At 43.9% G+C, this 288,358-nt stretch overlaps 4 protein-coding genes and 1 non-coding gene across 11 annotated transcripts; 3 read left to right on the forward strand and 2 right to left on the reverse strand.

The window, feature by feature from the left end:
- The first annotated feature begins 17,819 nt into the window (after positions 1–17,819).
- Positions 17,820–92,845, forward strand: MED14 (mediator complex subunit 14). Of its 3 annotated transcripts, none has more exons than XM_060087015.1 (31): positions 17,820–18,438; positions 22,999–23,025; positions 26,797–26,902; positions 31,760–31,933; positions 32,585–32,714; positions 33,178–33,306; positions 33,618–33,725; positions 34,256–34,388; positions 35,353–35,503; positions 35,945–36,056; positions 39,965–40,090; positions 41,922–42,000; positions 47,028–47,187; positions 50,625–50,819; positions 51,209–51,343; positions 53,743–53,819; positions 59,118–59,278; positions 59,366–59,512; positions 60,491–60,582; positions 61,507–61,659; positions 62,204–62,473; positions 66,149–66,289; positions 67,849–67,960; positions 70,920–71,051; positions 73,044–73,226; positions 74,147–74,382; positions 76,477–76,656; positions 76,755–76,862; positions 87,721–87,846; positions 88,249–88,441; positions 91,039–92,845. In XM_060087015.1, the coding sequence occupies exons 1-31, from the start codon at positions 18,224–18,226 to the stop codon at positions 91,110–91,112; spliced, it is 4,365 nt and encodes a 1,454-aa protein (XP_059942998.1). In that variant the 5' UTR covers positions 17,820–18,223; the 3' UTR covers positions 91,113–92,845. The 3 variants fall into 3 exon arrangements, with proteins under 3 accessions (XP_059942998.1, XP_059942996.1, XP_059942997.1); XM_060087013.1 differs by lacking the exon at positions 70,920–71,051 and adding an exon at positions 82,084–82,218; XM_060087014.1 differs by lacking the exon at positions 70,920–71,051.
- Positions 92,846–95,659: 2,814 nt separating this feature from the next.
- Positions 95,660–115,854, forward strand: CXHXorf38 (chromosome X CXorf38 homolog). Of its 5 annotated transcripts, none has more exons than XM_060087017.1 (7): positions 95,660–95,903; positions 96,065–96,199; positions 102,736–102,924; positions 104,115–104,264; positions 104,579–104,758; positions 112,344–112,526; positions 113,122–115,854. In XM_060087017.1, the coding sequence occupies exons 1-6, from the start codon at positions 95,688–95,690 to the stop codon at positions 112,503–112,505; spliced, it is 1,032 nt and encodes a 343-aa protein (XP_059943000.1). In that variant the 5' UTR covers positions 95,660–95,687; the 3' UTR covers positions 112,506–112,526; positions 113,122–115,854. The 5 variants fall into 5 exon arrangements, with proteins under 5 accessions (XP_059943000.1, XP_059942999.1, XP_059943001.1 ...); XM_060087016.1 differs by having other exon boundaries at positions 112,344–112,506; positions 113,122–115,849; XM_060087018.1 differs by having other exon boundaries at positions 102,805–102,924; positions 112,344–112,506; positions 113,122–115,847.
- Positions 115,855–119,105: 3,251 nt separating this feature from the next.
- On the reverse strand, positions 119,106–119,408 carry MPC1L (mitochondrial pyruvate carrier 1 like). The gene has a single exon (XM_060086536.1). The coding sequence runs from the start codon at positions 119,406–119,408 to the stop codon at positions 119,106–119,108; it is 303 nt and encodes a 100-aa protein (XP_059942519.1).
- A 15,758-nt stretch (positions 119,409–135,166) lies between these two features.
- ATP6AP2 (ATPase H+ transporting accessory protein 2) lies at positions 135,167–154,699 on the reverse strand. Its single transcript, XM_060086759.1, has 9 exons — positions 154,519–154,699; positions 148,440–148,570; positions 146,682–146,813; positions 141,783–141,878; positions 141,497–141,634; positions 140,512–140,565; positions 139,293–139,442; positions 138,195–138,314; positions 135,167–136,212 (listed from the first exon to the last, which is right to left on the reverse strand). Exons 1-9 carry the CDS (start codon positions 154,556–154,558, stop codon positions 136,018–136,020), a joined length of 1,056 nt encoding a protein of 351 aa, XP_059942742.1. The 5' UTR covers positions 154,559–154,699; the 3' UTR covers positions 135,167–136,017.
- Positions 154,700–189,650: 34,951 nt separating this feature from the next.
- TRNAG-CCC (transfer RNA glycine (anticodon CCC)) lies at positions 189,651–189,723 on the forward strand. Its single transcript has one exon. It is a non-coding gene; the product is annotated as a tRNA-Gly (tRNA).
- The last annotated feature ends 98,635 nt before the right edge of the window (positions 189,724–288,358 follow it).

Consider the following 288,358-nt stretch of genomic DNA (forward strand, 5'->3'; position numbering starts at 1 on the left):
AGTCACACAAAGAAAGTGGTTATTATGACATTTTCTACCTGCAAGCATGTCCTTGAGAGAAATATTATTTTCAGTTGACAGTGCAGTTGACTTCGTGTATTATTCAAGCGTAATGAATGGCTGGGAAGATTCTGAGCTAAATTTGACTTTCACATTGTCTTCTTTTGTCCAAGGGCTATGAAGTTCAATTCATAGGACATTATTTTGTGAAATCCAGATCTGCACCACTGTCTGAGTTCCATTGATTGGAAGGCTGTTTGGACAGTTGGATTAGTAAGTCCTGCTCATTTCTTTCATTGTAAGATGAACTGGTGAGTCAATTTCTGTGACAGTATCTGAATGGTAGCATTTAAGACTCTGAAGATCACACATTTGAACACTGTAACACAGACAAATACTAAGAGAAGGTTTTATCATCAGAGTTTGAAGAATACTTGTAAGTTAGAAGGTGTCCAAATTAAATTAAGACAACAGATCTTATCCCCAATCTGAAGAGCCCACAGAGCCAGGTATGGGGGTATTAGCTAAGCTAAGTTATCTCATTTTTAAAGGAAACTTCTTTGTCACCTATAAAATCACTTAGTATTGAGTTCAATTACCTAGGAAACCAATTGATCCGTACCATAGGAAGTTGGATAGAAAGTGAGTACAAACTCAACAGCTGGTTTAATTGTATGTTTTTAGCCAAATCGTGAGCAAATTGTAGCCAGGTGTAGGATCTATACCAAGGAGTGATTAAGGCTTCAAAGAGCAATATTAAGAATAGACCCTAGGGCTTCCCTGGTGGCGCAAGTGGTTGAGAGTCCGCCTGCCGATGCAGGGGACACGGGTTCGTGCCCCGGTCCGGGAAGATCCCACATGCTGCGGAGCGGCTGGGCCCGTGAGCCATGGCCGCTGAGCCTGCGCGTCCGGAGCCTGTGCTCCACAACGGGAGAGGCCACAACAGTGAGAGGCCCGCGTACCACAAAAAAAAAAAAAAAAAGACTGAAGGTGATATGGACAATAGAGATTTTGAGTAAGATGTAATATCTCCCAAAGATGTTTGGCAACAGTTCTAGAGAAGTGACTGTCACCATCACTAGAGAGAAAATCAAGGTTTCCCAAGTAAAAAACAAGTCAAGCAACTTTTTTGTTATTGTTAAAGTAGTGGCTTTTTGATAACATTTGATGATCCTCAAAAATAGATATATAATGGCCGAACATATTTGTATCCCATGTAAATCTATTTGGAGGTTTTCAAAGGAGGCTTGAGGCTTTGGCTACAGTATCTATCCCACCTTAACAGGTTTCACAGGATTACGGCACAGGTAGGTGAAAACATCCTTGGCGGTATCTTTTAAACCAATACTGGTTTTAAAATTAGTCAGATTATCTCTGCCTTAGTAATATGACTGAACACCTCTGGCTAATGTATTATATTAATCAGCAGTAGCAGACTGGAAGAGAATGGCATCCTCTCTTGGGGTCTAACACAATTAATTTATAAGGATAGAGTCAAAATTACCCTGAGAGTAAGAAAATATTATGAACAGTGGGGACAATAACAAATTTCCAGTAGTTTCTGATTTATATTGATGAGAGTTGACCAGGATTGTCCCTGATTGACAAGGGTATTGAAATCTAGAAAGAAAATCACTTTGTAGACAATTATTGTACAAATCTGTTTGCTAGAGGATGAGGATATTTGCACTAACCTAAAAAGTACACACTGAAGTGTATCTACTCTGTTTAACTTATACATAAGTAATCTAAGAATGCTGAACCTTTTTGATGTGTTAGCTTCCTCCACCTCTCTCTCCCCCCACCCCTCCCTCTCACTCTTAACTTTGGGAAACAAAAGAGTTCTCACAGTAGTTTTGAGTTACTTAAACGTGAAGAATACTGAAACAAACCTATTTCTATTATCCTTCTTTTTTATGAGGTGAAGAAGCAAATCTTTATGAGGCCATTCCAGGAAATCCAAAGATAGTTCAGGCACAGAAGACATCTTTACAGTTTTATTATTTCATATGTAGGGTCTGATAAGGGAAAGACAAAATCAGGAACTGTCAGGAGACGGAAGACATTAACATAAGTCATAATTTTTAAACCCAAGATACAGTTATATATTTTAAAACCACAGTAATAATTGACAGTGATTTTTAGGGCTTAACTGAAAAAATAGAAACTTTTGTTGAAATTACTCAAGAGTTTGCAAGAAGTACAAAGAGTAAAAAGAATATTTTTGGTCTTAACAAAATACGTCCTATAAATTTTAAATAGATCATAACAGAAACCTCTGTTTTCCAGGCAGAGACTTAGTTGGTTGTTCTACAGAAGGAAAGCCCATGTAATCCATGTAATAATTTCCAGCAGGGTACTTAAATGCCTTTTTAAATAAATAAATCTATCAACATTGAATATACCCTTAATTTTTTGTTACCATTTATAGACCTTTTAAAAATTACTCTTGTCACTTTCATATCAGGGTAAATTAAAATTCACATAACATAAAATTAACTGTTTTAAAGAGTGCAATTCAGAGACATTTAGTACATTCACAGTGTTGTGCAACTATCCCCTCTATCTAGTTCCAAAACATTTTCACATCCCCGAAGGAAACCCGGTACCTCTTAAACAGTCGCTCTCCATTCTCCCCTCCCAGGCCTCGGCAACCACTAATCTACTTTCTGTCTCTATGGATTTGCCTGTTTGGGGTATTTAATATAAACTGAATCATACAATATGTGACCTTTTGTGTTTGGCTTCTTTCACTTAGCATATTTTTGAGGTTTGGTCAATGCTGTAACATATATCAGTATTTTATTTCTTTTTATGGCTGAATAACATTCCATTGTATGGATTTACCGCATTTTGTTTATCTATTCATCAATTGATAGACATTTGGGTTGTTTCCATCTTTCAGTTATTGGGAACAGTGCTGCTATGAACATTTGTGTACAAGTATTTGGATACCTGTTTTCAATGCTTTTGAGTATGTACATAGCAGTGGAATTGTTAATATGCTAATTAATATGCTAATTATATGTTTAACTTTGCAAGACCAACCGAACTGTTTTCCACAGCAGCTGCACCATTTTACATTCCCACAATCCATGCATAAGGACTCTAATCTCTCCATGGCCTCACCGACACTTGTTATTCTGTTTTTTAATAACAGCCATCTTGCTAGGTGTGAAATGGTATCTCATTGTGAACTGTACACTCTAAAATAGTTTGACTTGCATTTCCCTAATGATTAGTGATGTTGAGCATCTTTTCTTTTGCTTATTGGCCATCTGTATATCCTCTTTAGAGAAATGTCTATTCAAGTCCTTTGCACATTTTTAAATTGTGTTGTCTTTTGTTGAGTTGTAAGAGTTCTATATATATTCTGGATACTAGATGCTTGTAAGATTTATGATTCACAGATATTTTCACCCATCTGTAAGTTGTATTTTCAATTTCTTGATAGTTTCCTTTGATGCACAGTTTTTTATTTTTATGAAGTCCAATTTATCTACTTTTTCTCTTATTGTTTATGCTTTTCATGTCATGTCTAAGAATCCATTGCCAAATCAAAGATCATGAAGTTTTAACCCTATGTTTTGTTCTAAGAGTTTTATAGTTTTAGCTTTTATATGTAAATCTTTGATCCATTTTTGAGTTAATAATTTTGGTATATGGTATAAAGAAAGGGTCCAATTTCATTCTTTTTTTATTGAGGTATAGTTGATGTACAATACTATATAAGTTTCAGGTGTACAGCATAGTGATTCACAATTTTTAAAGGTTATATTCCATTTATAGTTATTATAAAATATTGGCTGTATTCCCTGTGTTGTACTATATATCCTTGTAGCTTATTTATTTTATACATAGAAGTTTGTACCTCTTAACAATTTCAGTCTTTTGCATGTGGATACCTAGTTGTTCCCAAACCATTTACTGGGGACACAGTTCTTTCCCCCGTTGAATGATCTCAGCACTCATAAAAAATCAACTGGCCATAGATATGCAAGTTTATTTCTGAACTCTCAACTCTATTCCATTGATCTATATTGTTGTTTGCTTGCTTAGTGACTTTTCTAAACTCTTTTTGTAAAGTCTGTATTCTTTGTTGTACGTGGCCACCTAAGTTTGTTCTGTTAGCTTAGTGGTTGGCTAGTGTTTTGACAGTTTCCTTAAAGACATGGAGAGGATAAGGAGGAGGAAGAGAGAAGGAAAAAAAAACCCTCTCTTAGTCTTTGCAGATTGGCTCAGTGTCAGGGCACTCCTTCAATGCTTAGCCAAGCCCTTTGCAACTCTGCTTACCCAAGCCCTTTGCAACTCTACTTAGCCTTCATATCCTGCTTGCACAGAGCCTGAAGGCAAGCCAGAGGTGAGAGTTTAGAATCTTTTCAGGGTTTTTGTGAGCATGGATCCAGCTCTGGGCATGCATGTGGCCTTCTTGATTCCCAAGTGTATGTGGGAGCTTTTAAATTCCTTATTCTCCCATGTATCTCCTTTCCCAATCTCTTCCTTCCCAGGCTTTATGGTCTCTGTATTTATTGTCCTGACTGTCATTCTTTGTCCCAGGCTGCTACTGCCAATACTTGGGCCCTTAAATGCTTTTGGCAAAAGCTGTTTGGGAAGCTGCTCCAGGCCTGAGAATGCTCCCAGTTGAGCAAAACAAAGGTAAGTCTTGTGCAGGTCCTTTAGGGAGCTGCCAGGCAAGTCTAAACCCACAACAACAATTATTTGAGAATAAGGTCCATATTGCTCCCTTAGGCATTAGCAACCTACACCAGGGGTGTGGGCTGCTATCCTCATGGCTGCCACCAATCTGGGGTATGGAGGATTGTAAGTGGGCAATTTAAAATGCCACTGTTCTCTCTTTCCCCAGTGCAGCAGCTTTTGTCTTCACCAAGCCTTCCTCTCGTTGTTGTAAGTATTTGACCAAATTCTAGAGTTGTGCAAAAGTTGATAATGATCGTTTTTGCCAGCTCATTAGTTGCTTGTGTGGAGGGACACCGCCCTGGAGTTCCCTACTCCACAATTTTCAGTGACATCATTCCATAATATACTTTTATATGAATATGTTTGGATGTAAATATATAGCAATGTTGATAAACAGTAAAATTAAAGACTTTAATTTTAAGATATAATTAGTGTTAGCATATTAAATAAAATATGTATGACATTAAAATTACTATTTTAACAAACTAATAATTTCCTTATGTGACGGACAAATCCATCATCAGGAAAAACATTTTCTTGTACACATATTTGTATTTTACATGATTCTTATACTGTGTATAGCTTTTTTTTTTTTTTTTGGCCTCGCTGTGCGGCTTGCGGGATCTTAGTTCCCCGACCAGGGATTGAACCCATGCCCTCAGCATTGAAACTGCAGAGTCCTAACCACTGGACCACCAAGGAATTCCCTATACTGTGTACAGCCTTAATCATTTTTATTAGCTCCTTTAGTTTACATAGCCAACTTTTGTCTTTTCTAGACTCAGAGAAAACCACTAGACAGGAAGCCAAGAACCATCTAGCTAATTTTCCCTGAATATACTTTTTAGATTATATTTATAAATCTTAAGGTGGCAAAATAAGCACATACATCATCCAAAGGCCTGGAACATTCTGTTAACTTACAAAAGTTTTATAATATATAAGAATAAGGGTAAATTGAAACTGTGTTTAGTGACCAAAGTTTTATATATTTTTGTACTTAGAAATTATTCAAGTAGCCAAAGATTATTTACCAATGAATTCAACCTAATATTTAAAACCTTAACAAATGTTAACTAAAGATCTGGAAATTATAATTTTAGCTAACACACTAAGCCCTTATGATCCGTAGAATCATAAGAAATTTATAAACTCAAACTCTTTTAAAAGATATCTGTCATTAAATTCTCATTTAGTGAAACACCATTTTCATTTAGTGAAACACAATTTGGTAATCTTTAATATTTTGTGGAAACAATGAAAAGTTATTTAATCCATAAGACCAATATGGGAAATTTAGGAAATCTAAATCATGAGAAGTTTGGCCTTAGTTTTATATAGACTAGAACACTGGCTTGCATTAATTTTAATAGATTAAAACCAGGAGAAGACATTCTTCTAGTAACAAAGGCTATTATTTAAATTTACTTGTCATATATTTTTTAAAGTGAAAGAAGCACAGTTTATTACATTTTTTCTTTCTCATACACATTTATGACTATTTATCTGTACTAGATGTTCTTAGAATATGAATATGACAGAATGATTTTTCTGATCAATTACCTTTAAAATTTCCCAAGTAATGAAAAGAGAAAAAAACGTAAAAGAAGAGAAGGAACAAGCTGTAGAATAAAGTTATCACTGTAAAAGCTAAACACCCATTTTGACATATAGTCATATATACACATCCACACTAGAGTCATTAGAGGTGTTTTAAACAGTAACTTGGGGCCTTGATAATTTTTTTAAATTTTATTGAAGTATAGTTGATTTACAATGTTGTATTAATTTCTGCTGTACAGCAAAGTGATTCAATTATACATATATATACTCTTTTTCATATTCTTTTCCATTATGGTTTATTACAGGATATTGAATACAGTTCCTTGTGCTATACAGTAGGACCTTGTTGTTTGTCCATTCTATATATAATAGTTTGCATCTGCTAACCCCGAACTCTCAATCCTTCCCTCCCCCAACCCCCTCCCCCTTGGTTACCACAAGTCTGTGCTTATATCTGAGTCTGTTTCTGTTTTCGTAGATATGTTCATTTGTCGTATTTTAGATTCCACATATAATGATATCATGTGGTATTTGTCTTTCTCTTTCTGACTTACTTCAGTTAGTATGATAATCTCTAGCTCCATTCATGTTGCTGCAAATGGGCATTATTTCATTCTTGTTTATGGCAGAGTAATATTCCATTGTAGATATATACCACATCTTCTTTATCCACTCATCTGTCGATGGGCATTTAGGTTGTTTTCATATCTTGGCTGTTGTGAATAGTGCTGCTCTGAACCTTGGGGTGCATGTATCTTTTCGAATTTTAGGCTTGTCTGGCTATATGCCCAGGAGTGAGATTGCTGGATCATATGGCAACTCTATCTTTAGTTTTTTAAGGAAAATCCATACTGTTTTCCATAGTGGCTTCACCAATTTACATTCCTACCAACAGTGTAGGAGGGTTTCCTTTTCTCCACAGCCCCTCCAGCATTTGTTATTGGCACCTTGATAATTTTATCAAGTCATACTATTAAAAAGCCAGTACTTATTGATATTAACACTTGTATGGAAAAAATAACATGGTCTCTCTCTTTTAGACAAGCCAGTCTCCTCATGAGTATTTTTGGTCTCTTTTTGTTCTAAAGCTCCTCTCAGATGAACAATCTTATTCATGTCAAAGTTGCCCAAAGTGGCCACTACAATTCCAAACTGTCCTCAGTGAAGTTGTGCCAGAAGTTAGTACAAGTTTATTAGCAAACAAAGCGAGGAGAAATCGGCTGACACTTGGTCAAGTGTAAAAATATCACTTACAAATGAGTTGGGCCCTTAACTCTAATGTTAAGTCACCTCGACCACTGACTGGAAGAATCAGCAGCCTCCCGGAAGGCAGAATATTTACAAAGATCTCTTCCAAAGTCAATTTCTCATAAGTTCTCAGACAAACAACAGACAAGATGGTGGACACGCAGATGATAGAAGATGGTGTTAAAAGCTAAATTTCACCAGAGGACACCAAAGTCTGATCAGACCTCTAAAATCCCAGGAGACAAATGACACATCTGATACCAAAGGGCCAAAGAAATCAACAGAGTCCAGATTCAGAGCAAAAATCCATGTAATCAGGGACAGAGATGCCTCAAGTGGACGAGATGCAAGGGGCTGCAGATGTGCACGTGATTACTTAGTCAAAGGTCCTGGTCCATGGCAGTGAGGATCTCAGCCGTACCTTGGTAGAAACTCCAAATTATTCTAGCCTAATATGCCTAAGACCACCAGGGACAAACCTATAGCCTGACAAAATCAGTTTTAATTGACCCATCATGATGAGGGACACCGGGGATGGCTTTGGCTGATGGCCTGGGGAGCCGTTAAAGACCTGGCTGGCGTGTCTGTGTGATGAGGGAACAAGAATGAATGGCAGCAGTGAGGCTGTCCCACATGCCTCAAGCTGCCATGCAGACTATTCAGTTGGGACAGAATTATGCCCTCAACAAGGCTTGCTACTTTGGATTTCTGTTCCAATGACTACATTATGGCCAACCCAGGAAGACTCTCCCGAGGCTGATAAAAATCCCACGGAATACCATGGAAGAAGCTATTCAAAGCCTGAGTGCTGTAGGTGCTCCAGACGGACAATGAGCATTGCACACAATGACAGCCCCCCACGATGAGCCTCTTACTGCAGAGAATGGCTGAAAAGGTACTTCGATCTGCCCCCCGCCCCAAGTGGAAGAAAGACTCCATTACCTTTGTTTTAGTACTTGGGGGCCCTCTGTGGTAGGCTGTGATGATGCTGAGCCCCAAAATGCCCAGGATAAAGATAGGCACCCCAAACCAGGCACAGACTGTGATCTAAGACAAAACTAAGGAAGGGAAAGGCACAACAGTCTTTTCTTATTTAATGAAAATAATAGAGTCAAGGGAGAAGCAAGCCTAGTCCCACAAGTGAATAGATTGTGGCCACACTTTTAGGGGCCATTGTAGCTCCCTCTCCTAGATGACTCCGAGAGCAGCCTTTGGCTCCCTAGGGAGAAAGAGTGGCTACTGACCTAGAACAAATGAACTATGTGGCCACGGAAAGAGAACAATAACCCTGGTACCTGAAGAATGAACACCTTCGTTACCTAGGAAGTTTGAGGTGGTGGGAATATTTAATGCTTTCTTTGTCCCCTAGACCCAGCACTGCAGCATCACAAAATAATCACATGGTCCGCTTGAGTCAAGCAGCAGGTGCAATTGGCAATATAACCCTGCTGCTGGGTTTGTCATCCCATCTGAGTGCTAGGAAAAGAGAAAAACTCATGTGGGTGTGGCCAGAACAAAACTATTCTGCTGTGTGGGACACCCGCACAGTAGCAGGACTATTCGGTTCCACCCGATACCCTCAGGAAAGCTGGACTGCTTGGATGTGTCTGACACCTCAGCTCCCCCCTCATATGTGCACCAGTGTAACCGTTTTTCAATCTGACTGATCGGAATTAAGGCATTGAGCCCTTGGCCCTGGGTTCCTCAGCTGTGATGCATCTCACTGCTCACAGGCTCTCTGTCTGGGCTCATTGAATCACTCCCTGGGACTTGGGGGCATGAGAACCAGAGCTACCATGCTGATGCCTCTGCTGTTGCTGTGCTGAGTCTTACTCTGATCACGTGATCTAGTTTCAGTACCTATGGATGCCAGGTTTACTCCTTGCAATCCAGAGGTTGAGGGTTCTTCCCTAACAAAGGTAGAACAAGGCAAGGTGAGATTTTTTTATTTCTTAATGAAGAATATAATAATTGTATTTTAAATGGGTTCCTTCCCCCTTCTTTCTGTTTCTAATAATACCCCTCTTTTCCTTTTTCCTTTGTTCACCCACTAGAAATCATTTATGTAAAAGATATTGAATTTTACCAAGAGGTATCTGCACCCTCCGTGTTCATTGCAGCATTATTCACAAGAGCCAAGACATGGAAACAACCTAAGTGTCTGTCGACAGGTAAAGAAAATGTGGAATACACACACACAAATGCATGCACGCATGCATATTATTTAGCTATAAAAAAGAAGGAAGCCCTGCCATTTGTGACAACATGGATAAAACTTTGAGGGCAGTATGCTAAGTCAAATAAGTCAGATGTAGAAAGACAAATACAGTGAACACTTGAACAACATAGGTTTGAACTACAGTGAATTTTTTTTTTTTGACTAAATATGTACTACACGATCCATGGTTGGTTGAATCCTCAGATGGAGAACTGCACGTACAGAGGGCCGATTGTGAAGTTAGACATGGATTTTTCAACTGGGCAGACGGTCAGTGCCCTCACCCCTCACCTTTTTAATATTTATTTATTCATTATTTATTTAGGCTGCTCCAGGTCTTAGTTGCAGCACGTGGGATCTTCGTTGCAGTATGTGGGATCTTTCGTTGAGGCATGCGGACTCTTAGTTGTGGCCTGTGGGCTTCTTAGTTGTGGTATGTATGTGGGATCTAGTTTCCTGACCAGGGATCGAACCTGGGCCCCCTGCATTGGGAGTGCGGAGTCTTACGCCCTGACCACCAGGGAAGTCCCACCCCTCACCTTTTTAAAGGGTCAACTGTACTCTATGATCTCAGATGTATTTAGAATCTAGAAAAGCCAAACTCATAGAAACAGAGAGTAACTTGGTGGTTGCCAGAAGTTGGGGGTGGGGGAAATGGGGAGATGTTGGTCAAATGGTACAAACTTCTAGTTATAAGATGAACAAGTTCTGGGGATCTAATATGCAGCATGGTGACTAAAATAGTTAACATGTATTGTACACTTGAAAGTTACTAAGAAAGTAGATCTTAAATGTTCTCACCACAAAATTTTTGAAAAGGTAAATATGTGAGGTGAAAAAAAAAGATACTGAATTTTAGCAAAGCTAGAAATTTTTAAGATTATAAATTTGTGTGTGTGTGTGTGTTTTGAGAGTCCCTTGGAAACATTTTTATATCAAGGCCTGAAACAAAAATTGTTAAAATATTTGACATTTTCATCTGTTTTACAAGCAGTTATAATTGAAGTTTCTTGTAGTTTTCTTTTTTAATGTTAGTTTTAAACACTCTATAAATTACAAAAAAAGTTTTTAAAATCTGAAAAATTGAGTAGATATATATTAAAGGCTGTTCAGAAAGGCTGTTAGGAAAGAAAAAAGATCTGGGCCTTTAGTTTACTACCCATTCTTAATTTTTTTTTTGGCTGCACTGCGCAGCATGTGGGATCTTAGTTCCCTGACCAAGGATCAAACCCATGCCCCCTGCAGTGGAAGCATGGAGTCTTAACCACCGGACCACCAGGAAAGTCCCCCCTCCCCCAGTTTTTTTGATTGTGTATATTCTTACACATACAGAAAAGAAGAGAAAGAATGGAGTATAATGAACTCCCATGTATCCATCATCAACTTTAACAACCATCAACATTCTGCCAATCTTATTTCATCTACCTCCCCCAACTTTCTTTTCTGAGCCACTTAAAAAGAACTCCTAGACACTTGATTTCACATGTAAATATATGAAAGTCAATCTTAATTCCAAATAAGTTAATGCAGTATAAATAAAATTACAGTGTATAGATGAAGGAATATGCCTGTTCTATTCACTCATTAAAGCCAGATAGCTAGGCACTATGTTAGCTGCTGGGAATATCAGAGAGAGCCACGTGAGGGTAGGAGAAGACAGAACGTTCATAGGTTATTAGGTGAAGAATCAAATAGAAACATTATTGCTCCTAGGTGATGATAATGATAATAGTTAATATTTATAGATCAGTTACTGTTTTAAGCCCTTTGCAAACATTATTAAGAATAAATGTTAGGGATTGGTTCAAGATGGTGGAGTAGAAGGACGTGCACTAACTCCCTCTTGTGAGAACACTGGAATCACAACTAACTGCTGAACAATCATCCACAGGAAGACACTAGAACGCAACAAAAAACATACCCCACATTCAAAGACAAAAGGAGAAGCTGCAATGAGATGGTAAGAGGGGCGCAATCATAATAAAATCAAATCCCATAACCACTGGGTGAGTAACTCACAAACTGGAGAACAATTATATCACAGAAGTCCACCAACTGGAGTGAAGGTTCTGAGCCCCACGTCAGGCTTCCCAACCTGGGGGTCTGGCAACAGGAGGAGGAATTCCCAGAGAATCAGACTTTGAAGCCCAGCGGGATTTGATTGCAGGATTTCAACAGGACTGGCGGAAACAGAAACTCCACTCTTGGAGGGCACACACAAAGTAGTGTGTGCATCAGGACCCAGGGGGAAGGAGCAGTGACCCCCATAGGAGACTGAACCCGACCTACCTGCTAGTGGTGGAGGGTCTCCTGCAGAGTTGGGGGGTGGCTGTGACTCACCACGGGGACAAGGACACTGGCAGCAGAAGTTCTGGGAAGTACTCTTTGGCATGAGCCCTCCCAGAGTCCGCCATTAGCCCCACCAAAGATCCTGTAGCCTCCAGTGCTGGGTCTACTCAGGCCAAACAACCAACAGGGAGGGAACTCAGCCCCACCCATTAGCAGACAAGTGGATTAAAGTTTTACTGAGCTCTGCCCAACAGAGCAACACCTAGCTCTACCCACCACCAGTCCCTCCCATCAGGAAGCTTGCACAAGCCTCTTAGATAGACTCAGCTACCAGAGGGCAGACAGCAGAAGCAAGAAGAACTACAATTGTGCAACCTGTGGAACAAAAACCACATTCACAGAAATATAGACAAAATGAAAAGGCAGAGGACTATGTACCAGATGAAGGAACAAGGTAAAACCCCAGAAAAACAATTAAATGAACTGGAGATAGGCAACCTTCCAGAAAAAGAATTCAGAATAATGATAGTGAAGATCATCCAGGACCTCGGAAAAAGAATGGAGGCAAAGATCGAGAAGATGCAAGAGATGTTTAACAAAGAACTAGAAGAATTAAGGAACACACATCTAGAAGAATTAAAGAACAAACAAACAGAGATGAACAATACAATAACAATACAATAACTGAAATGAAAAATACACTAGAAGGAATCAATAGCAAAATAACTGAGGCAGAAGAAGCGATAATGATCTGGAAGACAGAATGGTGGAATTCACTGCTGTGGAACAGAATAGAGAAAAAAGAATGAAAAGAAATGAAGACAGCCTAAGAGACCTCTGGGACAACATTAAATGCACCAACATTCACATTATAGGGGTCCCAGAAGGAGAAGAGAGAGAGAAAGGACCTGAGGGAATATTTGAAGAGATTATATTCGAAGACTTCCCTAACATGGGAAAGGAAATAGCCACCCAAGTCCAGGAAGCCCAAAGAGTCCCAGGCAGGATAAACCCAAAGAGAAATATGCTGAGACACATAGTAATCAAATTGACAAACATTAAAGACAAAGAAAAATTATTAAAAAGCAACAAGGGGAAAAACGACAAATAACATACAAGGGAACTCCCATAAGGTTAATAGCTGACTTCTCAGCAGAAACTCTACAAGCCAGAAGAGAGTGGCATGATATATTTAAAGTGATGAAAGGGAAGAACCTACAACCAAGAGTACTCTACCCAGCAAGAATCTCATTCAGATTTGATGGAGAAATCAGAAGCTTTACAGACAAGCAAGAACTAAGGGAATTCAGCACCACCAAACCAGCTCTACAACAAATGCTAAAGGAACTTCTCTAAGTGAGAAACACAAGGGAAGAAAATGACCTACAAAAACAAACCCAAAACAATTCAGAAAACGGTAATAGGAACATACATATCAATAATTACCTTAAATGTGAATGGACTAAATGCTCCAACCAAAAGACACAGGTTTGCTGAATGGATACAAAAACAAGACCCATATATATGCTGTCTACAAGAGACCCACTTCAGACCTAGAGATACATACCTGTGTGGAGCCTGTGCTCTGCAACGGGAAAGGCCACAACAGTGAGAGGCCTGCGTACCGCAAAAAAAAAAAAAAAAAAAAAATATATGTGTGTGTGTGTGTGTGTGTGTGTGTGTGTGTGTGTATAACTGAGTCACTTTGTTGTATGGCAGAAATTGAACACAACATAGTAAATCAAGTATATTTCAGTAAAATTAAAGAAAGAATAAACATCATTTAGTTTTCATAATCATCCTTTGAGGTAAATACTATTATTACAGATGAGGAAACTGAGAAACCCAGAGAAATGAAGTAACTTCCTGGAAAGCTTTAAGATCATAAGTGGTCTGATTTCAGAGGCTGTGCTCTAAGAAAAACAGACTACCTTAATATTGTGGTAAAAACAATGTTATTTGTTCACCAAACCATTTCATTTTCTTCCTAGGCATACAGGAAGACTGTACTTCCCAGCTCCCTGGCCTTTAAACAAGCCATGTGGCTAATTCTGGCTAATGGAATGTGGGTGGATATAAAACAAACAAAAAAAATCTCCGGGTTAGAACGATGGCTTCCCAAGACGAAAAGAGACTGTATCTCTAGGTTATTACTTACAGGAGAGCCTCTCCATCAGGTACATCTTTACTGAACTTTGTGAGCACAAGAAATGAACCCTTTCTGTGCTAAGTTACTGCGATTTGGTGGGGTGTTCGTTATGGCAGCTTGTGTAAGTAATACTAATAGAAAATTTAAAAATTTAAAAATTATGAAATATTTCAAAAATATTGAAAAGTGCATAATATATTAACAATCATATCTCTATCCCCAGATTTAACATATATTAATATTGTCACATTTCCTTCAGGTTGTTCTTCAAGAAACCCATTAGATATAACTAATAGCTAATAACCAATAAAGCATCACCTCATCCCTAACCCTTCCTTAGAAGTAACTACTATCCTGAAGGTGGTGTCTATTATCCTCATTTACATTTTTTACTTTGTCTACGATATATTAAATTATAGAGTATTTTGTGTGCTTTAAAAATAGGAATGGTATCAAAAAGATGGGGTTTTTTTCATTCCATATTGTTTTTGAGGTGTCTCCATGTTGGTACATGTAGGTCTAATTTATTCGATTGAAGAGGTATGTAGAAATACAGTAATTTATGTATCCATTCTCCTACTGAGAGACAGTTGAGATTCTTCTTATTTTTTTGCTTCTACAAGCAACGTTGCGATGAACTTCCTTGTACCTGCCTAATATCATGGAGTCGGGGAAGCCTCTCTGAGGATTTTCTCATTTAAGCTGATACTGGAAGGATGAGAAGCCAGCCACATGAAGAGCTGGGATACCAGTGTTTTAGGTATCTGGAACAGTAGACAAGCCCTAACACCTTAGGGAATGGCATGTACTTGATCCAGTGAAGTTACAGTGAAGTGAATGAAGGAAAGAGTGGCAGGAGATGGAGGTGGAGAAGCAGGCAAGGACCACTGTGTTAATGGCTTTAGAGACCACACTAAGAAGTTTGGGTTTTCTTCTATATGCAAAGCCATCCAAGCGTTCTCATTTTTTCTAGGTTGGTCAGACCAGTATTGTGAGTTCCTCCCCTCAACTTCACTATGAAAGGAGCATCTCTTAAATGAATGCAGTTACTGCTTTTGCTCTCCATTTTGGAGGAATTGATTGTAATATCATAAAAAAAAGAAAGAAAAAATATTTTTCAATTCCTTTCCCAGACTTTTGTGTCTGAGGGGCAGCTGTGTGTTTCAAAAGGAAACTACAATTGACCCTTGAACAACATGGGTTTGAAGTGCATGGGTCCACTTATATGCAGATTTTTTTTTTTTTTCAGTAAATGTTACTACATGATCTGAGGTTGGTTGAAAATCGCAGAACAGCAGATAAGGAGGAATTCCAGTTAGGGAGGGCCAACTATAAATTATACATGGATTTTTGACTGCAAGGAGGGTCTGTGCCCCTAACCCCCAAGTTGTTCAAGGGTCAACTGTATATGTATCAAATTTTCAGTTTTCCATCAAAAGGGCTTATAAGGAAATGTTATTTTTTCCCCATATTTTGCAATCAAATTGTTCCTCATTAAAATCAGATTGACTTCATGAAAGATCTAAAGTGTTAGGTTGATTTAAGAGCTGAGGAAATATGCTGCTAGTTCTGAAATTATCTCAGGTGTGATAGAATCTGGTGATGACCAAATAGAGCAACAATTGAAGAGTGGGAATGAAACATTAGGTATTTATACTACATACAGTGCCAAACATTGTACTGTAGGCTTTAAAATGATAAATTACACTATTTCCAAAAGTTTGGGTATGAGCCATTCCTTCAGTAACTTAGCCAAATGCTAACATTTTCTCTCCTTCCTTATTCATTTCTTCGATTAGCAGTTCCTATATTTGCTTAATTGGCTGTACTATCAGGTTGGGAGGTGGGCTATCACTTTCAGTTTTCATTTAAATTACCTCCCCGATCTCCAACAATTCAAGCACATCAAGTCTCACAGTTCTATTCTTGTATTTTCACCCTATTTTCCATTAGAATATCATTTTTAATAACCAGTACTTTTCAATTTTTAAAGATACGTATTCAGACTCACAGAAATTTCATTAAAATCTAACCCGATGGATGCCAGTGAAAATTCCTCTTTTCCAAAACAACCCCCATCCACCCATTAATTTTTTTTATTTGCAAATTGGTTGTAATTTCTCTAGGTAGAATCTTACTGCCAAATAGAATGAATACCAAGAGGCATGGTGTATAACTGTGTTTAATAAATGCAATAAGGCAGAGTTAAAATCCCATCAACATCACACAGAATCAGAATGTGAGTATTAGAAAAGACCTTAAGGACCATCTTGTACATCTTGTGTGTTTGTGACCACCACGGCGTTTTAAGTGAAGTCAATAGTTTTCAGAAGAGGAAAAAGAACCTTCAGTAAAACAAATCAAAACAACTGCAAAAAAAAAATAGTACCATTCTAACTAATTTAGAAAACATGTGTTTGTTTCCTGAGGTAGCAGCATAGGGATGAATCTTAGGGAGGTTATCTGCCCTCCAGCAACTATACCTGTGGGGGGTGGTGTAAGTAATCTAATGTCTTTTTCTGAGTACTATGATGGTATTGTTTGTGTAAATGTGCTTTAGGATCACAAAAGAGGGAGCAAGTGATTAATTACACTCCAAAAGTTACACCCTCAAAAGACAGGTGAATGGTCTTCAAGAAGGACTAAGAATTACACAAGTGGACAAGAATGAGAGTATTTTAACCTTAGGGAACAACAAGTGCCTCTCTTACACCTAAGAGTTACAGATAAGAATCTCCAAATAGATGTTTGAAAAGGGTCGCAGCAATTGACGCTTTTAAACGGTTGCACATTAAAATCACCTCGGAAGCTTTTAAAAATCCTGAAGCCCAGACCAATTAAAGCCGAGTGTATTGGGGGTGGGGGTGGCATAAGTATTTTTTAAAGCCACCCACCCCTCCACCGCCCAAGATTCCAACGTGCAGGCAAGGTTGAGAATGGCCGCTTTAACGCAGGAAGCAACATTATTAAACGTGAATTTTGAGGGGGGAAAAAGTGGCAGTAGGGCACAGAAGATGAACTGAAAGTCCTTGGAAGGCAGGGCGGCTACTTCAAGGGCAGGGACAAGAACCAAGTGGGAGAATCAGCGGTAGAGGATTTAAGGGCTGTTTCCGTGGTAGAACTGCCAGGATTTGGGGGTCGGTAAAGAGCTCAGCATATATTCAACTCCGTTAAAGTGAAGTTATTCTGCCAGTGGCCCTGCTCCTATCCCTAATCAGATTTTCTCGAATTTTTTCCCACAGTTTAAAAAAAAAAAAATGACGGAAACGTCTTCTATCCCACGAAAGGCACATGGGCAGACTGTGGGCGGGGCAAAGATCTGAGAAGTCAGAAGCACGCAGCCGCAACAATTTCTTTGCGAGTCCAGAACTACAAGTCACAAACATCTGGGATGGGGTGGCCTCCCGGTCTGTTGCACCCACCAGGGGAGCGTTGATCGACACCTCAGCGCAAATTGGAGCCTTTTAAATCCCGGAGGGCGGAGAGAGCAAGGGCGGGGCAACTGCTGACGTTCGCACCGGCCCCGCCCTCACACCCACTTCCGGCGGCGCGCGGCCCCCGCTTCCGCTTTTCCCGCCAGCGCGCCGGCCCCGCCCTACTCCCACGCGCCCCCCAGTGTCCGGGCGCCCGACAGCCGGGAGAAAAGGCACAGGTTGCTGTCGGAAGTCCCCCTTTGGCTCCCTTTCCGTACTGCCTAACAACTTCCGCTTTGGGCCGTCAACATGGACGCTGCGGCTGCCTGGTGGAACTGCCTCTGATCGGTTGCGGGGGCGCAGCTTCTCTGCGGCGCCCACCCGGCTTCCCCGCCCTCCCCCCTCCCCTCTCCCCCTTCCCCCCCGCCCCTTGCTCCAGTCCCTGCAGCCGGCGGGCTTGTCGTTACATGGGGGCGGGCCTCCGCGGCCGGCGCACGGCTTCCTGTTCAGAGGCGGCCTGGCGGTAGTAGGCGGCGGCGGCGGCGACTCCGCCCGCGCCCACTTCGGCGCGGTGATCGAGTGCCCGGGAGGGAGGCTCGAGAGCCGCATTTTGTGCCGCTGCGCCAAGCCCGACCCTGCGCCGCCATGGCCCCAGTGCAGCTGGAGAACCACCAGCTGGTCCCGCCCGGAGGCGGCGGCGGGGGCAGCGGTGGCCCCGCGTCAGCCCCGGCGCCTCCTCCTCCGGGAGCCGCCGTGGCGGCGGCCGCTGCGGCGGCGGCAAGCCCTGGCTACCGGCTAAGCACCCTCATCGAATTTCTGCTGCACCGGGCCTACTCGGAGCTCATGGTGCTGACTGACCTGTAAGTGCCGCGAAATCCACGCCTGCTCCCCAGCCCCCCCTTCCCGCCCAGCCGGCTGAGAGGTTCGCACCTCCTTCTCCCCAAAAGGCTGCTGCTTTCTCTTCTTTGCTGGGCTTCTTAGTCTAGAATTTTTGAACTCTTGGGGCCCAGCGGAGGTGGAGGAGAAGCTTTGCATTTGGGGTCTTTCTGGAGATGAAGCAGCCGAGACTTGTGAATTATGCACGTTGTTAAGACTTTCCCTGAAAAGCCAGTCTTTGGAATTTTTGCTCGATTTGCCAGCTGAACCCTATTGATTTCTTGGTTGGAAGCTTTCTAGCCCAGACCCCAAGATTACGGTTTAGGAATACATACTATTCGAGTTACCAAAAAAAAAAAAAAAAAAATCCCAAAGGTGAGAAATTGTTTTACAGCTTCTTACGGTACATTTTAAATGTAGGTTGTAATTACTCCTAACAAAGTTTGAACTCAGGAGATGTATTGTGTATAAAATAATGCAAAATTTTGGATTCCAAGTTTGTTTTTCTGGAACGTTTGAGACTGAAGTCTTCACGCATTTAATGTAAGTAAAGATTTTTTTTGTAACTAGCCTGCTGTTATTGTCTCTTGGGGTATGAACGGAGTTTATAGATCACCGAGTTACCGGGTGAAATGCCTTGGGACATGATTAGGGTGTTAATCTCTTCAGAATAGGATCAGAATACACTGTAAAGATTTTCAGGTGTGTGAAGAAAAGAAACTAAAATTTAGGGGTATATATACTTGAATTACTGTTTTACATTTTTTAATTCATGTTCAGAAAAAGTAAGAATTACTAGTTTTCGTCTAGATTCGTTTTTATCTTTTATCTATTGGTAGGCTCCAGATCAGTGTATTCAGTTGAAATACATGAGTATGTAGGTATTAGGCTGTGCAGTGTCACAGAAATTTGTTGCTAGAGACTGTTAAATTTTTTTTTTTTTGCAGATGACTTAAAGAATTAGAATAGGCTCCACTTATTCCTGTAAAACATCATTCTGAGAATTTTGATATACTGTACTTTACAGAAAGAAGCCTCCCCCCCCCACGCCCGTGTAATGAGAAACTTAAATAGCTGTCGTGATGAGGGATTATTGTGGTAATGTACTTCTCTGCACCATTAGTTGTTGGATTTCATAAGAATTTGAGTATCCATGAGAAAATATCATGTACCCGTCCTATGTAGAGCTATGGGAAACTGTTGAAAACTGCCGCTCTCAGTGGTTGTGTAATTTGTATAATTTGTTTTTCCATAGGGCATTTGTAGAACTTCTTTGAATTGTGTTGTTGTTACTGTTTTAGGACTTAATTATAAAAAGAGAAACATTTATTTTATTGCTGTAGAATAAGTATATAGTTTAATGTTTCATCCTGCACCCTTTATAGGTTGATGATTCCCATACTTATTTCTCCAGCACAGGCGTCTCCACTGAGCTGCAGACTCTGTATCCAGGTGCCTATGTTTAAGTGCCTAATGGGCATTTCAGTGGACCAAGTCCAGAACCAAACTCCTGATTCCATTCGATCCCCCCAAAACTTTCCTATCTCACTAAATAGTACCTCCATTCTTCCTCTTGATGCTTTTAGGCCAGAAATTTTGGAGTAATTCTTGGCTCCTCTTTCTTCCAATCCCACCCTCAGTACATTAGCAAGTCTTGTCATCTCTGACTTCAGAATCTGACCACTTTTCAACGTTTCCATCAAGTGTTAATCCTTTGCTCGTGTTACCGCAGTAGTCTGCTAACTGGGGCCTCTGTTGCTACCCTTGCCCCTCTACGGTTTTTCCTCCATAAAATAGCCAGGATGATCCTTTTTTTTTTTTTGCGGGACGCGGGCCTCTCACTGTTGTGGCCTCTCCCGTTGCGGAGCACAGGCTCCGGACGCGCAGGCTCAGCGGCCGTGGCTCACGGGCCCAGCTGCTCCGTGGCATGTCGGATCTTCCCGGACCGGGGCATGAACCCGTGTCCCCTGCATCGGCAGGTGGACTCTCAACCACTGTGCCACCAGGGAAGCCCCAGGATGATCCTTTTAAAACTTATTTGCTCACAACTTTCCCGTGGTTCCCCATCTCACTTAGAGTAAAAACTTTTTATAGTCACCTATATAGAGAGTGACCATAAAATTTATGGTCTAAGGACACTTTTAAGCATGAAGGGTGGTGCTATTAATAGCAATGGCAGAACGACAGGCATAAACCGGGACTATCTTGAGCAAACCAAGACTGTGGTCTACCTTTAATATCCTACATGATGTGTCTTCTCTCCCTTGCCTCTTTAACTTCAATTTCTAATACTCTCCTTGCTTCTTCTGTTTCAGCCACCGCTATTCTTATTGATCTTTCCTGATAGGGTCAGGCACACTCCACCTTAGAGCCTTTGCTCTTCTCGCAGAAATCTGTGTGGCTTGCTTTCACATTTCCTTTAGGTCTTTGTTCAGATGTAACTTATCAGAAAGACTTGGTGATCACCCATGAGAAGTACTCTGCCCGTCAACCTATCCTTCTTACTCACTGCTTTGTTTTTCTACAGCACTTATTGTTTGTTGTCTGTCTCCTCCTCACTGGAAGTTCTATGAGGACAGGGATTTTGAGTTGTTTGCTACCTTCCCCAGGGCTTAGAACAATAACTGTTCTAAGTCAGGGCACCTGTCATTGTAGACCTGGAGAATTTAAGGGGAAAATTCACTGTTGCTCTTGATACATAGATACATAAAATAACTTTTTTCTCTTTTGATTTGTGGTAACCAAAATTGGTTTAGGAATATACCTTGGAAGTTCCTAAATCATGTATTTTTCCTTGTTCCAGGTAAAAACTGCCAAGATTAATGTATTAATATAAAACCAGTGTTCAAGGTATACTCTGAGTCTTATTTCTGCCACATTTGATGCTTGTCTGTTGACTATTGAAAGTAAAAAAGGTGGTTTGTTTTTGGCCCCAGATTTCTATTTTTTTTTCCTTTTGCTTTTTCATTTCCTCCCCCGACTCATGTAATACATGCTTTCATTTTAGAGTTTACATTCTGCTGTGATTTTTTAGAGACTTAGGTTCTTCCTTTTAAAAACCTCTTTTAATTAAAATCAGAAAATGCTAGCATCTCGGTCATGTAAACTTGTCTTAAAACGCTTTGGTGTAAACAAGGTTTCTGTGACTTCTTCCAAAGATTTGCCCTTTAGGGTTGGTTTTTGCCCCAAGTGGTGGATTTGTCATCCATAAAGGAATTTTAAATAGATTAGGAGGAATTGGGGGAAGGGATGTAGGCAGCAAAGCCTATCCTTTGTCCCTGAAATGACACCACCTCTGGCAAGAGATGATCCTTTTAGGGTCTCTGGGGGGGGTGTGGCTAGAACAATGATTCCTATTCTTTCTACCCCCAAAGGCTCTACTGTTCTGTTTTTCTCCCTTTCACACATACAAGCATCCATGGTTCTCATTCTCTCCCTCTCCTGAGGACAGGGGAGTCTTCTCAAGGAGTGTTTTCCGGATCTTTCACAGGTATAGGAACTTCCCAGTAGCTGCTTTTACTTGCAGTCTTATAATAAGGCCTTAATTTTTGCTTCATCCTCTGATCTCCTGGCCCTTCTAGATCCTACCTAGTTTCTTGTATCACTTGGATCATAACTTGAGCCTCCATCCCGTTGTCTACCCGAAGAATTGTAGGTAACTCTAAGTCAGAGCTCATTTTAATAGTTTCCCTTCCTTGTACCTCGAATCTCTGGCGGTGGTTTTAGTTTTTCTGCACCTGTGGCATGTCGGTGGGGAAGAGGGTCTAAGCGGCTCAGTATGTATTCTTCAAGAGCCTGTTAGATGTAGGGGAGGCTTTAGAGTTCAGGCTGTTGAATCTTGGACCATAGGATAGAGGTTTACAGAATGTGGTGATTCAGGAAGCAAATCAGGACCTTTCTAAGCATCGGTGGATGTGAGACTGTTAAATGGTATAATTTCAGGGAAAATGGTGACATTGGTTGCTGGCTTTTGTACTGGAGAACTAGCAAAAAAGAGATCAAAATCTCACTGGAGCCGTTTAAAAGTAATCATTTGCATCTAACCAAGCAACATCATAATTACTGTACATCCCTTGGCTGACGCTGGCCCTTTTGTGTGCCTAGCTTCTAGTTTTGCCCACCGTAACAAAACATGGAGGGATTAGTGCTTGGAAGCAAGGTTCCATTGAATATGGGGAGGCTGGCATCTAAGTAGTACCTTGCATCCATGATCATTTTGGTCTTAAAAGAATATTTTCTCTGACTCTCTATGATGTAATGTGCTAAGGTAAGACTTGGTCTTTTTAAATGTTTGAGGTTCATGCAGTATCTTTTGAAGCACTTGGAATGGAGAGAAATGTTCCTTTGTTAGTTTTTCCTTTGTAACTATACTGCCGGAAACTCATAAAATAAAAAAGAGTAGGGAACCACACAAGCTTGTAGTGTCTATTTATCCAGTTTTTCTGAAATACTAAGGTATTCAATAAGTCAAAGTAAAGACCATTATCATATTTTGATGAAGGTGTGCATGTATTTAGTCAGTTTCTTTGTTTTTTTCTTCTTAGACTGCCAAGGAAATCTGATGTGGAAAGGTGAGTATGAAAAAAACCTTAAACCTGTGTCTTCGTTGATATATCTATGAGTGTGTGTGTGAGTGAGAGAGAAAGTGGCAGGGCGGGGAGGTACGTGTAGGTATGGGTGGTAGAGCTGTGGACCGGGAACCCAGGCGCGGAGAGCCTAGGGTGACTTCACACCATTTGTTTAAGGAGCCCTGGGAAATCTAATTTCCTCATCCTTGACAATTCTTGGTATGAGGCCAGCTCTGGACCTTCTCTTCTAGAAATCTTTATTGAATCACTGACCAGGTCAAGTGCCTGAGGGGGTAGCAAGATGTAGAAAATACAGAACTAAATGGAGAAAGCTGAGGAAGAGACTGACTTTAGAAAGTTTGCTGCTAATTTATCATTTGCTGCAATGATGCCATTAGATATCTATGGAGAGTGGACATTTGTCTACTGCTATTGCTGTTTTATAGTTAAGAGAATTTTGATGCAGTTGGAGTTTGGGGCTTAAGACATTACTAAACGCTAGTATGTTTCCATAGTCCAAAGGAACAAGATAAATTAAGGTTTCAAAGAAATCAGGTGATGGAGATTTAAACTGTGGCTACAGTATAGGCTACTTGACTCTATCTTTGGACCTACTTATGCTCCTTGGTTGATCTTTTTTTTAAATACCAAGTCACTAGGGTGGATTTTAGCATTTATTAGTGACTACGTTCCACTCCCTACCCGCAGTGATCTTTCTGAGAGAATTAGACATAGATCGAAAAGCTAGAAGTGGAAGAGACAATTGAAGTATTATGGTTTGGCTGGTCCGTTTTTAAGGAAGGAAATGAAAATCAGGATTTGAACAAAAATAAACAGATGGGACCTAATGAAACTTAAAAGGTTTTGCACAGCAAAGGAAACCATAAACAAGACGAAAAGACAACCCTCAGAATGGGAGAAAATATTTGCAAATGAAGCAACTGGCAAAGGATTAATCTCCAAAATTTACAGGCAGCTCATGCAGCTCAATATCAAAAAAACAAACAACCCAATCAAAAAATAGGCAGAAGAACTAAATAGACATTTCTCCAAAGAATACAGATTGCCAACAAACACATGAAAGAATGCTCAACATCATTAAATCATTAGAGAAATGCAAATCAAAACTACAATGAGGTATCACCTCACACCAGTCAGAATGGCCATCATCAAAAAATCTACAAACAATACATGCTGGAGAGGGTGTGGAGAAAAGGGAACCCTCTTGCACTGTTGTTGGGAATGTAAATTGATACAACCACTATGGAGAACAGTATGGAGGTTCCTTAAAAAACTACAAATAGAACTACCATACGACCCAGCAATCCCACTACTGGGCATATACCCTGAGAAAACCATAATTCAAAAAGAGTCATGTACCACAATGTTCATTGCAGCTCTATTTACAATAGCCAGGAGATGGAAGCAACCTAAGTGTCCATCGGCAGATGAATGGATAAAGAAGATGTGGTACATATATACAATGGCATATTACTCAGCCATAAAAAGAAACGAAATTGAGTTATTTGTCATGAGGTGGATGGACCTAGCATCTGTCATACAGAGTGAAGCAAGTCAGAAAGAGAAAAACAAATACCGTATGCTAACACATATATATGGACTCTAAAAAAAAAAATGGTTCTGAAGGACCTAGGGGCAGGATAAGAATAAAGACGCAGACCTATTAGAGAATGGACTTGAAGAGACGGGGAGGGGGAAGGTTAAGGTGGGACGAAGTGAGAGAGTGGCATGGACATATATACACTACCAAACGTAAAACAGATAGCTAGTGGGAAGCAGCCACATAGCACAGGGAGATCAGCTCGGTGCTTTGTGACCACCTAGAGGGATGGGACAGGGAGGGTGGGAGACGCAAGAGGGAAGAGATATGGGGATATATGTATATATATAGCTGGTTCACTTTGTTATAAAGCAGAAACTAACACACCATTGTAAAGCAATTATACTCCAATAAAGATGTTCAAAAAAATATTTGACAGCAGCCAAAAATAAATAAATAAATAAAATACCCACAATGCATTCATTTGGGGGGGAAAATCAGGATTTCTTCTGTCCACTCTGGGGTAGGAAGGGAAACTGGGCCTTGGAAAACCAACTCATGCTGCCTATCACTTGAGACAGTGTGGTGTCAAGAAAATACCATATTAAAATAGTTTACAAAGGGGGATGTCTCCTTTCCAGTAGAGGAGCTCCTCTGGCAACGGAATTAGTAATATACAAATATGTTTACTCTGTGAGAGAAGAGACCTCACATCCTCTGTAAGCCGTTGCTAAGTTAGAATGACAGCACTGAGGCTCCTAGCACTGAGGTGACTGCCAGATCTTAGTGTACATTTAACATTTCTGCTGTGTTCCAGTCTTGCCTGTGATGCTCTCTGCTTGTTTTATCTCTAAGGATCCTTCACAGACCCTGGCAAAGAGTCATAATTGTATCAGTGTCCTTGATTCTTCTCTTTCTACTACCAATAATCATATTGCAGGCTGAACCTTAAGGAAGTCTTTCAGGTTGTTTGTGGGCTACGTATGCTCTCAATAGGAGCTAGACTCTGTGGTCTTCAGTTAGGATTATGCTTCAGCAGAAACTTTCATTTTGGTGCATTGCATTGTGGTATTGCTGTTGGTGAGATACAGAGGTGTGGGTTGGATCTACAGGTCAGTGAACAGCTGTAACAAGATTAATATGTCAGAGTCCACTTGGAGGGAGGTTGGTGTCTTGCTGGGGCCTGTCATCAGTCCTGGCCTGTCGAATATTTTTTTGTGTGGTAAGGTAAACCATGAAAGGTATGATTATCAGTTTTGTAGCCGACATGAAGTTGAGAGGTCTAGCTAACACGTTGATTGACAACGTAAAGCTTTTAGTAAAGCTTTTAAGCCTTTATGAGGAGATGATAAAAATACTGATGAGTATGGGGAGAAAAAGCATTGTAGTGGGTATAGCATAAAAATAGATATGGACAGACCTTCTAGCTTTTATTTTTAGTACTTTGTTATTGAAATTAGTTTGGTAAAGAGTTGCATAGTTAAGCTCTTTTTTTTTTGCGGTACGCGGGCCTCTCACTGTTGTGGCCTCTCCCGTTGCGGAGCACAGGCTCCGGACGCGCAGGCTCAGTGGCCATGGCTCACGGGCCCAGCCGCTCCGTGGCATGTGGGATCTTCCCGGACCGGGGCACGAACCTGTGTCCCCTGCATCGGCAGGTGGACTCTCAACCACTGTGCCACCAGGGAAGCCCCATAGTTAAGCTCTTTATTCACTTTTATAAATCATGCTCTTGCAAGATGGGAAATGGGCCCTTGCCTTCGTAGAAATAATACAGCTTCAAGTTTTGGTAAAGAGCTATTTCACTTCCTCTCTCTTACCAGAAAGGTTACTAATTCATAATTCATAATTTCAACTTCAAACCATAATTTGGTCCCCTTTGTGACCCAGTTAACTTCTATATAATAATTTTATATTTGTGAATTTAGTATATTTTAGTAAACAACTTTTATTGCAGTATAAAATTAATTTGAAAATGTGATTCATTGCTTAAGCATTCTATTGGAGATGTTACTCTGAGGTAGAAAATGAAGTATATGCAGGTGGTATACAAAATGTGACAATAATTCATATTTAAATAAATATTTTAGGTGGTTCATTTCATTGTAATGGTTGTAAACAAAGACTGATTCATATTTTATCTCAGATAAAGTAAATTGTGAAATACTCCTTCAAATTTGTTGGTTCATTAAAAGTTGTTTTGTTTTATTTTAAAGGAAAATAGAAATAGTGCAATTTGCTAGCCGGACACGCCAACTCTTTGTTCGATTATTAGCTTTAGTAAAATGGGCTAATAATGCTGGCAAAGTGGAAAAATGTGCGGTGAGTTAAACTTTTGACTTTATTTTTTATAAAATAACTTTTTTGGAATGTTAACTTGTAATAGGCATAGTTTCTAATTTTAGCTCTAACTTATATCTGCTGATATGTTTTGGGATACATTACTTATGTGAGTAATCATTATTTCTGTATGATAATGTATAAGTATATATCTGTAGAAACTTAGTATTTGTTTATGAACACCTACTCAGAAAAAAGAGTAGGCCATATCTGGAGATGTCATTACGCTAGAAGACATTAAATATGAGACTGGACCTAAAGGGGGAAAATGGTTAGCTTACATTCGTATGCTTCCTTAGAGTTTGCAAAGTATTCCCTAAATTTGCCTACTGATTTCTTGACAACCCTTTGAGAATGGCAGAGTCGGTATTCTCTTCTTATTTTACAGATGAGGAAATAAGGTTCCTAGAAGTTAAATGGCTTTTTCAAGGCCACAGAGCTGATGATAGCACTTATCTGTCCCTTTGTTTTTTCATCTGTTCATTCTCCAACCCTTTATTGCACACAGGGCATAAGGCATGGTGAATGGAGACTTGAATAAGGCATAGTCCCTGCCCTCAGGAAGCTCATGGTCTTTTGACTGTTGAGTCATTCTTTTGAATTCAAAGGAGTGACCTGTAGTGAAGTGCACCAAAGATTCTAAAATACGCACCCCCTACCCCCCACAAAAATTTTAAGCTATGTTCAAGAAATGTTGAGGAGAAACATCAGTAGGGATCTTGTGTTAGCCTATTGAGCTCATAACTTGGGGAGGATGATATGATGAGACACAAAATGAGGAGAATGGAGTTCATATTGGAAAGGATAGAGTAATTATAATAAAGTGAATAAAATCTTAAAATAATGAGAGCATTTATTTATCCACCATAATTTATTTTTTGCACCCTGACAAGCTAAGTTGAAATATTTTTATAGTAACTTTACATTTGCAAATCTATTGGGGTTTGCATATTCCATAAAATTTCCCTTTAGAAAGAAATCTACAACACAGTGTGTTTCTGCATATGATTTTCTGACATCTCTCCTCAATTTTAGCCCAGTGCATTTGCTATCCTCAGTTTCACTAGGTTCCCTTATCATTAGAAAGAAAGCTTATGTGAAAATTGCTAAAGTGAAAGGAAAAAAGAGGTTCGAAGAAGTTGAGAATTTAAAATTCTAGAATAATATATTTTTTGAAAGTTAAAAGAAGACACATTTCTAGCCACAGATCTTTTGTCTCTAGGAGTAAGCTGGTATCATCCTTTTATATAACATTGATCAAAGGGGGAGGATATTTTGTACCGTATATTGAATTTTCTTTATGGGGGAAAAGTCATTTTATTCATGTTGTCATCATTCAAAGGATAGTTTTTATTATAAATATTAATAAACAGGCTTATTCCAAGCTTATTTACCAGAAAGTTTACAACTCATTTCATTGTTTTGCAAATTTAGGCACCAAGTCTAATGAATCTATTTTGGCCAAAATGAAGAAGCATGGTATAGTATTTCTGAGAAGCCTAAGGTTTCTTTTCAGTAATTAGTTAATTTGAGGTAATCTTTTCCTAAAGATATTCAGACTTTCAGTGAAGAGTTAAGTATTACTGAGGTATATAAAATCCGAGTATTCAATTTTTCAAATCTAGTTTTAAATCCCTAATTATACCATGGGTATTTAAATTACCTGTTTGATACTACTGAGCTGTATGTCGTTAAAATAATATCAAGCAAAATCCAAAACTCTTGGTTTTCATATTGAGCCATATTGTATTTATCTTTCATTAATTCATGGTATAATATTTTCCTATTAGTTTTTTGAATTGGCTGTTCCAGTAAGTCACATTCTGAATAAAGTCTCATATTGAACTTTATACATAAAGTTTTGGTATTTTTGTTTTGTGAATGTAGATACAGAGATGTGTTTTTGTCAGGGATAAAGTCCATCAACTGGAGAATTAGAGGATTATTCACGTTTTGACACTTGTGTTCTCAACCTAATGATTATTTAACTAGACTCATTAGAGGTTCTTAATAGATAATGATCTTTAGCCATGCCAGACATATAAAGTGTTTAGCTGAGTGTATAAATACACAGTTTATAGAACTCTAACTAATGGTAAAGCAGTCTGGATAATGTTTTAGCTAAGAAAAAGAAAAAATATCTCTCTCCTCCTTGAGCTTTTTTAAAAGCAATTTTGAGATATAATTCACATACCATACAATCTATCCACTTAAAATGTACAATTCTGGGAATTCCTCGGTGGTCCAGTGGTTAGGACTCCACGCTTCCACCGCAGGGGGCACGGGTTCAATCCCTGGTCAGGGAACTAAGATCCCACATGCCATGCGGTGTGGCCAAAAAAAATATAGTAATAATAAAGTGTACAATTCAGTGGTTTTTAGTATATTCACAGATATGTGCAACCATTAGCAGTCAATTTTAGAACGTTTTCATCACCTCAAAAAGAAAATCATTACCCTTTAACTATCACCCCAAGTACCCCCCAGCCCTAAGCAACCTCTGCTGTCTCTATAAATATGCCTATTCTGAACATTTCATATAAATGGAATCATAATATATGGTCTTTTGTGATTGGCTTCTGTCATTTAGCATGATGTTTTCAAGGGTCATCCATGTTGTACTTGTACTGTACATGTATCAGTACTTCATTTTTATAGCTGAATTGTATGGATCTACTACATTTTGTTTATCCATTCATCAGTTAATGGACTTGTAGGTTGTTTCCAGTTTTTGGCTGTTATGAATAATGTTGCTATAAACATTCATATACAAGTTTCTCTGTGGACATGTGTTTTCATTTCTCTTGGGTATATACCTAGGAGTGGAATGGCTGGGTCATACGTTAACTGTATATTTAATAATCATTTGAGGAACTGCCAGACTGTTTTCCAAAATGGCTATACTATTTTACATTCCCACCAGCAATGTAAGAGGGTTCTCATTGCTCCATGCCAACACTTGTTATTGTCTGACATTTTGATTCTGGCCATCTTGGTAGGTGTGAAGTGGCACTTCGCTGTGTTTTTTGTTTGCGTTTCTCTGATGACTAGTGATGTTGAACGTCTTTTCATGTGCTTTTGGCCATCTGTATATTTTCCTTAGAGAAGAGTCTGTTTGGTACTCAGTTAAATTTTAAAGGAGATTGGTATTAATCATATCAACAGTTGGTATGTGAGTACTTAAAAATAAAAAAAGAACATGATTATTAGGGACCTATATGGATTCACTAATAAGTAACTCAAAACTAAACTTTTATCTTTATTAATTTGATTTCTAAGTCAAAGAAATATAGCTGGAGCTAGTTTATTTTGAGTTGAGCAAGGTAGTTTAGAGAGTTTCATTAATAACCCACATTTAAGGTGGAGTGATGTAGGCTCGATGAACTGTGGCACCCCACTAGGGTTGATGCACATCTTCCTGGATGGAAATGTTTAGTATTCTTTGGCCTAAGCATTTTTACAGTGTCTTGAGTGAATGGAGACTTGGGATGACCTAAATCTGAGTAAAAACCTATACAGAAGTTGAGAGAAGCAGGATTCAAATATGTTAAAAATCAGAGTACAGTCATGCTTTAGGTTCAGGGTGGGAAAGGGGACCTTGCTTGATAGAGATTCATGCACAGAAGATCAAGGCCTTTTAGTTAACTTCAAGCTTGCTGTGTGTTAGCAGTGTCGTGGCTGCTGATAAGAAGGTAGTGTTGGTGGTGTTAATAGAACTCCATTTTACCAGTCATGGAAGGTAGCACTTCTGCGGGGCTGTGCTGGTCTAACTAAGAGTTAGAAAAAACATTTTTTGCTTCCAGCTTCTCTGATTATTCACTGTCTTTGAGCAAGTGTCTAAACCTCAGTCTCAATTTTCTCATCTCTAAGATAATAGTAATTATCTTGTTTTGTCTATTTCCTAGAGTCATGAAAATCAGATAATAAAATAAGTGTGGGAATACTGAGAAAATGTAGGGCATTATGTGTGCATGATGTGTTATTAATTCTGGATACCATATTTTAAGTTGATCACTGATAAACTGGAGCATTTCCAGGCAGTGGAATAAGGATGGTGAGTCAGGAATTTGGAATGTTCGGCTTGAAAATAGAGTGGGCTTCCCCTGTTTGAAGGACGTGAAAGACTTTAAGTATTGTTCCAAAAAGGAAGTCGTTTTCAGCTTCATGATGACCTCTACTAGTTTAGGCACACTTGTGAAATGCATTGAGTAGAGAACTCAATACAGAAAGGATTTCTGTATTGGATGTGAAGTTGGTCTAGATCTCATAATGGACAATGTTTACTGTGTGTTTTATATGTTCTAGGCACTGTTCTAAAGGTTTCATATGCATAAACTCTTAATCCTCGAACAACCTTATGAGGGGGAGGAAATCATCTCCATTTTATATTGAAAAAACTGAGGTAAAGAGGGATTTAAGCAACTTGCCCAAGGTTATAGGGCCTAGTGAGTTGCAGAATTAAAATTGAGACCAAGGCAGTCTGGGTCCAGGAGACCATGCTTTTATGTCTCCTTTATTACCAATCAACTCTAGAGGTCTGTAAGAGAAAAAGCATTGTGTTCTATTTATTTTTCCTAACTTGTCATATGTATGTGTAATGTTAAAGATGGAGAAACGAATCGGGAAACCTTTTATTTAAATTGATAGAAAATTACTGGTTTTTAAAAATTATTTCTTCTTTCCTCAAATTACTGGAAAATTTTTTGATGAAATATTTTGAAATATGGAAAAGCTATATTAATTCCTCTCAGAGTTTACTTTGGAATCAATAAATGATATTTGATGTGAAAAGTGGCTGATTTTCAAGGAAGCGTAATACATATACCCTTTGCTTTGAAGATGATCTCGAGCTTCTTAGATCAGCAAGCCATCCTGTTTGTGGATACTGCTGATCGCCTGGCCTCATTAGCTAGAGATGCTCTGGTCCATGCACGCCTGCCTAGTTTTGCCATCCCATATGCTATTGATGTACTGACTACTGGGTCTTACCCACGGCTGCCAACCTGCATTAGGGTAAGTGCATTCCTACCCCAGCCCACCCCCAAAAGTTGAAGGCTTTGGCATTGGATTCTACAATATTAATAAGTAGCCCAGCCAAAACAAAAAACCGTTCTGTATTTTTAAAATAAATATTTCATGTAGTTTGCTTTTTTCTCTATAATTAAAATTTGGAGGGGGCGGGTTTGAAATAAATTGGAGCCAGAATGTGAGTAGCTATCAAAATGAGTTTATTTATTTATTTAGGTGAGGGTGAACAGAATTATGAAGGTAACTTAACATCTATTTCAGATGTGAAAATATGGCACGCTAGTTGCTTTTTGGAAGTGTTTTTTAAAATTTGTTGTTGTGGTAGTTGTTTACTCACTTGGTGCTGTTGTATTTTATACTTCTAAGAAGTGGTGAAAGTCATCTAGTGACATTAAGTTGGTTTCATAAATAGAACATGAAGAAGATCGTGTTGCATTACCATCTTAGCTGGGTGACTGGTGGAATCATTGACACTCTAATGCATGATAGTAATGGTCACTATTATTGGATGTAGACTGCAGAAATGAGTGTTGAGGTTCTCTTGGGTAAAGTAAGAAAATACTGTGTTAGGACAGGCGCAGGTAAAAATTATGTCTCTTTGTACATTATTTTTAGATCACTTAAACTTTTTTGTAGGATAAAATTATTCCTCCAGACCCAATCACCAAAATTGAGAAACAAGCTACACTTCACCAGCTGAACCAGATTCTTAGACATCGGCTTGTAACCACAGATCTTCCTCCTCAGTTAGCAAATCTTACAGTTGGTATGTACCTGAAATACATTTTTAAAGAATTGACTCGTTTGAATATTTTTCAAACAGCTTTTGGGGTTTTATCTTTTGAAATATCCTTATGAAGTCTTGACCTACAATTTTGGTGGTGTTTGAATCCGTAACTTGTGCCATATCATTTCTCTTCAGTACCTGGAAATACAGTGCTGGTGTTTGAAGCTGGGGAGTGGGTAAGATTACCTGGGGCTGGAGGAGAGACTAGGTCCTAGAGTTGAGCCTCAAGAAAATATTGTTTCTTGATGTTAGAAGAGTTGCCTCTGGTTTCTTGATAACCTGGAAGCTGGCTGCTGTTTATGCAGGAACTAGTGACTTGTCTGAACACTTATGAAAGATTCTTCAGTCTATTTAAAATTTCTTGTGAGCGAGACTGAAAGTTCTAGGTTAGCGGGAAGCTGCTTATTTTCTAGCAAAGTAGACCTTCTTCTTCTTCTAAAAGCAAATGGCCGAGTGAAGTTTCGAGTTGAAGGAGAATTTGAAGCCACCTTGACTGTGATGGGAGATGACCCTGATGTTCCCTGGCGTCTTCTCAAGCTAGAAATTCTAGTTGAGGATAAGGAAACAGGAGGTAAATCATAAATAATGACTTAAATCATATGTATTGATTTAAATGTTTGGTGTTATATTATTGAAACGTTCTTGCAGAATAATACAGATGTTTAGCAATTTATCCTGTAATCTGATGCAGATTTTATGATAATCGTAACTGCCTACTGACCACAGAAGTTTCAGTGTTTCTCTAGTATACTCTAGTTTTCATAGATAATTTCAGTTCTTTTTTTTAAACTCATCGTTAGTGAGTATACTCTTCCTTAGTTGGTCTATGACAATCTGTACACTTTTCTGATTAACCACCTTCTTTTCTCCTGCCAATGGAAGATGGGCGAGCCTTGGTTCATAGTATGCAGATCAACTTTATCCATCAGCTGGTACAGTCTAGGCTCTTTGCTGATGAGAAACCTCTTCAGGACATGTACAACTGCCTGCGTATCCTTCTGAAATTTGAGCCCTGTATTTGTAAAGAATTTCTGTCCCCCAGCACACACACAATTTCCATCTGCCCCTAGTCCTGAACTAGAGCAGCTTAAACTCTCCCCGTCACCCTTTTTGGGTGGAAACGGGGGCTGGGGAACTGGCCAGTGTAAAGAATAGTGATATGTCTATAAAGAATGAAGTTTTTAATTTTACTATTGACTTTGCAGGTAAAAACTTTAAATGATGAGGTAGAAATAGTACTATTTGGAGAGAAAAAATAGTACCATTTGGTCTACCCATATTCTCTAAACTATGATGAATTAAGGGGTGACCTGGACCTTATGTTTTGTTTATATTGGTTCAAAATTAAATACAAAACCTTTTTCTAAAATTATGTCACAAATTCCAACACTTTTTGTATAAGTCACTGGAGAAGTATAATAGCCAACTTTTGGGGAATAGAGCATTTGTTAAATTAAGTTTGCTTATACTTCACTGGCTGTTGTAGTAATATATTAGATTTGCTTAACAAGATCCATCAGATTCTTTCTGCTTATCACTTCAGTTAGAAGTGCTACATTCCCAAACTCTAATGTTAATCCGAGAGCGGTGGGGAGACCTCGTACAGGTGGAAAGGTATCATGCAGGAAAATGCCTCTCCCTCTCAGTTTGGAAGTAAGTAAAGTTGATTCTGGTGGGGTCATGCAATGACTGTAAATATTCTTTTTGTTTCTCTCTTTCTCTCATACATCTGATTTACCATATACCTCTGTGTACCTCTAGCAACATGATTTTGTATGGTAGAGTCCTATGGTATATAAACCACATAGGACATCCATAATTGACACCTTTCTTAGAACATGGCATGTTTTAAATATGTAGACAGTTATCTATTGGTACTAAAACTTACTTTTTTTTTTTTTTTTCCGTACGCGGGCCTCTCACTGTTGTGGCCTCTCCCATTGCGGAGCACAGGCTCCGGACGCGCAGGCTCAGTGGCCATGGCTCATGGGCCCAGCCGCTCACGTGGCATGTGGGATCCTCCCAGACCGGGGCACGAACCCGTGTCCCCTGCATCGGCAGGCGGACTCTCAACCACTGCGCCACCAGGGAAGCCCAAAACTTACTATTCTTAAAGATTAGATTACTCTGGCTTCATACCAGATTGCTAAAAGACCATTAGGTTAGATTATCAGGTATCATTTTTAAAACATCCTTGCTTATCACAGTGTTATATTTTGAATTACACCTTTCAAAAACTTCTGGGGAAGTTTTTTGGGGAAAATCAGTATCAGGCTGTTTTACAATCCTCTATTCCCTATTTGAACTTTGCTTGATTCCCATTTTCTGTAAAGGAATCAGAGGTGAATAGACATCACTTAAAGGTTGTTTTGGCCTTTTTGTGTGTGTGTGCATGTGTTTTATTTTTAAATTCTGTGTGTTTTTTTTAATGTAGTAAATCATATTGTGTTGGATTACAGAATAGCTGTCTTCCCAATATTAATATTCCCTCAACGAATAGTGAGGACCTGCCATGTTCTAGGCTCTGGATAAGGTGCACAATAGACTGTCTCTCTTTTATTCCAGAAGTTAACAGACTGTGTTGAAAAAATTCTTAATATTTCTTTTTTCTCTTTAGTCAACAGGTTCTTGGGAGAAAAACAGGGACAGCATCTGTTCACAAAGTTACAATTAAAATTGATGAGAATGATGTCTCCAAGCCTTTACAGATTTTTCATGATCCTCCTTTGCCAGCTTCTGATTCCAAATTAGTAGAAAGAGCCATGAAGGTAAAAGAACTCAGTATATTTCAATATTGGTTTGATTAAATGAATATAGTAATATAACTTACCATTTATACTTAAACTTTTAGCACAAATCCTTTAAAATACCTAATTGTTCCTAAAACCCTTTATGAAACTTATTTTAAATGAATGTTATGCTTGTACATTTGTTGTGGTTGTTTTAACATCTAATATAATTTTTAAGATGTTCTTTCAAATTTTGTAATTTAGATCAGATCTATAGTTGCCAGAATGTTAACTGTAGCCTTTAAGTTATCAATACCGTTTAAATTTATTTTTTTAATTTTAAGTTTGCTTTCTTTTACTGGTTAACACTTAATCATTGTGATTCTAAAAGGAAGTATCTTGGGGCACAATAATCTACCCTCAGGCTTTTAAAGTAAAAATGTTTAAATTGCACATACAATTCTGTTCTTGTTTATGCAGATTGATCATTTATCAATAGAAAAACTCCTGATTGACAGTGTCCATGCACGAGCTCATCAGAAGCTCCAGGAACTGAAGGCCATTCTTAGAGGCTTCAATGCCAATGAAAATTGTAGGTTCTTTTAAATTGGCATTTCTGTCTTTCTTTTGTTTAAATTAGTATCCACTTTTATTTTCTGAAGAGTCTTTCTTAATGATTTTTTTCCTGATACACTGATTTTGTTGTAGAGGCTGCATTTTAATTTGTGATCTACCAAGCTTGTCTTAATTTTTCCCTTACTTTCTTCTTTTTCATTTAGTTTGACCTTATTTTTGAAATGTATGTATATCAACTCTCCTTAAAACTTTTCTTTCCTATTGAAATAGAAGCTATTTTAACATTTTAATATGAATCTTCTTTTGTTTTTTCTTCTAAAAGGTTAAGGCAGCTTTGCAAATATTTATAATGTGTTTATAAAATAATGCCTGTTTGAATGAAGCAAAATATATCCCTTGTCTTTTTAAAAATGTTTTTGAGTTGTTAATACCTTAACAGGGTTCAAAATAAGAAATACAGATATGCACACATAGTGAAAAATCTTCTAATTACCTGGTATATTCAGAGCAGATGGGGACGGTCAGTCATTTACAAAGTAAGTGCTTTCATTCTAGGAATATAGTTTCATAGTACCACAATGAGCATATTTACTATTCCTACCCCAGTTGTTTTTGGCTGTGATTACCTGGTGCCCACAGTATTTTTGCAATCTTAATTTTTCTAATTTTAATTATTGCTAATTTTTCAAAATAGTAAAATTCTAAAATATCATTGGGATTGTAGAAAATTCGGCTTTATGATCTTTTGATAGGCTCTGGTTTACTTTAGTATCATCTGTAAACAAGTCTTAGTAAGTAAAAAAAAAACTCAGTATGATTGCCTGGGGGATATTTAAATTACTTTAAAAAATGGACTGAACGTGTGTTTACCTAGGAATAGTTTTGCGTGTTGTTCACGTAAGTTGCGAAGGTTTTTCTTTTTTTTTTTTTTTTTTTTGCTGTACGCGGGCCTCTCACTGCTGTGGCCTCTCCCGTTGCGGAGCACAGGCTCCGGACGCGCAGGCTCAGCGGCCATGGCTCGCGGGCCCAGCCGCTCCGCGGCATGTGGGATCTTCCCGGACCGGGGCACGAACCCGTGTCCCCTGCATCGGCAGGCAGACTCTCAACCACTGCGCCACCAGGGAAGCCCCCAGCGAAGGTTTTTCTTTAGCAGCATTTTGTAGAGATGTCACTGCTTGAGTAGCCAGAAGATGTGGGTTCAGCTGCTCTTCTGCTCTTGAACAAGTCACTTAAATTCTTTGGGCCCCATTTTCCTCATCTGTAATTTGAGGATGTTAGTCCAGGCTCTTCCTGGATCTCTTACTGTAGTGGGAGTGTGCTACAGTAGTGGTTTTCAAGCCCTATGAGTCTGTTGAGTCCTCGGTGTTAGAGAAAGGTGCTTTGGAGACTTTTGAAGGAGAGGGAGGTTCCTGCATGTGGGGTTTGGCCCCTCAGCCCTGCTTTAATCAGAACAATTCTGGAAACAAGGACTGCTGTAGGAAAAGGTCTGCTGACCCACCATTTTAGAACATATGCTTTTAACTGGTTTTTTAAATTCACGTTCATGCATTTATACTCTATGTAGTCTTAACCTGATCTCTTTTGTGATGGGAAAGCAAACTTTAGTCAGATCCTTTGCTGGGACCAGGGACCATAGTCTGTTCTGCGAACCCCTTAGTGCAATTACCCTTAATTAGCTGGCTTTTCTTCCAACTCCTCACTAGAATAAGCCGAGGAAATGAGTAGCTCGGGAGAATGGAGCATTTCAAGGAAGGGCTAGGGGAGTGCACAGATAGCAGGTTTTAGACAGCCCAGGGGGCATTGTGTGGTTTCTTGAGGGTGGGAATGTCTCAGGGGAGGGTAGGCAGGACTCTGGGAGAGACATTTTAAAAAGGCAGTTCAAGGCACTAAAGGTGACTTGCCCTGCGGCCCCTTCTCATTATCACCTGACTCTAGGAAGCCAGGGTGCTCTCCCTCGGATTGTGCTCTGTCAGCACCAGATTTGGGGTCTCGAGGTCAGTTCAGAAGCTGTGAACCACACACAGCCATTCCTAATTGGGCTTAGTTGCTTCTCTTCAGTCTTCCCACTTTATATTATTGTCTATTGGTACATTCCTCATCTTATCCTCAATAAATAGATAGGGAGAAATGAAAGAGGAGATTTGTATATATTCCTGCTGCAGGAAGAAGTGTGCAGCCCAGTCATTTTGCACGGCCTTTAATTCTCCCTTCATAAGTTTCTCCATTCTGGATACACTCCATTAAAACCCGTCGCCTTTAAATGCTTAAGGCCTTATATATTTTATTTTCTGTAAAGAAAAATACGGACATCGGCGGCCATAAAATGTTCAGAGATGTACATCAAAGTATTTTCTATCTTTTGGACTGTGTTCTCTGTATTCTTCTCTGATGCCCTATCTTTTCAAAAATATTTAATTTTGTTAATTAGATTGAAATTATAGTTGTCATCCCAATTGTCAGAACTAGTTTTACTCCGTTGCTACACTTTAAAAATAGTTTTGTTTTAAAGAATACATTCCTATCCCATTAGGAATTAAGACAGTACAGATATATTTTAAAAATCAGCAACTCTGCTTCAAATCTCTAAGCACTTTTTAAATTTGTCACACTGGTCTGAATGATAGAATATTGTAAAAGAAATTCCCGTTTGTGCCTTTTTTGTCCTTTGTTTGTTTGTTTGTTTTAGGTGAGTTATGCTGGACCTGCATGTTAAAGATTTGTATGCAAACATGTTAGATATACTTGAAAGCAGTTTGTTTTCCTCTGATTAAATATGTTTCCTGCAATCTTTTTTTGATTTATTATTTTGTTTGTATAGACAGTACCAATGGCAACATCACCTATTTTAATTGTTGCAAATTTATAACGAGGTTTTCGTTTGTTTCTTTGGTACATAAATACAGGAAATGTACATTATTGAGCACTTTGCTTTCTAAAGCACCTTTACAAGCTTGTCATTGCTTCTTCCTGAACCCATGGCGTGGACAGGAAGATGTCATTGTCCTTGTTTAACAAAGTAGCACAGAGAAGTCACACCTGGTGAAGGGCTGGGCCTACGCTACCACTCTACTCACTCCCTGCCTTTCTCCTCCAGTGTAGCTTTAAAGGACTGTGGTAACCAGAAGAGCATATTCCTTTAGCAGGTCATCAATCTGATGAGCACATGGTGTGCTTTCAGTGAGCACATGGTGTGCTTTCAGGGCTTTGCTCCTTTGCTGGATTGTCTTATACCAACTTGTGAGATTAAGGGGAAAGTTAATCGGGCCTGGTGGAAATACTGTGAAACTCTAGAAAGAGTATATTGGCAGCTTTGGGAATTTGTGTTTGGCAGTTGCCTCTGTTCTTATTTCATCTGTGACTTGAAAATGAGGTACATAAATAACTTGAAAAAAATTTTTCCTTTATAATCAATGTTTAATAGCATTCAGAGGTTTTTTTAAATACATGGGCCCTAATTGCCAGAAAAACCTCTCTTTATGAAGAATGGCATTAAAAATATTTAGGCCATAAATGAAGTTTATTCTATTTACCAAACAATATTATTTTCCCATTATATCAGAAAGAAAATCCTTCAAATTAGCTTATTAGTAATTACTGAGTGAAAGTAAAACTAGAACCCAGCTCACTGATAAGGTTAAATTTTCACGAGCTATTTTAACCTTTTTAAAGGAATCTTGGAGGGTTTTTTTCTTTGCTGTAGTATTTGAGATGGGTGTGTTTGTTTCAGGTCACCTTGTAGATTACATTCTTCTTTTGAGCTACTAAGTGACATAATATTACTAACCCAGTTTAGCAAAATTATGTTTTTCCTGTAACATTCAGGATCATTCAGTAGTTGGTTCGTTTCTACTCACTGAGAAATATATGTATTTTTTGGGGGGGGGATATTCAGATAGAAATATAACTTAATTCTTAACTGTTCAGCTTCCATAGAGACTGCACTTCCAGCTCTTGTTGTTCCCATCTTGGAGCCCTGTGGTAATTCGGAGTGTCTACACATTTTTGTAGATTTGCATTCTGGAATGTTCCAGTTGATGCTTTATGGACTTGGTAAGTTACTAAATGATAGACTCACTCAGTGTAAAGAAAAATACTTTTAACAAAAGCAGAATAAAAAATTTTTTGCCATTAGGTATTGGGAGGGGTGGTATAAACAGTGTATAGAGAGTAGATATGGAAGGAATAACTCTGGCTGATGTCTATTCCTTGGGGCCCATTTTAACTCTCTTGTACCAGAAGTTAAACTTATCAGTATGAAGTACATTCATGTTGTTATTCCTATGTAAAAGTAATAATATTGATGGCTGATCTTTTCTTAGATTAACTATTTTACCACTAATAGTTGGGTGTCATGGAGAAGACTACAATCTAATGTCATTCACGGCTGAAGAACAAATTTATGACAGTATAAACATCTCAGATGACTCAGGGTACAGAATCCTGTAGGAAAGGATTTTTTTTCTGGCTTAAACACAGTAGAAATTGAAGTTTGATTTCTAGCATGTTCTGTTACCAAGTTGGTGTTCTGAAATGATGAAATACTAGGAACTTAGTGGTTTTGTATTGCTGATAGAATGGTGTTCTTGAATATATTAGCACATTTGCCATTTGAAATTAATATTAAGGTAGATAGATTGATGAAAATAAAAGGCTTTCTGGTTATATCGTATGGCTATGTCGTATGGCTATAAAGATAGATTTTTCTATGAACTGCTTATGGAAAACTGGCCTCATTACTTTGAATCACATCACATTTATGATGGCTAAATGATAAGTGACACATTAGGAAATTGTTGTTTGCTCTTCAAAACTTTATTTAACTGTTTTCTTGATGATTAACACAGTACATACTCATAAGTAGAAAAACTAAACATGTAAAAATGAGAGAAGCAAAAAAATAGTTGCCTGTTGGTAATCATTGTTTTTAGGGGATATATGCTTGTCTTAGCTCAGGCTGCCATAACAGAGAACCACAGAGTGGGTGGCTTAAACACAGAAACTTATTTTCTCACAGTTTTGGAGGTTTAAAGTATGAGATAAGGTTGCCACCATGGTCAGGTTATGGTGAGAGCTTTCTTCCTGGCTTATAGTCATCAGCCTTCATGCTGTATCCTCACATGGCAGGAAGAGAGAGAGAGCAAGCTCTCTGGTGTCTCTTTATAAGGGCACTAATCTTATATGAGGGCCCACCCTCATGACCTTATCTAAACCTAATTATCTCCCAAAGGCTCCACCTCTAAACACTATCACATTAGGAGTTAGGGCTTCAACATATGAATTTGGGGGGATGCAGTTCAATCCATAGCAGTGCTCTTCTAATTTTTTCTATACTTTTTTCTTTAGTTGAACTCATTTTATATTTTGCTTTTTGCTCAACATTGTATTATTAGCATTTTCTAGTGTCATTAAAAATTCTAAGTGACATTTAGCAAGCTAATCTTCAGCCAACAGCTCGTGCTTATGCCAGAGATCATTTGTGTTTAATAAATAAACATTTTAATGGAGTTATATAATTTTTAAGGTTCTAAGTCTAGTAATACTATGAGTTTTAAATACATACAAATTAATAATATTAACTAATTAGACTAAGTTTTGGTAATTAAACTATAGGCAAAGAATTAATTCGTGTTGTTTGTTACTTGTTCTTCCTGCTAATGTACATTTGCTATTAATTATCTTAACTGTAACTCTCCCTAAATGTTAAAGAGGGAAAACAAATTAGATTAATTTATGCCTCTTGATGCGTTTCGTTTGGTTTTTCTCTGACTCAAAAATAACACTACTTTCTGCCTAAAACAATAATTTTCATTTAAATTTTGGGCTACCTGGATATCTTGTGTCTCATGTAAGCAATTAATTAATGAAGTGCTTTATGCTATAGACCAGGCCACACTGGATGACATGGAGAAGTCTGTGAATGATGATATGAAACGGATCATTCCTTGGATTCAGCAACTTAAGTAAGCCTATTTATTTAGCTCAAAACTAAAAATGGAAACTTCTTTTGACAAGATAATGCTTTCTTCTCCATCATTGCTCTTGATCACCCACTATCCTTAATGTTTATGACATGAAACTTGAGTACCTTTTGGTACTTAGAATCTAAATTTTCTTGGAGTAGGTCCAAGATGTCAGTGCTTTGTATCAAATTCCCCTCTAGAGCAAATATAGGTATGAAGGGCATGACACTCAGCTTTGATTCCTTTCCACATTTTCTCCTGTGCAAGCACTCTACCAAACACTTACACAGTGAATTTTATTGTATCTAGAGTTCTTTGCAATAAAGTCTTATTTGCTCTTATCTGGGATAATCTTCACGGTATGAATCTACCAACTGACACTTTCAGAGTAGTCATTTCTGCTTCTCTAATACTGTCATTCAGTTTGTCTCAGAATCCTTTGAATGCTTCAAACTGTTAAACTAAATAAAATTGAAAATGGAGCTAGAGATAATTCTGTGAGGTTTCATTACCACGCTGGTACACAAAGGTACCATTATGGCAACTCTAACAGACTCTTTTTTAAATCAATAAAACAGAATTCCAAGGGATAAAAATAAATATCAGAGATTAAAACCAAACTGGCAAATGGCGGGGTGGGGGAGTGGGGGTGTGGGGCCAGACTGTTCAGTGGGATTTAAATACTTAAATCTCGATAATTCACATCTTGCATAACTTACGGCTTTGGGCAGTTCCAGCTAATAGAAATATAACCTAAAACCAGAAAGTCAAGTCCCAAAAGCTTTAAACTTATCAAATGTGTATCTATACTTAAACTCACATTATTTATAGGAAAGGTCCCCTGGTTGTCACTTACAGTGGTGCTTCTCAGATGATCTTTGGTGAATGACCAGTTTATCACTAATCTATCATGGGACATTAATTTTTTTGAAATAACTATTGAAATATAATTTACATATCATAAAATTCAGCTATTTTAAGTGTACAATTCAGTGACTTGTATTAAATTTACTGAGTTTTGCAACCATAACCACAATCCAGTTTTAGAACAATTAGAACATTTCCGTTGCCTCAAAAAGATGCTCATTTACAATTAATCCCCATTCCCAGCCTCAGCCCCAGACAACTATGAATCTACTTTCTGTTTTTGTAGATTTTTCTTTTCTGGACATTTCATATAAATGGAATCATAAAGTATGTGGTCTTCTGTGACTGGCTTCTTTCATTTAGCATAATGTTTCGGGATTCATCCATGTTGAAGCATGTACCAGTACTCCGTTCCTTTTTATGGCTAACTAACATTCCATTGTATGGCTAGGCCCCATTTTATTTATCCATCAGTTGATGGACATTTGGATTGTTTCCACTTTTTTGGCTCTTATGAATAACGCAGCTGTGAGTATTCATGTGCAAATATATGGCTGGACTTCTCATTCCCCTAGGAATGGAATTACTGGATCATACAGTAAATTTAAGCTTTTAAGGAGGTTGCCATACTAGTTTCCAAAGTAGTTGTGCCATTTTACAGTGACATCGGCAGTGTCTGAGGGTTTCCATTTCTCTACATCCTTGCAAGCGCTCGTTACTGTCTTTGACAGTGGCCATCCTAGTGAGTGGGACAGGTATCTGACTGGTTTTTACTTACATTTTCTAGGGACTAATGGTGTTGGGCATCTGTTCATGTGATTACTTTTTTTATAATGTGCGGTGAAAACAAATTCTAGAAAAAAGAATTGATAAAACATGTTCAAAATATAAGCCCCCATTTTTTTTATTAAAGTGAACAGACATAAAATTGCATTTCAATACATAAAATCAGAACAAAAAATATAAGAAAAAATTCAAAATCTGTGTTTTTCATTGAAAGTGAACATATACAGACAAGATACTCTTCACTCAAATTTTTTTTTCTCTTTTTTTTTCTTTTTTTATCATCTTTATGGGAGTGTAATTGCTTTACAATGGTGTGTTAGTTTCTGCTTTATAACAAAGTGAATCAGTTATACATATGTTCCCATATCTCTTCCCTCTTGCGTCTCCCTCCCTCCCACCCTTCCTATCCCACCCCTCCAGTCGGTCACAAAGCACCGAGCTGATCTCCCTGTGCTATGCGGCTGCTTCCCACTAGCTATCTACCTTACGTTTGGTAGTGTATATATGTCCATGCCTCTCTCTCGCTTTGTCACAGCTTACCCTTCCCCCTCCCCATATCCTCAAGTCCATTCTCTAGTAGGTTTGTCTTTATTCCTGTCTTACCCTTAGGTTCTTAATGACATTTTTTTTTCTTAGATTCCATATATGTGTGTTAGCATACGGTATTTGTCTTTCTCTTTCTGACTTACTTCACTCTGTATGACAGACTCTAGGTCCATCCACCTCATGACAAATAACTCAATTTCATTTCTTTTTATGGCTGAGTAATATTCCATTGTATATATGTGCCACATCTTCTTTATCCATTCATCCGATGATGGACACTTAGGTTGCTTCCATCTCCTGGCTATTGTAAGTAGAGCTGCAATGAACATTTTGGTACGTGACTCTTTTTGAATTATGGTTTGCTCAGGGTATATGCCCGGTAGTGGGATTGCTGGGTCATATGGTAGTTCTATTTGTAGTTTTTTAAGGAACCTCCATACTGTTCTCCATAGTGGCTGTACCAATTCACATTCCTACCAGCAGTGCAAGAGGGTTCCCTTTTCTCCACACCCTCTCCAGCATTTATTGTTTCTAGATTTCTTGATGATGGCCATTCTGACCGGTGTGATGATATCTCATTGTAGTTTTGATTTGTATTTCTCTAATGATTAATGATGTTGAGCATTCTTTCATATGTTTGTTGGCAATCTGTATATCTTCTTTGGAGAAATGTCTGTTTAGGTCTTCTGCCCATTTTTGGTTTGGGTTGTTTGTTTTTTTGATATTGAGCTGCATGAGCTGCTTGTAAATTTTGGAGATTAGTCCTTTGTCAGTTGCTTCATTTGCAAATATTTTCTCCCATTCTGAGGGTTGTCTTTTGGTCTTGTTTATGATTTCCTTTGCTGTGCAAAAGCTTTTAAGTTTTATTAGGTCCCATTTGTTTATTTTTGTTTTTATTTCCATTTCTCTAGGAGGTGGGTCAAAAAGGATCTTGCTGTGATTTATGTCGTAGAGTGTTCTGCCTAAGTTTTCCTCTAAGAGTTTGATAGTTTCTGGCCTTACATTTAGGTCTTTAATCCATTTTGAGCTTATTTTTGTGTATGGTGCCCTGTTGCTATGCTCTCCTCCGCGGCTCCAAAGCTCCCCGCCTCCGCCACCCGCAGTCTCCGCCCGCAAAGGGGCTTCCTAGTGTGTGGAAACCTTTCCTCCTTCACGGCTCCCTCCCACTGGTGCAGGTCCCGTCCCTATTCTTTTGTCTCTGTTTATTCTTTTTTCTTTTGCCCTACCCGGGTACGTGGGGAGTTTCTTGCCTTTTGGGAGGTCTGAGGTCTTCTGCCAGCGTTCAGTGGGTGTTCTGTAGGAGTTGTTCCACGTGTAGATGTATTTCTGATGTATCTGTGGGGAGGAAGGTGATCTCCGCGTCTTACGCTTCCACCATCTTCCGCCCCATCTCACTCAAATTTTTTTTGTTGTTGCGCAAAGTCATAACAAAAAAGTTGAGTGAAATAGCAATCCCATATATGCTTTAAAGAATATCTTGTACTTACTATTCACACATTTATAACTTATATATATTACATTTGTAATAGATTTAGAATTTTTAATGTGGCAAATGAGCTTGTTTCTGGTTTTTTGTAATTTATCTAATCCCGGTTGGATTGATGATGATGAAAATCACAGGAGATAATGTGTATCTTAAGTGTTTCCATGTTTTTTTAAAAATAACGTACATAGTAGAGATACCACTCTCACAAAGGTATGTTGATGAGAGTGGAAGTAGAGATCTGAAAGCAGTTTTTGCAAGTTCAGAATATTCGTTTTTAACTGTCATCCAAAATGAGGCAAGTATTGGTGTATTTTAAAAAGTTATTTTCATTCTTTTATTAATAGTCAGTTCTAGCAATTGATCCTGTGAAGCTGTAGTTAAATTTGTTTTTCAGGGTGAAAAAGCAGTTTCCAGATTCTGTCCATTTTGGGGGGTAATAGTTGACAAAGTGCACTTAAAATATTATATATTAAACATGGTTTTACTGCACATGACTAGTACACATTTTGTATCACATGCGGCTCACCACAAAAATGCAACAACATCCAAACTGGTCTGTGCCCTGTTATGCAAGGCAAGCCTACTGATCATGAGCTTGGATGTTGTCACACTGTTAGGTTGCTATGAAAAGCTTCTAAATTTGTATTCTTATTTTTTGAGTTGTCTCATTGTGGATCAGTGAGAGTTTGTGTACCAATCATTTTATCCCTTTTTCACATATTATATGGTATCCTAGCCTCAAGGATAGGTAGTCAGATAAAAGGAATAAGAGGAGTACTGTAGTAGAAGCATCAAAGTGAAATCTGGTGGCTTAACTGAGAGAGAGGGGAAGAAGGTAAGCAACACTTACTGGCACCTGCTATGCATACCCGTCACTTTATATGCACAGTATAAAAACTGGGACTGAATATCTCCAGTGATACCAGAAAAATGAGATACTTTTATACTTGTTGTTTGTTGTTCTGTTTTGTTTTATAAACACTTCAGGCATTTTATAAAAGATGTTGAGATTAGTTTGTGCTGTCTTATAAACCATAGGAAATCTTTCATCTCCTATAATAAACTGATACAGTGTCTCAGCCTTAATATTAGTTAATTCTACCTTATTAATTAAAAACCATTCACACTGCAATTTAAGCTCCTTAAACTAGAACTAGAACTAACAGTCCAGTACAAAACTAGAGAAATGATTCATCATTATGGTCATGTGTCCTTTTACTAGTTCAGTTAAATTTCATATTAATTCGTTTCTTAGTGGTCTTTAATAATCTATTTATAAATCAGTAGCACACAGTTAATCAGAAAAGTCTATGATTTTGTGATTTGGATTATCTCTTTTAAGGTTTTGGCTTGGACAACAGCGTTGCAAACAATCTATAAAACACTTGCCTACAATAAGCAGTGAAACATTGCAGCTGTCCAATTATTCAACCCATCCTATTGGAAACCTTTCTAAGAATAAGCTGTTCATTAAACTTACCCGCCTTCCACAATACTACATTGTAAGTATGCAAAGGGGTAATTTGGGTGATCGAGTTCAGTAATTCTATTAGTATCTTGAATAATTTATTGTTTGGTTTAATTTGCAAATGTATTTTATTGGATATTTGAATTTTGTATAGTGATTCTCAACCCAGGAGAGGGGAGAGAGATGGTAGGGATGAGGGAGAGAGGAAAATCATGTCTGTAAGAAGTTACATAATGATTAGGCAGGGTTGGTGAATATAAGGTGTGCCCCTATCCCTCACCCTAGGATCTCTCCTGTAGTGAGGCCTAGTTTCTGCTTGGAATGAGGCATCTCTGTGTAAGAAAAAATTTGAAAGCAACTACTGTGAATGTTTGGAGATGTTTTGGTGTCAGATGAACTTGTTTGGTTTTAATCAAATGTTAACTTGCATAATGCTGCCTTTTAAATATGGCTGACTAAAGTAGCTTTATTTTCTCATCCTTAACTGATTGAAGGCATATATATCCATTTTATTGATTGCATGTACCTTTCAGTACACAGTAAAATCCTCATTCCTTTTACACTCTAGATGTTTTCTAGTAGTTTCTTTGAGATCATTGAATTGGTTAAAATTTGCAAGAGTTTGAAATATGGACTTATATATTTTATAAATATATTTCCTGCTTGTAGAAATTTTTGTGTACACTGAGTAGATACTTCTAGATAAGATTCTAAGGTGTTTGAAACCACTTAATTCAGGATTGTTGGTTGAAGGTAATGGGATTGAATTTTTTTTAAGGTTTTAAGCTGTACTTTTAAAAGATACTGTCATAAAAAGGTAGCCTGATATATCTTAAGTTAGGGTTACTTATGTCTTTGAATAAGTCTGTCATTGATGTGAAGTTCACTTTTTTCTGAATTCTAAAATACCAGCTGTGAAACTAGATCTGGGACGTGACAGAGGATTGTTCTTTCAGTTCTCCGTGAGCTGCCCAGTCTACATATGAAATGATATACATAATAATCAAACCTGTGAACACACAAAGATCTTTTGTACCCAGCCACACACAAAATAAAATGGTTATAATTTATTACTTTCTGACCTTATTTAGTATCAACAAAAAGCCAGGCTTTAAGTTTCAGTGACTAGTGATTTACTATAAAGCAATAATTTGTTTCACATGGTTTAGACCAAAACTGAATGTATACTACCCTTCATCCTGCATCTTTCTCACTTAGGGACAATACATTCATATTAGTGGGAAAAACTACCATGGACATTAAGAACAGAGGAAAGTCTTACTGCCTTTAAATGTCTTTCTGCTATTTTACTTTTGCCAGCTTTATTGAGATATAATTTATATACAGTAAAAATTCAGACGTTTTAGTGTCTGAAGTTTAATAAATGCATACAGTTTTGTAACTGCCATCATCCCCCAGAACTCCCGCATGCTCTCCTCTATAATCAGACCCTCCCCCCACTCTCATCTAGTGACCATGGACCTGTTTTCTGTCTCTGTAGATTTGCCTTTCAGTTTAGTTTCTTTCACTCAGCATAATGCCTTTGATTTTCATCCGTATCGTTGTATTTATGATAGTTCATGCTTTTTATTGCTGAGTAGTGTTCCATGGTATGGATGTATCACAGTTTGTTTAACCAGCCTCTCATTGAAGGCCACCTGGGTTGTTTCCAGTTTGGGGCAATTGTGAATAAAGCTGCTATAAGCCTTTGGATATAGATTTTTTTGTGAACATAAGTTTTCTTTTGGATAAGTAACTAAACGTGGGATTGTTGGGTCATACACTAAGTGTATGTTTAGCTTTATAAGAAACTGCCAAACTGTTTTCCGAAGTGCCCAGACCATTTTGCATTCCTGCCAGCAATACATGAGAGTGCTCGTTGCTCTGCAATTCTTGCCAGCACTTGGTACTGTGATATTTTTTAAAAAGTTAGCTATTCGGGACTTCCCTGGTGGCTCAGTGGTTAAGAATCTGCCTGCCAATGCAGGGGACACGGGTTCAAGCCCTGGTTTGGGAGGATCCCACATGCTGCGGAGCAGCTAAGCCCACGCGCCACAACTGCTGAGCCTGCGCTCTAGAGCCCGTGAGCCACGGCTACTGAGCCCTTGTGCCACAACTACTGGAGCCTGTGCTCTGCAACAAGAGAAGCCCCCGCAATGAGAAGCCCGCACACCACAACGAAGAGAAGCCCCTGCTCGCCACAACTAGAGAAAGCCTGCGTGCAGCAACAAAGACCCAACGCAGCCAAAAATAAATAAATAACTTAATAATTTAAAAAACCTCATAAACCACAACAGTAATTTCTTAAAAAAAAAAAAAAAGTCCATTCTGATAGATGTGTAGTGGTATCTTATTGTAGTCTTAATTTATGCTGCCCTGATGGCTGATGATGTTGAATATCATTTCATGTGCTGATTTGCCATCCGTATATCTTTAGTGAAGTTCCATTTTACTTTTAATCCTTCCACTTCCTCAGGTGCCTCAGCGTTGATCCTTACGTGTTGACCAAACAATTTCCTGAAGAGAGTGTGTGAGGAAGAGGGGGTGGAGAGAAGGGAGGCAGGAACAGAGACATAAAAGTATGTGTTGGTCAAGAGCCTTGTCCAATGGCATTCATTTCTCTCACTTCTTAAAGTATTTAGGGGACTTTTCTTAAATTTCAGATAGACCTTGAAAATAGTAAACTGTTATAGTGAGTAAGAGCAAGGTCTCTGGATCCAGACTTCTAGGATCAAAACGTATCACTTCTCAGCTCTGAGACCTTGCGCAATTAACCTAACTTTTTTATGCCTCAGTTTCTTTATCAGAAAAATGAAGATAAGAATCCCTACTTCATAGAGTTTTTAGGAGGACATCTGTCAAGTACTTAGGACAGTACATGGCACACAGTAAGCTCTATATCAGTGTTAACTACTGTTGATGTTATTATCCTCACAGTGACTGTATATTTCAGTTGAAAAATTAGCGTTTATATGCTTCCAAGTATGAGAGGTAGTTGTCATTTTTCCTCTGCCATAAGAGTGGAATTCTTAGGCTGTTTCATTGGTTAAGAGAGACGGCAGGGCAATTTAAAATAGATACCATTCGAGAAAATCTAGAAGACCTGCTGGACTTAAGCAGAAAATGTTTTCAATTTATAAGCTAAGGTATGAATTCAAGAACACCTAATGCTGATAGTCTAAATGTTCCATTTGCTCTAGTTTATAGTTGCATTTACTTTTATCATTGTTCTTTAGCCTGATCTATTTTTTTTAGAAAACAAATTACAAATATTTAATATTTGTAATTACAAATATTTACAAATAGTTAATTGCAGTGCTTTTTTTTTTGAGATCATGACTGATGTATCCTTGTTTAAAGAAAAAAGACATCCACATTAGGTGGATGAGCCCTACTTGATATAAGGAGGAAAATATCCAACACTTACCAGTTATGTCTCTGAGTCTCATTTCTGATTTGGGGCCTTTTTAGGTTGTGGAGATGTTGGAGGTTCCCAATAAACCCACACAGCTGTCATACAAGTACTACTTCATGTCTGTGAATGCCACAGATCGTGAAGACAGCCCTGTCATGGCCCTCCTGCTGCAGCAGTTCAAGGAAAACATCCAGGAATTAGTTTATCGTACAAAAAACGGGAAACAGCCTAGAAGCAGTACCAAGCGCAAGGTATGATCACATACAGAAATGAGCACAGGGTTTGCGTGTATTAACTTTGCTGTGCTCTTTAACCATTTTTAAATGGGAAAGAATTTGGTATGGCTTTTAAGAGACTGAGCAGCAATAAGGTTTAGGTAACAAATGTCTACGTATTCTTGAAAATGTTTGTCTCTTAATTAATAATTATATACCATTTTCCAAAAGACAGCTTATTAAATACATAATATTTACTACTAAATTTCCAGCGTGCAGGTCAATATTTGCTCAGTAAATATTTGTTGAATGAATTAACATTTGTTTTGGTTAACCTTGACTTTTGTTATGGTAGTACAACTGCCTTAACTAATTGCATCACATGTACTTTTTTAACCCACTTGCGTTCTTTACTTAAATTCTAGTTGTCTGATGATCTGTGTCCAGTAGAACCCAAGAAAACCAAACGATCAGGAGAAATGTGTGCCTTCAATAAAGTTCTAGCTCACTTTGTCGCTATGTGTGATACAAATATGCCATTTGTAGGACTTCGGTTGGAGGTAATTTGGGGTACTCTGAGTAATTTTTAGATGCCTTGCTAAAGCTACATGAATTCCATTAGGAGAACCAGATGGTTGTGGTCACTTGTATATTTTGGGAGGGGTGGGGTTGAAATCACAGCATCTCGTGGTATACATGTAAAACATGACTTAAATTATTTCATCTCTCTGGTTCCAAATTGTGGGCCTTCTGTTCTTTGTGGAAATGGGAAGTAAATTCTTCCTAGTTTAAAAAAAAAAAAAAGGACAACTTTTGAGAATTAACATCTTGTATACCTCTTAGGAGCATTATTTACCCTTTTAGATATGGGTAGTTGATAAAGGGGTGGCTCATTGTTCAGTGGGTGAAGCTGTACATATTGCTTACTAATAAAATTGGGTTCCTTTCTGAGAAGCAGGTCAGAAAGAATATTAAACTAAATTTTTACTTTTTTCCTATGGAAGAAGCAATAGACTTACGCAGAGTTAGTGTCTTTCAAGAGTACACAATTGTGATATCCAGCATGATCCCCAAACATGAAAGTAATGGGAGGTAACAGAACCTGCATTTTTGTATTTCCAAAAAGGGCTTTGGCCAAGGATGGGCAGCCCTTAAAAGTAATACATCAAAACCTTACTTATTTCCCTCTAGTTTAAAGTTTTACTCTCTGTAAGACTCCTCCCCTCTGTAAATTATTGGGAATGAAGAAGAGACCTAGAAACATGGAAGTGGATTATTTCAGTTGGGCTGATGATGATAGTCTTGGGAAGACGTGTTGAAAGCATTTTGATGCTTTAGAGCAGGAATCAACAGACTTTTTCTATAAAGGGCCAGATGGTAAATATTTTAGGCCTTTGTGGGTCATAGTCTTTTATTACAGCTTTTCAAATCTGCTGTTGTAGTGTGAGCCAACCATAGCTGATATTTAAACAAATGGGTGTGGCTATGTTCCAGCAAAACTTTATTTACCAAAACAGGCAGTGGCTGGATTTGGCCCATGAGCTGTTGTATGCCAACTGCTGCTTTATAGGGCTTCGGGATCTGAAGGCCGAGAATAAGGTGTGAAGTGTGAGGAGCAGCAGTAGCCCAGAAAATCCAAGCCCAGAAATAGGCTAAAGTAGATACTTATGTCCACGATGTCCCCGCTCCTAGAACTGTGAGCTTGACGGATGTCCTCTTGTCTGGGAACTGGCCAAAGCTCCAAAACTGTGCAGTGTCCGTGCTTGTATCTACTTAACTGTGTTGTTGGGCTTTTTCATCGTGCCATGTGGATTGGTTACATGAATGTCATTCAGTTACTCCCTTGCAGTGGGAAGGGAGGCTACATGATGCCCAGGGGCAGTGTAATGCCTCATTCATTGTCTGCTGTCTTCCCCCTTACCCACAGGCTAGAAGTCGCAAAAACTTGTGTCTTCGTAGTGTCCCTATAGACACCTGTAGACATACGGCCTCTGTCCCCCTTCTCTGTGCTCCTATACCTGTTGCACACATAGGCCATGTAGCATTCTGTAGTAGTCTACTGAACTCAGTCAAGCTCTTAAAAACTTAATTTTTTCTTCTCTCAATGAAAAAGACATGTTAAAGGTAAAAGCAAGCACATTTTCTGCTTAAGGTAATTTATATTGAGATGTGAATAACTAGATCTAGTCTTACCAGGAATGTTTATATTTCTGATCCATAGAAGAGAAGCCCTCCCACACTTTGCTTCCTTTTGAATCTGGACCCCTACTGCCTATTTGGTCAGCAGCTATTTTCCTAAACCTCTGCTCTTCCCAGGCCCAAAGAGCAGGGCTCAGTGAAATGCTTAGGGCTGCCTTAAATCCTTTCTGGAACAAGGTGGGTATAAATAAATAAATACTCTGTCAGAGTATAAATACTTCTGTCAGAGAAGACCTGGGAATACGTGCTGAAGGCAAGCATTTTGCTAGATCAGATGACTTCCTGGCATACCCAGATAACCTGTAGTTCCACTGATAAGGTCTCAGGCACTATCCCTGCATTCATCCTTTTAACTCATTTACTGAATCCTCCAATTGGGAATGATATCTCACTGGGTAAATGCATAAAGTGGAAATCTTTTCTTCTTGGGTTTCACGGAGGAAATAGTTGTTAAAAATAAAAATGTATTCCAGAAAAGTTATAAACTGAAAAATATTGTTTATGATGAAAAATGAGATGTGGCTATGACTCGAACTTTGTTTTCAAACAAACATAATCGAATCACACAAGAAAACCAGTCTTATTTGGTTTCCCAGGAAATCGGATGATGGGGGCACAATGCTCATGCCTGATACGTTGTCACTTTGGGACAGAGTGACCCTAGTACAGATGCCACGAGAATAGAGACGATAGTACTTAGAAAAGGTAGTTTCCTTTGTGAAATTGGGGGTCTGACATAACTGTGCTTTTCTCTTCTCAGCTGTCCAATCTGGAGATTCCACATCAAGGAGTGCAAATGGAAGGTGATGGCTTCAGTCACGCGATTCGCTTATTGAAGTAAGTCCCTGTCACGTGTCTGACTTGGTGCCACACACTGCAGCCACACTGCCAGTGCTGCTCCTCTCCTTCCGTGAGTCAGCACAAAGCCGAGTTCAGAACCTGCGGATGTCACAGGTTTCTGCATGGAATTACTACAGTCTGGGGGAGCATTCTCTTTCCCCTGCCAAGTGGAGATCCAGCAGCACTTGGTATTTTAGGATGTCGTTCCTCTGGCTTATCTTTCATTCATTCAGCAGGTGTTTACTGAGTGTGAGTACGTGTCAGCCTTGAATTCTGATAGGGCCCTTCAGGATGCTGTGGGTTCACATAGCAGGGGGATCTGGGCCAGTTCAGAAGTCAGGAAGGGAATCCCTGAGGAAGTACCAGTTGTACCTAGACTGAAGGAGGGGTGAGAATTAGCCAGAGGAAAGGGAGCTAGAGTGGGAGTGGGCACCCCTAACCAGAAGGAATAACTGCTAAAATGAAGGCTTAGGGGGAAGAGAAAGCTCGGCATCCTGGAACTGAAGGAAGTTGGGCATGGCAGGAGTTAGGAGAGATGAGCCTAGAGACATAAGCAGGAAGGGGTCAGATCCTGTAGGGTCTTTGTAAGTGTCCTTAGGGAATTTAGACTTTACCACAATGGCAGTAAGAAGCCATCAGATGATTTTAAGCAGAAACTGACATCATTAGATAGGTGTTGTTGAAAGCTCACCCTGATAGGGGAACAAGACTGAAGTAGCAAAACTAGTTGCTGAAATGGTTCACACCAGAGTTCTTAGTAGCTTGGACCAGAGAAAGTTCCATAAGGACTTAGGGGATGAAATCTTAAGGGGTTGGTGATTAGATTGATGTCGAAGGTGAGAAACAGGAGAAGGTGGCAAAGATAACTCTTTAGTTTTATCTTGGGCAAATGATGGATGACAGTGATGTTTTCTGAGACGGGACCAAAGATGTGAGTTTGAAGGGGCTTTGCTAAGTTTGAGGTGCCTAGACATCCCTTTGGGCAGGCAGGGTTGTGTCTCAAGCCCAGGTGACTGGTCTGGGCAGGAGAAGTAAATGAGTCAGTACCAAGGTGAAAGTAATTGAGCGGGGATAGTAACTTAGATCACCAGGAAAGAGCACGCGGAGGGAGATGGGCAGAGGGCTTGGTTCTAAACGGGTAGAGGACAAGGGGGGCAATGGATGCTTAGAGGGAAAACTAAGGCAGCGTGTGTGATTTATAAGGTGACCAGGATGGACTTGCAAAGCTAGAATGCCATTTAAGAGATCACCCTTTTTTTTTTTTTTTTTTTTTTTTTTTTTGCGGTACACGGGCCTCTCACTGTTGTGGCCTCTCCCGTTGCGGAGCACAGGCTCCAGACGCGCAGGCTCAGCAGCCATGGCTCACGGGCCCAGCTGCTCCACGGCATGTGGGATCCTCCCGGACCGGGGCACGAACCCGTGTCCCCTGCATCGGCAGGTGGACTCTCAACCACCGCGCCACCAGGGAAGCCCAAGAGATCACCCTTTTTGGTGCACAAAGCAGTTTTCTTTTTTGGACATTTGTATTGTTTATTAGACATTGCTTAATAATATAAATCATAGAAGCAATTTTTATTTATTGAATTCCTTTCTGCCAAGACATGGCGGCTCTGCAGTTTGAGCCAGCAGGGCTTTAATTTTTGTTACTTGGGAATCAGTTTGCCCTGTGGAAGGTGGGAGGGACTCGCAGATAGCGCGCACTCCACCCATGTGTCGTGGTGCTCACGTTAGATGAAGAGTTGAAGAACTAGAATAGCTGCCCTGCCTGGTTACCTTAATGCCGTCTCCACAAAAAGCTTTCTGGGGAGAGAGCTGGTCTTAGAATAGACATCAAAAGGAAAATGTAAAACTTTTAATTAATTTGCCTTTGGTTTTATATTACTTCTGCCTAAAGTATAGGGTTTTTTTCTTTTTACTCTTTTTGACAACTGTAGATTAATAGATGATAACATTTGTGTTCTATTCTCTTAGTTATATTTTTCATGTTTTGCAAGAACCTTAAAATATATTGCTCTCGGCATTTTTACAAAAGAAATTTCAGTCCCCTTTATTCTTGAACTCAAGAGAATTCATTATAGTCCTTACCTGGAGAGGAAGCACTTCATATTTTTTAATCTTCATTTTACAGTAATTTTTGAGAAAGTCTTTACTATATCCTGGCTATTGTTTCCTTTATTTAAAACTTAAAAGGAAAATGTATAGAAATGGATAAGGAGATCTGTTTGGTACAAGCTGTCCATTATCGGGGGAAGGAAAAAATAATGAATGTCTAAATATGATTTTATTAAATTAAAATCTGGCATAGATCTAATTATAATTAGTAAGTAATTGCTCTAATTCATTTAATCTTCAGAAACTCTTCTTTTAGGCATTTAGTCCTAGGTATATTCATACTAAATGGGAGTATGACTTCAAAGCTTTAAAATTGAGCACATTTTTCTTCTCTTTGCTAAAAAATATGTTCTGTTCTTGTTCAGCTTATCTCCTTGAAAATCTGTTGAGCAGGCCTCCTTGCTGTATCTCTGAAAATATCATGGTAAACACCTTAGACTGCTCTGGTTCATGGGCCTGTTGCCTTGTACAAACTCAAGAGCCTTGATCCCACCGCACAGATGACACAGTCTCGAGAGCAACATGCTCGCAGTGCCTTGTTTTGAGCTCTTAAGCAAACTTTCCACCCTCTCCTGAACTAACATTACAGTAATGGGCAGTGGTGCTGGTCCTCCAGCCATGCCCACAAGGTTTTTTCATCTCGTGATTCGTTTGCCTCTGGTAGCTTATGCAAGTAATGCACAGGCCCACCTCTTTTTTGCAAGTTGTGTGACTCGGCTTGTCAGTTATGCGACTGAGTCCTTCTGCATATGCACGTGCAATCTATATAAAATCTACCCCACTTTCCTTGTAGGTGCAATTGTGCTGCTTTTACTAGCACTTTCAGTGATCTTCCTCCCCACTTTTGCACCGTGGGGACATAACGTGGTTACTGATGTTTGTAAAATCCCTCAGAACGAAACTGACACACAGCACGTGATGGCAGAGAAGGAGCAGTGCTGATACACATCTCCCCTAGAAGACCAAAGCTTACTTTCTAAGTTTGTTCAGTACTCAGAATTACAGGAGAAAAATCAGTCAGGAGTAGCTGTTTAGATCAAAAAACTTTTTTGAAATGATAGAAATTTTCAGATATGTTAAATCCATTGTCCGGGAAACATCTTCCTCGGTTCTTAATTTTTGGCGAATATATTGAATAATAGTATTTTGTGTTTGTTACGATTTTGTCAGGTTTCCTTTTGGGGGAACCTGTTTTTTTTTTTCCACCTCACATGATCATTCAGGGAGGATTAAAGTTATTGTTATTTCTCTCTGTTACATGTATAACCTTAAAAGCAAGTAGATATTTTGCAGGTTCCTTGAAATAAAGCCAATTATATCGGTATCACAGATTAAGAAAGTGACATAGAATGCATTTTCAGGGTCGTGTTGTCCCTGAGAACATAAATTGGAAGGAGTCTTACTTAATTCTTACTTCAAAACATGCTGACTTCTATGTGTTCATTTTCTAACCAGATGGATTTCATGAAATACCTATTTTATGTGAAAGAAAGATAATGTACTGCATTTGTATTTTCAAAATCAGGATTTAAAAAAATCTATCTGAATTGGCTGCTTTATAAGTACTGTGGGTTAGAGGTACATTTTGAGGGGTACGGGCAGGCAGAAGTCCTCAGTATACCCGAAGTTGAAAGCATATGTGCAGTGTATGCAATTTCTGTAATAACTACCCCAAATAATGTTGGACAGAATCTTCTTGGTAGTGAGTGATATGATAACAAGTATGTAGTATGAAATATTAACTTTTGAAAAAACTTTAAAACCTGTACATTTAAAACAAGCTGTGGTGGAATTTTTAATTAACTGAGAAAATTTCAGTACATTAATTCTATTTTTATGCAACCTGGATAGCTTTCTTTCCCCCTACAGATTTTATTTTTTTACCATATACAATCTCTGTCTCTTTTTTCTCTTAAATTGTTTATTCTAGGTCAGTGGTTCTCAACCTCAGGGCAGTGTTCCCTGCCAGGGAACATTGAGCAATGTTTGGAGATATTTTTGGTTCTCATTAACTGAGAAGAAGGGGTGGGAGGTGCTACTGGCAGCTGGTAGGTAGAGGCCAGGGCTGCACAGGATAGCCCTCCACAGCAAAGAATTCTGCAGCCCAGGATGTCAATGTTGCCGACACTGAGAAACCCTGTTCTAGGTGTTATATCTGAATGAGAGGCTGGAACCAAAATTCCATGTTTCTAGTTATATTTGTTGTTTTTTTGCTTAGATTTTGATAATTATTATACCAAGTCTGATAATTAGCTCACCTTCCCTGTGAGTTGAAGGATAATGTGTAATTAAATATTATCTCATTATTTCATCCATTACTGAAAAAGACAGCCAAAATATATTACCTCATCATGTTTTATGACAAATAAGATAGTTCATAAAGCTGCAAGAGATGGGTATTTTCAGACACCGAAGCTAATACATTCCTCTTGTACATGTGGTATATATAAGTGACAGTATGTATGTTAAATGAGTTGATACATGCGTAGCTCCATCACAATGAGTTACCTCTACAGAGGAGGAGGGGAGAAGGTGGGGGGAGATAATGAACCTGAAATTTTGTCATGGCAGTCAGTGATCAAGACTTGGTTTTACTGCAAGGAGAAACTAACATATATGAATACCTGCTGTATCAGCCACCATAAGTACTTTATATATATGTTTTGTCATGTTTTAAAATCAGTGACCCATAAGGTAATCATTTATCTCCATTTTATAGTTGCGAAACTGCAATTCAGAGAGGTTGAATGTGGCTGAGTCAGAATTAGAATGCAGGTCCCTTACTCCAAAGCCCTTGTTCTTTTCACTGTGTCATCCTGACTTCAAAGAGTGGTCTTAAAAATATTTTGTTCTCCTTAGCTTTTCCTTGAGGATGTTCTAGGTAGATTTCACAGAAAGCCAGTATCTTTGATTTTCTGAGAAATTGTGGTCTTTTCTAATAACAAGATTAAGGATGAAGGCGAGCATCACTGTTAAAATGAGAGTCCTAATCCATATTGATATGAATGGAAGTGGGTTAAATGCTATTAACTGCTGAGAATTGTTTCCTTCTCTTGCAGATGGTGCCTAGTAGTGGACTTTGAACCAAAGCTCTAATATGATACCCTGCCTGTCATTGTGTAGATTGTGCTTTTGTCTTTCTGTGATATGAAGTATACTTCATATGCTGTCTTTCATCACCAGAATTCCTCCCTGTAAGGGTGTAAATGAGGAAACCCAAAAGGCTCTGGACCGCTCTCTTCTCGATTGCACTTTCCGATTACAAGGTAGAAATAACCGCACCTGGGTGGCAGAGTTAGTGTTTGCAAATTGTCCACTTAATGGCACTTCTACCAGGGAGCAAGGTGAGATGCTTCACACACTTTGTCTTTGCATATTTCTTGATTTTTTTTTTGTATTGATTACTATTAATCTTTTCTTTTAATCTGTAGGACCATCCCGGCATGTTTATCTGACATATGAAAACCTGTTGTCTGAACCTGTTGGTGGTAGAAAAGTGGTTGAAATGTTCCTTAATGACTGGAATAGCATTGCACGATTATATGAGTGTGTGTTGGAATTTGCACGTTCTCTACCAGGTACAAGTGATAATCGTCAGTCTATCCCCGAGAGACAGCCACTGTGATGATTCATATATATTGAGAAATTTTAACACACAGGTATACCAGATTATAATAATAGTGCATATTTAGAGTTTACTGTGTGCCATACAATGTAATAAACACTTGTATTAACTCATTCACTCCTCACAGTCACCCTATGAGGTAATTTATCATCCCTCATTTCACAAATGAAGAAAACAAGTCACAGAGACTTAAGAAACTTGCTGAAGTTCACCTAGCTAGCAAAGGGCAGAGCTGGAATTGGAACCCATAAACCACTATGCTATACTGCTTCAGTACATCTCTGCCCCTGCCCCCCTTTTGTCAAAATGGAAATTGAAGCCTACTACCTATTTATTTATTTCTTATTATTACTATTATCAACCAGCTAAGTAAACTATTAGAACTACTTTCAGCTTTTTTTTTCTTTTTAAGAAATTTTTCTTTTTCTTTTTAAAATTTATTTACTTTTGGCTGCATTGGGTCTTCGTTGCTGTGCGCAGGCTTTCTCTAGTTGCGGCGAGCAGGGGCTACTCTTCGTTGCAGTGCGTGGGCTCCTCATTGCGGTGGCTTCTCTTGTTGTGGAGCACGGGCTCTAGGCGTGCAGGCTCAGTAGTTGTGGCTCGCAGGCTCTAGAGCGCAGGCTCAGTAGTTGTGGCGCATGGGCTTAGTTGCTCTGCGGCATGTGGGATCTTCCCAGACCAGGACTCGAACCCGTGTCCCCTGCGTTGGCAGGCGGATTCTTAACTGTTGAGCCACTAGGGAAGCCCTACTACCTATTCATGCTGTTGCTATCTTTTTTCCTTTCTTCTTTTTTTTTTTTTAAACTAAGTTATATATACAGAGACCTTTCTATCTAGGCATGTACTATTGCCAAGATGCCCTCTTTTTCAAATATATATTTTAAAATTTCGTATGTATAATCTTAAACTTTTTTGTTTTCTTTCTGTTTAGACATACCCACTCATCTAAACATTTTCTCAGAAGTTCGTGTTTATAATTACCGAAAACTTATCTTGTGTTATGGAACCACCAAGGGAAGTTCAGTAAGTCTGTGAATTAATTAAAACTAAAATTCCTCTCATATATCTTTAAAAATCAAGAATTCAAAAATTATGAAAACTTCCTTGAAATAATTGAGGGTTCAAGTAAAAATTAGGGATCAAATGGTAAATTTTAAATACTTTGTTGATAAAAAATATACTGTAATGCTTAACTCTTTAAAATTGAAAACAAAAACTATACCCTCTTTGGTGTGTGTATTCTTGAAGAGCTTTGGGCAAGGTAATATACTTTTGGTATTTATGGGGTTTTTTTCCTTCAAATCTGCTTAGCAGCGTGATTACTATAATGAAGATTATGTATGAATGGTCTTGAACAGTGTGGTATGTCTGTGCTTTTAGTCACATGGTTGTTAACATTATCTGATCCTGTATTAATCTTGAAGGTATTCCCCATAATCTGTAGTTTCTTATTTTTTTCCCCACCCCATATGTTAAAGTCCTAGAAATTTAGTATATAAATTCAGCCAGCTAGCTTCTTTCTGGACTCTTCCACATAAAGTAATATCAGAAATTACTTGAGTGTTTTAACTGAAGGTGGCATCTGTTGGGGCTGGCTTCCTTTCCCTTTAATACGGTACTCACCTAGGGGGTGACTCTTACTCCGTTCAAGAGAAAATGGAAAAATAAGAAACAATGACAATTTTCAAATAAAGTTTAATCAAATTTTTTTCTTTAGCACCTTCTCTTTCTGTTTTATTTAGTAGAAGTGGGCTGTCTAACACACACATACTCAGTGAATGTCCATAGGGACAGCACATCTGGAGTTTACAGGGTCTCATGAGTTGCTTCCAAAAAAGACCTCATTTCGATCTTTGGCATTTTGCCTTACTGTTTAAACATTATTTTTTCTTCTGCTTGACTCTGTTCCTTTCTTGGTTTCTGAAACATGTAATCTCTTTGATTTAGATTAGTATCCAGTGGAATTCCATACATCAGAAATTTCACATTTCTTTGGGAACTGTTGGTCCAAACTCAGGATGCAGTAACTGTCACAATACCATTCTCCATCAGCTTCAAGAAATGTTCAACAAAACACCAAATGTGGTTCAGTTATTACAGGTAATTAAGTTCATTTTCTATTTAAAAATAAGACTCAGTCAGTGTTAGTGTCTCGTGTAAAACTCCTCAAAAAATCATGTGGACTTGGGGGGCTTCCCTGGTGGCGCAGTGGTTGAGAATCTGCCTGCTAATGCAGGGGACATGGGTTCGAGCCCTGGTCTTGGAGGATCCCACATGCCGTGGAGCAACTGGGCCCGTGAGCCACAACTACTGAGCCTGCACGTCTGGAGCCTGTGCTCCGCAGCAAGAGAGGCCACGACAGTGAGAGGCCCGTGCACCGCGATGAAGAGTGGCCCCCGCTTGCCACAACTAGAGAGAGCCCTCACACAGAAACGAAGACCCAACACAGCCAAAAATAAACAAATAAATTAATTAATTAAAGTACCCTTAAAAAAAAAAATCATGTGGACTTAACTTGTCTTTAACGATGTAAGTCTTTATGGAATGTGCCAGAAGGACATTGTCTCATTTGTGACGATTTTACGTTGGAAATTCTGAGGTTTTAGCAGAAACTGGATGCTCTCACTGCATTTGTTCCTTGTAGGTACTGTTTGATACTCAGGCTCCATTGAATGCCATCAACAAACTGCCCACTGTGCCGATGTTGGGCTTGACTCAGAGAACCAACACTGCCTACCAGTGCTTCTCCATCCTGCCGCAGTCATCCACCCACATCAGACTGGCCTTCAGGAACATGTATTGCATTGATATATACTGCCGGAGTCGAGGCGTTGTGGCAATACGCGATGGGGCCTATAGTCTTTTTGATAATAGCAAGTTAGTTGAAGGTTTTTATCCTGCACCAGGACTCAAGGTAATGGACTTTAGTGTTTACAGCATTAGTAAACATAAATGTGATCTCTAAAACAATTCCTTCGAGGGGGAAATAACGGGGGGAAAAGCAACAAATTCCTGTTTAAATTTAATGAGTAGCCATGTTAATTCATCATCTCTGCAACTTCATTCTGAAGGAGCTAGAACTTCTGGTAAAGTGCTGTGCCTAGGTTTATGAAATGATAAGATGTCCCTTTATTTCCTTACCATGTAATGAGTGAAGATACTAAAGAGAGACCTATTTGCTATTTGGAGCTTTAAGGAACTTTAAAAGTAGTCTTTATCAGTGAATATTGAAAAGCTTTGTTCATCAGTTCAGCTGTGATACTTTTTTTTAAAAATGTAGGGTCCTGGGCCACAACCCCTGGAGATTTTGGTATGACAGCTCAGTTGTACGTTCTTATAGTTTAGAGTCAAATAGTTCCAAATGGCCTGTTTTGAAAATTAGTCCCAGTCTTGCCATTTTCCTACTCTGTTTTCAACTCTTACACAGTATAGCTCATTCTCTTGGTATTTACATCCTTACCTCTAAATAGCATGCTTTCATTGCTCTTTGCTGACTTCTTAGTTGAGGGCGTTATCTGACTCTCATAATGGAAGATGAGGATTTAATTCTTTTTTAGTTCTTTCTTATATGCCCCTTCCCCTTTTCAGGCTGCTCCCAGTACAGATTCATCTTCTTTCTTTCCTCCAACCTTGTGATATGGTTAGGTAGCAATTTAGGTAATTTTTCAGTGTTCACATTATTATGAGTATTTAACACTATTCTACCAAGCTTACTATGATTACTTTTCCTTTCTTGCTCAGCATTTATTTTCCTGGGAACTATTAATTAACTTTTTTGTTTCTTAGCTCTCTCTGTACTTATCACTAACTCAACCTTAAAGTCTCCCATATATGTAACTCTCCCCTCAGTACATTCACAAATCAGATACCTTACCAGTTTCATCTTGAAGACATCTCTTCCACAGTCCTCTGAACTCCAGTCTGGAATGGTAGCTCTCCAGACCTTTTGCCCAGTTTTGATTTAGGAATCTGCAGAAGGGTGGTGAAGCAGGAGATTCCTTCACTTCTCTCCTGTGTTGCATGCCCTGTGGCTTGGACCCCACGTCTTGTTCTTGGTTTACTTCATTGTTTTGGTGGAATACTTTCTATGTAGCTCCCTGGGAGAAGATACACGGGAGGTTAATTTGAGACCTTGTATGTCGGAAAGCGTCTTTAGTTTAGGGTCATCTAGTTGAGAGAGCGGCTAGCTGTAGTATTCTAGGTTGCAGTCATTTTCTGTAAGAATTTGGAGGCATTGCTCCATTGTGCCCTAGCTTCTGTTGTGACCATTGAGACATTTCATCCTGTTCCAGTTCTTGAACCTTATGTGACTAAGTGGACTCTTTCAGTCTGGAAACTTACATCCTTTTGTTGTGGGTAATTTCCTTGTGCTCTTCCTCGAGTCTTTTCCTTTGTGTTCACTGTTAGCTTTCTGGTACCCCTACTATTCTGAAGTTGGGCATCCTGGACTTATCCTCTAATTTTCTTATCTTTTCTGTATCTTATCTCTTTGTTTCTGGGAGATTTCCTTTTTTTTGTTTTTTTCCAATCCTTCTGTTTTTCATTTCCATCAAGAATTTTTTTTGCCACCTTTTAAAAAATTTCCGAGAGCTCTTTTTCGTTCTGAAAGTTCATTTTATGATGTCCTGTTCTATATGGCTGCATTATCTTCTCTTACCTCTTCCTACATAATCTCCATTTCACCCACCTTTTTTTGTTTTCATCTCTTTCATATTAGTATTTTTCAAATATTAAGTGATTCTTAACGCTGTGCTTTTATTTAAAGGTGACACTTGCTGACTGTAATCTTCACTGCAGGATGATCTGCTTGGGCCATTTCATTGGGTAACTCCCAATGTCAGTAGCTTCAGGTCTTTTTGTTGGGCCAGTGTGAGTACCAAGAGAAGAGTATCAAGACTCTGCATAGCCGTTGTGCATCTGGCTCCCAATATTTGGCAAGTCAAATAAGAGAAGGAAACTAGTATTCTCAGCATTCAGTATGTAAACTTTAATCTCTATTTTTAGTATGGTACCCCTGCTGTCAATTGATCCTAGAGTTCCCCCCCAATCAGAGACCTTCCGCCTGGGTGGTAGAGGTCAGCCTAACTCAGTGGGAGTGCCAGAGGCTCTGGAGGGTTTCACTACTGTCTTTAAGACGTTTCACCCAGTCCTCTGCTCTTAGTCTGTTTCATTTCCATTTCCAGGGGTATCTGATGCTGCCAGTTCCTGTGTATCTTGGAGATCTGGATGGAAATAGCTTTGCTTCTTGGCTTTCCCCACTGCTTGCTTAAGAAGAAACTTCCTCACATCAGATAGTTCAGTTACCACTCAACCATCTGCTTTGCAGCTTCCTAGAATTTATTGCTATTTCTCTCTTATCCCATTCTTCTTGTCTTTGTGACTTACTGCTTAAAAAAATTTTTTTAGGAGTTTCAGTGGGGTGTTGAGAGAAGATGAAATGTGTGTTGTGAATAATCTATTATCTTTAGTTAGAAATAAGACTATGTACCTTTAAAAGCTTTTCAGTAATTCTGATAAGCTTGTAATCTATATTTTTGAAGATTGGGAAGGTGGAGCATATTAAAGAGAATCTGGGACTTCCCTGGTGGTGCAGTGGTTAAGAATCTGCCTGCCAATGCAGGGGACACGGGTTCGAGCCCTGGTCCAGGAAGATCCCACATGCTGTGGAGCAGCTAAGCCCATGCACCACAACTAATGAGCCTGCACTCTAAAGCCCGCGAGCCACAACTACTGAGCCCGCGAGCCACAACTACTGAAGCCTGTGCACCTAGAGCCCATGCTCCACAACAAGAGAAGCCACCGCAATGAGAAGCCCGCACACCGCAACGAAGAGTAGTCCCCGCTCACCGCAACTAGAGACAGCCCGCACGCAGCAACGAAGACCCGACGCAGCCAAAAATAAATAAATAAAATTTATATGAAAAAGAAAAGAGAATCTGTTCTTGAGACACAAATTCTGGTAGCCTTGCTTAATTTTTGATGGCATAACCTATAAAACAGAACTGTCCCATTCTTGATGTTTAAGTCACATAAAATAAAAAGCAAGTAGCCTTGCTTAATTTTTGATGACATAACGTATAAAACAGGACTGTCCCACTCTTGATGTTTAAGTCACATAAAATAAAAAGGGAAAAGGTAGCTTAGTTTCTTTATTCAGTATTCCTCTTTCATATTTTCTGGCTTAAAAAGTGAGAACTCTCACTAAATAGGAAGTTTTCCAAGTCATTGAAGTTACTTATATGCCTACCGTACAACTTTTTATTCTCTTCCATGTTTTTGATTCAGAAATTAATAAGAAAATATTTTGGCCAGGGTGTATTTCTTTCTTCAACTTTTTGCTCACATAATAACATTTTAACTTAGATGTTATTTTTATTGTTGTGTTTAACTGTTTTCCTCAGTTTTCCCCCTTTCTTCAAATTGATCACTCTCTCTTCTAGGTTGGCCTAACAATAGTGGCCTTGTGTCATACTTACATTTCAGATAATGGACATAATATGTTTGTTTCTGTTAACACATTCTCAATGATTAAGAATATCTTACTAAAGTTAGGTAAAATAATCTAAATTTTACCTGTTTATATCCATAGACATTCCTGAATATGTTTGTTGACAGCAATCAGGATGCTCGAAGAAGGTCTGTAAATGAGGATGATAATCCCCCTTCTCCCATTGGAGGAGATATGATGGATTCTTTAATCTCACAACTCCAGCCACCACCCCAGCAACAGGTGATGTCAAGCTGACATTCCAAACAGTGTCATATTTGTGTTACTTAACAGGTTCCATAGGTGGCTCTGCTTCTTTGCTGAAAGGCAAGGAGGTCCTTGGTGGACCCGAGATGCCCAAGAAATTCATATGAAAAAATAGTGACAGAGGAAGACAGGAGGAGGCTTCTAGTGATGGGAAGTAAATAGTACCAGAAACAGCATTAACTTCAGACTCCCACACTTAAAATAATGTCAGGTGATTACCCGTGTGGTCACAAAAGATGATGTCCAAATGGCCAGTAAGCACAGAAAAGGTGAATAGTGTCATCTGTCGTCACAGAATTATACATTAAAGCCACAGTGAAATAATACCCCATAGCCACAGAAATGTCTTTAAGGAAAAAAAAATTGATAGTCCTTGCCAACATTTGGTATTAGGACCATCTGAAACTCTCATTTACTACTGGAAGGTGTATAAAATGGTACAGCTACCTTGCAATGGTGTGTAGCATTATTCCGGAGTGCTAAGGCTGAACATTATGCATGCCTATGATTTAACGGTTCTACCTTGGGTATGTATGCAACAGAAATGCAGCTAAAAAACACGGGAATGTTCATAGCAGCATTATTTATGCAAAAACTTGTAAACAACCCAAATATCCGGCAACAGTAGAATGAGTGAGTAAACTGGGGTATATTCATACGGTGGAATACTTTACAGAAATGAAAAAAGCTATTGCTACATGTAACGAAATGATGAATTTCACTGACATAGCGTTGAACAAAAGAAGCCAGACACTAATGAGTACATTCAGTATTTATATGAGATGCAAAAAACAGGCAAAACCAAGCTTGAGTGATGGAAGTCAGAGTTTGGGGAGGTGATAGAGACTTGGAAGGTGGGTGAGGGTGGCCTCTGGGGTTCTGGTAATGTCCTTCAGTATCTTGATCTATGTGGAAGTTACATTTATAAAAACTCATCAGACTGTACATTTAAGAGTCGTGTGCTTTACTGTATGTGATTCATACCTCAAGTTGAAAAAATAGACTAGGAAGAATTACATTGTCATTACTGGAGATGAAGGTGAGTAGAGATCAGGCTGAACTACCATATTTCACTGACTCTAAAACTCCACCAAATGCATTGTTTTTATGTACTGCCCGAAACAACACTGCCAGTTCACCTACGACATGCCATGCATTGGAAGACACACACTGATTTCAGAGATGTTAAAATATGGGGGAAATTTATCTTAGAATCAGTGAAATGGTAGGTAAATAATATAGATAAATCAGTTATATGGTAGATAAAATGAGCAAAAAACATCTTGGGGGCTATGAGCAGTGGTACTGCAAGGTCAGGAATGAGAATGTTGCTATTTTTAAAACATTTTGAAAGGAAGTTTTTTAAAACTTGCATTATTGATGTGAATTTTGGGCATTTTCATACCTCACCTTTCCTATTTGGTAACCAGTGATGTGTGTAAATGTTAACACTGTAGCTCTTTATTGGGGAAAGCCACACTCACATAATCTGCATGGTTGGCCATTTTACCAACATGGAATTTTCTTCTTTTCAGCCATTTCCAAAGCAGCCAGGATCATCAGGCGCTTATCCTCTAACTTCGCCCCCTACATCTTATCACAGCACAGTTAACCAGTCTCCCTCTATGATGCACACACAGTCTCCAGGTAAGATATTACTTATTCTCTTGCTGTGTTCAACTTTCAGATCCAGAAGACCCACGCATACACACACGCACACACACCGTGAGAAATACTACAGATGTAGCCTTAGATGCCAGAGGGAACTGCTTTGCTAGTCCGTGGCTGGGTATTTGCCATTCATTCATTATGGCAGGGTTGTGAAATCTGTGTTCATGATTCAGGAGCACTTTTAAAAGGTTTCAGTTAAGTGGAGTTGTTGTCACCCAGAGTCAGACTCATGGCGCAACTCCAAGAATCACAACATGATCTATGTCAGAGGTCGACACACTAAGGCCTGTGGGCCACATCCTATCCACCACCTAGTTTTGTAAATAGTTTCATCGGAACACAGCCACATCCATTTATGTAGTGTCTGTGGCTGCTTTCCCGCTACGATGACCCGTTTCACAAAAGCCCCCTTACAGAAGGAGTTGGCAGAGCCCAGGTGTATGTGAACAGTGCCCCACCTTAGAGTCGGGCAGGCCACAACCTGCTTGTCTGAACAAGATGGCTCTGTTGGCGACCCCATGAAGTGCGCTGTAAAAACTGCTGGAGAGGGACTTCTCTGGCGGTCCAGTGGCTAAGGAAGGCTTCGCCTTCCAATGCAGGAAGTACAGGTTCGATCCCTGGTCGGGGAGCTAAGATCCCACATGCCTCGCGGTCAAAAAACCAACATATAAAACAGAAGCAATATCGTAACAAGTTCAATAAAGACTTGAAAACTGGTCCACATCAAAAAAAATCTTAAAAAAAAAATCGCCGGAGAATGCCAAATTTTGACTTTTAACAGAACAATTAATTTGTTGGTATGTCTTAAGTGCTTGCTCTGTGTCTGATGCTGCACGGTGCTGGGGATTCAGCAGTGAGCCCGATAGCAGTCCTGCTTCTTGAGCTTACCTTCTAGCAAGGAGCACTGGTATCGGATTTTTAGGGTAGATGAGCCCTTCCCTGCTCATCAGAGATGGTGGGACCCCAGGTGAAGACTTGGAAGTCATTGTTGTGTCATTGAAGGTCCCTGAACCCTGAGCTGGTGGGAGACTCAGACCCTGTGAAGCTCCGACAGTAGACAGTGTGGGAGCCTGAGGAGGAGCAGCTGGGGAGCAAGGGGGAGAATGGGAAGCGGGGTCCCAGCACCCGAGGGGAGGGAGTTTCTAGGATGTGGGTTGAGACTGGTTTCGCATAGAAGGAAGGAGAGATGATTATTTTGAAATAGTTTTAGTAGCAGACAGGTATGTAGTGCTTCCTGTGTGCCAAGCCCTGTTCTAAGCACTTTACCCTTTTAAGCCCTAGGCGTTAAACGAATTCGTTTATTCCCTAGGGAATAAACGATTAAACGAATACCCGAGGCATGGAGAGGTCAAGTCACTAGTCCAGATCACACAGCTAAATATGTAAATATAATACTTAAAGGTTAATCAAGTTGATTAACATTTATTGAATATCAATATGTTAATATTGAATTCATACTATATTGAGTTAGTACTGCATTAGGTATTAATAGAACATTAAAAATATGGAATTCTCTTACATAGTAGAGAATTTGAAAGCTGCTGGTATTGAGGATAGTCATGGTAATGTAGCAAGTATTTTAATGTTGCACTGATAGTTTTGATAGCCATAGTCCCCACCCTTCATCATCCTAAATTAAAGCTAGTCCTGTGGCTAAATACCATCTTTAAGCTCATGTCTCATGTTTTTTATAGCTCCATCTAAGCCTCTCCCCCAAACTTGAGTCCTGTATTTTCCAGCTAACTATTCAGCATTTCTATGTAGATGTTTAGTCAACATCTGAAACTCAGCACGGCTGAAACTAAATTCCTAACACCCCCCAACCCTGCCCTGTGCTGCTTCTCCCATAGACACTGCATCTCAGCAAGTGGCAGCTTCTTCCTTCCTTCCTGTTACTTGGGCCAAAGCTGTAGGAGTCATGTTGGACTCCTCTTTCTCTCACACCCACAGTCAGTCAGTTACCGAATACTGTCAGCTCCATCTTCAGAATTTATCCAGAATCTAACCACTTTCACCATCTCAGCCTTCACCCTTTCCCAAGTCATTAGCCATCTCTCACCTGGGTAATTGCAGTTGCCTCTAACTGGTTTCGCTGCCTCCTGCCCTATAGTCTGTTTTTCAACAGCAGCTAGAGTGATCCTTCTGGAACAGAAGTTAGGTCATGACTCCTCTCCTCCAGACTCTGCAGTGGCCTCCCATCTCATTCAGGGTAAACCCTAAGTCCTTAGAGTGGCCTACAAGTCCCTGTGTGATCTGGGACCCTCCTCCCACCTCTCTGACCTAATCGTCTTCCGTTCCCCCCTCCCTGCCTTGCTCACGCTGTTCCAGCCACACTGGCCTCCCCCTGTTATTTATAACTGCTGCTACCATTGGGGCCTTTGCACTAGCTCTTCTGATCCTTCACTTCATGTCTCAGCCCCCATAGCCCCTTCTCAGAGAGGTCTCTGGTTGCTCTATATAAAGAACAGCACCCACCTCCACCACTACACGATATAGCCCCCTTACCTTGCCCTGTTTTTCTCCATAGCACTTAGCATAACCTGACATATGTTTGTCTTTCTCATTATACTAGAATATAAACTCCATGAGGGCAGGAATTTTTGTCTGTTGTTAACTGCTGCATCCCCAGTACCTACAACAATGCTTGGCATGAAATTGATGTTCATGCCTACTTGTTGAATGAGTGAGTGAGTGGATAAAAAAGTACACTGGATTTTTTTTTTTAAACATCAGTCAATATAAGAGCTAGAATTTGGGCCCCACGGAATTGATGTCTCTCTTTTTCCATACTGAAATTGTTCCAGTTTTTCTTCGTGCTACTCATGGGAGCTTTACTACTTGTTTCTTTAGTCTGTAGAGAGTCTTAACTCGGGGTCCTTGGACAGGACATAATATGTGTCCTGCAAGATCATCTATAATTATTTTCCTTTATTAGGAAATCTGCATGCCGCCAGCTCCCCCAGTGGGGCTTTGAGAGCCCCATCACCAGCATCATTTGTTCCAACTCCTCCCCCTTCCTCGCATGGAATCTCAATAGGACCAGGGGCCAGTTTTGCTAGTCCACATGGTGAGTCCATACCGGAAATCGCTAGAACATAAGAGTTTGATGTGAAGGTAGTTTTTGTTAAATAAATTTTCTTTTTGCAAAATTAGCACTTGTGTATTGGGGAAACAGCAAAAGAAAGTACATTTTTCCTGGGAATTCCCTGGTGGTCCAGTGGTTAGGACTTCGCACTTCCACTGCAGGGGGTCCGGGTTTGGAACTAAGATTCCACATGCCGCGTTGCGCGGCCAAAAATAAGAATACGTTTTTCCTGATCACACAACGAAGAGATCTACCAGTTAGTCTGTCTGCTTCGCACTCTCTCTCCCCCTCACTCGGCCTGTCACGCACCCCCGCTTGCCTGCCTGCCTGCCTGCCCAAATCTCTGTTGCTCTATCTTGCTCTCTACCCATCTTCTCTCCCCTTAAACACTACCCCCCCAACACAAAATTGGGACCCTACCATACGTATTGTTTTGAGACTTGAATTTTTTAACTCAAAAATTCTATTTTGAATTTGTTCAAAAAGAGAAAGAATAGAAGAGGTAGCCAGTGAGGTGTTTGCTTTCGAGTCCACCAACCACCTAGTTCTTCCTCCCAAAGGCATTTAGTGCTCCTGATTTCTCGTGCATTCTTGGAGGGATGTCTTATGCGGATTGTTCTTCCCCCTCTCTTTTACACACATGGCAGCATACTGCACACCATGTTCGGTACCTTACATTCGTCACTTAACTGTATCATGAATCCTGTGCCAAATCTGAACATAAAGAGCTTCCTCAGGTTTTACAGCTGTGTAGCATCTGTGATTTTCCTCTTTACTATTAATATTTGCAGGAACATTTCTGTCAGTAGAAACTACATCATCATACTAAATGGCTTCATAGTATCCCCTTGTCTGGGCATACCACGATTTAACCGTTCTCTTATTGCGATACGTTTATCTCTTATTACGATACGTTTAGAATGTTTCTATTTTTTCACAACTGAACATGGTGTCTTCTCTGCTCACAGGATTATTTGCATAGGTAAGTTCCTAGAAGTGGAATTGCTGTCTCAAAGGGTTTGAGAAGTTCTAAAGCTTTTGAAACATACTGCAAATTGCTCACCTAAAAGGCTGTACCAATTTCCTCTAGTATTGTACAAGAATGTCTGTTTTCCTGCATCATTGCCAACAAGGGGTATTGTGATTTTTTTTTAATCTTGGTCATTTTGATAGGTAAAAAATGGCATATTACTGTTCGATGTGTGGTTTTTTTTATTATTAGTGAAGTTGAACTTTTTTTTATGTTCATTAGTCTTTCGTGTTTCTTATTTTACACCTGCCAGTTTATATCCTTTGCCTGTATTCTTGTGTTTTTCTTACCGATTTGTAAGATTTCTAAGTAAGGAACATTTATTCTCTGATATATGGCAGAAGTATTTTCTCATTTTGTCATTTGGTTACAAAGAGGCGTAAATATGTTAAAAGTATCTGCAGGATGAAATTTAAATATCAGATTGTTTAGGAGGTCACTGCTTTCAAAATTTGATTCTTGGTGCATTTCTTAGTCACCGTACACTTTACTAAATAAAGAAAATGGAAAATTCCCTCTCTTCAGCCTTCTCTGAGTAGAATGAAAACATAATTTGTCAGGGTTAGTTTAAAAATATAAGATTTCTACCCTTAAAGGAGGTTTGAGATTTTTTTGCTTAATATTTTCAAACATAGTGTTTGTTATATAGTGTAAAGTAGATTGTTACATATTACACATCTTGAAGCTTGTGTAAAGGTAAATTTTATCCTTTCTCAGTATTTTTTTATCTTCCTAATTTTTGTATCATGTTCAAAAGTACAAAAACTACACCAAATAGAGATTCAAATGTGCCATGTGCATCAGGCTTCAGTGAAATATCTTACTGAAAGACAAAATAAAATATTACCACGTGGGGTTTAAGCATTTGGATGTTGTCAGCTATTTAATAGCTTTTCAGCTATTAAAATATAGGTTTTGAAAACCATTTGTTTACTTGTTTACAGGAACCCTGGACCCTAGTTCTCCATACACTATGGTGTCACCAAGTGGACGAGCAGGGAACTGGCCAGGGTCTCCTCAAGTGTCTGGCCCCTCACCAGCAACACGCATGCCTGGGATGTCACCAGCCAACCCATCACTACATTCTCCAGTTCCAGATGCTTCTCATTCCCCTCGAGCTGGAACAAGTGAGTGTCATCGACACTTTTATGTTAGCTTTTAGAATAACATAAATGACCTGTTTTAATCATTCTATCCTCATCCTCACATTTGAAAGTCATGACTTAATAAGGATACTCAATAGCTTAAACTTTTATCCATTTAGTAAATTGGTTGTAACAGTAGTTAAATTTGTAAAAGTCGGGCAAAATGTAAGAAAGGAGAATGTCTCCTCCAGAAGTCTTCTGAGGTGAATCCTGTACCTCTGTTACGACTACTAACTTAGCCGTACTACTAGACCTTAAAAGGTACCTGAAGGTAACTGACAAGGTTATGCAAATTAACACAGAAAAGAAGAATTGTACACATATGTTCATTAGCTTTTGCCATGTGACTTTTAGTGGCTTAAAACAACAATCATATGTTCGCTTGCTGTTCTGCAGATTGGCAGTTTGGGCTGAGCCCAGCTGGGTGATTCTTCCAGGCTCTGCTGGGCTCACTCATGCATCTGTGGTCAGCTCCTGGGTTGGCTGGGGCCTGGCTTCTCTCTGCTGCTTGTGGTCTCATACTTGATCATGGGCTTGCTCAACTGGGGCTGGACAGGATTCCAAGAGAGCCGGTAAAAGCCTAGGCCTGCAGCTGGCACTGTGTCATTTCCACTGCATTCTGTAGGCCACAGCAAGTCACAAGGCCAGCCCAGATCCCAAGTAAAGAAGTAGACCCCACTCCTTGAAGGAACTGCTGCAAAGTCACACTGCAAGGGACCTGGCTGCAGGGAGGAGAATAACTGTAAGGAAACTAATATGTGATTGTTAACACCACAGGGAGTAACGGAAACAGTATGGATTGCTATAGAAAAGTAAAGGTGTTTAATAAAAGCAAAACAGGGAACAACGAGATTGTGTGTATTTGTAAAAAAAAAAAAAAATGACGTTTTCCTTCCCAAAAGGTTCCCAAACGATGCCCACAAACATGCCTCCACCTCGTAAACTACCTCAGCGCTCCTGGGCGGCCTCCATCCCTACCATCCTCACTCACAGTGCCTTGAATATTTTACTGCTGCCCTCTCCAACGCCAGGCCTCGTGCCCGGCCTAGCAGGTAGTTACCTTTGTTCTCCGCTTGAGAGATTCCTTGGATCCGTCATCATGAGACGACACCTTCAAAGAATTATTCAACAAGAAACGGTATGTGAGTACCTGCTGAATTCCTAAGTGGTGATTGTCAAAGCAGGTGCTAAGTTGCTTCCTAGAGTAGGATCTGAACTGAAGTGCTGTTCCCTTACCTCCTTTAACCAGCCTGTTAGAATTATGTTTTGCCCTCCACCCTAGCATTAAAAATGGATCCACTATTTTCTTTTCCATTCTTACATTAACAAATTCCTTCACTTATAATTTGCCATACTGTGGCGATCATGGACCTGGAGATAGGTCCCCACGATACCATAGAACAAGTGCATCCAGGATCTGACTTGGTAGAGAATAGCATGTGAGTAACTACTTGCCCTCTGGAATGCTTCTGCAGGCAGGCTGAATCTGAATCTGTGATCATAAAATTATTCACGATCACAAGGATGAAAGCTACTTTTTAAATACATGAGCAATTGGGGATTTCCATGGCGGTCCAGTGGCTAAGACGTGCTTCCAGTGCACAGGGCCTGGGTTCGATCCCTAGTCAGGGAGCTAGATCCTACATGCCGCAACTAAGAGTTCGCATGCCGCAACTAAGACCTGGCACAGCCAGAATAAATAAATAAATAAATATTTTAAAAATACACATGAGCAACTGAATTGATTTAAAATTCTTATAGAAAAAGACTTCTATCCTGTGGTGATACCCTTAGGAGACAGTTCTGAGTTGAGAGCACGAGTTCTGTAGTCAGGCTACCCCAGTTTGTAGCCAGGTCATGCCACTGGCTCGTACGAGCTTTGGCACATTTCTTCACCTTTTTGATAATAGTAGATAGTAGTATCTACCTAACTCACAACAGTTGTGGGAATTTGAGGTAACTTCATATAAAACCTTTACATAATGTTTTGGTGTTCAGTTACATATTGTTTATAATAATTATTATTGATATTTATGTTAATGAGGTAGTCAGAATGGTGAATGTTTAAAATAGCCTCTCCACAGATGGCGCCAAGCTATTTTGCAACCTTTATATTCAAATTTGAAAGAAAGAAAAGTTTTAACATAAGTTGAAATAAATTAGCATTCAAAAGTCATCATCAGACCTGTGATCTAGCCTCACCTCTGCCACTTAAAAGCCATGTAAGCTTTCAGCCCTTTGAACCTCATTTTGCTTATCTGCATGATCAGCATATTAGGCTAGAGCAGAGGTCAGTAAACTATGGGCCTCGAGGCCAAGTCCTGCCCTCCACCTGTTTTTGTAAAGTTTCATCGGAACACAGCCACACGCATTCAATTGCATATCGTCTATGGGTGGTTGCAGCAGAGACCATAGAACCTAAAATATTTACCAACCCCTGGATTAGCATATCGTCCCAGTCCAGATCTAACATTTTGTAACTGAACTCTTTATTCTTTTTTTCTACTGGATCTTTTTTAAAAAACTTACTGTGGACAATTTTAAGCATATACAAAAGTAGAGAGAATCGTATAATAAACCTTTCTGTTCTCATCACCCACCTTCAACAGTGAACTCACACTAATGTTGTTTCATCTATAACTCCTCCTCCCAGATTGTTTGACAGCAAATTCCTTACATCATTTCATCCATAGTTTCTTTATCATCAGATTTCTAATTGGTGTCCAGATTTCCCAAGTTGTCACAGGTTTTACCATCTGAATCAAAATCCATACATGTTCTTAAGTCCTTTCTAAACAATAGGTTCCCCCTCCATTTCTCATTAGATAATGTATTTGTTGAAGAAGCCATATCATTTGTCCTGTGGAGTTTCTCACAGTCTGGATCTTGCTGATCGCATCCCTTTGGAATCATCTAACATGTTCTTTTGATCTCCATATTTCTGTAATATTGATCAACCCTGTGGATCTGACTACTGAATTCAGGCTCAAGTTGGTTGTGGTTTTGATAGGTGGTATTATGTTCTTCCATCAAGAGACACATAATGTCTGATTGCCTCTCTTTGCCATATGGTTAGCAATTGCTGGTGCCCAGTGCCTAGATACCTTTTTGTGGAACAGGTATCAACTTAGTTGTTTTCCTTTTAAACATTTCTCTAGTTACCATTTTCATTTTCCCTTTGACTTACATATTATTTCACGTGTTAATTTGATGCATGCTTCTTGTTTTTCAGCTACAGCTGATAAATTCCAATGAACCCGGAGTGATCATGTTTAAGACTGATGCGCTGAAATGCAGAGTAGCCCTTAGTCCCAAAACCAACCAAACACTTCAGCTAAAAGTGACACCCGAAAATGCAGGACAGTGGAAACCTGATGAACTTCAAGTTTTAGAGAAATTCTTTGAAACAAGAGTATGTGTTTCTTGATGCATAATTTTAATACAGTCAGTGAAACAGAGGAGTCAAGGTAGAATGAAGAGTAACTTAACTTGCTTTATTTATCCTTGTAGGTTGCAGGACCGCCATTTAAAGCCAATACATTAATAGCTTTCACCAAGCTGTTAGGAGCTCCTACACACATCCTCAGGGACTGTGTGCATATTATGAAGCTAGAGTTGGTAAGTTACAGTGACACACAGACTTTTCTAGCCAGGTCGGTCTGAGGAGGTTGGAGTTGGTGGGAACAGTATATGTTGGTTTTCACCCATTTATGTTATGTACTTCATTTTTCTCTTGCATTCTTAATTTTTAACTTAAATTTTATTTGTCTTTGGGTAGGTAACACAATCCTCTTATATCTTTTGAATTTAGAACGAGGTGATACAGTGGGAAATTTTGCATCCATCCCTATCCAGCCATCTAGTCCTCCTCCCCACAAGCAGTCTAAGTTATCAGTGGCTTCTCTCTTATAAAAAGATGCATTTAATATACTCTTCCTACTCCCAGATCATGAAAGAATCCTCCCCTGGTTTCTCCTAATACTGTTATGGAATCATTTTGTAAACTACTTATATATTTGATCCATTTAAAATATACCTTGTGGTCAAACGGTGAGGTATGGGTCCAATTTTTTCAGATGCCCCCAACTGCCCTAAACCATTTATTGAAAAATCTATCCTCTCTGGTGAGATTTTTTTTTTAACATCTTTATTGGAGTATAATTGCTTTACAGTGGTGTGTTAGTTTCTGCTTTATAACAAAGTGAATCAGTTATACATATACATATGTTCCCATATCTCTTCCCTCTTGCGTCTCCCTCCCTCCCACCCTTCCTGTCCCACCCTTCCAGTCGGTCACAAAGCACCGAGCTGATCTCCCTGTGCTGTGCGGCTGCTTCCCACTAGCTATCTACCTTAGGTTTGGTAGTATAGATGTCCATGCCACTCTCTCACTTTCTCACAGCTTACCCTTCCCCCTCCCCATATCCTCAAATCCATTCTCTAGTAGGTGTGTGTCTTTATTCCCGTCTTACTCCTAGGTTTTTCATGACTTTTTTTTTTCTTAGATTCCATATATATGTTAGCATACGGTATTTGTCTTTCTCTTTCTGACTTACTTCACTCTGTATGACAGACTCTAGATCCATCCACCTCACTACAAATAACTCAATTTCGTTTCTTTTTATGGCTCAGTAATATTCCATTGTATATATGTGCCACATCTTCTTTATCCATTCATCCGATGATGGACACTTAGGTTGCTTCCATCTCCTGGCTATTGTAAATAGAGCTGCAATGAATATTTTGGTACATGACTCTTTTTGAATTATGGTTTTCTCAGGGTATATGCCCAGTAGTGGGATTGCTGGGCCATATGGTAGTTCTATTTGTAGCTTTTTCAGGAACCTCCATACTGTTCTCCATAGTGGCTGTACCAATTCACATTCCCACCAGCAGTGCAAGAGGGTTCCCTTTTCTCCACACCCTCTCCAGCGTTTATTGTTTCTAGATTTTTGGATGATGACCATTCTGACTGGTGTGAGATGATATCTCATTGTAGTTTTGATTTGCATTTCTCTAATGATAAATGACGTTCAGGATTCTTTCATGTGTTTGTTGGCAATCTGTATATCTTCTTTGCAGAAATGTCTATTTAAGTCTTCTGCCCATTTTTCGATTGGGTTGTCTGTTTTTTTGTTATTGAGCTGCATGAGCTGCCTGTAAATTTTGGAGATTAATCCTTTGTCAGTTGCTTCATTTGCAAATATTTTCTCCCATTCTGAGGGTTGTCTTTTGGTCTTGTTTATGGTTTCCTTTGCTGTGCAAAAGCTTTGAAGTTTCATTAGGTCCCATTTGTTTAATTTTATTTTTATTTCCATTCCTCTAGGAGGTGGGTCAAAAAGGATCTTGCTGTGATTTATGTCATAGAGTGTTCTGCCTATGTTTTCCTCTAAGAGTTTGATAGTGTCTGGCCTTATATTTAGGTTTTTAATCCATTTTGAGCTTATTTTTGTGTATGGTGTTAGGGAGTGTTCTAATCTCATACTTTTACATGTACCTGTCCAGTTTTCCCAGCACCACTTATTGAAGAGGCTGTCCTTTCTCCACTGTACATTCCTGCCTCCTTTCTCAAAGATAAGGTGACCATATGTGCACGGGTTTATCTCTGGGCTTTCTATCCTGTTCCATTGATCTATCTTTCTGTTTTTGTGCCAGTACCATACTGTCTTGATTACTGTAGCTTTGTAGTATAGTCTGAAGTCAGGGAGCCTGATCCCTCCAGCTCCGTTTTTCGTTCTCAAGATTGCTTTGGCTATTCGGGGTCTTTTGTGTTTCCATACAAATTGTGAATTTTTTTGTTGTAGTTCTGTGAAAAATGCCAGTGGTAGTTTGATAGGACTGCACTGAATCTGTAGATTGCTTTGGGTAGTAGAGTCATTTTCACAATGTTGATTCTTCCAATCCAAGAACATGGTATATCTCTCCATCTGTTTGTATCATCTTTAATTTCTTTCATCAGTGTCTTATAATTTTCTGCATACAGGTCTTTTGTCTCCTTAGGTAGGTTTATTCCTAGATATTTTATTCTTTTTGTTGCAGTGGTAAATGGGAGTGTTTCCTTAATTTCACTTCCAGATTTTTCATCATTAGTGTATAGGAATGCCAGAGATTTCTGTGCATTAATTTTGTATCCTGCTACTTTACCAAATTCATTGATTAGCTCTAGTAGTTTTCTGGTAGCATCTTTAGGATTCTCTATGTATAGTAAGTATCATGTCATCTGCAAACAGTGACAGCTTTACTTCTTTTCCAATTTGGATTCCTTTTATTTCCTTTTCTTCTCTGATTGCTGTGGCTAAAACTTCCAAAACTATGTTGAATAAGAGTGGTGAGAGTGGGCAACCTTGTCTTGTTCCTGATCTTAGTGGAAATGGTTTCAGTTTTTCACCATTGAGGACGATGTTGGCTGTGGGTTTGTCATATATGGCCTTTATTATGTTGAGGAAAGTTCCCTCTATGCCTACTTTCTGCAGGGTTTTTATCATAAATGGGTGTTGAATTTTGTCGAAAGCTTTCTCTGCATCTATTGAGATGATCATGGTTTTTCTCCTTCAGTTTGTTAATATGGTGTATCACTTTGATTGATTTGCGTATATTGAAGAATCCTTGCATTCCTGGAATAAACCCCACTCGATCATGGTGTATGATCCTTTTAATGTGCTGTTGGATTCTGTTTGCTAGTATTTTGTTGAGGATTTTTGCATCTGTATTCATCAGTGATATAGGCCTGTAGTTTTCTTTGTTTGTGACATCCTTGTCTGGTTTTGGTATCAGGGTGATGGTGGCCTCATAGAATGAGTTTGGGAGTGTTCCTCCCTCTGCTATATTTTGGAAGAGTTTGAGAAGGATAGGTGTTAGCTCTTCTCTAAATGTTTGATAGAAATCGCCTGTGAAGCCATCTGGTCCTGGGCTTTTGTTTGTTGGAAGATTTTTAATCACAGTTTCAATTTCAGTGCTTGTGATTGGTCTGTTCATATTTTCTATTTATTCCTCATACAGTCTTGGCAAGTTGTGCATTTCTAAGAATTTGTCCATTTCTTCCAGGTTGTCCATTTTATTGGCATAGAGTTGCTTGTAGTCATCTCTCATGATCCTTTGTATTTCTGCAGTGTCAGTTGTTACTTCTCCTTTTTCATTTCTAATTCTATTGATTTGAGTCTTCTCCCTTTTCTTCTTGAGGAGTCTGGCTAATGATTTATCAATTTTGTTTGTCTTCTCAAAGAACCAGCTTTTAGTTTTATTGGTCTTTGCTCTCATTTCCTCCATTTCTTTTTCATTTATTTCTGGTCTGATCTTTATGATTTCTTTCCTTCTGCTAACTTTGAGGGTTTTTTGTTCTTCTTTCTCTAATTGCTTTAGGTGCAAGGCTGGGTTGTTTATTCGAGATGTTTCCTGTTGCTTAAGGTAGGATTGTATTGCTGTAAACTTCCCTCTTAGAACTGCTTTTGCTGCATCCCATAGGTTTTGGGTCGTGGTGTCTCCATTGTCATTTGTTTCTAGGTATTTTTTAATTTCCTCTTTGATTTCTTCAGGGATTACTTCGTTACTAAGTAATGTATTGTTTAGCCTCCACGTGTTTGTATTTTTTACAGCTCTTTTCCTGTAATTGATATCTAGTCTCATAGCGTTGTGGCCAGAAAGGATAGTTGATACAATTTCAATTTTCTTTTTTTTTTTTAAGAAAACAGAAATATTTATAATACATTTCAGAAAATCTTTAACAACAGTTAAAAACGATTTTAAAGAAAAGAAGTTTGACTCCTTAAAGGGCCACGCTCCAATTATGCTGACCATCACTTAACTGGAACAGTTGCTTTGCATCAATCCTGGATATATGTTGCCCTACAGAATAGCTGACTTTACTAAGTTGCCTGAAACAGATTTTAAACGGTGCTACATACAAATAATAAGCTATCATATGAGGTTCAAAGTATATAAGATGGCAACAGATTACACAGTTGAATCACTAGGGTGATGTAAAATAATTGTTCTAAAATGCACTATCACCATGAAGCAACATCTTCCTACCATGTGCCCAGCACTGTGCTAGGGGCTGGATTATTAAGCATTAATTTGAAAAATTGCTTTCTCTTTTAAGATTGTGAAGGTAACCCCAAACTCTTATTCATATTTTTAAAGGTTAAATGACATTTTACACGCACAACACAGCCATTACATAACAGGCATAGAATACTTCTTACGACTTGGATAGTTCTTTTTTCTTTTTTTAAGTGCACTAGCAACTCTATTTTCAAATGCTATCGAATTCTTAAGGGTCTGAAAACCTACATGTAAGAATGGAGTGTCTCATCCACTCACTTGTTTTGTGTAATAAGTGTTTGAACACAGGCATGCCATTTCGGAGTTCACAGTGAGGCTAAGCTGTACTTCAGCGTTTTCATAGCAAGCAAAAACAATTTCAGCAACGGTCCTCATTTCCCCTGGTAATTTTTTTTTTCTTTTCATGGCGAGTTACTAAATGCTCGATACGAGAGTCAAAAAGAAACCTGACATCTGCGGAGGTGTTGAGGGGGTGTTAATAGTTCTAGTTAGATGTTTAGGGAGCGTTGAGGACAAGATTTTAAAACAGCAAATACAGGGAGAAGGGGGAAATGGTGGTTTCGGATGACTCTCTTCTCCCTCCACTTTCTCTCTTCACCAATCCGTATGCCCCCCAGTTTAGAGGCGGGTTCAGTGAGATCAGGCTGCAGGAAACCGGGAGACTCCTCGGCACTGCCGCCCCGGCCTCGTGATGTAATTGTTACTGCTTACTCGGAGCCTGAACCGCCGAGAGCTGCCCAAGAAGTGGCAGCCCAGTGCCTTCTGCCTTGTCTTGTAGGGTCAGATTCTTCCCGGGGATGGTGTAGATTCGAGAACTGACTCCGCTGGAGACTTCGCAGTGACAAAGCAGCTGAAGATAAACCCTGCTCCCGGGTCCTCCGCCGTCCGAGGAGCTGAATGGGGCGCTCCTCAGGTCTCCTTCCCAGTTTTCCTCTCGGACTCACTCCGCATTTATCCCTGGCTGCCTCCTACGTGCTGGGCGTGGGGTCAAAGTGACCCGCAGTTAGTGCCCGTGCCCCCCAAGATCAAAGCAAGACACACAGATTACAAGGTGGTGCAAGTTGGGGGTGGGCGAGAAGGAGCCAAGGGGACACGTGTCATGGGTGAAATGGGAGGAGGGGGACACCTAGGGCGCCGGCACCCAGGAGGGGACCCGGGGAGTCCCGGCCCCCAGTCGGTGCCCCCAGCACGAGCCTTTGGCCTGTGTCTCGAGATCGGTTCCCCCCGGGCCCCGGGAGGAGCTGTACAGGCGCCTTCGGCCGTGGCGGCGGCTGGACAGAGCTGGGAGCCACGGGGGACAGCGCAGGCACGTGGAGCACCTACCTCTCCCCACTGCCGCGGTCCTCCCGCCGCCTCGGGGCCCCGCAGTCCCTGCCCGGCCGGCCGGAGGGTGGGCAAGAAGGAAAACCAGCCAACCGAGGGGGCCCCTCAGCTCCCGCGAGCCTCCGGGACCCGGGTGCCTTCCTCCCGCCCTGGTGACAATGGGAAGGAAGGGGAAGAAAGCTCAATTTTCTTAAATTTACCAAGGCTTGATTTGTGACCCAAGATATGATCTATCCTGGAGAATGTTCCATGAGCACTTGAGAAAAATGTGTATTCTGTTGTTTTTGGATGGAATGTCCTATAAATATCAATTAAGTCCATCTTGTTTAATGTATCATTTAAAGCTTGTGTTTCCTTATTTATTTTCATTTTGGATGATCTGTCCATTGGTGAAAGTGGGGTGTTAAAGTCCCCTACTATGAACGTGTTACTGTCGATTTCCCCTTTTATGGCTGTTAGTATTTGCCTTATGTATTGAGGTGCTCCTGTGTTGGGTGCATAAAAATTTACAATTGTTATATCTTCTTCTTGGATCAATCCCTTGATCGTTATGTAGTGTCCTTCTTTGTCTCTTGTAATAGTCTTTATTTTAAAGTCTATTTTGTCTGATATGAGAATTGCTACTCCAGCTTTCTTTTGGTTTCCATTTGCATGGAATATCTTTTTCCATCCCCTCACTTTCAGTCTGTATGTGCCCCTAGGTCTGAAGTGGGTCTCTTGTAGACAGCATATATATGGGTCTTGTTTTTGTATCCATTCAGCCAGTCTGTGTCTTTTGGTGGGAGCATTTAGTCCATTTACATTTAAGGTAATTATCGATACATATGTTCCTATTCTCATTTTCTTAATTGTTTGGGGTTTGTTATTGTAGGTCTTTTCCTTCTGTTGTGTTTCTTGCCTAGAGAAGTTCCTTTAGCATTTGTTGTAAAGCTGGTTTGGTGGTGCTGAACTCTCTCAGCTTTTGCTTGTCTGTAAACGTTTTAATTTCTCCATCAAATCTGAATGAGATCCTTGCTGGGTGGAGTAATCTTGGTTGTAGGTTTTTCTCCTTCATCACTTTAAATATGTCCTGCCAGTCCCTTCTGGCTTACAGAGCTTCTGCTGAAAGATCAGCTGTTAACCTTATGGGGATTCCCTTGTGTGTTATTTGTTGTTTTTCCCTTGCTGCTTTTAATATGTTTTCTTTGCATTTAATTTTTGACCGTTTGATTAATATGTGTCTTGGTGTATTTCTCCTTGGATTTATCCTGTATGGGACTCTCTGTGCTTCCTGGACTTGATTAACTATTTCCTTTCCCATAGTAGGGAAGTTTTCAACTATAATCTCTTCAAATATTTTCTCAGTCCCTTTCTTTTTCTCTTCTTCTTCTGGAACCCCTATAATTCGAATGTTGGTGCATTTAATGTTGTCCCAGAGGTGTCTTGAGACTGTCCTCTGTTCTTTTCATTCTTTTTTCTTTATTCTGCTCTGCCGTAGTTACTTCCACTATTTTATCTTCCAGGTCACTTTTCCGTTCTTCTGCCTCAGTTATTCTGCTATTGATCCCTTCTAGAGTATTTTTAATTTCATTTATTGTGTTGTTCATCATTGCTTGTTTCCTCTTCAGTTCTTCTAGGTCCTTGTTAACTGTTTCTTGCATTTTGTCTATTTTATTTCCAAGATTTTGGATCTTCTTTACTATCATTATTCTGAATTCTTTTTCAGGTAGACTGCCTATTTCCTCTTCATTTGTTAGGTCTGGTGGGTTTTTATCTTGCTCCTTCATCTGCTGTGTGTTTTTCTGTCTTCTCATTTTGCTTATCTTACTGTGTTTGGGGTCTCCTTTTTGCAGGCTGTAGGTTCGTAGTTCCCGTTGTTTTTGGTGTCTGTCCCCAGTGGCTAAAGTTGTTTCAGTGGGTTGTGTAGGCTTCTTGGTGGAGGGGTCTAGTGCATGTGTTCTGGTGGATGAGGCTGGATCTTGTCTTTCTGGTGGGCAGGTCCATGTCTGGTGGTATGTTTTGCGGTGTCTGTGGCCTTCTTATGATTTTAGGCAGCCTCTCTGCTAATGGGTGGGGTTGTGTTCCTGTCTTGCTAGTTGTGTGGCATAGAGTGTCCAGCACTGTAGCTTGCTGGTCCTTGAGTGAAGCTGGGTGTTGGTGTTGAGATGGGGAGATCTCTGGGAGATTTTTTTTTTTTGTGGTACGCGGGCCTCTCACTGTTGTGGCCTCTCCCGTTGCGGAGCACAGGCTCCGGACGCGCAGGCTCAGCGGCCATGGCTCACGGGCCCAGCCGCTCCGCGGCATGTGGGATCCTCCCAGACCGGGGCACGAACCCATGTCCCCTGCATCGGCAGGCGGACTCTCAACCACTGCGCCACCAGGGAAGCCTTCTGGGAGATTTTTGCCGTTTGATATTATGTGGAGCTGGGAGGTCTCTTGTGGACCAGTGTCCTGAATTTGGCTCTCCCACATCAGAGGCACAGTGCTGACTCCTGCCTGCAGCACCAAGAGCCTTTCATCCACACGGCTCAGAATAAAAGGGAGAAAAAATAGAAAGAAAGAGGATAAAATAAAATAAAGATAAAATAAAGTTATTAAAATAAAAAATAATTATTAAGAAAAAAAAATTTTTTAAGTAAAAAAAAAAACAAAAACGGACGGACAGAACCTTAGGACAAATGGTGAAAGCAAAGCTATACAGACAGGGCTTCCCTGGTGGCGCTGTGATTGAGAGTCCACCTGCTGATCTAGGGGACACAGGTTCGTGCCCCGGTCTGGGAAGATCCCCTCATGCCGCGGAGCGGCTGGGCCCGTGAGCCATGGCCGCTGAGTCTGCACATCCGGAGCCTGTGCTCCGCGACGGGAGAGGCCACAATAGTGAGAGGCCCGCGTACTGCAGGAAAAAAAAAAGCTATACAGACAAAATCTCACACAGAAGCATACACATACACACTGACAAAAAGAGGAAAAGGGGAAAAAATAATAAATCTTGCTCTCAAAGTCCACCTCCTCAATTTGGGATGATTCATTGTCTATTCATGTATTCCACCAATGCAGGGTACATCAAGTTGATTGTGGAGATTTATTCCGCTGCTCCTGAGGCCGCTGGGAGAGATTTCCGTTTCTCTTCTTTGTTCGCACAGCTCCCGGGGCTCAGCTTTGGATTTGGCCCCGCCTCTGCGTGTAGGTCGCCTGAGGGCGTCTGTTCTTCTCTCAGACAGGACAGGGTTAAAGGAGCAGCTGATTTGGGGGCTCTGGCTCACTCAGGCCGGGGGGAGGTGGGTACAGATGTGGGGCGAGCCTGTGGCGGCAGAGACCGGCGTGATGTTGCACCAGCCTGAGGTGCACCGTGCGTTCTCCCAGGGAAGTTGTTCCTGGATCCCAGGACCCTGGCAGTGGCGGGCTGCACAGGCTCCCCGGAACGGAGGTGTGGATAGTGCCCTGTGCTCGCACACAGGCCTCTTGGCGGCGGCAGCAGCCCCAGCGTCCCACGCCCGTCTCTGGAGCTCCTTTAAGCAGCGCTCTTAATCCCCTGTCCTCGCGCACCAGGAAACAAAGAGGGAAGAAAAAGTCTCTTGACTCTTCGGCAAGTCCAGACTTTTCCCCGGACTCCCTCGCGGCTAGCCGGCTAGCCGTGGTGTACTAACCCCTTCAGGCTGTGTTCACGCCGCCAGTCCTCTCCCTGCGCTCCGCCAGTCCTCTCCCTGCGCTCCGACCGAAGCCCGAGCCTCAGCTCCCAGCCCCGCCCCCTCCGGCGGGTGAGCAGACAAGCCCCTCGGGCTGGTGAGTGCCGGTCGGCACCGATCCTCTGTGCGGGAATCTCTCCGCTTTGCCCTCCGCACCCCTGTTGCTGTGCTCTCCTCCAGGGCTCCGAAGCTTCCCCCCTCCACCACCCGCAGTCTCCACCCGCGAAGGGGCTTCCTAGTGTGTGGAAACCTTTCCTCCTTCACGGCTCCCTCCCACTGGTGCAGGTCCCGTCCCTATTCTTTTGTCTCTGTTTATTCTTTTTTCTTTTGCCCTACCCGGGTACGTGGGGAGTTTCTTGCCTTTTGGGAGGTCTGAGGTCTTCTGCCAGCGTTCAGTGGGTGTTCTGTAGGAGTTGTTCCACGTGTAGATGTATTTCTGATGTATCTGTGGGGAGGAAGGTGATCTCCGCGTCTTACTCTTCCGCCATCTTCCCCCTCTCTCCTCTGGGGAGATTTTTAAATGCCTCTTCTTTCCTATGAAAGTATACAATTATATACCTGGAATCCAGATGGCAGCTAATTTTATTTTTCCAATCTTGCAGTAGTCCTTTCGTTTTAATGTTTCTAGCATTGCTTTGGGTAATTGCAAATACCTCGCTCCTTTTTTCAGTTGGTGTTTTATTATTAATATTGGGACGGCAGTGTTCCTTTGCTAGTAGTCTCAGTATTTGGCTTCTGCTCTGATAGGCTATAGGAAACATTATTTATGTTAAAAAAAATCCATTTGAGTTTTTAAAGGAGTAAATATTTATGTCACTAAAAAAGCTCCAGTAGATATAATTTAAAATTATTAATGCAGTTTGACTAGTTTGTTTTAGGGAAGGAGTTGGAAATGAGACTGAAAAGTCTAGATTGGCACCAGTTAAACGCCTTGAATGCCGGTGTTGGTCCTTGGCGGGTGGAGTGGGACAGCATGGATCACTGCATGTCACTGAGCATTTGTGAGCTAGATTAGAACCATGCTCTAAGACATTTGTCTGGCAGTGGTGTAAGGATGGATTGGGAGAGGCAGCCAATGGAAGGGACCATTAGGGGGGCTACGGGAGAAGTAACGGAGCCCTGAGCTCAGTGGCATCAGTGAAAATAGAGAGGAGGGAAGAGATGTCAGAGACACCGAGGAAAGAGAACCCGCAGGCCTTGGGAATTAATGAAGTGGGAGGGAAGGAAGGTGAACATATATAAATCCAGAGCTGACTTCAGTTAGGGACTTCACATGTATATTTCCTTTGAGAAAAGGGAGGTTATCAACTTTATGATCTACTGATAATTGAATATAAAATTCCATCTAACCTTTCAGGCTCCTACACTAGAATATAATTTTAAATGTTCATATGACTTTATCATAATTTTTTTTCTTTTCAAAACAGTTTCCTGACCAGGCAACACAGCTAAAATGGAACGTTCAGTTTTGCCTGACGATCCCTCCCAGTGCACCGCCAATTGCACCTCCTGGGACACCTGCTGTGGTGCTGAAATCCAAAATGCTATTTTTTGTAAGTACCACCTGGCGTGCACGTGTGTGTGTGTGTGTATATGGGTGCAGGTGCGCAGAGCTTCTGAGGGAGAAGCCATTTGAGGATAACAGAGCATCTTTTGGATAACTACAGAAATTACCTGTTGCTGCCAAATATAGGCCCAGATCCCTTAATTGTCAGTTTAGACCTCACATAATGTTGGTTCCTTTAGTAAGGAATTTATTGAACTAGGTAATTGTGTGACACAGTTGCATCTTAATCATAATATTGAGTTGTTTGTCACTTTTCTTGTTCTATTTAATTTTCTTTTACTTGTATCTTAATCTGACCGAGTAAATGATAGTACTTTTGATACATTTACATAAATATTTTGTTTTCTTACTGTGTTTTTATTCTCTTTTGTTTGTGTTGTGTCTACAGCTTCAGCTAACTCAGAAAACATCGGTCCCTCCCCAAGAACCTGTTAGTATTATAGTTCCAATCATTTATGACATGGCTTCAGGTACCACCCAGCAGGCAGACATTCCCAGACAGCAGAACTCTTCTGTTGCTGCTCCCATGATGGTCAGCAACATTCTGAAGAGGTTTGCAGAGATGAACCCACCACGACAAGGTACATAACAAGTAGATGATATTTTATTGCATATATGTTATAAACATTCTTTTGAGAGATCCCCCTTCTCCCCTCTGCTCCCTCCTTACCCACCTTGCCCCCCAGTCCTAGTAGTAGAGCTCTGGTTGCCGTGGCCCTCTTAATGTCTGCCTGTCGCTTTCTTGCTTTCTCACTGGTTCTTCAGTTTTGTCCATGTCTCTGCTGCCTGGACTTTATTTTTGTTAGTGATTTACTATTGGGACTGACCCAGTTGCTAATGCCAGAAGCTTGTATTTATAGCACACGTTGCCACAAAGCCCTAGGTTAGGATGATAGAATTTTCCATGGCTGTGAATTCCTGCCCCACCATCGATACCTGCCACTCTGTACATCACCAAGTTGAAATGCATGTTGGTTTCTCCTATTTCATGGTTCAGTCATGAATAGAATAATATCACTCAAACTTCTGTATCTTCTAAATGTTTTGTGAAGAATAAAAGCTGATACAAATGGCATCACTGCTTTTTGGGCTTCTTATATAAGTGTCAGGCGGGTGCAAGTGAACCTTTTCACCAAGTGCACAATGAAGCTCTCAAACTGAACATTTTCGAAGAGACCAGAATGATTCTGGTAGATAAACAAGGTCCCTTCAATACCGGCGTAGCCTATGCTTAACACAGAACTTCTGGCAGTGCTAAATTTTTTATTATAAAACATAAAGCTCAGCAAAGAGAACTTCTCTTCCATTCTGCTTATGTCTAACATTAAGGAAATTAAATTAAATTTTGCTTATTTCTAATATTAAGGAAGTCCTCTGTATCTTTCTGTTTAGAATAGTATGATAACAGAATTAGTTTTTTAAATGAGGGAAAGTTGTTCTCTGAAACATTTTTTAGGTACCACAGTGTCAAAATTTTACTAGACACAGGAATCATGGGAGAAATTATATTTTCAGCTGTTTGTTGCCCCATATTGTATACATAGACAAGTTCTCACCTACGTATAGTTTATAAGGAACGCACTGGGCAGTAGAGAAGGGTGTGCTTCTTTTGTTGTAATGCTTCTTCCACTTCTTACAATTTTCTGCTTTCATCCTTTGAGTTCTCTTCTTTCAGCTCAAAATAGGTCCTTCAGAATCTAAGTTTAAAGCTATCAGCATTTTCCAAGTAGCAGTTCACTGTAACTTTGATAATAAACACCATTCCTTCGCAAGCAGATGACTATCATTATTATGTCTCATGGAATTTAAAATTTAAAGGAAAGAATGTTTGATCCTGTTGGGATCGAGCAAGTTTTTCTCCCTATCAATAGCGAAAATGTGTTTTTTAAAAAAGAAAAAGTTGTGACTTCTTTTATTTAAGAAATTGTTGCGATATTTTGGAAGTATATTTCTTTTTTTCTTTTATTTGACCTTAGACTGGTTAAACCTTTGGATTTTTCTTTCTGTACCTTAATTTTCCAGTAGTTGGAGAGAAGGTTGCAGTGACTTGTGCAGGATCACTGCACATCCTGCCCTTTGCCGGAAGGCCATTATTCAATTGAGGTCTTCACTTCCCTCGCTCTCAGCCACTGTAGCGTTAGGCCATGCTCTAGGGAAAGGACCCAGTTTGGGGTTTCTAATATTTACAACTGGTTTTGGTTTATTGTATTGAAATATTTGAGATCTATATGTGTGTATGTGTGTGTATACACACACATACACACACACAATAAGTAAGAGGCAGAGTATTTCGTTCTTTGAGCAAATGGGAAATTGAGAGGATGATTCATTAACCTCCCCCCAACCACCACCCCCCCATACACACGCACACAAACAAATCTTGTTTTTGGATTGTTGGTGTGCTGTACTTTAGCCTCCCTCCCCTCCTCCCAAACTCATCACTTCCTCCCCGGTGAAGGAGGAATCATTTTATTTTTGTATTAATTGATGTTAACGTTGAACTCCAGAAGTTGATCAATTCCTGGAAATTTGAGGGAAACTCCAATAGATATCATAGACCTGCACTGTCCAGTATAACTGCCACTCTTCACATGTGGCTATTTAAATTTAAGTTATTTAAAATCAAATAAAATGTAAAATTCAGTTCCTCAGTCACACTGGCTATATTACAAGTATTCAGTAGCCACAGCACACATATAGAATATTTCTGTCATCACAGAAGGTTCTATTAGTGCTGTCGTAGACATTTTTATCTGGCCTTTAATGCAACATCAGAAGGACACCATTGATGTTGTTAACTAATATATAAATATAAAATTAGATCTTTCATTAGATTCAAGAAAAAGTCGTCAGGAACCTTGAAGTCCAACTTCAAAGGCTTATCCAATGCTCCAGTGTTTCTGTAGAGAAACTCTAGGCATATTGTCTTAAATTCAGATCTAACTGGGAGTTGCCCAAAATGTCTTCATGATGAAAAAACAAAACCCAAACCAAGTATCATCTGATACTTAACACCAAAGCTTAATCCCCTATAATCTGTACAGTTAAAATCTAGTCTTTTGTTTTGGTCTTTAAAGTTCTTGCTAATTTTAGATTTAGTTACCCCTACCCCCACCGGTGTGTTAACATCATCTTTCCTGTATTGCGAATAGCTAATGACCATTTTTCTCTGTTGCAGGTGAATGCACAATATTTGCAGCTGTTCGTGATTTAATGGCTAATCTTACACTGCCCCCTGGTGGGCGTCCATAGACACTATTGTTTTTAAACCAGGAAGGCTGACAAAAGAGACAAAACAACAACAAAAAAAATCTGAATTCAGCCTTCAGTTTAAAAAAGCAAAAGGACTTTTTTGACTTTAAGAGCTGAATATTCTAAAGTGGCAAAAATTTTCAGGGTGCACTTCTTTCATCAAAAAGACCATCAATCTTTTGTATAGTGAACTTGTATAGTGTGTTTAAATGGGACACATTTCAAACTAGGTAATACGTCAGTGTCCGTTTGCCAGTAATAGATTTAATATTCTGTTTTATACTATAAAGTATGGAAATGCCAAACTTGTTTATTTAATTGTTTTCTTATGTTTTGGGTGTAATAGTCCTTTTTTGGTTTTTGTTTTGTTTTTTAAGGCAGGTCTGTCATTTTTGAATACTGTAAAACTGTGATAAACTTTATATTGAAGCTGTATTTTAATATGACCGCTTTGAATCCTTACATGAGATGTTCTGGGAGTTGTTATAAACACATCCCAAAGAAGCAATATTTAATAAAACTAGGTTAAAAAAAGTGACCCTCACTTGTGTGTACATCAGCTCTGTAGACTTCTCAGGGCCTCCCTTCATCTTTAACCTGGTGGGGCCAGTAATTAATTTCTAATAATACATGTCTGAAATTTGACCAAAACATCTTCTTTGTTTCAAGGTTCATTTATTTTCTTTAAACATTCCTAATTTGACTGGTGGTTAACATTTAGGACCTTGGTTGTCTTTCAGTGTAGGATTTGGGTAAAACAGAAAGAACCCAATCTTTGAGAACGGATAGTGAGTAGTTCATACTGATCAAGGATCCCAAATACTGCAGTCATTCTCTGTTGAGGATGTGGGAACTTTTCTGTCAGGCAAATTTAGTTTACAGGATACTTCTGCATATAGCATTAATTAGGAAGCCAAGAACTTGAATGCTCTACCGTTGCATGAAATTTCTGTGACGTTTCTTTATCTTGATTAACTTCTCCCCCTTGCCTTCCGCACCAGAATTGGGGTGGTTCTAAACAATCCCAGTTTAATTTATTGTCAACAAAATGATAAAATGTTTTACCTGGAAGAAACCTGGTGCAGTGCACTCACTTGGAAGAATCCAAGACCCAGGGTCTGTCCAGGGTCGGATGGAGTTTCTGTTTGGAGCGCTGTGCTGTCTCTCCCAGTCAGTCGGGAACTTTTTTAAGCTTCAAAGAACATGATCCAAAGCAAAGGTCTTCTGGAGACTTGATGTTATTTGGGAAAGTTTTTTAAATGGTAATACCACGCTGAGTTATCTGATCACTGTAATACTGGTTCTCCGTGAAATTTTAGATGCTTTATCTAATTCTACTTTAAGATGATTTAATTGAGCTTCTGTGACTATCAACTGCCAAATTCTAGTTTCAAGCATCTCATTGCAGTTAATATCTGTTCTCAACTTTGCTTGATTCTCCATTCATTTCTGGTCAGAATTGAGGCCTTCTTTGCCTTTCTTCTATGTCTTATTTCTGCCTTCATCTCCTGCTTCTCACCCAACTCTGCCACTATGCAGAAGCAGGTGACTAAACTTTTATCCTTCCCTTAACTTACCTTTTATCCTTCTGTTTTTGGTTCACCTTACAATGGTAATCACATCAGTTTGGCAGTCTGAGATGTCTTTATCAAGGGTCAGCCCTTTCCTATTTGGAGCTGAATCCTTTCTTTCATGTAGAAATCTACATGTATATACAAGAAATGTATTTTTATCTGCAGGATAATATTGTCTCAAATAATTTGATTAATAGAGTTAATTTTTCAGGCATTTTCCCTTTTAAGTGTGGTTTTGAAATATTAATTGCATTTTTAAACATGATGCATTCAGTGGATACTTTGTTCCTTATTATAAGTCATCTCTGAATGCATTGTGCAAATCAAAAGATAGGATTCAGTGAACAGAATTTGCTTTTGATGCTTATGAAGAGAAAACCCATGGATGTAAATTTTGATATCACGCTTGATACTTGGAATTGGTGCATACTTTATTACAGCTTGAAAACACTTAGCATTTGAATCCTAGGTTTCATCACAAACTATGTCTTTTGCCTCTTTTGTTAACCGAGTTCAACCAAAGGGACTGGATGCCCATAGGGATTTTGCCTAATAGGTGGTTTGGGTCTTTAGTGTGTTTCAATGTGACTTTAGAAATTTCAGTAATAAATAAAATTTATACAAGTTTCAGAGAACTACCAACTCTCTAGTTAATTTTCATGAAGATGTTTTGGCTAGTAGTCTGGTTTAATATTAGCTTAACCTTGAAGAAATTGGTCCTGATTTGCCACATTCTTTTTTCCATCCGCTGAAATGAGGACTCTGCGCTTCCAATGCAGGGAGCCGAGGGTTCAGTCCCTGGTCGGGGAACTAAGATCCCATGTGCCACGGTGCGGCCAAAAGATAAAAAAACAATGTATTAGAAGTATTTTCAGAATTAGAGAGGAAGAAAGCAAAAACTTTAACAGAACATGTCAAGTTATTAATAACAGGAGCACTGAACTTTGTTTGAAAACTAACACTGAGTGAGCTAAGTGCAAGCATAAACTAAAATATACATGATTTTGAATTTAAACACCACTAATAACTTTACTATGTTGTAGTTAACACAGTAACCTGTTCAGCGACGGGATACTAAATAGTCTGTTAGTCATTTTTTGGATCATGGTTAATTTGATAACTTCAAGAAATATAATTTTGCTACTCTAAATCTGGGTCCAATTTCAACATAAAAAAAGATATTTCCTGGGGCTTCCCTGGTGGCGCAGTGGTTGAGAGTCCGCCTGCCAGTGGAGGGGATGTGGGTTCATGCCCCGGTCCGGGAGGATCCCGCATGCCGCGGAGCGGCTGGGCCCGTGGGCCATGGCCGCTGGGCGTGCGTGTCCGGAGCCTGTGCTCCACAGCCGGAGAGGCCGCGACAGTGAGAGGCCCACGTACGGCAAAAAAAGAAGAAAAAAAAAAAAAAGATATTCCTTTCTTTCATGGTTTCTTCCCCAGAAGAAATACCTATTACATTTTACTTTAATCCAGTTTACTGTCATCCAAGTGTTCTGATATAAAATCAATACACAGAAAATTATAAGAGAATTTATACTCAGGGAATTTAAGGGACAGAAAGGAAAGTTGTTAATGTATATTTCATTGTTCCTTGTGGAATTTCCTTTTTCATGTGGTTTAATGGGAATGGACAGTTTAAGGGAATGATTTGAAATTTACTTGGGGTGGATTTAGTATCGAGGTTTTTACGAAAAAATTAGCAAAGGCCAGCCAGCATTGTGCTGCAGAATTCCAGGAGACTATGATCTGCTCACGGTTTTCTATAAATTGCCTCCATTTCCAGGTGGCCAGTGATTTGTTAAAATACTTTGCCCAGGAATGACTGATTGATGAAAGGGCACGTTTAGGTCAATATAAAATAATAGCTAATATTTACTGAGAGCTTACTATTGCCAGGCACTAAGTATTTCAGACTGTATTTAATTGTCACAACAACCCAGCAGGGTAGGCCTCCTTTTACTGTGAGTAAACTGAGGCCTAGACAAATGAAGTAATTTGCTGAGATCAAATTAAGATTGCTTAAGATCAAACAGCTAAGAAGCAGCATTTTTTGAGTCCAAAGCTGACACTCCTGAACACTGCCACTTTGCTGTGAAACAAAGTCAGGGGAAGGCTTCAATGTTTAGACTCTTCCCTCAGAGCCTTTTGACTACACACAATTTTAAAATGTTTTCCAAGCTCAAGAAGCTCACTAAAAGCAACTAAAATTGAGATGACCTCTTGTCATTTGGAGTTGACAAGCCATTGCCTTCTGACCCTCATGGCACTTATTTGGAACTTAGATTACCTTATGCAAGGAGCTCTAATTATCATATAACCAAGAGTACTAAATCACCTAAGCTCGATGCTTCAAGATCATAGTGGAAGAAGACCTCATCCCACTCGGGGCGATGCAGCCCTCCAGAATCCGGGTGATGTGTCGTCCTGTTTTGCCTCTGCTAGGTAGCCCAATGGCGGATGTTTTTGAGCTTTGTGTCCCCTTGGCACACCGCAGGCGCATAACAGGTGCGCGGTGCAGACAGCCAACGGTCAAATTTCACTAAAATCCAGATAGGCTACAGCCAACCTGCGGGCTTAGGATCCAGTTCAGTAAACTTCCTAGAATTGTATAACGCAAGGAACATAAGTAATTCAATAACTGTCTTGAGCACCGTCTTACACCTCTACAACAACAAAAAACAAAAACAAAAAAACAGGAGCACAGGCTTCAGGAGAGGGAGCCCAATCGTTGACTGGCGAGGTCTCAGTTTGGGGGAACAGAGTAGAGGCTTTCTGGGCGAGCACCAGACAAAGTACATAACGCGTCGGTAGTCATCTAAGACGCGGGTGGGGCCGACGTGCCCCGGAAACTAGAACTCCCTGCCGCCTGGCGGAATCCGGGGCGCCTTCGGGCGGGGCCACGCCCACAGCGCCGCCGTCGCCTCGGGCGCGCCCAGGCTTCCGCGCCTGCGCACGACCGTCCGCCCCGCCCCTCGCCCTGTGGCCCCGCGGGCTGGATCCCGGCATGGTGCTCTCTGAGCTGGCTGCGCGCCTCAACTGCGCCGAGTACAAGAACTGGGTGAAGGCAGGCCACTGCCTGCTACTGCTACGCGGCTGCTTGCAGGGCTTCATCGGCCGCGAGGTGCTCGCCTTCCACCGCAGCCTGCTCGCCGCCGCCCCCGGCCTGGGCCCCCTCGCCGCCTGCCGCAGCGGCTCGCGGTGCAGCCCGCGCGCCCGCCAGGTGAGCACCCGGCCCGGGGTCTTGACCGTCGCCCCTCACCCCGTCCGCGGGCGCAGTGTCTCGTGCCCTCCCCGGAGCCGGGCCGACCGCCGTGCCTGGGGTTCAGATGCCCAGACGCCGCCCCTCCCTCCCGGGCCCCTCCTCACCGCCGCCCCCTGTAGTTTCAGCCTCAGTGTCAGGTGTGCGCAGAGTGGAAACGGGAGATTTTGAAACATCACACCAGCAGAAATGGAGACGTCCACTGGGGAAACTGCCGGCCGGTCCGCTGGCCGGTCGACGCCTGGGAGGTGGCCAAGGTAAGCACCTGCGGTCGGGAGGGTAGGAGGAGTTGGCCCCCCAGGTAGGAGTTACCTGGAGCCCGGGGCGTCTGCTGGGTCTGTGTGGGAGCTGGGGCCCCATAAACAGATGCAGAGAGAGATTGGGCTTTTGATCAAGTGTGTAGTGTCTAGGCGGCTCAGAGCTGTTATATCGGACCCAACGCAGCTTAGTGAAGTAGAAGATTTCAACAAGAGACGCTGGGGCAAGATGTAGAGCGAGCATCATGGGTACAGGCACAGAGGGAGAAGCAGGCAAGGCCTTTTGAGGGTAGGCTCCCTGAGTAGCTCACTTTGTCTGTAGGGTGCCATGAGGATGGCAGAATAAGCCAAGGGAAGTTGGGGCTAAGATAGAAAGGACCTTAAGTGCCTAGCTAAGGAGTAAAACTTTGGGGAGGTAGGGGTGCCAGATAAAAGGGGACTGTTTGGCCCGTTTTCAGATCTTGGCGATGTGACTTAATATGGGCTGATTGAAGTTTTTTTTTTGATTTTTTGATATTTGCCAGAAGCCCAGTAGGAGGGGGGAGGGGGAGTCGAGGTAGCCTCCTAACACAAATTCACCTCTGGAGTCAGTCTACATGCTAGTTACCAGCAGGCACGGGCTTGGTGCCTGGGAAGCAGGGATCAGAATCTCCGCTCAGCTGCTGTGGTGCACCATTGGGCCAGCCTCTGTTCCCTAACCTCAGAAATGAGGAAGTTGGACTATATCGGTGGCCTCCAGACTTTTGGCTATCGTGGTCCAGTAAATCCACCATACCCTCTCCCCCTCTTGTTTGTTGCTGCCACAGAATTGCCAACTTCTGCTTTTACTTAGAAAAGAAGAAAACTTAAAACCCTACCCTTTGCTGTGACCGTCCCTCACCTGTTTCTTTTCTGTCACTGCTTTCATACCCTCAGAATCCTCTTGAAGCCCATGCCACCTGTTTCTGCCACTCTTTCCCTTCTTCATTGCTGTCACCTGCAGACCTAGTCCAACCACATGTGTATATTCTCTCTCCAAGCTGGACTCCCCGCTCGAACATCCTGTGATCCTCTCGACCTCAGCCTCCCACTTGCATGCTCACACCCGGACTGTGTCAGCACCGGGAGCTGCGGTGTCCAACATCCTGCTTGCCCTCGGCGTACTTATTCAACCCGCCCCCACCTCTGCCCCACCCCTCGTCCCTCTCCAACGTCCACAGCTCTCAGGCCTCCACTGCCTTCCCAATCCCCAGCAGCCTCTGCCCTCCCAGCTTCCTTTGCTTCCTCAGCCAGCCCAGATTCCACAGTCCATCATTCTGTTCAGTCCCTTGCAGTTGTCTCGGTCTTCTTCCTCCTTTCTCTGCACTTGCCAGGCCCAGCTCCAGCCCTGATGACACCACACCTGCTGCTCTGGGGAAGAATCTTTCGAGGGATCTTTCGCTTTCAGTTCTTGATCACGAGCCCAGCAGCCTGGCCCTGTCTCTCCGAAGGCTCCTGTTCCCGGAGACAACTGTTGCTGCCTCTCCTTCGCCGAGCTCCCACTCCTGTTCCCCCACCTGCAATCCCAGCTGCTAACCTTGCTCTCGCTTTCTTATCTTTTTACCAGACCTACTGACCTACCTCCATGTGCACCGTCTTCTTCCTTCTGCTACAAAGGAGGAAGGGCGTTTCTCCTCTTACCGCCCTGTCCCTCCACTTGAGTGTTGGACCTTATCCCCTCCCACCTGCCCAAGGACTTTGAGTCTCCACTCTTCCGACCTCCCAGTTTATTCCCATCACCATACAAATAGCCTTAGTACTGCCTTGGTTTATTCAATTTTTTTAAAAAAAGAGATTCAGTATAGGGTTAATATATGACTTAGCAGTGCCACTCCTAGGTACATACCTGATGAAGTGGAAACATGTGTCCTCACAAAAACCTGTGCGCGAATGTTCATAGCCGTACTCTTCACAATAGCCAAGAGGTGGAAACAACACACGTGTCCATCAACTGATGAATGGATAACCAAAATGTGGTCTATCCATACAATGGGATATTATTTAGCCATAAAAAGGAATAAAGTACTGATACATGCTACAGTATTGCACGAACCTTGAAAACATTATGCTAAGTGAAAGAAGCCAGTCATATATTGTATGATTCCATTTACATGAAATGTCTAGAATAGCCAAATCTATAGAGGCAGAAAGTAGATTAGTGGTTGCCAGGGCCTGAAGGAGAGAGGGGGCAATAGCTAATGGGTAGAGGGTTTCTTTTTGGAGTGATGAAAATGTCCTAAAATTGTGGTGATAGTTGTGCAACTCTGTGAATAATCTGAAAACCACTAAACTGTAAATGCTTAATTTTTTTTTTTTTTTTTTTTGCGGTACACGGGCCTCTCACTGTTGTGGCCTCTCCCGTTGCGGAGCACAGGCTCCGGACGCGCAGGCTCAGCGGCCATGGCTCACGGGCCCAGCCGCTCCACGGCATGTGGGATCTTCCCGGACCGGGGCACGAACCCGTGTCCCCTGCATCGGCAGGCGGACTCTCAACCACTACTGCGCCACCAGGGAAGCCCAATGCTTAATTTTTTTATTGAGGTGTAATTGATTGTAACGTTATATTAATTTCAGGTATACAACATGATTTGATGTTTATATACTTTGTGAAATGATCACCACAGTAAGTCTAGTTAATGTCCACTACCATGTGTGGTTGCAAATTTTTTTTTCTTGTGATGAGAACTTTCAAGATCTACTCTCTTAGCAACTTTCAAATACTGCAGTACAGTATTATTAACTATAGTCACCAGGCTGTGGATTACATCCCCAGGACTTATTTATTTTATAACTGGAAGTTGGTACCTTTTGACCCCCTTCGCCTATTTTGCCCACTCCCCACCCCCCACCTCTGGCAACCACCAATCTGTTCTCTGCATCTGCGAGCTCGGGTTTTTGTTTTAGGTTCCACGAATAAGTGAGATCATGTGGTATTTGTCTTTCTCTGTCTGACTTACTTCACTTAGCATAATGCCCTCAAGATCCATCCATGTCGTCACAAAGAACTGTGTACTTTATTTATTTTTTTAGCCGTATTATTACATTTTATTTTATTCATTGAAAATAAATAATTATCAATGAATCCTTTCTAGATTTTCTAGTTTCCCAAAGTTCCCTGTATTCACATTCTTTTTTATTTTTCACACACACACACACTGTATTTTATTTTTACAAGAGATAAATCAACTGACACCAAGCATTGTAAATGGATGACCACAACAAAAGCAATAATGATTGTAATTACCAAACACGAAACACACTCATACTATGTCATAATATTGACATTCAGTCCAGGAATCCTCCACTGTAACAGCTCCTTTACTTTGCAGTGATAATTGATTTGTATATTTTTTTGCCTCTGAGTCCTTGTGGGATTTTTTTTTTTTTTTTTTTTTTTTTGCGGTAAGTGGGCCTCCCACCGTTGTGGCCTCTCCCGTTGCGGAGCACAGGCTCCAGACGCGCAGGCTCAGCGGCCATGGCTCACGGGCCCAGCCGCTCCACGGCATGTGGGATCTTCCTGGATCGGGGCACAAACCCGTGTCCCCTGCATCGGCAGGCGGACTCTCAACCACTGCGCCACCAGGGAAGCCCGATTTTTTTTTTTTTTTAATTCAAACAGAAAGTCACAAAAATTATAATCATCCTCATCAGTTCACTCAGTCCCATGTAATTAATTTTTTTTTCATCTTGATCTTTTGTTAGCACTTTTGTGAATTCATCAGTTTTCCATTAGAGTTCTGAAAATGCTTATTCATTCAGTTCAGCAGTATAGTCAGTTACCAGAAACCTGTACTTGTCAGAGTCTTTTTCATGAAGAACTGTGTACTTTAAATGGGTGAATTATATGGTATGTGAATTACATCTTAATAAAGCTTTTTTTAAAAAAGAATTGAGTGATACTTGGAAAATAAAATTAGAAAAGAAAGAAAAACTTCCTTCATCCATTCCGTCCAGCTGTCTCCCCATTTCTCTAACTGCCTCCCAAATACATACCCAGTAGAACTTCACAAAAAGTGCTTTATGCCTAATTCTCTTTTCAGGGTTCATGCAGGTCCCGTTGACTCTTCAACCCACTCCCCTCTGGCTTCTGCCCCGCCACTCCACTGCATGTCTTGTCAGGGGCATGCGTGACTTTCAGTTGTCTGGCCTCATCCTTCCTACCTCTCAGCTATTTCGCACTGCCGCACTGCCGGCCACTCTTCTTGAAACAGTCCTGGCTTTGTGACATCCGCCCCTCCTGGGTTTCCTCCTGTCTCCCCAGCTCCTCCTTAGCCTCCTTCAGAGTGTCAGTTGGCCTTCCTCGGGCCTTTTCTGTCCCTCCCCACCCCACCTTCTCCCCTGGTGATACTGCCCAGGCCCGTGGAGTGAAATATTAAATACTACATTTCTGCTGACGGCTCCCAGATTTGTACCCCTAGCTCTGCGCTGTTCTGCGCTCCGGAGGCCCATACCCAGCTGCTACTTGATGCCTCCACTTCATCACCTCCTGGGTACTTCGTCTTTACTTCTCAAGCAGGACTCTTCATCTCTACCCGCCAGCCTGCGCCCATGCCCCACCACCAACTACCTACAATCATTCTTGCTTCATCTCTTTCCCCCCCCCACCCCTCCTATTTGTACGTGCAAATTATTTTTGGAATCCTCCTCGCCATCCCTACATCACAGCTCTCGCCCCCTCTCCTGCCAGCCTCCCACCTGGCCGCCTCTGCTGCTCTGCTCGCCCCTGGTTGGTCCTTCACACAGCAGGATGTACGGTCTTCATGTGGGAATCAGATCGCTGTCTTCCTTTGCCCAAAACCCTTGGATGGCTTCCCGATGTCCTTAGAGTAAACTCCAAACTCCTTGTCAAGGCCAGTAAGGCCCAGCACGTTCTGGCCCGTTTATTTCTCCAACCTTGTCTCCTACTAAGTGAAGAGACAGGAGGGGGTAGTGAGAGGCAATAACGTGCGTTTCTCACCCTGTGCTTGTCACATACGGAACCTGGCGGTAGGCGATACCATTTTAAGAAACAGCTTTCAGAGGCGAGGCGGCAGAGCCTCTGTTGGCTTCTGGTTCTGAGGGAAGGAAAGAAGTACTAGAATAAAACCTTGACGTGGGAGGGACAGGTTTATATCGGTGAGGAAATGCCAGACTGGACATACCTTGTAATGGGAAAGAAAAACTCTGCTTGGTTTGGAGGCAACTAAGGCCCCTCCCACTTTGGATGTTCCTCTCAGCCATAGTTGGAATAAGCAGTGTTTCTTTTCTTCCTCTTTTTTTCCTCTATTTCATCAAATTAGTTTGCCTGTGATACATTAGTTAAGTTCTTTGTTAACACTTGTAACATCCATAATCTACTTTCAGCGGGTTGGCCAAAGACAGTGATGGTCTTGGCTACTGTACCTTTTGATAGGGGCCATTCAGCGTGTGTAGAATTCTTCTCAATTACGTGAGGCTGAGGTGTGTGATTCTACCACCATCAGGAACAGAGCCCTGACTCTCCTTGGGGGGTGTCGGCTCATACCACGTGCCTTTTTCAGAATAGCACCATGAGCAGCACTGTAGGAAGCAGCATGGTTGCTTGCCTACAGAAATGTGTTTGTTTTCAAGGGAGCAGGTCTCTTTATTTAGAGTTCTTTTTTTTGCGAGTCATTTTTTATATGTCATCTCTTCTAGTCCCTTGGCAGGAATGTAGTCTTGAGCTTCGTAGCTTGGTAAAGTTGTTGCCTTCAGATGTAAATTTGGAAATACTTCAGGAAAGAAATATGCCCAAGCCTTGCTATAACACCATTTTGGGGGTGCATACCATAAAATGCTACAAAAGGCAAGATCATGCTAGAATGAGGCCATTCTGTTCTATCTAGTATCTCAAACCCTGGGACCCTGTCTGTAACACCTGTGTAGGTCCTGCTCACTTTGCACCATCAGCATAATAATTGCCAACATTTGTGGCCTGTGTGTTATTAGCATGTGCCAGGCACCGTGCAAGTGCTTTACCCGTATTAACTCATTTAATTCTTGAAACATCCTTCAAGGTAGGTGAGGGCAGTTAGCCCCCATTTACTGATGAGGAATCCGAGGATAGGTAACTTGCCCAAGGTCACACAGTTGACAAGTGGCAGGGCTGGGATTTGCACCCCAGCTCTGTCGCATTCCAAAGCCCAGACTCTTAACTTTCTACTACCATACTGAACTTTCTCGAGTAATTTTAAAGTGTCCACTTGGGAATAACTATTATTTTTAAATCTTCTTTAACACCTCAGCCACTGAAACTTCAGTAAGGAAAAGAAAAGGGTGCTTTCTACCCCTGCCTCCTGCTTATATGCCATTAAGAAAGGACAATTAGGTCCAGTGTATAAGTGTCTGTAATAGCAAGCGGACAGATAGAGCAACTCTTCATTTATTGCCCTGGGCTGAGGCTTGGCTGCCGCACTGTTTCCCGACTTGTGTTTTGGACTCATGAGGCGCTAACTTGAAACCTCAGTAAGAGAGTTTCAGTCATCATTTGGGGAACAGGCACATAACATTTGTCCCACTAGCCCCATATAGATAGATGTCTCCTAGGGTTGGAGGAGACTCGGGTGCCCTTTGGGCCTCCCCTGCTGCAGGCCTTCATGCCCCGAGGACTGGCAGACAAAACAGGACCCGAGGAATGTGACGCGGTTGCTCTTCTAAGTCTCATCAACTCCTGTGATCACTTCGAGGTTGATCGAAAGAAAGTCACAGAGGTAAGAACTGTCAGATTGAAAAGCAGACAGAGTCGGTTGGGTGGGTACTGTGAAGACCAGCCAGGAGCCACACCCCGTGCTGCTAAAGCAGCCGTGTGGGCAGAGCTCACCGCTCTCCCCAGACAGTGGTGTGCGAAGGAGTTAGACTTTGGTCCACAGTTGTCATCGCTGAGCAGGCAAGCAGGGCTCACATCACATGCACCTTCTGTGATGTCCCAGAACCCCTGTGCGAATGCAGGCGGGAGACTGACCCTTCAACCCTCCCCTCTTGAACTTTTCCAACAACCTGCTGTTGCACTGTTTGCCACTAAATCGACAAGCCTCAAATTTCTCTTCCCTGTTCTGCCATAAACAGAAGCAAAGTAATCTTCCATATTAAAAAAAAAAACAAATACAGAGTAATGCTCCATTCTGTCCATTGGATGCCAGCATTTGAATCCTGCCCTTCTCAATCTCATTGGCTAGACAGTTGCAAGGCCAATTTACCTAGAACTGAAGAAAATATAAACACTAATGGATACACAGTGTCAGAACAGATTGCTACGCTTGTCAGACTTCCTCTGGGAGATTTAGACTATCTCTGTTTCACCAGAGAACAGCTCTGGCACATTTGTTACTCTAAGGATCCTTGAAAAGGGTATATAGCATACCTGGCTTATTTGTAATACATAGAGAAAATGCATGTATATTTTGCTAGCATGCCAGCAGCTGAAAGGACTGAGAATCCTTTATCAGCAGACTCAAAAACTATCACAGTATAAAATCAACCCCTTTGGTAGCTTTTAACCAAGAATGTGGAAGACTTGGCATTAATTATATATTAAAAGATTTTTGCATTGTCTGCTTCGGCCTTTGGGTATTCTCAGAGCCAGTAGCCAATAGTCTTGCTCTTTGGCAGGTTGTTTTAAGTTAGGGCATTTGGGGGATTGTGCGAGAGATACCCACCCAGCCACAAGATTTCAAGGACTAGCGACAGTTATAGGCTTGTTTGTATTCCTTACCTCAATTAATTTATTCAAGTGGCGGGGGGTTGAACGTCCCCCCCAAGCCTTGACAGCACCTGCAGGCCACACACTTGTGGATTTTAGAATTAATAAGGCCTTTCAACAGTCTCTCTCTGGAACTACAAAATCTCAGTTTACCCCACTATTGGCCTTTGAAGACTTTTCTCTTTTTTTGTCTTTCTATAGGTGATTAAGTGTCGTAACGAGATCATGCACTCTTCAGAGATGAAAGTGTCTTCTGTGTGGCTTCGAGATTTTCAGATAAAGATCCAAAATTTTCTGAATGAATTTAAGGATATCCCAGAGATTGTGGCGGTATACTCCCGAATAGAACAGGTAAAAAATCACATTTAACAGTTCTGGCATAAAGAACTAAGGGGGAAAAAAAGGAATCACAGTCACTCATTTAGAATTTGAAGCTTATTAGATTTAAACAAAATTCTAGAATGTAAGCAGGGGAACAATATTGATATGAAGTCAGAATTGTGATTGGGCTGAGCAGCTTTTCTGTGGTCACGGGATGTTATTAGAATGGATCCAGTCAACGATGTTTAATTACAAATTCTTTGAGTAACCGAGTAGAATTTTTTTTTTTTTTGGAATATCTTTTCCATTCAATCAGTTCATATATTTGTTTGGTAACCCAACAGCTGTTGACATCTGACTGGGCTGTTTACATCCCTGAGGAAGATCAGGCAGATGGGTGTGACTATGAAACAGGAGTTTACCTGAGTGAGCACCAAGTAACCGAGATAGAAATGGAATTACTAAAGGAAAAACTTCAAGAGCTATATCTTCAAGCAAAAGGACAAGAGGTGTTGCCTGAAGAGGTAAAAAAAAAAAAAAAAAAAAAAAAAAAGCATTATATCCTCTGTGTGAGTAAACAAAACAAAGAAAGGCACCAGGGAGGAAGAGTAGCACATTTTAACTTATTAACGGTTATGTTTCTGCTTTAAAAGTCAAATAATTTCCAGAAATGGATATTCTTTTGGCACAGATTACTGTTACCCTTAAACAGATGTTTTCACCCCATCAGCAAACATTTGGGTGCCTAATATGTGCCACAGAGTGGAAGACCACAGGAAGGGCGGCCACAGAATCCTGAACCGCAGGCTCCCACGACTCTCTGCAGCTCAGAGGGGGGATTGCAGAAAAAGGCTTTGCTGAGAAGGCGCTGTTGAGCTGGGACTAAGAATCAAATCAGAGTTCGGCAAATTGGCAAGAGCAGAAGGGCATTCTTGGCAGGAGGCATTTGCCAAGACATGAAAGACTAGCCTGGGCCAGACAGTGACGAGGCGAGCGTAGGAGGGAGGTATGGTCGGTTGTGAGGGTGGTCAGGTAGGTCGAAGCTGTATTTTGAAAGGTCTTCTATGCCTCACTAAGGGGTTTGGACCTTATTCCCAAAAAGCAGTTGGGAGCCAACAGAGGTTTTAAATCAAGAGAGAGTAAATGAATAGATCAGATAGGGCTTTTAGAAAGTGACGTCTTAATGGCACTTGGAGGTTGGAGACGAGCCAGGAGGCTCTTGCAGTTGTGTGAGGGTGAGAGAAAGAGGACAGAAGCTAGAGGTGTGGGGGAGGAGCCGGGTGCTGGAGGCACGACTGGGGCCGAGCTGAGGGCTCGCAGTGGCTGGTTAGATTACTTGGGGCGCGGCTCGGGGCTGGCGGGAGGTGGTGAAGGAGGGGTTAAAGGATCGTCAAGGCTTCTAGCTCAGGACGCTGCAAGCTAATGATCGTCTCAAGTACAGGAGATATGAGTCCCCTTTGTTACATGCAAGATATTAAAAAAACTAACAGTAGTAGAATTATAGTTTGGTAAGGTTCAGAAATAGCCCAGCACTTGCAGGATTAGAATTCCAGATTCCCAGGATGTCTTGGACAGATCATTTTACCTCTCCATTCCACCTTGTCCGAGGAAAGTAGTTTTACTGGCTACCTCGTGAAACACAGCGTGTTTTAATACAAAGTGTGTATTTCATTTTTTAGGCCATTCTCCGTACTGGTCCATATGCCTACGTTAAATCTTCTGACCTTGACCCAGGTGCTTCACTCAGCTTGATGAGCTCCTTTAGCACAGGGACTGGGTACCAGTGGTTTTGGGGTGCACCCACCCTGGCACACCATAGGTATTTAAAGTGACGAATAAGGCTGTTAAAGCTGTTTTCTAAATCCATCTGTTTCATCTGGCTTTTTTTTTTTAATTTTCAAAAAGTATTTATTTGTTTGGCTGCATTGGATCTTAGTTGCGGCGTGCGGGCTTTTTTAGTTGCGGCATGTGGGATCTAGTCCCCTGACCAGGGAGTGAACCCAGGCCCCCTGCATTGGGAGTGCGGAGTCTTAGCCACTGGACCGCCAGGGAAGTCCCTCATCTGGCTTTACTTTAAAATGCCATTAAAACCATCCCCAGTTTTCTTTCCACTGCTCCTTTTAAAAGCAGAGTCAGACAACAGAAGAAAACCGGGGGATCAGGCTCACGGTCCCTGAGTCGTCAGAAATTCTCTCCTCTTTCTTGAGGGAGCCGCAGTTCTTTTCCTGTTTGTGTAACAAAGAGCAAAATGCATCAGTAGCAACACACTGAAACCAGAAGTCTCTGCAAGTTGGGAGCGGGAAGGGAACCAGGTAATACCCTGCTTTATAGCAACCCTGAGGGGCAGGTGCTGATGGGCTCAAGGCCTCACGGCTGGGGTATGAGGGCTGGCCCGGGGGTCTTCCCACTCTGGCCCTGGGCCTGCCTTCCCACGTGCCGGGCAGCGGCTCGAATGTCACCGAGCAGCTAGCAATTGTAAATTTCGACCCTTCATTATCGCTGTTTTACAGAGAGGAAATTGGGGTTAATTGGCTTGTCCTCTGGGTCCCCAAGTCTCTAGATAAAGGTGATAAATTCTCATTTTTCATGCTTTCTGTTCAGTGGACCGTGGCATTTCTCTTGATATTTCAATTGATCAGGATGTAAGTTTGGATTGATTGGCACGTTATCTCTGAGAAGCTGAAGGATGGCTTTCCACGATGTGTGGAACAGACCTCTTTTGAAAGTTCAGCACCAAATACGATTATTCATGTTCTTTTGGATTAGTCTCCAAAGTCAGAGGATTTGGTAAACCAAATTTCAGTGACTCTAAAACACTATGAATTGCAAGACACACCATTAATTCAGTCACTTGTCAGAAAAGAAAAATGCTGCCAATTTACTGTAAGACACTATCAATGGTAAGGTGCATTCTCATTCGAGATGTTAAAATATGAAAAAAGTGTGCAATTAGGAATCAAGAAATGCAGTGGTTGTATTATGACCATGGCACTTTTTTGGTGAATGTTTAGCAAGACCTGTTTCTGGTGTTCATTAAAACAGCAGGGCTCGGGTTGGAAAGCCAAGTTGAGAAGAAAGGGTTAATGGTGGTGATTTAGTGCGACAGTTCCCCCAAAGGCATCAAGGAGCACGGGAGTGAGTGCCAGGGACCACGAAGCAGAGAGCTCATCATCTCCATTCTTTTCTGTCCAATTGGCGAGCCTTAATGATAAATAACATTATGAAAGGGGGCTCCCATTAAAATACACTGTGCGTGCATAACTGTGATTGTAAAATGCGGTCCGCCTCAGAGCCAAATGGAAGCAGCAGCTGCCACCCAAGAGCCCTTCACACACACCTGCCGGCCCTCGGTGCTCTGTTAGGATCTGGGGGGGGTTCAAAATTCAGCCAAAGAACGTTGAGCGCAGTAAGTGGCTAAAAAACATGTAAAGAACTTGCACATTCTTTAAAATCATTACGGACTTCTTAAACCCTGGTTGGGGGGGCCGCTTTCAGGGGGAAACTCAGGGAGAAAGTGACAGAATGCAGTCGAGGCAGGCAGGGAAAGGATGGAAGTGACACTCCATTGGTTATAGTCCAGATTTATTTCATGAGTGAGTGCCTTCTATTTGCCAGGCACAGTTCTAGAAGCTTCGCGTGCATCAGTGAACAAAACAGATGGTAAACGGTCAGCATAATAAGCAATGATGGGGCGAGTTAGAAGGAGGAGGGCTGTGTGGAGCACAGTGTGGGGATCAGGAGTGGCCGAACGGGGCTGGGGCTTGGGTTGCGCAGGGTGGCCAGGGAGGCCCCATTGGGAAGCTGAGACTTAGCGATACCTTGGAGGAGGTGCGGAGCAGCCGTGTGCGCTTCTGGAGGAGGAGCGTTCAAGCGGAGGGCAGGGCAAGCTAAGCAGGCTGGCTGGAGTGCGGTGAGGAGCTGAGCGAAGGGAAGCCTTATGGGCCGTTGGGAGGATCCAGGCTCTTCCTCCTGAGACGGCAGCCACACTTGAGTTCTGAGCAGCAGAACGATGAAGGGAGCACGCTGGCCGCCGTGTGGAGGATGGAGGGCCGGGGGCCAAAGATGGAATCAGGGAGACATTAGGAGGCTGCCGCAGATACCAGGTCAGAGAGGTGGTGGTTCAGACCAGGGTGGAAGCGTGAAGAGTAGAGGTGGTGAGAAGGGGGGCACGTGTGGTGTGGGAGAGAAGGAAAGGCGTCAAAGACAAGTCCAAGGGTTTTGGCTTAAGTGCCTGGGAGTATGGAGGCGCTAAGCATCTTTTGCCTAGAACAGCGCCTGCCTGGCACATAGTGGACTCTCGGTACACTTTTGTTAAATGATTGTCGGAAGGGAGGAATGTACCAGACACAGTGCTAGGTGCTTTTACTAGATTATTTCTAATCCTCACAGGAATGCTTGGTGGCGTTGGTATCATCACCCTATATTTGCATATATGGAAGTAAGCTCAGAGAGGTCAAGTGTCTTGCCCAAAGTCACACAGCTAGTTAAGTGGCAAAGCTGGGCTTCAATATCCAAGTCTGTCTGACTACTTTTCTAGCACTTTGTTTTTCCATCTTTACTTCCTTTCCCCATTTAACATATAAACGTGCACAAGCCTTCCCCATTCTTAATATATTTTTTTTGAAACTCCTTTTGACTCTTTCTCCTCCCCCCAAACTAAAATAATCACCCCTGTTGAGCACATTTCAAGAGCAGAGAGGGTCGGGAGGTGACAGCACAAAGGATCATAGCTCCCAAGTCATCAAATGAGAAGGTCTATGGGAAGGGAGGACCCCACTCCATCTTGGAGGGTATGTGTGGTGCACAGACCAGGCTGGCATGGTCTTGGGCATCTGATGGGAACCAAGGAATGGGAAGAACCCTGGGGTGCATCTAGAGCACCCGGCACAGGCAATGAGCGCTAACAGTACAGTACCCGCAATTACTAATGTACACTGTGAATTATGTCATTGATGTAATCTTCATTTCACGTGTTTATGGTTTCCAGATTTATTATTTAAAGCCCAGGTATCTTTTAGGAGCTGTAGGCTTGTTTCTAGCCATGTAATAAACAGCTCCAGCTGAAGGGCACATCCCCATCTACTTAGTAACCTATCAGAAGACCTCTGGTCATCCTCAGCTCCACCCTGGCCCTCCCTGTTCCCTGTTCATCCTGGTCACGAGCCCTAGCCCTACTGCACCAGAATCAATTGTGTACATATCTAAAGTTTAAGAACCAGCACTCTGCTAAGAGTAGGGTACTCCATCACTTTCCTTCGTTAGATGTCGATCATCTTGACTTAGCTTGGAATTGGGGGTCCCTCATTTTAAACAATTCACCACACCCCAAAATATTAATAACTCTCTTCTTTGTAATAAGCACAGGGACCAGTGAGGGTACCCTCGGATAAGCCGAGTGAAAACACTTCCATGGTACTAGTCTAAGAATACATGCTTTTATTAGTTTAAATGTCAGGAAGTATGCTACTGGTGGGAGTTTAAATTGGTATAACCTCTAGAGATGACAGTTTTGGCAAAATCTATTAACATTAAAACAGAAAACTCTATCAATTAAAACTGCATTCCACTTCTAAAAACAGATCCTACAAATAGCCTGTCACTTTATGCAAAATGACACATGTCCCAGGTTAGTTACTGCAGCAGTATTTCTCTTAGCAGAAGGTTTGAAATAATATGTTAATATATGAGACACCCATAACTGAAAAACTATTCAGCCATTAGAAAAAATAATGAGGCCACTCTTTACAATCTGATATAGAAAAAAATCAGTTGAAGAACAATGTCTAATATGCTGCCATTTGTGTTTTTAAAAATGTGTATGTGCCAATTATGTCTCAATAAAGCTGAAATTTTAAAAAGGTGTGCACATATATACATATATGCTCACGTGTAAATGCAGGGACTATCTCTGGAAGAGACACAAGAAACTTCACTGTGGTCACCTTTAAGAGGAGCTGGGTGACTGGGGACAGGATGTGGAAGAGGACCAACTTTTTACGTTGTACCCTGTGTTCATCTTGAATTTTGTACCAGTATATTTATTACTGGTAAATATGTATGTATATTTTATAAATATTGAATAGTAAATGTACATATGTATACATATTTACCAGTAATAAATGTGTACAAAATTCAAAATGAAAGAGCATTGTATGTGTGAGTGTGTACATTTGTATATATGTGTGTGTATAACATGTGTATGTGTAAATGTATTTAATCATAAATGGGTACAAAATTCAAAATGAAAGGGCTTTATTTTATTTTTATATATACATATATATGTATGTGTATGCGTATGTATACGTATGTGTGTATATATGTGTATACACACACACACATATGGGTATAGACATATAGCCCTTTCGTACAAATGCGGAAGTTTTACAGCAAAAATCATCTTTTAAAATTTTTTTCCAGTTTTATTGAGATATAATTGATCTACAGCACTGTATAAGTTTAAGGTATACAGCATAATGATTTGACGTACATATATCGTGAAATGACTACCACAATAAGTTTAGTTAACGTCTGTCATCTCGTATAGATACCAAAAAAAGGAAAAAAATGTTTTTTACCTTGTGATAAGAATGCTTAAGATTTACTCACTTAACAACTTTGAAATATACCATACAGCAGTGTTAACTATTGTCATTGTGTTGTACATTACACCCCTAGTACTTATTTATCTTGTAAACTGGAAGTTTGTACCTTTTGACCACCTTCATCCAATTCCCTATTCCCACCTCTGGTAACTGCAAATTTGATCTCTTTTTATGTGAGTTTATTTTTTTGTTTTTGTTTGACTTAACTTAGCATAACGCCCTCTGGGTCCATCCATGTTGTCTCAAATGGTAGGATTTTCATCTTTTTTATGGCCAAGTAATATTCCATCGTGTATATATACCACATCTTCTTTACCCATTCATCTGTTGATGGACCCTCACGTTGTTTCCTTGTCTTAGCTATTGTGAATAATGCTGCTAATTAACATGGAGATGCAGATATCTCTTCAGCATGGTGTTTTTGTTTTCTTCAGATATATTCCCAGAAGTAGAATTTCTAGATCACCTGGTAGTTCCTTTTTTAAGTTTTTGAGGGTCCTCCATACTGTTTTCCAGAGTGGCTACACCAATTTACATTTCCACCAGCAGTGTACGAGGGTTCCCTTTTCTTCACATCCTTGCCAACATTTGTTACTTCTTTTTGATGATGGCTGTTATTTTTTTTTGGCCGTGCCACATGGCTTGTGGGATCTTAGTTCCCCGACCAGGGATTGAACCCGGGCCCTTGGCAGTGAGAGCACGGAGTCCTAACCACTGGACCTCCAGGGGATTCTCGATGATGACCATTCTAACAGGTGTGAGGTGATGCCTCATTGTGGTTTTAATTTTCATTTCTCTGATGATTAATGATGCTGAGCACCTTTTCCTGTACCTTTTGGCCATTTGTATGTCTTCTTTGGGAAAATGTCTATTCAGTTCTTTGGGAAAATGTCTATTCAGGTCCTTTGCCCATTTTTTTAATTGGGTTGTCTGTGTTTTTTGCTACTGAAATGTGTGAGTTCTTTATATATATGTGTGTGTGTGTGTGTGTAATTTTTTTTTTTTTGTCTGCGTTGGGTCTTTGTTGCTGCACACAGGCTTTCTCTAGTCGTGGCGAGCGGGGGCTACTCTTCCTCGCGGTGTGTGGGCTTCTCACTGCAGTGGTTTCTCTTGTTGCGGAGCACGGGCCCTAGAGCGCACGGGCTTTAGCAGTTGTGGCTCGAGGGCTGTAGAGCACAGTCTCAGTAGTTGTGGAGCACGGGCCCAGTTGCCCCGCGGCATGTGGGATCTTCCCGGACCAGGGATCAAACCCGTGTCCCTTGCACTGGCAGGCGGATTCTTAACCACTGCGCCACCAGGGAAGTCCCTCTTTATATATTTTGGATATTAACCCCTAAAAGCAAAAAATTTTAAGGAGACAAGCAAACACGCCCTTGTGTGGCCCCAGAACCAGCTATTGGTAGACACATGAACAGGAGCCCGTCTTGGAGCTAGTAAGTTTTTCATCTGAATTTCAAGTCTGCTATAAAATTATCTAAGCTGTGCATTGTATGGTTTCTTCTTACAGGTCTTAAATCAACTGGAAGTGGTGAAAGAATTTCTGAGAAACAACAAGGATCTTAGAAATGGTCTTACAGAAGATATGCAGAAGCTAGACAGCCTCCACCAACAGCCTCAAAAACTGGATTCGAAGGAACCTAGGGCACAGACACCTGAAGGGAAGGCCTGAAGTGAGTTTAAGCATATGATGGTAAATAAGGACAGAATAGCCTCATCTCTTTAATGTCTGTTATTTTAGGTAAGGCCGTAACACACGTAGTCTCATCTGAAGTTTCCCTATGTCCTTATTATTTGAAAGAAAGGACACTGAGCTTTGTGCTCTTTCTAATTGATGGTTCTCACATCTGTGAACTAGTTCAAGATAAACTCCCTGTCAGCTTTGTTTAGTCAAGTATACCTGAAGTCATTGGTCTAGTCTTAAATGAATCAACTTTATGACATAATCAAGAAGCATTTCAGCCCTAAAGTGATGCCAGAGAGGCTAGTGATGCCTCACTCTTAGCCGTGGCATGAATAATAGCAATTTGTTAATTTTCGTAAGAAAAACTCGTTGGAACTTCCCTGGTGGTCCAGCGGTTAAGACTCTGCGCTCCCAGTGCAGGGGGGCCCGGGTTCTATCCCTGGTCAGGGAACTAGGTCCCGCATGCCACAACTAAGACCCAGTGCAGCCAAATAAATTAATTAATTAATTAATTAATTTTAAAAAATACTTGTTAAAATAAATAACTATCTTCAGTATTTTACTTTTTTTCCCCAAATGAAGAAAATTAAATATTTTCTTTTAGGTTGACCTTCAAGAAAAATCAGGCATGTTCTGTGAAAGTCAGCCGGGCTTCCATCTCAGCCGTCCTTTTCTGTGCAAAAGGGAAAACTTACTCAAGTACTCCACTCAAACAAAAAGGAATTTGTGTCATCTTTTCCTGGACTTTCCTTTAACTCTTTGGGAGTATTTTTTTTTTTTTTTTAACATTCCTCAGCTTGGTGTTATGTGATCTGTACCAGCCAAAAAATATTAGATACTCTTGTGCCAAACTTGCTGTCATCCGGGCTTTTTTGTTTGTGTTTTGTTTTTGGTTTTGTTTTGCTGTTTAAAAGGTGAGATTCTTTTCTGGTCCTAAAACTCTTAACTGCTTAAGCACTAAAGGCTGTGTTCGGCCAGGCCTGTGTGAAGGGCCACGCAGAATTCTCTGCCCACTGGCACGCAAGTCCTGTGCCCACACCCTTGCCTGAAAGTCTCATTCATGAGGATGCACAAGGGTGGGCTGTGATGTACATGATGAGATATAAATCCTTTTTGCCAGCAGGCAAGGAAAAAATGTGCCCGAAAGGCCATTTTCTAGCCATTTCCAGTTAGTACAGAACTGTTGCTAGTCACTTGACTGACAAAAGCGGGGCGAGGGCCCAGGCCAGCATCACAAGCAGGGATGTCCGGGAAAGTTCTGAGGTTGCTGGCTTGTTTATGGCACCCTTAAGAAAAGTCAGCCTTGGTGGCAGCCACACCTCTTCCGGTTCAGTTATAACCTGAGTGCCGAGCACAAGGCCTGGCCCTTGCGCGCTCAGTGAATATTCATTAACTGAAGGGTCAACTGATAGCTTAGAGGTATTCATAGACGCAAATGTTAGTTACACTGTTAACTAAGCCTTGTCCTTTGTTATGAGATTGAGGAATGAAATTTTAATATTCTTATGGAAGTTCAAAGACATCATTTTCTTTCAGCAAATTCACAAATTCATTCATACTTCCTTATTCCTTTTACCCAAAAAGTCATACACTTTTGACTTTGTCCTGTTTGTTTCCTAAACTGCAAAACCCCTGTCCCATTGTATGCAGTGGTCTGTGGGATCAGCTCTGCCCTCACCTTCCCCTACCTCTGCTCATTTCCAAAGCCAGCAGTGCTGAACTGGGCCTTGTCGTCCCTGGACCTTGAGGGACAGAATTGCCACATTCCCCACTGCCTGGAGGAAGTGCTTCCATTTCGAGCCCAGGTGAAGCCCTGCTCCTTTGCTTACTCAGCTGCCCAACAAGGATGTGATTTTTAGAGAATGGGGTGGGGGGGGATGTATTTTTACCCTGAAATGCATTTAATGTAGTTCTGTAAAACCTGGATGAATGCAAATATGTCTGTGACTTCCTGCTTTCATCTTTCCTGCTACTATTTGGTCTTTAATCTTACATTTTCTTTCTCCCTTCATTTCATGGAGTTCCTTTAGAAGACTTCAATAGTAAAGTAACAATTTTTTTTCATCTTGCAACTTCCCGCAAACTAAGAAACTCCATGAAATATTTCCTAGTTTCTAGATGTAAGATAACAAAACTTGGGATCAAATTAAATCTTGATTCACTAACCAATTTAAGATCTGATTTCTCACCTTAGGAACTTTGGATTATGAACACTTTCATTTCATGCCTCTTGTATCTATTTAGCTTTTCCTTATCTACCCAAGAAACGTTTTATCAAGTATCAACCACATGCCAGGCACTGAAGTTGATGCAAATGGAGGATATGTAAGGTATGGACAATGGTATGTGAGCTGTCATCTTACTGGATTTATTGTCTGCTCTGATGAATTAAAGATACTGTTCAGGGAATTCCCTGGCGGTCCAGTGATTAGGACTCAGCACTGTCACTCAACTGCCGGGACCCGGGTTCGATCCCTGGTCGGGGAACTAAGCTCCCACAAGGCAGGAGGTGTGGCCAAAAAAAAAAAAAGAAGATATTGTTCAGAAAACATTATTCTGGCAACATTTAATTACATTAAAATTGAAACGAAGATAGGAAGACATGCCTGGAGGGGGCTTTAAAGCAGACATAGCTTTAAAGCAAACACAGCTTTAAGACTTCCATGGTGGCGCAGTGGTTAAGAATCCGCCTGCCAATGCAGGGAACACGGGTTCGAGCCCTGGTCGGCGAAGATCCCACATGCCGCAGAGCAACTAAGCACATGTGCCACAATTACTGAGCCTGTGCTCTAGAGCCCGCAAGCCACAACTAGTGAGCCCGCGTGCCACAACTACTGAAGCCTGAGCACCTAGAGCCCGTGCTCCACAAAAGGAGAAGCCACTGCAATGAGAAGCCTGCACACCACAACAAAGAGTAGCCCCTGCTCGCCGCAACTAGAGAAAAGCCCACACACAGCAACGAAGACCCAATGCAGCCAAAAATATAATAAATAAATAAATTTATTTTAAAAACAACAACTATAATTTAAAAAAAATAGCAAACATAGCTTTAAAGGTTGATCCAGGGACATCAACCCTGTGGGACTCTCTTCTACAGATCTGTGCATGCGGGCACAGGGCATGGACAAAAGGGTGTTCACAGCAGCCTTGGCAGGCAGCCATCGAGAGAGGACTGGTTAAATAATCACAGCACATCCATGCTACCGAGTATTATGCAACTGTTAAAAAGAAGGCGGCAATGCCATGGTAGGGGATGATGTGTAAGACATTAGATAGAAAAGCAGAATGTGTAACAATGCATAGCATGCTATAAAACTATGGTATTTTCAAATAACAGAGGTCTGAAAAGTTGTGTACTTTTCCCAAGCTTTTTTGCCATGTTACCGTTGCCAAAGGAATTGGGGTCGAATTTGGCTTTTCTATTTTTTGCACACTCGCGTATGAAATTTTTACAACAAAGCTGCACTCCTGTAGTTTGAAAACTTTTCATTCAAATTTTGAATTTCAAAATAATAGACATAAGTTCAAACTGCAAGACTTATATGTCACGTTTCCTGGAATATATTGTAGCCTGCATTTTTGCGGGGGTCAGCTCCACCTCCAGGGACACTCGTGAGTTATCAGGGTCAGGAGAGGCCCAGGAAGTGGTTTCCTTCCCGCACAGGGCTTCATCGTCTCTAAGTGCCTTGTTTTTGTCCAGCAATGTGATTTGTTTCCAGCCTCTCCCTGAGACACAGTATGAGGTTCATAGTTTTGAAAGAATTAGAGGAGAAAAATGGTTGTAGCATTAGAGTTGCAAAGATAAGGCAGTTCGTTGGATTTTAGCCTGGGCTTTGCCAGGAAGGTCAGAGGACCTAAAGGGAAAGACGTTACTTATTAAACTCAGTATAAAACCCAAATTCTGGGAAGTAACAAAAGTGTGTCAATAACAAAAGCTTCTGAAAAAATAGCTCTGCCTATTTGGAAAATGTTTTTGGCTTCATAAAGTAGTGGTAGAGACCTGTAGACAGTTTAAGTTAAATTGCCAAGACCAGAAAGAATTATGTTTGAGAGTTTGGGGAGATTATGAAATGATTATTACCCTAATGATTTGAAGGGTGTGTTTTTATTAAAGTATTAATCACTTACATGGCTTTAAACACTAATATCCTAGGCAACAAAGGGTTAGAGCTCTTAGCTGGGTGGGCATACTACAAATTAGATCCTGTAAGTGGAGCATTGCATTAGAATGGAGGTGTTGCAATCTTTTGGATATTTGCTCTAATCGTTTTGCCCTCTAAATTATAAATGTAGAGTGACAGGAAATTATCAGCAGGGATTACCTATTTTCCCCTTACCAGGTTAATTAGAAACGTACCTGCTCTGATATGTCTTCAACAGACAGTGGCCTTTTACTGAAATACAATAGTCAAATTACAAAATACATTTTGTAAAACAAATCTAAAAACGCATTAATTTCCACTCATGTAAGAGCAGAGGGGGAAAATCCTTTAAAATTTTAATAAAAATCTCGATACAAGGTTATGATTCATTTCAGAACTTTCAGAACTGCTTTTTATCATATGATAGTCTGAACTATCTAAAATATTACGAGCTACCACCTATCTTCCAGAGACTTCTTTCCTGCTTCTCAAACCCATCCTCTGTAATATATGCATGTTTGTAATGACCACAAAACTGTAAACTGAGCATTTTGTGACATCTCTTGGGGAAGGTGGGCGATGACCTTACATGATTTATTACTTTCTACTGAGTTTCAGGAAGGCAGGAGAGTTTTTATTTCAGAGCCACGTGTGGTAGCCAGTCTCCAAGATGGCCCCCAATGATCCCTGCCTCCTGCTATTCCCACCCTTGTGTTGTCCTCCCACAGCGTACCAAGGTTGGTCCATGTGACCAAGAGAACACAGCTGAAGAGATGGTATGTCACTTCCCAGATTAAGCTATAAAAGACTATGGCTTCCATCTTGGGCTTTCTCTCTCTTGGAACACCTTCTCTGGGGGAAGCCATGTTGTGAGCAGCCCTATGGCCCACATGACAAGGAACTGAAGCCTCCTGCAAACAACAGTGTGAGTGAGCTTGGAAGTGGATCCTCCAGCAAGTCTTCAGAGACTGTAGCCCCAGCAGAGAGCTGAGAGACCCTAAGGCAGAAGCACCCAACTAGGCCCCTCCCAGATTCCTGGCCCTACAAAATTGTGAGATATTTGTTGTTTTAAGCTAAGTTTGGGGGTGATTTGTTACACAGCAATAGATAATTCATACACTGTCACTTTCCAGAGTTTGTTTTTCCCCCTGTATGCAGAATGTGAAATGCAGAAACTGCCTACAAAGAGGACTACTGCTTAGATGCCACAGAAGGTAAAGTTGTGCCTGTCTTGTCCAAAACCTGATGTCTTCAGAAAATTTCAGTTGTTTTCAATATCTTTGCACTTGAAATCTTTAACAAAAGTAGGAGTTTTGATCACATACATTGGGGTTCCCCAATAGACCACCCTGGAACTTCCCGCATTATCCAGAGGGAGGGGGGATTGGGGGTCAAATCCTAGAGGGCAGCCTCTGCTGCAGAGGTAATGGCCTTACACCCAAAGCCCCAGCCTTCTCTTTTCCCTCCTCATGCTCCCAGGTTTAAGCAGAGTCCTTTAGCACCCATAGGATTCCTAGGGGGGATACCCTGGGCTAATACTGTTGACCACTCACCCTCACCCTCACCCCTAGCTAGAGTGCAACACAGGGTGATAGGTTCACCACCTTTACAAACTGCCAGTTCCCCCATTTTTAGGCATGAGGAGAAGAGGAAAGGATTATGATCTTGTCGTTTTTATTTTGTTTACCTAGAATTCAGGGTTGACAGCCACTGACCTCTGAGTTGTTTATTTATCCTGATTCCATTGAAGGTTCTGTCATTGCTCCCGGTCACCAACAGATTCTAGGTTCTCTTGCTAAGTACTCCTTAAAAGTCTGAGCTGGATTTCACTGAATTCATTTAAACCCCCTTGGAAGTATTTCCCTCAGTAGAAGTAGCCCTTGGTATTTTTTGGCGTACAGACATTGTGGCTTATCTGGCCCGGACACCCTAAACAAGTAACAAAAGCATGTTCTCAAGAGAGCTTTAAAAAAAAGCAATAAATTAGCTAAGGTGAAGTGTCTTTCATTCAGCCTTCCTCCCCTACATAAACTAACCCTCGAGTTGCAGGTCCCGTGGAGAGGAAGACTAGGCAATCCACCCTCACCTTCTAAAAACCATTTTATTTCCCTGTCACGAAATAAACAACACTCAACAGCTTCAGTTCTGCGCTATTTGCCATTTTTTATTAACAGAACTGCAGGTTTCAATCAGATTCGCACTGTTTCAGAGTCAAAACCAAACTTTTTATTGATCTTTAGGAAGAACAGTTCAGTGCTTGCAAGCTGCAAAGATTTGATAGGGCCCTCTCAATTATGTTCTGGGGTCAGCGGATCGTAGTCGGTGACCTCCAGGCAGTCGCCGTCAGTCACAGGGTCTTCAGCTGCAGGGGTGGTAGCGGGGTAGCGGCGGTAGAGCCGGGAGAAGCAACAGAGGCAGCAGCGGCTGTGGCCGCCGTGGCGGTAGATCAGATAGGGCTCCCCTTTATACTCTGCGCCACCACGTTGGTGCCGTGACACGCCATCAGCAGCAAGTTGCGAGGCTTTACTAGGTAGGTGAAGCGCATGAAGACCATCGAGCAGAAGATGAGCGCCGTCGTCATGCGGCCGCTGATGATGTCCGGCGGCTCCCTCATGTCTTTGAAGGCGGCCAGCGGGAGGCCCCAGTTGGCCACTGGACCCCAGAAGTGCGTGCTGGTCACGTAATCCCAGAACTCCTTGGTCTTCACGATCTCCACTGCCCTCCGCCACACTGCCGCCACCGCCGCCATGATCGCCGAGCCGTGGGAGCGCCAACGGATGAACAGCCAACCAACAACGAGGTGGAGCGCAGAGCCCGGAACCATTGATTACCCTGCGTCGGCCCGGAACCTCCCCCTTCGTGCGGCGGCCGTAAAGCGCGCTAGACAGCACGTGCCGCTGTCCTGCGTAGCTTTGGGGGCGGAGGCGCGGCCTCGCCCTCGTGCCTTCACGTTTCTGCCGTAAAGTGCACTAGATGGCACGTGCGGCTGTCGTGCCCGTCTTTGGGAACGTGAGGCGCAGCCTCGCCCTCGTGCCTTCGCGTGACTGCCGTAAAGTGTGCATGCGTGTGCTTTTAAGTGAAGGTGGATCACAGCATTCTCCTTCGCTCCCCGTCATGCTGCGGCCGCCTGAGAGCTCCCCGCCCAGGGAGGTGAGGGTCCTGCTGACTGCTTCTCAGCTACACAGGGGGGAAACTGTTCTCTCCAGTCTGTGGACAGCGTTGACTAGATGTTGATACAAAATTCTTCAGCCAGGTACAGAATTTTCTTTGCACAACTTGCCCGAGTATTACTTGCGAAGTGAGATTTCACCTCTAAATATTTCAGCATCTGGCTCTTCACAAGGACATTCTACAAACCACGGTACAATAATCCACTTAGATACCTAACATTTAGTACAGTACTATCATCTAATATGCAGTGCATATTTAAGTGTTACAGTTTTACGGCTTCTTTTTCAGCCATGGCCGCTGAGCCTGCGCGTCCGGAGCCTGTGCTCCACAACGGGAGAGGCCACAACAGTGAGAGGCCCGCGTACCGCAAAAAAAAAAAAAAAAAAAAGATTCACATTTAGTTATCATTTCTTTTACATTAATCTAGAAGAGTTCCCCAGCGTTTTTTTGTCTTTTGTAACATTGATATTTTTGAAAAGTACAAGTCAGTGTTTTTTTCAGAATGTCCTTAATTTGGATTAGTCTGTTTTCTCAATTAAATTTAAGTTAAATGTTTTTTAGCCAGAATACTACACACGTGTGGTTGTGTCCTCAGTGCATCACAATGGGAGGCACGTGATATCACTTTGTTCTATCATTGGTAATAGTTTGATCATTCGGTTAAGGAGTTGTCTGCCAGATTTCTCCATTGTAAATGATCTTTTCCTCTACATTATCAACAGATAATCCAAGGGGAGCCTCTTATGAGAGTGTATGGATAAGTCTTTCACCTAATAGTTAATATCCATTGATGAAAATTCTTAATGACAAAACTGATGACTCTTTTCCCAGTGTTTTCTACCTTTTCCAGTAAAAGTAATGTGTTGAAAAGTAATTAAGTATACATTGAAATATTAATACTTTAAGTAGTGATTTATAAACAAGCCCATTATACCTTTAAAAATTAATACATTCATTATCTATGTTCATTTACATCCCAGATGTTTTACAAATATAGCTTTAAAATACACGGTATAGCCATTGTTCAAAAGGAAAGCAGCATTATTTTCATATAACCCTTTTAAAGCACTGGGCTTCCAAATATCGATGACTGGTATACTGGTGTGAGTCAGTTAAGTATACATTTGAATTAATAAATCAGCAAGCATGAATTGAATGACATTTTAGGCCTACCCTGCCAGATGCTCCAGTGTCCTAAAAGAAATGTAAGTTGCCACTCCTTGTCCACAAGAAGCTATCAGTACTTGTAGATCGTCTCACATAGGTTGTTCCTTGATTTTGATTACCTATTGCTGTGTAACAAATCACCCCACAACATAGTGGCTTAGAACAACAACAATCCTTTATTTTACTCAGGGATTTGCAATTTGGGTGGGACTCAATGGAGACAACTTATCTGCTCCATGCATGGCCAGCTGGGGCAGCTCAGCTTGACACTGGAATATCCACTTTCAAAATGATTCACTAACAAGGTTGGCAAATTGATACTGGTTGTTGACTGGGAACTCAGCTGGGACTATTAAAGCTGCTTGTGCTTCCTCACAGCATGGTGCCTAAGAACAAGTGTAACAAGAGAAACAGAAGCTATGTGGTAGGCAGAATTCTAAAATGACGCCCAATGACCCCTGCCCTTGCATAATCTCCCCCAAGTGTGGGCAGAACCTATGAATGTGATTAGATATCACTCCCATGATTATATGACAAAAGGGAATTTGCAGATAAAATTAAGTTCCCAAAACAGCTGACCTTAACCTAGGGAGATTCTCTTAAGTGGACGTGACCTAATCACAGGTGTTTTGTTTTTTGTTTTTGGCTTAAGACAACAGAAGTTTATTTTCTCACAGTTGTGGAGACTAAAAGTCCAAAATTCAGCAGGGTCACGCTCCCTTTTGGGGCGGCCTCTTCCATCTTCTGGTGACTACAAGCATTCCTTGGCTTGTGGCCACAGTACTCCAGTCTTGGCCTCCATGGTAACATTGCCTCCTCCTCTTCTGTGTGTCTTCTCTCTGTCACGTGAGCCATTTGAGAGTGGGTCTGGAGGTCAGAGACGGAGAAAGTCAGAGATTGAAAGTGTGAGAGGGATTTGACCTGAGGGAGATTCTCTATAGCTGGCTTTGAGCGTGAAGGGGGCCACGTGGGAATTTCGGCAGCCTCTAGGAGCTGAGGGCAGCCCTAGCTGAGTGCCAGCAAGGAGAGGCAGACCTCAGTCCTACAGCCACAAAGAACTGAATTCTTCCAACAGCATGCACGCCTTTTGAGACCCTGAGCAGAGAACCTAGCCATGCTGTGCCCGGAATTCTGACCTACAGAGTGTGAGCTAATACGTGGGTGTTCTTTCAAGCCACTAAGTTTGTGATAATCTGTTGTGCAGCAATAGAAAACTAATATAAGCTGTATTTATTGGCTTTTATGATCTAGCCTCGGAAGTCCCATAACGTAACTTTCTCCAGACAAAAGCCCACCCAAACTCAATGAGAGCGGACATAGACCCACCTCTGTAAGGCAGGAATGTTCAAAGTCATACTTTTTAAGAAGAGCATGTGGGATGGGAAATATTGTTTGGACCACCTTTGGAAGCTACAGTCTACCATATTCTTTAACTTGAAATCACATGACTGTAGAACATTGGATCTCACGGATTGTCTGTACAATAGGGATGATAGTGGTACCTACCTCACAGCAGTATTGTGAGGTTTCAGTGTGTTCGTCCATGTTCAGTGCTTAATATAGGGCCTGGTGTATAAGAAGTGCTCAGTGAATTTTACCTGTTATCATTATTATCGTCCAGTCCAACCCTCTCAGTTTACAAATAAGGCAGGAAGCTTTAAGGAATTGTGTCATTTGCCATGGTGACTCGGTGAATTCATGGTAGACCAGGATTAAGATTTCCTTCTCTCACCGTAATCCTCTGCACAAATCACTTTAACGTCTGATGTGTTTCTGTCTTTCCAACTATGTTGTAAGTTCCCTTAGGCCAGCGAAAGTATCACCGACTGAAATATTCCTTCTCCCCACAAGCCTTTCTAATGTGTTGACTGGATTTGGCCCAAATTGAACAAGACAAGCTCTGCCTGTTCAGAGGGGCTTTTTTATGGGGGGGGGGGGGGGGGCGGCACGCGGGCCTCTCACCGCCGCGGCCTCTCCCCGTTGCGGAGCACAGGCTCCGGACGCGCAGGCCCAGCGGCCATGGCCCACGGGCCCAGCCGCTCTGCGGCATGCGGGATCCTCCCGGACCGGGGCACGAACCCGCGTACCCTGCATCGGCAGGCAGACTCCCAACCACCGCGCCACCAGGGAAGCCCTCAGAGGGGCATTTTAAAGCTAGAGAAATGGAGGTACAGTCAACAGTACAGGCAACATTTAAGTGACTTTCCTGGTAGATTCCCGGCTGGTAGATGCCTGGCTAAATATAGTCTTTGTATAAGGTTTGTGCCTGGTAGATATTTGTTGGTTGTTACAGTTGCAATGAATGGCCCAAGTGGAGGGTAAAGACACTATATGGAACTTGGGGAGACTTGAGAAGGATACAAGGCTAGGAATGGGCAAAGCTGTAGAGAATCCTACCTGGCAAAGATAGTGACAAAACAGTTTTAGGATTAGAGAACATCAGTAATGCTGTCCTGGGATTACCCTTCCCCACAGGGAAATTAGGCTGCTGTATATTTCACTGTATTTTAATAGATGAGACTAAGCAGCTAAAGGTTTATTATTATTATTGATAGTATTTCTTTACCATTACCATCATTTCTACTCTCTGTGCCAACATAAAGCTCTCAGGGCCTACTGTGTGGCTCCACCTTGAGACATGAACATGGAGGGCAAGTTCACTGTCATCTTTCAAAGGAAAACGCTGGGAGAAGACTGGCAAATACTAAGATCCCCACCTTTCCCCAGTCTACTGAAAACTTGCCATCGCATACTTTCTTCTAACGAAGATTCCAGGTTTACAGGTCTCATGACATTTTGTTGGACGTTAAGGGTCCGGACCCACGTGACCGCTCAGTGAGTTCCAGGGCAGTGGACCATGGAGAGCACACCTTTTGATTTTAATTTATTTTCGTTTAAATTTCTTATTCTGAAATAATTTCACATTCACAGAAAAGTTAAAATAGTTTAAAACAAGAATGACAAGCAAGAAGTGTGAAAAGAACTCATGTATATCCTTCACCGAGATTTACCAACTGTTAACATTCTGACACATTCGCTGTATGGTTTTCTTTGCCCCTAAGAACTTCAGAACTTCAGTGTCTTTTTTCTAAGCATGCGGACGCTCGTGGACTTTCTCTTACGTTACCGCAATATACCCATCAACAGCAAGGCGTTTACCATTGATACAGTACTGTAATCTACAATCCTTATTCACATTTTGCCAATTGTCCCAATAAATGTCCTGTGTAACAATTTTCTGTTTCTAGTCCAGGATGCAGACTGGGGTCACGCATTGCATTTAATTGTGATGTCCCTGTAGTCTCCTCTAATCTACAACGGTTCCTCCGCCTTTCCTCAGCATTCATGACCTTGACACTTTAGAAGAGTACAGGCCAGTGGTTTGATAGAATGTCCCTCAGTTTGGGTTCCCTTGATGTTTCCTCACGACCACGTGCAGGGAGTTCATGTTTGGCAGGAGCCCCGCAGAAGTGACATCCTGTGCCCTGCGCGGCACCTTACCAGTCACCTGATGGCCATTAGTGAGACGAAGGTGGCCTTCTGGTGACTAGTGAGACCAAGGTAATGCTCACTAGGTCTCTCCACTGTAAAGTCAGTATTTTCCCCTTTGTAATTCGTAAGTAATTTGTGGGGAGATACTTTGAGACTATGTAAATATCCATTTCCTCATCAAATATTTTAGCATCCATTGATGATTCTTGCCTGAATCAAGAATTACCGTAATGGGAGTTCCCTGGTGGGCCAGTGGTTAGGACTCGGCGCTTTCACTGCCGTGGCCCGGGTTCAGTCCCTGGTTGGGGAACTAAGATCCCACAAGCCTTGCAGTGCGGCCCAAGGGGTGGGGGGAAAGAATTACTGTAATGATGACAGCATTTAATTAATTTATTTATTTTCGGCTGCATTGGGTCTTCATTGCTGTGCGCGGGCTTTCTCTAGTCGCGGCGAGCAGGGGCTACTCTTCGTTGTGGTGCGCGGGCTTCTCATTGAGGTGGCTTCTCGTTGCGGAGCACGGGCTCTAGGCGCACAGGCTTCAGTAGTTGTGGCTTGCGGGCTCTAGAGCGCAGGCTCAGTAGTTGTGGCGCACAGGCTTTGCTCCGCGGCATGTGGGATCTTCTCGGACCAGGGCTGGAACCTGTGTCCCCTGCATTAGCAGGAGGATTCTTAACCACTGCGCCACCAGGGAAGTCCCAGCAGTTTATTTTTTTAATGATTTTCTGTCTTGTGGTTTAAAACAAAAATCAGAGATTGTATTTCATTAGAGCTTCCCTGGAATGCTGGCTAACATTTATAAAACATAAGACTATTCCTGAATTATGGCTATGAAAACTGAACATTTAGGATTTAGGTATTTTATGACATTTTTTTTGGTCACATCTTATGCTGATTTCCTTGGAATATTTGCTCTCACATTGTACCAAAGGGAATCAATAGCACAGTGCCTCAACAGAAGCTGGATGAATAAAACAGTAGGCGGGGGCTTCCCTGGTGGTGCAGTGGTTGAGAATCTGCCTGCCAATGCAGGGGACACGGGTTCGAGCCCTGGTCTGAGAGGATCCTACATGCTGCGGAGCAACTAGGCCCGTGAGCCACAACTACTGAGCCTGTGCGTCTGGAGCCTGTGCTCCGCAGCAAGAGAGGCCGCGATAGTGAGAGGGCCCGCGTACCGCGATGAAGAGTGGCCCCCGCTTGCCGCAACTAGAGAAAGCCCTCGCACAGAAACGAAGACCCAACACAGCCATAAATAAATAAATATTTTTTTAAAAAAGTAGGCGGATATATTGGCTCTGCTATTTTCAGTAACTGCAAAAAGTAATTTTAGAGCCATCTGTGGCCCTGATTCTAATCTTTTGCCTTCTTATGCCGTTTTTCCCCCCAACGTGTGAATACAGTGGCTGAAGCCTGCGTGGTTATGCAGCGTCTTCCAGTAGCTAAGAGAACGTCAATTAAGTGTGTCATACCTCAGCTTCTCTAGCTATAAAACGCCCCCTGTGTCCTGGCCTGGTCTGGGTCCCTCCGTGCAATTGAGTGGCAGGAGGGGATCATTGGGTCCGGCCCCCAGTGGACCGTGGCTTCCTCCGCATCTTCTGTTTCATGTCTACCTTATTCTCGTGTCCTCAGATCAGGGCAGTGGTGAAAGAAGCAGAAGGCTGCAGGCCTTCCTCCCCCGCCCCTGCCAGGGCCTCATTCGCAGCGTCCTGTCACCGGAAATAGGTCAGTGCCTACTCCTCACACATAGTCTTGGCACCGGAAAGGAAAAAACCTTTTGTTAACCTTTTACTGAAAGAATCATCAAGTATTTTAAATCTTAGAAAATTTTGATGTTTTAAAACTTTGTTTTGAAAGTGTTTCACGCTTACAAAAAAGTTGCAAGAAGGCAGAGAATTCTCATATACCCTTTCCTGAGATCCACCAAGGTCAGAGTTCTATCCGGGAAGCAGGGCCGCTGCGTGAGAAGGGATTTGTTGCGACGAATAGACGGGACGGAGCTGGGGAAGTTATGGGGGAGGTGGAGGGAGGAAGAGTCGACAGCCGGTCAGTGCGAGGAGCCAAAGCGGGGCCTGGGCCCTGAAGGGGGGCTGACCAGGAGTCTAGTGCTGGGCCTGGGGAGAGGCGCTGGGGTCAGCCCCGCAGTCAGGGGGACGCGCTGGCCACGGAAAAGAGGAGAAGAGAACAAGCCTGGAGTCCACCACCACCTCTGTGCCTGCCTGCCTTCCACTGCGTTTAACCCCGCCGCCTTCTGAGAGTCAGTTTCCTTCTGCTGCAAACCTCTTGCAGTGATGTCTGAGCCAGCTCTTCCCTGGAATCGCGCGGGGAAGGCGATTCCAGGAACCACGGTCCGGCTCAACCGGGTTGACACAGTACCAGCCACTGCAGCCAAGTTGAAACTTTGCCATGTTCGTTTTATTGTTCTCTTTATAGATATGCATGTGTATATGTGTATGTGTGTGTGTATCCATCTATGTAATATATGTATATAATCCAAACACACATTACTTTTTATCTGAACCATTTGAGAGTAGGTTGCAAACATCATTTTGCTTTACTCCTTAATACTTCACTGTGTATTTCCTAAGAACAAAGATATTCTCTGATGTAACCACAGTATAGTTATCATTGATGAAATGTTGTATACAATATTTTATGTAATTGTAGTGCACATTTCAGTTTTGTCAGTGGTCCCCAAAATGTCCATTATTGCATTTTTTCTCTTCAGTACAGGACCCACGCAGGGCATTTAGTAGTCCCCTTTCATCTGGAACAGGTCCTCAGCCTTTCTCTGTTTTTCATACCATGGACATTTTTGAAGAGCACAGACCAGTTATTTTATAGACTGTTTCTCAGTTGGGGCCTGCCTGATGTTTCCGCACAGAGTCACATCTCAGCCAAAATACTGTCAAAGTGATCTGTGTCCTCCTCAGAGTATCACATCCAGAAGCACGTGTCTGTCTGCCCCTCACTGGTAATGTCCATTTTCATTATCTAGTCAGGCATCGTCCAGTTTCTCCACTGCAGAGATACGGCTGCCCCTTGCAGCTAATAAACGCTCAGTAGGTAATTACTTGAAGACTATGTAAATATCCTGCTCCTTGTCAGACTTTCTCTCCCATAATAGATTCAGCATCCATCTAATCCAAATCAATATTTACTATGATGGATGCAGAGTGGTGATTTTCCAGTTCCACCAGTCCTTCCATATATATCCGTCAGCATTACTATAAGGAAGACCCTCCCTTCCCCCTCCATTTTTTGTCTGTTTGTTTGTTTGTGCTGTGCCGCTTGCGGTATCTTAGTTCCCCGACCAGGGACCAAACCCGGGCCCTTGACAGTGAAAGTGCCGAGTCCTAACCACTGGACCGCCAGGGAATTCCCCCTTCTCCCCCTTTTTATATACTAACCTATTTATTATTAAGGTGGTCTCATGGATTCCTACTTTATTCAGTGGGTTATAATCCTTTACTGTCCCCTTAATTTGATGCCCTAATCAGCCCATGTTTGGACAGTGGGAGCCCCTTGAAGCTGTCTCCTCTGACCTTTCAGCATTAAACTCCACAAAAAGATACACCCTGCAAGGGCTGTCTTCTCTCCAATTTATTCTATGCTGTCCACCGCCATCTCCAAACTTATAGGTAACTAACTACATTGTTTTCTGGTTCATCCTTCCTGTGTTTCCTTTTGCAAAAGTGAGGAGATACGTGCATATTTACTTATTTCCCTTTCTTACACAAATGGGAACAGACTGTTTAAATCCTTTTTCACTTCACAGTATATCCTGGAAACCACCCCACATCACCTCACACAGATCTTCCACATTCTTTTTTCTACAGCTATGTAGTACTCCACTGTGTGGGTGTATCATCATTTATTTAGCCAGTAGCCTTGATTTGGACACTTGGGTAGTTTCTACTATTTTGTGAGTACGGATAATGCAGAATATCCTTGTGTCTGTATTTTCTTGTTGTTACTGGTGTATTTTAAGAGGAAGGCCCTAGAAATGGTACTGCTGGGTCAAAGGGTAAATACAAATCTAGTTTTGCCAGGTATTGACAAATTCACCTTCCATTTTGCATTCTCACAATGTTTAAGAGTGTCTGTTACCGCACAGCCTTGTCAACAGTATATTGTCAAGCTTTAGAATGTTTGCTAACCTCATAGATGAGAAATGGTATCTCACTAGTTTTTCTTAATAACAGCTGTATTGAGGTACAATTCACATACCGTACAATTCACCCATTTGAAATGTACAGTGGTTTTTAGTGTTTTCACAGATCTGTGCCATCATCACGGTAATCAATTTTAGAACATTTTCATCGCCCCAAAAACAAACCCGTACCCATTAGTGGTCCCTCCTCATTGTCCCCTCCCCAAAGTCCCTGGCAACCTCTCAACTCCTTCCTGACTCTAAGGAGTTGCCTATTCTGGACATTTCATATATGTTTTCAAGGTTCGTCCACGTGGTAGTGCGTGTGTCAGTACCTCATTCCTTTTTATGGCAGAACACTCTTCTACAATGTGGAGAGACCACGTTGTGTTCATCCATTCATCAGTTGATGGATATTTGGGTTGTTTCCGCTTTTTGGCTATTGTGAATAGTGCTGCTGTGAACATCTGTGTACAAGGTTTTTGTTTTTTTTGTTTGTTTTTTTAATTGAAGTATAGTTGATTTACAATGTTGTGCCCATCGCTGCTGTACATCCAAGTGTCTCAGTTATACACATGTAGACATTCTTTGTTTATATCCTTTTCCATTATGGTTTATCACAGGGTATTGAATATAGTTCCCTGTGCTGTACAGTAGGCCCTTGTTTAGCCATCCCATATATAATAGTCTGCATCTGCTAACCCCAAACTCCCGGTCCTTCCCTCCCCTCCCCACCCCTTGGCAACCACAAGTCTGTTCTCTATGTCTGTGAGTCTGTTTCTGTTTTGTAGATAAGTTCATTTGTGCCATATTTTAGATTTCACATATAAGTGATATCATATATTATTTGTCTTTCTCTTTTTGACTTCATTTAATATGGTAATCTCTAGTTGCATCCATGTTGCTGCAAATGGCATTGTTTCATTCCTTTTTTGAGTAGTAGTCCACTGTATATATGTACCACATCTTCTTTATCCATTCGTCTGTCATTGGACATTTAGGTTGTTTCCGTGTCTTGACTGTTGTGAATAGCGCTGCTGTGAACATAGGGGTGCATGTATCTTTTTGAATTATAGTTTTGTCCAGGTATATGCCCAGGAGTGGGATTGCTGGATCATATGGTGATTCTGTGTTTACTCTTCTGAGGAACCTCCATACTGTTCTCCATAGTGGCTGCACCAACTTACATTCCCACCAACGGTGTAGAAGGGGGTTCCCTTTTCTCCACACCCTCTCCAGCATTTGTTATTTGTAGACTTTTTAATGATGGCCATTCTGACTGGTGTGAGGTAGTGCCTTATTGTAGTTTTGATTTGCATTTCTATAATAATTAGTGATGTCGAGCATCTTTTCATGTGCCTACTGGCCATCTGTATGTCTTCTTTGGAGAAATGTCTATTAAGCTCTTCTGCCCATTTTTTGATTGGGTTGTTTTATGTGGTTGTATGTTTTCACTTCTCTTGGGTAGATCCCTAGGAGTGGAATGACTGGGTTATATGGTAACTCCATGTTTAGTCTTTTGAAAAACCGTCAGACTGTTTTTCCAGAGTGGCTTCAACGTCTTACATTCCCACCAGCAGTGAACAAGGGTTCCAGTGTCTCCGCAGCCTCGGTTAACGCTTGTTCTCCTTTTGGTCGCAGCCATCCTAGTTGATGTTCTCAGTGTAGTTTTAATTTGCACTCTTACTGTGAGTGAATTTGAGTATCTTTTCACATGCTTAAGGGCCATTTTACTATCCTTTTAGGTGAATTGTCAATTCATGTCTTTGGCTTGTTTCTATCTGGGAATTTTGGACTTTTCTCCCCTCTCATTTTGAAAGTTCTCTCTATATTAGAAATATTAGTACTTTATCTGTGAGGTATGTTGCAAATATTTTCTTCTTTTGTGGTGTTTTTAGCAGCATTACTCATAATAGCCTCACACTGTGAACGGACATTTAAGATGTGGTCTGTCCATTACTGGGATACTGTTCAGCAGTAAAAAGGAAGGAACTATGGATACATGCTGTGACATAAATGAACTTCAAAACCTGATGCCCAGTGAAAGAAGCCAGACACAGGATACCACATGCTATATGATGTCGTTTATATAAAATATCCAGAAAAGGCAGATATATAGAGACAGAAAGTAGATTAGTGGTTGCCTGGCTCGGGATCAGAGTGCAAAATGGGATCAACAGTAAATGTGCATGAGGGATCTTGGGTGATGAGAAGGTTCTAAACTGATTTGTGGCAGTGTCGCACAGCTTGGTAAATTTACTGAAACATCATTGAATTGTACACTTGAAATAGGTATGTTATATGATATCTAAAATATACCTCAGTAAAATTAGAAAAAAAATTATATTTTTAGATAGTCAAATTTATCAACCTTTTCTTTCATTGCATCTGGGTTTTGAGTCAAGTTGGGAAAGCTGTTCCCTACACTTGGGCCATTGAAGTAATTCACCCTGTTTTCTTCCAATACTTGTATGGTTTCTTTCTCTCTCTTTAAAATCTAGATCTTTCACCCGTTTGGAGTTTGTTCTTGCGTGTGCTGGGAGATAGGGATCTAGTTTTATCTTTTCCCAAATGGGTATCCTGTCGCCCCAACATTTATTCAAAAGTTCACCTTTGCCCAGTGATTTGAGATGCCACTTCTACCATATACTAAATTTCTGTATGTACTTCAGTCTATTTCTAGACTTTCTGTTCTATTCCATTGGTTTGTCTATCAGTGCATCAATACCATACTGGTTTTTTTTTTAGTGGAACATTTTATTTTATTCATTCATTCATTCATTCATTCATTCATTCATTTTGCGGTACGTGGGCCTCTCACTGTTGCGGCCTCTCCCGTTGCGGAGCACAGGCTCCGGACGCGCAGGCTCAGCGGCCATGGCTCACGGGCCCAGCCGCTCCACGGCATGTGGGATCTTCCCGGACCAGGGTGCGAACCCGTGTCCCCTGCATCGGCAGGCGGACTCTCAACCACTGCGCCACCAGGGAAGCCCTATTTTTTATTTTTTTTAATAGATCTTTATTGGAGTATAATTGCTTCACAATACTGTGTTTCTGTTGCACAACAAAGCGAATCAGCCATATGCTTACACATGTCCCCATATCCCCTTCCTCTTGAGCCTCCCTCCCATCCTCCCTATCCCACCCCTCTAGGTCATCACAAAGCACTGAGCCGATCTCCCTGTGCTACGCAGCTGCTTCCCACCAGCCAACTATTTTACATTCAGTAGTGTATATATGTTGATGCTCTTCTCACTTTGCCCCAGCTTCGCCCTCCCATCCCATTTCAAGTCCATTTTCTGTGTCTACCTCTTTATTCTTGCCCTGCAACTAGGTTCATCAGTACCTTTTGTTTTTTTTAGATCCAATATATATGCGTTAGCATAAACCATACTGTTTTAATCATAGAGGCTTTATGTTTTAATATCCGGTAGAGCTAGTTCACCCTTGTTAACTTTTCCTTTTCACTGTTCTCTTAGTTTTTCATATATAAACTTTAGGATCAACCTGTCTAGCTCCATAAAAACATTTTTATTTTCATTAGGATCAGATTGTTTGTTAATTAACTTAGGAAGAACTGACATTTTTATGATGTTGTGGGTTGAATTTTGTCCACCAATAAGATATGTTGAAGTTCGAACCCCTGGTACCACACAATGTGACCTCATTTGGAAGTAGGGTCGTTGCAGATGTAATTAGTTAAGATGAGGTCATACTGGAGTGGGCCCAGTACTAAGCTAAGGGTGGGTCCTTAGTCCAATATGACTGTTCTTATAAAAAGGAATTCTGCCTCAAGTCTAGCATAGAAATACAGGCTTGAGTTTTCAGCCTGCTGGCCTGTGCCCACAATCACATGAACTAGCTCCTTAAAATAAATGTGCATGTATATATGTGCATGTATGTGTATTTTTCATATATTCTCTGGAGCACACCGACTGATACACGTTTTTCTATTCAGAAAGATGTCTTTTCATTTGTCTATTTTTGTGTCTTTTAAGAGTGGTTCAAAATTGAAACTTGGTTTCTATAGCCATGGTTTGAGATATAACATTCTGGGCTTGTATGTTCTTTCCTTGGGTTTCTTGAAAATGCTGTTCCACCCTCGCAGTACTTTGCATATTACACAGGAGAAGTCTGATGCTAGGCAAATTTTCTTATTCATATAAGTAATTTGACCTTGTGCCTGGAAGCCCTGAAGATCTTTTGTCTTAAAAGTCTAAAATTTTAATAAGATAGGACTCAGAGTTGATAGATTAATGTCAATTTCCTGAAGTACATGGTGGGCCATTTCAATATGTAGATTTAAATTTTCTCTTATTTCTTGGATTAGAGTTTTAAAAAAAGTTAATGTCACCAAAGATTAGACATGGAGATCATGTGCCTCCTGACATCATGAGCAAATATCAAACCAACAATTTTATAGAGAGACATTCTGTAAAATCACTGGCCATTACTTTTTCAAAAGTGAAGCAGTGGTCCAGTGGTTAGGACTCGGCACTTTCACTTGCTGGGGCCCCGGGTTCAATCCCTGGTCCAATCCCTGGTCGGGGAACTGAGACTAAGGAGACAGGACAACTAAATGCGAAATGCGCTCCTGAACTGCATCTGGGTCCAGTAAAAGGTCACGAGAGTAGGACAACGGACATAATTTACTAACCAAAGTTTGTTCCTATTATTTGCAACCAAGAAACTAGCCAGTACATATCAGTGGTACAATGATGGGCCCAAGCAGAGTTCCTTGAATTTGGTACTATTATTATAGTTTATATTAAGCATTCACAAACCTTTGAGCATGTTATCCCACTGAATGCTGACTTTCACAAACCTGGAGTATTACCATCCCCATTATATAGATGAAACACTTTGATTCAGAGAGGATTAAGGGATTTGCCGAAGATTGTTCAGCTAATAAGTGGTGAATCGGATAACTGAATTCATCTTTATTTCAGTCAGTGCTTCTTAACTAATGCCTTTTTCTGACAACTCCTTATTTTTCCAGGAAACCACTGCATAGTCACTCTGTCATGAAAAGGCTGGAAAGAAACCTACCTGAAGCCAAGGTTGGAAGGCCTGATGCCACTGCATGTTTTGGAAATTGTTGGTTGATCACCCATTAAAAAGTAAGTTTATGGCTTCCATATTATTGGGTACTAGTGAAAATGGATTCAGGATAGCATTCCTTCACAAAAGACAGCCAAAGAAAGTAAAAAATCAATTTTCTACTATTAACAGAATTAGGCCATAAGCAGCATCTATCACATGTAGAGTCTCAGATATTTTATAAACCTGGAATAGTCCACTGATTAGATATAAAGTGACTGGGTTTTCTCTTTCAGTGTCAGTGGAATAGTCTGCCATGAGCCTGACTTTCCTGCCTCTCACACAAATCTTGACATCATGATTTATATTCCTGAATGAATTAGACTTAATTTAAGAGCGAATCATCAGCAACAGGTATAATAATCTTGGCAGAACATTTATTTTAATTAATTGCTTTCTGCCTACCATAGATGGAAGGGTGCTGATGCCATTTACCCTGTAAGGATTAGTGCCGTCATGTTATTAATTTTTTTTCTTCTCCTAGAACTTAGTCTCATCAGTTTTAAATTATAAAGGCACTGGTTTACTTCATATTTCATCATAACAATCTAACTTCTGTGGCAATATTTATGTAAGAAACTTGTGAAAGAAAAATGAATTTTAACTGCTCTGCAGTGTTATAGATCCCTGTTCCCCAGACATAAGCCCTGTTGGGTTCCGTGGGGGTCAGAGTGTTTCCGGGCTAGGTTGCTGAAAATGCCCTCACCCTCATAAACTTGGCAGGGGGTAGTGGTGGAGGAGAACACTTGAGTGATCTTAGGACCATTAGTTTTTCTTTCCTGTGGAGTTATTGGCTTCACTATTTATAGTCCAACGAGAGGCAAAAAAGACAAAAATTTCCTCCACTCCGTGGAAGACACTGTAACTGTCAACGGTATCCGGCGGTAGTGGTAGAAAACACAGCTAAATAGACTTTGTCTTCTCAAACATGTTATTTAGAAATGATTTGATGTTCTTTGCAAAGAAGAGGCAGACACAGCTAATACTAAACCTAAGTAGGGTTCCCAGGGGCAGGGCAGCACAACTCTTACTAAAGTAACTTAGCTACATAATCATGAATTTTAAAATTCTAATTGGGTAATAAGCTATACGAATTTAAAACTGTATCCCTTAAGCCTTTACCTTATTAGTTCTTCATACTCTAATCAATTAGTTGTATATTCACCTTTATGAAGGAAATTTAAGCCTTCCCTACCTGAAGTCTAAGTGTGAATTTATCACATATTCTGTATAAATTCAGTAACAAGCATAGTAATTGAAATGTCTTCCTCATATTGGTAATGAATCTCAGGAGGCAGTGAGAATAAACAAATGTAAAAAATAATAATAAAACAGTTTGTGTAACAAAACAGCCAATTTTGATTAGATTAAAACCCTTTTCATTTAGGTTTTTACAATATAAAATAGGTTTAATATTGAAATGGCACAAATTTGGAATCATTATTAACTTTATTTGCCACTCTTTATAGACAGACATTGGTCCACATGAAAAGTAGGGAGCATCTACTTCCACTTAGCATTCTATAGAACGACCAGAGTAACTTACTTACAAAAGGGGGAAAATTACTGAAATCATGCCCTAAGATGTCCCCCAGATGTTTTTGTGTGTATAATTACAAGCGTCTATAACTCCACAAAGCTAGTTCCTTCTTAGATCAATGTAGTATCTTTAATATCCACACCTGACCATTCGGATCACCAAACTTTCAGAAGAGGTTAAAAAACAGCTATAGTCTGTCAACCAGATGGAAGTCCAAATCTAAGTTACTATATAAGCACATACGTAGTTTAGAGCTGCTTGAAGTTAAAAACCTTTACTCGTTTCAGAGATATTTACATTAAGACGTTCATGTTCATAGTATATAACAGTCCTATTATTACTTTCACCTTTCCCATGTAAGTTAAGCATTTCAAATTCAGTGCATTTTCCCAACATAAGTAACACAAACTGTCCTAAATGTTTGTTTTACATTTATTTCAGTGCATGTTTCCAAATATTAAATGGAATGAAATTTATTATATTAAATGGTTATATCAATGAAATTATATTAAATGGTTATATCAATCATAGTATTTGAGCATATTATGGAACCTATATCACACAAATCAACTCACATCAATACTATAATTCACTCTAAAAGAACATCATCACAGGCACACAAAATAGAGAACACAAATCTGCTTTTTTATAAATTCACACTATCTACTTTACACTAAAAGATTTACTATAACGAAAACAGCCGATTTCCAAACCCCTTTTCTAAGTTGGCATAAGGAAAGTTCAATCCATTCGAATCTTCTGGTTTGTCATCCTATAAATGATGCTATCATATCCAGGATCCATGTTCCAAATATTGTAAGAGGTGATAATCACAGCCAAGGCCAAGGCGATCATTATCCAAAGTATCAGGTTGAAAACCACTGGATATTCAAAATTATACTTATATGCGAGGTTATAGGTACTTGATGGGTCCTTCTACAATAAAGAAAAGAAAATCAAGAGGGAAGAATGTTAAGTTAGGAAATTATCCCAATTTGCTAGCTACGATTCATTTATCTAACAAACTATATTAATAAGTGGCATAAGAGCTCCTTTTATATTAGGAGAAACCAAGAAGGGGGAGCCTTCACAGAGAAGGTTAGCACACTGTTGGTGGAAGTATATATAGTGCTCCAACTGCTTGCAGCACTGATAAATTTGACAGTGTGAGTATACTGTGATCCAGCCAGTTCATGCCCTGGGGAACACACTTCTAGATGTGTACCAAGATATGTGCAAGGACATCCATCAACGGGATGGATAGTTGTGGCACATCCCAGTGGAACACAGAGTAGTTCAGGTCATTTTACTGCTGTATTTATCAACTTGTGTGGCTCTTAAAAACAATACTGAGCCTTTGCGCAGAGAAAAATACATATAGTATGATTCTAGAAAATTCAATTACAGGCAAAACCAAACATTATTTAAGGATAAATACCTATGTATTAAAACTGTAAAGAAAAGCCAGGGAATGGTTAACATAATATTAAGGAGAGCGATTACCTCTAGATGGGGAGGGTAAAGGAATAAGACAAGAGGGAGCTTCAGAAGAACAAGAAGTATTCTCTAACGTTAAATTTTTTAAATTCTTTAACTAGTATTACGTTACATACTTTGTATGCTGTGTGCAGAAGGTGTGTCCTGCCAGGGAGGTTTTATATTTGCTTCCGCTGGAGGCCACAGGTCTTACCAGCCTGGGGCTGAGGTTTGTGTCAATTTCTTGGCCTGGGGCTTCCTAGAACTTGCGGGTAGTATAAATTTGAGCCTCAAACCCACACGAAGGTGGCCCTGTGGTTAAGGATTCCCTAGGAGACATTCCACCCCCAGCACATACCCCGACTGCACAGCCCCCAAGCTGCCTTCCTGTCTCCTTCTGCTGGCAGGCAGGCTGTTTTCTAGTCTGCCCTCTCACTGCGGGCACGGCCCTTTCAGGGTCCCAGCTTCACGGGGAGGCGTCAGTTCCAACTCCCCACAGAGAGCCAGTTGCTCGGTAACCCAACTGGAAATGTTCCCAGGGCAGCCTAACACAGTTCTCCAGTTCCCTTTCTTTAGTTGCTCCTTAAGAGTTTCCCTTACTTTTTTGAGAGTTAAACTGTGCACTCAAGAGGGTGTTTACTTTTTATCCACTATTTCTAGATGCTCTGTAGTCGGAAAAATTTTCGGTTTGTCTAGCCCGCCATGCTGTCTTAAACAGAGGTCCTTCCACTCCTGTTTAGGATGAAACAATCTCAAACCAGTCACATTTAGATTATCTTGAACACATTACTTTTGAGCATCTCACTCTAAGTCCCACACAGCGACTGATAAAACTGAGGAGAGTGCGGGCTGCAAAATGGACCCAAAGGAGAGTGTCCATAAACGACTGGGAATCCGAGAGATGAAGCCAGCTGTAAGTAATGTTCTTGGCCGTGCACGCACACGCACTTGTTTTACTAGGGCTGGCACCCTTGCCTATCATCCTCTAAATGCTTAAAAATCAAAATAAGATCCAGGTCAAAAAACTGTATTATAAAAAGAGTGTACGTAGCCGGAAAATGGGAGACTGTACCACAAAGACAATGTACCTCTGAGAAAAGCAGACTCCATAAGAGAGCGCCACACCACTCCCTCATGTTAACTTCTGAGGTCTCCTTGTAATACCCATATTTGAATTATCTTATGGGCTCTGACACATTTGCTTTTATCCCTAACAAAGTCTCGCATCCCTAACAAAGTCTTGCATTATCTGATTACAACCCCCAAAGAACTGAGCATCACTGGCAAAACACACATACCTATGTGAATAAGAAACCTACGTTTTAATTGTTTTTTCAGATTTACTGACTGCTCCTTCATACTGCCCACAAGTGATACAGGATTTCGTGGGTTTTTTAGAGTTAATTTTACAATTTTAAAGCAGGATCCGAAAACGTACTCACCGCTTGTTTTGCCTCAAGGATAGTCCTAGTCTTCCTCGCAAGGGATGTGTCGAACGATCTGACAGTCACTAACTCTACCACTGCATTCCCACCGTAGAGACTGTACATGTCATCTGCAAACTGAAGAGCTACTGACATTACTATGAATCTCAAGACACATACTTATTTAAAATGTTTGTAAAGCTTCTGTGCACCTACAAGAACAAACCCAGTTACCTACTGGCTCATGAAATACACTGTGTCTTAAAATAGGCAAGTCTTAAAGGTTTAAATATTCAGTAAAGTGTTAAGATTCAACGTATAAACGTTCAAAATAAAATTACTTCCAGAAAGAAGGAGTCACTGAATTTGTTGCTGTGTAAATTGGGGGCAGGGAAGTAGGAAAAATGAAATCTTTGTTGTCTCTGGTTGATTGCAAACATCTACAAAGGTTTAACCATGAAGCCTCACTGAAGAGCTGCAGGTGAATAACATCAAGGGCAGAAGAAAACTAGCATTTACTAGTATCTGCTGAATGTCTGGTACTGTGCTAAGTGTTCTCCTTCGATTATTTCATAGGGATTAACAGGGACAGAGTTTCAGGGAAGCTGAAAGTTCTGGCGATGGATGGTGGTACAGTTGCCCAACAATGTGAATGTACTTAGTACCACAGAGCTGTATACTTAGAAATGGTTAAATGGTAAATTTATGTTAGATATATTTTACCATGCCAAAAAGAAAAGAAAAAAGTACTGTGCTAGAGTTATTGATCATTTCCTATGCTGCCTATGCCAGCATTAGAAAGAGAGACATCCCTGGGATTTCCCTGGTGGTCCAGTGGTTAGGACTTGGCACTTTCACTGCCGGGGCCCGGGTTCAATCCCTGGTCGAGGAACTAAGATCCTGCAAGCCAAGCAGCTCGGCAAGGCCAAAAAAAAAAAAAGACAGACATCCCAACATACACCTGTGACCTACTCCATCCTCGGTCACTGAAATTACAGGGCCCTCAAAGAAGGTGAGTAAAAGACTTCAATCAATAGTATTTCACTAAGCAGATTTTTCCCATTAGGAGGCTAAAAGTCAAATGCTCTAACTGCTCACACCCCATTGATGGTTTACCTTTTGTAGAGCATCAACAAGGATCTTAGAAGCATCTCTAAATTGTTCAGAGTCTTCCCCGTAACGTTTCCCAATTTCGTCCAAACCTGCCAGCTCCAGTGAGTATAAATCAGGAGAATGATCCTTGGCTAGATGTTTATGTCGAGACAACTTAGGAGAACAAACAAAAGGAAATAGATGAAGTATTGTCAAACACAGCCAGTTGGAGTTTTACACCTAACTAAACTAGGCAGAAGCACCCCAGGGTATCACAATAGTCTAGAACGGTGGCCAACAGAACTGGTTTAAATGGGAGTTTCTGATAAATCCAACACAAATCTCATTTTTAGGAGCAGTTATAATAAAAGCTCTTTTAAAAATTTCTTAGTTTAAAAACCTCAGATGGGGCTTCCCTAGTGGCACAGTGGTTGAGAGTCCACCTGCCGATGCAGGGGACACGGGTTCGTGCCCCAATCTGGGAGGATCCCACATGCCGCGGAGCGGCTAGGCCCGTGAGCCATGGCTGCTGAGCCTGCGCGTTCGGAGCCTTTGCTCCGCAATGGGAGAGGCCACAACAGTGAGAGGCCCGTGTACCACAAAAAAAAAAAAAAAAAAAAAAAAACCCTCAGATATGGGCCAGTGTATGAGAACAGATGGTTGGACCAGATTGATCCCAGGAGAGACGAGCCATCAGTGCTCACAGAGCAGACACCTCCCACACCACCAGCACTACACTTCCACACTCCCCAAACCAACCCCACTGAGAGTTCGGGCAACAACTTTAGAAGACAGCACACGGGTAAGATTTTCTATTTCATCATAGGAGGTTTTTTTTAAAAAAGTCATTCACCAAAAAAAAAAAGAGAATACACTACAGGCATATATATTCCCTTCCTGACTTGGTCAACTGATTAGTCCAAACTGTTTAGGTTTTAATGTCTGACAAGAAATCAACAGGTCAGGTCCACAGCCAGGTTGGCCTTACTCCTAAGCCTGTGTTCTTGGAAGATATATTAATACTTACTATCCCTCCTAAAGGTAGAAATGCAAAGTAATTTGTTAACATGAGATGAGTTCAAAATTCCCAACACCACCACTGATTTCTCAACTTTCATGGAATCATAAATCTAGGGCACATACTTAAACTTTTTGACTGGTTTCACTATCATTCAAGGACTCTCTAGAAATGTCTTCTGGAACCAGAATAAACGGAACTGAAAAATTAGAGAAGCCTACTTACCAGACTTGAAATATCATGTAGCACTTGCAGTTCAGAAAGAAAAAGCAGATCAACCTGCAGAGAGCAGAAAGAAATGAGCATTATTTTATTTTATTTTATTTATTTTTGCAGTACACAGGCCTCTCACTGCTGGGGCCTCTCCCGTTGCGGAGCACAGGCTCCAGACGCGCAGACTCGGCGGCCATGGCTCACGGGCCCAGCCGCTCCGCGGCATGTGGAATCTTCCCGGACCGGGGCACGAACCCGTGTCCCCTGCATCGGCAGGCGGACTCTCAACCACTGTGCCACCAGGGAAGCCCAATAGTTTTATTTTTGATAAAGCTGTGATAAAGCATCTAAACTCTAAACTGGTTTTCCCTCAGGGCATCAGAATATTCTGGCACACTTCAATGAGGTCCTGCCAATAGCCTACTTTGCTCACATCCCTTGAAGAATAAAAGGTGGTGGTCCTGGTCATCCAGAGTAGGTGAAGGAGGGAGGCTACCACAAAGGTGGCATGCCATGTGGTTAAGAGGGTGCATGAACAGGTGGTGAAGCTGACATACAGGAGTCAAAAGTAAGGATGGTGCCCTCCACTGTACAGTCAAGAATGAATTAGAAAAATGAGGCAACACATCAAAAGTGGCAGTGAATAATGGCTCCCACATTACCAGGTCCACACAGCTCTACCAACTACCAACTAGTTACTGTCATTTCTGGCCTGTCACGGTGGCAACCCTTGCGCTAGAATGTAGTGCTATTTATTACTACAGATCAGCTCACAAAGAGTCAATTCATTCATACAGATCAGCTCACAAAGAGTCAATTCATTCATGAGATTCATTTTTTAAAAATTACACTATAGGAAGAAAGAATCTACTCCAAGCAATAAACTTGCAAAACTTTTCATTTTCTAAAATTTCAAGTTTGCTGTAAAGTCAGGAGCATAAGAAATGGGAAATTAATAATGATATTCATTTATTCATTCAATAACTGTACTACTTACTTCATTGTTCCTACTCAGAGAATTGAGGGGAAGTGAACTGAGAACAGAGTTTTCTTGAAACAGTCGATTGCGGAGCTGTCTTAGTGTTACTGAGAGATCTTCAAAAACCGAGTTTGCCTTCCCCACCATGTACACTCTCTGCAAGAATCCAAAATTTTGTTACATTCTACAGATTAATTCCAATATACAGAGGTCTGTCAGCATTTTTCATGAAATTTTAAATTTTCATTAAATAAAGAAAGCTTATTTTTTAAAGCATTTAAAATAAAAACTGTATCACACTTACTTCCTCACTGGGAGCCAACTGTAAAACTACAGGAGTTTCTTCAGAAAATAAGGAGTGAATGGAATTTGCAACGCTGTCAAGACTAAAAGGAACTGCCTGAAATTTAATAGTGAGATCTTAATTATTATCTGAACCAAAATGGGAAGAAAAATCATTCACATAGTATTAAAAAAGGAGCCTTTAAAACAAAAGTACCAGCATTTTCTATGGAAATTCAAAAGACCTAAATCATATCCAAACGTAGAGTCCTTTGAGGGCACAAAAGATTAAACAGCCCCCTAGTGGGCCAATGAGTTTGTCTCCCCAAATGTGCCTATATGAGAAAAAAACGTGCAAAATGAAGGACAAAACACTACCTTGCACAAACGACCATTTTCTGGTGGTCAGGTATTTTAAGCAGGAATACATCTGGTTTCAATACTGATAAAATGTGCTACAATGAATGTATATTCTACAATAATGTATTAACTTGCATTTAAGAGGTCAAAGGAATCTGAAGACTTGAATATAATTGAAAGACCTCATTTTTCATTTCAAAATGTTAAAAATGTTTAGTAAGATGTAGGGTTTGGTCTTCAGATAGACTGAAGACTCTTAGGCAAGGCATAAAGTATGTCACAAGAATTCTGAATGTGAAATTTATCTTGGGAACACATGATATTAATAAACTGAAATAGCTGATTGTGATAATGTACTTTCTTCCGTGAATTTATTATTAAAGTGAAACATACATATAATATGGTGCACAAATCTTGGAGTAACAGCTCAAGGAATAGATATGCTCATATAACCCAACCAGAGCAAAACAAAACATCAGCACCCTACAAGCCTCTCTACCCACTCCCTCCACCCCCAAGGGTAACCTAAATTCTGACTTCTACTCCCATAGACCTGTTTTTGCCCCACATTATTTTTTAAAACAAATTATGGTAATTTTCCCCTCAAAAACTTATTTTATTCTCAATATTATTACAACAAGCAGTACAGTAGTAATGTTTTTGTTTTAATGGAGGTTTCATACAGTGATTTTTTTCCCCAGTAATTCCCTTTACTATTAAAAGGTTCATGTGTATAAGTAGCTCGTTAATGTGGGCCAGGCAGAAATAAATGTGATTAATAAACGTGAAGTGTAATCTATTTTTACTCTTACACAAGATGCATATTAACTCTTCCCCAAATTCTCTTAAAATAAGTTAATGAGTAAGTGCAGAAGGGGGAGAGTTCCAGCATCCTGTTACCAGCTCCCCGAGCCAGCCACACGCGCTCCTCCTCCTGCAAGCACGCACTTCACTTCCTTGGGCTTTGCAAGGAACATGAGAACATGTAACACAAACTCTCCAGCCTCATTTCACCTCAGTGGCACACACAGCAGGAAAGTTGAAGATTAAAGGTAACGTGTCCCTAGCAATCAAATTGGAGAAGCTACTGAGTCAGGTGAGCGCCAAACTGTGAAGGAAAAGAAAAAATTATATAGACTGCTATACTCAAAAAGGAAAAAAGGTCATGCTTCAAATCCCATGATTGTTTTCTTCTACTACATTATAAGGATGCACGTTTGTCCTGGGAAAAATGGAAATTCTGTATCTACAGGACTTGAAAATCTAATGATAACAGCTAGCTAATCAAACAGAAGCTTTAAGTGGAATTCTAAGGCTTTTTTTGGGGGGAGGGGGCGGGTGGATTTTTCCCTCGGAGCCTTATATCTTTCCACCTACTGCCAGTAAAAGGATTAGAAGCGGTCAGTCAGGGTCAAGCAATAACATGACCTCTTTCACAGCTTCCACTCCTATAAAATGAGGCTAGTCTGTTTTAAAATGTTTAGTTTTGGATTGTAGGCTAATGAAAATCTTAATGGCATATTGGATTTTTAATATACTTTATTTTTATTTTTTGGCTGTGCTGCGTGGCATATGGGATCTTAGTTCCCTGACCAGGGATGGAACCTGTGCCCCCTGCAGTGGAAGCGCGGCGTCTTAACCACTGGACCGCCAGGGACGTCCCATATATACGTTTTTAAAAGAGATCTTCTACAGTGATTTTCACAGAAATCACACAACAAGCTACTTAATAATCTTTGCAAAGACTAAAAGTATCTTTTTCACGTCTTTCATTTTTATTGTTCCCTTCCTTCCATTTACTCTGAAATTCTTCTGGTTTCTTTAACTCATTAATTTCCAATCTTTTAAATTATCTAATGTGCATGTAGGGTTATAAATTTTCCCTCTTCTTACCACTTTAGCTGTACCCCACAATTTTTTAAATATATGGCACATTTGTGATATTCAGTTCCAAATAATTTCAACACTTCCACCATAATTTTCTCCTCAACCAATGAATTATTTAGGACTGTGTCTATTCCAGCTATCTTTTCTTGTTGGCTTTTTAAAAATTAATTTTTAAGAGTTATATATACATGCGGTTTAAAGAGACAATTCTCTAAGACTTTCTATGGAAGATAAGTTTGCCCACCCATTTCCTATTTCTATGAGGTACTTTCTTTCCTCCCCCATCTTTTTTCTTCCTGACTTCAAGTTAATTTTTCCAGTTTTATTGAGATACCATTAACATACATCACTGTGTAAGTTTTAAGGTATACAACATGATGGTTTGACTTACATATACTGTGAAATGATTACTGCAATAAGTTTAGTGAACATCCATCATCTCATATAGATACAAAAAAAGAGAAAGCAAAAAAGAAAATTTTTTTCCTTGTGATAACTTAGAATTTACCCTCTTGACAACTTTCATATGTGTCACACAGCAGTGTTAACTACAGTCATGCTGATTGAACATTACATCCTTAGTACCTATTTATAGCACTCACCTTCAAATCCTTTGTTTCCTTTTCTTTTTACCACCACCTCTAAATAATGTTTATACTACTCCATCTTGATTTTTCAATTTTAGGCATTATGTATTTATCGCCCATTGTAGAAAATGAGGATCTAGCTCTCCCACATTACCAACCACAGCCCTATCCCCTTACAAGCACTCTATCTCTCCACCCTCCCAATAGTTATAATTTTCATTCCTGTATCATTTTATTATAACTACTTAAACAATATTCTCAGCCTAGCTTCATACTATGCAATTCCTGCTTTTCCTTTCTTGCGTTTCTGGTCCCTAATGGCAATGATGAGAAATCTGCTACCATTTTACTCTCATTCCTTTGTCATGACAGTGTCTTTTCTCTCTGGGAAGATTATTAGCATCCTTGACAGTTCTTCAATTTCACTATATTTAGGTGTTGATTTGGCTTTAGCCTACCTCAGTGTGCTCTAAACCTGAGGAGTCGTATCTTGTGTTTGTTTCTACCATTTCCAAGCGTTTTTTAAGGTATCATTTTGTTATTGTATTCAGATTTAACTGCATTGTGGTCAGAGAGGGTGGTTTATATGATACTGATTATTACCCATTGAGATTTGCCTTGTGGCCTAGTACATGGTCATTTCTGTAAGCATGTCATGTGTGCTTGGAGATAATCTATACTAGACCACAGGAAAAGTGTGAACCCCCCACCACCACCAAAATCAGCATCATATAGACCAGTGTTACAATGCAGTGAAATGAGAAACTGAAAAATTAAAAAAATTAAAAATTATTTTGAAAGAACCCATATATGTTACAACACTTCTAAATAACTCATGGGTTAAAGAAATCAGTATAAATTACAAAATATTTTTAAGTGAAAATGAAAGCACCACATATCAAAAATATCTTTTAACTGCCTCTGGTTTCTATCCCTTCCTTTAACTCTTTCACAATTTTAATATATGTATTTTTAAATCTCTTTTTGAGGCTGGTCTGTTACCTGTAGTAGTTCGGGGGATGAATTCTGTTTGTTGCACCTGCTGACTTTCTCATGGAATTTTTATCCTTCAAGTGTTTGGTAAATTCAACTCCTCTTCAATTCTTTTTTACCGAAGGACCCCTGGGCTGGGGAGGTGTCTGTGTGGGGTGGATTGTGTGAATTTGGAGCATGTGACTCTGCACAGCACAAGCCCATAGTTCCGATTTCTCTTAGGGGGGCTCTTTGGGCCCCACAGCTAAGGGTGGCAACCCAGCTCCTTCACGGTAGCCCTGGGGCAGCTGGGGTTTTGATACTCCTCCTTTCAAGAACAAGACAGCATTTTATAGCCCCAGGCTTTCTGTAGGGAACAGAATTTCACCTTCAGCTCCTGCTCACCACTGTGGCTTTTGAATTCATATTCATATCTGGCACCTGTGTGTACCCCTTGCTTGCTTTCAAGTTTAGTGATACATGTAAAGATGTTTGGTGACTTCTATATGCTTACAGTAGAAGGAGGGCCTCTCACAACAGCTCAGTCAGCCATACTGCCTGAAAGGCCAGTGAAGGGATAAGTGAGCTAGCAAAATTGCTTCCAGTCTCTTTCTTACACAAAATGATAAAATTCTGAAGGGAAGGTGACAAAATAATGCCCTAGAAAATGTCAGCAGGTTACACCGTCAACTGGTTTCTCTTTTTTGAGCCTCTGACTATTCTGAGAGTGGGCCAATTTCTCTACCTGTTACCTTAGAAAGTATTCTCATCCATGGCAAACAGCCAAGTCTCAATAAATTTACAACCATCATATAATTAAAAAAAAACCTATCAGCTCAGTGCTTTGTGACCGCCTGGAGGGGTGGGATAGGGAGTGTGGGAGGGAGGGAGACGCAAGAGGGAAGGGATATGGGAACAGATGTATATGTATAACTGATTCACTTTGTTATAAAGCAGAAACTAATTAAAAATAAATAAATAAATAAAAACAAAAAACCCCAACTATCAGTGCATTAAAAAAAAAAAAGACGAGTGCTTAGAACACAATCCATAATGACAGCTGACAAGACAAAATTTTAAATGCATCCCTTTAATTCTTTATAATAAATACTCACATTTTCCAAAGGGTACGAAATGACACTGCCTGGGGGTAGAGCAAGCTTGTCCACTCCCTTCACCATCACCATAATGGTAGCCCGAGGACGGTGGAATAGGTTACCCACTGCGAGTCCCGGCCAAGAAAGGTCCTACACATTGAAAAGTGTGAAACTGTGCCAATTATCAACTCAGGAAACCATTTCCCTAATAACATCTAACAAGCAGAATTAAGGGGTGCTGGGATGACACTGGCAATGAAAACTCACAGGGACAGCAGATGTCTTATTTAAAGCAGTAGTTGCAATCTCCTAATTGAGGATGCTGATTTCTACCTTCTTCATTTTCTTAAACTTCTACAGACTTGAAACAATAAAGTCTTAATAATAAGTCATCTCAAACCTTCTGTGGAAAAAAGCAGGCAAATAAACCAAATGTAGGTACTTCTCAAATTCCAGATTACAAAACATTCTCTTTTCCATATAACCATGGACATTTTCTTCCCTCACATCATTCTTTGCCCTTACCTACAGCATCATTTTTCTCTTTCACAGTGACACAGCAAGGCTACCATTACAACATTCTCTTTAGACTAAGTGCTTTATAAATAAAATTCCTGCTGAAAGTAACTCATAGTAGTTTATTAATAATTATTTCTAAAGGTTACTTTGACAGCCATTTGTAGTCAAAATTAAGTTTGTAAAGAACTAGGTATAAATTTCATCCTTAAATGTAAACAACCCATCAGGTTCATGCAAGGAATGCAGGGGCTCCACCCAAAGGCCCAGCAGAGAGGCAGTTCCCATGCATTGCTTCTGGTTTCAAGGACACTCAGGACCTAGGAAGAATGTTCCTTTGAGTGATTGATGATATCTAGAGACCACCTCAAAAGCACCAAAGTTTAAAGTGGGAGGAGATAGGAAGGTACAGCAAACTCCATCTCCTTTCTTCCAGCCCTGAGCTTTATAAGATGTCTCATACTGACTGGACCTAGGCCCCCTACACAACAATCATGTAAGCAGCCAGTTATAACAAAAGGCTATGGCTACTGACCACACTATTTTCCTAAACTCAGGTAAGATGCATATACATTTTATCATTCATAAAAAATTGCAATGGACTGAATGTATGTGTCTCCTCAAAATTCATATTGCAAAATCCTAATCCCTCCAGTATGACAGTATTAGGAGGAGGGGCCTTAGGGAGGTAACTACACTAGGAAGATGGAATCCTCATGAATGAGATTACAGCGCCTTACAGAGGGGACCCCAGAGGGCTCTCTCCGGCTCTCTCCACCATGTGAGGATACAACAAGAAGCTGGCAGTCTGCAACCCAGAGAGGGCCTTCACCAGAACCCTACCATGCTGGCACCCTGATCGCAGACTTCCAGCCCCTAGAACTGTGAGAAATAAATGTTTATAAAGCACCCAGTCTATGGTACTTTGTAATAGCAGCCTGAACCAAGACACAAGTCTATCATGTGTACTGGAAAAACACAATAAAATTATACATCCTATTAATAGTAGGACAGATGCATTCTCTTATATAACAAAGAACGTCACTACTATGAATAAACGATTACATGGTTAATGTTTTATAATGATTTGTTTTCATAATCGAGCTTGGAACACTTATCCAGAATCTCCCTGACTACAAATAAGCTTTTTACTTTTGTAATCTGGACCTATGTTGGCCCGTTGCTTTCCTGGCCTATTAGCAGAAATCAACAAAAATGCTTTCAGAAGCAGCTCCAAATATTTTTTTTAAATACACATACTTCTTTCACAGAGAAGCCCATGGACAATGCAGCCACGTCTGGGATTCGCTCTCCTGGTATGGGCCAATTTCCATCCCGGAAAACAACAGACCCTGGTGATCTTAATATACTGAACTCGTTCCCTGAGACACCTGAAAGGAAAACAGATTAATAAGTGATCACCATCATAAATCTTTTGCACCCACATTGAAAATTATTAAATATAATACATACTTTCCCATTCTCCACTGACTTTAGCATACTAAATTTTGATTGGACAAAATGCTAAAACCTAAACATCAACAAATTCTTTTTCATAGTATCACTGTAAGAACTTAAGTCCATACATTCTGCTGTAACACAGTTACAACTATGAAACAAGATTCTCCTAATGATCTAGGTGCCTTCCTACAGATGGCCCTTAAACAGGGGCATGTGGCAATTTGGCAAGAATTAGAAATCAGCAGCATTTCTCCACATTTTTAAAGAACAAAAACCAAAACCTTGGCCCAGACCAGAAAGGAAGAAAAGAAACTTGAAATCTCTAAATTATTTCTACCATCGAGGGCTTCCCTGATGGCTCAGTGGTTAGGAATCCGCCTGCCAATGCAGGAGACACGGGTTCGAGCCCTGGTCCAGGAAGATCCCACATGCCGCGGAACGACTCAGCCTGCGCTCTAGAGCCCAAGAGCCGCAACTACTGAGCCCACGTGCCACAACTGCTGGAGCCGTCGTGCCTAGAGCCCGTGCTCCGCGACAAGAGAAGCCACTGCAATGAGAAGCCCACACACCACAACGAAGAGTAGACCCCGCTCACGTCAACTAGAGAAAGCCCGCGCATAGCCACGAAGACCCAACACAGCCATAAATAAATAAACAAATAAATATTTCTACCGTCAATCCTCTCTTGAAAATGCAAATTCATAAAATTACTAGTATATCATGCCAAAACTTCAGCAGGTTAGTATATCTTAGGATAGATCATAGCTTCCCTTATGTCCCACAGGCAAAGCTAGTGAAATGAGTACTGTCAAATGGGGGGTCCACCTTACCAGTCAGAATGTAAAATACTTCAGACTCTAGAAACAAAGTCCAGGACATAGTATTTCCAATGCACATATCAAGAGGCTGAGAAAAGGTATTCTGTAGTAATAAAGTCAGCTAGTCTAGGGGTATGGGGCCTGGGATTAAGAGGTGAGAATGAGAATAAAGGGACTATGTTATAGGCCCTCCAAGACTAAGGATGAGGTATCTTGCATCTTCACTCATCGTGAGTTAACCCAATGATGTCTAGATTACACAAGGACAAGTAACTAATGGAAACTTCTGAGTTCCTATGAAAAGATTAGTTCCAAGTCCAAAACAAATCTTGGTCATGCCTAGTACAGGAAAATTAGACTTTAATAAAGCATCACTGTTACTCTCTTGACCTAAAGAAAGTACTGCTTACAGCCTATGGGAATAACGTTGGAAGCAACAGTAAATGTTTTGGTGTTGCAGTATTGACAGTAAATGCCTCAGGATGGTGCTGATACAACATGAAGAGTTTCATTCAGCACAGCCACTAGAGCAGGAATTTCCAAACTGCTCTACCCGAAGGCAGACAAAAAAAAATTAGGATGGAATGGCAGTTTGTAAATGATAGACATCTTGGTTCGCTGAAGTAGTAGTTAACTGCAAACTCTAAGGAAAATGGGGCAGCGAGGAAGGCATACTTTCTGAATACCATACACACTTAAAGCACAATATCTGGATCTGGAGACTGCCTTGTTTGAGATGCAGCCCTACTCACTCGACCCCAGCAGAGTTCTACTAAATTACTTTGCCTCAACTTTATAGTTAGAATCCACTTCCACACCTGTACAACAGTCCTTCAGGAGCCTAGAGCTTCAGAAAACCTTACAAAGACTCCTATACTGAGAAACTGCTGCTTCACGCAGGCATCTCCGGGATACCTGAAAGAAGGTCACCCATCCACTACCTGAATATGACCAGTGAATGGAGATGCCACCTCAGCACTACGTTTGCCAGCAACCATCTCCATTGTCCCAACATTCTAATCCTTTAAAAAGTTTAAGAAGTTGGCTTCCCAACTTCTCTCAACTTCCAGTTTTATCACTCCCAACTCGGTCTCACCAGATACCCTCATCTCCAGCTTCAAGAGAAAGCACAGGAATTCCTCCAGCTTCCTGCTTCCTCTCCCCATCACAAGTTTATCTGCACAAGCCCCTATCCTTATCTCCTCTCCCTCCAGATGTGGGCAGGGATGTCCCTCCTCCGGTTGAAAATATCCCATGGTTCAGCCTTCAAGGGACCTTCATTCATTCACCTACTGAATTATTCATTCAGGGTTTATTAAGTCTCTATTCTGGAACAGACGATGTATCAGGAGTTAGGTGGCTATATGGTTTGGGGCATACGAAGCTGGCCCTGTACAAAAGAGCTCCACGAGGGCAGGGGTTTCAGTCTGTCTTGTTCACACAGTATCCCCAGGGCTGAAAACGGTGCCTGGCACACCGGTGCTCAATAGATACTTGTTGAGTGAATGAATGAAGCCACATGTCGCACTAGCCGTTTCCCCTCTCAACTGGCTCTTTCGCTTCAGCATAAAAATACGCGTAGGGTGCTCCCATTCTAAAATCCAAACCACAAAACCCTTCCTTTGGTCCTACCAGCCTCCACCTACCTCTGCTTCCCTTCAGACGAAGAATCCTGGAGGAGTTGTCAGCCATCACTGGCTCTGCTACTTCTTCATCTCCTGTTTGCTACCTAACCCACAGCTTCTGACCCCACCATGCCACTGAAATGACTCACCAAATCCCAAAGACAATTTTCAGCCCTCAATTTATGTAACTTCCCAAAGCAACTGATACTGACAACTCCTTCCTTGAAACTCTCCTGCCTTGGCCTCCATAAGCCCGGGCCCCTGGTTTTCCTTCCAATCCCCCTGGCTGCTTTTCTCCTCAGTTTCTTCCCCTTCCCATCCTTTAAAGCAGTGACGTCCAAACTTTTGCGATTTCAACCCTTTCAGTATAAAGTTTGAAAGTATTCCCAATATACATATATTTACTTATAAAGTATACATTTGTAGTATAAAATATATATTCATAATATATTACAGAACACACAAAATAGAAATTTTTTAAAAGGATGAGACAACTTAGTATTCTTCCCAATTTAATCATGAGAAAATAGCAGACAAGCCCAAATTGAGGGACATTCTACAAAAATTTCTGACCATTAAAAAAAAAAAAAAAAAAAGAAAATGAGAGACAAATAGAATTTCCAGTACATTCTTCTGGCATCCCAATATCACTGGGCACACTCCACTTTGGAGATCTGCAGCTCCATTCCTTGACCCTCACCGCTTTCTATTCTACACTGTTCTACAATGGAGTCTCCCCCTGGCTGAGCTGCAAACACCAAAAACACACTAATGGCTCCCAGATTTTTATATTCAGCCTAGATTTCCCTTGAGCCTTAGGCCTACATACCCCACAGTCAGCTGAGCAGTTCCTTCTAAGTCCCATGGGTCCTTCAAACTCAACAGGTTCAGAACTGAATTCACCATTTTTCCATACACGCCTCCTACATTCTCTGTATCAAAGGATGACACCACCTTCCATGCAGCTGCTCGAATTAGTCATCTTTAAAGACTTCCTCAGCACCACAGCTAATCAACCAGTGAATTCTGTCCATCTTTTGTTCTTCTTCTTATCTCACAACCCTTTCCCTTCCATGTCCAGGGTCCGCATCAGGCCCTCCCCACTTCAGGCCCTCCTGAGGCTTAGACAGAACTGGCCGCCTTATGACCCGTCATGCCACTCTCGGATCCAGCCTTCCCAGCATCTTTTCAAACTACAGATCTGAACATTCACCCTTCAGCTCAACCACCTTCACTCGATGCCCGGAGCCTCTGAAACAAAATCCAAAATGTAACACCCAAAGCACTTCACCACCCTTCCTTCTGGGATCTCCCCAACTTAACCCCTATACATTTCAGCTCCACCAAACTATTCGCTCTTTTGCTCTCACATCTCTGTGCTTCTACACATACTGTTCTGTCAAAAATGCCTTTTCTTCCCACCCCAACCTTTCACACATTTGCCTGTGAGGCACCCTGCCTAGGGAAATTTCCCCCAGCCTCCCCAGTCTGGGAGAGAGGTTAGGAATCCTTCCCCTCTTTGGGAACTCCCACCATACTATATTGTCATCTATGAATGGGGATGGAATCAACAAGTGAAAAAATAAGCAGGTCCTACTTTTGACCTCTGGGGCATCAGTGACCAAACTGAATCCCTCTTCAACATGACATCCCTTCAAATTCCATGTGTTCACCCTTGGCCTTTTCTCTCCAAGCTAAACATCTGAATTTTTTTCAAATACTCCTCATGACCTGGTATTCATAACCCTAGATCCCTTCCCCTGGTCTCTGGTTTGGTAACACCATTTTAAAGGACTTATATATATTTTTTCTCAAATAGAGAAGTCAGATCTCTTAAAGATGTTTTCCATTAAATCACATTTAGTCACTGTGGAAAATAGTAATTTAACCTCATCTGACAAGACCATGCAGCGCAGAAGCTGACAGGATCAGATTCTTGATCTGTATGAACTAGACTATTAGTTAGGAAAGCAGGTTCAAACCATATACAGAAGCAATTATTTTGCCTCAGACCAAAACCTAACAAAACCCCCTAAACCTCACTGAATCAAAATAATATCAATCATAACATTAAAACATGGAATTTCAGCGAGATGTTCAGTTAAATCACAGTATCAAAGGGAAGATCTTTAAATTTCAAAAACTGAATTTAAAAACTTAAAAAATTCCCCCAAAGAAATTGAGTAGATAGATCAGAACGACCTTGACAGAGCCAGAGACGAAAGGTACAATACAACCTTGAAATTTGGGCGTCATTAAAGTAAGTGTAACTATCATCAACACACAACACTGGGCACCTCCAGGGATGGAGAAAACCTGCAGATTTCAAAAACATCAAAGGTCTATACCTTCATGTAGAATTAAACCACCATTCCCAAAGTGGGGCATCTCAGCACCTCACAGAGCAGCGGCACAGGCGTCCTACAGATTTTTAACGTCTAGGTTTTGAATCGACACACTGGGGAACAGGGACCCATTCCTCCAAACTGTTCTCAACTCGGCCTCTTGTTCACCACCGTGCCCCCAGTCCCAGCCCCCATCATTCCCACATTCTCACACCTGTGCCACGACACGTATAATGGGAAAGGCCCAGGCTTTGGAACCAGCTGATCTGGGTTCAATTCCAGCTCTGCGGCTTACTTACTTGTGTGCTGTTTGGGTAATTTATCTAGGCTTGACCACTCTGTAAAACGAAGGTGATAGCCTCTTCTAAGGATTGGTGTAAAATTAACCGAATTACATGAGGCACGGTAAGAGGCCAATTATGAGCTGACTTGCATTCCCCTTGTTGAATGCTAGGGAACCTAGGTTCCACGGAGAAAACTACCACTTATTTGACATGTGACCCTAAGAACGTGACTCACATCTTAGATTCCAAATCCTTAAAATTGGAAACTACTGCAAACTACTGAGAGGAACTTTAAATTCTCCTTGAGAAATAATCATACAAAAACAATTACTCCACCTCCAACTTCCGTATCCTGAAACACTGGGGGGAGTGGGGAGATTTCACCAATTACTGACGACAACCGCTAGAAATGAAGACACCAGAAAAATGCAAAGAAAAGCAGCAGCTGATGGCAGCTGATAAGTCTGCCTTCGCTTCTTCGCAGAGGGCTGCGGTTCAACAGTTGACTGAGAAATGCATCCCCGTCCTCCGAAGCGCCTCCTGAGCCGGAAGAGGCTGGAGCAAGACAGGCGGACGCGCCTTTCTTGAAGAGGCAGAGGGTGGAGGCCGGCTCAGGTGCCCCCACGCAGCCCAGCCCCGTCCGGCCCCAGCAAGCCCGCCAGGCCGCGCCGCCACAGGCCGGCCCGGAGAGAAGGCGGAGAAGGAGGCGGCTGGGGCGAGGCCATCGCCAGCTGCCCGCACTGCGGCATCCGCCCCACTGCTGCCCACCCGCGGCCACCCCCGAGTCCCGCGGCCCGGGACCTCACCCGCCACCAAGAAGGACAAGAGCACGACGAGCACAGCCATGGTTCCGCAGCGGCCGCAGCAGTACAGGGCGACACGGAGCGGACCGGCGGGACGCGAGAGACCACCGCAGCACGAGAGGCCGACGAGCTCGGGCTCGCCCAGACTCCCTGAGCCCGCCCCGTCTTCGCCTCCTCTGGGACGGCTGCAGCCTTCTCCACCAATCGCCAGCTACGCCGCGGCCTGCGGAAGAGACGAAGCCTGGGAAACGTCAGCCTCATGGGCGGAGCCTAACTTGATGGATGGAAGGCCCTGCCAATGGCAGGCAGGGATCGAAGAGCCGGCCAGTTCCTCCCCCGGCCCGTGACGACCGGTCACGGGATGGAGGGTAGGGTGGGTGGTCGGGGGCTGGGGGGATGACGAAACCTGTCGAAGAGTCCAGAAAGCCCACAGGGTGGGGCTGCCTCCCGGGTGCGGACCCTTTCGCCAGTCTCGAGCGACGGTCTCCAACCAGGGTGTCTGTCTGTCCCGGTGGCGTGGCCTCGCCCCGCTACGGGTGCAGCTGTGGAAGCTGCAGGGCTGGTTTGGGTTTCGCTATAACAATTACACAGATGCTGAGCACCTGCTGGGAGGAAGCCAGGCGCTTCGGGAAACCCCTGCACTCCAAGTAGGGGTGCTAGATAAACTACAGGACGCCCAGTTACGTTTGAATTTCAGATAAACAACGAATACTTTTTAGCATAAACATGTCGTGAATATTCCATGGGACATACTTATACTAAAAAAAAGTATTCGTTATCTGAAATTCAAATATAACTGGGCGTCCTGCATTTTGATTTGCTAAATCTGGCAACCCTATCTAAGACTTTCTGATCTACCAGGAGTTAATTACATTAATTACTTCCTTCATCCATTCACTCAGTGTTACGCGAAGGCTAGACATAATAATTTGACCAGGATCCTCCCTTCTCACATCTTATGGGGTTTTATTATTATTATTATTATTATTATTAAACCTATGATATGAAGCAAGAAATGACAGTGTATCATCTGTGGTCAGAAAACGATGCCCCAGCCAATGACCTTGAAAGATGGATGTGGTTTCAGTACGCAAGGACAGGAGATGGGGAGGTTCTTTCAGGTAGCAAAAACTAAGCTATGACAGGGAGAAAACCCATCAGGTTAAGCATTAAATGTTTAGTTGAACCAAAGAAGAGGGGCACAAAGTGCTAAAAATTTCAATTAGGGACATGTTTATTGAGGATGTTGAATGTTATATAAAAGAACCACGCTTCAGTTGGTAGGAAATGGGGAGCCACTGAAAGGTGTCTGAGCATTGTTCGGTGCACAAATGCAAGACGAAACTGTTGCGGGGGGGGGGGGAAATGCCCTACTGTTTCCTCAGTTTCCAATCTCCATTTTCTTCTTGGGATTAATAGAGGGAGGAAAAAAGGAGAATGGGTTGAAAGCAGTGACCCCAGCAGTTTCTCAGGTATCCTAGGAAAATACTCAGGTTTGAACTGCCTAGAACCCCTATGCTTACCAAAGCCACTCTCAGTTTAGGGAATGGAATCTGGATTTCCTCACTCAATTTCAGAAAACCCTTGGACTCTCGAATTTGCATTCTTTCAGAGGAGAATTTGCACAAATGTGATTTTAAAGAAATCTGAAGGGGAAGGGATTTTTTTCATTAGGAATGTGAAATTATTAGATTACCAAAACTATCTAAAGCAGCTAAGTTCAAAACATCAACTCTAAAATGACTGGCTTGAAAAAAATAAATATCAATATAAGAATTTAATCACTTTTTAAAAATTCATTTTCAAGCACGATGGAATCATTTCTCTTCACATCAACTAAAATTTCATTCTTTGTGCATCTTGCTATGTATTGTAGAACAGGTTCTAGACAAAGGCCCTGAAAACGTTTGTCTAAATAATCAGCTAAAAGTGGAGCACAACTCCTGCAATTTCATCCAGCCTAAGAAACAGGGAAAGAGTGAATTTTTCTGTTCTTGAAAGAGTTCTAGGACATTCTTATTTCTATTAATTTGAAGTAGACTAAAAATATTATAAATAGACTGGAACATGAAATAAATCCTGCCTCTTCCCCCCCACCCAAGAAAACCTCAAAATCTCACAATCTTTCATACTCTATCTCTTGAGAAATAACATCCTTTTTTGAGCTAAGGGTGAACAGCTTATCCTTTAAACCTAAGACCCCTTTTCATCTGAGGTCTCAAAGGGGCATTGTGCTCCTTATAGCCTTGAAATGCAGCAGGATAAACGCTGTAGGAAGCTTTCTCCTTGTTTCATAGACTGAGAGATTGAAACCTGGGGGTGGGCATGTGTACTCAAGGTCACCTTCTGAATCGTCAGCAGTTCTGCTTTGTGAACACAGCCCTTCTGATTCAATCTTCAGCGCTCAGTAAACAACCGGTGACGTGCAGTTAACTTTTCCGTTGAAGCATTTCGAGGTGGATATGTGTGTGGCAGGATAATATTTGAAGTAATGACCCATGTGTTAGCCTAAAAAGAACCTCCTCCCCGACTCTTGCCACACCTCTCCACCCAGGCCAAACAGCCAAGACTCCAGCCATCCATTGCCCTGAGGGGAGGACTCGTGAAGGAGAACCAGAAAACAAAAATGTCAAATTCCTGGTTCTTGAGTTCTCAAAGGAGAGGTCCAGATAGAAGATTTGAAAGAATATGTAATATAGTTTGCTTCCCTAACTCTGGCCCCCTCCACCCCCTATTAATCCCAGAGAGACCACTGTGAGATGGTCTGGTCCCTGCAAATCAGCCATCAGGGAGCCCTGTGGAGCCCCACTCAATTAAAATTAAGGATTTCTTTTCAAAAGACACAATATACAGAATGGAAAAGTGAGAGAGAAGGAGAGAATAACTTTACAGAGGAGAACGTGACAAACACTACTGCAGCCTGGTGATCAAGGTCAACGTCCACAGTGACAAACCATGTTGAGAGTACATACTCTTGATATGATGGGATGAGAATGGCACTCAATCTCTGTGACCTTCCTCCCCAAATCCATAACCCCAGTCTAATCATGAGAAAAACATCAGACAACTCCCAATTGAGGGACATCCTACAAATATCTGACCGATGTGCCTCAAAACTATCAGGGTCATCAAAAACAAGGAAAGTCTGAGAAACTGTCACAGCCAAGAAGAGCCTAAGTAGACATGACAACTAAATGTAATGTGGGATCTTGGATGGGATCCTGCAACAGAAAAAGGATATCTGAATAAAGTATGGATTCTAGTCAAGAATAATGTATTGGGCTTCCCTGGTGGTGCAGTGGTTGAGAGTCCGCCTGCCAATGCAGGGGACACGGGTTCGTGCCCCGGTCTGGGAAGATCCCACATGCCGCGGAGCGGCTGGGCCCATGAGCCATGGCCGCTGGGCCTGCGCGTCCGGAGCCTGTGCTCCGCAACGGGAGAGGCCACAACAGTGAGAGGCCCGCATACCGCAAAAAAAAAAAAGAATAATGTATCAATATTGGTTCATTAATTGTGACAAATGTGCCATACTAATGTAAGTTGTTAATAATAGGGAAAACTGAGTGTGAGGTATATGGGAACTCTCTGTAGTATCTTCTCAATTTTTCTTTAAATCTAAAACGTTCTAAAAAATAAAGTCGATTAAAAAAAAAAACATAAGGTAAGTGAAAATACAAGTCACAAAATGGGAAAAGATCAATTATATCCAGAAAGTGGAAATCACTCTTACAAATCAATAAGACACCACCTGATAGAAAAATGGGCAACTGACTTGAAAAGATACTTTGCAGAAGAGGAAATAGGAAAGACCAGCAACTATATAAAAAGATGCTCAACTTCATTAGTAGTTAGGGAAACGCAAATTTGAAACCACGAGATACCACGACACACCACTTGATTGGCAAAAGCTTAAAAGTCTGACCATGCCAAGTGTAGGCAAGGATGCGAATCAACTGAAACTCTCATAACATGCTGGTGGGAGTATAAATTGGTACAACGATTTTTGAAAACATTGCCTTGTCTATTAAAGCTGAAGATATACATACCCTATGACCCAGCAGTTCCATTCCTTGGAAGAAATGCACTTACATGTGCCAGAATGCATGTACAAGAATGTTCATAACAACACTGTTCATAATAGCCCCAAACTGGAAGCAATTTAAATATCCATTAACAGTAGGCTAGATAATAAATTGTGGTATTGTATGTTTCATACAATGGCATACTATATCATAATGAAAATGAATAAATATAAATAACAGATTATGTATCACATTTATATTATATTGTATTATATTATATAGAAATAAGAAATGAACAGTATGGTTCCATGTATATAAAGTTCAAAACCACACAAAAAGAAAGCATGCTGTTTAGAGATGCAGCATAGGTGGTCAAAGTATAAAGAAAAGCCAGGAAATGATTACCATAAAAATGCCATAGAAGTTACCTATGGGGTGGCAGAGAGGGGGATGTCTAAAAGGGACATGCAGAAAGATCTGGGGATGCTGGTCATTTCTTAATGACTTAGGTGGCTGTTGTTACACTAGCGTTCATTTCATTATTATCCATATTTTGAACATTGATGTTGTATGTTTGTGTGTTATATTTTACAATAAAAAAGGTTTTTAAAATCTAGTTTGCTTGTTTGAATGTTGAGGAGTCGTATCTCCCTTTGACTTGGTAGGCATTATTTGTATGCGATTTCAACTTATGTTTGGAGATTCTTGTGTTTACACAACATGTGTTCAATGAGGGTGGAAGTTTCCAAAGAAAGGCCAGACTTGCAGTTGGCATGTTAAGGGCTGTCTTACAAGAGATCTTAGAGATGGTCTCTACTGTGGGAATTCACCACAGGGCAAAATCCAGGCTTCAGCCTCCCAGCCTGAGAACAACACTTCTGTCAGTGTCCCAGAGGGAATCTGACACTGTGACATTGACCCAAAACAATAAAGTCGTAAGTTCTTAATGTTGCAAATAGCATTTTGACACATATAAGTATGTGGTCGTCTGCATGTTCATGACAACCTGGTCAGTGTTTTCTCTCCAAAAATGCAAGTGACACAGGAATCCTAGTTACTCAAAATCAACTTGGTGAGCATGAAGCCACAGCAAATATTTAACGAATCAGGCTCCGTTGTACCCATCTCCGCAGCTGGAACACACCCACTGGGCAGACTAGATAATACTGTCACACTGACAGGGCACTGTAATAAGCCCCCTTTGGGTTTGACTGCACATACCATACCTCTCCATTCGTGAGAGCTTCCAACCCCCTTCCATGGTCTTCGCCATATTTGTTTTCCTGATTAAACTCTGAGACAGAGTGCAATCTTATTTCCAAGTTTTTGTGGGTATTTCATCTCATCGAGCTGCTGGATACTGGCTTCAGTGACTTTGAGTTAGTTTCTCTCCAAACCCCCCTGAAAAACCTAACCAAAAGCACCATGTCCTCTGAACTTATGATGACAGAAGTCAGAATGTTTGTAATCTGAGGGTGAGGGAGATAGACTGAGAAGGGGCACAAGGGAACTTTCTGGGGTGATAGAAATGTTCTGTATCTTGATCTCGACTGTGGTTACATGGGGGATATACATAGATGAAAACACAACAAGCTGTTCACTCAAGATCCGTGCATTTTACAGTAGGCAAATTATACCTAAAATATTTTAAGAGTATTCTCACATTGCACCTAGTAGATGAGCATATTTAAACTAACATGAATAGAAGTTCTTTAGTTTTTTCATTCACTCATTCATTCATATATCCAGTGTTGGGTGTTTGCAGTGTGCTCTGTGAACACTGGGTCCTGCTAACTTGGAGATGAACCCTGCATAAATAACCTGAGAATTTACATCCCATATGAAGGGGGAAAGGGGAAAAGGCTTCTTTTCATATGGTTCAGCTCCAAGTTAGCAGGGCCCAGTGTTGACAGAGCGCATTGTAAACATTCAACATTGGATATATGAATGGATGAATGAATGAATGAACAAATTAACAAATGATGGTTTCTAGTCATACACAAAGTGTATAAGGGAATCTTCTGCTAGTGAAGTGATCACAGTAAGTTCATTTTCCAGATAATTACAAAAGGCAAGAACAAGGTAAAACCATACTTTGGCTACAACTGTTTTCAAGACAGCTTCTGAAGCTGACAGGAGCTGGCTGAGATGCCTGGTCACCTGATCAGGTCCTTGGTCCTCTATTTCCCCCATTGACTCCCCTTCTGTCTTTTTTTTTTTTTTTTTTTTTTTTTGGCCACACTGCACAGCATGCAGTATCTTAGTTCCCTGACCAGGGATCGAACCCATGCCCCCTGCAGTGGAAGCGCGGAAGTCCCTTCCCTTCTATCTTTTCTGCCATGCTCATTCCACTTTGGACCCATGGACTACCCCTCACTCCTTCTCTTCACTATGCCCTGATTTCCTTGCCTCTCAGGACTTCTCTTGGAACTACTGGACAAAACCCAGACCCCAGAATCATGTGGCTGCTCGCCTTCTCTTCCTATAATGGGCTGCTGATTGTTGCTGTGGAAATTTCCCTACCTCTGGGGATTGGCTCTCAGCTGGGCCCCCAAAACCTGCCCAATCATCCTTTCTCCTGACCCAGTCACTGCCTCCTCTCTCCCTCCCCCACCCCCATAACTATTTAAAGCTTGCAGCAAAAGTCTTCAAGCCCCTATCTCCCCGCCTCCCCGCCCTCCCCTAGCTCCAGTCCACGGTTGGGCATCCATCCTGCTGCCCATAATGGGAAAGAGTCTAGACTCAGGAGTGTGCATTGGTCATTACCGATCCATTACCAGCATCAGGAAACCAACTGTGCTCCCTCTTCTCCCATCACCTCTGGCAGCTACTTCCCCTTCCTTATGAATGTGGTGAGTCATGAATGAAAAATCTCCAGTCTCCAGATACCCTCCCTCAACCTCAGAGGGCAACACCAGGAACCCTGCACACAGCAGCCTGCGTGGGTGTCCTGCACTGACCCACTCCCGGTTGTTAGATTAGTGAGAGCCGAGAGGGGAGCGTGGGAGCCTGGCTTTGCACCGTCACTGCCCTCAGGCATGCACCCCCCATCCCCACCCCCACATTTTGAGCATCCTGAGTTCCAGTGTGCGCTGGATGGGGTGCCCAGGGCTGGGGAGAGAAGGACAGGTCAGAGACTCAGCCTCATGTTCCTAACCCACCCGGTGTTCAGACTCCTGCTCTGGCCTTTGCTTCCTCTTTTCTTCACTGTCAGACTGTCTCTTGGTGCCCGGTTCGGCCTTCTAGTTACAGATGGTTTGCTTGTTTGAGTACATTTTAAATTTGAGAATAGTTTGAGGTGTAAAGGAAAGTTGCAAAGATAGCACAGAGTTCCCACATACCCCGCACCCAGTTTCCCCTATTGTTAACATCTTATGTTAGTTTGGTGTATATTTGTCACAACTAATGAACCAATATTAACACTTTATTCAGATTCCCTCAGTTTTAACCTAATCCAACTGGAGTTTTGATTCATTTCCTTCCATCGTCTTCTAAATTTGCCTTGGCCTGAGCATGGACGGTCTCGGTCTGCAGCCCCACCCCGACTCCACTCCTGCGCAGCCGCAGTGCTCTCCATCTCAGCCAGCAGCTGAGCCTCAAGCCTGGAAGCCCCAGTGACTTGCAGTTCTGACCTGCACCTGTATCTGGAGCTATCGCATTGTCTCCTGCAACCACTGCATCCTTCCCTCTGGACTCCTGTTAAGTCTATTTGTATCAAGTTTTACCAAACTGGAACACTTCCATACATATTCGGCTTGATCAGAAGTGATTTGTTTGCAAGTGACCTTAACAAAAACAGGGAGTCTTTATTGGCAGGATGTAAGGGTATATAACAACAGTGTTGGATAAAGAGTTCCTGTTATCCAACTGACTGTGATCTTGGACAAGTGACTTGAACTTTCAGGGCTCAGTTTCCTCACCTGTAAATGTGGATAATTGTGGTGTCAACCCCATAGGTCATGCAACGACTGAAGTTAATATGCATAGGGCTTCCCTGGTGGTGCAGTGATTAAGAATCCGCCTGCCAATGCAGGTAACATGGGTTCAATCCCTGGTCCGGGAAGATCCCACGTGCCACGGAGCAACTAAGCCCATGCGCCACAACTACTGAAGCCCACGCACCTAGAGCCTGTGCTCTGTAACAAGAGAAGCCACCACAATGAGAAGCCCGCGCACCGCAATGAAGAGTAGCCCCGGCTCATTGCAACCAGAGAAAGCCCGCGCGCAGCAACGAAGACCCAATGCAGCCAAAAATAAATAAATAATAAATATATAATTTTTAAAAATTAAAAAAAAAGTTAATATGCATATAGCACTTAGAACTTAGCATGTGAGCATTCAGTCATCCTTAGCCATAATAATAAAGGTGACGATGATGATGGTTATAAAGGTGTCTCAAGGAAGAACCAAGGAAGAACATCAGAAGTAAGACAGAAAAACAGGAAAGGAGGTTCCTTTTTTAAGGCTACGAGGTCTCTCTCTTTCCTGCTTTTCTCTGTGTTTGATTCCTTCTTCTGTCCTCTGCAGATTGGGACACAGGCTACAAACTGAAGCTGAAGTTCCTAGTGCCTTCAAGCTAGGAGGCTCAATGTTGGTGTTCACGTTGCAAATTTCCGGAAGAGAAAAACAGAGAAGCCCCTCCGGGGTAAGGCAGCCTCCAGGGGTCCTGTCACTGGTGGTATGTGTAGGGGCGTATGGAGCCAATGGATTCCTAGGGCTTCCCCTCCCAGACTGAGGAAGTGGCAGGTTCTCTCAGGGGGTGTCATAGTTATCTACTGCTGCACCACAAATAGCCCCCAAATTTAGTGGCTTCAAATCATTAGCTTTTATCATCTCTTAGGGTTTCTCTGCGTCAGGAATTTGGGAGCAGCTCAACTAGGTGGTGCCCTGGCTTGGGGATCTCTCATGCCACTGCCGTCAGATGGTGGCTGGAGGTGTGGTCATCTTGAAGGCTTCTGCACTCACATGTCTGACACCTGAACTGGGAAGACTCAAACAGCTGGGAGTTGGCACAGCTGGGCATACTGGGTATCTTCCTCTCTCTCTCTATTTCTATTGATACGTGATCTTTCCACATGAAAAGATGTCTACATGATCATTCCAGCATGGTGGCTTCAGGGTAACCAGACGTCTTACATGATGGCTCAGGACACCAAAGGCTCAAGTGTGTGTCCCAAGAGGGAGAGAAAGCCAGGTGGCAGCCATCTTGCATTTTATGACCGGGCCTTGGAAGGTCACTGAGCATTAATCACTTCCTTGCTCACTTGCTCATCACATCACTTGCTTGGTCAAGGCAGACAGAAAGACCTGCCCAGATGGCCAAAAAGCACATGAAAAGATACTCGACATCACTAATTATTAGAGAAATGCAAATCAAAACTACAATGAGATATCACCTCACACTGGTCAGAATGGCCATCATCAAAATGTCTACAAACAATAAATGCTGGAGAGGGTGTGGAGAAAAGGGGACCCTCCTACACTGTTGGTGGGAATGTAAACTGGTAGAGCCACTATGGAGAACAGTATGGAGGTTCCTTAAAAAACTAAAAATAGAACTACCATATGATCCAGCAATCCCTGTCCTGGGCATATATATATTTAGAAAAGATACATGCACCGCAGTGTTCACTGCAGCACTATTTACAATAGCCAGGACATGGAAGCAACCTAAATGTCCATTAACAGGGGAACGGATAAAGAAGATGTGGTACATATATACAATGGAATATTACTCAGCCATGAAAAAGAATGAAATAATGCCACTTGCAGCAACATGGGTGGACCTAGAGATTATCATACTAAGTGAAGTAAGTCAGACAGAGAAAGACAAATATCATACGGTATGACTTATATGTGGAATCTAAAAAAATGGTACAAATGAACTTATTTACAAAACAGAAAGATTCACAGACTCTGAAAACAAATTTATGGTTACCAAAGGGGAAAGGTGGGGGGAGGGATAAACTAGGAATTTGGGATTAACATATACACACTACTATATGTAAAATAGTTAATCAACAAGGACCTACTGTATAGCACAGGAAACTCTACTGAATATTCTGTAGTAACCTATATGGGAAAAGAATCTGAAAAAGAACAGACACATGTATATGTGTAACTGAATCACTTTGCTGTACACCTAAAACTAACACAACATTGTAAATCAACTATAATATAAAATAAAAATTAAATTAAAAAAAAAGAGGGACTTCCCTGGTGGTGCAGCGGTTACGAGTTCGCCTGCCAATGCAGGGGACGTGGGTTCGAGCCCTAGTCTGGGAGGATCCCACACAGGCGCCCAAATAAGCCTGTGCACCACAACTACTGAGCCAGCGCTCTAGAGCCCACGAGCCACAACTACTGAAGCCCACGCGCCTAGAGCCTGTGCTCCGCAACGAGAGAAGCCACCGCAATGAGAAGCCCGTGCACCACAATGAAGAGTAGCCCCTGCTCCTCACAAGTAGAGAAAGCCCGCGCACAGCAATGAAGACCCAACGCAGCCATAAATAAATAAATAAATAAATAAGTACATAAATAAATAAAACAGTAAGAAAAGCTAAAAAATTGTTAACACTTTAATAAAAAAAAAAAAAAGCAAGAACGGTCTGCCCAGGTTCAAGGGAAGGGAACATAGCACCCCCACCGCCACCTGTCAACAGAGGCCTGTCAAAGTCACACTGGAAGAAGAGCTTGTGCGTTGGCATATTTATTGGCGTGACCATCTTTGGAAAATACAATCCCCAACACGGGGGTTGCACACAGATAAGGAGACAATGGCTGCCATATCTAATATAATACTATCTAATATATTTTAGCCAAGAATATATTACAAACATTTCTCCACATAATTATTCTTCCCCAACATCCTTTTCTAACAAGCTTTAATTTTTAAAATTCATGTTATCAAAGTAATACATACTCATAAAAAATTCAGAATGCAGAAATGCATAAAGAAACAATGGAAGGTCCCCCCTTCTCTTCCTGCTAATTATTCTCTAGGGGTAACAATAAATTTTATATCTGTTTAGACTTGCCTTTATACCTATTTAATCATATATATGATTTTATTTTTTTATAAAAGTAAACATCAGGGCTTCGCTGGTGGTGCAGTGGTTGAGAGTCCACCTGCTGATGCAGGGAATGCGGGCTCATGTCCGGTCCGGGAAGATCCCACATGCCGCGGAGCGGCTGGGCCCGTGAGCCATGGCCACTGAGCCTGCACGTCCGGAGCCTGTGCTCCGCAACGGGAGAGGCCACAACAGTGAGAGGCCCGTGTACCGCAAAAATCAATCAATCAATCAATCAAATCAAATCAAATCAAAATCATGTTATATATTCTTGCTTATTTTACTTTAAAATGGTTTAGCTATCTTGCTGTAGCAGGAAGTGATGTGTCATACTCTTTTTCATTGGTGCATAGTATTCTGTTGTCTGTGTTATGATGTCTCTAATTTACTTTAAGGACGGGCAGTGTGTTATAAAGTGTGTGTTATTTAGTTTAAGCTATGCTTTCAGGGCCAGTGAGCTGCTCTTTATAGGAATTCCCACTCCAGGAGCGGCGGCCAACTTTAATCAGAAAAGTCACCCTCCACGAGCTTCATCTATTTTTACCTCCCATCAACACTAGATTTTGCTAATTAGCAGAGTGATTGTTCAAGTGAATCTGCACAACGGATATTCCCAATGGGCTCTTATTGTTGAATTGAGAAGTTTTCAAGGTATATGGCTTGGCTGAACTATTTTAGAGACACTCTCCAAACTTGCACAGACAGGGCAGTTGAATCTAGGCAGGCATGTAGCCTGTGCTCAGGGGCACGTCCGGCTAGATCTCTAAGGGGGCCTTTGTCCAACCATGAATTTGGATATTCTGGTTGCCTGATGCTGCCTTCAAGGCTAATAGAATCCTGCTTCTAGAGTACTGTAGCCTCCGCCTTAAATGAATTTTGCATGCAAGGACCGAGCTGGGACTCCTTTGGGTACACAGAAGAGGTTGTACCACTGTTGCTTAGGCCTGCTTGTTAATTTCTACCTGGCTGATCTGGGCCTGGGACCCGCTCTTGTTACAACCTGGTGGCTAGGTGGGGAATAGGTAGGCCTCACCTACCTTGGACTAATGGCAGTTACAAGAGAGCCTCGTAAGAAGTTTTCCTCTTGGTCAGTTCACATTATGGATCATAATTTATTTTTCCAAACCCATTTCAACAGACATTTAAAATGCTTCTAATGTTTTGCCTTTACATTAAACATTGCAGTGCCATCCATTTCACAAAATGTTTGCATAAATTTTTTAACATAATAATTGCATACTATTTCATTGAGGGGATGCACCCAAATTTATTGATCTAGCCCCCTATTTTTGTATCTTCGGTTTTGGCAGAATCCAAATCAGAACCTGGGTCTGGTTGATGGAAGCCCAGGTCTTTTCTAATGCTTTTAAACAGAATTTTCTGGAAGATGGAACCTGGGAGTAAAGTGCCAAGGAGCTAATAATGGATGTTGTTCCTTTCCCAGTTCCTGTTTGGGGATTCCATCCAGGACCTCAATTGACTTTTCACCTCTCTGGGTCTGCTTAAAGTGATTCCCCACCCTTGTTACAGGTATGATTTTCTGAACAAATGTAAGAAATCCTGTTGTTACAGAATCTAATTTTCAAACCCAGGAAGATGCAAAGCTCAGATCGTCAGTATATGGAGTTAAATATAACCTCATGCACTGAGCTATATATTTAACGTCCTAATTAATAATTCAGAGCATCAAGTGCAGTGTGGAAAGATATGTCTGCACTGCCTGTTTGTGGGAAAATCTGCTACCTTAACTGCATTCCACTCACCTTTCACCCACCAACCAAAAAGCAAACCAGAGACATTTGCCAAGAAGTGGCAAAGCATATATTAATGACAAAGGGCAGGAAGATAATTATTCTCATTTACCGGTGGTAACACTACTGAATAGGGAAGGACTTCTTTAAATTCTATTTTCTGAGACAATGGAGATTTGATGTCGATTTTTGCCTTTGTTATAGTGTTTTATAGTCTGTGTTCCTACGAACTGGGTCAGATTTTGCATTATGTCTGTAATTTATTTTGGAGTGCCTGATATTTACATTCCTATAATGCCATGCTAATACAGGAGTTTTTAAGTTAGAGGAGTTTTTTAATTTTAATTGAAATAACAACTCTCCCCGTTCCATACCATACATTCTATACACAGTTCAATGTAACTTAGTTTTTTCAAAATGAATTCATCTGTAATCTCCCCTCCTGCAGAGTTCTTCCTCCCACGCCACATACCTTTTCTCCCCTGGCCCAAGGCAGCCAAAAGTCCGTTCTATCTTTTCTGATCCTCCAGAGTAGTTTATCATTCTTTACCTTATACAGCAAAGCACTTCCTTAGTTGGGATTTTAATTTGTTTCTAGGTAAGAGAAGTTGCTTGTTAAAAGCTGTCTGGGTCCTGTTTATAAGTTTATCCCGTACAGCTTTATTTGTAATTTTAAAAGATTGCAAATAGCCTGAAAGTCTACCAATTAGAAGACTTTCGGTTAAATAACTTACAGTACATTCATGCTTTGGAATACTCTGCAGCTGTAATAAGAGCAGAAAGCCCTATGGATTGACTGTAAAGATATCCTGTTAGGTGAAAAGAAAAAAAAAAAGGAAAAGATATCCTGTTAAGTGAAAAAAGAAATCAAGGAGCAGGACACTGTGTATTGTATGCTACCATTTATGTAAAAAGGAGGGGAATATATATATATATATACACACACACACACACACACACACACAGATTGGCTTATATGGACATACAAATATTTCCGAAGGAAACACAAGAAACTGATAAAATTGGTTGCTTTGGGGGAGAGGATCTGGGTGGCTGAGAACAGGGTGGAATGAAGACTTTCTCTTATATATCCTTTGATAGCTTTTGAATTTTGAACGGTGCAAATGTATGAGCTGTTTGAAAAATACATGAACAAGACGAAAAGTAAAAAGCAAACAAAAGGAAGGTGAAACAACACGGGCTGTGTAGGGGGAGGCGGCAGGTCACTTTGGTGTTGACTTTGGTTCCAAGGGGTCCTCAAGCCACCTCTCCTAGCTATGTAGATGCGTGGTGACAGATAGCTCAGGGGAGGGGTATAACAAGACCTTTCTTTGTGGCTGGATATGGCCTCTCCCAGGAGGCCTTGGTATGCAGAGACTATCCCAGGGCAAATGTGTGTGGCACTCAAGAGATTCCTGAGATTCTAGGGAGCTGGCTTGAGTCCTTCACTTTTGAGCAATCTCCCTTCTCTGATGGGTTCAGAGGGTCCGGGCAGGGGGCTGCTGGCTGGGGAGGGGACATGGGAACTCTTGGGGAAGCGCACCAAGAAGGAAGAAGCTTGACTAGGTTCAACACCTTGGCATTGACCATTGCTGGGGAAGGTACATTCTGGTCAGGGATGGGGCTGGGCCTGCAGGCCCCCAGGTCTGTTGTGGAAACAAGGGCTGAGTGTGTCAGGGGCAAGTGAAGAGCCATATACTGGGATCCAGCTCTTGGCATCTTATCCCAGGGTCCCCCCAAGGGAGGGGGTTTGCCTTCCTTGGAGAGCCACTGGGGCCTGGACAAGAGCTGGACTCGCAGTGAATTAGGGTGGTTGGACTGAACCAGACCACTGGTTTTCATCAGCAAAACTCAGGGGCAGCCATGGTGCCCGCTGGGGGACTGCTCAGATTTCTCTAGTTCTTTCTCCTCCAGGTGTTGAAGCATGGCTAGGATGGCACCGGACTGGCATCTTGGATAATTTATCAGGAGAGGGGCCCCAAGAGAGAAACTGGGCTTTTTATTAATCTGGGTATGTGACACTCAAGCAGTTAATTTGAATATATCACTGACTTGAAGGGGAGCAGAATTTGTCACCCCAAAATTTGTCTCTTTGGCATAAAAATTATTTTAGACTGATTATTTTTAAGAAAGAGCAGTCATAGGAAAAACTCTGAAAACAGAGTAGAAGTTACCTTTTTGTAAGAGATATTTATAAGGGAAATGCCCATGTATAAGGGTGTCTCCCTCTCTGTACCAGCAAGAGAAGGATGGCCTAAATCTTTACAAACTCTTATCAAAGGAGAAGGTAAGGACCTAAATCTGGGTAACAACCTTCCCCTTGTTTTCTTTTCTTTTCTTTTCTTTTTTTGGCTGCGCTAGGTCTCCGGTGCGGTGCACGGGGCTCTTCTTTGCGGACTTCTCTCTAGTTTTAGAAAGAAGTTTTCTCACGTGGGTTTAGTTGCCCCACTGCCTGTGGGATCTTAGTTCCGCAACCAGGGATGGAACCTGCTTCCCTGCATTGGAAGGCGGATTCTTTTTTTTTTTTTGCGGTATGCGGGCCTCTCACTGTTGTGGCCTCCCCCGTTGCGGAGCACAGGCTCCGGACGCGCAGGCTCCGGACGCGCAGGCTCAGCGGCCATGGCTCACGGGCCCAGCCGCTCCGCGGCATATGGGATCCTCCCAGACCGGGGCACGAACCCGTATCCCCTGCATCGGCAGGCGGACTCTCAACCACTTGCGCCACCAGGGAGGCCCGGAAGGCGGATTCTTAACCACTGGACCACCAGGGAAGTCCCCTTCCCCTTGTTTACTGTGCTTTTCCGGATAATCTCCCATAACTGACTCCCCCCAGCATCTGCCTTTGTCTTTAGCTGGAGATGGGATTTAAGGAGGTGTCTTGGGCCATTTCGGGGAGTTACTCAGTTTTCCTGGGGCTCTCCTATGTACACAGGAGGTATGCATATTACTAAACTTCTCTTTGTTTTTCTCCTGTTAATCTGCCTTTTATTACAGGGGGGGTTCTCAGCCAAGAACCCAGAAGGGTAGAGGGAAAATGATTTTTCCTCCCCTACAGACTGAATGATCTTAAGGTATCACTGTTAGTTATTTTGGGAGTGATATTGGTTTTGCGGTTATGTTCACAAGGATTCTTTCTCTTTAAAAGATAGGTATTGTTGGATTTGAAGTATTTGTGGATAAAAGAATATGATGGCTGGGATTTGCTTCAAAAAATTCAGTAGGATTCTATAAGGGAAAAGAATCTGAAAAAGTATATATATATATATATACACACACACATTGTAAATCAACTATACTTCAATTTTTTAAAAAGTAAAATGGGTTAGGGAACTCCCTGGCAGTCCAGTGGTTCGGATTCCGCACTTTCACTGCCGAGGACCCGGGTTCAATGCCTGGTCGGGGAACCAAGATTCCACAAGCCACACAGCATGACCAAAAATAATAACAATAAACTTTAAAAAATAAATACCATTGCTTATATATAAAGCCAAAAAAAAATTCAGTAGGGAGGAGGTGGGGGAAGGAAAAAGTGGGTGGGGTATAGATGAAGCAAGATTGGCTGTAAATGGATACTAATCACGCTGGGTGATGGGTACTTGGGGGTTCATTATGCTTGCTAATCTCTCTCCTTTTGTGTAAATTTGAAAATGTTAAATGTTAAAAAAAAAAAGTTAAAAAAACAAAGGCCATGTGAACTTATTTAACCCCAAACTGGTAAAACCTGTCCTACCAAGTTTGCATCTATACTGTTTGTTCCTGGGCTAGGTTGATCTTTTTGATCTCCTCAGCTCCCTGAAGTGAAGAGCTTGTTTAAACAGCTCTCCAGCTCAGCGCCTGAGTTTCTCGCTGGGCACATGGAGGCAGCAGAGGAGAGAGGTTTAAAGGAAGAGTCCTGGGCACACGGCCAGAGCTCCCATCTGGGCCCAGCCATTTAGTAACTGGGCAAGTTACCTAGCTTCTCTCTGCCTCAGTTTCCTCATCCGTGCAACCCCACAGGCTGTTAAAAGGATTAGAACAAGATGCTATACAGAGTTTTAGTATAATGCCTGATATATAAAAAGGCTCAAAAATGTTGATTATTGGGCTTCCCTGGTGGAGCAGTGGTTGAGAGTCCGCCTGCCAGATGCAGGGGACACGGGTTCGTGCCCCGGTCTGGGAAGATCCCACATGCCGCGGAGCGGCTGGGCCCGTGAGCCATGGCTGCTGAGCCTGCGCGTCCGGAGCCTGTGCTCCACAACGGGAGAGGCCACAACAGTGAGAGGCCCGCGTACCGCAAAAAAAAAAAAAAAAAAAAAGTTGATTATTATTAATATTAGGCACTCAAAGAGTATTTATTAAATATGAATGCCTGGGTGAATAAAGGCAAGTGAGAGACAGGATTATTACCAAATCTATCATCTTGTAATTTGTCTTCTTTTAAAAAATGTATTCGAATAGCACAGGGAATTATCTTCAATACTTGCAATAACTTATAATGGATAAAAATCTGAAAAAGAATACATATGTATATATATGTACAATTGAATCGCTTTGCAGTACACCTGAAACTAACACAACATTGTAAATCAACTATACTTCAATTAAAAAATTTTTTTAAAACATATTCGATATTTTCTAATGTCTTTAGTTTTCAAAGAACGCTTTGAAATTAGTTAAAATTTGCCATCCTTTTTTGTGGTTTAACTTACATTTATTTTGGGGTCTTATTGGCAATAATAGCGGGCATCCGGAAGAATTCATTGTGAAAATGTATTATTCAGCATATACTTTTTGGTCTTCTATAGTCTCAAACTTCAAGAGTTTCTTAATGAGAAATGTGAACTTTATACATTTGGCTACTTTACTGTTGAGATTAGATACTTCTTAAGCATAAAATGGGGATATATTTTTCCTATGCTTTATTAATTTAAAAAATTAATTCAATTAAGACTCAATTCTGGGAGGAGGGGGATATGGAGAGTTCTCCATCAATGGATATAAAGTTTCAGTCACACAAGATGAAGAAGTTCTAGGGAATTCACTGGCAGTCCAGTGGTTAGGACTCGGTGCTTTTACTGCCGAGGGCCTGGGTTCGATCCCTGGTTGGGGAACTAAGATCCCGCAAGCCATGCAGCACAGCTTAAAAAAAAAAAAAAAAAAGGTGAAGTTCTAGAACTCTGCTGTACAGCATTGTGCCTGTAGCTAACAATACTGTATTGTGCACTTAAAAATTTAAGAGGGTATATCTCATGTTAAGTGTCCCTACCACAATTTTAAAAAAGAGACTCAACTTCAAAGCTTCAAGGCAGAAGTCTGTTCATTCTTAAGTTTTGCAGTAAGCAGTAAGCATCAAGAAAGGTGTTGGGCTCATGAAAATTCTTTCACAAACATAAGCTTTCTTAGTCTTGGCCAAAATGTTGCAGCTGAAGAAATGTACAGCCTCACAGTGGGTGGAGTCACATGGGACCTCATCCCTTCCGAATGTCCAGGATAGCGGCCCTCCTCTAACCTTTGTGCTAGGAAACCAGCCTTCAAAATAAGACAGTGGTTTTCTGTGACCTACTGCTGCCTATCAAATCATCTCAAAACTTAGTGACTTAAAATAACAATTGGGACTTCCCTGTGGCGCAGTGGTTAAGGCTCCGTGCTCCCAATGCAGGGGGTCTGGTTTCGAACCCTGGTCAGGGAACTAGGTCCCACATGCGTGCCGCAACTAAGGAGCCCGCCTGCTGCAACTAAGACTTGGCGTAACCAAATAAGTGAATTTTTAAAAAAAGAAAAGAATGCTCAGCTCTCTGAGCCTCAGTTTTAAAAAAAATAACAACAATCATTTTAATATTAATCCTCATGGTTCTGGGGGTTAAGAGGGCTCAGCAAAAGGGGGGTAAGTAGGAAGGTTACACAGTACAAGCATGACAATAGAGAGGCAACATTTTGGAATGAGGGCAGAGTTGGCTACAGAAGTGACATGGGGACTTCCCTGGTGGCGCAGTGGTTAAGAATCCACCTGCCAATGCAGGGGACATGGGTTCGAGCCCTGGTCCAGGAAGATGGCACATGTCACAGAGCAACTAAGCCCATGCGCCGCAACTACTGAGCCTGTGCTCTAGAGCCCACAAGCCACAACTACTGAGCCCTCGTGCCACAACTACTGAAGCTCGCACTCCTAGAGCCCATGCTCTGCAACAAGAGAAGCCACTGCAGTGAGAAGCCCGCGCACTGCGATGAAGAGTAGCCCCCGCTCACCGCAACTAGAGAAAGCCCAGGCGCAACAACGAAGACCCAAAACAGCCAAAATAAATTAAAAAAGAAAAGAAACTTATAAAAAAAAAAGAATATGACTGGTGTCCTTGAAGAAAGGGGAAATTTGGACATGGAAACATGCATATAGGCAGCTGGCCGTGTGAAAATGAAGGCAGAGATGGAAGTGATGCTTCTACAAACCAAGGAACGTCAAAGACCGTCAGCAAACCACCAGAAGCTAGGGGAGAGGCCTGGAACAGATTCTCCTTCTCACCCTCAGAAGGAACCAGCCCTGCCAACACCTTGATCTTGGACTTCTGGCCTCCAGAATGGTGAGACAATACATTTCTGTTGTTCGAGTCACTCAGCGTGTAGTCCTTTGTTACAGCAGCCCTAGCAAACGAAAACACCAGGCTGGACAGAGTGGGATTCTGACAATGGCTGTTATCATCACTCTCCACCTCTGATCCATTTCTGCCTCTTCTCCTGTGCCCTTTGCCCATCAGCTCCTACATCAGTGTTCTCCCCCAGCCACTCCTCTCTGTCCAGCCTCTGGCCAGCAAGACCACTGTTCCCAAAACACTGCTGTGTGTGTGTTTGGATCCCAGAATCCTGCTCTCTCCAAAGCAAAGAGCAGCCCTTCCCTAAGGAGGGGTGGGAGAGAGTGTGGTTGTCTGGGCCTTACCCATGTGGGTTGTCCTCTGTATCACTCACCTCCAGATGGGCTACAGGACTGAGTGGCTTAGTAGCCCCTGCCCTAGTGTGGCTGGGGGTTGAGGGGGAAGGGTGGAAAGAGGGGGGGTGAGTAAAAATCTGAGATGGCAAAAGGGGAGACCGTGAAGCAGGATTTCGGTTCGGCTTCCTGATGCCTGGTAAGCTATCCCAGGATGAGGAAACTACACTTTCTAGTGTCACTATGCACTTCGAATGCGCTTCGTTTCCCTTGAGAATCTCCTTAGGTTTTGATAGCATTCCTTTGGATAATTACAGCCCATCTGAAAACTGCTAAAGAATGTAGTGGGGCTGCAGGTGGTGATGGGGACGGCAGAGGGCAGAATGGCCCAGAATGGATAGGACCTTGCAGTGTCTGACTTAGCTGGGGGAAAAACGGAAAGATCCCATGGCCTTAGTAACGGAGTTGTTGGAAGGGGTGGAGGCGGGGGAGGCAGGGAGCTGCTGGAACAGGCTTGTTACCTAAATTCCGGAAGGGGCTCACTCTTTTCTAGAAGGTCTAAGAGAAGACCCAGTCCAGGCAGAGGACCAGGGCTGTGTGAGCCCAGAGGAGTCCATTTAGCTCAGTAGCCGGGCAGAAACGGCAGATATCGGATCGCTTGCTTTCAGCGGCAGCTGTGTCTGTCGCCCATTAGCTGGGTGGCCTTGGTGTGGTGGGCACGGTGATGTGAAGGGGTCCAGGTCCCCCTTCAAGGAAGGATGTGTCACCCCGGCTGCTATCTGCAGCGCTATTGGCAGACAGCTCTCAGCCTTTCAAGGTTTCCTTGGCTCCAGAGACCTCGCCAAGGTCACGGCCTGTTGGGGCGGTCTCCATGGGGGTGGCTGAGGCTGCCACGGGGCCTGCATCACAGCTGACTTCGGCCTCTGGACTCCCTCCCCGGCTTCCTTCTCCTCCTTTTCCAGGAGACTTAACAAACACCCCACGTGCTCACCTCTGTCTCAGCGTCCCCTTGCTGGGAACCCAACACCCAACACTTAGGTGAGTTAATTTACCCCCCCTCGCCTGGCTTCCTTCATCTTCCATGTAGTTGTGGCACTGCCTTCTTGGAGGTTGATTACGCAGATTAGATGAGACACCGCCTCACCATCCGGGTCCTGTTCGGGGTGGGGCGGGGCGAGGAGCCTCCAGGACCTGGGAGTGACCCTCATTACTATGTTTCGAGGCTGGAGCCCGCTGGCGGGAAATGACAGCCAGCTGCTGCAAGGGGATCGTCTCATGCTTTAAACCTGTACCTAAGTGATGGCTGCCAGGCTACGTGTGTTCCTCTGGTAACATGCCCTGTGGTTGCCCGAGTCTCTCCTGCCGTGCTAAGGCTGCTGGTTGAGCTGCGCCAGCTCACTTGGGGGTGTGACAATCCACAGTGGCATGACAAGCTACAAGGTGGCCACCACAGCCCTTACGGGAGGGGATGGGGAAGCTGGGTCCCCAGGGTGGGGAGCCATCTCTGCAAGAGACATTTCTAATTTCTTTTGAGCCCCAGGCGGTAGTGGTCTGGAGTTAGGGCAGGGGAGCTCTGTTCCTCAGGGGGCCCAGCAGGATCGGGGGCATCTGTAAGCACCAGCGCCGGCTCTAAGCACCCCCAATCCCTTTGAATGTGGCAGCCACGAGAATGTCACCTTGTGTTTCAAGCACAGCACATCACGGCCTCCTCTTAGGAGGTCCTGGAGGGCAGGGGACTCCAGAGGGGCCTGCGACTCTTCTGGCCTGGGTGATCACCCCGTGGTGGGCTAGCACTGGCTTACAACATTATTATTTTTCTATTACGAACTCATACAAAATTCACCTTCAGTCTGGCCATCAGAGAAAAAGGTAAAAATACAGATAAGTGTATCACGCACATGCGTGCACACACACACATGAAAAGAAAAAGACAAAAGAAAAAAAGTAAGTTGCTATCCTGACACCTAGAGATAAAAACATGACATTTGGGGGCATCCCCTTACATACTTCATTCTTTATATTTTCACGTCAATATGCAACACAGTCACCTATACCCCTTTAAAGTATGTCAACTGAATGCTATACCTTCCCAGAGCAAGAGAAAACAGTTCCAATAACAGAGGCGAAGATTAACAGAAAATTACCAGCACCCCAGAACTCTCCTCCCCTAAGGCTTCTGGGAGTAACCAATCTCCTGATTTCTAATGCCATTGACATAGTTTTGCCTATTTCAAAGTTTATGTAAATAGAATCATATAGTATAAAAAAAATAGAGACGATTTGGTCCACGCGTTCACTCAAAGAATGAACTTCACGTGGAAGCCACAAATCTATTTCCTCAGTTGCTTTCAATTCAAATGTGCCTCTCCAATCTTGTTAAGTGATACCAGTGTCGAGGGTACCTCTTTTTCACACTGTATGACCCCGACACGCTAGCGAACTACTACAGCAGGAACTCACCACGAGAAACAGGGACCTTGCTGTGGAGGATTTAGTGTTGAGATTCCAGTATGTTGCCGTCCAAGTGATTTTCAAGGGCGATTTTGTCTATTGGTGATTTTCTCTCATTGCCTGTCTTTAGAAGCCACCTCCTCCAGAGGGTGCAATTTCACTGCACATCTGTTAACAACATTCAGGATGTTTTCAGTGTTCCAGTAAGAACTCAGATGCTGAGATGTACATCCTGGTCCATAATACAGGGGCCCTCTTGGCCAGTCATTTCTCTAGGATAAATTTCTAGAAGTAGATGTGATGGTTCATTTCATGTGTCAACTTGACTGGGCCCTGGAAGGGCCTGGATATTTGGTTATACAATGTTTCTGGGTGTTTCTGTGAGGGTGTTTCCAAATAAGACTGGCATTTGAATTGGTAGACTGAGGAAAGCAGGACCCATCTCTCCCTGCAATGTGGGGGGGCCTCATGCAATCCATTGAGGGCCTGAGTCAAACAAAAAAAAAAAGAGAGAGGAAGGGAGAGCTTGGCTCTCTGCCTGATGTGAGCTGAAACATCGGTTTTCTGCCGTGGGATTGGGGCTTACACCATGGGACTTCTTGGCCTCAGAATCACGTGAGCCAGTTCCTTATAATAAATCTCTTTTATTGGCCCCTCTCTGTTCATTCTCCCTATCTTTGTCCACTACCTTTGAAGTCAGAGAGAATCAGTTCCAACTCAATTCCCATCTCTTACTAGCCCCCAGTTTCTGAACCTCTCAGAGCCTTAGCTAGTTTCCATGTTGTAAAACGGAATCCCCGACACTTTCTACCCTGAGGTTTTTGTGAAGATTAAAAGCAATGAGCACAGTGCGGATATAGTAAAAACACATTTAAATGTAATTTCAATGACTATCGAATGAATATATATATATATATATATATATATATTCTCCTCCTATTGGTTCTGTTTCTCTGGAAACCCTAAGACTGACCCTAACCATTCCCCGCAAGAACAGTGGTATGGGCTTACAGTCCCACCAACTGTGTAGGAATGTGTCTTTTTTTCCTTTTGCTTGCCGACATTGAGTTATCAATCAAAAAAACATCAGGGTATGCTGTCTTTTTAAAAATATGTGGTCCACATACTTGGTACGTCATTCAAGCAGTGCAAAAGGGTTTACGGGTGAAAGTAAGGTGGCCATCTCTATCCCCCAGTCCCTTAATTCTCTTCCTGAGAATTAACTGTTAACCTGCACTGTCCAATACGGTGGCCACCAGCCACATGTGGCTACTGAGCATGTGAAATATAGCTATTTCGAATTGAGATGTGCTATCAGTGTAACATACACCCTAGATTTCGAAGACTTAAAACACAACACAGAATGTAAAATGTCTCATGAACAACTGTTCCTACGGATTAGATGTTGAAATGATATTTTGATATATTGGGCTAAGTAAACATCTTATTAAAATTCATTTTACCTGTTTCTTCTTTTTTTTCAATGTGTCTACTAGAACAGGGCTCCCCAACCCCTGGGCCGCGGACCGGTAGTGGCCTGTTAGGAACCAGGCCGCACAGCAGGAGGTGAGCGGCAGGCGAGCAAGCAAAGCTTCATCTGTATCTACAGCCGCTCCCCATCGCTCGCATTACGGCCTGAAACACCCCACCACCCCGTCCCTTCCGTGGAAAAATTGTCTTCCACAAAACTGGTCCCTGGTACCAAAAAGGTTGGGGATCGCTGTACTAGAAGATTTTGAGTTATCTCTGTGGCTTGCACTCTACTTCTATTGACTAGAGCTGTTCCATGCATATTGAAGTGTTTGCTTATAAGGCCTTCCTCCCCCTTTTATTTAACCCAAATGGTGGCATCTCAGGCATGTGGCAGGAGAAGCACCCAACCACGGCTGTGATTTCTACATTGCTGGGTGTGGCTGGGCAGCTCCACTGGCTAAAGCTAAACCTCTGTGGGCTGGGTTGCAGGCGAGATCGGAAGGCCAAAGCACTGGGGGAAGTTCCCTGCTGCTCTTGGGCCAGGTCACCAGGGGCAACTGTCCCCTCCCAGGCTAGAGTCTCAGGGCCAAGGTGCAATCTTGCTTTTGGAATATCTGTAATATTTAGCTGCCCTAACTCACACCTTTCCTTTAAAAACAAAATAAAATTTAAATACCTTGTTGTCCTTGGGCCACTAAATTGTCAGCCTGAGGCTGAGGGTGTGGCGGGTATGCGCCTTGTGGCGGGTATGCGCCTTCATATTTTCTGTCTCGTGTCAAAAGGTTTTGTCAGGCCAAGCCTCTGACATCCAGTGAGGCCAAAGTCAGTTGGGCCTAGGAATATGAGGTGAGCTACGTATGTCAAGATCAGTGAAATGGAAAAACAAATGAGTTTTTTATAATCGTCGGTGCTTTGCTGCGAGGTTACATTTTGTCCCAGAAAATACAGGTTATTGATTTTCCCCTCTGTTATACAAATCCATTTATAATCCTACTATTGCAGAAAAGTAAAAACTAAAGAAAAAAAAAAAAGATCGAAAAAAAGAAAAACAATTTGGCTCCCACGGAAACGGTACAGGAAACTAGAGCATGTGAGGATCCCATTAAGTTCCAGGATGAAGCAGGGCACGTTTGGAGTGTTCATGCAGGAAAGACTGGCAAGGAAAGATCAATTGAAACCATCTGTTTCTAGAAGAGGGCCAGGTGCCACCCTGACAGATGGGCATGAACGCTAGCCTGGCACGGGGCCAGCTGACGCCCCGCCTAATGGCAGAGAGCAGGGTCTCTCCTCAGCATGTGTGGCGACCACCCAAACCTGGTCAATGCGGGGCCGCAGGGGCCTGTAACTCCCGTTCTCTTGCGTTCTGACGTGGAATTCTGCACAGTGCTTGGGGCCGGAAGTGCAAGTGACCATAAGGAAACCGGCACGGGGTGCTGAGGGCTACTCACCTATGTGTCCTCTAGGAAGAAGTACACTTGAAAAGCAAGTTGCCCATTAGAGCTTAGTCAAAAATTTCCCATGACCTCTGGCCTAGGACTGTTCCAAGAGGTAGGGATGGGGAGTAGGTTGGCATAGCTTGGTACTGCCAGTTGAAAACCTTTTCTCTCGGGGTTTCCCTGGTGGCGCAGTGGTTAAGAGTCCGCCTGCCGACTCAGGGGACATGGGTTCGTGCCCCCGTCCGGGAAGATCCCACATGCCGCGGAGCGGCTGGGCCCATGAGCCATGGCCGCTGAGCCTGCGCGTCCGGAGCCTGTGCTCCGCAACGGGAGAGGCCACAACAGTGAGAGGCCCGCGTACCACAAAAAAAAAAAAAGAAAAAAAAGAAAACCTTTTCTCTCAAAATGGATGTATACATTGATGACATTTACTGTTTTGGCCTTCTCTTTCCAAGAAAATGATTCGAATCCATTCTCACCTGTGGTAGCTCACACGGCCACAATTCTCATCCCTCCTTTCTTCCATGCCCTTGGCCATGTGACTTTGCCGTGCCTTCCCACAGTGGGTGGCTTGATCTACCCCATCTCTGGGTGCTGGGCTCAGCCATGTGACTGGCTTAGGCCAATGGGCTGTTAGCAGGCATGTCACAGAGGCTCAAAATGGCCCATCCATTGGAGCTTGCTCTCTCTTGGATTATGTGCCATCTCCATGACAATATGCCCGAGCTAGGCTGCTGGACCATGAGAAACATGTGGAATGGAGAGCAGCTGAGGCCAGCCGCGATCAGCCACCAGCTAGCCATGAGTGAGTCTGGCTGAGATCAGCAGAGCTGCCTAGCCAGCCATCTGGTTGCATAAGTACTGAGCTTTGAGTTGTTAGGTGGCGTTGCTGTAGTAGAAGCTCACTGATATAGTCAAAAGTCTAGAGGGCCTGAATTTGCCTTTGGTGCACACAGGAAGGGGAGATCCATTTTTCACATACTTTCTAGCCCAGGCCGCCCCACTCATAATATTTATAGAGGAATTGGTGCAAATTTGTCTCCAATTGCAGCGGCCTCAACAGTGGAATTCTGGGAAATTTTGGTGACCCAGAGCAGTCATAAATTAGGCCATATTGGAACTATGTATGATTTTATAATATGATCACCCATAAAACCTTAAGAGCTCCTTTAGAAAAATGTTCAAAAATCACGCGTGGGCAAAAAGCTCCATGTGTGTCTCTAGAGCCAGCTAATGTTTGTTTTAGAAACATCTCTATTTCCTGACTTGCAAAAGTTCACCCTTGCAGACTCAGCAGGGTAATAACACTGGTATCTGCATTAATGTCCTGTACCTCTAACGAGAATCTCTTGCATCCACGTAGAAGTAATTTCAAGAGTTCTCATAGCACGGTCGTAATTCTTAAATACTTAAGATATTATGTATGTTGTCTCTCCTGATGAATAGGACGTTTTTTCATCTCACTGTTAACAAACTTAGATTCTCTCAAGTGATTGAAAAGCTCTCTGCAAGCCTATAGTTCTATAAAACCTCTAAGTAATAGCAACAATAAAACCTTATTAGCCATTTCGGGCTCTGAATCAAGATTTTCAATCCTTGACATCTAATTAAACGTTTTACATTTTAAAGGAACACGTAGCATTATACCTCTCTCCAACTGCTTCCTTTCCTGATTAGGATTAGAAAATTGGTCAAGACTTTGTATGAGGTGCACAAATGAAACTCAAAATAAAGATGTCTTACGTATTATTGCTTTCAAACCTGAGTGTCCGTCCTGGCTGGTATTGCTAATTGCAGGTGGAGGTTGAGGGGGCCATAAGAAGCCCATTGTTTCTGAATAATGTACAGGCATGCCAGGTGCTTTAGGGATGCTAGTTTGCTAAATAAAGTCTCACCCCTATATTAGGAGGCAGATATAGCATGATCCCTAATTTATGGAGCAATAAGAAGTGAAGGCCAGTAATAGCCTTCGAGTTCAGGCTTAAAACTCATCAGCCTTAGAAGCAGAAGCGCTCAGTTTCGAAATCCCAGATCCTCATCCGCCTTCTTCTGCAACCCCCGTCACTTATAATCACAATACTGTCACCACCGTGGCTACCAGATGCTTACAATGTGACCGGTCCAAACTGAGAGGTGCTATGTCACATAGGCACCAAAGTTCAAAGACTTCAGTATGAACAAGAAGGACTGAAAATACCTCAATAATTATTTTTGGATTGATTATATGTTGAAATGATCTTTTGGATATATTGGCTTAAGTAAAGTATATTACTGCAATCAGTTTTGTCTGTTTCTTTTTACTTTTGTGTGTGTGGCTCCTAGAAAATGGAAGATTCCCGAAGTAACTTGAATTCGATTTCTATTGGGCAGGGCGCCCTAGAGGAAGAAAGAGAGCAAAGGTCAACATGGACAACCTCCAATGGGAGTGGAGAACCTCCCAGGCCTGTCTCCAGGTTGGAGGGACTGAATGGGGAAATTATCCCTTAGTTATATCATATAGCAGTGCTTTTTGAATTGGGGCTGAGAGCTACAGGATCCCAGCATTGCCCGCTAACCTGCCTCGATGAGCAGCCGCTTCCATATGTGCTCAGGTTCTCAGGCTTCTGAAACTCTGGGTTCTTTGGTGGGTCTAGCTGCCAAGAGCTGATGGGAGCTGTAGCGGGCAGCTGCGAAAATGACCACCAAGGGAACCCTGGGAGTGGCACCGAACATAGCTCCGGGGCTTTCGGATAGCTTCCTAACACAGTACAGAAAGGGTGTTTGCCTTCCCCAAGGTCACTGCCTCATGCTGGGTTCCCCACGAGGAGGACTCAGAGATGGAGTTTAATGTGCAGGAGGTTTACTAGGGAGAGCCCTTGGGATCTAGCCCTGAGGAAGGGAGAGGAGAAGGCGAGCGGCCAGACGGAGAAACTGAGCTGCGATGCAGGCTTCCGGGAAGCCTTAGCCAACTCTACAGGGAGTTTGAAAGATAGAATGAGACTTGGCGCCTTCTGAAGGTGGGCCAAGAGGGCTGAGCCTCCATGCCCCCTTGGCAATCAGTCATTGGAGGTAGGCTACCTGGGAAAAGTGTGGCCTTGGCTGGAGGGGCTCTCTCAGCTGGGAGGAAGAAGTCCTTCATTCCTGAAGGGGGATGCCGCAGTCACACAGCTGGCATCTGAACCTAGGTCCCCTAATTCCTTGTCTAGAGCTGGTTCACCTGTTCTGCCCAACCAGAGAACCAAGCTGCTGTCCAGAGCGGGCTACTTCTACGAGGCAGAACAGAACCACCACAATCTAGAGCCAGAAAGGCACTTTGCAGGGGAAACCGCCCAGGATGTTTCTGATTCTGCTCCCTCCGCCTGCTTTGAAAAAGCGCCTGTTGTCCCACGGGATTTGTCAATCCTGGGGCAGTCAAGGAACGAGGGGATTTACTAAAGGTGCAGCCAAGAGCTGCTGTGACTCTGGGCCAGTCAGATCTGCTGTGTCCTCTCACACAGATGTAATCTCCAACCTCAGCCAGCAGCGTCATCACTATAAGGAAAGCTTACGACTCATCAAAGACAACCACTGTAGCCTCAACTACTGGAGAAGCGCACACATCTGGGCACTCAGGATGACAGCATGGCAGCTCTTGAGCTGTACTCTTCACCCTCTCATCGTTAGCATCGTTTTCCAGCAAGAGCCCTCACCAATACGCCAAGTACACGTTTGGGTCAAGAGCCCTCAGCAATGGCAAAGCTCTCAAAAGAGATCAAGAAGGTGGTGAATTCTGGTCACTGCCCCATGCTTTCTGTGTGATGTGTTCTGAGCTAATGGTGTTGGCCTAAAGGGCTAGAGGACTGCCAAAATCTTGCAGGGGAAGGGGCTGATAGTGGCCACTGCCAACTTGGAAAATGCAGAATTGGATCCAGGAAGCCTGACTCTATTTCTATCATTGTCTTTCTTAGGCAAGTTGCTCCGTTGTTTTTTATGGTTAACATAGGAGTCATTCAACCTTCACAGGGCCCCAGTAAAAAATAGATGGAACCATATCTCTCTCAGACAGACGGGAATGAGGGCTGGTGTTGCAGATAGCGCTCTGTTCAGAGCCCCGACTCGGGGGTGTGGAGAAATGCATGCAAAATAGAAGCCAGGTAATGAAAGTTCCAAGCATAGCAGCAAATAATCAGGCAATTATTGAACTAAGACTATAGCTTTAAGTCCTGAAACTTCTGAGTCAGAAAATTCTTCTAATAACAGTTAATAAGAACATAATCCTTAACCATAAGAAGCAGGGGAAGATGTCTAGAAGACGATGTGCAGGCTACAGCTGAGTTAACAAACAAAAACGCAGATTTGTGACGACTTTAACCAAAAAGAAAGGAAAAATAGTAAGTGCATTGAGGCTTGGCAAAGGTGAGAAGGCACAGGTAGGGAACATGAAAAACCCACTTTACCTTGATTAGCTCTTAATGAGTTTTTGACTGAATGGAGGGACCACTCTTTTACCTCCATCTTGTGGTCAAGCCCAGAACTGCAGCCTCTTCTGGGTCTCCCCCCCACCGCCCCGCCCCTTTTTCTATTTGCCAAACATTCCTGTACCTCAGTCCCCAAAGTGGGAGGTGGCTGATTGAATTTGCCCCACCGTTTCACCTCTGTGGTTTTCAAGTCCCAGCTCTATTACATGATAGAACCAAAGTCCTTTTTACTTGGCTCTTTCTTCCCTCGGTCAAAAGACACCTCCCAGCATGCCTGGCTGTGGAAATGTCCGTGGTGTGTGGTGGGTACCAGAACAGGGGTGATGGCACACACATGTGTAAGGTCGTGGGGTGAAACCAGAAGAAGAGCCAGGCTTTGTGAGGCCTGAAACTCACAATCCTGGGATCCCTCTTTAAGTAAAAGTATATAAGATTACAGGTACAAAATTAGGTATGACAAGAAATCACAAGAAATTCTGGATTTTAAAGAGTAGACTACCACCTAAACCTCACAAAACCCAGACAGTGTAACATAATATTTTTATTAACTGCCTAACACACCTCTGTAGTACTTTTTATCTTGACAATTTTGGGCTGCATACTTGTTGATCGATTTTGGGTTTGATCAATAATTCTGAAAAAATACATAAAGTTAATCTGAAACTTAGGGCATACGAGAACAATTCAAATGCCTTCTTAAATTGCCACTACATTGTATTGGGCTACATAATTATGTAATCGAATTACTCTTATGGGATAAAAATTGACTCATTGATAAATACGTTTCTTTAGGGTATTTTGCTGTGTCAGTGGCAATTTTGCCTGATGTTTCATCTGGAATTGCCAGGCTTCATCAGAACAAGAGGCATTAGATACTCTAAGATGTGGGCCAAATCACTGGGGTGGATAAAACATGCGACTTCACACAAAGACCTACTCACTGCTTGTTGTACTGCTAAAGGTTTGTCCCCTGCAAAAATTCTGATCAATTCTCTTCCACATACATTCCATGAGAAAGGAAAAAGGAATATATGGTACATTCGTAATTGTATCCATTGCCTTGCTGAATATATTCCCGACAGGAGAGAATTTCTTTTATCCAGGGATAAGTAAGAACTTGCCCCTGCTTAGAATTTTTCGTCTGATGATTGGAAGAGTTTTCCACAGAGTAGCTTCTGATTCCATGCCTTTTGAACCTTGTTTCTCCGCCACTACCTGTATGCTTCTGGTTCTGCGCACCATAAGACACGTTTACATTGAGATACAACCTCTGGGCCTGAGTCTTCATGTTACATCACCTGGGGAGTCAATCCAGCAAGTGGTGAGACTGTCTCTGGAAGCTATTCTTACACTGGGATGGCTAGTGCTATCTTAAAAATACAGCCGGCCCAAGGCATTCTCTGAGGATTGGTTCCAGGGCCAGCAGAGGATATTAAAATCCATGTAATGCTCTAGTCCCAGAGTCGGCCCTCCCTATCTGTGGATTTCACATGTGCAGATTCAACCAACCTCGGATAGCAAATGTAGGAGCATAAAAAGAATCTGTGTATAAGTGGATCCTTGCAGTTCAAACTCATGTTGTTCAAAGATCGACTGTACACACAAAATATCCCACTGAACCCAAATTAAATACATCCCCCCACTCAACTTCCTCTTAGCTGGATATAAGAAAAAATTCCCCTAGCTGCTCCAATGCTACCAGATATGAGGGGAAGTGTGGCTGACAGGAAGTAGGAGGGGAGGGAGACTGGTCATAGACAGATAGATAGATGAATAAGATACAGCACTGCCCCCAAGAATCTTGCAAACCGATAGGGTATTTAAAGATGGCATGTAAGTGGCTATAGTACAAGATGAAAATTGATGAGGCCTTTAGAAGGATAAACAAAAACAATAATAAAAAGCTAACACTCATTGAGTACTTACTATGTGCCATATACTTTTCTAAGCATTTTGTACGTGCAATATCTTTTAAACCTCGCAGCAACTCTAAAAGAATAGGTACTAGTATGAATAGCCCATTTTACAGATGTAGAAACTGAGGCTAAGAGAGATTTGATGAGTTATTCGAGGCCACATGCTAATGGAGGGCAGAGCCTGGCAATGGGGAGACTGACTGAAGGTGGGAGGTTGGTTGGCACCAGGACAAGTGCTAATGGGGCAGTGGGAAGATGGGTAGGAGCTTGGGTGACTCCCAGATAGCTGGCTTTGGGGACAAAAAACAGTGATGTTATTTGATGAAAAGGGGAATGTAAGGAGGGGAAGCTGGCTTTAAAAAAGGTGATGAATTTACTTCTGCCATATTGATTTGAAGCACTTGTGGGACAGCCACGTAGAGATGGTCTGGAGGCAGTTGGATATCTGAGTCCAGAGCTCAAGAGAGAGATCTGGGCAGGAGACAGACAGGGTGGGTCATCCCTGTGTAGTGATGGTCGACTTCAGGGGATTGTCTGAGTTCCCTTGGGGTGTGTTGAGTGTTAGGAGGAAGCCAAGCTGTAATTCTGGGGTGGCCAGAGGAAGAAGGGTGGGCAAAGCAGTGGGCAGCAAGGGGGCAAGAAACCCAGCAAGCTGAGGGAGGAAAGCACTTCAAGAAGAGCTCATGGTCACAGTGATACATGTTGCAGATAAAGGCTGAAATTCTTGTATTTAGCAAAAAATTCACAATAATCCTGGTGTCTGAGTGTGGGTTGTCCTTGAGACAAGGACTTGAGAGGAAGTAGATTTTAGGAGATTTAGAGACTCTGGGCAGTGGGGAAGTGGGATGGGAAAGAGAAGGTGGCCAATAAAGGGAGCACCACCAAGCTGGCTCCCACTGTGGGCAACTGGTGCTCAATCCCACAGGGACCCCTGGGAGATGGTGTGAGACACAGAGCTCAGGGGTATCTATCACAGGTTAGGTTCTCTGGAGGCAGAAACCGAAATGGAGTTTGGCATGTGAGATAGTTACTAGGACCGCCATCAGTGAAAGGAGGGGGAGAAAGTGGGACTGGGACGGGGGAGGGCTTGAACTGCAAAGCTGGCCTGGCAAACCTGGACAGACCCTATGGGAGACACTGAAGCGTGTAGAGCCTGTCAGAGTTGTCCCACGATGGATGAAATAACCAATCATTGGATGCCGGCTACCCCAGGAAGTGCCTTTGGGGAGAGGTGGTTTTCTGCTGACAATGGGGCCACAAGTCCCTCCCTGAAGGGGACCTGGGGGCACATCTCTATGGCCCCCACATTTGCCCTCTCGAGGAAGCTAGGCTGGTTCTACACCCGAGGGTCATGGTTGAGCCAGCCAGAGGTGCCATAATCTGTCAGCATTGATGACCTGTTTCATATACGGGCAGAGCAGAGCTCATGGCTTCAGGCACGAAGTGGGATGTCAGCAGTGGGATGAAGACGTAAGGCCTGTACCACGTGGGTGGGGCACCAAGAGGTGCATGAGAGGAGTTTCAAGCCAATGCTGCTGGTAAGGGAGAAGCTAGCTGAGAAGCTGGCTCACAATCCCCCTCCTCTGAGGTTTTGTCTCAGCTATGGGACTCTGCCTCCTGGGGCCACGGCTGATTGATCCATGGGAAGATACCTGACTCAGGCTGGACCAATCAGAATCCTTCCCTGAGATTTTCAAACTGGAGTTAAAGGGAGCTGTGGGGTAGAAGGGTCTGGAGCAGTTGGGCATAACGTGGAGGAAAGAATGACTTCATTCCAAAAGAAGCTGGGAGTAGAGAGAGTGTGAGGGCCACAAGAAAAAAGTCCCAGGGGATCTGGTGGCCCAGCTGCATCCCTTTCCTTCTTTTCTTCCCACAGTCGTGCGAGATTCCTAGCATCCTGCCAATAAAACCCCCATTGTGCTAAGCAAGGCTGGGCTGAGTTTCCTGTCTTGGAGATGAGAGTTAAGGATTGAGTGGGATGTGAAGAAACACCGTGCGTGCAGAGGATTCCCAAAGAGCTCACGACGAAGAGAAGGGGGCGGGGGGAGAGGGAGAGGGAGGATGCTGAAACTCGATGAGAATGCAGGGTCAAGGAAGGGTTTTTTATTTTATTTTTTTAAGCTGTGGAAAACTTAAACATGTTTATGGGCTGAGGGTAAAGAGCCAGTAAAAGTAGCATAAATCATAACAACAGAATATACTAGAACGAGGAAGAGATACAAAGCTGTAAAAGCCTTAAAGATAAAGAAAATATGCACTCAATAAACATAAGGAGAAAAAGCAGAAGGGAAAAAAAGCCTTGCAGTGGAAAGCAGGCATTGGCCTGAGTACCCCACAGTCCATCCCCAGACCTGGGCAGCCGCTCACTCTGGGGTCAGAGAACAGTTCCAAGCCCTTAGCCTCTTGCTTCTCTCACCTCCGGGGCCTCACCCAGGGGACCAGGAAGGGGCCCTTGAGAAGCTGTTACCTGGTGATTAGGATGAGACATGTCCACCCAGTCCAGTACACACAGCCTTGGGTGCTTACTCAAGACCACAGTTGGAAAGGGGCCACGGGAGAGCAGGAGATGGAAGATGCAGGAGAGAAAGATGACTGCCCAGGTCCCTGCAGAGGAGCTGGTGTCCAGAACACAAGGGAGAGATTAGCCTCAGATCAGATAAGAGGCCCTTGGCTATGAGACAAGAGCAGAGGAAGAAATCTTGTATGTCAGGGGGTGGGGGTGGGCCGGAAGTGGACTTCATTTTCTCTATAAACTCAAAGGCAAGGGAATCTGCTGAGAGTTATCAGGAATGGGCTGGAGGTATCAGTTAGGAAGGCTTTTGGCTTCAAGCACCCCCAAATCCAACTAATAGTGGCTTATATCCCAAAGGCCTTTACTGCTTAGCAAGCAAGAAGTCTGGAGGTAGACAGTTTCAAGGTTTGTCCATGGTTCATTGATTGTATGGAGGTACCGGTTCTATCAGCCACTCTGCCCTGTCATCCTTAGTTATTGACTTTTTCTCCCCATGCTTGCTACCTTGTAGTGTCAAGATGTCTGCCGTAGCTCCAGGCATCAAGTGTTTATTTTAGGAGAGGAAGTCACAGACAGTCAGGCAATGAGAAAACTCCTTCACTCTCGCCTCTTGTCAGGAAGAAACATTCTCTTCGGAAGCTTCACAGGAGACTTCCCCTTATTAGCCAAGACTGTGTCACAAACCCATCATAAAACATATTACCTAAAATTAAGAGATCTTTGCCTAATGCCCAAACAAAATTGGATTCTGTTAGCAGGGAACAGGTGGGGGAAATGCCTTGGGTGGAGAGCCTTAGAGCCTGCTACAATCAGGTAGGCAGATGGAGAAGAGGAAAAAAGTTTTCCAGTAGCTACAAAAGGGAAAGGACAGAAATAAAGCATTGCCCAGCAGCAGCAGAGGTCCAGCGTAAGGGAGCAGGGTGAAAGCAGGGCAGATGGGAATAACCGCCAAAGTCCCATTTACATAGAAGGCCTCCATCAGATGCCACCAAAACTTCACATGATGGCATGATCAAATTCCGAAACATCCACTGGCCTGATCATCACGTATCATGAACACTTACGGTTCAGTTGCAGGAAAAGAAATCACTCCAGCCATTTTAAGCAGAAAGGGATTTAATTCAGGGTATTGGATATTTGCAAAATTGTTGTAAGAATGGGAGGATCGGGACTTCCCTGGTGGTCCAGTGGTTAAGACTCTGCACTCCCAATGCAGGTGGCCCGGGTTCGATCCCTGGTCAGGGAACTAGATCCCACATGCTGCAACTAAGAGCCCGCGTGCCGCAACTAAAGATCCCACATGCCACAACGAAGATCCCACGTGCCGCAACTAAGACCTGGCCCAGCAAAAAAAAAAAAAAAGAATGGGAGGATCAGGCTTTGGGCTGGCCCTCCAGGACTGACTCTCAGAATGAATGATACCACAGAACTACTGACCTGCCAGGGGAGCTACTCTACCTTGACCTCAGCCAGAAAGGTTGAAGGCTGTATAGGGACTGGTGGTTTCAAGAGCGTGATGCTTTAGCTGTGATCCAGGGGTCAGGAAGACTTGTATGCTGTTGCCACAACTGCCAACTGACACTCATGGGGCTAGCGTTGGGCACTGGAAAACTACTGCAGGAACTTACTTGCCCTACGACCATGCTTGTCAATGGAACGTGGTCTCAGCCTCACTCCCACCCTCCAAGTAATCCACAAGAGCATCAAACTGGTAGAATCCAATTCACACTCGGAACACTAGCTTTCCACACCCCGCAGTACAGGAAGGCACAGAAAAGGAGGGTAGGATGGATGTCGAGAACACAAATCCTCCATATCCACTATGACATTCTGGGAACTTTTCCTGATCCCAAGGCTGCTTTTAAGAGCTCTTTCATACTTCAGATCACAAAAAGCGTTGGTGAATGATTTTTTAAAAATTTATTTTTATTTGTAACCATGGTTAAAAAAAAAACCCTCCACATAACGTCAAGTTTACTATCATAACCATTTATAAGTGTACAGTTCAGTAGTGTCAAGTATATTCACATTGTTATGTAACAGAGCTCCAGAATGTATTCATCTTGTAAAACTGAAACGACATACTCATCAAACAATAACTCCTCATTCCCCCTCCCCCGAGGCCCTGGCAACCACCATTCTACTTTCTGCTTCTATGAATTTGACTACTCTAGATACCTCAAAAAAGTAAAATTATACAGTATTTGTCATTTTGTGACTGGTTTATTTCTGGTGAATGTTTCTTTTAAGAAACTCAGGCTATCAAAATCTGCAATGGACAAATAGGACCCCCAATTATATTACAAATCTTTGCTATAATGAGCAAACACACTCTACAATCTCAATAGGAGAGCTATAATGCCTCAGCCCAAAAGCATCCCTTTAGACAGACTTTATAGTGATATATGTCTTTTTCTCCAAAACCCTGGATAGGCACAGAACTCTCAAAATGAGTGGTCAAGAAAAAACTCACTACAGTGGGGAGAATGCTATTTCCAGTATACTTTCTGCAATAGGCAGAATTCTGGGATGGCCCCCAGGGTTCCTCAGTCTGTAGAATCCCCTCTCCTTGAGTGTGGGAGGGACTTATGAATATGGTGACATATCACTGTAATGATTAGGTTGTACCACATTGCATGGTTGACTTTAAGAAAGGGAGATTAGGAGGGGGCTCAAGATGGAGTAGGAGGACGTGGAGCTCACCTCCCCCCAGAAAAACATCAAAAATACATCTACATGTGGAATAGCTCTCACAGAAAAGTAACTGGGAACTGGCAGAAGAACTCCTATACAACCAAAGCTGTAAGAAAAATCTCCACGTAACTGGGTAGGATGGAAAAAAGGTACTGGTTTGGGACCTGCACTCCTAGGGGGGATCAGAAAGGAAGAGAAGGTCTACATGGGTGGACCCTCACCCTGGAGAGCAAGCAGGTCGAGCCACAATCTGGGCATCCCACGCCTGGGGTCCTGTATGGAGGAGACACACCCCCTTGGCTGCTGAGAGGACCACTGGGACAGACAGAAGGGCTGAAGAAGCCTAGACTCTACTTGAGAGGAGTGTGCACATGATGGCTTTCCAACCATCAGGGCAGAAAAAGCCTTGCGTTGGTGGCTGCCACCTGGCCACACTCCCCGATCTGATGCGGCAAACACCTCAGCCCTGCTCACTCTACACCACAGCTTGATGATCTGGGCCAACCAGGCCCTGGGAAATGATTGGATCTAGCTACACATAGACAGCCTGGGGGGCCTAGGGTGCAGTCCGGGTGGCGAGGCGACAGCTACTGTCAGCAAGCTCAGGAGCAAGCACAGTTAGTGTCCCAGCCAGAGCACCCTGCCTCCACCCACTCCACACTGCAGTTTAGCACTGGATCTGGAACAGACAGGTCCTGGGAGAAGACTGCCACAGAGGCAGCCCAGATCTCAGGCTGAAGCACAGCCACCTCAGTTCCTGCAGCCCCAATGCCCCGACCCTGCAGCCCCAGCCTACTCCACACCACAGCCTTGCACTAGATCTGGGACGAACAAAACAGGGGACAGGATGTGACCTTGGGCTGCTTCTGAGCAGAGCTGCAGATGCCTACACAGGCGGCGCATAGGTCTACTGTGAGCACATGGGCCTCACTTGCTTCAGCAATTACCTTGTTTGGGCCAGGGCATGCACTTAAGGACAACAGAGCCTGATTGAACCTGACCCTCAGGTTTTCTACTCCAACAACTGGGGAGTAGACCCTGCCCCTGACAGGGCAGCAACAGCTACAGAGCAGAGAAGAAGTCCTGCCGCACACCCTGCATAGGCTTTAATTCCCCCCCACACCAACCACACCCCCTATCAAGGGGATTAACAGCCAGCACACCCTGAAGAAAGACGTGGTTGGCGTCCATATCAAAACCAGCCCTCCCACCAAAGACATTAGACACACACAGTCTATGCAGGAATACTCCCACATAAAAACACCCATTCAAGACCACAGTAGGTAACTGTTCCTCCTAAATTCTTAGAGACAGAGAACACTAAGTAAAATGAAAAGGCAAAGGAACTACTCCCAATTAAAAGAGCAAGAGAAATCCCCTGAAAGAACAAATAATGAAACAGAGCTCACCAGTCTATCAGACCCAAGTTAAAAAAGGTGGTAATAAAAATGCTAACAGAATTTAAAAAGATTATCAATAGAAACACAGATCACTGTAACAAGGAACTAGAAACTACAAAGATGAACCAATAAAAAATAGATAATTCAATTGCTGAGATAAAAAGCAATCTAGAAGCGATGAATAGCAGACTAAATGACATAGAACAACAAATAAGTGATCTGGAAGATAGAAAAATGGAAATCACCCAATCAGAACAGCAGACAGAAAGACAAATGAAAAAACAATGAAAGCAACATACAAGATCTATGGGATAATATAAAACGTGCCAACATACACATAATAAGTGTTCCAGAATGAGAAGAGAGAGAAAAGGGGATTGAAAATGTATTTGAAGAAATTATGGCTGAAAACTTCCCAAACCTAAAGGAGGAAACAGATATCCAGGAACAGGAAGCACAGAGGATCCCCCCAAAAATGAACCCAAATAGACCCACACTAAAACATAGCATAATTAAAATGGTAAAAGTTAAAGAGAGAATTCTAAAAGCAGCAAGAGAGGGAATTCCCTGGTGGTCCAGTGGTTAGGACTTGGCACCTTCACTGCTGTGGCCTGGGTTCAATCCCTGGTCTAGGAACTAAGGTCCCACAAGCTGTGCAGCATGGCAAATAAATAAATAAATAAATAAATAAATACAAACAGCAAGAGGAAAACAAAGAGACAGTTACAAGGGAACCCCTGTAAGGCTATCAGTTGATTTCTCTGCAGAAACTTTGTAGGCCAGAAGGAAATGACATGATATATTCAAAGTCCTGAAAGGGAAAAACCTGCAACTCAGGATACTCTACCCAGCAAGATTATCATTTAGAATAGAAGGAGAGAAATGAATTTCTCAGACAAGCAAAAACTAAAAGAACTCAGCAATACTAAAGCTACCCTAAAAGAAACATTGAAGGGTCTTCTCTAAATAGAAAAGAAGCAAGAATCTATAGGAAAGGGAAAATCACAATAAGAAAGGCAAATATATAGTAAGAATTGAAGATCACTTAAATAAGACAGTACATAGATTTAAAAACAATTAAAAATTTGTAAAAGTGTTTATAACTACAATAAGCAATAAAAGGATAAGCACGAAGTTGTAAAATAGGACGTCAAAATCACAAAATGTGGGGGAGAAGAGTATAAAAATTTAGATCTTTTAGAATGTGTTTGAATTTGAATGACTATCAGTTTAAAGCAAGTAGATACAGTTATGGGTCAATATACTTGAACTCCATGGTAACCACAGATCAGAAACATACAAGAGATTCACAAAAACCAAAAAGAAAGGAACTCAAGCATACTGCGAAAGAATATCATCAAACCACAAAAGGAAAAACAAAAAGAAGAAATGAACAAAGAAGAACTACAAAAACAACTGGAAAACAAAGATTAAAATGGCAATAAGTATATACCTATCAATAAGTATTTTAAATGTCAATGGACTAAATGCTCAGATCAAAAGACACAGAGTGGCAGACTGGATGAAAAAACAAGAATCTGCAATATGCTGCCTACAAGAGGCTCCATTCAGGGTGAAAGACACACACAGACTGAAAGTGAGGGGATGGAAAAACACATTTCATGGAAATAGAAAATGATTCAAAGAAATGGAAAGAGAACCTGTGCTCTTAGAGTGGAAGAATTAATACTGTCAAAATGGCCATACCCAAAGCAATCTACAGATTTAATGCAATCTCTATCAAAATACCCAGGACATTTTTCACAGAACTAGAACAAACAATCCTAAAATTTATATGGAATTACAAAAGACCCAGAATTGCTGAAACAACCCTGAGAAAAAAGAACAAAGCTGGAGGCATAACCCTTCCAGACTTCAGACAATATTACACAAAGCTACAGTAATCAAAACAGTATGGTGTTGGCACAAAAACAGACATATAGATCAATGGTACAGAATAGAGAGCCCAGAAATAAACCCATACACCTACAGTCACTTAATCTATGACAAAGCAGGTAAGAATATACAATGGAGAAAAGACAGTCTCTTCAGCAAGTGGTGTTGGGAAAGCTGGACAGTTACATGTAAATCAATGACATGAGAACACTCCCTCAAACCATATACAAAAATAAACTTGAAATGGTTTAAAGACCTAAATATAAGACATGACCCCATAAAACTCCTAGACTAGAACATAGGCAAAACATTCTCTGACATAAATCATAGCAATATTTTCTTAGATCAGTCTCCCATGGCAAAAGAAATAAAAGCAAAAATAAACAAATGGGACCTAATTAAATTTAAAAGCTGTTGCACAGCAAAGGGAACCATCAACAAAATGAAAAGACAATCTATGGAATGGGAGAAAATATTTGCAAACGATGCAACTGACAAATATATTTAAACAGCTCATACAACTCAATATCAAAAAACAAACAACCCAATTAATAAATGGGCAAAAAACCTAAATACACATTTCTCCAAAGATGACATACAGATGGCCAACAAGCACATGAAAAGATGCTCAACATCACTAATTATTAGAGAAATGCAAATCAAAACCACAATGAGGTATCACCTCACACCTGTCAGGATGGCCATCATCAAAAACTCTACAAATAATACTGATAAATGCTGGAGAGGGTGTGGAGAAAAGGGAACCTTCCTACACTGTTGATGAGAATGTAAATTGGCAGTCACTGTGGAGAACAGTATGGAGGTTCCTTGAAAAACTAAAAATAAAGCTACCATGTGATACAGCAATCCCATTCTTAGGTATATATCCAGAATAGATGAAAACTCTAATTCGAAAAGATACATTCAATCCAATGTTCATAGCAGCACTATTTACAACAGCCAAGACGAGGAAACAACCCAAGTGCCCATCAACAGACGACTGGCTTAAGAAGATGTGGTATAAATGTAAAATGGAATATTACTCAGCCATAAAAATGAATGAAATATTGCTATTTGTAGCAATGTGGATGGACCTAGAGAATATTATGCACGTTGAAATAAGTCAGACAGAGAAAGACAAATACCATATGGTATCACTTATATGTGGAATCTAAAAAATAATACAGGGCTTCCCTGGTGGCACAGTGGTTAAGATTCCTCCTGCCAATGCAGGGGACACGGGTTTGAGCCCTGGTCCAGGAAGAGCCTACATGCTGCGAAGCAACTAAGCCTGTGCTCCACAACTACTGAGCCCACGTGCCACAACTACTGAAGCCCACGCGCCTAGAGCCTGTGCTCTACAAGAGAAGCCACTGCAATGAGAAGCCCGCGCACCGCAGCAAAGAGTTTCCCCCACTCGCCACAACTACAGAAAGCCCATGCGCAGCAACAGAGACCCAACGCAGCCAAAAATAAATAATTTATTTTTTTTTAGAAAGTAATGAAGAAGATAAGGATTTGAGAGAATGTGACAGATATTTGATTGGCAAAAAGATACAAAATAAAGGTAATGGGAGTCCTGAAGAAGAAAACCAAAGCAAGGAAACAAAATAAATACTAAACACTATAAGTTAAGAACATTTGCCTAAATTGCAAAAAAAAAAAAAGTGTGTGTTGGGGGGGAGATTATCCCAGGTGGGCCTGACCTAAACAGGTGAGTTCTTAAAAAGGAACTGGGGGCTTCACTGGTGGCGCAGTGGTTGAGAATCTGCCTGCCAATGCAAGGGACACGGGTTCGAGCCCTGGTCTGGGAAGATCCCACATGCCACGGAGCAGCTAGGCCCATGAGCCACAATTACTGAGCCTGCGCGTCTGGAGCCTGTGCTCCGCAACAAGAGAGGCTGCGATAGTGAGAGGCCCGCACACTGCGATGAAGAGTGGCCCCCACTTGCCACAACTAGAGAAAGCCCTCGCACAGAAACAAAGACCCAGCACAGCCATAAATAAATAAAGAAAAAAAAAAAAAAAAGGAACTGGGCTCCTGGTACTGAGAAGGATACAACACCTGAGAGACACTTGGTATCAGGGAGATTTTCCATTCCATTGCCAGGACCTGAAAGCAGTCTCTAGGAGCTCAGAGTAACCCCTGGCCAACAGCCAGCAAAAACACAGGTACCTCAGTCCTACAACTGCAAGGAAGTGAGTCCTGCCAGCAACCTGAATGAACCTGAAAGGCAACCCTGAGCTTCAGGCAAGATTACAGCTCTGGCCGACACCTTGATTTTAGCCTTGTGAGAACCTGAGCTGGAATCCAGCCATGCCAGTCCCCGACTTCTAACCTATAGAACTATGAGCTAATAAATGGCTGTTGTTTTAGGCTGCTAAATTTGCGGTGATCTGTCATAGAGCCATAGAAAACTAATACACCTCGGTTCTAACACTGGCCCTGCTTCCAGTTTACTGTGTGACCAAGGGTATGTCACTTACCCTCTCCGAGCTTCAGCTTCCACAGTTAATGACAACAACAACTCATCTCCTGCCTGCAGGATTCATATGAAAATCAAATTACTTAACGTACGTGAAAGCATTTGCAAAGTTATAAAGTGGCTTAAAAATGGAAAGTTTATTATTGTCATGTTCAAAATAAACCCCCAACTTTGACCGCAGGAAATGACTTAGAATCAACCAACCTAGGGCTTTGGAGTTAAAGAATCATGGGGCTAAAATCCAGGTTCTTCCACTTATTAGCCCATGGGGGTTATTTAACCTCTTTAAGACCTAGTGTCCTGGGTGTACAAATACGAACCTCATAAGACTGTTGTGTGCTTCAAATATCATAGTGCCTGGCACAGAATAAGCGCTCAGTAAAACACTAAAAATAACACTAAAAATCATTTATGTACCAGGCCTGGAGGGCAGCCCATCCAGATCGGGGCAGATCAGAAGGCTCCAGGAGAGAGATTTTCCAATGAAATCGATCGAATACTAGATGTGTCTGAATATCTTCAGAGCCGATTCAGACATCCGGCAAAGTTTACAGTTGCATTACTGATAAATATGTAGAAAACTAAGAAACCCAAAAGCCAGATGACTATTAACTCCAGGGGAAGGATTGTTCAAGAAAAAAAAAAGTAATAACCATAATTCACTACATGGATCAGCTGTATACAATATTTACCAAACATTGAGACATTTAATAAGATAAACACTGAATAGTGATCCAATCAAAAGTACACTATAACTCTATTGGGAGCACGCGGGGAGGGTGAGGCACACGTGTGGTAAAGGCAGGAGGAGAAATGAAAAAAATTTAAAGAAAAAAGAATGGATTCATGGATGAAGTATCATGCTCTAATTCGATCATCGTAAGTGAAAGATATTTTAGTCCATTAAAGATTTTAACTTGTAAACAAAGATATAGTGATAGTAATATTTTAAGAAGGCCACAACCACAGGATGTGGGGCTAGCTCAGAGTCATATGACAGGGCAATATTTTCCTGTCAGAGGGAGAACTGCAGGGTTCCAGAAGTTATAGAAGTTTCTAGCAAGTGAAAATTAAATCCCGGGCTTCCCTGGTGGCGCAGTGGTTGAGAGTCCGACTGCCGATGCAGGGGACACGGGTTCGTGCCCCGGTCCGGGAGGATCCCACATGCCGCGGAGCGGCTGGGCCCGTGAGCCATGGCCGCTGAGCCTGTGTGTCCGGAGCCTGTGGTCCGCAACTGGGAGAGGCCACGGCAGTGAGAGGCCCGCGTACCGCAAAAAAAAAAAAAAAAAAGAAAAAAAAAAGAAAATTAAATCCCTATGTATTTTACTTTGGGAAGGTAAAGAAAATAGTAAATAAACATGAAGGCATCTTCCTAAATCAAATCCGAGCAGATACAAAATGACATACGGGTGGCAGTGTTCAGGAGTGAATTTGACATCATTTATTCTCCAAGCTCACCAGATCCAACACTAAACAGGTTCATATCCAGCTGACATGATGGCTGAGGGCTTGTAACAAAATAGGGGCTTATCAGCCCTGGGTTGGTTGATTCTAAACCATTTCCTGTGGTCAAAGTTGGGGGTTTATTTTGAACATGACAATAATAAACTTTCCATTTTTAAGCCACTTTATAACTTTGCAAATGTTTTCACGTACACTAAGTAATTTGGTTTTCACATGAATCCTGAAGGCAGGAGATGAGTTATTGTTGTCAGTAACTGTGGAAGCTGAAGCTCGGAGAGGGTAAGTGACATACCCTTGGTCACACAGTAAGCTGGAAGCAGGGCCAATGTTAGAACCGAGGTGTATTAGTTTTCTATGGCTCTATGACAGATCACCGCAAATTTAGCAGCCTAAAACAACAGCCATTTATTAGCTCATAGTTATGTAGGTTAGAAATTGGGGCTTTTTCCCCAGTAGTATCCTAATGTATAATTTACATACAGGAAAGAGCACAGATTAAGTGCTCAATTTCTTTTTTATATGTGTATATACCTATGTGACCAGCACTCGGATCAAGATCTGGAACACTTTTATCACCCCCCAGAGAGCTCTCCTATGTCCCTTTCCAGTTAATTCCACCCCCCTTTGCCTCCCAAAGGTAACTACTATTGTGACTTTTACTACCGTAGATTAAGCTTTGCCTCTTTTTAAGCTTCATGTAAATAGAAACGTGTAGTATTTACTCATATGTCTGGCTTTTTTCACTCTGCAGGATGTCTGTGATTCATCCATGTAGTTGTGTATATTCATGCTTTGTTCTTTGTTAAAAAATGTATTTTGATTTTTTAAATTGAGGTATAATTGATATATAACATTATGTTAGTTTCAGGGGTACAGCATAATGATTTGATATTTGTATATATTGCAAAATGATCACCTCAATAAAATCTAGACAACATCTGTCACTACACAGTTACAAAAATTCGTTTTCTCACGATGAGAACTTTTAAGAACTACTCTCATGCTTTATTCTTCTATATTCCACTGTACGAATATCCATTCTACTGCGAATGGACATTTGGGTTGTTTGAAGCCCTGTGCTCTTAACCGCTAAGCTATGCATGAGGTCAATGTCATCCCCCAGCTGATTGGCTTTTCTTGGACTTCACTTACCAAGGCTGGTGGGATTGCTGGAGTGGATTCATCGTCAGGGAGCAGGTGACGGCCTTGGGGCTTCTCAGGAAGCGGGCCTTGGACCATGCTGGTGAGGCTAAGAGGCGAAATACCTTTGCCCACCGGAGACAGGAGAGCCCAGCTGTATCCGAAGGCTGCCTCACCCTTCAAGGGCAGCCACAGTTTCTCCCTGAGGGTAATTGTTTTGAAATCTCCATGGAGACTCGAGAGCCCCGACAGTTCCCTGGGACGTCCCTGGGCTTCCATCTCTCAAGTCATCAGGGTTAGGAGGGGTTGCCTGGCCTCAAAAGCCATTTGTAAAGCTAACAAACAAATCACAAGGTAAATTGAGTCCCGTGTGTCTCTGGGTGAACCCAGCAGCAGTTTCATTGTGGGCTTAAGGGTGGGATTGCTAAGGCGCAGGCACGTGGGGTCACCTGCACAAAGCCTGGGGAAGTTTTATGGGCCCTCAGTGGACTTGCACGCCAGCTACAATGAACATGCCCAACAAAGGGGCCCTTTAAAGAAAAGTTTTATGGCCTTCAACAGCAAGCTGGGGCTTGTTCTCTGGCTTTGGGGAGGAGGTGAGGGAGAAGGTGATTTACAGCAGCTGGGGTACCTCCCCTCCTGTGAACTTCTCCAGGTTAAAACACGCATCTGGTGGTCTCCAGAAGCCTGCAGGCTGGTCTATGGTGAGCAGCTGGGGGTGACAGCTTACAGCTGCAAAGATGATTAAAAGCCTGGCAAACGGGACTGATGGGCACTCTTTCAAAGAACTTGGATTATTAAGCCTGGAGAAGTAAAGACGAGTACCCACACTCAAGTATATAAGGGGCTTTTACACCAAAGTCGGTGGTCAGCTATTCTCCATCTCTCAGAAAAAGGAAAAAAAAAATCATAAGATGATGAAGTGGTTTTAAATTCCAGCGGGAGGGATTGAGGGTTGAGAATAAAAAGCAAGGTCTGACAATGAGAACTGAAAATTAAACTGGGTTACTGTGGAAGCTGATGGAACCTTTTCTGCAGAACTGGGCAAACAGACCGGAAGTACCTAAAGGTCAAGAGGAGATGGGTGACCTCTCAGGTTGCTTTATTTCTGCACTGTTGTCTTAGTGTGGGTCCCTGAGAAGCAGAGCCTGAGACAAGGATGCAGGTGCAAGTAGTTCACTTGGGAAGAGGTCCCAGGAAGCACAGTGACGGCCTGGAGAAGTGAGACAGGGCAGGAAGGAAGGCCAATCAAGGGTGAGCTCAACAGTGGGTGACCTCTGTGAGCAACTGGGTGCAATGGCACTGGGGACTCTTTGTGAGATGAGGTGGAGCAGAATTGTGGTCCCCCATGAGCAAAGAAGCTGGGGGACTTACCCAGCAATTTCCACCTCTCACTGGTTGAGGCGCATTCCTTTTCTGAAGAGTCCTGTGGCCGTTTACTTGGGTAACAGAGCCTTAGAAAAATGAGACTACACAGACTTTTTAAGGATTTGGGGTATAAACTTTGATACCAGGGACATAAGACACCACCATGGGCCCCCAGTTAGAATGGGAAGAACATGGGGGCCAGGTAATAAATGGAGCTCTGGCCCAGGTCTGCCTGATGGTGGTTCCACTGGGTCCATGAACCTACCCAGTGGTCATTTCTCTGGTCGTTGAGTGTCTAATTGGAACGGATATACTCAGTGGTTAGCAGGACCCCCATCCATATTGGTTTCTTGACCTATGGAGTAAGGGCTACCACAGTAAGAAGAAAAGATGGAAGATTCTGAAATGCCCCCTCACACACCAAGCCAAATAGTAAATCACAAGCAACAGCACATCCTAGGGGGATGGCAGAGATTAGGGCCACCGTCAATGATTTAAAGAATGCAGGGTGGGTAGTCCCCAACTATCCCCATTTAATTCACCACTCTGGCCCCTAAAAGAACTGGATGCATCATGGTGAATAAGAGTAGATCACGCAATCAAGCCGCAGCCCCAATTGCAGCTGCTTTGCTCAGTCTTTACTTCTGGCACATGTATGTGGCCATGGATCTGGCAAATATATTATTTTCCATCTCTAGTAGCTTGCATTTGTGTGGGATGGACAACAGTAGACATGGATGGTCTTGCTTCAAGGCTATGTTAACTTTCCCAACGTCTCTCATAACTTGAAGGGCTCTGGACCATCTGGACATTCTGCAAAACATCACATGGGTGCCATCACATGTTGCTGGCATCATGTTAATCTTACCAGATGGGCAAGAAGTGGTATGTTGGAGGTCTTGATAAGACACATGAGCTCCAGAAAGTGAAAGATAAACTCTATGAAAATTAGGGCCCTACCACATCAGTGAGGGTTTGAGGGACCCAGTGAGCTGGGGCATGCTGGGACATCCCCTGCAAAGTAAAAGACAACTTATTGCATTTCACATGTCCCACCACTAAGAAAGGAGTGCCATGTTTGTTAAGCCTCCTCAGGGGATATCCATCAACTGAGTGATAGAGAAGGCTGCCAGCTTTGTGTGGGACCCAGAGCAGGAAGGAACTCTGCAGTAAGTTCAGGCTGAGGTGCCAGCAGCCCTCTTTCTTAGACTATAAGGCCTGATACTTGAGATAAGTATAGTGGAAAAAGATGCTGGATAGAGTTTATGGCCAGCCCCGACAGAAGATCACAGTGCAGATGCCTAGAGCCAGCTACTGGAGCAAGGCCATGCCATGCCATTCAGAAAGCAGTTCCCTGCATGCTACTGGGCCCTGATGGAGCTGGAGCATCTAAATATGGGATATCAAGTGAACATGTGACCATAACCACCCATTATGAGCCGAGGCTGTAAGATCTACCAAATCACAAGCTTGAGCAGGTCCAGCATAATCCATTGTGTGATAAGAATGGTACTCCTGGGTTGGAGACAAATAGGAGCAGAGAGCACAAGTAAGGTGCACGAACAGGTGATCTAGATGCCATGTCATCCACCACTGTTGCACCAGCATCTTCCCTTCAGCTGACCTCACAGGGCGACATGTAGGGGTCCCTTATGACCAGCTGATGGATAATGGACAAGGCTGAGTTTGGGTCACAGATGGATCAACTTGGTAGGTTGTTGTAAGCCCCAAATGGGGGGCTGCCACATTATAGCCTCAGTCAGGGGTGGCCCTGAAGACAGAAGTGAGGAGAAATCCTCTCAACGGGCAGAGATCTAGCTGAGGCACCTGATAATTTACCTTGGGCAGAAAGAGACGTAGCCTGAAGTAAGAAAATATATAGACTCATAGGCAGTGGCAAATGGCTGGGCTGGTTGGTCAGGGTCCAGAAAGGAGAAAGATTAGAAGATCAGGGACAAACGAATCTGGGGAAGAGCCATGTGGAGGGAGGGACCTATGGGGGTATGCACAAAATATGAAGATATTTGTATCACACATAAATATGCACCAGAGAGCACCAACCACAGAAGAGGCACTAAACAACCAGGTAGAAAGAATGATTCTGCCAGTTGACATCAGCCATCCTCTGTCATTGGCCACCCCAATGCTGATACGATGGCATAATAGGTGTGTGAATGAAGTAGTTATGGCAGCAGGGATGGAGGTTATTTATGGACCCAATTGCTCTCTCTCATTAAGGCTGATTTAGCTACTGGCACTGTTGAATGTCCAACCTGTCATTAACAGAGAGCAATGCTAAACTCCCAATATGGCGCCATTCCTCAAAGAGGCCTGTTGACCACTTGGTAGCAAGTTGATTTCCACCCTGGAAAGGGCAATGATTCAACTTGACTGGGATCAACAGGTATTTGTGGTATGAGTTTACCTTTCCTGACTACAGGGGCTCAGCAAGCACCCCCACCTGTGGGCTTACAGAGCACTGGATTCACTAACATGCGATCTCACACACCATCACCTCAGACAGGGGTACCCTCTTTACAGCAAATGAGGCATGACAGTGGGCACATAACCCACGTAACCACAGGATGCTCTGGTTCTATCATATACTGCACCACTCAGAAGCTGTTGGCACCACAAAGCAGAGGAATGGCCTGTGAATGGTGCAGCTGATGCCCCAGTTTGGAGAAAAGCTTCTGTATGGGTGGGATGCCATCCTTCAGGACATTGTCCATACTCTAAATCAACAACGATTATCGTTTTGCTGCTGTAGCCCCAATAGTTAGGATATGTAGATCCAGGAACCAAGAGATAGAAGTAGCAGTGTCCCGATTCATATCAATCCCATTGATCCACGTGGGGAATTTGTGCTTGCAGTCCCCATAATATGGATCTACAGGTCCTGGTTCTCAGAAGAGAAATGCTTACCTCAGGGGCACAGTTTGGTTTTCATTATACTTTAAGATTCAATGGTCTCCCAATCTCTGGGCTCCTTACGCCAAGTGACTAGTAGGCAAAGAAAGGCATCACCATCCTGGCAGTGGTAATGGACCCCTGTTCATTAGAAGGAGATAGAGCTGCTGCTACCCAACCGGGACAGTGAGGAATCTGGCTCCCAAATCATCCATTGAGGAATCTCTTGGTGCCCTTAATGTCCAGGATTAATGGTAAATGGACAAGTACAGCAGTCACAGCCTAAGAAGGCCATGGGAACCCAGGGTTCAGACCTTTTAGTGATGAGGGTCTTTATCACCTGACCAGGAAAGGCAACTAGACAACAGGGGTGTTAGCTGAGGGGAATCTCTAAAAGCTGGTGGTGGAGGAGGAGTATCATTAACTATGGCTTCAAAATCAACTGCAGCAGCAGCAGGGGCTATAGTTCTCCTACTAACCCTTTTCTTTTAAGTTTCTCAGAAAATAAGACCCCGGAATGCTGGACAAGCTCTTCTCAAGGGGAGTCAACTCATTATAAGAAGCAAGTGAATGAAGTGCAAGGGGCGGACTGAGGGGAATACTGTCCTGTTCTACCCAGATCCCCCTTTAGGACCAACCTACCCAGCCCCCATGACTGATGGCTCACAGCCGTGTCCTTTAGTGGGCACTGTCCTCAGGTACAGTGAACTTCCTTGCCCAAGGTTATGCTCCTTTCCAAGGGAAGCCTGCAGCCAAAGACTGAATGACAAAGACCTAGTTTGTGAAATAGAGGTTCAGGAAGGTCTCAGGTCCAAGAACTCCTTTCTCTGCAGTCCTTACAGTTTACCTCTTGTTATGACTAATGCCAACCTCCTGATGCAGCTGGATTAAGAAGAGAGAATGTCAGGATGTGGAGAAAAGGGAGCCCTCGTACACTGTTGGTGGGAATGTATATTGGTGCAGCCACTGTAGAAAACAGTATGGAGGATCCTCAAAAAACTAAAAATAGAGCTATCATATGATCCAGCAATCCCACTCCTGGGCATATATCTGGAGAAAACCATAATTCAAAAAGATACATGCACCCCAATGTTCACTGTAGCACTATTTACAATAGCCAAGACATGGAAGCAGCCTACATGTCCATCGACAGATGAATGGTACGCATATACAATGAATACTACTCATCTGTAAAAAAGAATGAAATACTGCCATTTGTGGCAACATGGGTGGACTTGGAGGGCATTATACAAAGTGAAATAAGTCAGACGGAGAAAGACAAATACTGTATGATATCACTTATATGTGGAATCTAAAAAATACAACAAACTAGTGAATGTAACAAAAAAGAAGCAGACTCACAGATATAGAGAACAACCTAGTGATTACCAGTGGGGAGAGGGAAGTGGGGAGGGGCAATACAGGGGTAGGGCATTAACAGATACAAACTGTTAGGTATAAAATAAGCTACAAGGATACATTGTACAACATGGGGAATAGAGCCAATATTTTATAATAGCTATAAATGGAATAGAACCTTTAAAAATTGCAAATCACTGTATTGTACACCTGTAGCTTATATAACATTGCACATAAACTATACTTCAATTTAAAAGAAATTTTTTAAAAATTTCAGAACAGGGAAAAAAAAAAGAGAGAAGGTCAGTGTCAGCGATTTCCCTCGTGGCACAGTGTGGTTAAGACTCCCCGCTCCCAATGCAGGGGGCCCAGGTTCGATCCCTGGTCAGGGAACTAGATCCCACATGCATGCCACAACTAAGAGTTCGCATGACACAACTAAGGAGCCTGTGTACTGCAACTAAGGAGCCCGCGAGCTGCAACTAAGGAGCCCGCCTGCTGCAACTAAGACCCGGCGCAACCAAAAAAACAAAGAAGTCAGTGTCAGGCCTGGAGGCCTAAACAAGCTAAGCAGGCAGGGCTGCCTACATAACCCGTGAGGTTCCACGCAAAACGAAAATGCAGGGCCCTTGTTCCAAAGGCAGGGAAAAAGTACTGTTAAAGTTACAAAAATATAAAGCTTTTTCCTTTAAAAATGTTTCTGTGTGTGTTTTATTTATTTATTTATTTATTTATTTATTTATTTATTTATTTATTTATAGCTGTGTTGGCTCTTCGTTTCTGTGCGAGGGCTTTCTCTAGTTGCGGCCTCTGACTATCGCGGCCTTTCTTGTTGCGGAGCACAGGCTCCAGATGCTCAGGCTCAGTAATTGTGGCTCACGGGGCTAGTTGCTCCGTGGCATGTGGGATCTTCCCAGACCAGGGCTCGAACCCATGTCCTCTGCATTGGCAGGCAGATTCTCAACCACTGTGCCACCAGGGAAGCCCTAAAAATGTTTTATGATTTATAAAACACAATAGGAGTAACGGTGATACATGAATAACAATATAAACGTACAAACTGCAAACAGTAACATTTTCGGTGTCATAACATTATGTGGTACAATAAACAATACTAATGTGATATCTTGACTGATCATATTTTTCTGGCTCACTTTTCTGAAAATTCATTGATTAGATCATCAAAATTTATACTTTTAGCAACTTCATTTTCAGTCAATACAAATTGAAAGCAACATCAGTCACTCTTGGCAAATGCGAAATTGCAGGTAACTTTGGTAATTTTTAATTTTGAAAAGGATCTTTCTGCTGATGCAACTGTTACAAGAACTGTTAAGAGTATTTTCATAGGCTGTGACAATATTGGGATACATATCTAATCAATTATTTCAAAATATATTTTGAAATTTAAAAAATTCAGTATATTTGGAGCCGATGATTCTGATGGAATTTTTTTACTAAAAAAGTTTCTAAAAAAATGTCTATACAAATCAGTTTCACGTAAGTCTGAATTTAATTTTAAATGTAAATTTATACAAGGCACTTTAATATTTTGTCTGACATTTCCTGTAACTTGTACAGGTCATAGAAGAAATTGAAAGTGGCTTCATGATTTATATATAATTCAAAATGCCTGTTTATGTATTCTATTACTGTATCTTCAATTACAAGGAAAACAATTTAAAAATTGTCCTTTTTGTTAATAATTGGTTCATCCAAAGTTTCCTATGAAAATCGTGTTCTTTTGTGTTGAATTTGACGATCTTTAAATTTAATTTCTATTTCTGAGCCTGTGGGTATTTGTCATGCAATGTTGCAGTGGTTTTCAAACCTTGGGATTCTAAACTCTTTGAAAAACTCTAACAGCTCCCTGATATGCTTTATTGCAACATCCATGTGTATACTTTTATTTTTTAATAATTGACTGACAGAACTTCCCTGGTGGTGCAGTGGTTAAGAGTCCGTCTGCCAGTGCAGGGGTCACGGGTTTGATCCCTGGTCCGGGAAGATCCCACATGCCGCGGAGCAACTGAGCCCGTGCGCCACAACTACTGAGCCTGCGCTCTAGAGCCTGTGAGCTACAACTACTGAGCTCACGTGCCGCAACTACTGAAGCCCGTATGCCTAGAGCCCGTGCTCCGCAACAAGAGAAGTCACTGCAATGAGAAGCCCTCACACTGCAACGAAGAGCAGCCCCCGCTCACAGCAACTAGAGAAACCCACGTGCAGCAACAAAGACCCAACGCAGTCAAAAATAAATAAATAATTTATTTTAAAAAATTTATTTAAAAAAATTTACTGACAAAGTGTACTGTCTGAGCTTGGGCAGCTCCTGTCCAGGGGCTCAGGCTGGAGAGGTTTGTACAGATGCCGCAGGGATGGGGTCCAGGCATTGACAGGCAAGCTGCCCTCCCACTGCAGGTCCCAGGGCTAACCCTACACGGAGCCCCTCCTCTCTGCTCTGCCACAGCTGCTGCTTCTGCTGCAGCCACCACCATCAGCACAATCAATCTGGACCCTGGGGCTCTGCGGTGACCTGGACTGCCCAGAGGTGTGCATGAACACCCCGGGTCATGAGGGAATCGCTTGGGTTGGGCTGTCTGCAGACCCAGAGCTGCCAGCCAGTGTTATCTGTGCTGCTCGCATGCATGCTCCAGCGTCCCATCAGATGTCACTTATGACACACAGGTTTTTTTTTAAATAAATTTATTTATTTTTGGCTGCGTTGGGTCTTCGCTGCTGCACGCAGGCTTTCTCTAGTTGCGGAGAGAGGTGGCTACTCTTTGTTGTGGTGCAGTGGCTTCTCTTGTTGCGGAGCACGGGCTCTAGGCGCGCACGCTTCAGTAGTTGTGGCTCGTGGGCTCTAGAGCACAGGCTCAGTAGTTGTGGCGCACGGGCTTAGTTGCTCCGCGGCATGTGGGATCTTCCCGGACCAGGGCTCAAGCCCGTGTCCCCTGCATTGGCAGGCGGACTCCCAACCATTGCGCCACCAGGGAAGCCCGAAACACAGGTTTAAAGATAAAATGATTAAGAATTTCAAGACGGCGTCAGCTGAGCATGGGGTCTTTCTGAGAGCGGGCCCCGCGCCATTGCTGACACTGTGTGTGAGCGTCAGGTTGGACTTCTGACCAGTTCACTGGTCAGCTGGTGCCAAACCTCCTGTCTTGATTTGAGTTGTCCTCAAAGCAGATGGGCCCTGAGACAGGTGCGAGTTGTGAGTTGGGAGGTGATCACGGGAAGCACAGTGACTGGGTGAGAAAGTGAGAAAGGAAGTGGGGAAAGCCAGTTGAGGTCTGTTAATGGGTGGATTGTCCTGTGCGCAACTGGGATGCAATGCTGCCGGGGTGCCCCTTGTGGGGGGGGCGGGGAACTACACGGAAGACGCCCAGAATCAGCCTTCCACTGAGAGGCCAGGAAGCTGGGGTATTTGTTCTTCAATTCCCATTTCTCATTGGTTGAGGGTCACTCCTGTGCCCCGGGGCCATTCACCCAGGCTGCTCCCACTTCCCAGCCCAAGCCACGCATGCCCGCTGAGCTAGAGAATGTCTTTTGGTAGAGTCACAGGAAGTGGAGGTGATGTGGGAACTGACTGCAGATGACCTTGGGGTGCAGCTCGGGGCCATGATTGGGTAGCCGCAACCTCTGCCCCCTCCACGTACCTCCTTTTCATTTATCCTTAATGCTGTAATTAGCACTTAATTTCCTCCTTGCATTAGTATTGCAAGTGCCTCCAGCCACTTTATTTTCTTGCTTTATTTATACCAGTGAGAAGGCACTTAGAAGCAAATTATGCTTGCCTCCATCTCTCTCTACCTGTTTATCTCTGTGTTTATGGGGTGCCTCTCACCACGCTATCTGGACATTCAGACAGTCCCATTCGATCAAATTCATTACTCGAGAGGAAGGAAAACTCTTCCTCCAGCCCCGTGCAGAAGGCGCTCGCTCGGCAGCTCACCGGGAGCTCACAGGCTCAGGGAGACCTGCCAGCCCGGAGCCTCTTGTCTTCCAACTCAAGGAGAGGAACATTTTTGGCAAGGAAGTGAATCCCCTCCTGGAACTGGGCATGGAGAGCTTGCAAACTCATTTGGAAGATCTATCAGAGGGTGGGTCTCAATATGTTGGGCATTTAAAATTTGAAATGATTTCAATTTCATTGCTCTCCAAATATGAAATTGAGCCCATTTTTCACAAATGTGGCTTCGTGCGCTCCGAGTGCGGCTTCCATCGGAAGATTCCAGATGTTAACTCCTTCTTTCTCACCGTGGAGCGAAGGATGGTGCCAAGCTCAAAGAGTACCGAGCAGCTCTTTGTTCGGGGCCCGTGTGGCTGCTTTAAGGCCCCAGCGCCCCAGTGTGACCTGGGCACGATGGAGTTCTCTGGCCCTCACGACTGGCCACAGCCCTGAGCCCCCTGCCCTGGGCCCCCTGCCCTGCCCTTACCTTCCAGACTCTGCCTTCTGCCCTTGGGCCTCCCTCTGAGTTTATGGCCTGGTCCTGCCTCTCAGACAACAGTGACCACCATGACCCTCCTTCACGAGAGCTGGGATTCTGTCTCACAGCTCTGTGGGCCGTCCTGACCACACACCCCATCAATCCAGGACTCTCAGTGTCCCCCGTTGTGGACATTTCTCCCTGGGGAGCTCAAGCAGCCTAGATAGGAGGTGCAAGATACCGCTACAAGTGAGGAAGTACAGGTAAAGAAACCCTTGCCCTTTAAAATCACAGAAGTTGTAAAAGATACATGCACCCCAACATTCACTGCGGCGTTATTCACAATAGCCAAGATGTGGAAGTAACCTAAATGTCCATCAACATATGAATGGATAAAGATGTGGTATACATGCACAATGGAATACTACTCAGCCATAAAAAAGAATGAAATAATGCCATCTGCAGCAACGTGGATGGACCTAGAGATTATCATACTGAGTGAAGGAAGTCATACAGAGAAAGTCAAATATCATATGATATTGCTGATATGTGGAATCTAAAAAATAATACAAATGAACTTATTTACAAAACAGAAACAGACTCACAGACATAGAAAACCAATTTATGGTCACCAAAGGGGAAAGGGGGGGGAGGGATAAATTAGGAGTTTGGGATTAAAATATACACACTAGTGTATATAAAATAGATAACTAACAAGGATCTACTATATAGCACAGGGAACTATAGTCCATATCTTGTAATAATGTATAATGGAAAAGAATCTAAAAATGAATATATATAGATATATAGATATAACGGAATCACTTAGCTGTACACCTGAATCAAACACAACATCGTAGGACTTCCCTGGTGGCGCAGTGGTTAAGAATCCACCTGCCAATGCAGGGGACATGGGTTCGAGCCCTGGTCTGGGAAGATTCCACATGCCACAGAGCAACTAAGCCCGTGTGCCACAACTACTGAGCCTGCACTCTACAGCCCGCGAGCCACAACTACTGAGCCCACATGCCACAACTACAGAAGCCCATGAACCACAACTACTCAGCCCGCGTGCTGCAACTACTGAAGCCTGCATGCCTAGGGCCCGTGCTCCGCAACGAGAGAAGCCACCGCAATGAGAAGCCCGCGCACCACAACGAAGAGTAGCCCCTGCTCGCTGCAACTAGAGAAAGCCCGCGCGCAGCAACGAAGACCCAATGCAGCCAAAAAAAACCCCCCAAAATCCACAACACTGTAAATCAACTATATTTCAATAAAAAAGTATTTAAAACTTTAAAAAATTAATAAAATGATGTAAGTGGCATGTGCTAACTATATTTTTTAAAAACCCCACAAACCAACAACATAGATGAGCAACATAATGAAAACTAAAATAATCCAAAGTTCTACCCACCCAGAGATTGCTATTGTTAACACAAGGTAGTGTACATCTCATCAAATTTCACCTCTGCAAATGTCTACATATAAACAGATACCTTTAAACAAAATTAGGATGTGCTATATGAATTAATTCAAAAACTGCTTTATTCACTTAACAATGGACCGTATTTTCCAAAATAAAGATAGATCAACATTGAGTTTTTAAACGGCCACCCAGTGTTCTGTTGTACGAAAACACTATCATTTATTAAATGCACCTCCTAAGGTTCATTTAGGTCATTTGCAATTTTTCGTTATTATAAACTACACTGTAATGAGCTCACCTGTGTCAGGTATTCCATGGTGACAACTTGCAACAATTGCTGGGTCAACTGGAAAGCTTTTGACTCATGGCTGACTTTCCCTCCCACCAGGGAAGGGGAGGGGAAAGGAAGCAAGTACAGACAGCAAGCACACTTCCAGTCCTATAGTCACTGTATTGAGTATCTCCTTCCTGAAGACCTCCATGGCATCCCCCTCCCCCCCCCAAAAGAAAGACCAGCCCCAGGCAAAATGGGGATGGCTGCCTGGGGTGCTCCCCTCCTCCTGGCCCCCCAGCCCTGCCACTCGCCTGTCTGGGCAGCTGGCTTTCAAAGGGTTCCTGCTGCCATGGTGGAGCGTGGCCAGGGCTTTGAGTGTGCAAGGCCAGGATTGGAGATGGGCTCAGGGGGCTCCCTCTGTGACCAGATACAGAGGAGGTCACCTGGGACAGCTCCTTCCTGGGGCTCTGCAAATCCCTTCCCCCCTCCACCTCTGTTCCTATTAGCTCCCAGAACCCCCGCCCCTGTCCTTGTGTGTCTTCAGTGCGAATGCTACTTCCTCCATGTTGCCGTGCCTGATTCCAGACAGAAGGGATCCCTCCGGCTTGTGCCTTGGGGACCCTTTTTCACAGACACTGGTGCCATTGTTTTGTTGTTACTGAACCAAACTTGGGTCCACTCGCCTACCTCGCAGCAAAACCAATCTACTGGTACTGGGTTGTGGTGAAGGAAAGTGCAGCATTTATTGCAGGGCACCAAGCAAGGAGAATGGGCAGCTCATGTTCAAAAGACCAGAACTCCCTGATGGCTTCCAGGGAAGGGTTTTTAAAGGTAACATTTGGGGTGAGGGTTGCAGCTTGTGGAGTTTCTTCTGATTGGTTGGTGGTGAGGTAACAGGGTGGTGTTTCAGGAATCTTAATCATCAACCTTCTGGTTCTAACCAGTCTGGGATCTACGTGCTTGTGGTCAGCATGCAGTCACCCTCCTCCACCTGGGTGGGGTCTTAGTTTCTGCAGAACAACTCAAAGACATGTGTCAGACTGTTATGTATATCCCTAGAGGAGGAACTAGGACTCTGTTTTACTGCTGAACTATTGTCATGAGTTTTTTTGCTTAACTGCTTTTCCTTTGTTTCTGAGTTCTCCCACTTCCCTAATTAGTAACTGCTTGAGTCTGCCCTTTGGAACTCAGGGAAGGCCTAGGAGACTAAACTCTTTTTTCTACAAACAAGAAACAGGGGACACAGAAGGGCTTCTGTACCCAGGAAGGCCCCACAGGATTCTGCTCGGTTTCATTATCCCTGCTTCAAGGTTGCACTGTCTCTTAAGGTGACAGCTTCATTTCATTTACCAAGGGCAAGCGTCACTGTGTACCAGGTAGTTTCCAAGCCCCAGCTCTCCAAGGGGCCACATCGAAGACTCACTGGGCAGGGAAGAGGTGGGTGTCTGACCAGAGAAAAAAAAGAGGAGAGAGAAGAAGCAGTTCTAAATTCCATATGGAACTTTCTATGTTCCCCCCACACCACACACAAGGCCTGCCTCAGCCGAGGCAGAGTTTCTAGGGCACTAGGGAGCCCAGACTTTGCAGTGAGCATGGCTGCTATGATACTGTGATTTATAATAAGAAATAGATATTCGGTCTCCGAAGGGTTCCTGGCACAGAGTTCCTAAAACCCTTGGAATTTCCTGTGATAAGGGCAATAAAGCTGTCTTTTGTGATGTTCCTGAGGTGACTTTTAGAAAACCCTTAGGTAACCCAAGGATGGGGACTGGTTGCCAAAGGAACTAACCGTGCGATTAGAGGGTAGGAACTTTCAGTTTCATCCCCCTCAACCCAAGGGGAAGGGAGGGGACTGGAGTTTGGATCAATCACCAATGGCCCATGATTTAATCATTCCTGCCTATGTAATGAAGCCTCCAGAAACACCCAAAAGGACGGGGTTCAGAGAGCTTCCAGGTTGGTGAACATGTGGAGTTGTGGGGAGAGTGGTGAGTCCAGAGAGGGCATGGAAGCTCCATGTCCTTTCCCCATACCTTGCCTTATGCATCTCTACCATCTGGCTCTTCTTGAGTTGTAGCCTTTTACAGTAAACTGGTCATCTAGTAAATAAAATGTTTCTCTGAGTTCTGTGAGCCACATTAGCAAATTAATCCAACCCAAGGAAGGAGAGGGTCATGGGAGCTTCCATTCTGTAGCCAGTTGGTCAGAAATACAGGTGACAAACTGGACTTGTGACTGGCACCTGAATTCCAAGGAGGGGGGACATTGGAACCTCCAATTTGTAGCCAGTTATTCAGAAGCACTGGTGATAACCTGAGCTTGTGACAGGTGTCTGAAGTTGGGGGACGGCAGTCTTATAGGACTGAGCCCTCAACCTGTGGGATCTGACGCTATTTCTGGGTAGATGGTGTCAGAATTTAGTTGAATTATAGGACACCCAGCTGGTGTCGCAGAGAACTGCTTGCTGTTGGTGTGGGGGAACCCCTCACCCCCCCACACACATTGGAATTGGGTTCAGGAACCCAAAATAGCTGCCATTCTGAGCGACTCTGGGACGATAAGGAGGGTTTCTGAAATGGGAGGCCAAGCATCCACCAGCACATTGGAGCCTAAGGGCTGGCATTGGTGCTGTCAGAGCTGTGGCGATAGTGTTAAGGAACCGACCGGAACCGCCCACCTTGGCCAGGCACGATGATAACCGCTTGCACGTGCTGTCTCACAACAGGACGTGCCAATAAGGAACATGGCGCCGGGCTTCCCTGGTGGCGCAGTGGTTGAGAGTCCGCCTGCCGATGCAGGGGACGCGGGTTCGTGCCCCGGTCCGGGAAGATCCCGCATGCCGCAGAGCGGCTGGGCCCGTGAGCCATGGCCGCTGAGCCTGCGCGTCCGGAGCCTGTGCTCCGCAACGGGAGAGGCCACAACAGGGAGAGGCCCGCGTACTGCAAAAAAAAAAAAAAAATGGAACATGGCGCTGCCACCAAAAACTAAACAGGAGAATTCGGGAGAGGCCAAAAGGAGGGAGCAGATGCCAGCCCATAATATGTCCTGCCAACCTCCCAGAAACCCTCACTCTAGAATCCATCTTGGCTGAGAGATATGCATGCCACCAGGAAGGACCCTGAGTCAGACCGAATGTGGGCACGAGCAAGATGACTGGCCAGAGACAACCCGGAAAGCTAACAACATCACCATAAAACCTGAGGCTGCAAGCCACGTGACAGAACAGTCCCCCTGGGTTCCCATACCCTCCTGCTCTCCCCTAAAGCACCCCTTTCCAATAAAGCCTTTTGCTTTGTCAGTACACTTATCTCCTCGGATAATTCATTTCTGAGTGTTAGACAAGAGACCACTCTTGGGCCCTAGAAGGGGTCCCCCTTCCGGTAACAATAGTAATTATTACTACCATTACCAGTGCTCTTACGACTATGACTTCTAGTACCACTGAGCCTTTGAAGCAAGGGGGGGGATGTGGAGGCGCTGCAGATCCGAGGCCCTATCTGCTGTGGGCCAAGGTGCCAAGGAACACCTTTGTTCCATTTTGGGCTATGGCTTAGAAATCCCCTTTTCACAGACATTCGTTGTCTCATCCATGCTTCTTGGCTGTGATCCCTTTAACGACCAGAATTGCATTTTGTTTACCAAAGACAAGGACTGTGTCCTATTTGACCTTGTATTCCAACAGGTGGAGCACAGTGAGTGACTAACAGTAAATGTTCAGTGAATTATCAGCACTGCCGTGACTTGACCACTCACCCTCTGTGGTCCACACAACAGCAGCATCAGGAATGACTATCCTCATTTGACTTCTAAGGAAACTGAGGCTTGGAGAGGGTGAGAAACTTGCCCAAGGTCCACAGCAATGAGTGGCAAGGCTTCAACCTGGTTATGCCCAATCCCAATACTTGTATTCTTAACCACTGTATGAGTTTTCTACTGCTGATGTAACAAATGACCACACATTGAGTGGCTTAAAACAACACACATTGGGCTTCCCTGGTGGCGCAGTGGTTGAGAGTCCGCCTGCCGATGCAGGGGGCACGGGTTCGTGCCCCGGTCCGGGAAGATCCCACATGCCGCAGAGCGGCTGGGCCCGTGAACCGTGGCCGCTGAGCCTGCGCGTCCGGAGCCTGTGCTCCGCAACGGGAGAGGCCACAGCGGTGAGAGGCCCGTGTACCGCAAGAAAACAAACAAACAAACAAAAAAAAAACAACACACATTTATCACCTTACAGTTCTGGAGGTCAAAAGTCTGAAATGAGTGTTATGGGGCTATAATCAAGGTGCTGACAGAGCTGGTCCCTTCTGGAGGCTCAGAGGGAGAATCTATTCTTTGCTCCTTCTGGCTTCTAGTGGCTGCGTCACTCCAACTTCTGCTTTCCTGGTCGCATGACTTTCTCCTCCTACTATTCTGGCCTCCTGCCTCCCTCTTAGAAGGACTCTTACGATTATATGGGGCCTATTTGGGTAAGTCTAGATGATCTTTACATCTCAAGATTCTTAACTTCATCACATCTGCAAAGTCCCTTTTGCCACGTAAGGTACCACTTGCAAGTTCTGGGAATTAGGATGTGGATTTCTTTGGGGACCCATTATTTGGTCTATTACAGCCACTCTCTGCACTGTCTCCTTTACAAATGGTGATGGGATGCATGAAGGAAGGAACAAGTGGTATGGGACTGTGTGCTCTGAGTTTGGGTTCTCCCCAAAGCAGACATGGACTTGGGTGCAGGAAACGATCCCAGGAAACCCCAATAGGGCAATGGGGAAGTGAGACAGGGACGGATTATAAAGCTGATAAGGGTGTATCGATGAGTGCCATCCCATTGGGGATCCTCTTAGGAACTGTTTTGAACACATCTCAGAACCATCCCACTGAGGGCGTCTGTATTAGTGTCCTAGGGCTGCTGTAACAAAGTACCACAAACTGGGTGGCTTACAACAACAGAAACGTATTGCCTCACACATATGAAGCCTGGAAGTCTGAAATAAAGGTTCGGCAGGGTCACTTCCTCCTGGAGACTTTGAGGTCTCCCTCATCCCAGGCCTCTTTTCAAGCTTCTGGTGACTATTGACACTCCTTGGTTCTCCCTGGCTTGTGGACGCATCACTTCAATCTCTGCCTCTGTTTTCACGTCATCTTCTCCTCTGTGTGTCTTCTCCCTGTCACTTCTCTTCTAAGGACATTTGTCATTGAATTTAGGGTCCACTTGGATAATCCAGGATAATCTCATCTCAGGATCCTTAACTCGATTATGTCTACAAGACGCTTTTCCCAAAGAAGCTCACGTTCAGAGGTTCCGGGGGGACGTATCTTTTGGGAGCCAGCATTCAGCCCACTACAGCTGTGAAGCTGGAGTACGTATCCACAGACTCTCCTTCCCCACTGGCTGGGGTTGCCTCTGGTGGTGTCAAATCCCAGCACTGAGCCTTGCCCTCTACCAAGAAAGCTCCCGAGCCTCCATAGGAAGCCCCAGTCAGGGAGGCAGAGAGGGAGAGGTAGGTACTTGAGGTGGGAAGCAGTCGGCAGGCTCAGGCACTGTCCGCCATGGTGGCGGGCGAACCCAGAGGTGGCCCAGGGGACACGGCAGGAGGCATCACACAGGGATGTGTAGAATCTGCCTCAGAGGGATGGATGACGGAGAGCCTTTCTGCTCTGCCCTCAGTATCTGCCCCCCCTCCATCCCTCCCCTCACTCCTTAGGCGTCCTGGCCTTGCTCAGCTTCTGGAATAGATGAATCAGCAGGAAAAACTCTTGTCTGCCCAGAAAGCCGGAGAAAGATTGAGGCTAGGGTTTTTCACTGTCCCTCCCACACAAGCAGGCCCGGGAGTTTGGCTTCGAAGCAGCCCAGCCAATGAGGTTGTACATCTTTCTGAGCAGGCCAAGCGGAAACAGGGGCGGGGTGGGGGTGGGGGCGGGGGGAGAGGTAATTAGTTTGATGAATCTTCTTTTTAAGTCGTTCCCTACATGGAGCTCTCACGGCATTATAGGCTCAGTGATGCATTCTCTAAGTTTTATGAATCCTTAAACATGGGCCATTTTTCAAAAGAGAGAGGTGAAAGTAATCATCTGTCGGCACAAGCCCTAGCTATCCCCAGTCTGCAAAAAGGACACCCAATGAGGACCCCAGGCCACAGAGGGCTTTGGAGAGTTGGGATGAGGCTGAAGTGTTCTCGCTGGCCCCATGGCCGCCAGAAGCAATGTGCATTCAATATCCGACCACGCACTCGACAAGCCTCTTCTACACTCCGGCCCGGTGCTCTGATCTGGGGCTGGGTATATAAGTCCGACACAGCTCCGGCCGGCATAAACGCACAGCACGCTCGGGGCCATGGCCTGGGGAAGACTGCGCCAGTAGACCCCCCTCGCTAGGCTGGGTGGCACCCCCTGCCTGTGATGGGCAGATTGCAAAATTGGCCCCAAATTCTTCCCTGCCCTTTGGTAGTGCCCTCCCACACCGACCTTGAACTTGGGTATTGACTTGGTTTGGCAAGTCACAAACAGTACAGTAAGCCAAGGCTTAAAAAGCACTTGCACGGTGGTGCTTGTCTACTTGCTGCTCTTGGAATCTTTGGCCGCCACGTGATCGAGCCCAAGCCAGCCTGCTGGAGGACCAGAGCCATGGTGCAGGTAGCCCTTTGCTCCAGCCAACAGCCAGTCCCCAGAAGCAGAGCTTCCTGGCTGACCACGGGCCATGGGCCAGGGATGGGGCACAGGCAATAAAGGAAACGCCATTGGGCAGGTCCCCACTGGGGCAGCTGGGGTGCAATTCTACCAGGGACCACTGGGGGACCGTGTGGACCTCACGTCTCAGGTGGCCACTCTGTGGTTTACTGTCAGGCTGATTCCCAGCCTAGAACAATGCCTCGCCAGCAAAACTAAGTTTTCTTTCCATTCCCTTTGGGGGCCTTTTTTTTTTTTTTTGCGGTACGCGGGCCTCTCACTGCCGTGGCCTCTCCCGTTGCGGAGCACAGGCTCTGGACTCGCAGGCTCAGCGGCCATGGCTCATGGGCCCAGCCGCTCCGCGGCATGTGGGATCCTCCCGGACCGGGGCACGAACCCGCGTCCCCTGCATCGACAGGCGGACTCTCAACCACTGTGCCACCAGGAAAGCCCCCTTTGGGGGCTTTTTGATGATGGGAGTTACGAGCAGAACTGAGAAAGCTTTGAGCTTGTTTCTAACTAGAGGTTAGTCCCCAGATTGTAAGTTGGTTTTAATGATGGGGAGGCTTCTCTGGGGGTTGAGTTTAATGCAAGCAAATAGAGCAGACCCCTTGCCCTGGGAGGTAGCCGGTTACTGGGCCAGCGCCCAGGCTGGGTGGCTTCCCCTCCTGCCGGGCTGATGAACATTACCCCCGACGTGGACCAATCTGGCATGTTCTAGCCTCCGTCTCTGCTTCACCCGCTGCCAGCCTGAAAACCACAGGGAGCTCCCACTGCAGCCACTCAAGGAGAGGAAACCTAAAATAGTCGGATCTAGAAAAAGGCGGCCCCCTCCCTGCTCACTTAGGATTAGACACCAGCGTCCGTGGTTCGAAAAGCAACAGCTCCTTTGCCCCGCGCCCTTTCTCTCAATGACTACAATCTCTCTCCCTTTGGCCTTCAGCCATCCACAGAACCGCCAGCCCCCAGAAATGCCCTTTTCTTGGCTAAAGCCAAACTGGCCACGAGGACCAGAGGCCCTTTCTGTGCCAGGCTGACCTACCCACTGGATAAGGTGGGAGTGTGTCTGGCATGGTTTGCCTGTGCTGAAGTCACAGCCCCTGTCCAGTAGCAGGGACAGGCAGTGGCCCTGGTCTGGTGGACAGACACGTTGGCCTCCGAGTGTGCTCTGAAGACATGCAGGGCTGGTGGGTGAGCACTGGCCTGGAGCCCAGAACACCAGTCCTGCCCAGCAAAGGTCTGGCCCTGAGCCTTGCTCTCACTGTTCCCTCAAATGGGGGAGCCCCTGACCTGGGAGAGGGGGGCCCAATACAGCGGCTGGGCCTCCAGGTCATGCTCCAGGGAAGAGGCCCTCACTTTGGACACTTCCGGATCTGCGAGTCTGTGGGAGAAATGGCTGAAGCCAGCGCCGGGCCTATCTCCTGACTAGTTCTTGGGGGCCGGGAGGGCAGGAGGTGAGGGTAGAAGGGAGGGTACAGACGGTCACAACGACCGAGGCCGATTCCTGTTGAAGAGGTCACGTCCCCAGGGCTGCCCTTTAAGACCTTTCCTGCCCGATGGGATCACAGAAACCAGCAGAAAAAGTATGTGTGGGTGAATGAATATGCGTGTGTGTGTATGTTGCCTTTGTATATACGTGTGAGAACGTGTGTATTTGCGAATGTGGATAATCTGTGCGTGTGTTTAGTGTGCACGCACGTGTCTGCACGTATATGTGTCTGCATTCATGTATGTATGCATTCACAGGTGTGTGTGCACGTGTGTGCCCATCTTCGCTGTGGTGTCTCTGGCACTAAGGGAAGAGCAGTTTGGGGTCACAGAACTCCAGATCTAGGAACTAGAGGGAAGATCTGTAGCATGGAGTCCTTGAGAATCATTTAGTAATCGTATTTCCCCCTCGAGTCACAGGCAGGGGCTGCGGCTCCCTGCCAACGACCCCACCTTTGGCCTTTCCACCCTCATCTTTGCCCTGTCACTGTTGGTCAGGGGCAGGGGAGTCCAGGTGCCCCTATCTCCACGGCCATTAATATCCCCTGTCCCCACCCCACCTCCCCAAGCAGCAGGATGGTGAGGCAGCCAGACTGACACATCCTAGGGTCACCCATTCCTGCCTGCAGCATGAGGGATGAGCAGAATGATCATGTCCTGAGAACGCAGCACATGCCAGGCTCTGTGACTCTTGGCCCGTGGCCACGTGCCCTCCCCATGTTCCCTGGCGGTCCCTTCCAAATACCCCCCATGCACTCACATCCTCATCTCAGGGGCTACCTTCGGGAGACCCCAACAAAGCGAGTGACTTACTTGATGAGTTGGAGCAAAGAATCCAGGCCCCGGGGGTCTCAGCACCTTGTGGGTCCCCTTTGGACCACAGCCCACCCAGAGAAGTACATCATCTCTGCTCCCCGTGGGCCTCAGCCCTTCCCGTGGCTGAGCGGGTCAGATCAACGCTGGGGCCAGTGTCAGCAAGACAACTGTGATAGATCTCAAGCCCCATCTGCCAATACAGCCTTCTTTGTAATAAGGAACATTTTGAACTCCGCCTTTTGGACTTCTCTGTCTATTTCTCAGTTGGCCGGGAGGAGAAGAAAGGAGTGTTATTAATTGATTCTCCTGAAACCCCAACATTTATCAATGTATTCCCAGAACCCAAAAGTGCCAGGAACACAACAGGGGCTCATTAATATTTGTTGAAAGGAAAAAAGTGACAGCAAGATTCACACCCAGGTCTGCCTTCCTCCAAGGCCATGCCGCTTTTTCTAGACCCTGTCCAAGAGGGGAGGGGTGGAGAAAGACTGAGAGGCCGGGCCCCAGTGAAATGGTCTTGACACTTGGCTCTCCTGCCCTTCTGCGAAGACGACATTCTCTGTGGGCCACAGCCCAGGGGCAAGGTCGCCAGCTGCCAGGTGGGGGAAGCCGGGGCTGGGCCGAGGAGGTGCAAATCTCTGCGCATTATCCTGCCAGCCACGTCTAATCACAACCCTGTGTGTTTTGACTGAGAAGCTCTACCTGCCTCTCGGGATTGATGTGAAGATTAATGCCTGTTTAGCAAATTACAGCTTCCCCAGCACCTCCTGCTCCTGGGAGAGAAGGAGCCTTGGAAACGGAAAATAAAAACAAACCTCAGCGCTCCGCTCCGTGTCAAGGCTTGGCCACAGCAATGACAGCTGGGCCCGATTCGACAGAGCGTGGAGGCTTAGCAAAGTGAGGTGAGGCCCGGGGCGCGCCAGCACGAAGGCAGAGGCCTTGCCAGGCCCACCCTCGGGCGCTGGGGCGCCCAGGGGCTGAGGGAGAGCACGGGTACGGCCAGGGCCTCCTGCGTCCTCTAAGGGCCAGAACGGAATAGGGAGTGGGGCGGGAAGGGGAGTCCTGCCCCCAACACTGGAGGGTGGATCCGTCTGCCCCTCTCTGAAGCTGTTTCTGTAGTCTCCAAGGCAGGGAGGCTGATTCCTTTCTTCTCAGGAACTCAGAGGGAGAATCTGGGGATTATGGCGACTTTTGCTCCATTTGAGGTTCTTGAGAGATGGATGTTGTGATTGTGCCAAGTGAATCCTCAGTGGATCACGTGTGAATAAAGAGTCCCCAGGGAAGGCCGAGGACAGGTCTAAAGGGACAGAGCCTGCAGCAGGCGCAGCGGCGGCCCCGATGGCCCTGGCACTCTCCGCTTCTGTGCGCACCAGCAGGGTCCTCTGTGCGCACCCGGACCTCCGCCGGAGGGCTTGCTCCCAGCCTCGCGCAGGCGCCCGCAGGAGTTAGAAGATAATTACTCAGCTCCTGGCCCTGAGACGGGGGACTCCGAGGCAAGCGTGTTGAACGCCGTGGCCCGTGGCGGTTAGTCCCTCGATAATGCAACCTTTCCTTCCCCGGCTGGCCTCCCCTACGCCACTGCGTTTCCTCCCAAACAAACCAGTTATGCTCAAGTCTAGCTCTCAGAGTCTGCTTCTCAGGGAGCCCGAACTAGGTCAGAATGGAAAGGAGGGATCTCAGGAAGCGAGAGTCTGGAAAACACCGCAGGGAGAGCATAAACAAACCTAGTGGTTGCCACTTAGACAGGAGAAAAAAGGTGGTATGTCCACGCCCATCAAAGTCGCCTTTTTTTGTTTTTTTTAATTCCTCAATCCACCGTCTCTCCCTTATGAACAGTCTCTGTTTTTCCAGAACAGCAACAAGGTGCTAACGGAACTGGCCCGTCTGTGAGTGGAAAGACTTCCTGGTGACAGGAGCCCGGCCCTGCCCAGCCTGGAAAATGACTCGCTGCCACGTGCTGCTGACTGCCCTGGGCTGGCCCGGCGTGGGGTGGGCACCCAGCGGGCTGGGGACACAGAGCCTTCCCTATGGCTCAGGCCCCTTGCTTCCTCCATCCCTTCACCGTCTTCTAGATGAAGTCAGGGATCTGGAATCCCTGGGTGCCTTATACAAGAGGCCCGCCCCGGATGCATGGTCCTTGGCCATCTGGAGGACAGATTCTAAGGGGCCGCCATCAGGACTGGCTGTGGTTGGTTTGGAGGACTTCTGATGGCTTTACTTTAGTTCCTGTCCTATCCCTAGCCCACAGCTCTGTTCCAGAGGTCGCCCAGGTCAGAAATGGAAAACCTTGGGGCTGGAAACCCAACCTGCTGATTTTGCAAATAAGAGGCCTGACTCCTGTGTGTGCCAAGAGATGAAGAAGCTAGGTCTCGAACCCAGGCCTTTCTGGCTTCTGAGCCCACGCCTATGCTTTTCCCACCAAACCTCACACTGTCCCTCTAGGGGTCTGAAGAGCCAGACACCAGGTCCTGCCACGGACCCCAGGGGAGCTGCAGGTTGCCTCTTATCTTGGAAGGTCAATGTCCTTGTCTGTAAAGGAGGGTGAGCAGGACTCCCCAAAGTCTTTTGCTCCCAACCCTGGATCTGCAGAGGGTTCTGTGCTCTAGCAGATAATGGCCTGTCGTGGGCTACAAGGTTCAGGCCCCAAGTGTGGGCTCGGCATTATTTCCAGGGACTTGAGGTGGTTGAATTCTGATGGATCAGGCTGTTCTCTGGGTGAGTCCAGCTCCACCCCTACCGGCGCCAATTCCCAGAAGCATCTACATCAGCCGTCTGTGAGCCTGACTCTGTCAGGCCAGTTCCTGGAGCCTGGCTGTTCTGTTAGCTCCTTCTGCAAAAGAAACTACTGCAGTCCTGAGCGGCTAAAAACAACTGATTCCTTATATTGTACAATTTCATAGGTCAGGAATTTGGGTGGGGTTTGATTGCACAACTCTTCTGCTTCTGGAGGCCCTGAGGGAGGTCTCTCAGTGCTGTTCAGCTGGCAAGATGGATTGTTCTAGAGGCTTCCCTCACATATCTAGAACCTTGGCAGGGCTGGTTGACAGGTCGGTCTCAGAGTGAGCTTTCCAGCATAAAGTCTCAGAGTAGTCGGACTTCTCCCCTGAGGATCCCGGGCTCCAAAAGCAAATGTTCCAGAGAACCAGGAGGAAGCTGTGTGGCCTTTTATGACCAAAAGCCTCAGAGGTGACATCAGGTGCTTCAGCAGTCACAAGTCCACCCAGGTTCAAGGGGAGAGGCCATAAACCCCACCTCTCATTGGAAGGACACCCCACCTCTCTTTGGAAGGACACTTCTTTGGAGGGGGTGTCAAAGACTTTAAGGTCATGTTTTTAAAGTGTTCTAATGGTCCAGCTGTCCACGTTGGCCCTCAGTGCTCCATGACCCGCCCCTTCTCCCCTGCCCCCAGCCACTCCCCCACCAGCAAGATAGCCAATGTTCACCTCCTCTCTCAGGAACGATCTGAAACACTCTTTCATCGTAAGTGTCAGGATCTTCACGTGTTACTCCCCTGAGGGGCATTTTTACGTGAAAATTGTGGCCCGAGAATGGTGTGGCATACCCAAAGGAATGCATTGCTAATGGTGGAATTTCAGGCATTTACCGCAGGACAGTAGGGGATACATTTTTCGGCCAAGGGACTTTCCTGCTGCAGACAGCTGGCTGCTCAATCTGCCCTGAGCCCATAAACACCAAACTGTGGCCACTGGGGCTCTCAGAGCATCCTGGACAGCAGCTTCTGCACAGCAGTTCCCCAGCCATCCCTGAGAATCAATACCCAGCCTGCAGAAGGGGAAGAGGTGACGTTTCTGGGCCACGCTGGTGGCCACCTCAGAGCTACCCAGATGTAGTGCCGCGCAGTCTAAGGGGCGAGAATGAAGGCAGTGTGTGCACAGAATTCAAGTTCGTTCGAAAGTTAAGACATTTATGTAGCATTGGCTCCCCCAGAGCATTCCACCTCCTTTTCCTCATTATTTGGTTTCTCAGCACTAACCTGTGCATTAGAAACAAAGACCATGTCAAACAAAACAAAACAAAACAAAACAAACGATTATGGAACAATGACCTGATGTAGAATAATGCTAATTTCAAGGGGGGCAGGGCAGGGGAGGACCCTGCACTCCACCTGCTTCTGCTCTCTCTCTCCCTCTCCCTCTCCCCCTCCCCCTCTCCCTCTCTCTCCATATCACAGCAGGACTTGTTTATCTTATTAGTTTTCTTGGTTTGGTTTAGCCCATGTCAAGATGAAATGAATATGGCCAGTACATTTCAAATTTTCAGATAAATCTCAGAAATGTCCACACAGGTTCCTTTTAACGTACCCCCCAGCCCCTTTAAACCAAAGTTCGGAGTGCTTAGTTTCGGGGGAGAGACATCTGGGAGGTTCTGAGGGGAGGCACCAAAGACATTATGGGTCACTTTAAATGAGCACTTACTATGTGCAGGCACCGTTCTAAGCGTTTAAATTCTAAGTGTTTTCCACGACTCCATTTAACTGTCACGACAACCCGGGAGACAGGTGCCAGAACGTAAATGACAAAGGAGGATTCTGAGGCAGGAGCCTAAGCAAACAGCCCAAAGGCACAGAGCTGGGAGGTGGCAGAGGGGAGATCTGAACTCAGGTTGCCTGTTGCCAGTGTCTGCTAATCCACTAGACCACATACTGATTCTGGTCCTCTGCCTTTGGCCTGTACCTCTGGGATCAATTCCAAGCAAATTTAGGCCAAGGCTGATCTCAAATAGATGAGGGGGCCTTGTGCTGGCTGGTGAGGAGGAAGTAACTAAGAAGTCCGGCCTGGTGGGTACAGCCAACGGTGGCTCTGTTTTGGAAGCATGAAGGGCTCTGGGCTGCTTGGAAAACAAAACTAAAGCCCCCTGTTGTAAAATTGAGGAGAAGTGTTTGTCTGGACGGTGGAAACAGTGAGCTCTGCTTGACCCTGCAGCCATAAGGAGAGCTCCCTGGGCCTCCTCTTCTAGACAGAATTCCTCTAGGAACATTCCTCCCAAGCCACACAAAGGCTGCTGTCATTAACCCTGGAAGGGCCAGACCCCTGGTACATGCTCTGTGGTTAAGCAAAGCAGACAGCTTCTGCCTGGACTTCACTTTGCAAACAGCACCAGTGTTTGGTTGAGAGTTATTTCTGGGTCTTGGTACAAAGGACATCGCTAGGAGCCAGGAAATCCAGGGTCTGGTCCCAGCTTTGCTATAACTTGCTGCAGGATCTCGGACATCTCACTTCTCCCTCAGTCTGAGTTTCTGTTTCTTCATCTACAGACTTGCATTATTTGACCTCCAAGTTCCCACCAGACCTGAAATCTTATGATTCTTACACAAATCACAAAGGTGAGTCAACAAAACCTCTCAAACCTCAGGATCAATTTAAGCTGGGAGAGAGTAAGAGAGCATGGAGGGAAGAAGTCGACGTAAGCTAGACAGTCTGGAAACAGGACAGGTGGACGAAGTTGTAGGATTCTCAGTCTGCAGAAGCATCATACCCCGCCCCCTCACCCATGCCTCTCTCTCTGCCTTATGAGATTATGAGTCAAAATCCCTTTAATGGGGACAAATCTCTCATTGCAGAATGATTTCCATTCCAGAAAGATTCAAATGCAAATCCTCCTGAGACAGAATTACTTCACTGTTAACTTCATACTAAGGTATAAATGACTGACACAAAATGTAGTCCTAAGAGCAGCTTTCGAAAGTTGGGAGCCTGGGTCTAGGAGCTTGAAGACAGAGAGGAGAAAGAGCAACCCAAAGAGTAGAGGCTATAAAAGAGTCCAGGGTTTCCCTGGTGGCACAGTGGTTGAGAGTCCGCCTGCCGATGCAAGGGACACGGGTTCGTGCCCCGGTCCGGGAAGATCCCACATGCCGCAGAGCGGCTGGGCCTGTAAGCCATGGCCGCTGAGCCTGCGTGTCCGGAGCCTGTGCTCCGCAACGGGAGAGGCCACAACAGTGAGAGGCCCGCGTACCGCAAAAAAAAAAAAAAAAGATTTAAAAGAGTCCAATCGCACGATTAGTCTACAGCCCAACACTGCTTTATATACCACTGTCCCCCTACTTCCCAGCTCTGATGCAGGAGCCATGTCGGGGAGATTTCTGGTTTCAAGAACCAGAGAGGAGAAGCCAATCAAGCTGAGATACTGGGGACGCACCTGGAGGAGCTGGGTAACCAACCAGAAAGATGACCTTGTTTCCTCAAGGGCTGAGGAGGGAGACACGGCGCCCGGCTGGCCTGGAGCCCAAGGTAGAGGGGCGTGGGGAGGGAAGCCAGGATGTGCTGAGCTGGCAGGCTGGGCACTGCCCGTGCACGGCCCTGCACACATTTTGTGCCTTCAATGTCCTCACCTTGTAGGAAAGTAGTAGCTTGTGTTCTAACCAGCTGTCCCCATGTGTGAGGTTTCACATGATTTACTAAAGGGGAGAAACATTTGTTTCTCAACGCAGACATCCAAGAGAGCCCTGTGTGATGAATGACAGAGGAATCAGCGCAGAGGCTGCTCGAGCCCTGGTCCTGATGGCAACCATCATGCTCTGAGCCTCGAGGAGGGAAGGAAACAGGGGCCGGAGTCCAGGCGCCCCGGAGCGGGGACAGAGCCGAGGTGGGCGGGGACGGAACCAGTTGTGTCTGTCCCCAGGCTCCAGACTCATCCAGAGTCGGGCAGGGGACCTTGGCCAGCAACAGGTCTGAGAAATCCATAGCAGAGCATCAGTCGCGGTGGCCTTAACAGGCAGGAATAATACATGTTGTGAGGCTTGGTGCGAAGATGCACATCCAGCACTTAGTACACAGTGAGCGCTCAAACACTAATAGCACTAGGGCTTCCCTGGTGGCACAGTGGTTGAGAGTCCGCCTGGCGATGCAGGGGACACGGGTTCGTGCCCCGGTCCGGGAGGATCCCACATGCCGCGGAGCGGCTGGGCCCGTGAGCCATGGCCGCTGAGCCTGCGTGTCCGGAGCCTGTGCTCCGCAACGGGAGAGGCCACGGCAGTGAGAGGCCCGTGTACCGCAAAAAAAAAAAAAACAAAACAAAACAAAAAAAAAACCTAATAGCACTGCCGCTAATTATCCTCTCCTGCAAGAGTGAGGGTCTTGAGGACTGGGTGCCATGGGTGCTCCAGCTGTCCCCCTCTCACCTTCCTCAGCCCCCGGCCCTCCCCTCGGCTTCTGTTCCTTGCCTTTTGTTCCTCTGAACCCACTTGGAAAGGCTGGCTTTGCTGCATCGCCTGGCTGAGCCCCAGGGTCACGGCGCTCACTTAGCCCTGGGCGATGCTTGGCACGGTGGCGATGGTTTCCGGGTAACACTGCCCTCTCGGGAGCACCCCAGCTAGTGGGCAGAGATTTGAAGGGGTCTGAAGGCTGAAGTTTGATATGGGCCTTTGGCCAAAGCAGCTGTCAGAATCAGGGCTGGGGACTATCCAGATGGGATGGCGAGTGTGGCCAGGCCCCAAGCCCTAGACGCTTCAGCCTCGGCAGCAGCAGCAGTGACAAATACTGGGATAGCCAGCTGGGCAGGGGTCCGGCGTGGCCTGGCTGACGGATTGTGCCACTGGGGATGTAGAAGGGTGGGTGGCAGCCGGGCCCCAGACCCCATGAGGGGCGTTCAGAGTCAGGATTCTGAAGTCATGTGGAAATCACAGGGCCCCTCCGATAGCAGCCAGAGGATGAAGCAGGCAGCATGGAAGCAGAATTCCATTCGGGAGCCCATGTCCAAGGTGGGGGCTTGGTCGGGAAACCCCATTTCCAAAGACCTGGGCTCAAGGCAGCAGGGACAGAGCTGCTTGAGTCACCAGCATCTTCCCTGTCCCCTGCCTTACCCAGTGTTGATGGCACCACATCAGGTCAAGAGCTGCCTAGAGGCCCGGATGGGGATGGACTTCTCTCAGTCCAGCCAGTGGCTAGAACAGCTCCAGGTGCAAAATGCGAGCTTAATAACCAGCAACACAGGCGCCACAGAGAATGTACCGAGAAGCATTGCGGTGATGTCACTTTTACCAGCAGAGAATTCCATGGTTTTTATTTTGATCCCCAACACAATGGTCACGAGGGGCTGCAGTGCTCTGGCTTAGGAGCTCCATGGATGAAGCAGATCCCATGAGTTCCTTCCCATGGAGCAGAATTCGCCCATCCTGGTTTTCGTGGTTACGCTCGCAGAACGAAAGGATTTTTCCACAGCAATGTCATTGTAACAGCACCGTGGCAAGGAGCAGCAAGAGACCACCTCCAGCCTCCCAAGGGTACGGTGTTAACAGTTACCACGGGCACTACTTCTCCCGACTCCCCCCTCCACACACATATAAATACACACACACACATACAATACACACACATACCTATATATGCACACACAAATACATGCACACATCCAAACACCAAACACAAAAAACTCACAGAAATGCATACACGTGTACACACAGAAACACAGACACACAGATTCAGAGTCACCCACATCTTCATCTTGCTGAAATGGAGAGTTCCGGTATGGAGAAAGAAAGCAGACCAAGACCGCCTGTTCTTTAGGAAGTGACTGTGGATGGAGCCTCTTATTGACATTCGGGTAGAGACTCTCCATCCCGTTGTGGTGGCTTCCAGCTCTTTTTGGACTCCGTGGGATAAAGGAAAGAGAGGCGGGCATCACTGGGCCCCGCCTGGCTCTGTATTCCCAGACTGCAAAGGTTCTGGGCTCTTGGCAGAGGTGAGCTGGGGTGCTGGCTGCAGAATAATTTAAAGTAAAAATAAACTCTTGCTGCCACAGTGGCAATAAGAAGAAGACCATCAGGATCAACGCTTCTGCCCAAAAAATACACCTGCCTGTGAGGCTGCCGGCAGAACCACGGATGGTACAATGTTATAAGCCTCAAATCTAAGTATGTCCCTGGGTCCTATTCACCATATGCGTTCTGGCTTGCTTGGTCTTCCATTGACAGGATGGGAAAGGAGTTGTACCACTCAGGGTTCAGTGCAAGGGACAGAAACTGCTCCAGGTATTTTATGCAGAAAGGGATTTAATACAGGGAAGCCGGTGCTTACAAAATCATTGGAAGGTGTATTCGTTCCCTGAAGCCATCATAACAAATGGCCACAACCTGGGTGGCTTAAAACAACAGAAGTGGATCCTCTCACTATTCTGGAAGCCAGAAGTCTGAAATCAAGGTCAGGTCACGCTCCCTCTGGAGGCTCCAGGGAAGAATCCTTTGCCTCTTTCAGCTTCTGGTGGCCGTCAGCATTCTTTGTGGCTGTATCACTCCCGCCTCTGTCTGCGCGTGGCCCTCTTCTCCTCTGTGTTTTCTCTTCCTCTATCTGTTATAAGGACATGTATCATTGGATTTAGGGCCCACCTGGGTAATCCAGGATGATATCATCTCAAGATCTTTAACTTAATTACATCTATAAAGCCTCTTTTGCCAAATCAGGTCCCATGTACAGGTTCTAGGCATTAGGACGTGGACATAGCTTTTGGGAGGCCACCATCCAACCCATTACAGAGGGGCTGTTGTGAAAACTCTAGGCTGGGTCTCCAGAAATGACTCCCAGAATCCTGCAATCCTGACCTGCCAGGGGAGCCACCATCTTTGTCACATGTGGGAAGGCCAGGAGCCACCAATGGAGCAGCTGTATTTAAAAATCCGTTGCTGGAGCTGTGAGCTTGCAATCAGGAAGCTGCCCCAGCTGCTGCAGCAACTGCCTCTGGACACTGACAAAACTGGTGAGCAGACACTGGAATGCTGCTATGGAAAATTCCATGTTTTCTTCAGTCCATCAAGGGCCAGGCAGAGCTGACTACACAGAGCAGATGGTTGTGGTGGACTCCTGTTTGTTGTCCATCTAGTATTCACTCACTTAATTTCCAGGAGAACCTTCTGATTTTCAATTGGGGGGCCACTCTGTATCAGCTGTCAATGGCTGTGTAACAAACTCTTCCCAAACTTCATGACTTCAAACAATAACCATTATTTCTCATGGTTTTGTGAGTGGACTAGGCTCAGCTGGGTGGTCCTTCTGCTCCTTGTGCTGTCTGGAGGCCCAGCTGGTCTGGACCGTCCAAGATGGCCCCACCCACACAGCTGGCAGGTAGTGCTGGGTGCTGGCTGGGAGATCAGCCGGGGATACTGGCCAGGGCTCCAAGATTCTCCCCCACGTGGGCCTCTCCACATGGCTGCTTGGGCTTCCTCACAGCATTCTGTGAGGGTGTGTTCCAAGCAAGCAAAAGCAGAATCCACAGATCTCTTAAGGCCCAGCCTTGAAATTTACACACTGTCATATCTACCATATTTTGGGGGTCAAAACAAGGCATAAGGCTGGTCTAGATTCAAGGGGAGGGGAAATGGACTCTACCTCTCAATGAGAGGAGTGGCAAAGAAGTTGTGGGCAGCTTTTCATCCACCACTCACCCCTAACTACTCTCAAGCCATGGGGTTCTGGTGGAGCTGACGCCCCTGCATGGAGTGGCATGTGACTCATGCCCAGCCTATCAGAACATCTTTTCCCCAGCATCAGTGACTGGATCAGGCAGGGATGGTTACCTGATGCAAGTCAGGTCAAAATGGTAATCAGACTCACTTTGGGGACTTTCATTAGAGCTCTCAGGAAAATATCCTCTTTACTTTCCGTGCCAAACTTGAACCAGAGTAAATATGAGGAGATGCTGCCACCATCTTGCCATCAGGAGGGAATCTAAGAATGAAGCCAGGGCCAGGAGGAGGGAGAGGGAGAAACTGAGTCCCAATGACATGGTTTAATTCCTGAATACAGCAAAGTCTCATCCAACTTGGACAGCTAGGGGGCGTCCCCGAGCTGATCCTCCTGCCAGGAAATGTGCCAGGAAATCGGTTGCAGCTCTACCTGTCCTTCCTCACCACCCACTGCCAGGTGGCATGTTAGAATGAAAGCAAACCTCAGGTGGAATTTGACCAGCTGGATGATCATGATCAGGAAGCAGGTACAAGGACAGTGCTACAACCTGTTCCTGCAGGCTTGGTAACACCCACTCCATCTGCAGGCGCTCCAATATGCACTCTGCACACGGGGTCCTTCTGATGGAGATGCAGTGATACTGTCTTGGTGGGGTCAGCCAAACTTCTGCGGGGATCAGGCACCACAATCCTCTGGACATGGGAAGACGGTAGGTGGCCAAATGGAACTCCAGATTAGAGCACTGTGCTGAGGGTGTTAGGAGCCCGTAAGTTTTTTTAAATTAATTAATTAATTAATTAATTAATTAATTTTTGGCTGTGTTGGGTCTTCGTTGCTGCACACGGGCTTTCTCTAGTTGTGGTGAGCGAGGGCTACTCTTCGTTGCGGTGCGTGGGCTTCTCATTGTGGTGGCTTCTCTTGCTGCAGAGCACGGGCTCTAGGCACACGGGCTTCCGTAGTTGTAGCACACGGGCTCAGTAGTTGTGGCTCGCGGGCTCTAGAGCACAGGCTCAGTAGTTGTGGTGCACAGGCTTAGTTGCTCCGGACCAGGGCTTGAACCTGTGTCCCCTGCATTGGCAGGCAGATTCTTAAGCACTGCGCCACCCGGGAAGTCCCCCCATAATCTTTTTTTATTACTGAAGTATAGTTGATTTACAATGTTGTGTTAGTTTCAGATGTCCAACTAGGTGACTCAGTTAGACATATACATAGATCCATTCTTTTTCAGATTCTTTTCCATTATAGTTGATTATAAGATACTGAATATAGTTTCCTGTGTTATACAGTAGGACCTTGTTCTTAAACCGTGTTTCTTAATATTTCTAAGATACCTGTGCTAATTAAAGGTCTTTCTGGTGTCGATTTATTTCTTTTTCTTTCTTTCTTTTTTTTTTTTTGGTGTAGATTTAGATCTGGAGATGTAAAGTACTTCAGTAGCCACTTCTGGAGTCTGGGTTCCTGATTAGTTTCTTCCAAATGCTAATTAACTGCCCCTAGAGTAGCTATACTTACACACACACACACACACACACACACACACACATTACTCTGTACACATAGAGATGTCTTACAGTGACTTGTCACACAGATAATATAACACCGTTCTGGTAGAATGAGATGCCACATGCAACCTTTTTATAAGAAGCTCTCCCTTTCCCTGATTTCACCGAGAGGGAAGATGACTAACAATGAAATCTTTGAACCCATCAGGGGAGGCGCTGTGATGTGAGGGAGACATAGGGAATCTCATTCTGGGGTCCTTCAAAGACCATGGAGAGGCCCCAGGGTATCAAGGAATCCTCTGAATCACGAGGAAAATGATTTGTGTCAATGCATGTGTGCATTCACGGTGTGGAGGTGGGGAGAGGGTGGCAACTTCTATCAGATTCTAAGAGGGTCTTGACACCCCCAAAGTGTTAAGATTCTCCAAACTCGGCACAGTTGGGCAGAGCAGGTGTAAAGAAACATCTGGCCTGGAGATGGCCTGGGCAAGCTTTAGCAATTTCCCAGTAGAGTCAGATCTATCGGTCCAGGACTTGTGTTCTGCAAAGGAGATTTCAAAAGAATCACCCAGGGTCAGAGAGTGGGTTAAACGTCGAGCATTTGAGAAGCAACCATGTTTAAAATTCTCTTTTTATTTTTAATTTTTCAGAGTTTTCAATTGTAGTAAAAACCACGTCATATAAAATTGACCAAGCATTTTTTAAGGGGACAGTGCAGATTCACATTGTTGTGCAACAGCTCTCCAGAACTTTTGCATCTTGCAAAACTGAAACTGTTCTCACTTAACAATAACTCCTTTTCTCCTCCTCCCCAGTGCCTGGCAACCACCCTTCTATTTTCTGTCTCTACGGATTTGACCATTCAAGCTACCTCATACAAGTGGAATCATACAGTCTGTTTTTATGTGACTGGCTTATTTTACTTAGCATACCGTTCTCAGGGTTTATCTACATAGCGGCACATGTCAGAATTTCCTTCCTTTCTAAGGCTGAATAATATTCCATTGTGTGGACAGGCCACATTTTGTTTGTCCACTCATCCTTTGTTGGACACTTGGGTTGCATCCACCTCTTGGCTACCGTGAATAATGCTGCTATGAACATGGGTGTGCAAAATCTCTCTTCTCTGCTTTCAACTCTTTTGCATAAATACCCAGAAGTGGAATTGCTGGATCATCCGGTAGTTCTATATTTAATTTTTGAGAAACCGCCATACTGTTTTCCACAGTGGTAGAAGCAATAGTGTTTTTAGCGGAACCTAGGGTCACTCAGACAGTAAGGCACAGAAATTCTGGTCTCCTTTTTTTTTTTTTTTTTTTTTTTTGCGGTACGCGGGCCTCTCACTGTTGTGGCCTCTCCCGTTGCAGAGCACAGGGTCCAGATGTGCAGGCCCAGTGGCCATGGCTCACGGGCCCAGCCGCTCCACGGCACGTGGGATACCCCCGAACCGGGGCACGAACCCGTGTCCCCCGCATCGGCAGGCGGACTCCCAACCACTGTGCCACCAGGGAAGCCCTCTGGTCTCCTTTAAAATAGTTTTTTGGGGGGATGGGAAGGCAATACGGGATCCTTATATGGTTAGGAGCAGGTAGACAGAGCTGGGTTTGAACCTTAGCTCCATGACCAAGTGGTTTTGTGACAATCTCTTTAGGTCATTATCTACTCAGCTATAAAATGGGTAACAGCAGAACTCAGCATCATAAGGATTCACTAAGATCACGTACAGGTCACTAGGATGGAGACCCAGGGTGGATGGTGCTTCTGCTCAGGAAAACACATCATCAACGTTTTCATGAAGAAGGACCAGAGGAGGCCAGCATCCAGAACGGAGAAGTTGGAACACAGGGGGATAACTTGCTCTGGGACCAGAGAAATGAGAAATCTGAGTTTTCCACAGGCAGGCGGAGACTCCTCCAGGCTTGGGCAAGAGAGCTGGAGGGAGAAAGGTCTCAAGAGGGAGAGGAAGGAAACTGCAAAACTGCAGCCCTCGGAGGCTTAGGTGAGAGAGGCCAGAGATGGATGCCTCATGAGGGCAGTCAGCCAGGAAATTGTGGGACATTCACTTTGAAGTTCCTTCTGCACATAGGCCCTTTGAGAGCTCTTTCTCAGTTCGCTATGGACCTTTGGGTCTCGTGGCTGTGCGCCCCATAGGCATTCAAAGCCAGGTGTTTCGCGGACTCATACCTCCGGTGCAGGTCTTAAAAGTTGGGGTTCCCGACGTGGGGTTTAAACCCTTCACTCCTTAGGGAGAAGCTCCGGGCTTGTGAGCTCCCTCCTGATGGTGGGTCGCCATGCCAGGGTGGGGTTTATGGGGACAGTGTGTCTCAGCCTTTCCTTCCCTCCTTTTTTCTTTGGCCGTGCAGCACAGCTTACAGGATCCTAGTTCCCGAACCAGGGATTAAACCCAGGCCTCCAGCACTGGAAGCACAGAGTCCTAAGCGCCAGACTGCCGGGGAAGTCCCATCCTTCCTTTCTTGTGTGGCTCTTTTCTGGTTTGCTGATGTGAAAGAGCTGCTCAGCTAGTTTTCTGGGGAAACGCTTCCATGTGTAGCTGTAGATTTGGTGCATCCGTCCTTAGGTGGCTTCTCGTCCTTCACTGTCCTGGGACCGCCCACCATCACCTCCAAAGCTTCAGTAGAAGGCTGCTACATTTCACAGGCCAGGGGGCCACGCCACCACTTTAATTTAACAAACACTTCTTATACTCAGTGCTGAGCAGGCGTCAGGCACTGTTAGAATCGGTTCTCAAACACTGACCCTCACAGCAACCCGAGGAGGAAACAGGCACGGGCAGTTACGTAACTCGTCCAAGGTCTCAGAGCTGGTCAGTGGTAGTGCTGGGATTCTAGCCTAGACCATGCGGGCTCCGGAGTCCCCGTTCCCAGCTGCTCTACTGCTTCTCAACGGGGGAGTCAGGAGCGCGAAAGATGCTTCTCCATGGGGGAGTCAGGAGCGTGAAAGATGCTTCTCCATGGGGGAGTCAGGAGCGCGAAAGATGCTTCTCCATGGGGGAGTCAGGAGCGCGAAAGATGCTTCTCAATGGGGGAGTCAGGAGCGTGAAAGATGCTTCTAAATGGAGGAGTCAGGAGCGCGAAAGACGGGCAGTAGGAGCTGGGGGAGGGGTGGGATTTGCAGCCACCTGGAGACTATGCACGTCTGAGATTCCTCAGCCACACTTCAGCCACAGTGGCTTCCCTTGGATATGAAGGAAGAGAACTTTGGGCTGTCTGATGACACGGGCCTGGCATGGGGTCAGCGCTCAATAAATAAGGTCGCCGCTCAGCATCACCACCCCTCCCAATCACTTCTGACCACACCCCTCCTTTGAACTGCACACCTTCAGCAACAAGGTCAGAATTCAACTTCCCACTTCTGCTGGGGTGCCAGGGAGGACCAGCTCCCTTTGCCTCCTCTCTCTCCAGACCCCATGACTCACAGCTCCAGGAGTGGGATGGTCCCCATGCAGCTGAGAGAACATCCCCTAAGGCCACATGAGTCCTGGCTGTGTGGTGTGTGTCTGTCTCTGCCCCTGCTCCCCGCCTCCAATGACAAAGGAAAACAAAGAGGATGAAAAGGAAAAACCAGAGAAAGAAGAAAAAGGAAAAGACAGGGAAAGAGTACTCCCTTCCCTCCTCTCTGTCCTTAACCTTGACCTTCTGAGCAGTGGTTGCCATTGCTGTTTCCAGCCTTGGTCGTCTCATCTCTCTGATAGTTCAAGTCCCCAGAGCAAGGTCTGGGGCACCTTTCTCTGCATCTTAAGGGGAGATCAAGTAGGCAGCCAGCAGCCAGAAAATAACTCGAGAGGAGAACAAAGGAGTATTCTGATGCTTTTAAAATTTGTTTCCTGCACAGGCTGATGATCAGGCAAACACTGTAAGCGTTCACGAGGAGAAAGAGCCACCAAATTATAGAAAACACTCCCTGCGTGTGCTATGGACTCGTTCCCAGCCTCCTCCCCGATTCCTCCTACCTTCAAAATTAATTTCGTCAGCCAGAAGGAAGAGCCTGAAGATCTCAGAAGTGCGTTCTCTCAAAACAAGTTATTCTTCATCTGAATAATGGAGACTCTGGCTCGAAAAACAACTATATGGCATGAACGTGGCAGCGGGGTGTGAGCAGGTGAAACGGATGGTGGGATTCTTCCTGGAAACACTGACTCCAGGGGAAGCAGAAGGGAAGCCCCTTCCGCTGCAGTGGGCCCACCACCCAGCACAAAGAGAAGCCCCCTGCAAATGCACGGAGACACTTGGGTAGAATCTCCTAGCGGGCAGGCCCTCTTCAGGCAAAGAGTGTCCCCAGGCTTGAGCCACTCTACTGTTGTCACCTCCAATCTTGAACTCCAGCTCCACCCTTGGGTCCTGAGCTAAACTGTTCCCTTAGCTTTTTTTTTTTTTTTTTTTTTTTTTTTTTTTTTGCGGTATGCGGGCCTCTCACTGTTGTGGCCTCCCCCGTTGCGGAGCACAGGCTCCGGACGCGCAGGCTCCGGACGCGCAGGCTCAGCGGCCATGGCTCACGGGCCCAGCCGCTCCGCGGCATATGGGATCCTCCCAGACCGGGGCACGAACCCGTATCCCCTGCATCGGCAGGCGGACTCTCAACCACTTGCGCCACCAGGGAGGCCCTCCCTTAGCTTTTGACCTAGCAATTGGACTTCTAGAAAGTAATCCTTCAGGTCGATTTGCCCATTTGCAGAAAGATACGTGCACGGAGCTGCTCATTGCTGCATTGTTCTAACAGCCCAAACCTGGAAGCAACCTAAATGTCCATCGGAAGAGGACTGGCTAAATTAAATAGGGCGCACCCAGACTTTCAAATGATAAACAGACCTTCAGTATGTGCTGATGGGAAAAGGTCTGGGAGCCATACTGCTGGCTGAAGAAAGTTCCGTACAGACCAGTGTGCGACAGGATTGTCCCAGTCTTCATTGGATTTCCCCCAAAGCAGACCTTGAGACAAGAATCTGGGTGCATGTCATTATTTGGGAGGTGATCCAGGAAGCACAGTGAGGAAGAGGGAAGCGAGACAGGGCAAGGGGGATGCCGATAAAGGCTGTATCAGTGAGTGGGTTCCTGCTGTAGGCATCTGGGGCTCGGTCCCGTGGGGACCCTCTAAGGGTCTGTATGGAACGCACCTCAGGATCATGCCACCAAGGGGCTAGGAAGCTGCGGTATTTATCCACCAACTCCAGTCCTTCATTGGTCGAGGGGCATTCATTCCTGGACACTTACTTCCAGCCAACCCCAAGTTCCAGCAGATATCTCCTTGGCCAGTGATCATCCTGACGCAGAGAGATACAGGAAGAGGTAAACTTTGATAGAAATGTCTGCAGGTGCCTCTGGGAGTGGGTGGGGGTGATCCAGGGGAGGTGAGTGGGTATGACAGATAGCATCTGCTGTGGTCCCATCTGTGTATCAAAAAAAAAATTCTAGGGGCTTCCCCAGTGGCGCAGTGGTTGAGAGTCCACCTGCCGATGCAGGGGACACAGGTTCGTGCCCCGGTCCGGGAAGATCCCACATGCCGCAGAGCAGCTAGGCCCGTGAGCCCTGGCCGCTGAGCCTGTGCGTCCGGAGCCTGTGCTCCGCAACGGGAGAGGCCACAACAGTGAGAAGCCCACGTACCACAAAAAAAAAAAAAAAAAAAAATTCTAGGGATGTGGGCCTGAAGGCCTAGGGCATATACTGCGGAAAGAGAGGCCCTTTTCACCTTGAACCCTTCTACGGGGTTTGCACTTTAAAAAACAGACCCCCATATGCCTTAAATCACTGAAAAAATGGTTAATCATTTTAAAACTGCTCTCTCCACAGCTACTACAGCCCCGACTGAATGTTTCTGCCCTCCTTGAATCTCTTCCAGGACCAAACAATAATTCCTCACTTGTCTTATGTGCTGTCCGGCATGAAGCACAGCATAATCCACCTTACATATACGATCGAAGCTAAGCCCTAGGACTACCCTGGGAGGTGGGAAGTCGAGTCCCAACTTTAGAGATGGGGACACAGAGGCTTAAAGAACCTAACTTTAACTTGTTCAAGGTCATACAATAAGAGTGGGGGTCCATGCGTGGAACCAGAATTTGAACCAAACCTGCCTGGCTTCTGAGCCTGTGCCTGCAGCCATGATGGTGTTTCCATAGCTTTTCCTCCTCTCTGGGGGACACTTTAATTCTTCTTCAGGTCAACCATTTTCCCCTCCCCACATGCTTAACAAGTTACTGACAAAAGACCCCGAATAGCCAAAGCAATCCTGAGAAAGAAAAATGAAGCTGGAGGAATCAGGCTCCCTGACTTCAACTATACTACAAAGCTACAGTCATCAAAACAGTATGGTACTGACAGAAAAACAGAAACATAGATCAATGGAACAGGATAGAAAGCCCAGAAATAAATCCAGACACCTATGGTCAATTAATCAACGACAAAGAAGGCAAGACAATACAATGGAGAAAAGACAGTCTCTTCAATAAGTGGTGCTGGGAAAACTGGACAGCTACATTAAAAGAATGAAACTAGAACATTCTCTAATGCCATACACAAAAATAAACTCAAAATGGATTAAAGACCTAAATGTAAGACCAGATACTATAAAACTCTTAGAGGAAAACATAGGCAGAACAGTCTTTGACATAAACCGCAGCAATATCTTTTAGGATCCACCTCCCAGAGTAATAAAAATAAAAACAAAAATAAACAAATGGGACTTAATTAAACTTCAAACGTTTTGCACAGCAAAGGAAACTGTAAACAAAACAAAAAGACGACCCACAGAATGGGAGAAAATATTTGCAGATGAAGCAACCAACAAGGGATTAATCTCCAAAATATACAAACAGCTCATGCAGCTCAATATCAAAAAAACAAACAACCCAATAAAAAATGGGCAGAAAACCTAAATAGACATTTCTCCAAAGAAGACATACAGATGGCCAAAAAGCACATGAAAAGCTGCACAATATCACTAATTATTAGAGAAACGCAAATCAAAACTACAATGAGGTATCATTTCACACTGGTCAGAATGGCCATCATCAAAAAGTCTACAAACAATAAATGCAGACAGGGCGTGGAGAAAAGGGAACCTTCCTACACTGTTCGTGGGAATGTAAATTGGTACAATTATTATGGAGAACAGTATGGAAGTTCCTTAAAAAAACCAAAAATAGAACTACCATATGATCCAGCAATCCCACCCTGGGCATATATCCAGGGAAAACCATAATTCGAAAAGATACATGCACCCAACGTTCATTGCAGCACTATTTACAAGAGCCAAGACATGGAAGCGACCTAAATGTCCATTGACAGAGGAATGCATAAAGAAGATGTGGTACATAAATACAACAGAATATTACTCAGCCATGAAAAGAAATGAAATATGCCATTTGCAGCAACATGGATGGACCTAGGGATTACCATACTAAGTGAAGTAAGTCAGATAGAGGAAAGACAAATATCACATGATATCACTTATATGTGGAATGTGAAAAAATGATACAAACGAACTTATTTATAAAACAGAAACAGACTCACAGACTTCGAAAACAAACTTATGTTACCAAAGGGGAAAGGTGGGGGGAGGGATAAATTAGGAATTGGGATTAACATATACACACTACTATATATAAAACAGATAACCAGCAAGGACCTACTGTATAGCACAGGGAACTCTACTCAATAATCTGTATACTCAATAACCTATATGGGAAAAGAATCTGAAAAAGAATGGATATATGTGTATGAATAACTGAATCACTTTGCTATACACCTGAAACTAACACAACATTGTAAATCAACTATACTCCAATATAGAATGAAAATTAAATTAAAAAAGAAAAAGAAGCTACCGGGCCCTCATCAGCCAGACACAGTGTAGGGACAGGGAGGGACAGTGTTGAATGGAGTCATTCCCCTCTGGCTCAATTGTATCCCCCACCAAAATATACAGGCAGACTTCGGAGATACTTTGGGTTTGGCTCTAGACCACCGCAATAAAGTGAATATTACAATAAAGCAAGTCACACCCATTTTTGGTTTGCCATTGCATATGAAAGTTATGTTTACACTATACTATAGTCAATTAACAAGTTATTGACCGGAGACATATTAATACATATTTTGCTACCCGAACGTTATTGACCGGAGACATATCAATACGTTTTTAGAGAGTGATACAATTAACATCACCATGCAAAGCTGTTAGAGCTTAAAATTGATCAAGGGTCCATTATACAACTTATGATTCTCGCTATCACTCACATTTTGCTCCGTTAGGTTTTTGTTCCAACCCTGTGTATATTATAAATGCAAGTTTACTACCGTGAAATTTTCAAAAATGATGCGTCGCAAAGTTTGGAGTGAAGAAAAATTTCCTGGTGAATTTTATGCAGATACCAATACTTTCTCTGATTGTCTGAGCAACATATATACTAGCATCTCAGAAGATGACAGTTCTTCAGAATATAGTTCTGATTCAGACAATGTGAATATTAGACCAAACAAAAGACAAAAAACCTTAGTGATTGATTCTGATACAAAAAGTGAAAATGAAACTCACGGTGCTGGAGAATGCTCCTTTGCTTCTACAGGAGAGTGGATTGAAAATTAGAAGACTTCACATTTCACGAAAATTAGAAGACTTTACAGGTGTGTCAGGTGTAACTACTGAATGTAATAACCTGCAAAGTGTTAGCGAAACAACAGAATTAATTTTTGGAATGCCTTTTTCAAGTTGGTCGCTTCTCAAACAACTTGTATCACCGACACAATGAAAAATCATATAAAAAGTATGATAAGGCTTTAAAATGGACTGATGTAACCAATAGTGACACGGATAAGTTTCTTGGATTAGTAATTTTGATGGGACAAATAAGAAAGTCACACTGGAAAGAATATTGGTCGACTGATCCCTTACTTAAAACACCTACCTTTCCAAAGATTATGACGAGAAGAAGGTTCAAACAAATAATGACATTTCTTCACTTTAACGATAACTCAGAAGCTCCACTTCCTGCGGACAGAATTTCAAAAGTTAAATCTCTTTTGTATTATTTTCTACCCAAATTTCAATCGATCTATATACCCAAACAAGAGCTATCACTTGAGGAGGCAATGATAAAGTGGACAGGACGACTCAGATTCAAATCCTATAATCCCGGAAAACTTACAAAATATGGAATTTTGGTCAGGGTGCTTAGCAAAAGTGAAACTGGATATATATGCAACCTTGAGATTTACACGGGTGAAGGAAAGAAACTGCAAGAAACAATATTATCGGTCCTACAACCTTATCTTGGTTCATGGCACCATATTTACCAAGACAATTATTACAACAGTGTGTCCACATCTAAAATATTGTTGAAAAATAAAACCAGAGTTTGTGGGACTATAAGAGACAGTCGTGGTCTACCGAACCAATTAAAGGAGAAAGGTAAAAATCTACAGAGGGGAGAAATGACATTCTTACAGAAGGGAGAAGTGATTCGTCTTATATGGAAAGACAAGAGGTTAGTCTGCATGGTGACACTATTCATAACACCTCCACAGCAAGGAAGACAGGAGGACTGACCATCAGATAACTAAGCTCACTTGTATATTAGAGTACAACAAATATATGAAAGGAGTTGATCGATCTGATCAATATCTGGCAAACTTCAATATCTTCCGGAAAACTCGAAAATGGTATAAGAAAGTGGGTTTCTATTTGATTAATTGCGGTTTATTCAATGCGTTTAAAATTTATTGTAGCCTTAGTGCACAGAATAAAATGTCTTACAAGCAATTTTTGTTAGCAGTAGCTAGAGAATGGGTAACTGACCATTCTGGTGAATGTAGTGGTAGTCCCGCACCTGGTCCTTCTTGTGGCGTTTCTGAAAGAGCCCCCTGCAAAGACCCACCTTGTCAACCATCAGGTAAAATAAACAAACATCTTCTAGAGGAAATAATACCCACAGGACTAAAAAAAAAAGCCACCAAATAATACCCACAGGACTAAAAAAAAAAAAAGCCACCAGAAAGTTTAGAGTCTGCTCTTCCAGGGGAAAGCACAGTGAAACACGGTATATTTTTAATAGATGTTCTGTTCCCCTGCACAGAGGTGCCTGCTATACCGCCTATCACACTCTAACGAAATATTAGAATGCTTTAGTAAAACATGTTCAAAGTTTCAAATAAATACATTAAATGCAAAAAAGTTGTTGATATTTACTCAAACGTGGGTGTTTCAATATTCACTTAACAGAACAAATCGCCGGCCACAGGCATTAGTTTCTGCAAAAATCCCCCGGTCAATAATGTGTTAAGTGGTGCAATAGCACTATGTCTTTAAAAATGTACATATCTTAATGTAAAAATACTTCATTGCTCAAAAAACGCAAACCATCATCTGAGTCTCCTGTGAGTCGTAACCTTTTTGCTGGCGGAGGGTCTTGCCTCTATGTTGACGGCTGCTGACTGATCAGAGTGGTGGTAGCTGAAGGTTGGGGTGTCCGTGGCAATTTCTTAAAATGAGACAATGAAGTCGGCCACGTCAATTGACTCTTCCTTTCACAAACGATTTCTCTGTAGCATATAATGCTGTTTGATAGCATTTTACCCACAGCAGAACTTCTTTCAAAAATTGGAGTCAATCTTCTCAAACCCTGCCGCTGCTTTATCAACTAAGTTTAGTTTCTGTCATATTGGAAATCCTTTGTCATCATTTCAACAATCTTCACAGCATCGTCACCAGGAGTCGATTCCATTTCAAGAAACCACTTTCTTTGCTCATCCATAAGGAGCAACTCCTCATCCGTTACAGTTTTATCATGAGATTGCAGCAATTCAGACACATCTTCAGGCTCCACTTGTAATGCTAGTTCTCTTGCTATTTCCACCACATCTGCAGTTCCTTCCTCCACTGAAGTCTTGAACGCCCCAGAGTCATCCAAGAGGGTTGGAATCAACTTCTCCCAAATCCCTGTTAATGTGATATTTTGACCTCTTCCCACGAATCACGAAAGTTCTTCATGGCATCAAGAATGGTGAATCCTTTCCAGAAGGTCTTCAATTGGCTTTGCCCAGATCCATCAGAGGAATCACTATCCGTGACAGCTACAGCCTTATGAAATGTATTTCCCAAATAATAAGACTTGGAAGTCGAAATGACTCCTCGATCCATGGGCCACAGAATGGATGTTACGTTAGCAGGCATGAAAACAACATGAAATCTCACTGCATATCTCCATCAGAGCATTTGGGTACACTGTCAATGAGCAGTAATATTTTGAAACAAATCTTTTTTTCTGAGCAGTAGGTCTCAACAGTGGGCTCCATATATTCAGTAAACCATGTTGTAAACAGATGTGCTATTATCCAGGCTTTGTTGTTCTATTTATAGAGCAGAGGCTGAGTAGATTTAGCATAATTCTTAAGGCTCCTAGGATTTTCGGAATGGTAAATTAGCATTGGCCTCAACTTAAAGATGCCAGCTGCATTGTTAGCTCCTAACAAGAGAGTCACCCTGTCCTCTGAAGCCAGGCACTGACTTCTCCTCTCTAGCTATGAGAGTCCTACATGGCAGCTTCTTCCAATAGAAGGCTGTTCCGCCTACATTGAAGATCTGTTGTTTAGTGTAACCACTTTCATTAATGATCTTAGCTGGATCTTCTGGGTAACTTGCTGTAGCTTCTATATCAGGCCTTGCTGCTGCACTTTGCACTTTGATGTTCTGGAGACAGCTTCTTTCCTTCAACCTCATGAACCAACCTCTGCTAGCTTCACACTTTTCTTCTGCAGCTTTCTCACCCCTCTCAGCCTTCATAGAATTAAAGAGAGTTAGGGCCTTGCTCTGGATTAGGCTTTGGCTTAAGGTAATGTTGTGGTTGGTTCGATCTTCTACCCAGACCACTAGAACTTTCTCCATATCAGCAATAAGGTTGTTTGCTTTCTTATCATTTGTGTGTTCCCTAGAGTAGCACTTTTGATTTCCTTCAAGAACTTTTCCCTTGTATTCACAACTTGGCTAACTGTTTCATGCAAGAGGCCTAGCTTCTGGCCTATCTTGGCTTTCGACGTGCCTTCCTCAGTAAGTTCATCATTTCTAGCTTTTGATTTAAAGTCAGAGACATGCGACCCTTCCTTTCACTTGAACACTTAGAAGCCACTGTAGGGTTATTCATTGGCCTAATTTTGATATCGTTGTGTCTTGGGAATAGGGAGGCCCAAGGAGAAGGGGAGAGATGGGGGAATGGCCAGGCAGTGGAGCAGTCAGAACGCACACACAACATTTATCGATTAAGTTCACCATCTTACATGGGTGCGGTTCGTGGCACCCCGAAACAATGACAATAGTAACACCAAAGATCACTGATTATAGATCACCATAACAAATATAATAACAGTAAAAAGTTTGAAATATTGCAAGAATTACCAAAATGCGACTCAGAGAAACGAAGTGAGCAAACGCTATTGGAAAAATGGCACCAATAGACTGTTCAACCGAGGGTTGCTACAAACCTTCAATTTGTAAAAAAACACAGTATCTGTGAGGTACAATAAAGCGAAGTGCAATAAACGAGGTATGCTTGTATGTTGAAGTCCTAACCCCCCAGTACTTCAGAATGTGACCTTATTAGGATATAAGGTTTGCAGAGGTAATCACATTAAAATGAAGTCATTGGAGTGGGCCCTAGTCCAGTATGACTGGTGTCCTTATAAAAAGGGGAAATTTGGAGACAGACACACACCAAGGAACGCCAAAGACTGCCAGTAAACCACTAGAATCTAGGCGAGAGGCCTGCGACAGATTCTCCCTCACACCCTCAGAAGGAACCAACCCTGCCCACGCGTTGATCTTGGACTTCTAGCCCCCAGAACGATACGACAAGACATTTCTGTTGTTGACACTACCCAGTTTGCAGTACTTTGTTATGGGGGCCCTGGGAAACTAGTACACCCTCTTTCAAAGCTGTCACTACTTTGTCATCTTCCACTCTGGCAGGAATTAGCCTCCCAATTCAGAAATCTAGGGAAAATGGGATAGAAGGCAGTTTTTACAGTCCCCATCCCACCTCTGACTTTTTCCCCAGATAGGTTGAAATGTCTTGTTGCTGATGAGAGGACATCTAGAAATGAATAGTTCTAGCCAAAGGCTTCCAGAATCACATAACTCAGCCTGTCTTTGATGGTTGAATGAATGAATCAATGAATGAAGTCATAAATCGCTAATGCCCTTAGCCTTGCTCTAAATAGAAGCTTCTCTGCTTATGAAATTTTGGCCCACAAACTTTGATGGAAAGCTAAGTGCCAGAAAATAAAAAGGTATACTAACTCTGCTGCCACGAACAGGTGGAGTGAGTGGTGGTCCCTTTGGATAAAGGAACAAATGGAGGGCTTCCCTGGTGGCGCAGTGCTTGAGAGTCCGCCTGCCAATGCAGGGGACATGGGTTCGTGCCCCGGTCTGGGAAGATCCCACATGCCGTGGAACGGCTGGGCCCATGAGCCATGGCCGCTGAGCCTGCGCGTCTGGAGCCTGTGCTCCGCAACGGGAGGGGCAACAGTGAGGGGCCCACGTACCGCAAAAAAAAAAAAAAAAAAAAGAACAAATGGATTCAAGGACAGTTAGTGGAATCCAACCTGCTCGCCAATAGAGACACATCTGTGTTTCCCTTACTCTTCCTCCTCCCTGCCTTATCGTAAACCTTTTTTGAAGTATCACGTCATCAATGTACAGCTCAATGAATTTTTACAAAGTAAACTCATGTGTTCTTCAGCACCAAGGTCAAGATACAGACCATTACCAGCACCCCAGATGGCCCCTTCATGCCTCCCAGTCAGTAGGTAACCACTCTTCTCATTTCTGTCCCCACAGATTACTTTAGCCTGGTTTTAAACTTTATGTAGATAAAATTATGCAGAATTCAGTCTTTATTGTCTGTCTTCTTTCACTCCACATTCTGTACATGAGAGTGTCTATATATTACACAAAGAAGTAGCTTGTCCTTTTTCATGGCTGCATAATATCCCACAACATAAATGTACCACACTTTATTTATCCTTTGTACTTCTGATGAACATTTGGGTAGTCCCTAGTTTGGGGCTAATGGAATAGTGTGATGAACGTTATATTGCAGGTCTTTTAGTGAACGTATGTACTCATCTGTGGGTATTTCCCCAGGAGGGGAACTGCTGGGTCATAGGGTGAGAATCTGTTCAGTTTAGTGGTTACCGGTCAGTTTTCCATAATGGCTGTGCCAAGTTCTAGCCAATCAGCAGTCTATGAAGTTCCAGTCGCTCCCCATCCTTACCAGTTCTTAGTATTAGTTTTGACGTATTAGTCATTCTGATGGGTATACTATGATCTCAGAGTGGTTTGAATTTACATTTCCCGATGACCAAGGTTGTTGAGCACCTTTTCCTGTACGTACTGACTCCTTCCTTTTGATCATTCCTCCCTCCCTTACCTCTCTCTCTTAAAGTCCCTCCTTTTCTTATTTAAGAGTCAGTCACCCAAGCACAGGGAGAGGGGCCTCCTTGGAGCTTAGCAAAGGCAACTGCATCCCCCTTTGCCTATGTCTTTGCTCCCTTAGGGTCTCTAAGTGCCACAAATGTCAAATGTCGCTGCCCCAACACAGATGGGCCCCAGCAAGGCTGTTGCGTGTGTGTATAAGGAATGTGGTTTACGTACTGTGGCCTTGCCTGGTCTGCCTACCTTGCAGAATTATTTTTCATTACATAAGACTCTGCAAAAGGCCTTGAGTTGCCGAGAGAAAAGGCACTGAATAAAATGCAAACTAACAAAAGCACTGGAAGGCTGCTGGCAGACTCATCCCCACCTTACCTAAAAAGCAAGCTCTGCAGGCTCTAAACAGCCTCCTGGCCCCCCCACCTGGCCAAACATTCATTAATTCACCTATCAATTAAGCCCAAGGAGAAGGAGAGACGGGGTGTGAGCAAAGGAGAGGTAGAAAGGCAGGCAGCTGAGCAGAAATGGCTGGTTGGTCACAAGCCCTCTTCTATTAACCTTATCCTAGGCTCTCCCAAATTGACTCATTTAGAAGTGTTCAGTCTGTCCATCCATGAAATGGGCCTAACTGAACCGAATAGTATTTATACTTTGCAGACATCATAAAGATAACTTTCATAAAAGCTTAAAGCACTTTCAGTTGCAGAAAGCAGCAAAGGGGCAAAACCAAGATGCTCAGTTGAATCTAACCATAAGAAAACATCAAACAAACCCAAACTGAGTGACATTTTGCAAAAAGGGGCTGTACTTTTCAAAACTGTCAGTATCAGGAACAACAAAGGTCAGGCTGAGGAGCTGGTCCAGGCTGAAGGGGAGTGAAGTGACCAGGTGGCCAGAAATAATATGTGATCCTGGATAAAACCCTGGAGCATAGCAATCACTAAAGGGCACAATTTCAGGACAACTGGTGAAATGTGAATGTGTGCTCTGTGTTAGATCATAAGTATTGCATTAATGCTCAATTTCCTGAATGTGATCATTGTACTGTGATTATGTAAGCAAATGTCTTTGTTCTTTGGAGAATCACACTCAAGATTTAGGAGTGAAGATAGGGAGTTTGGGATTGACAGGTACACACTGCTATATATATATATGTATATATTTTTTTAGATTGATTAATTGATTGATTCATGGCTGCGTTGGGTCTTCGTTGCTGCAGCGGGCTTTCTCTAGTTGTGGCGAGCAGGGGCTACTCTTCGTTGCCGTGTGCGGGCTTTCCACTGCGGTGCCTTCTCTTGTTGTGGAGCACGGGCTCTAGGCGCGTGGGATCAGTAGTTGTGGCGCACGGGCTTAGTTGCTCCGTGGCATGTGGGATCTCCGCGGACCAGGGCTTGAACCCATGTCCCCTGCATTGGCAGGCGGATTCTTAACCACTGAGCCACCAGGGAAGCCCCACACTGCTATATTTAAAATGGATAACCAACAAGGACCTACTGTATAGCATAGGGAACTCTGCTCAATGTTATGTAACAACCTAAATGGGAAAAGAATTTGAAAAAGTATAGATACATGGGGGACTTCCCTGGTGGTGCAGTGGTTAAGAATCCATCTTCCAATGCAGGGGACATGGGTTCGATCCCTGGTCAGGGAACTAAGATCCCACATGCCACAGGTAAACTAAGCCTGCGTGCCACAACTACTGAGCCCGCGCGCTCTGGAGCCTGTGCGCCACAACTAGAGAGAAGCCCGCACGCCGCAACAAAGACCCAGCACAGCCAAAAAAAAAAAAAAAAAAAAAAGGATACATGTATATGTATAACTGAATCACTTTGCTGTACACCTGAAACTGTCACAACATTGTTAATCAACTATACTCCAATATAAAATAAAAAGTTTTTTTAAAAAAGCAAAAAAAAAACGATGTCTGCCACTGACTAAATTATTCCACCAAAGTAACAACAACTGAGTGTGTGTGTGTGTGGAAAGAGAGAGAGTAAATATGGTAAAATGTCAATAATGGGTGAATCTGGGTGAAGTGTATATGGGAGTTTGTGGCCCTATTCTTGCAATTTCAAATCTGTAGGTTTGCAGTGTTTTCAAAATAAAAAGTTTTTAAAAACACACACACAAGATATTCAGGTCGGATTTAACAGTGGATCTGAGGCCGGCATAAGGAGTCTGATTTCAGAGGGGTGATGGTGGGGAGGTGTGAGCCTGGGAAGAAGGTGAGATTGATGGGTTCCCCCAGCCTCTAACCTGCTAAAGGAACCCGAATCTAATTCACATGTCCACCCTCAAGAAAGGGGATTCCGGACTTCCCTGGTGGCGCAGTGGTTGAGAGTCCACCTGCCAATGCAGGGGACATGGGGTTCGTGCCCCAGTCCGGGAGGATCCCACATGCCGTGGAGCGGCTGGGCCCATGAGCCATGACCACTGAGCCTGCGCGTCCGGAGCCTGTGTTCCGCAACGGGAGAGGGCACAACAGTGAGTGGCCCTAGTACCAAAAAAAAAAAAAAAAAAGAGAAAGGGGATTCCATCCCCAATTCATGGCAAAATCTTTACCATTCTAACCCCCAGAAACTGGTGGGGTCATGTGATCCACTGCCGGCCAATGAGCTATGAGCTAATTCTGATGGGGGCCCTCCTTCCTGTTACAGAAGCAACCCTGGAAACACTGACATTCAGCAGGCCCGTGCCAGTATAGCTAGAGTTTCTTCTCACTGGTCCATACCCTGCTGTACTGGTTGCTGAATATTTTGAATATCATCTCTGGCTGGAAGGGCCTGTTCTTTGCTATTAGAGATTGTGTACCTGCAATGTGATGCCTGGAACTTCAGCAGCCTTTTTGGGACCAGTTGGAGGCTGAAACTGAACACACATACCCAGAAAGGCAGAGCTGAGAGGATTAGAGAGGAGAGGAGCCTTGAAGTATCATCTTGGAGCTCTTCCTGTCTTGGGGGTTTCTGTCACCTACAGCCAAGAGCATCCTAAGGAGACAGTCTAGAGATAATTTTAGAACCAGGACTGTTGAAAAGGCTCCCTAACCGAGGGCAGTTGGAACAAAAAGGCCTGCCTGTCTCAACACACCCATCAGAGTCCACGCAGAAGGCGGTATGGGCATGAACTGGTGAATTGGGCCCTTGTGGTGTGGCCCGAGGCATCTTAGGGCATATGGATGAACTAGGGGTCTGGGGTGCCCTCTTCCCCTGTCAAGAAGAGACCACTAGAAAGGCAGAGTCTCTCAACATAGGTTTCACGGAGTCACCAAGGACACAGAGATCCTGCTAGGAGTCTGGGAGGCAGGGTGATGGAGCGTGGGGTCAGGGCTCCTACAGGAGGAGCATAAACCGAGGTGGAGGCTGTTTCCACAGAGCGCTGTGTTGCCATAACAGTTACAATCGCATGAAAGCTTTCAGTTTGTACAGTAGTTTTAACTTCCCAGTGTTCACTGAGACGCATCGTCTCCCTCCTTCCCCGTAGAATCACAGATCACAGCCTGCTAGGCTATTAAGAGGCCTCAGAGATGACTCTAGGTGGGGAGACAGAAACTCAGAGGGGTCAAGTCACTTTCTCCACAGAGGGTGAACGAACCTGCTAACTTGGTCTGCCCTCAGTGGACTAAGTACTCCATGTGTTTCTTAAGCACTGGAAAACACGAAAAGGGGTCCCAGAGGTTGGCCTGGTGTTTATGAAGGTGCTTCTTTCCCCTTCTTCCTGGACTCTGTGCTGCACGGAGACCAGTACGGGGTAACCGCATGCACCACTTGTCCCCATCAGTGTCTTTGTTTTGGCCCGGAGCCGACCTTGACTTAGGACTTGGCATTCGTTACGTACCTCAGAGAGAATCTGCTGGCTCCCAAAGCATTCGTGGGCCTTGTGGGTTGTAATGATGAATTCGTGGGAAGGTGGAGGAGGTGGGGGTTACGGGGCACATCCAGGGGGGCACCCTTCACATGAAAGACAATGTGACGGGCGCCCCCTGGAGGCGTGTGAGGCAGAGGCCCTGCCCATGTCCCACGCAAAGGGACTAGAAATTCTCATCATAAACCGTCTCGGCAGACCTTCATAGCCACCCTGGAGGCCACCAACAGGCAGCTCCTGGGCACAGTGACTATCCTGGCATGGTCACCAGTGCAGAGTGGGGCAAAAGTACTGGAAGCTTAAGACCCTAGGATCAACCCTTGATCAATGATGGAAGGAATTTGGTGTATAAATAGCGCAGCTTTCTGCTCTTCAGTTGACAACTCTGGAGTGGCTCCTGCAGAGTCTCCCGGGGGCTCCAGCATGACTGAGCCCCAGAAGCCCACCTGCCCCTCAGCTCACCCTTTACTGGTTTCCTTCCCTTCCCCCTCACCGTGCTTCCTGGGGGTCATTTCCCAAAGGAACTCCCTGCACCCAAGTCTTCATTTTCAGGCTCTGCTTTTATTTTATTTATTTATTTATTTTTTTGGGGGGGGGGGTGTACGCGGGCCTCTCACTGCTGTGGCCTCTCCCATTGCGGAGCACAGGCTCCGGACACGCAGGCTCAGCGGCCATGGCTCACGGGCCCAGCCGCTCCACGGCATGTGGGATCCTCCTGGACCGGGGCACGAACCCGTGTCCCCTGCATCGGCAGGCGGACTCTCAACCACTGCGCCACCAGGGAAGCCCCAGGCTCTGCTTTTAGAAGGTACTCAGATTCAGACAACGTCAAGGTCCTCCCTTCCCGACGATCGCCACAGCGCCTTCCTCTTTGCCACCCTACCCCCGCACGCCCTTCCTCGCCACGGTCATCTCAGCTGCAGTGTCTTCTCTCCTGGATCTCACCCCAGCCCACATGACCTCCTAAGAGTAGCCCTGCGCTGCCCAGATTCTGTCTCTCATCTCCCTGCTGCACTCACCCCCACTACAATGTCAAGCAGAATTTCTCTAGTAACTTGGGGAAATGGGAAAGTCTACCCCCAGATCTGGCCTTAACCCAGAGGAAGGAAAAAGGGAACGAAATAGCAGTACTCGTGTTATTCGCTCTTTTACTTAACAGCATCTCTCACGATTCCCAGCAGATAGGAGAGGTGACAGATTCAAGCTGGCCACCCATGCTTTCACACTCCTCCCATAGAGAGGACAGAGACTAGGCTCTCGTCCCACCCCCTTTCAATCTGGGTGGCCTTTATGACTTCTTTGACGAATAGAGTACGGCAGAAGGGATGCTGTGCCCATTTTGGTGCCCAGGCCTCAAGAGACTGGCAGCTTCCAATTCCTGTCTCTTGGAATGCTCACTCTTACAGTCACCATGTACAAAGTCACACTCACCTACTGGAGGGGCCCGGAGGGGCATAAAGAAGGAGTGCAGTCCAGTGACCCAAACGTTCTAGCCTTTCCTGCCCAGGCACTCGTCATGGTCCACCTTGGCCTTCCTGACCAGCCAGGCCGCCAGCGAATACCACTGAGTGATCACAGCGATGCCAGGAGGAGCAAAAGAATTACCCAGGGACTTCCCTGGTGGCGCAGTGGTTAAGAATCTGCCTGCCAATGCAGGGGACACGGGTTCGAGCCCTTGTCCGGGAAGATCCCACATGCCATGGAGCAACTAAGCCCGTGCACCACAACTACTGAGCCTGCGCTCTAGAGCCCGCGAGCCACAACTACTGAGCCCGTGGGCCACAACTACTGCAGCCCACGTGCCTAGAGCCCGTGCACCACGAGGAAGAGTAGCCCCCGCTCGCCGCAACTAGAGAAAGCCCGCATGCAGCAACGGAGACCCAATGCAGCCAATAAACAAATAAATAAATAAATTTGTTTAAAAAAAAAAAAAAAAAAAGAATTGCCCAGCCTAGCCCTGCCTGAATTCTGAGTTGTGAGATATAATAAAATGGTTTTCTTTGGAAGCCACTAGGTTTGGGGATTGTCTATCACACAGCAATAGATAACGGGAACAGTAGGCAGTGAAGAAATGGTTCCTGAATGAAGGAACGAAGGAAGGGACGGGAAGGAGGGGGCGCATAGAGGAGTTGAGAGAGGGGAGGAAGGTAGTTCCCAGTTGTTCTCGGGAGGCTGCACTGGGGCTGACCAAATGTCAGGCACTTGCAATGCTCATAACCCCATTTTAAGGAGAGCCAGGTTCCTTTTGCATAAGCTGCCACCTGTGTTTTGTGTCATTTAACTCTGTTACCCTGTTACCATTGATTGGATCAGGAATCGGCACCCCAGAAAAACATGAAGCATCCTGCCTGAGAACTCTGTCCAGCCCAAGCGGGGCTGGTGGGCCCATGTGGTGTGGCGCAGAGCCCACTCGATCAGATCGAAGTGCCCAGATCCAATTCTGGGCACCTTAAGAGAGCAAGTGGTAGAAGTCAAGACAAGCTGGGTCTCGAGAATGGAGGTGGCCCTGGAGTCTGGAACAGCCAACGACAAGACCAGATGACAAGTGTGGCCTTGCCTGCTGCAGTTTCCAGAACCAAGGCAGGAGCCCTTGCTCGCGCTCAGCCTTCCGGGGGGCTTCCGTAAACCCCAGCACCTGTGCTAGCCTCACTGCGTCTCATTCTGCCTTACAACTCCAGAGCGCCTGAGAGGATGAAAAATCAAGTGAATAGTGCGTCTGCATGCACATGCTTCAGAAGTGCATTTGTGTGTGTGTCTGTGGCTTGTATGTGTAAGCATGTGAGTGAGCGGTTTGCTAGGATCCCTGGGCTTAAACCTGGGAACTAAGATATTCCCCCTTCCCCACATTTCCTCTTAGAAAAGACACTTTCTTTACAACTTCCACTCTGGTGGTGTAAAGAGCTGGCCACTGTTGAAAACGGTAAGGGGGGGGACAGTGGTTTTGAAATAAGTTTAAGCCTCATAGTCTTGTTTCAAACAGAAAGTTAGTGAGAGGCCAATAAGATAAATCAGATAAAAGCCATGCTGCTCTGATTTGGGTGTAGGAAGAGAGACAGGGGCACAGAGCCTAATCATCGGCACCCTTGGCCTTGAGGAGGACCCCGGGGTTCCCTAAGACTCTGTAGAGTTCAGAGGTAGAGAAGAGTACCCTGGATGAAATTGGAACCCTTGGATTCTAGGCCCCTCTCTGCCACTAATTAATTCTATAACCTAATCTCGCTTAACTTTTTAAACTATTAAATGGGGATTGTACCCATTAGGATGCTCTCAGCAGTGTAGCCAATAAAAAGCATTTTAAACAATAAGGGTATATTAATCTTGCATATGACAGGAAGCTCAGAGGCAGGTGGTCTTGGGTTTGATGGCCAAAGAGGTCATTGAGGAGCCAGGCTCTTTCTACCTTTCTGTTTCATCATCCCCTCACAGTCACAAAATGACTGCTGCTGCTCCAATATCTCATATCCTTACAACAGCATTCGAAAGCTGTAGAACGTGGATGGGTGATGGTGGCAGCAATCTCCATAAGCATTTCTCTTTTTTCGAGGAGAAAAATACTTCTGAGAAACGCCCCCACCCGGATCCCTGTTAAGCTCTATTGGCCAGGACAGGGACGTCCCTAAACTAAATCATCACGAAGTAATGTTTGCAAAAAAACTAGAGTTACCATATATGATCCAGCAATCCCACTCCTGGGCATATATCCGGGAAAGACGAAAATGCTAATTCGAAAAGATACACGCACCTCAATAGGCATAGCAGCACTATTTACAATAGCCGAGACATGAAAGCAACTTAAGTGTCCATCGACACATGAATGGATAAAGAAGATGTGGTGTATATACACAATGGAATATTACTCAGCCATAAAAAAGAACGAAATAATGCCATTTGCAGCAACATGGATGGACCTAGAGATTATCATACTAAGTAAGCCAGACAGAGAACGACAAATATCATTATATCACTTATATGTGGAATCTAAAAAAATGACACAAATGAACTTATTTACAAAACAGAAACAAACCCATACACATAGAAAACAAATCTATGGTTGCCAAAGGGGAAGGGGGGAAGGGATAAATTAGGAGCTTAGGATTAATATATACACACTACTATGTATACAATAGATAAACAACAAGGACCTACTGTATAGCACAGGGGACTATATTCAATAGCTTGTAATAACGTATAATGGAAAAGAATCTGAAAAAGAATAGATATATGTGTATAACTGAACCACTTTGCTGGACACCTGAAACTAATACAACATCGTAAATCAACTAGAATTTTCTTAAAAAAGAAAAAAAAAGAAGTCATGTTTGTACCATGATTGGCTTAGGGTAATTATGAATCATCTCGGGTTAAGATTGCCTTCCATGAACACACTGCCATCCAATATCAGGAAAAATCTGGACTTTCATCAGCAAGCAACAAGGGAGGCAGCTATTGGTGAGCTCAAGGAGATGCAGCTGTCTGCCCTGCAACCCTCACATTTTCAGCAGCTGTAAAGGTCCAACCAGATATTGACAGTGAAAATGCTTTGTCCACTAAAGGGACGGAAAGACACTCAGAACCAAAGTTGTGCTCTAAGGTCTTGAGCATTGGGGCTTACCTGATACAGGCGAGCACAATACCGCTGGCTGAGAACCCTCTGTTTCCTGGTGACTTTGACTCTCCACCCCTCAGGACCAGGCTGTAGGGAGAGAAGATTTAACCCAAGTTGAGAACGTGAATCACAGCCCTGGTTCCCTTCCTCAGCAGGCAACCAGCATTCCGAGCCGTCAGATCTAAGGATCTAATCTCATCTTCTCACTTGAGTTGTGCACTGATTATCTGACTGTGTGCAGGATCCATGTGTGGATGGACACTGTTCCTAGTCAAGCTTCATCTGAGCTAGAAACGTGGAGACACGCGGCAGTGCAGTTCGTGGTCCCGGTGCACACCGGCCCTTAATAAACGCTTCTGCTGATGAGGAACACCAGGGGCCTCCCTGCTGCGGACACTTCTGAGCGCTGATTTTTTGTTTTTAACCTCCCCCCAACCCCAAGACATCAGTCTCCAATTTGTGAATCCAACCTCTTTTGGCAGGGTTTAAGAACACAATATATATAGTCCTTACAACTTCTTATGACAGAGGACGCAAGGATTAGACCCCTATTATACCCGTGAGAAAATATGGAGGTACACAGTGGTTATTGATGTGGGAAGGTGAGAATTCACAGCTGATTAAGGTTTTATAGAGGATCTGGGGTGGAGTTTTAGGCTGGCGCTAATTGACCTAAGCCAGTTTGGTCTTGCAAAAATACCCATTAGGTTCTTTTTGGTAAGTCTCTGTACCTTTTTCGAGGTGGGCAAGGGAGTAGGGCCTCTCTCCATACCATGCCACCAGGATATTGTGAAAGGAAGTCTTCAGGCCAAGTTCTGAACAAGCTACGCAAAGCAGCCATATAACTGGTCCTGTAAATTCCGGGACGTTCCAGCCCTCCATCCTTTAAAAGCTCCAGCAGCCGCCTCTCAGGAAAGTTTGCCTGAGGCAAATGCAAGGAAAGTCTTGCAGCGGGATTCTCTAACCTTCTAGTCCGACTCCAGAGGCGCACAATCCACCAAATCAGCCGCTAGACGCACGCAGGACCACTTAAGAATCAAGCCCATGGTGCCGTTCCTACGAGAACCAACCACGGAGCACACCAGATTTTCCCGGTGTGGACCTGCAAGAGCTGAAGTACCGCTCCTATTCCTGACCAATCCACCCGCCTCGAACTGCTTCCGCCAGTGGGAACTCGTTTCTAAGGCCCTTTATACTAATGAGCAAGAGCTCTGGTGCTCATTGAAGCTCAGGTCTTGGGGGGCTCTGGAGCGTGGACTCGTGATAAAATGGCCGACTATTCCTAAATGCGTGTCCCCAGGTAGGCCGACTACCTTCTCCTAAAGTAGATGAAACCGAACAGATACATACATCCAGACATGGAATTTACATTACAGACACATAACAACTGTACGTTTCCTGCTCCTGTTGACACAAATAAAAGAGCCCGTGACAATTTAGCACCCCCTGTGGTGAAGTTTGGAACCGCCCAATTAGAAAGGAAAAAAATGCTCTGGGTTCAGCCAGCCAGCTTTTTACAGATTACAAAGTGTTTTATAGCAAGACAACGGTGGCCAGAGGGAGGGGCTCCCTGACCTTCGGCCTCAATTAGGGCAGTTCAGCTGCCTTGTAAACTTGCACTGGCCCACCGGATTGGACGGCCTTTAAAATTTTGAAAACCTCTGGAATAGCCCCTGCAGGGAAGAGGGAAGAAAAGAGGGCTGGGAGGAGGGGTGGGAGGAGATGCAGCAGGAAAGGAGGCCAGGCTGGCCTCTGTGCGGAGGCAGGAATCCTGAGCAATGCCCCCGTTGCGATTTGTCGAAGCCTCAGTTCAGCCGTCCTCCGGGGGAGGCAGGGTGATGGTAGCGGCTGTGTTCCCCCTTCCGGAAGGAAGGACTTACACCCTCGGCTGCTGGAGGGCTGCCTGCAGCCTGACTTCAGCTGTCAGCCCTTCCCCAAGGCTGAAGAAACCGCCCTGCCCAGGGCCATGACGGCCTCTGGAGCAGCCCAAGCCCCGGGGCTGATCCACGCCAGCCTCCGGAGACTCACCCCTCCGGCCCAGTTCCGAACCACTCCGAAGGGTCACCCCAGCTCCGGAGCTCCCTGTGGGGTCAGCCGAGGCTTCCGTCGGGCTACCGTTGTAGTTCAGTTTCCTCCTTTGCTGGCTTCGGCTTCCAGCCCCTCCCTTCTCCAGGTGCTGATCCTAGAATGCTAACAAAATGTCCCGCATGCTAATCTCCGTCTCAGCATCTGCTTCCCCAGGAAACCCGACCTGCAACACTACGGGACGGGTGGGTGGCTCTGCCCACCTGAGATCGCGGAGCCGGGACAGAGCGTGCTGGCACCGGAGCCCAGGACCCCTCGGGGGGAGAAAATAGGCAATAACCAGCTTTAACGACCAGCTAGTTTGCTGACCTTTCCTGGTCTGCACCCAGGAGCTGCCAGCTCCAGCTGCCTCCCCCGGCCTCCGCGGGCCCTCTCTCAGGACGTTAAGCCCAGGTTTCTGGCTGCGTGCAGGCTCAAGTCTTCCTTTTCCCTAGGAGCGCAGTCTCCCACATCCTGTGGGTTTGCCGGCTTAAAACCAGAGAGGGCAAGAGAACGGAAGAGAAGAATGAGGACACCGAGAGGGGGAGGGGAAGATGAGGACGAGCGCGCCCCTCATATGTAAAGGATGGCCCCTCTTACATGCAAAAATGTGACAATTGACCCCCTCCCCCCGAACAGCTCCCTCCTGCCCTGAAAGTGTTAATTCACCTCGTAGCGGGGAGGCCGGCCTCCCCACAGGCTATTTCCCCGGGCCTGCCTGGCTGGGGATCAGGCCCATTGTTAATAAGTAATGACAGCCCAGCTCCTCCGCGGATTCCCCTGGGCTTTTGTGTCAGAAACGTCTTCCCTCGCTGCCGCTCGAGCTGACAGGCTCCGGCTCCCGGCAGGCAGCTGCGAACATGGGCCAGCCTCCGCCAGGATGCCCCGCGTCACCGGGCCCAGAGCCCCAGGGCAACGGAGGGGGCGGTAATCCCACCCCTCCTCCCTTCTCAGGTGAGGATGACCTCAGCGGTCTGCAGGGACCTGCGGGGGAGGGGGGAACCTCGTGGCCTCCTTTAGCGAGGGGTGGAGCCGTGCCCTGGTGAGTGGTAAATTCCTGAGGCCTTCAGCAGGAAGTTCTTTTCTGTGTCTGCCCTAAGTAACCCAGCACATTTAGCGCTTCCATTCGTCCAGAAAGAGTTCACAAGAAAGCATTCTGGAACCTTCGGGAGAAAAAGAAAATGTTTGTTCCACCTTGCCAATGAGAGGTCCTCCTGTTTTGGAGGCCACATAGGTTTTATTGTTATTCAGGTCTGGTGATGCCAACAGAGCAGGAGATGACGGCCATAGAGAAGATAATTGGTTATACTTACAAATCCCAAGAGGAGGGGGCAGGCTAGGCCACGGGGGGAGGGGCACACAGGGAAGCACTGGGGTTGGTCAGGAAGCAGAGGGAGAAGGGGAACTGGCGGGCAAGAGCCTTTATCGTGGTTTCTGTGAAAAGGAACAGGCAAGGCAGGGTAAGCAGGTTTAGGATCGGCTAGTTGGAATAATCTCAGTGGGCTCCAGGGCACTGGGGCTGCCCCTAGCTGTCTGATCAGGGCAGGGGGATAGTGGCCTGGAGTGTAAGAGTCAGACAGAGGCCACAGTGAGCCATACGGGTGCTGGATTGGTTGGTTTGCATTTGAAAGGTACACTCAGACAAGTTGTTTGTTTACTATCACTAGGAACTGGCAAATCGTGGGAGGGGCAGTCCCTCCAGGGTCAGCAAAAGCCCCAGATGTCAAAGCATCGGAACACAAAAAAGGCTTGGTTAATACAGGTTTATAAACTGTCTGGAATAATGTTCAGTTTATTGCTATTATTAGTTGAAATCCGCTCATAGCACGCTCCTAGCAGCAGCATTAATAAGAGAAGGTAGAAAACCCAAATATCCATCAGTATAAGAATGGTTAAGTAACAATGGGCTCGCGATACCGTGGAATAGTATACAGCACATAAAAAGACATACCTATGTGCACTGATGTCTACTGTTTATGGAGATGTGCTAAATTTTTTTTTTTTTTTTTTTTTTGCGGTACACGGTCCTCTCACTGTTGTGGCCTCTCCCATTGCGGAGCACAGGCTCTGGACGCGCAGGCTCAGCAGCCATGGCTCATGGGCCCAGCCGCTCCGCGGCATGTGGGATCTTCCCGGACCGGGGCACGAACCCACCTCCCCTGCATCGGCAGGCGGACTCTCAACCACTGCGCCACCAGGGAAGCTCGCTAAATTTTTTTAAATTGTAGAATAGTTCACATACACAGTACGATCCCATTTATGTAAAAACAAAATGAATTATAACAAATCTTTAGCTGGTATACATACATACAAGTACATAAATGAATCGGAAAAAAATGGTTGGAAGAATACACCCCTAAGAGTTAGCAGTTTTTACCTCTGGGGAGGGTTCTTTGGGAAACAGGTGTAAGATGGACTCAGGAGTGTCGAGGGTTTATTGGGGAAACACCCCTGAAAGGAGCAGGGTGGAAGCAGGATTGGGCAGGGGAACCAGCAGGCACCAGTGCAGATCTGAACAGCTCCCAGCAACGGGAGCCCATTAGAGTAGCCCCATTTGGCGTTAATGGCCAGCCTCAAGTGCCACCAGCTTGCTCAGCCGTCGACTGGAGCCACCACCAACGCTGTAGCGCTAGCTGGACGGTGAGGCTGTCACCTGACCAGACTCCGAGCGGCTGGAGGAGGATCAGAGCAGCTCAGCTCCCCGACTGCTAAGAGGACATAGAGTATGGGAAGGAGGAGGTGACCGGGAGACTTTTACTTTCCTAGCCCTCGACTTTGTACTTGGAGACTGTATCCGTCTGTGTAAGTTACCAACAGAGGGACAGACAAATATTCTGACTGGCTCGTAACTGACTCCTCCTCCTTCATATCGCAAGTCCTTGCCGGCTCTCAGCAGCTGCAGTGGCCCAGGAATCCACCCAGCTGCAGCATTTACCCAGGTTTTTTTTCCTTCTCCTACTGGCTCTAGCTTAGAAGAGCATATGCTCGTATGCGCTCTCTCCTCTTCCGACTACGCACTAACATTCCTTTCTAGGAACGCGTTTGCAGCACTCTGCGGACTCAGTGTGCCAGGTGCAACACTAATGCTGGGGGCGGAAGGAAGAGCTTAGGTCCTCTCAAGGGAGATGGAGAGTCACATTTGCAGCTTCACGCTTTTCAGGGCAGTGTGTGCTCCTTGCGGGAGGAGAATTTCAAGTGAGGGGCATTAGCATCCTAGAGGAGGGGGGCATGGTTCTGGCCATCCTGAGCATGGTTCAGCTCGAGGAAAGCTTCTTACACGGGTGGCATTAGGACTTGGACTTGAAGGATGGAGAAGGAAGGAAAGAGCATTCCAGTCAAAGGGAGCAGCATGAATAAAGGCAGGGAGGTGGGAATATGCAGTATATTTATAGGTTCCAATGTAATTCAAAAGTCCAGAAGTCAGGGCTTCCCAGGTGGCACAGTGGTTGAGAGTCCGCCTGCCGACGCAGGGGACACGGGTTCATGCCCCGGTCCGGGAAGATCCCACATGTCGTGGAGTGGCTGGGCCCGTGAGCCGTGGCCGCTGAGCCTGCGCATACGGAGCCTGTGCTCCGCAATGGGAGAGGCCACAACAGTGAGAGGCCACGTACCCACCCCCCAAAAAGTCCAGAAGTCAATGGCCTTCAGACTAGTCCCAATCCACTGTCTCCCACAATATCTTCCAGGATTGGGTCTCTCTTCATCTTGCCATATGGCCTCCCATGGTGTTGGATTTATGGCCAAATTCCAAACAATGACTCCCCCTGCAGCTCCACACTGCTTACAAAATGGCTGCCACTGTTCCCAACCTCACATCCTCACACCACACTGACGGGGGAAAGCAGAACCACTCTTTCCAACAACTACGAAGGAAGACACTGTTAGCCTCACTTTCCCATAAATTCCAGCAAACGTCTCCTGACATCTCAAAGGCTATAGTGGGGTTATGTGCCTATCCCTGGACCAATCACTGAGGCCACAGTGGATTTCTGGGCCCTAGAGAAACATCATGGTTAGAGGTAGCTTCAGCTTAAAGATAACGCCAATTCCTGTGGGGCAAACAAGTCTCAGAACTTACCATTTACTCCTAAATCTAGAATAGGAGTTGAGATACGAACGTAGCAAAAGCCTTCAAAAGCATCGTTAGAGGAAAAGACAGGACAACGCAGAGATCTATAATTTTTTTCCTTGCTACACTTTAATTGCCCTTCGCTGGCATGCACTGCATAAATTAAGAGCTAGTTAATGCCGTAATGCGTAAAACAATTTCATGCGTCTTAAATATTGCACTTGTACTTTAATTCCACATTAAGTGGTCCCCTGAAATTTTTAAATTTACAAAGTCACTGCTGTGCTACATGAAAAAGGTGCTAATTAAGTGTTAATCAGTAGCCAAATAACCTGCCCTGAACCCTGCCCAAGGTCTCCAAAATGACCCATTGCCAGAGAACGTGATGTGATGGCCACAGAACAGAGAATGCAGACACAGACGCGAAATGTTTTCTTAGCCACATCCCAGCCTATTAATGCAGATTTGCCTATTATGCAGTTCTAATTAAATGACATCCACTATAGTGGACACAAAGCTAATAATATTTAATACTGGCAGAACTTTCCATATTCAAAACACAGGGAAAACACTAGCTAATTAATAGGTAGGCATCCCTTTCTGGGAAAGGAGAGGACTTCTTTTGGGTGGTCTGCTACAAATCCAAAGAATGGATAAAATATAAACAAATGGTTCCTCCCTTTAAGGGACTCGCCATCTTATAAACCAGTGCTACTCAAAGTGTGGTCCGTGGACCAGTGCTGGTCCCCAGTAAGAAAAGCACAGAAATTGAGAGTAACCATTCTGGAAGCCTGAAGGCAACTTGACCTTGCTGCAACATCCAAGCGGGTGATCAGTGGACTCTTGTTGAACAGGAAATAGATGGGTTCAAACTTCCACAGTGAGTGGCATGTGGCATAAGCTCCATAATCATCGTACACAGTAGGGCCACAAATATCAGTTTGTGAGGGACTGGAAGTTAAACACACACACACACACACGTTTTTCACCAGAGATGGTTTGAGAAGCGCTTTCATAGACCGATCGGTGTAGAATTAGGGGATGCAGTTTTATATCTATATAACTGAATCACTGTGCTGTACACCTGAAACTAACACAACATTGTAAATCAACTATACTTCAATTTTAAAAGATTTTTTTAATCATAAAAAGTAAAACAAAAAGGGGGGAGGGGGACGTGAGTTTAGTTACGTCCCAACAAAGAAAGGAGAGGAGGCTGAATAGCATGCTATTTCACACCTCTATATTTTCCCTCGTGCTATTTCTCTGTTTGGAATGTTCTGTGTGTCCCCAGCCCCTCCGCTTCCTGCCCAACCTTGAATCCGTCTCAGTCTCTGGCAAGCCCGGCGGGAGACTCCTTCCTTGGAGAAGGCTTCACTCCGCCCCCCAGCAATGGAGCCCCTCCCCTCTCTGGGCTCCCCCCGTCCCGCCCACACTGTATTACTGCACTTTCCACACTGCACTGAGTTCATTTACGTCACTTTGCCCGGCAGGGCCAACCTTGAAGGTAAGGCTGATGCTTTCTGGCTTTGAATTCCTAGTGCAGAGCACATAGTAGAGGCTCATTAAATGTTTATCAAATTCAATTTTTAAAAATTGTGTAAAATATGCATAACAAAAAATCTACCATTTTAACCAATTTTGAATGTTCAGTGGCATTGAGTCCACTTGTTGCTGTACAACCATCACCACCATCCCTCTTCAGGACTTTTTCATCTTGCAAAACTGAAACTCCATCCCCATTAAACACTAACTCCCCATTCTTCCCTCCCCATCCAGCCCCTGGTGACTACCATTCTGCTTTCTGTCTATGAATTTGACTACTCAAACGATGGAATCCTAGAATATTTGTCCTTCTGTGACTGGCTTGTTTCACTTAGCGTGTCTTCAAGCTTCATCCATGTTGTAGCATGTGTCAGAATTTCCTTCTTTTTTAAGTGAATTCTGTTTAAAAACCTTCAAAATTATCATGCAGTTTTGCAATGAGTAGGGAGGGCGTTCCCCCCACCCCCCCCACCCCGTCCCCATTCTGCTTGGATTTGAAGCAGAGAAGAACAGATAGAAGAAAAGGGTACTGATAACCCAGGAGGTGGCAACAGAAAACAAGGGGGCCCTATGTTCCACAGAGTTCCTCGGTGCCATTTCTGGCTCCTGTTTGCTCTGGTTCCCGCTCAGCTGTTTAGCCTCTTGAAAGTCAAAGTTCCCAATTCTGGACAGCGTGCCCAGCAAGGAACAGGCCTTCAGACCATGGATGGCAGGGTACAAATGACAGTAGAAATGGACTTGAAGTCCTAGCTGTGATTCCACCAATACCCTCTGGGTGACCTTGGGCAAGTCACCTAACCTCTCTGAGCCTGGTCTGTAAAACGGGAAAGATAATACAGTGTACCTTACAGGATTGTTGAGGGGATCTGATGAGATAATGCACATAAACCACTTGGTCAACTTTAAAGTACTGCATGTAGGACTTCCCTGGTGGCACAGTGGTTAAGAATCCTCCTGCCAATGCAGGGGACACGGGTTCCAGCCCTGGTCCAGGAAGATCCCACATGCCGCGGAGCAACGAAGCCCGTGCACCACAACTACTGAGCCTGCGCTCTTGAGCCCGTGAGCCACAACTACTGAAGCCCGCACGCCTAGAGCCCGTGCTCCGCAACAAGAGAAGCCACCGCGGTGAGAAGCCCACGCACCGCAATGAAGAGTAGCCCGCCCTCGCTGCAACAAAAAAAAACCAAAAAAAAAAAAAAAAACTGCACTGCTAACAGCTTCTGCTTCCTGTGCTATCCCTGTGGTTCCCCAGCACACACATCTTTGTGGACGGTCCCTTTGTATGTAAATACTTGTCAAAACTATCCCAACTGCTTCCCGTTGAGACTCTGCCTGACCCAGTACTGTGGAGTCAGGGCCATTCCAAGCAGGGTAAGTACTGCGCCCCCCTCTCCTGCAGCCCCCTCCAAGTTAGCTCTTCTCATCTCAGGCTGTAGTGGAAGGAAACCAAGAAGATGAGAGCTGAGCCTGGGTAAATCTGGATGTCGCGAGAGGCCCTGATGAGCTCTTTGGGTTGTATTCCTGGGCTTGGGTGTGTGGGGGGTGCAGGAGAAAAAGGAAGCACAGGAAAGTCGCATTTGCTACTTGTCTGTGGGTGCACATGCCCCATCCCTCATGGCCTCAATGGTGTTTACTGACCATCATTAAAGTGGAGCCTGACCTCAGGAGTCTCTCTCTGTTCCAGGTGGATCAGGGGCCTGCAGCCTGTCTGGAACACTGGAGTATGACAGCCACCGTATTCTCCTCTTCAAGAATCTGCCTGAGCCGCCTTCCCAAAGATGCTGCTCCCCAGGCCCCACTGAAGGGCCCAAGGGCACAAGACCCTCCCTTGGCCACAGCTGATTGGATAAGGGATGGACATCTGACCCAACTGGACCAATCAGATGCTCTCCCAGGGACTTGGGACACCTTGGCGGTTCTAGGCAGTTTTTGTGGGCTGCTTGAACGCCTTGTGCCAGGCACAGTGTGAGCCCAGAGGAGAAGGAAGTGAACATACCAGGAGGGCCACCTGAGGCAGCCATTTTCCACTGTGTGCACAGAGCAACAGAAAAAGCTGAGAGAGAAGAAAGAAGCCGTCCAGGAGGAAAGCAGAGAGAAAAAGCTGAGAGAGAAGAAAGAAGCCGTCCAGGAGGAAAGCAGAGGTCAGAGACCTCAGAGCAGCAGAGATAGAGAAAGGAGAGGACGGAGCTGCCCAGGTTCCTGCTGGCTCCCCAGTGGCCGGTTCCTGCCCCCAGAGACCGGCTGCACTTCCTGTCCCTGGATCTTGGAGATAGCCTCATAGTCTTCCCATACATTCTCCCTTTTCACTGAAGCTTGTGCAAGTGGGCTTGTATTTTGTGCCGCTAGACCATCCCTGCCCCAGGCACACCACGTGATACAATTAGCTCCCAGTCCCGATGGGGCAATTTATCCTTTTTGCAGACTCTCTGCCATAAATTTTAAATCTCCACCTGGCTTTCCCTTGCCAACCAGTGAGTGTCCTTCTGGGTTAACTTTTGCTCTCGCAGGCTGCCAATGAGCTCGTGTCACCAGATGCAATGGCCTTTCCAGGCCCCTTGCCCTCCTGTCCTCTCGCTGCCCCACCTGGCTGTCCACTCCTTCCTCCCTCGCACTCTCCCAGCGTGGCTCCTCTGACACCCCTTTCTCCCACGTCTCTTCCTCCTCCTCCTGCCCTGCATTTGGCTCTCTCGACAGTCCCCTTCCTCACCGTGGTTTCCATCATCACCTGTCTCCAGACACAAGTTTGCTCCTTGATCCGGCCCCCTCAGGTCCCCGTTCCCATGCGGCTGCTAGAAGCATCTATGTGGGCACCCCACTGACCCCTCAAACTTTGTGTGCTCCAAAGTGGTCTCCACAGTTCCCCTCCCAAGCCTGATCCTCCTCTTGTATTCCCTAGTTTGGTTAACGAGGCAGAAAGTCTCTGTGCCCTTCATCCGTGACTCTCAGAGCTGGGAAGTTTTGGCAGGGAATTTTGGCCAGGCTTCTCCGTCCTATGCCAAGAAATACCCGCCGTAGACCTCACTTAAATTGTGATTCCAATTTCTTTGACTTTCTCCTTGCTGCTCACATTAGAATGAGTCACATGAGCTCTTGGGCACTAAGGGGCTCCCTGTCCCTCACACTGAGACCCATTGGTCCAGCCTGCGGACCCTGGAGGAGGGAAGCCTCACATGGCCCGTGTATTATCCACGTGGAGGGTGAGGGCTGTCAGGTCCTCAGAGAGGTGGTTCTGTAGGCCTCTGCTCTCCCAGAAGGGTTCCATTCCCTTATGGGCATCAGTTAGAGACCCTCCATTCAGAGACCTAGGAGAGCAAGGGGAGCATGAGTCTATCAGCCCACGGCTACACAGCGGGTAGGCTGGGAGGATCAGGAAGGCCCCACCCAGACTCAGTCAGTTCCGAGCTCAGCACAGGCACCGAGCATCACTGTGGTCTGAGATCTCAGATGGCAACTGACAAGACCACATCACCCTCACTGCACTGCCAAAGAGACCCCAATCCCCACCATCCACAACATAAGGACCCGTTCAGGAGGAAGTCTGTTTTCTGGGGGTGTAATAGTCAGGGAAATGCTGGCTGCTGCAACAGATAAACCCCCAAGGTGCAATGGCTTACAGCAACGGAAGATTATCACTGAAATAAAGTCCAAAATGGGTATTCCTGAAGGAAAGGAGGCTCTCCTCTCCAGGAGTGATTCAGGGACCCAGGCTCCTTCCATCTTGTAGCTCTGCTGGACTCATCTGTACCAAAGTGTGGAAGGGGAAAGAGCACACGGGCGATTTCTATGGGCCAGATCTGGATGTGGCGTCCATCTTTTTCACTCACCTGCCATTGGCCAGAGCAAAGTCACGTGGCCACATCTGGGCCATGTAGTCCAGCTAAAGCCGTTTTGGAAATCACCTAGCTCATTTCTGTCCCAGGGGCTAACACATCGACCACCTCTGAGGAAGTCCCCCAAATCAAAGAGGTGGCCCTAAACTTGAGGTTACGATGTCCTGCTTCAGCCCAGTTACCTGACTTGTCTCTCAACCCCCGCTACACACAGGCCCTTGCATGGAGAGCCTCAGAGGGTCTACCTGGGCCTGCTGTTCTGAGGATGCAACCGCTTGACTTTCAGCAGGGGCCCATCACCCCAGTCCTGTGCTGCTGTGTCCTATAGCTGGGGGGTGACTTGAGGAGGCAGCCACTGGAATACCGCTCTTACACTCACAAGAAGAGACTCATCTGTAAAAAGAGGTGATGGATCAGAAGATGGAATGGCTGTACTGTCCAACTCAGTAACCATTAGTCACGTGGGGCTATTTAAATTTAAACTGATTAAAATTAAATAGATTAAAAAATTTAGCTCCTCAGTCACACCGGCCACATTTCAAGTGCTTAATAGCAACATGTGTCTGGTGGCTGCTGTCTTGGACAGCACAGATATGGAACACTTCCATCATCGTAGAAAGTTCTACTGGATAGCACTAATCTAAAAGGTACCTCACAGGGCTGACAGTCCATGACTTTATGATAAACAATGCACAGTAAAAACGTAATGTCTGGTTAGCCAGAGCACTAGAGGGGGAGGGAGGGCAATACAAAGGTAAGAAGAGTGAAATAGAGGAAGATATGTTGAGGAAAACATCTGGGGGGGAGAAATGCCCAGATGTAAGACACAGGCCATCACAGACAATGGGGGTTGTTTACAAGATTGGAGGAGACTCAAGCATCTCAAAAAAAGGGTGGTGCTTGTGAGGCAACATGAGGTCAAAAATTGGACAGCCTGAGGGCACTGAGGGAGCCCTAGGCATCTTCTCTACGGCTCTCCTGGGGTTGTGACTCGGTCCTGCTTCTCTCTGTTCTCCCTCCATCAGTCATTCTCTGCTTCTCACAACTTAACCAGTCCTGAACAGATTGATGCTGCCTTCTGTCCATGGCTGAGTGGCTTGGATTCTCTGTGCAGCTAAGTGAAACATTTCCCAGGAGGAAGAACTGGACTGACCAAGTTGTCTCCTCACCAGAGCACGCCACACTCTGGCTCCCAGAGCAGCCTCTGATTGGCTGGTCTGGGGTCAGGGGCCCTTTCTAGCCCAATCAGCTGCAGTCATGGAGTGGGATGGACTAGATGAAAAAGAATATGGCGACCCAGATGGGAGGGCATGAGGGCAGACACCTTCCCTAAGAGGAGAGCATGGAGTACTGACGTAATGAGACTTGGCTGGCCTGGGAGAGAGGACAACCACACACTCATCAAAGGAAAGTAGACAAAGAGGCCTCTTCACCCCCTTCTTCCTACCTCTAACAGATATCGCGTACCTACTGTGGTGTGACTCCATACTCAGCAATACAGGGAATGCCAAAAGGAATCCGAAATAGAAGTAGTGTTGCCTTTCTAATCCAGGCTCTTCAAGTTAACTGTGTGACCTTAGATAAATTACTTAACTTCTCTGTGCCTCAGTTCTGCCATCTGAATGGTGGGTAATAACAGTACCTCTTCACAAGGCTGCTGTGAGCTGCTTAGAATATTGCGGGGGGGTGGCACACAGTAAGCATTCTATAAATGTTGGCTATGATTGTTATCAGCCTGCAGGAATTTATGGTCCTGTGTGGACCACAGATGAGTAATCATATTGTAATGACACGTGCTGAGTGTGATAATTGAGGTGGGTGAGAAATGTGCATGTTTTCAATAGTCAGGCAGTCCTTTCAGGCTTATAAAGAAAAAGCAGCAGCCCTCATTGGCTCGACCTCAATTTCTGCCACCCACAAGGAACCACTTTCCACTCTCTAATCTGTCCTCATATTTACCTTCCTATTTCTAAATATCATGCTTATACCGTTATTTCTTGATACGTTAACCTTAGACATTACCATCTCTTATGGGTTGGATTGTGTCCCCTCCAAAAGATGCTGAAGTACTAACCCCCAGTACCTGTGAATGTGACCTTATTTGGAAATAGGGTCTTTGCAGATGATCAAGTTAAGATGAGGTCATTAGGGTGGACCCTAATCCAATATGACTGGCGTCCTTCTAAAGAGGGGAAGTTTGGACACAGACATGCACATAAGGAGAACACTGTGTGAAGATTGGAGTTATGCTGCCACAAGCCAAGGAACTATCGGAAGCTGAGAGAGACCTTAAACAGATCCTTCCCTAGAGCCTTCAGAGGGAGCATAGCCCTGCCGACACCTTGGTCTCGGACTTCTAGCCTCCAGAACCGTGAGACGATACATTTCTGTTGTTTAAGCCACTCAATTTGTGGTACTTTATTGGCAGCCCTAGAAAACAAATCCACCATTGGTGTTTTACTTGAAAATCAAATTTAACTCCCCTCTCCTCACCCCTACACTGTCTCTTGCCCCTATTATCCTAATAACATTATATCACTTATTGTTGTTAAATCAATATTCAGTGTTTGTAAGTATGGAAATGTACCCCCTGCCATGTCATGTAGTATGGTTGGAATACATGTCCTTCACTGTACAAACTTTTGTTTTCTTTAGAGTTGATATTTATCTCTTATCCCCTTTTTGTTTGTTTAGCTTCTGGATACATTCAAATAAACTCCTCAGCTTCTTGGTGTTTTTTCTTTGAGACCCTGTCCCAGGATCCTGCATGCTCCTACTATGGTTGGCTTGGCTTCCACTCTACCTCTGCTGCTCAGCGACACCCCTGGGATCTCCCCTCAGCATCCAAGTGAGAATTCATTTCGCCCCTCTCCAATATTTAGGATCTCCAGATTTCTAAATCCCAGATTCATTGTTTACTTTGCAGATTCATCGTTTATTTTCCTTATTAGTTATCTACTACTGCGTAACAAATCACCCCAAAACCTAGTGGCTTAAGATGACAATAATCATTTATTAACTCTGTTTCCAGTACAGCACCTCCTGCTTTCAGTATAGCACCCTTGCAGTCAACTGAACATGGTGTCCTGAGTCTAGAGTCCTTCCTGTTCAGTCTCTCCAAAGAGGGAACCCCAGGCTCTCGTGGAGTTGGGGATGGGCATGAGGTGACCTAGCAGTGAGACATCACTGCTTCTTCAACAGACGTGCAAACAGCCCTGTTTTCAGCCTATCTGTACCTTCTGCAGTACCTGACACCTCCATTTCCTCAGACTTTCTCGGGTTCTGCTGCCCGAATCAGCTTGCTTCCTGAAGCTTCTACCCACCACAGGCCATTTCATTGGCTTCCAGCATTCTCTGGTCTGCTGAGTCAATTACCTTTCATCCATTTGCCTTCTGGCTTCCCAAATGTGATGACATCTTTCAAGGGCTGTAATTTTCTTCTCTCATTTTTTTGTCCTTATGGATTTAGATCCTTCTTTAAAAATCCCATCACTGTCATTTTAGCGGGGGCTTTGGGAGAGACAGTGGAGGTACGTGAGTGTGCTCAGTCATTCCATGGCTCATTGGAAGTCATCTATCCATTTTTCTCATTCAATAAATGTTGAGGTGCTCCAGCAATAGGAACTGTGTCTTGTATTTCTTAGGTATCTCCTCAGGATAAATACTTCTAGATTTGCACGGAATCCCACACTGGTGAGTTTACAGGGGTGAGATGGTCAGTTTTGAGGAGACATTTGAGGAGGACCACCTATCTCCATCATCCCTCTCAAGGATGCTCGAGCGCTGGTATCCGTGGCCCTTGCAAATGTCAGGTGGGTTAGACAAAGTTCCCTGCTTCCTAGTCCAGCCCTAGCTTGCAGGGCCAGTGGAAGGGTCATTTGCCGAGTGAGTCATTCACCCATGCCTTCAGTTTTCAGTACTTCACTTCCTGTTGGCTTCAAGATGCAAAGCAGCGCTCAGGACCTCCGCCAAACTACTCAGGAACAGGTCAGTCTAGAGTCCCTTCTGGAGAGGCATTTGTTTGTGGACTTGTGTCTGTGGTGGGCAGGTTATATGGAAGGGAAGGTAATTCAAGATGGGACGGACAGGCCGGAGAAACTCCAGATATTCAATCAAAACAGCAAAGTATAGGTACTGGTATTCAGGAAGCCAAACTAGCAAAGTGAGGAGCTCCTAGGGGAAGGCTGTGGTCATGTAGCCACAGCCAGCTTTCTGCTGCAGGGAGGAAGTGATGGAGAAAACACCAGCAAAGGTGGCGCCATGAAGACAGCCTAGGCCCCTGGCCCCTGCCTATGTGGGTTGACGTACTGAGAGGAGGCTTAGTAATTGGTCCGAGGGCTTTCTGGCTGCTGTGCTCAAGGGCAGCCTCCCCACGCCAACCGCTGCAGCCCAAGTGCTGTGGACAGGAACAGAACTGAATTGAGGGACCAGGTGCCAGCCAAAGGCTCCTTTGGAGAATGAGGCTTGAAATCCTCAGTACAGCTGGAACCTGGCTCCCTGAATCGTCCCTACAATAGCCCCTGGGCTAATTAACACTCAGCACTTTCCTCTCACTTGAGCAGCAGGGTGTGTGTGTGGGAGGGGGTGGGTAGCAGAGCTCCCACTGGGCAGGTCATTTCTAACTTTCATTTTCTATTTTTCTTGAAGTGTAACATGTATATGGTAGAGTGCACAGATCCTAAATGATCGGCTCAATGAATTTATATGTATGTAGAGACATACATAACCATTGCCTAGATCAAGATTTAGAACAATTCCAGCACCTGCCCCAGAAGGTTCCCTCATGCCCCGCCCCATCAATGCCCCCATAAGGAACCACTATTCTGACTTCTAGCTATTCTGATTATAGATCGGTTTTGCCTGCCTGTGAACTTATTATAAATGGAATCCCACAGCATTTCACTCTGGCTTCTTTCACGCAGAATGATGTCTGTAAGATTCACTCGTGTTATTGAAGTCTTTGTATATTCTTTTGTATATAAAGAATATATAAAAAGATATGATGATTATATAATCATATATATATAATTTTATATATGATATATAAATATTAAAATTTATATATTTAATATAAAATATAGAAATATATTTATATTGTATATAATATATTATATATTTATACTGTATAGAATATAAATATAGAAATAAATATATATTTATATTTTAATTTATAAAGAATAAAGCATATTATTTATATATTTTATAATATATAACATATATATGATATAATATATATTAGTTTTATATATTTTATATACATTATTTTATATTGCTTTATGTCTTCTTTTATATTGCTGAGTAGTATTCCATTGTGCGACTAGACCACGGGTTATCTATCCTTCTCCCACTGACAGGGATGTGCAGTTTTAGCGCATTCACTCACCATTCCTGGAGAGTCCAGGTGTGAAGCCACCTCAGTCCCCCAGCAGTGTCTTCCCATGGCAAGCTCCTTCCCCCCAAACCCCACCACACTTGCTGAGCAAGAATCGTCCACAACATGAGGCAGTTGTGGGTTCCCTGCCTAAGATATTGGGGATGCAAGATACAAATTTATGAATCCCATGCAGCCCATGGAGCTGGGAGTCTGAAAGCCCAGAGACTGTGCAGTCGGGGGCTTCAGATCCCTCCCCTGTGTCCCACCCCCAGTGCAGCTCACCAGTCCATTGCAACCTTGGCCAAGGCCAGCCTTGCTGCCCCCTACCCGAGTTCTGTAGTTAACTGCAGAGAGGTCCCCATCAAATATCAGGCCTATGACCAGAAACGACAAAAGCAGGAAAAGCCCTGGGGACAAGATTCTGAGCAGCTGACACCAGGCTTTAACCTCCTCACCCTGCCATTGTGAGGACAGCCCGGACTGCCCCATCCTTAGCTCTGGCCTGCTGCTTGAGGCCCTTTATGAGATCTCCCCGGGGAGCAGGGGCCCCAGACAAAGGCCGGGGTTCTGCTGAGCTTACTGAAAGGAGAAAGAGTCCATTGATATTCGCAAGCATCCCACTCCCACCCCAGAGTGCAGGTCAGCCGGCACAGGGCAGGCTTTGGGCAGGGCTGGACCAACTCTGATGCCGCTTGCGCTGATCCCTCCCAGGATCCACTTTCCTGGAGTACTGGATCTGCCCTGTACTCCCCTCTCCTCACCGCCCCCGCACACCTCACAACCCGCCCACCCACAGGTTGGCTGTGAGGGGACACATGGAAGAGTCCTGGCACTTCATTCTCAACCAATGAAGCCTACTATCCCTGCCTCAGGCAGTGGGACCTACCACTACCGGACCCCTTGCCCTCTGCCACCTCCCAGCTGCTGACATCCTTCAAAGAGCCCCCATTCAAGTTTGGCCTTGGTTTGAGCCTTGAACTTGCTGTCCCTTCACTTGGGAATGCCTTTCCCCTCTTCTTTGCTCATCTGCCTCTCCCCATCATTCACATCTCAACCCACATGGCACCGCCTCCGAGAAGCCTTCTTTGACCACTCTAGCTTGAGCATTACCTCCAGAACACATGGCCCTGTTTTATTTTCTCAGTGGCGTTGATAGGTTATTTACCTGTTTGTTTATGTGATTATGGACTGTCTCCCTCATTTGGCATGTAAACTTGCTGTGGACTGAATGTTTGTGTCCCCCCAAAATTCACATGTTGAAGCCGTTACAACCAATGTGATTGTATTTGGAGGTGGGGCCTTTGGGAGGTGATTAGGTCATGAAAGTGGGACCTCATGATGGGATTAGTACCCTTATAATAAGGGACACCAGAGGGATCTCTCTCTTTGTCTTTGCCATGTGAAGACACAGCAAGAAGACAGCCATCTGCAAGCTAGGAAGAGAGTCCTCACCAGGAACTGAATTGGCTGTAACCTTGATCTTGGACTTCTCAGGCTCCAGAACTGTGAGAACTAAATATCTGTTGTTTAAGCTTCCAGTCCGTGGTATTTTGTTATAGCAGCCCGAGCTGCCTAACACAAAGCTCCATTGGAGCAGATCCATCTTACTCACCAGTGTATCCCTTGGGCCTCCAACAGGGCCTGGTCCAGTTACCTATGGCTGTGTAACAGATCACCTTTAAACTTAGCAACTTAAAACAACAGCAAACTTTTTTTTTTTTTGAACCCTTCAAGGTTTCTTTGGGTCATGAATTCAGACAATGCATAGCAGGAGCAGCTTGTCTCCACTCTAGAACGGCTGGGATCTCTCTTGGGAAGACTCAAAGGCTGGTGCTGAAATTGTCTGAAGGCTTGTACACTCACTTATGTGGTGGTTGATGCTGGATGCTGGCTGGAACCCCCAGCTGGACTGTCAGCCAGAACACCTTACCTACACATGGCCTCGGCAGCGGCTCTCTCTACATGGGGTAGCTTGGGCTGCCTCACAGCATGGCTGCCAAATTCCAAGTGTGAACATCTCAAGAGGGGTAGGCAAAAGTGGTGTCACCTTTTAAGACAAAGGCTCAGAAATCAAATAGGGTCACTTCTGTGTAGTTACACACCCACCCAGATTCAATGGAAGAGAACATAGAGCCCACCTCTTCATGGGAGAAGTTTCAACATCACATTATAAGAAGAGCATGGGGGTTGGGATATATTGTGGTGGCCATCTTTGGAAAACATGATCTGTCACATTACTCAGTAAATATTTGTTGATTGAATGACTGCTTTATGCTCTCAACTTCTTTCTCCACCTCCTTGCTTTGCCCCTTCCCAACTATATGACTTGGGAAAACTTATTGTATCAGTAGGTTGCCCAGAGAAATAGAAACAACAGGAGATATAGATAGATAGATAAATGGATAGATATAGATATTTAAATTTAAATTTATGTCTAAATCTATAAAGAGATTTATTTTAAGGAATTGAAGCACATGATTGTGGGGACTGGCAAGTCTGAAATTTGTAGGGCAGGCCAGCAGGTTAGAAACTCAGACAAGAATTGATGTTGCAGGGCTTCCCTGGTGGCGCAGTGGTTGAGAGTCCGCCTGCCGATGCAGGGGGCACGGGTTCTTGCCCCGGTCCGGGAAGATCCCACATGCCGCAGAGCGGCTAGGCCCATGAGCCATGGCCGCTGCACCTGCGCATCCGGAGCCTGTGCTCTGTCCGCAACGGGAGAGGCCACAACGGTGAGAGGCCCGCGTACCGAAAAAAAAAAAAAAAAAAAAAGAATTGATGTTGCAGTCTTGAGTCTAAAATTCACAGGGAGGCCAACAGATTGGAAACTCAGACAGGAGTTGACATTGTAGTCTTTTGTTTTGTTTTGTTGAAGTATAGTTGATTTACAATGTTTCAGGTGTACAGCAAAGAATACATAATATATTCTTTTTCAGATTCTTTTCCATTATAGGTTATTACAAGATATTGAATATAGTTTCCTGTGCTATACAGTAGGTCCTTGTAGTTTACCTATTTTATATACAGTACTAGTGTGTATCTGTTAATCCCAAATTCCCAATTTATCCCCCCCTTTTCCTTTTGGTAACCATAAGTTTGTTTTCTATGTTTGTGAGTCTGCTTCTGTTTTGTAAATAAGTTCATTTGCATCATTTTTTTTTAGATTCTACATATAAGTGATATCATATGATATTTGTCTTTCTCCAGATGACTTACTTCACTTAGTATGATCACCTCTAGGTCCATCCATGTTGCTGCAAATAGCATTATTTCATCCTCTTTTATGGCTAAGTAATATTCCATTGTATATATATATACCATATTGACATTGTAGTTTTTTTTTTTTTTTTTTTGCGGTACGCAGGCCTGTCACTGTTGTGGCCTCTCCTGTTGTGGAGCACAGGCTCCGGACGCGCAGGCTCAGTGGCCATGGCTCACGGGCCCAGCCGCTCTGCGGCATGTGGGATCCTCCCGGACCGGGGCACGAACCCGTGTCCCCTGCATCAGCAGGCGGACTCTCAACCACTGCGCCGCCAGGGAAGCCCGACATCGTAGTCTTGACTCTGAAATCTACAGGGCAGGCCAGCAGGCTGGAGACTCTGGCAGGATTTCTATGCTACAGTCTTAAGGCAGAATTCTTTCTTCTCTGGGAAAACTGTTTTTGCTCTTAATGTCTTCAACTGATTGGATGAGGCTCACCCACATTATCAAGGGTAACTTCCTTTACTTACAGTCAACTGATTGGAAATGTTAATAATGTCTACAAAATACCTTCACAGCAACATCTACACTGGGGTTTGACCAAACAACTGAGCACCATAGCCTAGCCAAGTTGACACATAAAATTTAACTATCACACTTACCCTCTCTGAACCAGCTTTTTCCCCTTTGAAATGAAGACAAAAGCCCCTTATAAGGCTGCTGGGAGAATGAGAACTGATGTATGGTAGGCAGCCTCTACAATGGCTCCCATGACCTCCATCTCCTGGTATTCACGCCCTTGTGTAATCCCTTCCCCTTGAGTGTCAGTTAGACCTGTTGACTCAGTTTTAATGAATAGAAGTAGAATATGGCAGAAATGATGAGATGTCACTTCTGGGATTAGGCTATAGAAAGACTTGCTTTCCATCTTGCCCACCCTCTCTTGCTCAGTCACTCTGAGGGAAGCCAGCTGCCATGTTGTGAGCTGCCTTTGGTGCTGTGGAACTGATATCTCCAGCCAATAGCCAGTGAAGACCCGAGGCTGGCACCAGCCACGTGGGTGAGCTGGGAAGTAGACACACACACCCCCCAAACCACCACCCAGGAGAGCCTGTGGCTCTGGCTGATACCTTGACTGCAACGTCACAAGAGACCCTGGGCCAGAGGCACCCGGTTAGGCCACACCTGGGTTCCTGACCCACAGAATCTGTGAGATAATGAATGTGTGCTGTTTTAAGCCTCTAAGTTTGGAGGTAATTCGTTACACAGCAAGAGATAACTAACATGCATTATGGGTGGTAAGTGCCTGGCATAGTCTCTGGCATACAGTAGGTCAGTAGGTCCTACGGCTTTATGTGAAATTTCTCTCAGAGAGATTTGTATTTTCACAGAAGGCTCCATCCCAAAGGCATGCTTTTGTCATGGAACTTTTCAGCAGAGTAATGGGAGAGAGGGTACTTCTGAGAACACTTGAGGTCACACTACACAGATGGCCATCAATTTTGATTCCAGGTAAGGCAAAGAGGTAGTCCTCTCCCTCATGAGAGAGGGACTACTAGCTGAGGATGAGCTGAGGCAGGGGCTCTGGCAACTTCCCCAGGAAAATAATCTGTATTGACAACAACAAATACCTATAGAGAGGGCCCTAGAGATACAGTGGGGAGCAAAGGCCTAATGTCACTGATCTCAGAGCACTTGCAGGTCACGGAAGAGGCTAGTAAATAATTACACCAATGCAAATATAATGATAAACTGACACCAGGCCTCTGCAGGGAAGGAATTTGTACACTAGGAAAGTGACCTAGACTAGAGGCGTCAGGAGAATTTCTTGGAGGAAGGGGCATGTAAGCTGAGATATGAGGACAAGTGGGCATTAACTAGATGAAGAAGGAAGGGAAAAGCACTGCAGACAGAAAGCACGGCATGTGCAAATGTCCCGTGATGGGAGGTAACATGGCGTATTTGAGAAGTGATAGGGGATCGGTGTGTGGCCAGAATACAGTGAGGGGGACAGTGTGAGAGAGAGGCTGGGATGGTCAGCAGGGGCCAGACCATGCTGACCTTGTAGTAAGTTGTAGGTCATGGATCTTTATTGGGAAAACAAAGGGAAGCCATTGGAGAGTTTAAGTGAGGATGTGATGTAATCAGATATGTGTTGTTTTCTGGAAACCGTGTATAGATTGGAGTAGTGGGAGGGGGAAGGGAGGCCGAGTCGGGTATGGCAGTAGCCCGGTGAAGGGGTGCTAGCAGCTTGGACCCTAGTGGAAGCTATGGAGGCGATAAGATGGGAAGCATCAAGCTGATGCAGAACATCACCCAGCTCCCTGTGGAGACGAAAGCCCCAAAACATGATGTCAGAGAACATTCAATGGATCTGAGTTCAAGTTCTGACTGTGCTTCTTACCAGCTGTGTGGCCTTTGGCAAGTTTCTAAACCTCTCTGTGTTTCAAAGTCCCCATAGGGAAAGTAAGCGTAAGAAGGCCAACCTTGCTGGCTGGTTGTGTAGATATGCCTCGAAAGTGCCTGGGCAGTAGGCTGAGGCACCCCGTAGGTGCCATAGAAGAAAATTCTGACCAAGACAGACAATTTAGCTCTAGCTACAACAGACGTAATGTGTTTTTGCTGTACTGTTTGAGAATATTCAAGTCTGCCAGGGAAGACAAGTAAACAAGCAGGCTGGATAAAACTCCACTGGTAAGCAAGTTCGTAACCAGGGATAGATGTTAGGCAGATGACGTAGAGCAGATAGGTGAACAGAGATAAAAAGAGGTGGAAGGAGCAAGAGATTCCTAATATTCATGAAGCACTAAATATACAAGAGACACGAAATATTCATGAGGTGCTAAATATATTTAAGGCACCTGAGGCACTAAATATTCATAATCAACTAAATATACATGAGGCATATGAGGCAGTCAATATTCAGCCACCCATTGGTAACACTCATTCTGGCCCTATGTGTCCAAGAAATGCAAATAACCGTGGCTGCTCCCCAGGCTAATTGGAGACGGGCAGCCATGGCCGGGCATGCTGTCTCTGCATCTCTCCAATTGAGCATGAGTGCGACACTGGCCCCAGGCACATTCCAGACTTCTGTGCACCTCAAACCTCAACTGTGGTTTCATACCCACACCATCAGCGGGGAAGGCGGAGGCAACAGAGAAAGACAAAGCATTGCCCACCCCAGGATGCAGGATGCAGGATGCTGGTACCCTGTCCTAAGTGTCTGAATCTGCCGCATCTCTCTTTGTGTCTCACTCTATTTTCAGTGGCTTCACGATCCTGTGTGATTTGAGCTCTCTATCTTGGTTCGGGAGCCTTTCTTTCCTGTGATCTCTGGGACCGCTTGCTTGGAAGTGTACTGGGGGAAGAGGTGTGTTCCCACGTTACAGGTGAGTAACGATGGAGAATGAAACTCTCCTGGCGCCATGTCAGACGGAACACGGTTCTAAGCAGGTCAGGCATTGCGGTTGGAAGCATGGGAAGGAGGTGTGGCGTGTGGCAAGCCAGCTCTGAGGAAATGGTGATTATCTGCAATGGGTGAGCACTGACTAATGCCAAGGGTACAGAGCTGAAGAGTCATAGCTGTGGGTGCCTGTAAAGACATTGAAAAACTGAAGTAGGGAGTTACTCATGTCCACGGTAGACCTGTTTAGTGTCCTGTGAGATTCCTAATCCCTTCTAGTATGTTAATAAGAATTCCCAAACTGGAAAATGGACCCAAAACACCAAGAGGTTAAGGACCACTATGGTAAGTGCTAGGCTCCAGTGCAGTAGTAGTAGTAGTCCCCTAAATTCTCAGTGACTTAACACAACAAAGATTCATTTTTCATACGTACATACATACACACACACACACACACACACACACACACACAATATGCCCATTTGGGGTTGGCTGAGGGTTTTGCTTTATCTTGCCCTCACTCCAGGACACTGGTTGATGGGCTGCTATTTAGAATATTCCCATCAATTGTGGCAAAGGAAAGCAGGGTCACTTCCTGCTCATAACTCATTGGCCATGACTGGTCACATGGCTCCACTCGACCGCAGCAGGCCAGGAAGTGCCATTCTTCCATGTGCCTGGACAGCCAGAAACATCTCGTGGATGTCTCTGATTTGACTTCACTTGGATGTATAAAAACTCACGGACACAGTAGGGTTTGGGGATGAGGGTGTCCAGATGGGACTTCAAGCCCCAGACCCCCAAGACTACCTTCAGAAGACCCCGTGACGTTTTCCAACACCACCACCATCCTCAGTAGACTGACCTCAAGGTCCTCTGCTTCCACAAAAGCATTTATTCCAGGAGAAGGCAGCTGATGACAGCCATCCAGAGAGGCAGGGTCTCCGTCTTCAGGAGACACATCAGAGTGATACATGTGGTGGCCAGAGGGAAGGAAGGGTCTGGAAAGAAAGGTGATAGATGGAAGGACATCAGGGCAGCCGCGTAAACTTGGCATGACTTTTCCAATTTAACTCGATAATAGTTAAACACTTGGCTTTTTAAATAGCATTTGCTTTAAGTAGCCCTGTTAATTAGTATTAATTAGCAGCTGATAGTTTCTGTTGCCTCCTAATTGCTGGTTTGCAAGCCAGGAAGTTGAGGTGGAGAGTGGGGTGAAGGTAAAGGGGAGAGGAGAGAGGGGCTTCTAGCTTTCTAGAATGAGCAATTAGTAATCATTCACATGAAAGCAGGGATGCTTCCAGGATTGATAAATTCCCCAGAGCAGTTACCCCTGGCTGGATTCGCTCGCTATTATGCTTGACACAAACATACACCCAGCTTCCTTTCACAGGTGGCTGCGGTGGCTTTGGGCCAATAATCCTTTCTCTCCAACCCTCTCTGAGCCCTGGACCAACGAAACTTTACAAACCCCTTTCAGAGGCATTGCCCTCTTGCCCGAGCCTGTTCCAGCATGTTCTCTTTCATCTGTGGCCTTGCTAAAGAACCCCGTCCAGGCAGAAGTTGCCAGATCTTTGGGAGTGTCCTAGGTTTCTGCCCCCTGGGGAGAGGAAGCGTGCCAGCTTGGAGAGCTGGCTCCAGTCAGATGGAAGGGAAGAGAGTTGGTTTCTGGAAGGTCACTGAAATGTTAACCCCTGAGCTTTGGAATCACCGAGATTGGGTCCAAGTTCCAGCTCCTCTGCTTGCTATCAGTGTGACCTTGGGCTCATTACCTGTAACCCCTCTGAGACTGTTTTCTCACGCTGCTGATAAGAGAAACTTTTTTGTATAAACTTGCTGTGAGAGTAAATGAAATCATGTATGCTAAGTGCTCAGCATTTTGCCTAGAATATAGGGAGTGCTCATTCAATGGCATCTATTATTATAAACAAATATTAGACTCATTAGATGAAAGTTAAGCCCTAATGAGGTCTTCAGCACAAACCTAAATTTGAAGCTAGACCTTTAGCACCTGCCACCAGGAGACCTCAGTCTCTCCTGGGCACCTAGAATCCAGTTGGCTTTGATAGATGATATCTAGCTCCTCAGGGGAGCCTGGAACAAGCAGCTAGCCTGTCACCAATGTCTTAAACAACCCCTTGGCCCTAGCTACCAAATCATTTAGAGATTTCCTCTCATGGCATTTGTTATGTGCACCAATTAAGGTGACTTTCAATTGTAAGTAACAATAACAAGTCACAGTGGCCTAAACAAGATAGTTTCCTTCTTTCATGAACAAAAGTCCAGAAGAATGAAGCCCAGGACTGGTAAGGTGGCTCTATTCCACCTAGTCCTTAGAGATCTGGGTTCCTACTATCTTGTCACTCAAGTGTGCATGGTCTCCATTCCCAAGGTCACCTCTTGGTCCAAGATGGCTGCTCCAGTTCCAGCTTCCATGTCCACGTTCCAGCCAGCAGAATGGAGGACAGGTAGAAAAAGGGGCAAAGGATACATGTCAGCTGTCTTTTTTTTTTTTTTAACATCTTTATTGGAGTATAATTGCTTTACAATGGTGTGTTAGTTTCTGCTGTACAACAAAGTGAATCAGCTATACATATACATATATCCCCATATCTCCTCCCTCTTGCATCTCCCTCCCACTCTCCCTATCCCACCCGTCTAGGTGGTCACAAAGCACCAAGCTGATCTCCCTGTGCTATGCGGCTGCTTCCCACTAGCTATCTCTTTTACATTTGGTAGTGTATATATGTCCATGCCACTCTCTCACTTCATGCCAGCTTACCCTTCCCCCTCCCCTTGTCCTCAAATCCATTCTCTACATCTATCAGCTGTCTTTGAAGGAAAGCTCCCAGAAATTTGCCACATGACCTTTCTCATTACATCTCAGTTTGGTCATGTGACCACACATGGCTGCAAGGAGGCATGGAGGAGAGATGGTTAATCTGCAAGGGAGGGAAACATAAAGGGGACACACAGAGAAGTAGGAAGTGAGAGGTTTATCTCCTTCCATTAGGAAAGTCTCATTTGGAGCTGAAGTTAGCTAGAGTTGGTTTGTAACTTGCAGTCCAAACAACAACCAAGACAATCGTTATCAAGGTCGTTTCCCTAACCCGGCACTAATGGTGTTGTCTACACCAATATGCCTAAGAATAATCATGTGGAGGTGTTTGTTTTAAACATCCATTTTCTGATCTCATTCACCAGAAATTCCAATTCCTTGGGTCTGGGGGGCCAAGACCTGCACTTTTAGCAATCTCCCTGCCACCCAGCCACAATTCTATTGTAAGCAGTCCAAGGACTACAGTTTGAGAAATACTGGTTTACAGCCAGTTCAGAGATATATCAGTTACTACTGCTGTGTAACAAACAGCCCTAAACTTACTGGCTTAAAACAACATCATATTATTTTGCTCACAAATTCTGTGCGTCAGGAAATTGGAAAGGGTATAACAGGGGCAGCTTGTCTCTGCTTCATAATAGCTGGGGCCTCAATTGGGAAGACCTGAAGGCTGAGCCTGTCTCAAAGGTTGGGGCCTGGAATCATCTGGAGGCTCCCCCAGTCATACATCCAGGGGCTTTTGGCCTGGACCTCAGCAGGGGCTATCAGCTGGAACACCTACACGTGGGCCTGTCCGTGTGTCTTGGGTGTCCTCACAGCATGGTCCCTGGGTTCTAAGAGCCAGAATCCCAAGAGAGAACCAGGAGGAAACTCGATGGCCTTTAATGACCTAGCCTCGGAAGTCAGACAGTGTCACTTCAGCTGCAGTCACAGGCCACCAGATTCAAGGAGGAGGGAACATAGATCCCCCTCTACCTTACATTGTAAAAGAGCATTTGGGATGAATGTGAGCTCTTGTTGGAAAGTATCATCTTCCACAAGGAGGAAACCTGGGCATCTGCAGAGGCAGAGGGACCTTAGGAAATGCCAGGTGGGTGGGCTTCTGGTCCCCACCCTGCTGGGAGCAAATCTCCCCTCCTCCTATCTGTTTTGTGTGATGACCTTTTTCATCAGCCAGGATTCTGCCTTTCTCCCAGGTCCTGACCTGGAACTCAGAGCCTGAGGCTAGGAGAATGGGGCCAGCCTTTTTGCATATGGCTCCATCTACTCCTCAGGCCTCCAGAAGGTGCCAGTGGTGTATTGGTCTTGCGGTCCCCATTGGCTTTGCAGGATCCTGTGTGGGAGCCTCAAGAGGGAGCTGATCCAGACATGGAGGAAACCTCTGGCCGGATTCCACCTGGGGTGTGTCAAGGAACTCCATTCAGGATTTTTAAAAATCATCTGTCACATGGCTCTTTTGCCAGCTTAGAATAATTGCCAAGTTTTTGCTCCCTAAACTGCATGGAAGGTACGGAGGAATTCTCTTTTCTTCTTTTTAATGTCAATTTCAACAGTGCCCTGTAACGGGATTCTTCACAAAGGAAACACACCCTGAAACCATGGTGCTGGATTCCTGGGGTCTCTGTCTACTCTGGCTGGGGCCTCAAACATGCGGCATTTCGAGGGCACGGACCCAGCTTCTGCTTGGCTGATTTCCTACCCGGGACCATGCTGGCAGGCTTGGCAAAGCCCCCTGAACTGAAGGATGGCCCCTGTACTAGCCACACTACCTTTGACCTACTGGATGCCGTTCCTTTTTGTTAAAATCAAGAGTAACCTTAGACTAACCTCACAGAACTTCATCTGGTCTTCTCACCTTCCAGATGAGGGAACAGAGACCAGAAAGCCAAAGTGACCCATCTAAAGCCATGTGGCTGCCCAAGCCTGAAAGCTTTCTGACCCCTCCTACGGCTCTTTTATGAACGGGTCTTCGAAAGGGGCGCACCTCTCCCATCTTGCTAATTAGTAAAATGCCTCTCTTGTCCTTCCCTTTTTTCTTTCTTTTTAAATTAATTTTTATTGGAGTATAGCTGCTTTACTTTTTCCCTTTTTCTAAGCGCTTCCTCCCTTCCCTATGTACACGACCCTCTGCATTTGCTGTTCCCGTCAACAGATGGAACAGACATTTATTTGAGCTGATGTGTGCATTAAGCTCCCTCTGGAATGAAGTTGCTGCTGATGGCTGTCATGGTTCAAGCTGTCATTCAAATAATGTGTGACTCTTCGATCCGGGCTTTGCCCCTAATAAAGCCCTCAATGGCACTGTTAGGAAATCTTGGGTTTCTTCTTTTAATGTTGCCATCACAAAAAGCCTCCAGTGTCTGACAGAGGGTAGAACTAGCCCATAGGCATGATTCAGGGAGGTTTTAAACAAGTCTGCAAATTCTTTGACCCCTCTCCCATCCAGAGGTGGCATCGACATCCTTTCCCCTTGAACCTGACATGGCCCAGTGACTCACTTGGAACCAACAGAACGCAGGGGAAGTGAATGACCTCCCAGGCGAGGTCAGCTGAGGCCATGAAGCTTCCACCTGGGTCTCCCCCTCAAGACCCTCTCTCTCTACGTGTCACCTCCAGGGACACTTCCTCTCACACCCCAGCCGCAATGCTGTGAGACCCCAAGCCACATGAGAGGCATCCTAGATGTTGCACGCAGTTTGACAGCCCCCTCTGAGCCCAGCCTTCAAGTCATCTCAGGTGCTAGCCTTGTGACTAAAGGAGCTTCCAGACGATTCCAGCCCCCAGCCGTTTGTGTCACCCCAGCCCTCTAATCTCCCAGTTGAGGTCCCACTCATCGTAAAACAGAGACACGCTGTCCCTGTCCAAATTCCTGACCCACGAATCCATGAGCAGCATAAAATGCTTGTTTTAAGTCACCAGGCTTCGCAGTGGTTTGCTACTCGGCAATAGTGACACCATCCAACGGAGTAGGGGAGGTTTTTGCAAAATATCCGAGACCCCCAGGCTCAGAAACCCATGGGGCACGTGGGCTCATCACCAATGATCTTAGATAGAAAATGAAAGTGGAGCTGGTACCAAGTTCCCAGGCTAGCTCCTCGAAGGCGCTTCTGGGAGAAAATGGAAGAACCCTAAAGTGGGTGGTTTCACACCTTCTGTTCCCTCCACCTGGAATACCCTTCCCTGTTCTTTTGCCCGGCCAGCTGCTACTTATCACCCAAAACTTGGTTCAGGGCGAGTCCCTTTTCTGGAATCCATGACGGCCTATATCTCCCCCGCTTTAGGGCACTCAACCACAGTATATTTCAACTGTCTTCCCAGTTAGACTGGGAGTTTCTGGAGTTTAGCAACTCTCTCTTGCCAGTTCAGAACGTGGCCTGCCCGCAAAGCTGGTCTCCTCCCCCTCCCCCTCTGCACCTCCCCCTCCCCCTCCTCCCCCTCCTCCCCTTTCTGACACTCTGGGCTCTGCTCTACCCTCTCTTTCTTGTTGCCCAGCAGGGGCTCTGAGCCCCACTCCCTCTCTTTCTGGGGCTCAGCTGAATTTCCCTCCACTTCCGTGGATTCAGCCCCATGCCTGCTTCTCCTGTTTTGGCTGGCGCCGACTTTTGCGGTTAACAAGGGATGATAAAGCCCTTTCTGGACTCCTCTCCAGGGACCTGAGACTCAAGAGCAGACCTCAGGAGGACGTGCGCTCCAGGCAGGCCCCAGCAGTCTCCCCAGTCGCCATCTGGGCCGCCGCATGAGGGCGCGGCAGCAGGAGATGGGCAGGGTGAAAGGAGGCCGAGTGGGGCCTGATCTGTCTAGAAAGTGTCACTGGCCTTTCCCACACTGAGTCGTGTCACAGAAATTGTTGCTGACAGGGGTCAGGTGGCCTAACACTGAATTTGGAGGGCGGGGATCAGTGTGAATGACGCCTCGCACAGAGAAGGGGCCCAGAAGGCCCACAGGGCTAATGAAGGCGGCCAGGCATTGTGAGAGGCCTGCAGGACACTCCGGGGGCATGGCGGGGAGGCTGGGAGAGGTCTTAGCCCCGAGGGGAAGAATGCCCATGTCAGGGAAGGCACATTAACTCCTCAAAGGCCGTTGAGCTGGGCCTGTGATTGACAGGTGGGCTCTGTCAATCAGGGGAAGCTGCCGATGAGAGAGTGGGCCACCAGACACAAAAGGGGACATGTTTGATGAGCTCTGGGGGCTGGGCTAGAATAGAGGGAGGCTGAGCCCGAGTCACAAGGAGCCTGCAACTTGATGGCAGAGACCAGAGTTTTAACTGGGGCCCTTTGCGGCCCAGGCGTGGGTCTATTAGAGGGTGTCTGTCTTGGGGAAATTGTCAAAAGGAAGCTGGCTTGTCAATGATGTTGGAGCCAGATCCTTGAGCTTGCCTTAGTTATTCGATAAGGCACTTGGTCACAAACGCAGTGCACAGACGATGACATTGTGTGTGTTGGAGAGGCTTTCCGAGGAGGGGGTTGGGGACTTGGCAGTGACGGTTTAATTGTGCAAAGAATTCAGGACTTGATACGTACCAAATAAATATCTGATCACTTACTCATATAGCACTAGTGCTCCAAATTGTATTTTTAATATAAAGTCTCAACATCCTATTTTCTAAGTTTAAAGATTAATTTAAATTAGATGTAGGCAGTCGTTCTAGAAAATATGTGGAATCTGTAAAGCACAGAATGGTGGGGGGAGGTGCATCTCCCCACCGAAAGTCAGTCATTGCCAGCATCAGGGTATGTTTAGCGCCAGTCTTTTTACTTATACGTCTTTTAAAACATAATTGTGATCAACTGTACACACAATTTGGTAATTTGCTCTTTTCTTGCTCAACGTAGTGATACAAGCATTTTTCATGTTATTCCAAACTCGTGGTAAACATCATTTTTAATGGCTACGTAATATGGATTGGATTTTCAATTTTCATTAAATCTCTGTTTTATCTTCAGCCTGATTGCTTTGAGGAGCCTAATTTCTGCCAGTCCTCATCTGCTTATCTGTTTATCAGGAGTCGCATTTCCACCATGGCTATCCCCTCTTCTGAGGGGGGGCGGGCAAGAAAGAGGGTTCCAAAGGGGACAGATGCAGCTTCCACGCGGGGTAACTGGCCAGCCAGAGACACTGTCAGGGCAGGACCACCGTGGGCCCTGGGTGTCCTGTGGTCAGTCTCAATTTCAAACATTCTGTTCTGATGTGTCCATAAGTACACTGGTTCTTCCAAAGACCACATGGCCCACTTAGGATTAAAAGATATGGTCCCCTTGGGACTTTTCTGGCAGTCCAGTGGTTAGGACTCTGCGCTTCCACTGCAGGGAGCACCGGTTCAACCCCTGGTCGGAGAACTAAGATCCCGCATGCCGCTCAGCCAAAAAAATAATAAAGTAAAAATAAACCACTAAGTTAAAAAAACAAAAAAGAGGAAAGAAATCATGACTCCTTCAAGTAGATAAATGGTACAGGGTGTTCATTAAGGGACGCCCCTCAATGTGTGTGTATATGTGTGTGTGTGTACAGTTCTGTGAATTTTAACACATGTATAGATTCTCATAACCACTACCACGATCGGGATATAGAACATTTCCATCATGCCAAACAATTTTTTGTGCTACCCCCCTTTGTAGTCAAGCTCTCCCCCACCGTTAATGTCTTGCAACCACTGATCCATTCCCTGTCACTATAGTGTCATCTTTTCCAGAAGCTTATACAAATGAAATCATGCAGCATCTAAGCAGTTGAAGACTGGCTTCTTTCACTCAACAGAATGCCTTTAAGATTAATCTAAGTTGAGTATATCAATAGACCACTTCTTTTTGTGGCTGAATAGTTTTCCATCATGTGGGTATATCACCATTTGTTTAACCATTCACTTGCTGATGAATATTTGGGTTGTTACCAGTTTGGGGTAATTATGAATAGAACTGCTGTGGACATTCGTGGACAGATTTTTGTGTGAACATAGATTTTCACTTCCCTTGGGTAAATAACTGAGGCATGAGATTGCTGGGTCATATGGAAATTGTATGTTTAACTTTATAATAAAATGCCAAACCGTTTTCCAGAGTGGCTGTCCTATTTAACATTCCTACCAGCAACCTACGAGAGTTCTAGTTGCTCCACAGCCTCATCAGCACTTGCTATGGTCAATGTTTTCTATTTTAGCCATTCTGATAGGTAGGTAGTGTGTATCTCATCATTTCCCTCATGGCTAATGATGTTGAACATCATTTTCTGTTTATTTGCCATCTGTTATCCTCTGATGAAGTGTTCAGGTCTCTTGACCATTTTTTTTTTTTTTTTTTTTCTTTTTGTGGTATGCGGGCCTCTCACTGTTGTGGCCTCTCCCGTTGCGGAGCACAGGCTCCGGATGCGCAGGCCCAGCGGCCATGGCTCACGGGCCCAGCCGCTCCGCGGCATATGGGATCCTCCCAGACCGGGGCACGAACCCGTATCCCCTGCATCGGCAGGCGGACTCTTAACCACTGCGCCACCAGGGAGGCCCCTTGACCATTTTTAATTAAGCTGTTAGTCTTCTTACTGTTAAGCCTTGAAAATTCTTTTACACATTTGGTATACAAGTCTTTTGTTGGATATGTGATTTGCAGATACTTTCTCCAGTCTGTAGGTTGCTTTTTCACTCTCTTAACAGTGTCTTTCACAGAACAAAAGTGTTCATTTTTGATCAAGTCCAATTCATCAATTTTTCTTTTATAGATTATGCTCTTGGTCTCATGTGTGAGGACTCTGCCTAACCCTAGATCATGAAGATTTCCTCCTATATTTTCATCCAAAAGTTTTATAAGTTTTACACTTTACATTTAGACCTGTGATCCATTTTGAGTAAATTTTTGTATAAAGTGTACGGTTTAGGTTGAGGTTCACTTTTTTTTGCTTATGGATGTCCTACACCATTTGTTCGTACACCATTTGT

This window comes from Mesoplodon densirostris, chromosome X (genome assembly GCF_025265405.1).
Source record: "Mesoplodon densirostris isolate mMesDen1 chromosome X, mMesDen1 primary haplotype, whole genome shotgun sequence".
NCBI classification, from domain to species: domain Eukaryota; kingdom Metazoa; phylum Chordata; class Mammalia; order Artiodactyla; family Ziphiidae; genus Mesoplodon; species Mesoplodon densirostris.

What these genes read in the sequence shown, in the direction of transcription:
- MED14 (XM_060087013.1), top strand. Translation starts at nt 18,224, where the DNA reads ATGGCCCCAGTGCAGCTGGAGAACCACCAGCTGGTCCCGCCCGGAGGC. An exon ending in GGACATGTACAACTGCCTGC is followed by an intron (nt 33,726 to 34,255) that starts GTATCCTTCTGA and finishes AAGATCCATCAG; the next exon opens with ATTCTTTCTGCTTATCACTT. An exon ending in CTTCAATGCCAATGAAAATT is followed by an intron (nt 36,057 to 39,964) that starts GTAGGTTCTTTT and finishes TTAACTGTTCAG; the next exon opens with CTTCCATAGAGACTGCACTT.
- CXHXorf38 (XM_060087017.1), top strand. Translation starts at nt 95,688, where the DNA reads ATGGTGCTCTCTGAGCTGGCTGCGCGCCTCAACTGCGCCGAGTACAAG. An exon ending in ACGCCTGGGAGGTGGCCAAG is followed by an intron (nt 96,200 to 102,735) that starts GTAAGCACCTGC and finishes TTGTCCCACTAG; the next exon opens with CCCCATATAGATAGATGTCT. An exon ending in TATACTCCCGAATAGAACAG is followed by an intron (nt 104,265 to 104,578) that starts GTAAAAAATCAC and finishes GTAACCCAACAG; the next exon opens with CTGTTGACATCTGACTGGGC.
- MPC1L (XM_060086536.1), bottom strand. Translation starts at nt 119,408, where the DNA reads ATGGCGGCGGTGGCGGCAGTGTGGCGGAGGGCAGTGGAGATCGTGAAG.
- ATP6AP2 (XM_060086759.1), bottom strand. Translation starts at nt 154,558, where the DNA reads ATGGCTGTGCTCGTCGTGCTCTTGTCCTTCTTGGTGGCGG. An exon ending in TTTCGTACCCTTTGGAAAAT is followed by an intron (nt 141,879 to 146,681) that starts GTGAGTATTTAT and finishes ATTAAATTTCAG; the next exon opens with GCAGTTCCTTTTAGTCTTGA. An exon ending in TACATGATATTTCAAGTCTG is followed by an intron (nt 139,443 to 140,511) that starts GTAAGTAGGCTT and finishes TGTTCTCCTAAG; the next exon opens with TTGTCTCGACATAAACATCT.